The sequence below is a fragment of the Pongo abelii genome, chromosome X (genome assembly GCF_028885655.2).
Source record: "Pongo abelii isolate AG06213 chromosome X, NHGRI_mPonAbe1-v2.0_pri, whole genome shotgun sequence".
NCBI classification, from domain to species: Eukaryota; Metazoa; Chordata; class Mammalia; order Primates; family Hominidae; genus Pongo; species Pongo abelii.
In genome coordinates, this window is record NC_072008.2 from 44,409,041 (window position 1) to 44,697,398 (window position 288,358).

At 39.6% G+C, this 288,358-nt stretch overlaps 2 protein-coding genes and 1 pseudogene across 3 annotated transcripts; 1 reads left to right on the forward strand and 2 right to left on the reverse strand.

Moving 5' to 3' along the window:
- Nucleotides 1–29,632: 29,632 nt before the first annotated feature.
- On the reverse strand, nucleotides 29,633–232,024 carry EFHC2 (EF-hand domain containing 2). Of its 2 annotated transcripts, XM_024240474.2 has the most exons (16): nucleotides 231,941–232,024; nucleotides 231,666–231,799; nucleotides 200,569–200,757; nucleotides 160,843–160,993; nucleotides 149,243–149,466; nucleotides 138,385–138,636; nucleotides 136,985–137,098; nucleotides 136,454–136,592; nucleotides 130,234–130,402; nucleotides 123,424–123,566; nucleotides 120,602–120,798; nucleotides 117,773–117,903; nucleotides 60,502–60,699; nucleotides 58,418–58,510; nucleotides 46,025–46,130; nucleotides 29,633–30,133 (listed from the first exon to the last, which is right to left on the reverse strand). In XM_024240474.2, exons 2-16 carry the CDS (start codon nucleotides 231,705–231,707, stop codon nucleotides 30,032–30,034), a joined length of 2,250 nt encoding a protein of 749 aa, XP_024096242.1. In that variant the 5' UTR covers nucleotides 231,708–231,799; nucleotides 231,941–232,024; the 3' UTR covers nucleotides 29,633–30,031. The 2 variants fall into 2 exon arrangements, with proteins under 2 accessions (XP_024096242.1, XP_024096243.1); XM_024240475.3 differs by lacking the exons at nucleotides 231,666–231,799; nucleotides 231,941–232,024 and adding an exon at nucleotides 220,431–220,633.
- Nucleotides 172,566–175,015, forward strand: LOC129052914 (putative deoxyribonuclease TATDN2). The gene has a single exon (XM_054544492.1). The coding sequence runs from the start codon at nucleotides 172,625–172,627 to the stop codon at nucleotides 174,242–174,244; it is 1,620 nt and encodes a 539-aa protein (XP_054400467.1). The 5' UTR covers nucleotides 172,566–172,624; the 3' UTR covers nucleotides 174,245–175,015.
- On the reverse strand, nucleotides 196,084–198,787 carry LOC103889040 (ribonucleoside-diphosphate reductase subunit M2-like; annotated as a pseudogene).
- Nucleotides 232,025–288,358: the final 56,334 nt, after the last annotated feature.

A 288,358-nucleotide genomic window follows, 5' to 3' on the forward strand; every position in this document is an offset into this window, starting at 1 on the left:
TTATTCTGCTACTGGGGTTACGTGAGTGCAGACTTATGGCTCACTTAAAGTGATTCAGAGCAGTAAATGTGTGTGACATTGATTGTGTGGGTGGGCAAGAAGGACAAGAACAATAAGCAACAAAAAATTCCCATTTAATGTTATATTGTAACTTAATATTCTCTATACAAAAAAATAAAATGTTTTCTCTTAAAAATATAGAAATATTTTCCTGAGGAAATTTCTAACCAAAACTGTCTTATGTTCATAAAATGTTAGTGAGTGGCTGGTTCATATCCTTTATTGTTTTAAAATCTCCTTATCCTTCTTAATCATGGTTGAAGTGATATATGCATGAACTTTGCAAGGCATAAGAAAACATAATTTACTTGACATGATTTGGGGAGAGAAAAACTGAAATATATTAAACAACCCTCAACCGCATTATTTAGAAAGAAGAAAATCAGAGACACTAATTGCCCATGATGGCTATTTATACAACACACCACTGGAGGCAAGGGATACTGGCTGCTCTTGAAATAGGCAGTTTAAATCTGATCCAGAAGGCAACCAGTGGAGCCAGTAAAGACACATAATCTGGGAGGTGACATGTTTTCTCTGTTAAAGTTCAGCTATTGACAGGGTAAAGAAACAAGAACAGGCCCTAAGTCTAATTTTGAAATCTCAAACGAAACTGCAGAGTGGGAAAACTCTGTCCCCTTTCCTATCTCATTCCCGTGCTTGATGTCCTTCCTGTAGATGCCCACCATCCTGAAGATGACCCCTAAATGTCCCAAACTCAACTAAGCAATGACTCCTGCTCTAGAACGATCCTTTCTTTTCTCCACATCAACCAAAATGTACCTGTGTCTTACCCTTCAAAAGTTTGCTGTATGATTAATTAGCTGCTAGCTATTATATAATCTAATAAACAAATTCCCAGGAAGGAGTCAAGGGCTAATGGTGGCAAAAGGAGAATCCATCAATTTCCCACTTCAATCTGGGTATCAAAGTAGGAAGGTCCTATTTTGTTAACGGATTCTGTTACTGTGAACACTAAAAGTGAAATGAAGAAATACCTGGAGAATCTCTCAATGTTTTAAGGATCTTAGTAGTTCCCAAAGAAGTTGTGATGGGCGAATACACTCAGTTGCCAAATCATTTTATTCCCTATTTAATGGTGTTTAAATGAGAGGATCCCTATTAGAGAAAGAGGAAAGGTCTACATTTATATTTTTCCAAATACACAGGATAACTTGAATTTCTGAAAAAAAAAATCATCCAGGCATAGTGGCGTGCACCTGTAGTCCCAGCTACTTGGGAGGCTGAGGCAGGAGGATCACTTGAGCCCAGAAGTTCAAGTTCAACCTGGGTAACATAGTGAGACCCTCATTTCTAAAAAAATAAATTTTTAAAATTAAAACAAAGTCTAAGGGAGTGACCTTAGAATCCTCAGTTCTAATAAATTAAAAATATATTTTCCTTTTTCATTTTTTTGTGTGGCTTTCATGTCTTTTGTGTGGCTGTGTTGGTCCATTTCTAAATGGAATGTAAATTCTAAATTCCATTTCTCAAATCATTTCTTTAGGCAGTGTACCTGAAATGGCATTGACCTCTCTAAGCCTTAAGGTATCTTTGTTTTGACTCACTGCCAGACAATATGAATCGTCATCAGAGTAAAATATGGACCAACACAGCCACACAAAAGACAATATCTGTTATGACCCAGTAGTATGGAAGGCTCAACCCAGGTTCTCCAAAAAGGCCCTGAGCCTATTCCCAAGTGACCCTTGCATCAAAAACACTATCCCTTCACTCCCAAAGATGTTGTAACTAACATTGTCAAGCAGAATTACTTTAGGGGAAGGAATGAAATCTAAGTTAAACTACGGAGCAACAGCAATGTACCAGGCAGTATATAGTGGGAGGCTTTTATAGACTTTTATTTCTTTTACTTGTCTCAAAAAGTTGTAAGATGGCTATTATAATTCTCCATTTCTCAAAGAGAAACCTCAAAAAGAAAAAAAAAAATCCTTGCTACCTAAATTAATAAGTGATAGAATCAAAACTGGCTGACTCATGCTATTTCCTTGAAATCAATGCTTCTCCAAGTGTGATCCCTAGACCAGCAGCCTCAGCATCACCTGGGAATTTGTTAGAAATGTACTTCCTCAGGCCTCACACCAGACCTACTGGATGAGAAACTCAAATATCAGTAACTCAGCAATTTGTGGATTTGTGTTTTAACAAGCCCTCCCAGTGATGCTGATGCTCATTAAAGTTTGAGAACTCCTGTCCCAGACCACATTGCCTTTCAAATCCACCATGACCATATCCAAGGACAAGCTGGCTACAGTTTTGCCCCTACCATGAGCATTTAATCCTTACAAGCCCAGATACAAGCCTACTCCTCTGTAACCACCCTGTTCTCAGATGATCTCTTTCTCCTCTGAGCCTCAATAGCGGTCATGGTCTATATAATCCTTTTGCCAATTTATCACTTACATCTTATGACAACTCTTCCACTGGGGACTGAAACTCTTAGACCTTTGTAGCAATTTAATTTTTCACACTTGTCGTCCACTTAATAGTGCCTGACAACAGTGGCTTGTATAAAGCAACACGCTCCATAAATATTAGTTTCCATGATGAATGGAGAGATCAGAAGCTATAACAATTGCTTTATATACTACAAGAATATAGGAGCCAGGTGCGGTGGCTCACACCTGTAATCCCAGCACGTTGGAAGGCCAAGGTGGGAGGATTGCTTGAGTCCAGGAGTTTGAGACAAGCCTGGGCAACGTAGTGAGATCCCTTCTCTAGAAAAAAACCAAAAAATTTAGCGAGGGGTGGTGGCACACACCTGTGGAACTAGCTACTCAAGAAGTTCAGGTGGGAGGATCGCTTGAGCCCGAGAGGTGAAGGCTGCAGTGAGCAATGAGCAATGATCCCATGCCTGCACTCCAGTCTAGGTGACAGAGCAAGATCCTGTCTCAAAATTAAAATAAAATAAAATAAAATAAAATAAAATAAAATAGGAATATTGGGATATTCTTTAGTCTGGAGAGCACTCATTAAATGAAATGCTGGCAAATGAGAATGCGTCCTTCTCACGGCGATTGCTTCTTGAACTCTAATGTGTGACAAACCATCTGAGGATCTTATTGAAATGCCGATTACATGTAGGAGGTCTGAGATGGAGTCTAACATTCTAAATTCCTACAAGCTTCCAGGTGGCGTTGATGCTGCTGGTCTACAGAGCACACTTTGAGTAGCATAGCTAAGGCAACCGTGATCTTGACGGATCTGAAAACTGTGACACAGGAAGAATAGTTGAGGTGGGGACCTAGGTGGTCTTCAGATATTTGAAGATGAGGAATACGTGCACACTTAGCTGGTCCAAGAGCAGTGAGAGGAAGTTACGTTACATTAAGAAGACTTTAATTTCAGCTCAATAGGGAAGAACTTCCAAATAATCAAAATCGTATCTATTGTAAATGTGTTACCTCAAAATACCTGTGCACTTACCATGCCCAGAGGTACCACAGAAAGGAATCCTGAGTGGGACAAGGTGAACAAGATGATCCCAGGGCCAATTCAGCATCAAGATTTCAGTACAGGGCTTTTCTTCCCCAACTGAGACCACGCCTCTTTCATATTAATAATGTTGTCAGTGTTACCAATATAGGTATACTGAAGAAAACTTATAGAAGTGTAAAGGGAAAATGAAAATCAGTAAAAATCCTATTACCCAGAGATAACTACTGTAAACATTTTGGACTATTTCCTATAAGCCCTATAAGCCCTTTTCTAAGCACATGTTTTTAAATAATTGACATTTTCTTGATATAGAATTTTGAACTCTGATATTTTTCCCTTCGTATTTGTATCTTAAGTCCTCCTGTCATTCATATTTGTATCTTAAGTAAGTCCTAATATCATTTAAAAAAACGCTTCATACACATCTTCTTAACGGCTGCATCATATTGCTTCCTTATATGTATTGAAATGGATTTTACCAGCCCCTAATTGTAGGACATTTCCGTTATTTCCATATCTTCACTATTTTACATAGTATTACAAATGTTAACTTAGTGCATAAATCTTGGTCAGCATCTCTGACTATTTCCTTAGGTTGTCTTCTAGAGGATGGATATGTTAAGGTTTTAAATAGATGCTCCTGAATTGCTGTTTATAAAGGTTGTACCAATTTACATTCCCACCAGAAATAAGAGAAGGTACAGATTCCTCATTTTCCTCAGCAATAAATTACTACTTTTTAACGTTTATGACATTGATTTCATGGAAATAGAATCTTATTATAGTATTTCCTTTACTTGATTTACATTCAACATCAAACGCAATTTTAGGTTTGTCGACCATTTTTCTGTTTTGTGACTGTGTTCTTTACTTATTTTTCATTAGTCATAGAATATTCCTTATCAAATGTGTATAACATACTTTTTATATATTACAAATAAATGTGATGATCCATCATTTGTCATATTTAAAATATTTGCTGTCTAATTTTATGTTTTTGAGGTTCTAAAATTTTAATTTCATTATCAAATCTGTTCATCTTTTTCTGTTGCTTTCAATTTCTTTTACACTTGGAAAGTTCCCTATTAGACTACACTTAGTCAACAAATTTTTTTTTTTTTTTTTTTTTGAGAAAGGGTCTCACTCTGTTGCGAGTGCAATGGCCTGATCACGGCTCACAGCAGCCTCGACATCCCCGGGCTCAGGTGATCCTGTCACCTCAGCCTCCTGAGTAGCTGGAACTACAGGCATGCACCACCATGCCTGGCTAATTTTTGTACTGTTTTGTACAGACGGGGTTTCGCCATGTTGGCCGGGCTGGTCTCAAACTCCTGGGCTCAAGCCATCTGCCCGTCTCCACCTCTCAAAGTGCTGGGATTACAGGCATGAGTCACTGAGCCCGGCCCAAATGTTCAATTTTGATGGCTTGAATTTTGACAGTGAACTTTTATAATTAACATTCAGATTGGTTATATAGTTTTATTTTCTGAATAACTGTTTTTCTGTTCAGTGTCTTGAATAATGAGTGTTTTCTCCCACTGAATTGTTTTTATTATTGTTGTTAGAGGTACAATCTCTTTGTCACTCAGGCTGGAGTGCAGTGACACAATCATAGCTCACTGCAGCCTCGAACTCCTGGGCTCAAGGGTCCTCCTGCCTTGGCCTCCCAAAGTGCCAGTATTACAGGCATGAGCCACCGCACCCTGCCTCACTGAATTTTTTTACATTAAAAATTTTAATTTTATTTGTTAATGGTACAAAACACTTTTGCTCTGTAAACATTAATATTTCTAGTGAGAGCAATATGACTGAATATGCATCATTTTTAAAATCTTCACTTAACACAAGCAATAAACTATCTTAAAGTCTTAAATCAAGACTATTTTAATACCTATTTCCCAATGTTTCATTTTTAAAAATTTCAAAATTACAGAAAATTAAAAGAATAGCACAATACCTACATATCCTTTGCCAATTATTAATATTTTGGCATATTCCCTTTAACTCTTTTTTATCTATCATCTATTTATCTATCTTCTATCTTTGTTTTGTTTTCCTGAACCACTTAATAGATGCAGTCATTTTGACATTTCACCTGAAAATCTTCACCATGTATCTCTGCAAAACAAGGGGATTCTTATATGAATAAAATACCTGGAAAACAGCTTTTATACAACATTATTATCTAACAGAGTCCATACTCAAATTTCCTTGATTTTCCTGAACTATGTCCTTTATCACTTTAATTTTCCTTATATAGAATCCAATCCGGGATCACACATTATATTTAGTCATTTTAGCCCTTTAGTCTTCTTTTTTGCCTTTCATGATACTGACAGTTTGTAATGTTTCAGGCCAGTTGTCTTGCAGAATGTCTCACAATTTGGTTAGTCTGATAATTTATTCAAGAACAGATCCTCATGAAATATTATTATTATTAGAAAAACTACACAGGTGATGTTTTGTATTTGTCAGGGCATCACATCAGGAGACTCATTGATTGTTTTTAAAAAATCAGCATAAGGCCAGGCGAGGTGGCTCATGCCTGTAATCCCAACAATTTGGGAGGCCGAGGCAGGCAGATCACCTGAGGTCAGGAGTTCAAGACCAGCCTGACCAACATGGAGAAACCCCATCTCTGCTAATAATACAAAAATTAGCCAGGCGTGGTGGTGCATGCCTATAGTCCCAGCTACTAGGGAGGCTGAGGCATGAGAATTGCTTGAACCCGGGAGGCGGAGGTTGCAGAGAGCCGAGATCACGCCATTACACTCCAGCCTGGGCAACAAGAGCAAAACTCTGTCTCACACACACACACAAAAAATCAGTTTAACTGAGGTATAACTTAGATATAATAAAATTCACCGATTTTAAATGTAAAATTAGATGAGTATTGGCAAACATACAGTCATGAAACTACCACTTCAACTATGATTAAGAATATCTGCAACATCCCTAAGGGCTCCCATGTGCCTCTTTGCAATCAATCCCCTGCCCACACCCCTGGCATCTACTGATCTGCTGTCACTATAGTCTTGGCTTTTCTAGAACGTCATATGAGTAGATTATACTGACTTGTCTGTATTCCTTCACTTAACATAGGGCATTTGAGATACATCCATGTGATTGCATATATCAATAATTTGTTCCTTTTATTAGTTAGTAATCAATTGTATGGATGTATCAGTGTGTGTATCCATTCACCAGTTGATTGACACTTTGATTCTTGCCAATTTGGGGATACCATTAACAAAGCTGCTGTGAATATTTCAGTACAAGTCTTTGTGTGAACATATGTTTTCATTTCTCTTGGGCATATACCTAGGCATGGGATCACTGCTTCATATGGTATGTTTAATTTTATAAGAAACTCCCAAACTGTTCTCCAAAGTGACTATAACATTTTTGCATTTCCACCAGTTGCTCTGCATCCTAGCCAGCTCTTGATATTTTTTTAAACTTTATTTTAGCCATTCTAATAGGATATGTAATGACGGCACTTGTGGCTTTAATTTGCATTTCCTTAATAGCAAATGATGTTGAACTCCTTTTCATGTGTTTATTTACCATCCAAATAGCTTCTTTAGTGAAGTTATCTCTTCAAGTCCTTGGCCTAGTTTTTAAATTGGGTTGTTATCTTAATGTTGAGTTTTAAAAATTCTTCATATATTTTGGATATGTCTTTGTTAGATATGTGATTTACAAATGCTTTCTCCCAGTCTGTGACTTGCCTAATTTTCTTAATCATTACTTTTGGACAAAATTGTAAATTTTGATCAAGTTCATCACATTTTTCTGTGTTTCATGTTCATTAATCTTTTCTTCTGCAGTGTCTAATCTGCTGCTAATCCCATCCAGTGTGTTTTTTGGCCTTTTTAATATCTTCCTTGCTCCTTATCATATTCATGTTTTCCTTTGCCTTATCGAACATATGGATATATTAGCTGTTTTAATTTTGTAGTGTTCTTCAAATAGCTTTGTTAATCTAAGGTTATTTCTGGGTCTTCTAAGAGAGTGTATTATTATGAAAGTGATTTCTTTCATTATGTTTTCTAGTTATTGCTGATTTACCAGAAAGCTGATTTCTATATATATTTCTATATACATATATCTATATATATACAACTTATATGCATAACTTTTCTGAATTGTTTAATTATAAGACGATCTTTAAAAATTATTCTCTTGGTTTCTCTCTATAGACTATCCTTTCATCCGAAAATAAGAATTATCCTATCCAATAAGCTTATCCTATCTGATAGTACTACTTCTCATTTCTGTTATGTACCTTATAATCTTTGCTTATATATTTCCATAAATAATAACAAATAATAATAGTGACACTGGCTATCCTTGCCTAAGATTTAACATGAATATCATTTTTCACTGTTAAGAATGATGTTAGCTATTACTTTGAAATAAATCTTCCCTATCTTGCTAAGAAAGTATTCACACATTGCTAACTTTTGAAGCACTTTCATAAGAAATGAGTGGAGTTATCTAATGTATTGTTGGCATTTAATGTGAGTGAAGATCACATGCCTTAAGATGTAATACATTAACTGATTCTAAATATTTAACAATTTTTTACTGCTGTGACGTAGCCTATTTGGTTACAGTGAATTATCCTTTTAATATACTGTTGGATCTGATTTAATGATACTTTAAGATATTTGCATGTATAAGTGACATTGAATATCATTTTCCTTTTCACACTATTTTTAATGTGTTATGAAATAAATGTTATGTGAGTTTTACAAAAATAACTAGTTTTCTATTTTTAGTGTGGTAGTTAAGGGTACAGACTCTAGAGCTAGACTGTATAAACCTGAATCCAAGATTCACCACTTTACTAGCTGAGCGATAATAGGCAAGTTACTTAATCTCCTTAGTTTTCTTTTTAAAAAATATTTTTCTAATTTCTTAGCATATATTTGTACATAATATTCCCTATAATTTTATAATGCTGTCTATATCCCCTATTACATGTATGATTCTCCATTTCATTATATGTAATAATATTTACATATTATTTTTCTAGAGCTGATTCCTGAATTTTATTACAAAATTCTACTGATTGCTGTTTCTTTTTTTTTTTTTTTTTTTCTTTTTGAGACAGAGTTTTACTCTTGTCACCCAGGCTGGAGTGCAATAGCCAATCTTGGCTCACTGTGCAACCTCCGCTTCCCAGGTTCAAGCGATTCTTCTGCCTCAGCCTCCTGAGTAGCTGGGATTACAGGCGCCCACTGCCACGCGTGGCTAATTTTTTGTATTTTTAGTAGAGATGGGATTTCACCACTTTGGCCAGGCTGGTCTCGAACTCCTGACCTCAGGTGATCCACCCGCCTAGGCCTCCCAAAGTGCTGGGATTACAGGCGTGAGCCACTGCGCCCAGCCTATTTCTGATTTTAAATTCATGTTTTTCTTCCTCCAGCTTTTGATAGCGTTTTATCTAATTTGTTTATACACGTGCTTTATATAATACTTTAGAAATTTAAGCTATGAGTTTATCTTTAAATACAACTTTATTCATATTCCATAAATTGTACAGGTTTCTTTTACAGCTTTACTGAAGTATAACTGATACACAGTGGACAATACTAATCCACTTTCTGTCAGTATAGACAAGTTTGCATTCTTTGGAAACTTATGTAAATGAAATCACATAGTATGTATGCTTTTATTTCCAGTTTTTCACTAACCACTTTTACTTTGCGATTCATCCATATTCATGACATGTATCAATAGTGCATTTTTTGGATATATTGCTATTTATTCATTTACCTGGAAATTTGGGTTGTTTCCAGTTTTTAACTGTTATAAATAAAGCTGTTATGACATTTGTATGTAAGACTTTGTGTGGAAATGTGCTTTCATTTCTCTTGGGTAAATACCTAGGAGTAGAATAGCTAGGAGGGTGTATGTTGAACGTTTTAAGAAACTACCAACTTGTTTTCCAAGGTGGTCGTACTAGTTTACATTCCCAACAGCAGCATGCCAGTTGCTCCACATCCCCACCAACAATTGCGATGATGTAATTTGAGATGTTCTATTAGGTATGTATTGTTACTTATTATGGTTTTGGTTCGCATTTCCTTAAACTATTCATATTGAGCAACTTTTTATGTGCTTATTTGCCATCTGCATACCCTCCAGTACAATGCTGAGCAGAAGTGGTGAAAGTGTACATCATATTTTCCTGATCTTAGAAGGAAAGCATTCAGTCTCTCACATTTAAGTGTGATGTTAGCTGTAGGGTTTTTTGTAGGTGCTTTTTATCATGTTGAGGAAGTTCCCTTCTACTTTGCTGGGAGTTTTTAATCGGGAATTTTGGATTTTGTCAAATTCTTTTATGAAATCTATTGAAATAATCATGTAATTTTTAAAAATCTGCTACTAACATTGATTGTTTGAATGTTAAACCAACTTTGCTCTAAGCTAAAGTCTGCTTGGTCATGATGTATTATCATTTTTATAGATTATTGGATTTATTTTTCTAAAATTATGTTAAGAAATTTTGAATCATGTGAAGGTGAGCCCTTTGGCTTCCCAGCGATTGTATTTCCTCAGCTATTTGAAGGAGTTTGGTTAAGGTGGCCTATAAAAAACTTCCTAAAAATAAATTAAGTCAGCTTGAGACTTCCTTCTTTGAGAAGACATTTAGGGTGGAGTAAGAAGTAAATTTTTAAAAAGGTATATGGACATTTTTTTCTACCTGTGCAATACCATAATTCAGAACTATTCCATACTGTTGTTCTGGAAAAATTTTGCTCGTGGAATGTCAATGTAATGACTGATATTAAAATGTCTGAAAATGAAGCATCAAACAAAACTGTTGTTTAAAATCTTAAAAAAAATAGAAAAAGACGAACAGGTATATATAAAAAGAGGGTGATGAATCAAATGTGATAAAATGCGCAAGAATCTGGGTGAAGGGGATACGGGAGTTCTTTGTACTGTCCTTGCAATGTTTCTGTACATTTAAAAAGACTTCAAAATAAATTATTAGAAAAATAATTTTTTAGAAGAGAAAGTTTGGGTCGGGTGTGGTGGCTCATGCCTGTAATCCCAACATTTTGGGAGGCCAAGGTGGGCGGATCACCTGAGGTCAGGAGCTCGAGACCAGCCTGGCCAACATGGCGAAACCCCATCTCTTCTAAAAATACAAAAATTAGCTGGGTGTGGTGGCACATGCCTGTAATCCCAGCTACTTGGGAGCCTGAGGCAGGAGAATGGCTTGAACCCAGGAGGTAGAGTTTAAAATGAACCGAGATCGTGCCACTGCACTCCAACCTGGGAGACAGAGCAAAACTCTATCTAAAAAAAAAAAAAAAAGTTTGCATCTATGTTCACAAGGAATATTGATCTGTAGTTTCTTTTCCTTTAAATATCATTTTCTGGTTTTTGTATCAGAATAACATTCAACTGATAGAATGAATTGGGAAGTATTCCATTCTCTTCAGTTTTTTAGAAGAGTTTATGTAGAACCAGTATTATTTCTTTATGAAATGTTTGGTGCAATTCCCGAGTGAAGCCATTTTCCTTTTGCCTTTGCATTTCATCTGAATTTTAAAATCAGTATGTCAATTTCTACAAAAATGCTTACTCTCATTGTGATTGGGATTACAATGAATCTATAGATCAATTTGGAGAGAACTGCTCATGATAAACGCTTTCATTTTTTCTATATCTGAAAAAGTCTTTATTTTTGCCTTTCTTTAAATTTTTTTAAATAACCTTTTATTTTTATATAATAGTAGATTAACATGCAGTTGTAAGAAATAATACGGAGAAATCTCATGTAGCCCTTACCCAGGTCCCCCATCGGTAACGTCTTGAAAAACTATAGTACTGTATCACAACAGAATACTGACATTGATAGTGAAGAGACGGAGCATTTTCATTATCACAAGGATTCATCACTTGCCCTTTTGTATCTACACCCATTTCCTCTCCTCCCAACCTCTACACTACCCCTTTAAACTCTGGCAACCACTGATCTGTTCCTCATTTCTATAATTTTGTCAGGAATTCTGTATAAATGGAATAATATAGTATGTAATCTTTGGGGATTGGCTTTTTTCACATGGTAATTCTCTGTAGACTCATCCAAGTTGTTACATTGTATCAACAATTCATTCCTTTTTATTGCTGAGTAGTATTCCACAGTATGGAGGTGCTGCAGTTAACCATTTACCCTTTGAAGGACAGTTAGGCTGTTTGGGTTAGTGTAAATAAAGCTACTATAACCATTCATATATAGGTTTTGTACCCAGGAGTGAAATTGCTGGGTCGTATGGTAGTTACATGTTTAAAGAAACTATTAAGCTGTTTTACAGAGTGGCTGTACCATTTAATATTCCCACTATCAATGTATGAGCGATCCAGTATTTTATGTTGCTGCTGTTTTCATTTTTTTTAAACATTCTGATAGATGTGTAGTGATATCGCATTGTAACTTTGTATTACCCCAATGGTTAAATGATGTTGAATGTCTTTTCATGTGCTTTTCATCTGTATGTCCTCTTCGGTGAAATGTTGGTTCGTGTCTTTTGTAATGGATTGAGTTTTGAGATTTATTTACATATTCTAGATACTCATCCTTTGTTGCATATATGGTTTGCAAAGATTTTCCCTGAGTCTGTAGCTTGTCTCTTCATCCTCTTAATAGGGTCTTTTGCAGAGCAAATGTTTAATTTTAAAAGTCCAATTTATATATTTTTTTCTTCTATGGATCACACTTTTGATGTTAAGTCTAAGAACTCTTCACCTACCCTTTATCCCGAGTATTTTCTCCTGGGTTTTTTTCTAAACCTTTTACGTGTTTACATTTTACCCTTAAGTCCATGATCCTTTTTGAGGTGATATTTGTACAAAGCATGAAGCTTAGGTCAAGGCTTTTCTTTCTTTTTGCCTATAAATGTTCAGTTACTTCAGCACCACTTGGTGAAACTGCTTTAGTATTTTTGTCAAAAATCAGTTGATGATATTTGTGTGAGTCTATTTCTGGGTTCTCTATCCACTTCCAATGATTTATGTTTCTATGCTCCTACCAATGCCAAACAGTCTTGATGATTGTAGCTATATAATAAAAATATTTAAATCAGATAGAAGGACTCCTCCACTTTGACCTTCTTCAAAATCATTTTAGCTTTTCTAGTTCCATTCTTTTTCCATATAAATTTTAAAATAATCTTGTCTATATCTACAAAAAGTGTTGCTGAACTTTTAGTGGGAATTGGATTATATTTGTATTTCAATTTGGGAGAATTTACATCTTTATTATATTGAGCCTTCCAGTTCATAGTCAACTGACATTTTATTGAGGTGAAATTCGCATTGCATGAAATTAACCATTTTACAGTGTAAAATTAAGTGGCATTTAGTACATTCACCATGTTGTACAACCACCACCTGTGTCTAGTTTCAAAACCTTTTCATTGTCCCCAAAGAAAACCCTGTCTTGATTAAGCAGTCACTCCCCAGTCCTTCCTTGCTCCAGCTCACTCTGCTTTCTGTCTTGATGAACTTAACCTATTCTGGATATTTCATATCAATAAAGCCATACAATACGTGACCTTTTGTATCTGGTTTCTTTTAGTTAGCATATTTTTGAGGTTTCTCCATGTTGTAGCATGTATCCATACCTCAATCCTTTTTTGACTAAATAATATTCCACAGTATATATATGCCATAATTTGCTCATCCATCTATAAATGTACATTTGGGTTGTTTTCTGCTAAGAACATTTGTGCATAAATATTTGAGTACCTGTTCTGCCTTCATTTTTGAAAGATATTTTTACTGGGCATAGAATTCTACATTGTCAGTTTTACTTTTCCAGTACTTTAAAGATATTGGTCCACTATCTGTTGTTTTTTTTGTTTTTTTTTTTTTTTTTTGAGATGGAGTCTCGCTCTGTTGCCCAGGCTGGAGTGCAGTGGCGCAATCTCGGCTCACTGCAAGCTCTGCCTCCCAGGTTAACGCCATTCTCCTGCCTCAGCCTCCTGAGTAGCTGGGACTACAGGCGCCTGCCACCACGCTCTCATAATTTTCTGTATTTTTAGTAGAGATGGGGTTTCACCATGTTAGCCAGGATGGTCTCGATCTCCTGACCTCATGATCCACCCGTCTCAGCCTCCCAAAGTGCTGGGATTACAGGCGTGAGCCACTGCGCCCAGCTGGTCCACTCTTTTTGCTTGCATTGTTTCTGAAGAAAAATCTGCTGAAATCTTTATTTTTGTTCCTCTGTCCATAACATATAATTTTTCTGTGGCTGCTTTTAAGATTTTCAATCTCTATCTAGTTTTGAGCAGTTTATGATGTTCCTTGGTCTGATTTTTCTTAATATTTCTTGTGCTTGTTTTTTAATATTCTTAGATTCATATGTTTCTAGTTTTTATGAAATTTGAAAAACTTTAGGTCATTATTTCCCTGTCTTTCTTCTGCCTCTGCTACTATAATCACACATTAGAATGTCTTAAGTTGTCCCACAGTTGACTGTTGTGCTCATTTTTTTTTTTTTTTTTTTTTTTTTTTTTTACAATCTTCTTACTCTTAGAGCTTCATTTTGGGATTTCTATTGCTAATCTTTTCTTCTGCAAAGTCTAATCTCCCATGAATCACATTTATGGTATTTTTCATCTCACCTCACACACTGTAGTTTTATCAGAAGTCCAGTCTTTTCTTATCTTCCATATCTCTCATTAACTTTTTGATCATATGGAAGATAGTTATAATAGCTGTTTGATTGTCCTTGTCGGCTAATTATAACATCTATGTCAGGTCTAGATAAGTTCCTATTGATTTTTTTCCTCATTGTGAGTTGAAGTTTCCTTTCCTATCCATGCCTGGTAATTTTTTTGCTGGATGCCATACCTTGTGAATTTTACCTTTTTAAGTGCTGGATATTTATGTATTCCCATAGATATTCTTCAGCTTTTTTTCTAGGACATGGCTAAATTACTTGGAAACAGTTTGATCCTTTTAGGTCTTGCTTTTGAAATTTGTTAGGTGGGATAACACCATGTTTCATCTAGGGTTAATTATTCCTCATTACTGAGGCAAGAACGTTCTGGGGACGATAGTTCATGAATTATAAGACATTGCAGACAGTTTGTTGAGAATAGGCATTATTACTATCTTTGTGTACCAAGTATTATTTCTTCTAATCCTTTCAGGTGCTTCTTTCCCCAGTCTTGGGTAGTTTCCTTGCACGCACGCACTGCTCAGTACTCAGCTAAATATGTGAGGATCCCCCTACAGATCTTTGAAGTTCTATCTCTGTGCAGTTCTCTCCTCTCAAATAATCTGTCCTGTGAACTCTAGCTCCCTGGGTACTCTTAGACTCTTGGCCCCATCTCCTGTAGTCATGGGGTCTGCTATATTCTACTTGGTTTACCTCTTCCCTCAACATTGGCAAGAAACTCTCTCTAGGCAGTAATCTAGGGCAAAAGTGAGGTTCACCACTTTCCTCTTTCTCATGGATCACTCTCCTTCATTGCCTGAAGTCCAGTATCTTGAAAATAATTGTTTCATATATCTTGAACAGTTTTTTAGTTGTTTCAGGCAAGAGGATAAATCTGGTCTCCCATACTATATCTTGGCTTGAAGCAGAACTCTAATGAACAGTAATACTTTTAAAAATCATTATTTCAAGAATATTATTGATGATTTGGGTACATTCCCCTCAGTGGCTTATTCTCATCACTTCCTTGGAAGTCCTTCTGCAGCTTGAGGATACTCGAAATCGTGTGGATATCAATTTAAAAGACTATTAGAAACCAGGAGTGGATTAAATTGTTAAATAACTTACAGAACATTATGTATGTTGGACAACTCCTCTATACCATTCCAAAATCCTCTTAGCCTCTCCCTTTACTCCAGGCATTGCTGCAGCACCCAGTTCCATTCACACTTTGACTGGCTTCACATGGGTGGAATTGGACAGTGCCTCTCCTTGGCTGGTTCCATACACTTCTCACTTCCTTTCCTGGGGCTTGGGTCCATCACTAGGAACCTCCTCTGTATTAGACATAGACAACCAGAAAGTGTGAGGGAGTTCAACACACATGGAGCTGCTCTTGACCAATGGGGAACAGGGGCCAATAGATAACTGATTTCTTCCTTTGACTGTTGAGCAGACACTTCTGAGACTTATTTCTTAACACTTTACAAGAGATCCCAGGTGGAGTGAGCACCAATCTTCTATAGTGGTGGCCAACTCTATTTTTGCTTGGATTGGCTCTTTTCCTCCTTCCCTGTTCCACTCTGCTTCTTGTGCACAACTGCTTCCTGGAATCACACCTCTAAATAAACTACCTGCCAACAAGACTTAATCTTAGGATCTGCTCTTAGGGGAAGCCAGCATAATATGACAACATAGAATACTGACATGTATATATGCATATATTAATCTAGTTTGGATGTAGTTATGCAATGATACTTTTGAAAACTAATGTGATATAGTACCCACAGTAATTCTAAAAATTCACTGAAAATAAATGGTTTTAAAAAATCAAATTTAAAATATCAAATCAAGCATTTATTGAGTGCTTACTATATATAAGGCATCATGCTAAACACTGTGGAAACTAGCAAGAAGTAGAATTATCATGCATATGAAGCCAAAGAGAAAAATGTTTAGAACACTACCAATTAAATTGCCACTAGAACTGGCACTAGAACTAGAACACTACCAACTAAAAATTATATAACTACTGTTTTTTTGTTTTGTTTTTTGTTTTTGAGATGGAGTCTCACTCTGTCTCCCAGGTCTCGAATTCCTGGCCTCAAGTGATCCGCCTGACTTGGCCTCCCAATGTCAAGTGGCTAGGATTACAGGTATGAGCCACTGTGCCTGGCCCAGTCTTTCTCAAATCAATTGTGCCACATAACTTAATTATGGTAGTGACTATCCTATCATATTCATGATTCACAACCATATTCAAATGGGAAGGGATTATATAAAGGTATGGGTCACTGGCAGGCATCTTAGAATTCTGCCTACCACATTCTTGTTCCCATCAGTCAGAGTCAAAAATTTTACTAATGATGAAGAATTGGGTAGAGTGCTAAGAAGGGTTTGCCTCAGTATTGGGAAAAAATTAGCCCTTAACTAAAGGCTGCTCTTGTCTTGCCTAACAAAGCTTAAAAGCATGACCTTAAAGAAGGAAATTGTTTCCAAGTAACTTAACCATACCCTAGAACAAAGCTCACAACTGTTTAAGAGAATGCAAATGTATTCAGCACACCACAAAATAAAAGTCTAAATTTCGGCATCTAAAAAAAAATTAGCAAGCATGCAAAAAGCAGGAAGATATTATCCATAATGGGGAGAAAAATCACTCAAAACAGACACGGAAATTGCTTAGATGATAAAATTAGTAGATAAGGATATTTGAACCATTAATATAACTTTATTCCATATATACATGAAGCTAGAGGAAAAACTGAGCATGTTAAGTAGGGACATTAAAGATATAAAAAGACCTAAATCTAACACCATGTACAGTACAAGATGAAAAATATAGTCGGTGGGATTAATGGCAGATTAGATGTTACAGAAAAAATTATTAATGAACTTGAAGACTAAGCAAAAGACACTATCCAATATGAACCACACACACACACACACACACACACACACACACACACACATGAGAAAAGGGTGAACAAAGCATCAGTGACCACGGGACAGCTTTAAGCAGCCTAATATATATGTAATAGGAGTCACCAATGGAAAAGAGAGGAGTGGTAACTGAAAAAGCACTTGGGCCAGGTGCAGTGGCTGATGCCTGTAATCCCAGCACTTGGGGAGGCTGAGGCAAGTGGATCACCTGAGGTCAGGAGTTCAAGACCAGCCTGGTCAACATGGTGAAACCCCGTCTCTACTAAAAATATAAAAATTAGCCGGGCGTGGTGGCAGGCACCTGTAATCCCAGCTACTTGGGAGGCTAAGGCAGGAGAATCACTTGAACCCAGGAGGCAGAGGTTGCAGTGAGCTGAGACCGTGCCATTGCACTCCAGCCGGGCAACAAGAGCAAAACTCCGTCTCAAAAAAAAAAAAAGGCACTTGAAGAAAACATGGCCAAACATTTTCCTAATTTTATGAAAACTATAAATCTAAGGAACCAAGAAGCTCAACAAATCCCAAGCACAAGAAAACTAGCCCAAGGCTCATCATAAACAAATTGTTTAAAACTAGTGATAAATAGAAAATGTTGAAATTAGCCAAAGAGAAAACATATATTACATACAGAGGGACAAAAATAAAGTTGACAGATTTCTCATGTGAAACAATGTAAGCCAGAAATAAGGGGAGCAATGTACTTAAAATATAGAAAGAAGAAACTTTCAACTTGGGCGTTTATACCCTGTGAAAATATCTTTCTAAAACGAAAGCAAAATAAAGACATTTTAAGACATTTAAAAAGAAAGCAAAATAATTCATCACCAACTGACCCATACTACAAGAAATGTTAAATGAAGTATTTTAGGCACAAGAGAAATGATACCAGATAGAAATATGGATCTGCACAAAGGATTAAAAAGCACAAGAAATGGTAACTACATAGATAACTATATTAGTTTTTTCTTGCTATTTAAATCTCTTTAAAAGATAATTGACTATTAAATAAAAATAGCAATGCAGTGTGGGGCTTAAAACATATGAAAAGTAAGGTAATAATAGCACAAAATTTAATAGGGGAGAAATGGATGTATACTATTTTAAGATTACTATACTATACCATACATCATTGGAAGGTAGATAGTGCTAAGTTAAAGGCATATACTGCAAACCCTGAAACAACCAATATAATAACAAATTGAAGAGTTACAATGAAAGGGTCCAGAATAAGCCACTGTGGCATAAAAATTATTTTGAGCTGAAGGCATTTGAGTTCCTGAAAAACTTTCTCTGCCTAAAAGCAGTGCCTCCCAAAAGAACTCAATTGTCATAAATCCCCTCCCCAGGAGCAACTGTCTACCAGATTGCTTCACTAGTAAATTCTACTAAATGTTTAAGGAAGAAATAATACCAATTCTATACAAACTCTTCCATAAAATTGAAAAGGAAGGAATATTTCCCAACTTATTCTATGAGGCCAACATTATCACAAAACCAAAACCAGACAAAGACATGACAAGAAAAGAAAACTATGGATTAATGTCCTTCATAGATTTTCATAGGAGAAAAAGTTTAAACAAAATTTCAGCAAATTGAATCCTGCAATTTATAAGAAGGATAACACATCGTGACCTAATAGGGTTTATTCCAGTAATGCACAGTTGGTTTCAAAATTTTAATATTCAAAATTCAATGTCATTTTCAATTAAAAAGTGGACAAAGGATTCAAGTAGTCATTTCTCTAAAGAAAATTTACAAATGGCCAAAAAACACAGAAGAGATGCTTAACATCGTTAGTCTTTAGGGAAATACAAATCAAACGAGCTACCAGTTCACATGCAGCAGGATAGCTATTTTAAAAAATGGAAAATAATGTGTTGTTGAAGATGTGAAGACACTGGAACCCTCATACCTTTAAGGTGGGAATATGAAATAGTTCAGTCACTATGGAAAACAATTTGGCAGTTCCTCAAAAAGTTAAATGGAGAATGACTATATGACCCTAGACCTCTACTCCTAGGTATATACTCAGAAGAACTGAAAACTAGTACTCAAACAAAATATATGTGCACACGTTTATATAGCAGCACTATTCATAAAAGCCAAAAGGTGAAAAGAACCCAAATGTCCACTGATGCATGAATGGATATACAAATTGTGGTATATCCATACAATAAAATATTGTTCAGCCACAAAAAGAAATGAAGTAGCAATACATGCTACAACATGGACGACCAAAAACATTATGCTAAGCGAAAGAAGCCAGATACAAAGGTCACATACTGTATGATTCCATTTATATGAAATATTTAGAGTAAGTAAACTCATAAAGACAGAAAGGAGATTACTGGTTGCCAGGGGGCTGAGGGCAAGAGGTATAGAGAGTGACTGCTTCATGGGTATGGGGTTTTCTTTTGTGGTGATAAAAATATTTTGGAACTAGAGGTGGTGGTAGCACAACATTGTGAATGTACTAAATGCCACCATATTACAATTTAAAATGGTTAATTTTATATGAATTTTATCTTAATAAAAAAATTTAAAAATTAGTCATTTACTATATTAATTACTATATTTAAAAAGAAAAATATGATTATCTTAATAGATGCAGCAAAATGTTTAACAAAATCCAAAATCCATTCCTGATAAAATCTCTCAGCAAAATAGAAATAGAAAGGAGCTTGCTAAGCCTGATAAAGGATGTCTACTAACATCCTACAGCTAACATTATACTTAATGTTGAAACACTGAATGCTTTCCTTCTAAGTTCAGTGACAAGAAAGGGATGTCCACCCTCATCATCTCTATTCAGTGTTGTACTGGAAGTTCTAGCCAGTGCAATAAGACAAGAAAAGGAAATAAAAGGCATCCATATTTGAAATGAAGAAGTAAAACTTTATTCATGGACTAATATCATCTATATGAAAAATCTGATCATCTATGATTGTCTATTTGTATTGTCCATGTGAAAAATCTGATGATGTCTAAAAAAAAGCTGCAAGACTAATAAATGAGTTTATTAAGGTTGAAGGATACAAGATCAATGTATAAAAATCAAAGAAATTAAAAATATATTTTATCTTCTAGCAACAATCAAAAATTAAAATTTTCAAAAATTACCATTTACATTGGCATTAACAAATTTGAAATACTTAGCAAGGAATCTGTCAAATATGTGCAATACCTGCTCACTGGAAACTACAAAACATTGCTGAGATAAAGAAGCCTTAAATAAACAGAGTGATATACTGTGTTCATGGGCCAGAAGACTCAATATTATTAAGATAACAATTCTCTTCAAATTGGTCTGTAGATTCAGTACAATCCCAATAAAAATCCCTAGCATGATTTTAGGATTGACAAGCTGATACATAAGACATTGTAAAAGATCTAGACTAGCCAAAACTACTATGCAAAGAACAAAGTTGGAGAATTAATGCTACTGATTTCAAGGCTTATTAAAAAGCTATAGTAAACAAGACAGTGTCACATTAATGTAAAGATCAGCACATAAATCAGTAGAACAGAATAGAAAATCCAGAAATAGAACCACACATAATTGACAACTGATTTTCTGTAACGGTCAATTCCCTGGAGGCATGTTAATCTTTTCAACAAATGATGCTATAACAATTGGATATCCATATACAAAAAAAAAATAAAATAAACTTGGAGCCATACGTTGCATTGTATACAAAAATGAACTTGAAATGGATTATAAACTTAAATGAAAAACCTAAAACTACAAAACTTCTAGAAGGAAACACAGAAAAAAACCTCCGTGAACTTGGTTTATACAAAGATTTATTAAGTATAACACCAACAACATAATCCATGAAAGAATAAATTAATAAAATAGACTTCATCAGAATTAAAACTTTTGCCTTCCAAAAGACCCTGTTAAGAAAATGTAAAGACTTTCGAGAAGTGTCTGCTCATATCCTTCGCCCACTTTTTGATGGGGTTGTTTTTTTCTTGTAAATTTGTTTGAGTTCATTGTAGATTCTGGATATTAGCCCTTTGTCAGATGAGTAGATTGTAAAATTTTCTCCCATTCTGTAGGTTGCCTGTTCACTCTGATGGTAGTTTCTTTTGCTGTGCAGAAGCTCTTTAGTTTAATTAGATCCCATTTGTCAATTCTGGCTTTTGTTGCCATTGCTTTTGGTGTTTTAGACATGAAGTCCTTGAAGGATATGAACAGACACTTCTCAAAAGAAGACATTTATGCAGCCAAAAGACACATGAAAAAATGCTCATCATCACTGGCCATCAGAGAAATGCAAATCAAAACCACAATGAGATACCATCTCACACCAGTTAGAATGGCAATCATTAAAAAGTCAGGAAACAACAGGTGCTGGAGAGGATGTGGAGAAATAGGAACACTTTTACACTGTTGGTGGGACTGGAAACTAGTTCAACCCTTGTGGAAGTCAGTGTGGTGACTCCTCAGGGATCTAGAACTAGAAATACCATTTGACCCAGCCATCCCATTCCCGGGTATATACCCAAAGGACTATAAATCATGCTGCTATAAAGACACATGCACACGTATGTTTATTGCGGCACTATTCACAATAGCAAAGACTTGGAACCAACCCAAATGTCCAACAATGATAAGACTGGATTAAGAAAATGTGGCACATATACTCCATGGAATACTATGCAGCCATAAAAAATGATGAGTTCATGTCCTTTTTAAGGACATGGATGAAGCTGGAAATCATCATTCTCAGCAAACTATCGCACGGACAGAAAACCAAACACCGCATGTTCTCACTCATAGGTGGGAATTGAACAATGAGAACACATAGACACAGGAAGGGGAACATCACACACCGGGGCCTGTTGTGGGGTGGGGGAAGAGGGGAGGGATAGCATTAGGAGATATACTTAATGTTAAATGAAGAGTTAATGGGTGCAGCACACCAACATGGCACATGTATACACATGTAACAAATCTGCACATTGTGCACATGTACCCTAAAACTTAAAGTACAATAAAAAAAAAGGGCAGAGATAAAACAGACTGGAAAAAACAAAAACAAAACAAAACAAATCAGGAACCTGTGGTACTATAACAAAAGATCTAACATTCATATAAAAAAAAAGAAGAAAATGTAAAGACAACTATAGTCCGAGATAAAATATTTGGAAATCACACATCAGATAAAAAGCCTGTGTTCAGAACATATAAGGAACTCTCAAAACTCAATAAGAAGAATATAAACAATCACAATGAGCTACAGTCTTTCCTTGATATCTGTGGAGGATTGGCTCCAGGACCTCCTGCAGATACCCAAATTTGTGGATGCTCAAGTCCCTGATATACAAAGTGGCATAGGTGTTTACATATAATCTATACACTTCCTCCCATATACCTTAAATCATCTCTAGATTACTTATAATACCTAATACAATGTAAGCACCATGTAAATAGTTGTTATACTGCATTGTTTAGAAAATGACAAGGCAAAAACGTCTGTGCATGTCAGTACAAATGCAATTTTTAAAAAATGTTTTCCACCTACAGTTGGTTGAATCAACATATGTGGAACCCATGGAGATGAACAATTGACTGTACTACTACACAGCTATTAGAATGGCTAAAATTTGAAAGATTAACCATAACAAGTGTAGGGGTAGAAATGTGTACTACCTTTCCTCACCGTAAGAGTCATGGGCAACACTCCTATAACAAAAGACAGGTTAACAAGAGAAAAGCATTACAAATTTATTTAATCAAGGTTCTATGTGACATGGGAGCCTTCAGACCCAAAAACCCCCCAGGACAAACTGTCTATTTTTATGCTTAGGTTTGATGAAGAATGGACAGCTGTGTGGAAATGTGATTGGACAAAAGGGTATAATCTAATGGTAATGGACTGAAGGGGGAAGCTCAGTAAGGCCTGTTCATTCATATGCTTTTTGGCCTCTTTGTGTAGCATTTCTTTCCTCTGGGTATAGGACAGGACACTTGTCACATGAGGGTCTCCAAGGGAAAAGGGGGAAGGTCAGAGAATGACCTTTCTAGGTTCTATGACCTGCAGTGGGGAAGAGGAATTCTGGTTTCTATGACACTTTTCTAGGAGAAAACTGGGGATAGAGAGAGGAGGGCAGGAGAGGGTCAGAGAGACCTTGCCTCTGAGGACTTCAAATCTCCTTTAAAGTTTTGTTACTGGAAAGGGGTCCCAATCCAGATGCCAAGAGAGGGTTCTTGGACTTCATGCAAGGAAGAATTTGGGATGAGCCCATAAAGTGAAAGCAAGTTTATTAAGAAAGTAAAGAATAAAAGAATGGCTATTTTATTGGCAGAGCAGTGGCATGGGCTGCTCGACTGAGTATACTTAGAGTTATTTCTTGATTATATGCTAAACAAGGGGTGGATTATTCATGAGTTTTCTGGGAAAGGAACGGAGATTTCCCAGAACTGGGGGTCCCTCCCCTTTTTAGACCATATAGGGTAACTTTCGGATGTTGACATGTTTATTAGTCCATTTTTACGCTGCTATGAACAAATACCTGAGACTGGGTAATATATAAAGGGAAGAGGTTTAATTGACTCACAGTTCCCCATTGCTGGGGAGGCCTTAGGAAACTTACAATCATGGTGTAAGGCAAAGGAGAGGCAGGCACCTTCTTCACATGGTGGCAGGACGGAGTGAGTGCAAGCAGGGGAAATGGCAGATCTCTTGAGAACTGATTCACTACCATGAGAACAGCATGGGGGAAACTGTCTCTCATGATCCAATTATCTCCACCTGGTCCTGTCCTCGACACGTGGGGATTATAGGGATTACAATTCAAGGTGAGACTTGGGTGAGGACACAGAACCAAACCATCTCACCATGGCATTTGTAAACTGTCCTGGCACCGGTGGGAGTGTCTTCTAGCATGCTAATGCATTATAATTGGCATATAATGAGCAGTGCTGATGACCAGAGGTCACTTTCTTTTTTTATTATACTTTAAGTTCTAGGGTACATGTGCACAACGTGCAGGTTTGTTACATATGTACATATGTGCCATGTTGGTGTGCTGCACCCATTAACTCGTCATTTACATTAGGTGTATCTCCTAATGCTATCCCTCCCCCCTCCCCCCTCCCCCCACCCCACGACAGGCCCCAGTGTGTGATGTTCCCCTTCCTGTGTCCAAGTGTTCTCATGGTTCAATTCCCACCTATGAGTGAGAACATGCAGTGTTTGGTTTTTTGTCCTTGCGATAGTTTGCTGAGCAGGATGGGACATGGATGAAGCTGGAAACCAGAGGTCACTTTCATCACCATCTTGGTTTTGGTGGATTTTGGCCAGCTTCTTTACCACATCCTGTTTTATCAGCAAGGTCTCTGTGACCTGTTTCTTCTGCTGACCTCCTATCTCATCCTGTGACTAAGAATGCCTAACCTCCTGGGAATGCAGCCCAATAGGTTTTGGCCTTATTTTGCCCAGCCCCTATTCAAGATGGAGTCGCTCTGGTTCAAATGTCTCTGACACTCCTAAGTCAGGCTTTCAGTTGTTTACAGTTCATTAAGTTAGGACTCAAAGGAGGAAGGCAGCCTCAGGCCAAATTTAGTTTAACAATTTATTATCTTGATTGGGGTGATGTATCATGGGTATATACATATACCAACTCATCAAATTGTATACTTAAATATGTGCAGTTCACTGTTAAGTCAATAAAGCTGGCTTTTAGAAAGTTATTACTGTTAGTAATATGCCAGGCACTATGGCTCTCAGACAACATGCCTCCCCTGGGTAATCTTATCCGAACTCACAATTACCATCAATACTCTGATGATTCCCAAAGATGCATCTCCAGCCCAGGCCATTCTGCTGAGATTCAGACCTGTTAATCCAGCTGCCTTAACATGGCCACTTATCAGTTCCGCAAGCACCCTAATTCAGCATGCCCAAGGCAGAATTTTTGATATTCTCCCTTCACTTGATTTTTCTCTCATCTATCCCGGCACAATGAAAGGCAACACCATCTCTCCAGCTGTGAAAATGACCCAGTCATAATTTTGATTTCTTCTCCCTCATCTCCAACATCCCAAATGCATCGTGAATCCCTCCACTTCTCACCAACATTACATTAATCCAAACTACCCATCACTTCTCTGGCAACAGTCTCCTAATCAGTCTTCTTGCCGCCAAACTCACTCTTAGAGTTCACACACACAAAGCAGCCAGAGATTTTTAAATACAGACATGATCTTTCCATTCCCCAGATTAAAATATTTCAGAAACTTCTCATTCCCTTGGGATGAAGTGCAAACTCTTCAACATGAGTCACACACACAAGGTGGTCCCTATTTTTGTCCCGACTCCCCTCTAAAATGGTCATCTTTTGCCACTTCCCTTCTCACTCTCCTAGCTCCAGTCATAGTTAAAACTGGGTGTATTCGCAGGCGCCTGAAATGGCCGTTCAGCTCCTGTTCTTTATTCAACGGGTGGCCTCACAGCAATAATGAACAGTGGTAGCACAGGAGAAAAAAGCAGGCAAAAGTAATGTTATCAAGTTCCTATTTCAGTCAGAGGTTCTTGTTGTATAGGCAAAGTAGGAAAAAAGAAACACAAAGATGACTTTGGTGGAAGTATTTCTAAAGGAGAATGCATTTTTATGTTTTCACCAAGCTATCAGCTCCTCTGGATTTTAATATTATAGTGGGGTCATAACAAGCATTTCCTCTATTGTTGGCTTTACACAGATGCAAAGTGGTGCTCAGGAAGCTAGGAGACTGATGAATAGTTGGTTTGATGTATTTGAATCATTCAGCACTTTGAGTTAAATGTGCATATTCTGTTCAAAATAGACAATGGGGAGGGGCAGTCCCCCCTTTCCCTCTCTAACTTGCATAACATCAGGCCTCACTGCTTTAACTAATGAGTATTTAGAAGTAAAGGCTCCTACTGATTCCAGCGAGTCATTAATTCTCTGCTTGCAGAGCCGCTGTGGAGTTTTTCATCGGCCACATTTTTTTAGCTTTTACCAAGTTGCTTCTGAGCAGCAGTGCTGACCCCTGGGCTCCTGTGTGTACCACACACCAGACACATAATGGGCTTGAAAGTCCCCTTGCAAGGAATTTTACTGGGGACCAGGAACAAATGACAAAGAAGATGCATATTCTAGCCACTCTGTTGACATAGATGACTCAGAACTCTTAGTTTTAGGGAACTTAATTAACCTTGAATGAAAATGTATATTTAAACCAATATGTATAACCTGGTAGAATAAGCGGAGGAGGTGAGTTACAAAATTCTCTTAAACTAATTGCACAGTCAGCCCTACCCTTTGTAATAATGAATGTTTGCTCCATTATCGCTCCAGGTTTATTATTTTCTAAATAGCCTCATTGATCTTGCCTCAGTGGGCTTTCCATTTTTACACATCACATTCTCTTGGGAATTGAAAAGCACAGTGTCTCTGAAGATGCTCAGTCAACTTGAAAACACTCATTTTTGAAAAGGTCTTAACCTGCCTTCAACTTGAAGCAATTCAGACTTTGCCCAAACCAACATTAGAGCAGAGACACATCACTCGTGTATATGTTTCTACCATCACTGGGAAGCTGTTTGTCTGAAAGGTCATTTACAGACAATTTTTTAAGGGTATTCAAAATTCAGGGATCTATACTCATAACTAAAATGAATGTACATGTAATTGAGAGCATGACGCTTTATTATAATGGATTCTGCATTATTCAATGTCATAAATATCTTGTGGAAGGCCCTATTTCGTTATGACTCCAACTACTAAACTTATAGCAAAATCATAATGTGTGGTGGAAGGGAAAGGAGAAAGAAGAAATAAATAGAAAAGGCTAGGAAGCAACCCCAACTCGAGATAAATTCAAGTTGGAAAGGCAAGAGTTTTGTGTTTTGTATTGATTTGAGATTTCATTTTACTCATCAATAATTCCCTATTTGAAAGAAGGAAGGGCAATTTAAATATTCTAAACTCATGACTGAGGGGTCCGTAAAGCCTGGAAGCTCTATGACTCCAAATAATCAAACTTCAAATACTCTAGTGTTTAAAAAAAAAAAAAATAACAAGAATAGTATATTTGTCAGTAATTGAATCAAAGGCAATACAGGAAATAAAGAAGGCAAAATGTTTAAACTATTATAATGCTTGAAAGTTACAAATCTCCCCTCTGTTGTCTAAAATTTTAACCATTTTAGTAAACTTAAGCTAAAGTAAACCAACAGACTTACCCACATTACTTTTCAAGTGGTTAGGTAAAAAAGGTACTAAAAGGCAAATAAGTACTGCAAATTAATCCTCTGCTGGCGACATCATACCTCACAACAGTGCCTCAGCAAACCACTTAATGTGAACTTCAACAGCTTTTAATCAGTTTTGTATGAAAAGACATGATTTGATTTGGGTTTTCAAATGGCTTTATCAATCATTCCCACAGTTCCAAGAATACTAAATAACAATTAGTTCTTAGGACAAAAGGTTTGCCTATATTAACCTTCAACTCACCCAGACATCCAAAGGCGGCACTTGCTTTTTCATCAAAATGAGATCATGTTAGCAGCTGAAAATATAAGTATATGGAAAGGTTGTGAAACTTCTTTCAAATTATTACCCTGGAACAATGACAATAGTTGGGATTTCTCTTTTGCAGAGGGAAGAGAAGAGGCAGAAATTCCAGTCCTCCTCCCCTCAAAATTTTAGCCTCGGGATTTATTTGTGCTGAAAACCAGAGTTATCTACTGCTTGAAACCTAAGCAGAATGCATCAGCATTTCAGGACCACCTGGGACCAAGGGGGGCTGGGAGACTTCCAGATGGATTGTAAGACAATTCACTGATATTTACATAACGAGAATAAATGTTTTTCCTAAGATAGCATTTCTCTTCAGTGTCTTGAGACCACCAGCAAAAGAGGGAGGAACAGAAATTCTATTACATTAATAGTCTTTGTTTTTATGGCTTTGGCATTTATTAACTAGTGGGAGCTGTTTATTGGGTCATAAACTTTACTAATGGGGATATTATCTCTAAATTATAAATCTTGTTCAGTATGTGGCTTAGTTATAAAAAGAATAATTATTTAAAGTGTCTGTATGGCTGCAATGTATCATGTTTATCGGCATGAATCCTATAATGGCCATTTCATTGCTAATTGTGGGCTTGAACCAGAAACAACCAGGGCAGTAACACACATCTATGCAATAGAATAAGCAGTTGTCACCCCACAACTCAGGAGCATTGTCATTGGTTTGCTTCCTTCCTTTTTCTCCCCCCACTTCTCAAATGAACTACATTATGAGCCTCTACAAGGGCTAAATTATCTACATATTTAAACTCTTGAAGGAAAGACAACTGACTGAAGAGTTGAATAGGTAAGTGACGAATGTGTCAGCTTGAAAAGTTCCAGGAAAGTGTCATCCTTCTAAAAGCCTGCTCTCTGGGGAATGAAAAATCTTAAAGTGACAAAATGGCTTGGCACTGTCAGTTGCCTTAAAAAAAACCTGGGACAAAAATCAAGTAGTCAAATTTAGGATTTATGGTAGATAGTTTTAGTATATAAATTGAGTATACTAGTTTAGTGTTAAGTCCTGAAAGGGTCGGGGGGAGCGTCTATTCTAACAACAGCACATGTGGAATTATCCTAGGCTTATATATAGAAATTGTTTATTGATTAACTCCAATTTTTTAAAAATGAAAGGGCCATTGTTGTGGAGAGTAAATTGGTGCATTTGAGTGCCAAGAAGCCAGCAAGACACTGCTGCAAATGTGGAGTGAAAGAATAATGAGTCCGAAGGGTCCCTTGAGATGTCATCAGCTCTTCTTTTTCTCAGAGTAGTCCCTGAAAGGTAAATGGTGCAGCTCCTTCTTGAGAGACCTCCATTGTCTCCCAGAACACCAGGCAAATGTATTTATGATACATAGCGCCCAACACTGAACAATGGGATAGACTGGGATAGACTTCTTACACTGAATTCCCAGAGGTACATGGCTATGGGTTTTAATCAAATGTACACTACATGACAAGAGTTCTGCTGAAGAAAAATAAAAATAGAACTAGAAAAATGCAGGGGAAAAATGTAGTTTCTGAATATTTAAACCTCTAGGGTGGGGCGCGTGGGATGTGTGTGTAAAACAAACCAAAAAAAAACAAAAATCTCAAAATCTTCAGCTTTCACATTTGTAAATATTTTAGACATAATAAAGTTTTGGTCAAACTATAATTATATACACATGCATATATTCCTAAGCTAACAAGCTGACTTTAGATAGAAAAAAGGGCATTACGAATATAAATACTGCATATGTTTCCAGTGTGTGTGCACGTGCGTGTGTGTGTGTGTGTGTGTGTGTGTGTGTTGGAGGGAGGTTCTTTTTCTTCCCATAGCTTTACTAAGTTCAAAAGATAAACATATTTACTCTATAGAGGTTTAAGAATTATTTTGATGAGGTGGGTTGTTACAAAACTTAATTATGTAAGTAATAAACATGTCAAAAAGGTTTCAAAAATGTTTAATAGAATCACAACTTATTGCTGTGATATAATTTGATTTTGTATTGTCATGTATAACCTTCAAAAGTCATTTTCTGTACATATAGTAATGAATCAAATTATGTTGGATGAAAATTATCAGAAGATTTTTTGGTATTAATAAATCATACATATAATAAAAATATTCAACATGTTTTAAGATGGCATTTTAAATAGTAACAGTACGTCGGCAATATAACATGATGTTCTGTAAAACTAACATGACAAAATAGGATTAATTGTGGTTTATGGATTTTCATTTAATATAAACCTTGTTTCTTTTTTGTTTTTAATGAAATTATATCTACTAAAGTAAATGTGGCAAAATGAGAGAAGTAAATCATAGAGAATTGACCAAAACTGGCATGGTTATTCCTCCTCTAAGCCAAACACGTCCTTCAAAAAGGTCCAGTAGTCAATGTATTTCGCAGGAATAGGTGATGGCATACCAAGCCAAACATCTTCACATCTCTAGAAAAAAACCAAAAACGGATATGATTAGAACCACATTTCAAAGTACAGTTTTGAAAATTCAACACCAAACAGTTTATTTGCAAAGTGAAAATTTCTACCATCTAGTTTAGGTTCATAAGGACTTTGCGGTTGACTGGATACTTGTTCTTGATTCTTCATTCCCTCCCTGTATAAGAATTATGTGCCCACACTCTTTGTCATATGACTCTGTAGAACCTCCCGTGGAGTAAGAAGGGTATATTTTCCCGTTCCTTTGATATGGGGTTGGCCACACGACTGGCTTTGACCTATGTACTATTAGCAGACATATCATGGACATAGGCTCTAGCGTGCTGGCATCATTTGGCTTGGCCTTCTGTGCCTCTGCCATCACCATGAAAAGAACATGGCCCAGGATGCTGCTGTTCTTAGAATGACCAAGGTGGATCAGACCAGGCTGGACTTGCAGACTAAGAGCCAAGCTTAGCTGAATCCAGCCATGCTTCACTGACCTACATGCCCACAGACAAGAAAAAGAAATGTGTCTTGTTGTGAACCACTGAAATTTAAGGAGTTCTTATGCAGCATGAATACACTGATAGATCCTCCTATACTTTCTTAAGAACCCAATTTTTATTTTTATTTTATTTTATTTTTTGAAAGACAGGGTCTCACTTTGTTGCCCAGGCTGGAGTACACTGGCACAATCTCTGCTCACTGCAACCTCCAACTCCCGGGTTCAAGTGATTCTCGTGCCTCAGCCTCCCGAGTAGCTGGGATTACAGGCACATGCCACCACGCCCGGCTAATTTTTGTATATTTAGGAGAGACGGGTTTCACCATATAGGCCGGACTGGTCTGTTCTCAAACTCCCGGCTTCAAGTTATTCGTCCACCTCAGCCTCCCAAAGTGCTGGAATTACAGACGTGAACTGCTGCCTAAAGAACCCAATTTTTAAAATATAAACTGGTATCTATACTGGTTGCTTGGTTACTGTTTCTTCAGTAAACAATGAAAAGAACACTGGATCACTCACAGTATGATTTTGCAGATAAGCCACTTTATTTGTGTGTGTGTGTGTACACATATACCCACACAGATGCACATTTTATATAATACGTAAATATGTGTATATACACACACACAAACCTTTTGCATATGCTTCAATGGTTAATTAACATCAACAGGAGGCAAAGTCCATACATATGGTTGCTTATATTTCTACTGTCAAGGTTAAAATATGACTGTCAAGGTTAATTGTTGTATATAAGAGGTTCTATATCTTTACTAGTGTTACATTAGTATCCAGAATCACAAGGTGTCACAGAAACATAGGTAAAGGCTCAATAATTTGATGTGATGGAATTTTGGAAGCAAGCTGAATAAGTGGTGTTTCAGTTGCACCTTAACAGGATGAAAAACAGTTCAGCAGAGGGTTTAGGGTTGTGAAGGGTGTTCCAGGCATAGGGACCAGCGTAAGCAAAGGCCCAGAGATCTAAAATCTATTTTCAAGAAAGGGTGAGTAGCCCAGTGTGGTTTGTGGCACATGGTGCAAAGTGGCAAGGGAGGTGGTTAGAAGGAGAAGCTGGGGCCAAACTTCTGGCCTGCTGTGTTAGTTTATACTTGAGGCTGTGGTTAGGGGAAGTCACTGGTAGGTCTTGGCCAGGGAAATGACAGAAATCTGATTAGAAACTGATTAGCTAACTTGCTGGATGTACAGAGAATGACATGAAGTAAGAAAATCAATCTGGAGGTGAGTACTATAATACCGCAGAAAAACGACTGTGCCATAACCAGGGTGGCTGAAGCAGGCATGGAGGACAGGAGCTACCTCTGAGAGATGCTGCTGCAGGAGAACATGAAATAGCTAGAAGGGGTTCAACTTGAAATGGTGACAAAAGAAAGGTGTAGTGCTATGGGTTGAGTTGTGTCCTCATGCAAAAGAGGTATGTGAAGTCCTAATCCCTAGTACCTCAGAATGTGACCTTGTTTGGAAATAGGGTTTTTGCAGATGTAATTAGGTAAATTAAGATGAGCAAAATGAGATCATACTGGAGTGGGGTGGGCCCCTAATCCAATATGACTGGCCTCCCTATAAAAAGACAGCCAGGTAAAGACAGAGACACACAGGGGGAACACCAGGTGACCATAGAGGCAGAGATTAGAGTTTTGCAGCTGCAAACCAAGGAACGCCAAAGATTGCCAGCAAACCATCAGAGTCTAGGAAGAGGCAGGGAAGGAGTCCCACACAGGTTTCAGAGAAAGCATGGCCCTGCTGACACCTAGATTTTGGACTGCTAGCCTCCAGAACTGTGGAAGAATAAATTTCTATTGTTTTAAGCAACTCAGTCTGTGGTACTTCGTGAGGGCATCACTAGGAAACTAACACAGGTAAGGATGGTTCTAAGAATTCTAAATTTAGTAATAGTTGACAGTGTCTGTTATCAGTTTCCTGGGGCTGCCGTAACAAAGTACCACAAAGTAAGTGGCTTAAAGCAACAGAAACTTATTCTTTCACAGTTCAGAAGGCCAGAAGTCCAAAACCAAGGTGTTGGCAGCGTTGGATCTTTCTGGAGGCTCTAAGGGAGAATTTATTCCATGCCTCTCTCCTGGCTTCTGGTGGTGGCTGGCAGTCATTCCTTGGCTTGTAAGCATACCACTCCAACGTCTGCCTCCAACTTCACATGGTGTTCTCTGTGTATACCAATATGTCTTCATGCGGCTTTCTTATAAAGTCACCAATCACTGCATTTAGGGTCCACTCTAATCCAGCATAACTTCATTTTAATTAATTATATCTGCAAAGATTATTTCCAAATAAGGTCACATTCTGAGGTTTAGGGTAGACATGAGTTTTGGAGGGGACAATATTCAATCCAGTGTTATAAGGAAAGCAGGAAAAGTTTAAAAACATTTTTTAGTAGGAAAACAAGGCTCAGAGGGAAATTCTAAGTTCAATTGTGGGCATTTTTTCTTCCAGGTGTCCATGGGACATCAAGGTGAAGATTCTGGTAAACATCTGTAAATACAGTTCTATATAGCACAGAGCTAGAATCCAGAACTGTGCAAAGATATAGAAGTCACTGGAATAGGAGTGATATGTAAAACTGACAATTGACAACAATGTCATAGAATCAGAAGAGAACCAAGTACCAGCATCTCTAATTCAGGTGTCAAACCTTAAAGTGGGCAAAGGACATGAACAGACACTTCTCAAAAGAAGACATTTATGCAGCCAAAAAACACATGAAAAAATGCTCACCATCACTGGCCATCAGAGAAATGCAAATCAAAACCACAATGAGATACCATCTCACACCAGTTAGAATGGCAATCATTAAAAAGTCAGGAAACAACAGGTGCTGGAGAGGATGTGGAGAAATAGGAACACTTTTACACTGTTGGTGGGACTGGAAACTAGTTCAACCCTTGTGGAAGTCAGTGTGGCGATTCCTCAGGGATCTAGAACTAGAAATACCATTTGACCCAGCCATCCCATTCCCGGGTATATACCCAAAGGACTATAAATCATGCTGCTATAAAGACAAATGCACACGTATGTTTATTGCGGCACTATTCACAATAGCAAAGACTTGGAACCAACCCAAATGTCCAACAATGATAGACTGGATTAAGAAAATGTGGCACATATACACCATGGAATACTATGCAGCCATAAAAAATGATGAGTTCATGTCCTTTGTAGGGACATGGATGAAACTGGAAATCATCATTTTCAGTAAACTATCGCAAGGACAAAAAACCAAACACCGCATATTCTCACTCATAGGTGGGAATTGAACAATGAGAACACATGGACACAGGAAGGGGATCATCACACTCTGGGGACTGTTGTGCGGTGGGGGGAGGGGGAGGGATGGCATTGGGAGATATACCTAATGCTAGATGACGAGTTAGTGGGTGCAGTGCACCAGCATGGCACATGTATACATATGTAACTAACCTGCACATTGCGCACATGTACCCTAAAACCTAAAGTATAATAATAATAAATTTAAAAAAAAAATAAATATCTTTTGCCAAAAAAAAAAAAGATGATTTATGATGATGATAAACTAGTTGCAGATTTGTGCAGGGTTACAGATAGGAATCTTGTAATTACCTAGTAGTAATAGGAATAACAATAAATTTATTGGATATTTACTACATGGCTGATACTCTTTTAAGTGTTTTACATGTATTAAGTTATTTAATCATCACGGAAACCCTTTAAGAGATAAGTATTATGATGATAATCTATTTACAGAAAAAGAAACTGAGACACAGAAGGATTAAATAGATTGTCTCAAGTCAAACCTCCAGTCAGTGGAGAAGCCTGGATTATAATAACCTGGGCAGTGGAGCTGCGGAACTATGCTCATCTGCGGGGCTACCCTCCAGAGCTGACAAGGATCTATTCAGAAGCAGCTGGCTTTCATCCTACATAGCTACATTTGGTCCTCACACTTCCAACAAGAAAAGTTAAGTAGAAAACAAAGCAGTTCTTGAAGTGACACTACTCTTCTCTCTCAAGGATGCTGCCTCTCAGAAGTTGAGCCCAAACCACCAACTGGCAGTATGAAGAGGGAAATCACCATTCAGACGGCCGATGGCTAAACCCATTCCTAAGGGGTGTTTTGTGCAACTCATAACACATGGAACTTGGTAAAACAAAGTTGCTACTTTACTACTTACTACTTACACCAACAAGTAGTAAACCATTACACACACACACACACACACACACACTAAACAATATATTTTAATCAATGAAGGCTAAGATCAATAGTCATTCAACTCTACTATTTAACATGTCCTCAAAAATTTCATTACAAAACTTACAGCAATATTTGCTCTTAAGTGATGTTTGTAAATTTAATCCCATTGTAGAGAAATAGTACAAATATATGCCTTCAAAAATCACCATCCTCTAATAGGTCTTTTAAATAAAAGTTTTCAACACAGAAATAATGCATTATGTAACTCATATAAATATGATGAAATTATTCGGGGACTGGATCCTCTTATGAAACAGGTCAGGACTAGAAGATTCTGCCTCATAGCTTATGAGTTAGCAAAAGTGGTTTTGTTTTTGTATTTTTCAAGCAAGGAATTGTGATTTAAATGCTGACAATAAAGAGAAAATAATAGAACTTACAATGCAATCATGACAACTCAAGAATCTGGAGATGAGATCAAATTTGTTAGCAACTTGGGCACAATGAAACTCAAGTAAATATCCATGAGATTTGGAATTAAGGATAATTTAAGATGAAAAGATAACAGTAGTCCATTTCTTTAAATCCTGACCACTTTAAACCCCATGGCTCTCACAAAGCTCTCCTAACTATGCCGGCCCCATTGTGCTCTTTCTTTCGAATCAATACCACTTCCCTTGTTTATTTTTCCTTTTGTCACTCTTCCTTAGGTTCCAGGTGGGAGTGACTTTCTGTCCAAATACTTCATAAATGCCACAAGCACATTAACAGTGCTGTGGGTCCATCTATTGCCAACCCCCAATTTCAGGGAGATTATTACACCTATTGGCTTAAAATTGACTAATGGAATCGAATTTGGGACCAAAGGAAGGTTAGGAAACAGGGGAGGTTTCCAAGGCTCAGGGGATGGGGTGAGGGGCATCAATTAAGCAGAGGGAAAGACACTTTCTTCATAATTTTGTCTACAATTGGATTTACTTAAGGAATCTCATGGCCAGCCCCTTGGTAAAATGAAGACATTTTTGGCAACATAAGAAATCCACATATTACCACTGCCTAATTGTACTTCCTAATAAATCTGCAAATGTTCCAAATATTATAGAATCTTTATTAAAATCTGGGCAGTGAGTTAAAATACTGTTTTCATTGACTTTTTATTAACCCTACGCTATGCAATGCAAAGAAAACTCATATCATATGACTTTCCCAGCAATGCATATCAATTTTAAGTGGGAATAACTGCGTGATACTTTTACAACAGAAGAAGTCATCCACAGAAGTTGATCCCACCCATTCCAGGTGAGAACAAGCTTACTTGTGTCTCTGTAAAACAGATTCCCCTGGCAGTGCAGGTTTGGAATTTGGGATCTTAACTGTCTACGTGCAGCGGGCTCTGCCAGCACCCCTTCCTATCCCCTCATTCTTTCCACTCTGGAGCACACCAACCTGACTTCCAACTGCCAGCACCTGCGTTCCTTTGCCCTTGGGCTTCTCTTTGGCCTCTGAGGCTTGCTTTGGCTGTCCCTGTGGCAAGCCACAAGTGCCAGGGAATTATTTCCTTTCCTCCACTTCAAGAGCAGCCCTCAAACAGTGACTGATGGGAGTTGATGGATGAATATCGCAGCTCCCTTGCACTTTGGGTGGGATGACTCTGAAGTGTCAGTGCTTCCCAGTTGCATTAAGCTCTAATCATTAGGTCAGGTGTGGGGACTCACACCTGCAATTCCACCATTTGGGGTGGCTGAGGTGGGAAATCACTTGAAGCCAGGACTTCTGAACCAGCCTGGTCAACATAGTGAGACCCTGTCTCTACAAAAGAAAAAAAAATAGCGGGGTGTGGTGGTGTGGGCCTGTAGTCCCAGCTGCTTGGGAGGCTGAGGTAGGAGGACTGCTTGAGGCCAGGGGTTCAAGGCTGCAGTGAGCCATGATCGCGCCACTACACTCCACCCTGGGTGACAGAGTGAGACCCTGTCCCAAAACAAAACAAAACCCTTAATCGTCTACATCATCTACATTTGTAACTGGTTTGCTAATATGCTTTTAGTAGCTCCTTCCCTTTCCTTTCTCACTCTCCCACTCCCTTACTAGTGTTTTCACTCCTCCCCACAAAATGATTTACAGTTAAATCTTTGTCTCCAAGTCTGCTTCTAGAGGAAGTCAGATGTAGATTGTATGCAATTTTGCATTTATCAAAATAAAGAATATGTTTAAGAAAGCCACAGCACAGCTTGCAACAAAGCAACTTCCTGGCAAACTGGATGGATCCAGAGTCTCCAAGTCACTTCCAGATAACTCAAAAGACAGCCCCCAAATCTCAGAAGAAAACTTGATGTAATCTGGAGCATAAACAATACATGCCACATAGTGTTTTCTGGAAGAAGGAAGAACTATGAAATGCAGAGTGAAATTCAATGATACAAAGATCATGATTCTAAAATGTCTGGGAATCATTGTCTCCAAGAAGGCCCTATGACATCTTCCAAGCTGGCTGTCACTCGAGGCACTTAAGATGTCAAACCAGTTGGCAATAAATTACTTGTTCATCAGTGGTGAAAAAATGTAGCTGCTGATCTGTAAAATCACACACCCTTGAAATGGGAAGCAAAGATGGCACTGGATGAAAACCCCGTAAACAGCAGCTGCCCAGTGAGAATAGCAAAGCTGTGTGTGAGCTAATGGGCCCTAGATTTATTTGCTTTGACATTTTTAAACGGAAATTTAATTGGATTATGTCTCCTTCTAGTTTAAAATTTTCTGCTGTAATACTGGCCACCAGATGCATGAGGGGAAAAGATCGGGAGCCAATTAAATTCCATGCTTCACTGAAACAAGGTTATTTTTATTCCTCCCAAATGCAAGGCAGATAGAGTCATGTTAGTGATTTCACCATGTTACTCCCCTCTACTCACTAGGAAAAGGATGTTTCTATGAGAAATATCTATACATTTATGGAAAAGGCCAGTGGTGTGTACAGTATTAAAATTGTGGTTTTCTCAGATTTTCTCCCTTCGAATAAAGTTAACATGGCTTTGGAAATAATCTAGTTTGACGAAATCATAAAAGCAATTAAATTTTAAGCAAATCAAATTGAAATAAACTTGGGGAAGAGGATTTTGCAAATATTTCTTGAGATAATCAAGAGTGTTCTGATAACATAAGGAAAAGCTCATATATAAAACCAGAAGATTAGCTTAGATTTCTATACATTTCTGACTTTACAGCAATGCCAATATTTCATGATTGTCTCCCCTTTCCCTAGACAAAGCTTCAACAGAGTTGTCATCTACGTGTGAGTTGTAGCTAAAAGACAGGTGTAGTTTCTAAACAAAACCTTTCCTTAGAAGTGCAATGCAGGGCAAGTAAAGTTTTCAGGGAGATGTGGATTTTTGAGCTTCAATGATAGGCTTATGTGTACAATTCAAGTCGACATAACCCGATGCTGTAGATGAAAGTGGATTCCAGGAGTATCATTTCCTACTAGGTTATTGCTCTGTGTTAGGTCACCAGTATGTGTTTGCCAGTTATTTTTTAAGTCTAAGAGGAATGGTTAACAACCTTTTATTTTGACTGTTATATTCAACCACAAATATTAGAAATAACTTTACTTATTTAAAAAATTGGCACCAGCCCCTGACTATATAATCCTTACCATTAGGAATATCTCTGAGCCTCAGCTTCCTGTCTATAAATTGGGGATAATACTTATTCTTGCAAGATTGTTGGGACAACAAAATGTCACAGGTTATTCCATGCTCTAAATACCAAAAGGAGAGTCTCAACAAGGCGGGTGTCCAAAGATGTTTCCCAAGGTGTACCCAACTGCCCCCTACTTCCTGATGACAAGGCCCTATATCATCCTATTGTGAAAGAGAGCGCTTTAGAGCTGACTGCTAATGCTTCTGCAGTTACGATGTTCATAAAATGAAGCCACATCCAATTTTTCTCAGAAATGTCAAAAGATAAGATGCCAGTCACACAGTGTAAGTTATAAAGTTTATATGAGAACCGATTTAGTGTTATTTTTTAAAACGTGACTTCTGAGATTAACCAGACAGGCTCTAAACAGTGGGACCTAGTCTGCCAGTTTTACAGCTACCATCTGTGAGCAAACACAATAGAATGGAAATGGGGTCTCCAGGCCATGACAGTGCCAGGGCAACATGCTGAGACCATAGATAGTCACATAATGGAGTGAGAGTTAAATTACAGCCCCATGGCTCACCATGGGCTGCTGAGGGGCCAGGCAGAGGGATAACCAAGGGAGTCCAATGAGAATCCAGGCTACAGGCCATTGGCTACAGGCCATAGCCAACAGTCATGATGGATGATAGCTTACATCCAACCATGTAGGAAAAACCTGTCACCAAAGGACAGTAGGACTAATCAAAGCTAGACTAGCTATACTATAGTACTCTTTAAATTCTCCTTGTTTGTTGTTGACCCCTATTCTTACTAGCTGAGGCCACCTAACTAGCACATGTAGGGGAGCCACCTCTGAGTCCAGGAAACTGGTCCTCAAATCCAGCAGACCAAGCCCCTGAAGCAGTTAGTGTAGACCTGGCTTTTATCCTGGCTGTGGGGCTTGTTCTGAGCTCAAGGCTTTATTCTGGTAACAAACAGATTGTGCTGGGTCAGTCTCCATTTGCCCCTCAAGATCCATTCTTTGCCCTTTTCACTCTGCTTTCTGCCCTGGGAGACTGACTCTGTGGATTGCATCACTCCTCAAGCTTCCTTGCTCTCTGGCTTCTGGGTAGGTTCAGCCAATCTGAAGCAGCATCAGGAGATCAGAAAACAGGAGAAGCAAGAGGTCAGAGTATGGATTTCACTTCCCTTCACCCTGTTCCTTCCCTGCCAGGCCATGGTTTGGGAGTGGCTATAGTGGCTACACTACTCTACCTGCTGCTATAGTTCCAGCTCCTCTGCTGGGCTCCAATAACACCAGTCCCACAGTCCCTCCCTGCTTCTCCCCTTATTGCCAGTCCCTGAGTGCTCCACCCCCACTCCCCGCCCCGCCACGCCACCGCTTGGTTCTCTTAACCCTACCCACCCCGTCAACAGTCCCTTTATCAAATCCATCTCCAGGATCCCTTTGAGTATGCTGTGTATTTCCAGCTGTAACCTCACGGGTATAGGGACTTAGCCAGCTCTGTCCCCTTGGCAGGGTGAAAAAAGCTTGGTCTGAGCCTGCTGAGTGGCTCCCCCTGATTGCCGAATGGTGTTAACTTCAAGATTCCCCACCACTATGCTCACTGTTTTGGAGGGATGCCCTGCTAGAACTCCCTTCCAATCTCAAGTCTTGTGGACCAGACCACACTCCTACTCAGCCTGTGGTTGGCTGAAGCCTGTGGTCTTGTTCCTGGTTTCTGGCCTCTCCCTTCTCACCCCATGATGGTTAGTCACACTAGACTGGGAAGGTGTCCCAAATTTCCACCCATAACATCCATCCTATCCATTCATGCTGATGCAGACAGAATTAGAGTTGAATCTAGTACTGAAGCCTACTCAGCTTTCATCAGCCAATAAGTTTTTTTTTTATTTCTCAGGAAGATTCCCAGTCCAGAAATGAGATCCTGCTGATGACAATATGCAGCCCAGGAGTAAAAATATCCAGGTTCCAGGTGGTGGCCTGTCCTGGTAACTTCTACAGAGCTCTTCATAACACCTCTGAAACTTTAACCCGAGCCAGCCTGTCCGGCTCACATACTGGAGGAAGGGTGCAGCTTCCCAACCCTGGGGACTCCATCTAAGCTTTGCTTCCACACGGGAGCTCAGCCTGCCATTCCTTCTTCTCAAAAGACCTCTGGTCTCATCACCTTACACTCAGGGCTGGGGTGCCTTCACAACCTGATGGATCTTACCCTGAAGCCCTACATGTGACTGGCTGGCTATGGAAGACTCCCCAAACGTTGGCAATCCCCAAAGTCATAACTGGGAGGTTTTCTCTGCCCAGTTGCACCCCCGGGACCTACACATCTGGTCTGACTCCACCATGGCCTCTTATGGCATAACCACTCTCCTCTCAGTTCCCTACCATGAATAGAAGATCAGGAAATAACCAGGGAACCAGCTGGGGAGGAGGCTGTCACACTGCCAGGCTCTCAGTTGATACCAAGAACAGTCAACAGGGGCTTCAAGAGTAGTTGGTTGCCAAGCTGTGATGTACTATCCAGAATCCCCTTGAGGAGGGATTTGGTGGCCCAGCTGCTGGGAGTCCCCTTCCTGGATTTCCTGAGCTACAAACATGTCTTGGCTGCAAAGAGCCACGCTGCACAAAGTCATATCTCTTCTTGAACCAACCCACCAGGACAAAGGCCAGGCCATTCTGGCCCAACTCAGGACAACGCTAAACAGACATGCTAACTCCAGAGCTGCCTATGGGTTGGCCAAGGCTATCTTTGGGCTTCCATTGCAGTTCGACTTCTCCCTCTGCCCACCCTTCTTTTTTTCCCCCACCTTCTACGGGAGTTGATCCCAAGGACACTCCCAAATAAACATCCTGCACATTAGACTCCATCTGCTTCCTGGAGAACCCCACCTGTGACAAACTCTGACCCAGCAGTGTTTCAGGGCATTATTCAACATTATTAATAACATTTGAGCACACTTACATGGGTCAGTAGATATTACACTTTTTGCTCCTGTATTCTACTGTATAAACTATTCAACATTGTGCTCAACCCCTTCATGCTAAATATTTTCACATGAGATTATAGACTCACTGGTAACATTCCCAAGGTATTTTATGTCTTCTTTATGAAATAATAACAAGCTTATCAGTACCAGAGTGCTTCGAACTCTTTGGAATCTAGTTAAGTTCTCATTATTGGTGAAACTGATCAGGTACCATTTTATATCTATTTTCTTTCCTTTTTAATTGGCTGAAAAAGAATAGTCCTTTCTGAATGCCTCCTGCAGAATGAAATATTTCTAGGCTTTATCAGCAGAAATGATGAGGCCCTATGAGTAAAGTTCTCACCGTAAATGAATCGCAATTAGAAGAACCTAGTGCTGAAGCACAGCTGTTTCTGAAGTGACATTCCCGGCCTAGAACCATTCCCTTGCCATTAAAGAATAGAATCTCCCATCTTAACCTTGGCAGGGACTGCCCAGCACCCTGACTTGAGGAAAGTAAGACATCTCCATTTTACAAAAAAATAATAGCATCTAACACTTAAGCCCTTACTATGGGAGAGGTATTGTGGTAAGTGACTTGTGTATATTGACTTCCTTAATCCTCACAACCCTAATGGAAGAACTATTCTTATCACCATTTTTGAGATGGGAAAACCTGAAAGGTTGAGTACTTTGTAAAAAGTCACCCAGTTAGTTGATCGTAGAGCTAAGGATTTGAACTAGGGTCCCTGTGATTGGAGACCTTCTGTTCCATATTGCCTCTCAAAAGCATCTGAGGTCCACAGCTCGATACCTGTCCCAGTTGACAGAGTTGAAGTGATGCAACTGGGGAGGGGTGATTAAAGGCAGAGTGGATCTTTGACCTTCTCATGCAGTGACTTCTCTTCTAGTGTGGATGGTGATCTTTTGTGGGTCATGAAATCAATTTAATGGGTCACGAACAACATTCAAAAGAGAGGAGAAAAAGAGGTGGTAGGGAATGAGAAAAAGGAAAGGAAAAGAAAAGAAAGGAAGAGAGAAATTAAAAAAGAAAAGAATGTATCATACTGCACCACATGTAGTTAGAACAGTATTAATCCGTGAAACTTTTGTTCCATTATATATGTGCATGCTGTGTTGTTATGAAAAAAGTATCTTTCTTACTGTAGGTTGTAGTACAAAAAGATGACTGGATCTCATTCAAACTCAATAGTCATCAGGAAAATAAAAATTAAAGTAGCAAAATATGTTTTCAGAGGCAAAATATGTAAAAACAACCTCAATGCCTGTCAATAAAGAGCAGATTAATAGGGCCAGGCGCGGTGGCTCATGCCTGTAATCCCAGCACTTTGGGAGGCCGAGGCGGGCGGATCACAAAGTCAGGAGTTCAAGACCAGCGTGGCCAACATGGTGAAAACCTGTCTCTATTAAAAATACAAAAAAATTAGCCAGGCATGGTGGTGTGTGCCTATAGTCCCAGCTACTCAGGAAGCTGAGGCAGGAGAATCACTTGAACCTGGGAGATGGAGGTTGCAGTGAGCCGAGATCACACCACTGCACACCAGCTTGGGCAACAGAGTGAGACTTCGTCTCAAAAAAAAAAGAGATTAATAAATTATTATATATTCATACTACAGCGATTAAGAATGGCTTAGATCTATACATATTAAACTAGGGAAATTTTCCATGATTAAGAAAGAAAAGCACACTCCAGATAAATGCATGTGGTATGATCTTATTTTCGTACAATACATGATGAAATGATAAGACCCCCAACACAGAGGTAAACATTTGGGTGGTGGATTGAGTGGAATGGAAGAGGAAAGAGAGAAGTAGAAAGTAAGGAAAACAATGACAAAGGCTTATAGCAAAAATAGGTATGTCCTGTATATTATTCAGGGGCTCATAGGAAATGGCAGACATCTACAAACTGTGAAAATCGAGAAGAGTTTAATAAAGTGACTAGTTACAAAGTTGTGGGAAGTGTTTAGGAAAACCAATAGGGGCTAGTCCCCCGGGTTTATAACAGCAGGGAGCCATTACTACCACCTGAGGCTGAAGGGGCACATGAGGGTGGTTACCAGAGCCTGGAGTGACCAGCCACATGCAAAGAGCCTCTAGACAAGTGCTGTGGACTTTGGAAGGAGGAGGCCGTCAATCTGCTGTGACTGGCAGGAAGGAAGAACATTTCTCTCTCCTTTCACCCTCTACTCTCCTGCTGGTGCATCCCACCGGTCAACCCAACTGGAGGCCTAGGGGACCCACTGATGTGGCCTACAAAGGTCAGCTGCCAAGGACTGGCCTGGGCAGGGTCAGAGCACGGTAGAGGGCTCTGGAGAGCAGTCCTAAAGGGACACAGGGACACAGTCAATATAGACTTCTAGAACATTCAACGAAAAGGTAGAAGAATATAAATCCCATCTACCATGTTTCTATTTGTATGTAAAAATTAAATATTCACATGGATAAGAATGAAAGGGTTATCAGGGCAAATGACAGTATTGATTTGTTTTTGTGATAGTGTTTCAGATTTGGGTTAATCCAATCCAATGTCTTCAAAAATAATTACATTTAAAGGACAGTTTTCTTTTTTATTCTTTGCAGCAAGAGACCTGAGTTAAAATTCTGACTCTGCCTTACATTGCTGTTTCTCTAACTTCCTCATCTCTAAACTGGGAATAATAAATGCACCTATGATTGCTAAGAGGATTAAATAAGCTAGGTGATTTTGAGATCTTAGAACAGTAGTTGGCACACAGTAAATGCTTTAAGTGTTTGCTGTTATGTATGGGGACGACAGGACAAGAGCCTCCAAGGCCAGGCGTGGTGGCTCACGTCTGTAATCCCAGCACTTTGGGAGGCCAAGGAAGGCAGATCACTTGAGGCCGGGAGTTCGAGACCAGCCCGGCTAACATGGTGAAACCTTGTCTCTACTAACAATACAAAAATTAGCCGGATGTGGTGGCACACACCTGTAATCCCAGCTATTCGGGAGGCTGAGGCAGGAGAATCGCTTGAACCCGGGAGGTGGAGGTTGTGGTGAGCTGAGATTGTATCACTGCACTCCAGCCTGGGCGACAGAGTGAGACTCTATCTCCAGTCTACCCACCATCCAGCCAAAGCAAGTTCCCTGTAAAGGGCACTCTTAATCATGTTGCTGTCTTCCTTGAAGTTAGTCAGTGGTCTCCAGACCTCGCAGGACAATATTCAAATGTCACCCTTACAGGTATCTCCAGCTTCATCCTTTTCACCTCTTCCCCATGTGCCTTTGCTCTGGCCACACCAATTCCTCCTGGTTCTGTACAAGTGCCATGCTGTCCCATGTCCAGAGAATTCTGTTGGAAATGCCTTTTCCAGACCATGTCACTTTCCTACCTTGCTAACTCTTACTACTCACCATTGAAATTTCAAATGTCACCTCCCCTGAAAATACTTCCTGTTCCCCCCCAGTCTGTTTAGAAGCAGCTACCACCTCATCCCATAGAATCCCATGCAGGCTGTATCACGCCACACTCTAAATCATGAGCGTACCAATTCCCCCATCAGTAGTGGGCCCCTCAAAGGTAGCAGTGACAACTTTTGTCTCTGGACCCCAGCCTAGAGCAGAGAACCTGATGAGAGTCGATACTTAATCCTGATTTATCTGGGGATTACATTCATAAATCAACAAGATAAGTAACCCAAAATCATTCAGCTAAGTAGGTGGCAGGGCCAAAATTCAAACCCAGCTCTGTTTGACTCCAAAGGCTACTACTTTCCCCCAACCATCTGGAAGTTCTATGACTGCCCTTGGAGTAGCTGCATGCCTGAGGGAACTCCCAGGGGCACTAGACCAGCTCCAGCCAGAATGAGCTGGTCAGCAGAGACCAGGAGAAATAAATGCCTCCTTTCTGGGAGTATCAACCACATGACATTTGCTTTATCAAGGGACTTTCCCAAGAAAATCAATTTCTGGAGCATGTTAAAATACAAACAAACCACCACCCACCCACCCACTTCTTAAAGACAATTGGTCCAAAGAGATCTTAGAGAATTCAGACAATTCCACAATGTTGAGAGCACCATCTGATCACGTGAACTTTGTTTTCCCTAACCAAGCATTTTTCTACAGAATTTTGATTTTAAATTTGGCTTCACTGTGAAATGTGCATCCCCATTCTCTATTGTTTCACCCATGGCAAACCTGTGTGCACAGCCACGGATACCCTAGGGACTCTTGCCATAGGCACCATTTGAGATTTGCTCTTGTGGCTTATGATGATGTTACCAGAATCCCTTGATAACAGTGTTTATATCTATTTATAACTGTAACCTATTATCCTATTTTCCATATAATTGGATGCGACCGAAGTTAAAAAAAATTCAGCTGCATAAGAAAAGTCATGCTTTTACAGAGCAGATGTTTGCTCAGCATGGAAAGTAAATTAGTCTTTAACACAAATGCCCAGAAACACATAAGCACTCTTTCCAAAAGCACTGATGTTAATATTTTATAATGAAAAATAATTTAAAGATAAAGGATATTAAACATGCAAGGGAAGTAACCACTGATGGTTTTTAAAATAGGTATTCATTTTACCTCTTTAAGGTATGATGCTGGTTGCAATTCAGGCACTGGATTCTTTCTCCAGTTCAGGGCAGAGAAAAATGACTTATAATCTATTTGTTTTTCACTGTCTTCAAACCTGAAAATATAATTATAATATATAATTTGACTCAATCTGCAGAATTCAAGACCAAAATGTCAGTTTCAATTTTATCATGAAAACATAATACCATATATGCTTCAATATCTGATATTTTTCTCATTTCTTACAATTTCTTATTGCTTCTGACCCTCCAGAATGTAAATTCTTTGAGCAGGGATCTTGCCTATCTAATTCATCAAAATATCCCCAACAACAAGATCAGTGCTGGCACTTAGTAGGTGTTCAATAAATACTTGTTGTAGTTGCCACAGAAGCAAATTTGCTCATTCAGTAATGAAGACTATAGTGACATTTTGTTAAAAAGATTTAAAGGTCCTTTTAGTTTAATGGTTGATATTACATGTCAGCAAATAGAATGTCCTTATATTCCTTAAATTGCATACCTTTTAAATCTTTAAGGCAAGCTAGATTCATTTGTCTACCAGTATATTTTTTGAAAAAATAAAAGGCATCTTTATCATTTATTATGTAGCCATTAAAAGGGGTTATTTAGATCCAAATTTGCTATCATATAAATATGTTCTCGATACACTGTTAAGTAGAAAGGAGGCTGTAAAACAGTATGTAGAGTTATGATCCCACTTTAGGCTTATATTTATATTAAAAAACAGAAAAAATATGGTAGCAATAGACTTACATATTAAGAATAGATATCTCTGGGAAGAGAGATTCTGATTTTTGATTTTTCTTTAGACTTTTGTGTATCATCTGAATTGTTTTAAGTTTATAATCAGAAAAACTTCAGCCCATTTTCATTTTGAACAAAAATTAACAAATGATTATTCTGTACCATAAAAATACAGGTCAAAAATAATGAATCTCTTTGACCACTATTTCCTAATTATGGATATTAGCCAAAATTCTTCCTTAACCATAATAGAAATTTGGCCATGAAGATACAGTAATTTCAACACAATTGCTACAATGACCTAAACACAAAATACTTCTTAGTGTAATGCCTCAATGCCACCTATCCTAAATTTGATCACATTCTGCCAGTTTTTAAGGTTAATTATCATGTAACACCAGTTTTTGAAGGAAAATACAAAGTGGTCACTAGACATTGTTCCAGGCACCCTGTTCCAGGCTCCTACCCTTAAAATATACTCCTAATCAGTCCAAAGATTTTTCTCTTTTCTTCTCAAAGTACTAAAAAATTAATAGCTTATATTTATAAACTAATAAAAATTAGCAGCAATAAATTAAATGTTACAAGCTGAAGTCACATAGCCTCATCAATCTAAACAAAATGGAATAAACAAAGTGACCAGAAGAGGGGAAAGGGGAATTCTGTAATTCTTTTGTGTACATTTTCTTTGGCCAAGGATTCTAAGATACAATTCCAATATGCTGCCCCCTACTCACTGTTTACCCTTTAAATTATGGCTCACTAGTCATTTCAACTCCTTTAAAGGACATACTCTGTTTATGGAAATATTTATAGCCAAAACGTAGGACCATTATTTCTTTTATTTGTGTATGTTTTGGGGGAAGAATGAAAACTCAATTAAAGATGTCTCATAATAAACTTTTTTTTTAGCACAGAGCCTTGAAAGAAAGTATTTCCTAATATCCCGAGTAGGAGCTAACGTCAAAGAATGAGATCATGTAGGACCTTTGGCTTTTATGCTGAGGAAAACTAAGAGCCACTAGAGCATATTCTACAGAAAGGTTATGAGACCTTCAATGTTCTGAATGTTTGTGTCCCCTCAAAATTCATATATTGAGGCCTCATCAATGTGATGATATTAGGAGTTGGGGCTTTAGGAAAGGTGATTAGATAGTGAGGGCTCTGCCCTCATGATGACATTAGTGTCCTTATATTAATTAAAGAGACCCCAGAGAGCACTCTTGCCCCTTCTGCCATGTAATCCTGTAAGGATTCAGAGAGAAGGCATCATCTGTGAGCCAGGAAGTGGGCCCTCATCAGACCCAAATCTGTTGTCATCTTGGTCTTGGACATCCCAGCCATGAGAACTCTGAGCAATGAATTTCTGTTGTTTATAAGCCACCTAGTTTATGGTATTGTTATAGCAATCTGAACAGACTAAGAAGGGACTTATGATATTTTTAAAAGATCACTCTGACTGATATATTCAGAGTAGAACACAGAGGGCAAGGCAGAAGTGGCAAGGACAGTTAGAAGTCCCTTGCAGGGATCCAGATGAGAGACAACGGCAGTTTAGATGAGGGCGGTGGCACTGGAAGGCAATGAGGAGTGGCCAATTCCGAATATATTTTGAATGTAGGATTCCTAAAAGACTATATATATTATGTAAGAGAGAGAGGGAAAAAGAGAGAGTATTCAGGATGACTCCAATGCCTTTGCTTGAATAACTGGAGCAATGGAGCTGCCCTAACTGAGATGAGAAAGACTGCAGGGACTGCCGGTTGGAAAGATCATGAGCTCAGTTTTGGATATGCCACATTTGGATGGAAAGTGAGCAAGTGGGGCTATGAGTCTGAAGCTCAAGGAAGTAGTCCATTTGAAGATATAAATATGGGAGTCATTAGCCATATAGAAGGTATTTAAAGCCATAAAATTGGGAGACTTGAGGAGATCATCAATAAAATAAGTTTCTCTATCTGCTCTTAAAGTACAGAATTTGTCAGTAAATTCCCATTACATCAATTATAAGAGGCACTTACTCAATCCTAGGGGTTTCAGAGGTATAGTATCCTGGTAGTCTGGGAACCAGTCAAAGACTACCAAATAAATCTAGGATCACATCAGACTTCACTCCTCATATACAATCCACTAAGCAGTCCTGTGGGTTCTACCACTGTAGCATATAACAAGTCTATCTATTTCTCTCCATCTCTTTTACCACTCCCTAATTCCAAGCCACTATTGTCTCTCATCTGGATTATAGCAATAACTTCCTGTCTTGGTCTTGCTACTTCTACTCTTACCTAGCAGCAGACCATCCTCCACCACAGTGCTCTTTCTAAAACACAGATCAGATCATTCACTTTCTTGTTTGCAATCCTCCAGTGGCTTCCCAATCCACTTAGAACACAAGCTAAACTCCTTATGAGGGTTTATAAGACCCAACTTAATCTGGCTGCTGATGGCCTCTCTGATTACATCTCCTCACTTGAAAACTCTCTGTTTACAATGTTTCAGGTATACTAGCCTTCTTCTGGTTCCTTGATCACGCCAAGATTGCTGGCAGAAATGCAAGGCATTTGCACTTCTGGTCCCTTTGTCTGGAAAGTCCCATTTCAAATGTTGCTTCCTTAGAAAGTCCTCCTGAAGTTCCTCTTATCTGAGTCCCTATGCCTGAATTTGCATTTGCCCTAGATGATGGCACTGGAACTTACTGGAAAATTTCTGGAAGTCACCACAGGAAGTCCTATCATTAGATGTTGTTACCACTAACTCTGATATTTACCTGTTACCTCATAACACCCAGTCTTCCTTCCTGCCCAGTTCATATGTCAGACTCAAAACATTGAACCATTTATCCATTTAGGGGGACAATTAAGAAGAATATTTAGGAATCAAATGATATTCAGGAAGGTCCACTGAATAAAAGTATACATAGCTCAGAAATAATGTCTAAAAGTTTTTTGAGAAAAAATGCTTAAACGAGTTCATCTTTCCAAAATCCCAGAGCCAGGCCTAAAGGAAGAGTTGTGGTAATGTGGTAAAATACTCCAAGTTTTTCTTTTCAGTTCTGTCTTAGAGGATCTCAGTGTGTGTGGGAATCCCCCCAAGAGGCACAAGGGAGAAAAGAACAAAGGATATTTCAATTAAAAGGAATAAAACTAGCTCATGTTTCTTGGAAGAATTCTTTGCTCTTGGGAAGTAGATAGGGTTGCAGTAAATCACGATGAATCAATCACAAGTATTTGTCTCCCTTTTCCCCCAAATCCTACCAAAATGACCAAAAAACAATAAAAATAGGTTATAACCCACAATGACAAAGAGAATTGGAAAAAAGACCATGGTAGAGAAGAGACGTCAAACTCTTTTCAAGATGAAAAGTAAACAGAGGATTGGTAACTAACTTGGCAGAGCTGAGGAAGAGAAGCTGAACCCTAAATGTCCCTGTCAGTGGGGAGAGGGCACTCAGAGTCCAGTTGATTTGGCCCACAAAATTCCTGGGAGACTGAGTGACTGCAGACTCCAGGTGCCAATAAAGGCAGGAATATGGTGTGGCACTGAAAACACGGATTGTTTGAAAGCCTGAAGAAAGTGGGGGCCGGGCATGGTGGCTCAGGCCTGTAATCTCAGCACTTTGGGAGGCGGAGGCGGGCAGATCATGAGGTCAGGAGATCGAGACCATCCTGGCTAACACAGTGAAACCCCGTCCCTACTAAAAATACAAAAAATTAGCTGGGCGTGGTGGCGGGCGCCTGTAGTCCCAGCTACTCGGGAGGCTGAGGCAGGAGAATGGCGTGAACCCGGGAGGCGGAGCTTGCAGTGAGCCGAGACTGTGCCACTACACTCCCGCCTGGGCGACAGAGCGAGACTCCATCTCAAAAGAAAAAAAAAAAAGAAAGCCTGAAGAAAGCAAGAGCAACTGAACAGCCAAGTATCTTCCTCCATACTGTGCTCCTCCCTGTAGAGACCAGAGGCTTGTTCTCCAGAGAAATTCAATCAAAGAAACTCCAGTTTGGGGAGAGGAGGCAAAATGGAGTGCAGAGGATGAGGGGCGGTCAGGTGCCTTCTTTCCCCTTTTCTACTCCTAGAATACCAGTGGCCATGCTTAAACTCTCCCTTTCCCCATCACAACCTCCCTCCTATCTTTGCAGGAGAAGACAGGATTCTTCTCTCCATACTCTGAATGGTTCCAGAGAAATCTCCAGATTCCAGCTTCTGGGGATTCTCTAATAAAATGAAGGCTCAGGAGTTGACTGGGTAGTGAAATCCACTAATCAACAAACCCCTTCCCCTGACCAAAGCATCCAACATTAAAGACAGAAGCCAAAACAGCAATAGAAAAAAAAAAAAAAAAAAAGGAACCAAAAGCAATTCAGGGAACAGAGGGAAAGATGTGAGATATGAGGATGTATTACATTCCTGAAAAAAGAACAGAAGACTACAAGAAAGAAATATCTGGATGAAAAACGTGCTCTTGGAATTAAATTTTTTAATATGATAGTAAAAGATGCAGTAGAAGGGCTGGAATATAAACTTAAGGAAATCCCTTAGTAAATGCATCCTAATGAAAAACAAAATCTGGAAGAGAAAATATCCAAATTCGAGAGCTCTAAAATCTTTCTATTTATTACTTATTTATTTATTTTTCATACAGGGTCTTGCTCTGTTGCCCAGGCTGGAGTGCAGTGGCACGATTATAGCTTACTGTAGCCTCAATCTCCCAGGCTCAAGTGATCCTCCAGCTTCAGCCTACTGGGTAACTGTGCCTACAGGTGCGTACCACCATGCCTGGCTAATTTTTTATTTTTATTTTTTGTAGAGACAGGGTCTCACTATGTTGCCAGGCTGGCCGAGAACTCCTGAGCTCAAGTCTCCTGCCTCAGCCTCCCAAAGTGCTGGGATTACAGGTGTGAGCCACCACAGCTGGCCTTAAAATCTTAGCAATAGGAGTTCTCATAATAGAGAAGAAATTATTAAATCATTAATAGAAAATTTCTCAGAACCAAAGGACAGTGACTCCAAACTAGAAGAGCCTATAGGGTGTTAAGCACAACGAATCCATATATAGCTACACATACACACACACACACACACACATACTCTCTGTCTCTCTCTCTCATCATGAACTTCCAGAATACTAGGAATAAAGAGAAGATCCTAAGAGCATTCCAAAAAGAATAAATAGCAATGTAAATCAATATTAAGCTAAATTTTCAGTCACTATAACAGGAAGTTAGCAGACAGTATCTGCAAATGATCAATTATGATATCATGTGCAGTGCACTCAATATGTACATGCTATTTTAAATAGCAGAAGCAGCTAGAAGTGCTGAAAGTGGCTTCTTCTTGTGAATGGGTCTGGGGGGTGGAGAAGAATGTGGCCAGAGACTGCTGTTGTTGAAATAAGCTTTTTAGAATGATTTGATAATTTTTGACTATCAGCATATGTCAGTTTGATTTGAAGAAAATTTTAAGGAGTGTAAAAAGCAGATGAGAGACTCTGAGACATGATTTTCCAGGTAGTAAACATGTAAAAGTCAGATGTGGAAAGAAAGAAATGCTACTAGTCGGGAGTATATTCAGGAGGAATGAGTCTCTCAGTTTTCCTCCCTGCTCCAAAATTCTGCCCGTAGCCTCCTGGGCCACTGACATAGGGTGATTTTTCATGCCATCATTTGTTATTATAACATGCACTCTAATATACACCATGCTTGTTAGATGAGGTTGTAAGGAGAGAATCAGGACATAAGGAAGATCTCCAGTCCTAACAATAGTATAGGTCAGAGGAGGAAGAGGAGGCAGGGGAAGCAGTTCAGAGACAGAGAAAGGTCTGAATATTACAGGAGTGAGAACAAATCAATCAGTCAGTGACTAGAGTTACCCCTGAAGGTTATCTCCCCAAGTCCCCCATCACGGAGGCCTCCCTCTGTCTCATGGCTAGAAGCATCATTTACCAAATCCTAGCCATCCTTTCAAAATAATCTGGAAAAGCCTATGAATCGTATGGAAGATAAATCTCCTTATTTCATGGCCATGCTGTGCTTTCCATAAAAAAAAAAAAAGTGGTCCCAATTCTCCACCTGAGTCCCCTGCTTCACTCCTCTCCAAATGACATTGGCTCTTGTTAAAACTCTGATCCATGGTTAAAGGACAAAGATTTGCCACTCTGGAGGAAATTCTTTTCAAAAGGCTTTGAAGGCAATTCCAAAGAAGAACTTTCTATGGCCACATTGTTGGAATCAGTGTGCAGCCTTCCAAGGTTACTGCCCTAAAGGGCAGCACTAATTCTGGCTTTTAAGTGTTTCTACGCTTGTTAAAAAGTCAGCCTTCTTACTTTCAAGTCCTAGCTCACAGTGCGAAAGTGTTTTCCTAAAACCTCCATAAATTCTTCTTTCCCTTTGATACTTGCGAATCCACCATTTTCTCTACTACACAAACTCAGAGACATGTTTGTGGAAAAAGGGGGAGGGAAGGCAATTCCTCTGGTTCCTTTCTAGATAATACGACCCCTCGAACATGCTTCCTGATGTCTTGCTAGGTGGGAGTTCTTAGAACTGAGTCTGATGTGACGTTTGACTGATGTTCATACTCCCCCTCCCCAAAATGATAAATGGCTTGAAAACCACAGAAGCCAAGAAGCCATCCATCTCCTTGCTACGGGGAATAATCCTGAGCTGCTCTATTTCCACCCTTGGTAGAGGTAAAAGGCTCAGTGGCAGCTGTAATTTGCTGAAGAGGAGCCTTCTTCTCCTCTATTGCAAAGGTCACCTCATCATTTAGGGGAATGGTCTGGAAGGGAGAGAAGACGGTGAAGATCCATTTTTGACTCAGTTGTATTTGGTTTCAGTCCATTACCCAACAAACCCAGGGGTGCATCTTGAAACACCTGGTAAAAGTCGTCAAGGCCAGACACTTGAGAAGAGATGGAGCTCTGGGCCCCTGCGTCAAGCTGCCAACAAGTAACTCTGGTTATCTCTAAATAGTCATGCCTCTAAATTCCAATTCTGACTCCAGCACAGATCTCTGGTGAGGTGGGACACAGCTGCCAGGTAAGGACTGTATGTACATAGAGTCGATATTCTGTTTGTCCATATGGTTTGGGATTTAAAAGAAAAATCTTTTCAACTAGAAATCCTCTTATATTTGAAAAGGTAGAAAGCATCTGGGTGGGTGGATGGGTCTGACAAAGAGACAGAGAGAGTGAGAGGAGAGAGCACACAAAGGAGGAAAAAGGGAGAGACGGAGAGACAGAGAGAAGGGGCTTCTCTGTGAAAACTTCATCAGTACACCAAACACTCTGCCACAATAGCTACCACATGGCTCAGCCCTTGCCCTTCAGTCTCACTGCCAGGTATTGTTGGGTGAAATCACAGGAGCACTAACCCTGCCTCTGGGAGCGGGGCAGGGGGCAGGGCTGGGTAGACTATAATGAGATGATTTTAAAGCCCTGTTAACTTTTTCCATTTTAACTGATATTTCTGGATGAGGCACCAGCTCTCTTGGGAGGCCAGTTCTAAGGCATTCCATGGAACCCAAAGCCAACTATAAAAGTCTAGCTCAGGACCGAGCTGCTGGGGAAAGAGTTGCACTTGAATCTCTAGTTATTCCAAGTCTAGATTTAGAAGGCCACAATTAGGGGAGAAGGCTGCCTCTTTCCTTCCCAGTCCCACAAAGAATACTTCAGAATGGAATGGCTTCAGAATTCCCTCTATCTCTTATGGTCTAACAATCAGAATTTTTTGCTTATTATTACAGAGGAATATTAATATCCAAATGAAGGCTCAGAGGGGTTGAGTAAATGCCCAAGAATCGCAGGGCCAGGAAACAGTAGAGTTGACCTGCAGAGGCAGGAGCAGCTCTGGTGGACACCAAGCCCATGTTTTTCTCCCCCATGTCCAGTGCGTTAGCACAGGACAAGTATTTGAGGCTGCAAAAATGAACGAGATCTAGTCCCTACCCTCAGGAGCTCAGATAGAGGCAAAGGTTTAGAGTTATCTTAGGCAGTTGTAGTTGTACTTCCATTAGAAGCTCATCTTGGCCTGGAGCACAGTCTTTCAGTGAGAGACTCTCAGAGTTTATACTTATGAAATGAGAAATAATGCCTACTGTCAATTAAAATGTACCTTTTAACATGCTCAAAAATTTACAAAATATTCTAAGGCCCTTAGCACTACATCAATACAAAGTGTCACTCCTATTATTAACGGATAATCGCTACCACTATATAGAACATTTAAGTCTGATGCTCTGTGCATTAATGAAATGAATTTGCTTGGTAAGTAAGGTGACCTTATACCAGCTCCCACAGCACAAACTGACAGGGGCTGAGGTAACCAGATACAAAAAGGTTTTGAAGTCCTGATTCCAGTTTGAGTTATGCTAATATAATAAGGAAAATATCAAGCTGAATTATAAGAAAAATGGGAATGGAGTAGAAGGAAAATCCTGGTACCAAAATACAGGGTTAGGAGAAATACATGGGTAACAATTACTGGGTGAAAGAAAGCATCCAACCCTTTAGCCATATTGTTTTTCATCTCCTGATCTGAATTTACACAGCAGGGTTACACGGCTGCTCAACAGCTGCCCAGCTCCATCCCAAGGCAGGTAAAACTATTCCTGGGCAAAAGCATGCATTGAACAAAATCAACAAGCTCCATGCCTGCCTCCCACGGGAGACTGTAGACGTCAGAGGGGGCTCTGGCTTAGCGTGCCATAAGGAGGGCTGTGCAGAAAGAGACTCTGGTCAGGGCTCTGTAAAGCCCTGTGGAGTCTGTGGGGAACAATAAGAATGCAGAATATAAATGTAAGCTGCAGGCTGATGGGCCCATTAGGAATTAGGGCAGTCTTTGAAAGGAATCTGCAGAGATGATGCAAAACACTAAGCATGTGACCCAAATCATGGCAGGGCATATTGGAGGGAGAGGGGAATGGGAATGAGACATTTTCTAATCTGATTAGTCTGAAGTTTCCCCTGAGTGTGGAGAAGGGTCACTGCACAATTAGAGGCAAAGTTAGACTGAACATGGTCTGCTTAGCAGCTGAGCGGGATGACCTCCTCAAAGCTAAGCTGGGCTTGGAGACAGATGTGTTCAGAGACTGAGATGACTTCGAAGCAAGTTCTGAAACAATCTTTTTGCATTTAATGTCAAATCATAAAGGCAAAGACAAAACAGTCTGCTGAGAGAATGAGAGGATGATGACTTGGTGGCCTCAGCACTGGATAAGAAACATGTAGGTCCTCCAGAGGCCAGGCTCCCACATTACTGGACTTTCCAAGACAACTCATCCTCAAGGCCATCAAAAGATAATCTAATAAACATCCACAGCTTCCTGACTAGAAGACAGCTTAATGTGTGAAAGGCATTCAGATCCAATTGTTGAAAAACATGGCTTCCTCTACATAGAAAGACACAGGTTTCTTCCAGTTCATTTCTAAGTCTGAGTGTGTGGTCTATGGTCCCTGACTTAAATTTATCTCCTAGTCCTCAATCAATTCTTTGCACCAGGTATTGTGCTGGATACTTTATGTATGTTATCTCAATTAATCCTCTGAACCACTAGGAAATAGGTAGTGTTACCTCATTCAAGAGATAAGGAATCTGAGGTTCAGGTAGGTCAAAACCCTTGCACAAGATCACACAGCTAACAAGTGGACTCAAAGAATTTAAGAGATGGGAGTGGAGGAGGGGGGTAAAATTGTCAGGATGTGACAACCCATTGGTTATTTATAGGTGGTACATCAAACAGAAGCAGTGTCTGCATCTGAATGAATCGAAGTTCAAGTCACAACTCTTCATTCCAAGGTAAGGGATAAAGAGACACATAAATAGTGCTGTGAGAATTCTTAGGAGGAGATAATCACTCTGATTATCAGCCAAACGAATGCAACGGAGCTTCATGGATATGGTGCCACTTGAAATGGGTCTTGAAGGAAGAGCAAGCTTTCAGCAAGTGAAAACCATTAAGAGCTATTGCCTGTTGAAGAACTAGCAAGAGAAAAGGCCAAAAAAAAGGGGGGAGGGGGAAGGCAGGAGGTATATGTGTAATATGCTAAACGGCCCATGTGGCTGGACTACTGGGAACAGGAAGGGGAGTTTTGGGGGTGGGGGATGATAACTGTGAAGAACTCTGAGTCCAAGGCCTGCCTACTTCATCTCAGTTCCTTTACGGCAGGATCCCTCACACGGCTGCTAGCAAATAAAAGCAAATAGAGTTAAACAAAAACAAAATCAAAACAAAACAAAACAAATAGAGCTGATAATCTAGAAAATTATTCCAGGTTGATTCAATGCACATACACATCCAACTAGATTTGCCCTCTTCTGGGTTTCCCTCTTGATACCTTGGACCCTAGTTCCCTGACATAGAATTTGGCTTTATCTGTTCCTTTGGTTTCTCCTTTTGTCTCAAACAAGGACTCCCTACTTCAGACCCTATTTGAGAACAATGCTCCAGCTGTCAACCCTAAGCCCCACTATGGAGAAGGAGCTTAATTCAAAGTTAAAGAGCTGGTCCTTCCTTAGAGAGCAAAGAGACACCACAGAAGGTTTGTGAGTAAAAGTGCAATATGATGACATATATGTTTGCTCTTAGAAGGTACTTAGCTGCTATATGTAAAGATGGATTTAAACATTTAGAGACTGGTGGATGAAAGACCAATGTGGTGGCACTGCAGTATTTAAGAAGCAATGTGGGTCAGAACAAGAATGATGATAGTGGAAATGGAGAGGAGATAGTAGACGCAGGCAGTAAGGAGGAGGTAGAACTGTCAAGACATCCTAATCTACTGGCTATTTGTAGACAGTAACTCAAAATGATTAGAAGCAGAGGATGTGCATTTGGAAAGTTCAGGATTCAAGTCACAGCTCTTCTTCTACACTATGTGACTTTGGGCAAAATACCTCATCTCTCTAAACCTCAGCATCCTTATGTATGAGATAAGAAGGATAACAGTTTCGACCTCACCAAGCTGTTCTCAAAAAGTAAATGAGAGAATGTATCCAAAACAATGATCACAATGCCTAGAACACAGCCAAAAATGTCAGAATTATCAAGATATATAAGTCAGAGGAGGAGCCAGAGTGAGTGATGCTATAGGAAGCATAAGAGATGGCCAGAGTCTAGGTGGCTGAGAGGGACATGCCAGGAAATCAAAAGTCATGTTCAACAGGAGAATTGATGTGTTTTAGAAAGCAGTTCCCATGCTCTCATTTTATAGCATCATAAACTCTATGTTTTACATCTGGTGCTCTATCAGGACACAGCCCCATGCTAATAACCCTAGGTTCTCTTACTGCATGTCTGTAGCTATCAGGAACTGCTGCTTTGAAAAACCTGCCCTGAATTTTACATCTAATGTCCTCTTAACCAACAAAGTTGTGTATTTCATTTTGTCCCAGGAATCTGTGGATATATAAGTGTGTATTCATGTTAAAAAGATAAAATAATAATTTGTAATAGGCTCTCTAACATTCAAAATCAAGACAAACTTTTCCTTCTGTAACACTTAAATGGAGGTAGGTCACCAATAATATAATCAAAACAGTTAAGGGTAAATCAAGGGTAATTAAAGGGAGATGTAAAACCAGGAATGGTCCCCCAAATAAAACTATGCAGGACAATCCCTGTCAAGAGTGGAACTCTAACTTACCTTGACAATAAGGATTCTAGAAGATCATCACTCAAAGGTAATCTGGAGGATTTGCACAGCCTTTTAATGTCTTTGGTGGGTAATACATTTTTTCTGCATTAAAACAAAGTAAATGAGCTTTTATATACCTTGTATACCTTTAGTAACAATTACATACTATAGGAAAGAAAATACATTTGTGATGTTTCCTGAGAATGTACACATGGAAGTATGAAAATTGGTATTGGAATTCACAATAAGGAAGAACAGTCACATTTCATTTCATCAACATTTTCTATTTCAGAGGCCACCAGATTCCATCCTTACAAAGGCTTTTCCTTCAAGATGCAGATTCTTGGTTGGTGACAGTACAGCCTATTAAGGCTGCAGCCACAAGTGTTGCTCTAAGTAATTGATCTGCATTCTTGACCACTAGTCAAAAATGGTTCTGATATTTGAAAACATCTCTTAATTTGACAGGCATCTAGAGCCTCCAACACAAGTATGATATGACTTGAGGGTGTTTTTCTGTTCTTTTCCTTGGACCCAAACCTTATAACCTGGAAGCCCCAGCTGGGACCTCAATATTCACTTCAATTTTTTCAGATGCTAGCAGTTTTCTCTAGAGCAGCCCAACAGTCATTTTCTCCAGTCTTCTGGGGGCAAAGAAATGCTTGTCCAATGTTCTCATTCAGCCAACACTTTTCCAGGCATCAGGCAAAATTAGAACCAACAGGAAAGAAAGTTGGCTCTTTTCTTTGCAATGAGAATGTTTATATCTAGAATCAAAGCTTGTTGGATCTGGAAGAACCTCAGGCTATCTGATCAAGCAGCCCCATTGTTCCTAAGAAGTGTTCTTTGAATGAAGGAGGGCCACACTTCTCACTCTGGGGAAGGGGGCACCCCCAGGGTGGAAGGCAGGGCCAGGGCCATGCAAAACTCAGGCCACACATCTTCTAGGAAGCTTGGGGAAGCTTAAAGAGTCAAGGAAAAATACCATCTTTATAAAAACTCAAAGAGGATGCATTATGGATTAATAAAAAACATGTTGATTTCTAAGACAAACTATGGGACCTACACAGATATTCAGGGAATGCAGTTGGCCACTTGGGTTCAGACTTCAAGTTTGGGGATGAGGCAAGAGGTCACAAGGAAGAGAGATGGCAGTGGTGTGCAGCAATACGGATTAGAAGCTAGAGCGAGAACTAAGATTTTTCTAATTCCAGATGAAATCAGTAAATTTATATTTCTCCCCACTGTATCAGGTCTGTAAGATGAATGCAAAAAAACACATTAAGTTGTTTGCATCCAGTTGTATATAACAATGACTTAATGAAGCTCAAGATGCACACAATCAATGTATAAGAAATAGCTTATGCTGAACTTCATTATTTTCAAGAAGAAATAATTTCAAAGAAATTCTACAGAATGTTTGCTTGAAAATTCCATTTTCTGTTTATTATAAAAGTTACATTTATAAATCCCCATCAGTACTAAAATAATGTAAAAAGACGACATCTCAGAATTAACCCTCCTAACATTTTGATTTACTATACTTCAGTTGAAAGCTTCTAGAAACAAATGAAAAGAACATGCAAGGGAGAAGCCTATTCTTTCAAAGATACAGGGCCTCCCCTATTCCATCAACAAGACTAGCCTGGCCAACATGGTGAAACCCTGTCTCTACTAAAAATACCAAAAAAAAAAAAAAAAAAAAAAAAATTAGCTGGGCGTGGCAGTGCGAGCCTGTAGTCCCAACTACTCAGGAGGCTGAGGCAGGAGAATCTCTTGAACCTGGGAGGTGGAGGCTGCAGTGAGCCGAGGTTGCGCCACTGCACTCTAGCCTGGGCGACAGAGCCAGATGCCATATCACACACATACACACACATACACACACACACACACACACAAGCTCACCATCACTGGGAAATATCTGTACCCAAATACTTCTCCAAAAATGATTTAAGGTGTTTGTGCTAAATAGTAGAGTATGAGTATGATGACACATGTCTATTTTCTTTTTGCACTTTTTGATAAAACAAATTCCTTCATTACTCAGGTTCACAGAAATGTAAATGATTAGAATCAATAAAACAAAAGCTTACTTTTCTCGATCTTCATACACACAGGAATAAATGAAAGTGTCGAAATTCTCAAACATATTTTTCTTGAACTTGTCGTGGGCCAGTGCGATTAAGAAATCCATATCTGAACATGTGCCCTCAGGCGCACGGTAGTGACGTGCAATGGTTACAAATTCTTGCTCTGCAAGGTTTCCAACAGTCAAAGACATCAATATGTCTCTATAATAAAAATGGAAGAACATTTATAAACTGATATCTAAGAATACAGTATTTTACATCTCCTTCTATTTAAAAGATCCAAATCCCATTTTACAAAACTTTCACCAACTGTACAGAGGTCAGGTGATTTTTTTTAACTTAATTTCTCTACTTAATTTGGGAGCAACAGGAAGGCACCAATGCCAGAATGGAAAATCATAGGCACTGTAGCTTATAAATAAAATGGCATTTTGCCCAGAGTCAAACACCTACCAAATAATAGCCTGCAACCAGGAAGTAAATTTTTAAAGGCTTTGAATGGTCAAAAAACCTATCACTAAGTACATGACTTTATTCAATGCCTATTAATCTTCCTTACACAAAATAGTAACAGGCTTGGGTTTCTGGTTTCCCGGGACATAAAATTTGTAAGTTAATAAATTAGAAAGGTGTTTTGGGACGGGGAAAGCAATCATGCACATTTCTGTAATAAAAAGTAAAAATGGACACACCCTGGCAGCGAGAAAAAAAAATAAGAGAAAAATAATGAAAAGTTAAAAGACCTATGTAAGCATACAGCTGTCTGCATCTTTAGAAGGTAAATGATACTGAGATTATTAGGCAGAGCTAAAAAAAAAAAACAACTAAACAACAACATATCAATGAAGAAGACTCAAGGCCTAACAAATTGGCTGAATTGTTTTCAATGTAACTCTGTATGAAAGCCATAAACTATGCAGCACACATCAGACAGAATTATATCAAAATGATTAAAATGCAAAATGTTATGGTGGTTACAGGAATAAGCTTCCACTGTCTAGAAAATTTATTTACTGGAAATAATTCAGTTCCCAAGAATCCTGAATAAACAAGGGAATAGAAAATTTTATTTGGCCTTCTGCTAGAAAGAGGTCTTTCAGAATAAATGCTTTCAGTTCTTTTAGGTATTTCTGGACATTATCATTTAATAATTCTAGATTCTCCTAGTCAAGAATTTCCATAGAGTCTAGGAAAGCCCACAGCATTGATGTTGACCTATCTAAAGGAAATTCATTGAATCTACATCTACTTCTTAAGTTTCCTGGGTTGTTTTGTTTTGTTTTGTTTAAATTTGGTTTTGCTTTTGTATTTTTAATGGGAAATGAATGCAAAATCCAACCAAGATGATCCCAGAATTTCAGCAAGTCAGGCCAGACAATCAATTAGTAATATTGGCAGGAGGCTCGCTATATGGAAAACACTGTAAAAGGCTCTCTGGCATATGAACTTTTCAGAGTCTGTTATCTATTTGCACTGTCCAAGCATATAGATGATCTTTCAAAGCCACAAACTGGTAGGGCCACTTAAATAAACTGAGTAATAGCAATAACCTCTGCTATTTGTTGAGTACTGTGTGCCAGGTCCTGTGCTAGCAGGGACTTCTGGCATCTAGCCTAGGAGGTGGTGCTACTATTATCCCCACTGTACAGATGTGAACTGAGGCACAGAAATGTTAAATAACCTGCCTAATGTCACAAAAGCCAGAATGTGAACCCATGTAGTCTGGCTCTAAAGCTCATGCTCTTGCCTACTACTCTATCCCTCTTCTGTTGGGACACAGAAGGCGGAGAGAAGTGATGGAGTGGGGCTCAGTCAGGAAACGTGCCTAAAGGCAGTGGGGTTTAAGCTGATTTTTTATGGACCTCTATTGCCTTTACTGTCTATCATCTCTGCTTTGAGGGCTATCACTAACCATTATTTAAAAAGTCAGAGAAAATAATTTCAGAAAACCTGAGTCACCAACCATCTCTGACAGAGGGCTAAGTAACCACAAAACAGCCACTCCAAGGAAAGCCCCTGGCTCCTCTACAACGCTGATCAAGAAACAGTCATGCCATGTGTGTAAAATGGAACACTACACCATCATTAAAAGCATTATGTTTGGGGCCAGGCGCGGTGGCTCACGCTCGTAATCCCGGCACTTAGGGAGGCCAAGACGGGCAGATCGCCTGAGGTCAGGAGTTCGAAATCAGCCTGGCACATGGTGAAACCCCATCTCTACTAAAAATACAAAAATTAGCTGGGCATGGTGGCACACACCTGTAATCCTGGGTGCTCAGGAGGCTGAGGCACGAGAATCACTTGAACCCAAGAGGCAGAGGTTGCGGTAGCTGAGATCATGCCACTGCACTCCAGCCTGGGTGACAGAGTGAGACTCTGTCTCAAATAAATAAATAAAAATAAAAAAGAAGATTATAGAAGAATAAATCTAAAAGTTAAAAAAAAAAGTTATGATGTCTGGGAGGCTGAGGTAGGATTGCTTCGGCCCAGCAGTTTGAGGCTGCAGTGAACTATGACCATGCCACTGTACTCCAGCGAGGGCAACATAGTGAGAACCCATCTCTACCAAAAAAAAAAAAAAAAAAAAAAAAAAAAAATAGCTGGGCATGGTGGCATGCACCTATAATCCCAGCTACTTGGGAAGCTGAGGCAGGAGAATCACTTGAAGTTTAGGAGTTTGAGGCTGCAGTGGGCTATGATCATACCACTGCACTCCAGCATGAGTGACAGACAAAGACCCCATCTCTAAAAAAAGAAAAGTATGGTATTGATTGATATTTATTGGTATGATAGATGTCCACGCTATGTTGATAAATGTAGTATGATCCCAGTGAAAAATCAAGATACAGGTGCACATATGGTCATAGAAATAAGACCAGAAGGATGCATGCCAAAACATCAATAGTATTATCCTGAATGGCTGAGATGTCTTTTAAAAAAAAGTATTTCCATTTTTTTCTGAATTTTTGTAATAATCAAATATTATTTTCATTGTCTAAATGAAAAAAAAAAAACATTCGAAAGCATTTCCTTTTGAGAGTAGAATATGGCGTGAAGAAGAGAAAGTGGCATGCTCCCAAGGACAAGGAAAAAGAACATGTGGAGCAATAACTAGAAACTTTCCATACACCTTTCACTAAACTTATTATAGCACCACCAGAACATAAAAGTTTATTTTCCTTTTCATTGGATAAACTGAAATTATCCTGGCTTCACTGCAGTTAAAATTTATATCTGCTGGGTTTCTGTATGCTTGGGTTTTAAACAGCTCAGTATTCCAGTTTTACATGACTTTACATGAAAGTTTCAAAGAAGCTGTGCTATATTTGAAACTGCTGACAGCCCTGCAGGGCATCAGGGGCTCCTGGAGCGGCTGCCTGTGTGGCTGCTGCGCCCACATGAGGCAGGTTCCTGCACCAGGGATCTCGATCAGGATGTACAAGCCTCACCTTGCAGACCTCAGATGGCTGTTGCCACTGCCCCGCATTTGCCACATGTGTGTTTTTCAGGACTCCCCCTCGCCCTGTTAAACTTTAGTAGGATTCACAAAGAATTAAAAATCAAAAGTCACACATTCCATTTTTCATTGTGGTAAAATACACATAGCATAAAATTTGCCATTTGTGACATTTAGTATATTCACAATGTTGTACAACGACCACCTCTATCTAGTTCTGAAACATTTCCATCACCCCAAAGAAACCTCATACCCATTGAGCAACCACGCCTCTTTCCTCCCTCTTTCCTAACCCTCCTCCCTACCCAGAATCTGCTATCTCTACAGATTTGCCAGATTCTGGATATTTTATATAAATGGAATTATGTAATATGTATTCTTTTGTGATTGGGTTCCCTCAGAACATTTTCAAGGTTCATCCATGTTGTAGTATGTATCAGGACTTCATCGTTTTTCACAACTGAATTCTTATTCATTGTATTATCATACTATTGTTCATTATATGAATGTGCCATACTTTGTTTATCCACTCATACATACATGGACATGTGGGTTGTTTCCACCTTTGGCTGTTGTGAATAGTGCTGCTATGAACATCTGTGTACAAGTTTTTGTGTAAACACCTGTTTTCAATTCTTTGGGGTATATATACCAAGGAGTGAAACTCCTCGGTCACAGGTAGGTCTGTTTAACCTGTTGTGGCACTGCCAAACTGCTTTCTGCACACTCTATTTTTGTTTAGCAGCAGCCACAAAAACATAGGTACAACTTCCATCAAGCATAGCCCTTCCTCACCTAAAATGTCATACTGAACTTGAAATAAGATCTGATAGCAAAATCTGATCTCAGTACTTCTTGACCAATCACTTCAGGGAAATAAAAATGTATTTTAAAAGGCAGTTGTGATTGTATTGATCTTGTGTCCTGTGATTATTAGTACTAATCTTGAAGATTTAGATAGCAAGTTACCTTTGCCTTTAGCCAACATTGGCACTACACTCCTGGCACTAATATTTTACACAGTATAATACTATCACAGTATTATTTAGCAAATCTTATAAGGGATGCTGCCATGATTTTCTCTTGACTTTTGTAACTAAAGTCATAAGACTCAAAAAAAATGCCAAGATGCTCTAGGGTATTGAGAATTCTACGCAGAATTTTGAAACATGAAACGCTAAACAGCTTTATAAGACATAATTCCATTAAAGTCATCCAGTAAAATGGTGAATCAAAACTTCCTTTTAAAGCTCTGAATCTCAGGGTATTTTCTTACTTGTTGAATCATTAAAGTCTAAGCAATGTCTTTCAAATAAACTAAAAAAAAAATTAGTTTTAGCATAAACAAGGGCTCAAGAGCCTAAGCCTTCAGACCCTAAGGCATACAACAAAATCTAGTTGAGCCTAAATTAAGCCAAGCAGCAGTTTTGGCGACAATTAGGTAGCACCCTTTCTCATTACTTTCAATTTGATATTCATCAAATAAAATGTGTTTTGCTTCCTGTAATCAGAAGCTGTGCACACCTGCTCATATCCTACCCTCCCTCAGGCTTTCTCTTACACTTGTGGGCCTAAGCTGCCCATACAAAACAGAAACCCTTGCCGTATTGTCACTTATATTCCAGCATGTCATACTGTGGTTTTGTTCATTGTTGAATCTGCGGCTAGAGTATTGCCAGACAGTAGAGGGTGGTAGAGATAGCTGGTAGAATATGTGTCAGAGGAAGGAGAGATGGGAAAATACATCACAGAGAGTCCGATACAAATGTCTGACCAAACAGGTTTTGCTACAGGCCTAACTAGAGTTTAATGCCACGTACAAAGCTCTTCAACTTCACTGGAGAACAAGGCCACTATAGATGACCACTTCACTTCGGCTTCATACTGCCCACCTCCAGAGAGCAGTTATAGACTTGTGGTATAAGTGGTTTCTTCCGGAGTTATGCAACATGGTGGCCTCACGAGACAGACCAAGGAATTCCACAGAAAAGGAGAAAAAAGGGGTCACTATAGACTATCAGAAAACTACTCCAGCTGAGGTCACAAGCTTGTTTTCAACTGGGAAGCAGTGTGGAAAAAGTGCGAGCTTTCAAATTACATTGACCTGTATTAAAATTCTAGTCCCACTAATTCACCAGTAAATGGGAACTGTGGTAAACTACTCAACTTCTCTGAACCTGAGTTCCTTATCTGTGAAATAGGACAAGACCACTTGTGAAACAGAATTTTATTTTCCTATAGAAGCCAGGATGATATGTTAAAACAGAAGTCAGATCATGTTCTTTGCCTATTCAAAACCCTGTGAGGGCTTGCCATCTCTCTCAAGGTAGAACTCAAAAGCCTCATGATGGCTTACAAGGCCTGACATGATCTGGCCCCTCCTCTGCTGTCGCTAGGAATTCATCCTCTACAACCCTTCCCATCTTTCCCTCTACACCTGCCTAAAACAAGCCAGGCACATTTCTACTTCAGAGCCTTTGTACTTGCTGTTCTCTCTACCCAGAATGGAATGTTCTTCCCCAAGACAGTCACATAGGCTGTTGCTTCACCTCCTGTAGGGCATCTTATCTTGTTAGATGTCAGCTTCTCTGTGAGGCCTTCTCTGGCCAACCTTCTTAAAAGTGTGACCTCTGGCCGGGCGTGGTGGCTCACACTTGTAATCCCAGCACTTTGGGAGGCTGAGGCGGGCAGATCACCTGAGGTTAGGGGTTCGAGATCAGCCTGGCTAACATGGCAAAACCCCGTCTCTACTAAAAATACAAAAATTAGCTGGGCGTGGTGGCGCACGCCTGTAGTCCCAGCTACTTGGGAGACTGAGGCAGAAGAATCGCTTGAACCTGGAAGGCAGAGGTTGCAGTGAGCTGAGATTGCGCCATTGCACTACAGCCTGGGCAATAAGAGCAAAATTCTATCTCAAAAAAAAAAAAAAATGTGACCCCTTCCTCTACAACTCTGGCACTTCTTAACCCTTTTCCTGCTTTCTTTTCCTCAGTGTCATTCATCACACTCTAACAGTATATAATTACTTATTTTGAAGATAGTCTTTATCTCCCTCCCACCTCCACTGGAGTGTAAGATCCACAGAGAGTAGTGGTTTTTGTCTATTTTGTTCATTGTTGAATCTGTGACACCTTAAATAGCCCCGGCATATAGTAAGCTCTCTATAACAAATAGTCTGATGAATAAACGAAAAATGAGGATTAAGTTAGCAAGATATAAAAAGCATTCAGCATAGTACCTTGAACTATGAATGCTCAATAAATAATGGCAATTTTTACTATTCTCACCATCTCACAATGGAGATAATTTCAAGTTGTATTAAACTGAAAGCACTACTTCTTTTAAGTAAGTTTATCTTGGAGAAATGTGAAATGCTTTTGATGACTCTGAAACCTTAGAATCTATCTGCAGGATATAAAATGAAAATGGCATGCTTGTTTTAAACAGTCATATTCAGGAGTAAGTCTAAAGTGCTAAAGAAATAAACTCCAGGTGTGCCTTCTTTTATACAATGAATAGATCTGAAATGCTCCATAAATACTTAATTTTTAGAAATTGAATTAGATGCCCTCTTTCACTCTCTATTACATATAAAGATATGCTATCTTTATCTTGGTCATTTTAAATTGGCAGTGGCATCTAACATCTTAGCTTTAAATTCCTCTGTCAAGTTCTTAATGACAAGCAAGCACACTGAACCCTGAAATAAATAATAAATCCTTTTTTTTTTTTTAAGAGGCAGGGTCTCACTCTGCACCCAGGCTGGAGTGCAGTGGTGTGATCATGGCTCACTGCAACCACGAACTCCTGGGCTCAAGCGATCCTCCCACCTTAGCCTCCCAAGTAGCTAGCTCCACAGGTATGCACTACCATGCTTGGCTAATTTTTAAACTTTCTTGTAGAGATGGGGTCTTGCTATGTTGCCCAGGTTGGTCTCCTAGGCTCAAGTGATCCTCTCACTTTGGCCTCCCAAAGTGCTGGGGTTACAGGTGTGAGCCACTGTGCCTGGTTTAAAGAAATCCTTTTGAAACTAAATAATATTTACATACTATAAATAATAACAGCCAAATTCATCTGCCTTGTAAATTGATTTTTTGATATATTTTCTCAAAAATAAGTACATCTGCAGTGAAAATCATTGACCCTGTTGTCTTATTCCAAATAAATATAAGCAGCTTCATGTTTTCTCTGTATTACTGTTCTAATCTTCATTTCATATCAACTATAATACTATGGTTTTTCCTGTTTTGACATGTAGTGGAATGTACATGGTAATTTTAATTTATTTAGTTTTAAATTCAGTATGTCTTGGTGCACTAGACTTCAGGCCTGTTTAAGTGTAGCCAAACAAAATGAGATATTTTCATGCAGTTAAGAGTAATTGCTGTATACCATTAACAGTCTATTCTTCATAGAAGTATAATTTTAGAAATCCTTTAAAATGTTCATCTATAATTCTTCCATGAATTGGTACAATATGCATTTAAACAAGCTAAAGCAACAGTGGGTTTTTTAGTTTTGTTTTTTAAATTGTGTCAACATTTTTGGTAACTGGTAACAGCAAATGAAGTCTCAATACTGGTGCTTAACTTGCAAGGTAGGCAGAAGGAGTGAATATTCATTTCATTTACAAGCACAGTTCTTCGTTTTCTACCACTGCCTTTGCATTAACACCCACTTTATGTTCAGGGATTATTTGTCTCCAAGCAAATCCCACCTGTTTGGCTTTTTGTTTTTAAATGTCTCTCACTTGGTTCCCGATGGTTTAGAGGCCTACAAGACCATGGTGAGCTCTGTGACAATCGGGGGGCCTTACGTGATGAAGGGTGCCTCCAGATAAACCCACAGGTACTTACTGATCACACAGCGGTTGAATACAAAACACAGTCTGTGCCGTACTGGTGCTTGTAATCAATTTAGTAATTCAAGACTTACTCACATCAAATAATTATCAGTAATATAATCAGATTCTTAAATCTCTTTGAACACACACTTTAAAACATAAAATTTGGGCCAGGCACAGAGTTTCTTGCCTGTAATTCTAGCAACTTGGGAGGCCAAGGTGGGAGGGTGACTTGAAGCCAAGAGTTCAAGGCCAGCCTGGGAAACCTAATGAGACTCCATCTCTACCAAAACATTAAAAAATTAACCAGGCATGGTAGCACATGCCTGTAATCCCAGCTACTCGGGAGGCTGAGGTAGGAGGATCATTTGAGCCAAGGAGGTCAAAGTTGTAGTGAGCTATGATCGTTCTGCTATATGCAAGCCTGGGTGACAGAGCAAGACCATGTCTCAAAGGAAAACAAAATGTGTGTATATATATAGGCTTTACTCCATTATAAAAGTAATACATTTCCAATTATAGAGATTTTGGATAATATGCAAAAGCAAGGAAAAAAAAGAAAAGAAAAACCATACACACCCCTGCCACCCAAATATAACCAAGTAAACATCCTGGTACACTCCTCTGCAGTCTCTTTACTATGCATGGGCATTTGTCTTTTTCTTAATAGGTGTGAACATATTTTCATCTTTTTCACTTAACTAATACATTTCCATGTTATTACAGACTATTCTGAAACCAAAATGCTAAACCATACTTCTGTTACTAGATATTCATGATTTTTTTTCCAAATTTTTATATAAATAATGCCATAATGAGCATCTATATGCATAAACATTTGTCTGTATTTACAATTATTCTCTTCGGATGGTGTTCCAGAAGTACAATTAGTGAGGCAAAACAAAGGAACATTTGACTAGCTTAGGCAACATAGCAAGACCCCGTCTCTACAGACATTTTTAAAAATTAGCTCGACATTGTGGTGTGTGCCTGCAGTCCCAGCTACTTGGGAGGATGAGAGGCAGGAGAATCACTTGAGTCCAGGAGTTTGAGGCTTCAGTGAGCTATGATGGTACCACTGCACTCCAGCCTAGGTGACAAAGTGAGAAAGTGTCTCAAAAATGAAAAGTAAAATAAAAATTTAAAAGAAAGTAACACTTAAAAAGGTCTTGACACATAGTACTAAGCTGCTTTTACCCTTCCATCAGAATTGAGTAAGAGCCGACAGCAATGGAATATCCTTTCAAAAAGTGTTTCCTGTCAAACATGGAGACAGAAGTAAAAGAAAAAAAAAGTGTTTTTTTTTTTTTCTTTCTTTAACAGGGTCTCGCTCTGTCACCCACGCTGGAGTGGAGTGGTGCAATCTCAGCTCACTGCAACCTGTGCCTCCTGGGATCAAGTGATCCTCCCACCTCAGCCTCCCCAGTATCTGGGGACTGCAGGTATGTGAGGTATGTGCCACTACGCTCAGCAATTTTTTTTTTTTTTTTTTTTTTTTGGTAGAGACGGGGTTGGCTTTTTTTTTTTTTTAATTTAATTTTATTTTTTTTTATTATTATACTTTAGGTTTTAGGGTACATGTGCGCAATGTGCAGGTAAGTTACATATGTATACATGTGCCATGCTGGTGCGCTGCACCCACCAACTCGTCATCTAGCATTAGGTATATCTCCCAATGCTATCCCTCCCCCCTCCCCCCACCCCACAACAGTCCCTGAAGTGTGATGTTCCCCTTCCTGTGTCCATGTGTTCTCATTGTTCAATTCCCACCTATGAGTGAGAATATGCGGTGTTTGGTTTTTTGTTCTTGTGATAGTTTACTGAGAATGATGATTTCCAATTTCATCCATGTCCCTACAAAGGACATGAACTCAACATTTTTTATGGCTGCATAGTATTCCATGGTGTATATGTGCCACATTTTCTTAATCCAGTCTATCATTGTTGGACATTTGGGTTGGTTCCAAGTCTTTGCTATTGTGAATAATGCCGCAATAAACATACGTGTGCATGTGTCTTTATAGCAGCATGATTTATAGTCCTTTGGGTATATACCCAGTAATGGGATGGCTGGGTCAAATGGAATTTCTAGTTCTAGATCCCTGAGGAATCGCCACACTGACTTCCACAAGGGTTGAACTAGTTTCCAGTCCCACCAACAGTGTAAAAGTGTTCCTATTTCTCCACATCCTCTCCAGCACCTGTTGTTTCCTGACTTTTTAATGATTGCCATTCTAACTGGTGTGAGATGGTATCTCATTGTGGTTTTGATTTGCATTTCTCTGATGGCCAGTGATGGTGAGCATTTTTTTATGTTTTTTGGCTGCATAAATGTCTTCTTTTGAGAAGTGTCTGTTCATGTCCTTCGCCCACTTTTTGATGGGGTTGTTTGCTTTTTTCTTGTAAATTTGTTGGAGTTCATTGTAGATTCTGGATATTAGCCCTTTTTCAGATGAGTAGGTTGCGAAAATTTTCTCCCATTTTGTAGGTTGCCTGTTCACTCTGATGGTAGTTTCTTTTGCTGTGAAGAAGCTCTTCAGTTTAATTAGATCCCATTTGTCAATTTTGGCTTTTGTTGCCATTGCTTTTGGTGTTTTAGACATGAAGTCCTTGCCCATGCCTATGTCCTGAATGGTAATGCCTAGGTTTTCTTCTAGGGTTTTTATGGTTTTAGGTCTAACGTTTAAGTCTTTAATCCATCTTGAATTGATTTTCATATAAGGTGTAAGGAAGGGATCCAGTTTCAGCTTTCTACATATGGCTAGCCAGTTTTCCCAGCACCATTTATTAAATAGGGAATCCTTTCCCCATTTCTTGTTTCTCTCAGGTTTGTCAAAGATCAGATAGTTGTAGATATGTGGCGTTATTTCTGACGGCTCTGTTCTGTTCCATTGATCTATATCTGTGATTTGGTACCAGTACCATGCTGTTTTGGTTACTGTAGCTTTGTAGTATAGTTTGAAGTCAGGTAGTGTGATGCCTCCAGCTTTGTTCTTTTGGCTTAGGATTGACTTGGCGATGCGGGCTCTTTTTTGGTTCCATATGAACTTTAAAGTAGTTTTTTCCAATTCTGTGAAGAAAGTCATTGGTAGCTTGATGGGGATGGCATTGAATCTATAAATTACCTTGGGCAGTATGGCCATTTTCACAATATTGATTCTTCCTACCCATGAGCATGGAATGTTCTTCCATTTGTTTGTATCCTCTTTTATTTCCTTGAGCAGTGGTTTGTAGTTCTCCTTGAAGAGGTCCTTCACGTCCCTTGTAAGTTGGATTCCTAGGTATTTTATTCTCTTTGAAGCAATTGTGAATGGGAGTTCACTCATGATTTGGCTCTCTGTTTGTCTGTTATTGGTGTATAAGAATGCTTGTGATTTTTGCACATTGATTTTGTGTCCTGAGACTTTGCTGAAGTTGCTTATCAGCTTAAGGAGATTTTGGGCTGAGACAATGGGGTTTTCTAGATATACAATCATGTCGTCTGCAAACAGGGACAATTTGACTTCCTCTTTTCCTAATTGAATACCCTTGATTTCCTTCTCCTGCCTAATTGCCCTGGCCAGAACTTCCAACACTACGTTGAATAGAAGTGGTGAGAGAGGGCATCCCTGTCTTGTGCCAGTTTTCAAAGGGAATGCTTCCAGTTTTTGCCCATTCAGTATGATATTGGCTGTGGGTTTGTCATAGATAGCTCTTATTATTTTGAGATACGTCCCATCAATACCTAATTTATTGAGAGTTTTTAGCATGAAGGGTTGTTGAATTTTGTCAAAGGCCTTTTCTGCGTCTATTGAGATAATCATGTGGTTTTTGTCTTGGTTCTGTTTATATGCTGGATTACATTTATTGATTTGCGTATATTGAACCAGCCTTGCATCCCAGGGATGAAGCCCACTTGATCATGGTGGATAAGCTTTTTGATGTGCTGCTGGATTCGGTTTGCCAGTATTTTATTGAGGATTTTTGCATCAATGTTCATCAAGGATATTGGTCTAAAATTCTCTTTTTTGGTTGTGTCTCTGCCCGGCTTTGGTATCAGGATGATGCTGGCCTCATAAAATGAGTTAGGGAGGATTCCCTCTTTTTCTATTGATTGGAATAGTTTCAGAAGGAATGGTACCAGTTCCTCCTTGTACCTCTGGTAGAATTCGGCTGTGAACCCATCTGGTCCTGGACTTTTTTTGGTTGGTAAGCTATTGATTATTGCCACAATTTCAGCTCCTGTTATTGGTCTATTCAGAGATTTAACTTCTTCCTGGTTTAGTCTTGGGAGGGTGTATGTGTTGAGGAATTTATCCATTTCTTCTAGATTTTCTAGTTTATTTGCGTAGAGGTGTTTGTAGTATTCTCTGATGGTAGTTTGTATTTCTGTGGGATCGGTGGTGATATCCCCTTTATCATTTTTATTGCATCTATTTGATTCTTCTCTCTTTTTTTCTTTATTAATCTTGCTAGCAGTCTATCGATTTTGTTGATCCTTTCAAAAAACCAGCTCCTGGATTCATTAATTTTTTGAAGGGTTTTTTTGTGTCTCTATTTCCTTCAGTTCTGCTCTGATTTTAGTTATTTCTTGCCTTCTGCTAGCTTTTGAATGTGTTTGCTCTTGCTTTGCTAGTTCTTTTAATTGTGATGTTAGGGTGTCAATTTTGGATCTTTCCTGCTTTCTCTTATGAGCATTTAGTGCTATAAATTTCCCTCTACACACCGCTTTGAATGCATCCCAGAGATTCTGGTATGTTGTGTCTTGGTTCTCGTTGGTTTCAAAGAACATCTTTATTTCTGCCTTCATTTCGTTATGTACCCAGTAGTCATTCAGGAGCAGGTTGTTCAGTTTCCATGTAGTTGAGCAGTTTTGAGTGAGATTCTTAATCCTGAGTTCTAGCTTGATTGCACTGTGATCTGAGAGATAGTTTGTTATAATTTCTGTTCTTTTACATTTACTGAGGAGAACTTTACTTCCAACTATGTGGTCAATTTTGGAATAGGTGTAGTGTGGTGCTGAAAAAAATGTATATTCTGTTGATTTGGGGTGGAGAGTTCTGTAGATGTCTATTAGGTCTGCTTGGTGCAGAGCTGAATTCAATTCCTGGGTATCCTTATTGACTTTCTGTCTCGTTGATCTGTCTAATGTTGACAGTGGGGTGTTAAAGTCTCCCATTATTAATGTGTGGGAGTCTAAGTCTCTTTGTAGGTCACTCAGGACTTGCTTTATGAATCTGGGTGCTCCTGTATTGGGTGCATATATATTTAGGATAGTTAGCTCTTCTTGTTGAATTAATCCCTTTACCATTATGTAATGGCCTTCTTTGTCTCTTTTGATCTTTGTTGGTTTAAAGTCTGTTTTATCAGAGACTAGGATTGCAATCCCTGCCTTTTTTTGTTTTCCATTTGCTTGGTAGATCTTCCTCCATCCTTTTATTTTGAGCCTATGTGTGTCTCTGCACGTGAGATGGGTTTCCTGAATACAGCACACTGATGGGTCTTGAGTCTTTATCCAATTTGCCAGTCTGTGTCTTTTAATTGGAGCATTTAGTCCATTTACATTTAAAGTTAATATTGTTATGTGTGAATTTGATCCTGTCATTATGATGTTAGCTGGTTATTTTGCTCGTTAGTTGATGCAGTCTCTTCCTAGTCTCAATGGTCTTTACATTTTGGCATGATTTTGCAGTGGCTGGTACCGGTTGTGCCTTTCCATGTTTAGCGCTTCCTTCAGGAGCTCTTTTAGGGCAGGTCTGGTGCTGACAAAATCTCTCAGCATTTGCTTGTCTGTAAAGGATTTTATTTCTCCTTCACTTATGAAGCTTAGTTTGGCTGGATATGAAATTCTGGGTTGAAAATTATTTTCTTTAAGAATGTTGAATATTGGCCCCCACTCTCTTCTGGCTTGTAGGGTTTCTGCCGAGAGATCTGCTGTTAGTCTGATGGGCTTCCCTTTGAGGGCAACCCGACCTTTCTCTCTGGCTGCCCTTAACATTTTTTCCTTCATTTCAACTTTGGTGAATCTGACAATTATGTGTCTTGGAGTTGCTCTTCTCGAGGAGTATCTTTGTGGTGTTCTCTGTATTTCCTGAATCTGAATGTTGGCCTGCCTTGCTAGATTGGGGAAGTTCTCCTGGATAATATCCTGCAGAGTGTTTTCCAACTTGGTTCCATTCTCCCCGTCACTTTCACATACACCAATCAGACGTAGATTTGGTCTTTTCACATAGTCCCACATTTCTTGGAGGCTTTGCTCGTTTCTTTTTATTCTTTTTTCTCTAAACTTCCCTTCTTGCTTCATTTCATTCATTTCATCTTCCATGGCTGATACCCTTTCTTCCATTTGATCACATTGGCTCCTGAGGCTTCTGCATTCTTCACGTAGTTCTCGAGCCTTGGTTTTCAGCTCCATCAGCTCCTTTAAGCACTTCTCTGTATTAGTTATTCTAGTTATACATTCTTCTAAATTTTTTTCAAAGTTTTCAACTTCTTTGCCTTTGGTTTGAATATCCTCCCGTAGCGCAGAGTAATTTGATCGTCTGAAGCCTTCTTCTCTCAGCTCGTCAAAGTCATTCTCTGTCCAGCTTTGCTCCGTTGCTGGTGAGGAACTGCGTTCCTTTGGAGGAGGAGAGGCACTCTGCTTTTTAGAGTTTCCAGTTTTTCTGCTCTGTTTTTTCCCCATCTTTGTGGTTTTATCTACTTTTGGTCTTTGATGATGGTGATGTACTGATGGGTTTTTGGTGTGGATGTCCTTTCTGTTAGTTTTCCTTCTAACAGACAGGACCCTCAGCTGCAGGTGTGTTGGAGTACCTGGCCGGCCGTGTGAGGTGTCAGTCTGCCCCTGCTGGGGGGTGCCTCCCAATTAGGCTGCTCGGGGGTCAGGGGTCAGGGACCCACTTGAGGAGGCAGTCTGCCCGTTCACAGATCTCCAGCTGCGTGCTGGGAGAACCACTGCTCTCCTCAAAGCTGTCAGACAGGGACATATAAGTCTGCAGAGGTTACTGCTGTCTTTTTGTTTGTCTGTGCCCTGCCCCCAGAGGTGGAGCCTACAGAGGTGGGCAGGCCTCCTTGAGCTGTGGTGGGCTCCACCCAGTTCAAGCTTCCTGGCTGCTTTGTTTACCTAAGCGAGCCTGGGCAATGGCGGGCACCCCTCCCCCAGCCTCGCTGCTGCCTTGCTGTTTGATCTCAGACTGCTGTGCTAGCAATCAGCGAGACTCCGTGGGCATAGGACCCTCTGAGCCAGTTGCGGGCTATAATCTCCTGGTGTACCGTTTCCTAAGACCCTCGGAAAAGCACAGTATTCGGGTGGGAGTGGCCCGATTTTCCAGGTGCCGTCTGTCACCCCTGGAAAGAGAACTCCCTGACCCCTTGCGCTTCCCGAGTGAGGCAATGCCTCGCCCCTGCTTCGGCTGGCGCACGGTGCGCTCACCCGCTGACCTGCACCCACTGTCTGGCACTCCCTAGTGAGATGAACACGGTACCTCAGATGGAAATGCAGAAATCACCCATCTTCTGTGTCGCTCATGCTCGGGGTTGGCTTTTTGTTTTGCCCAGGCTGGTTTCAAACTCCTGGGCTCAAGCCATCTGCCTGCCTCAGCCTCCCCAAAGCTGGGATTATAGGCATGAACCACCATGCCTGGCCATAAAAAGTGTTTCCTAATTCAACAAGTAAAAATCATGTCTCATTTTAATCAATAATAATTTGATTACTAATAAACTTCAACATTTCTTCCCCTTATTTGTTAAGAAATATTTCTTCTATTGTGTTCTGTCTGCACACATCCCTTGTTCATGAATCCATTCATTCATTCATTCAATAAACACTGATTGAATATTAACTTTATGTCAAATGATGGAGAATAATAGAGGAATGGACCAGATTTGACCCCCAACCCTCAATATCTATATCCTAGAATTAATCACAGACTAGAGGGAAAGCCAAGTCAATGAAGTAGAAAAAGTGCTACAATAAAGATATGTCCAAAAGCTCCGAGAAAGTACCCCTCATCCAGTCTGACATGTGTATACGTATAGGGAGAAATCCAGGAAAGCTTCACAGCAGAGGTGGTAGCAGAGCAGATCTTGAAGACGAAAGGCAATCTGCCAACCAGAGAAGTGGGAGCTGAGTAAGGGAAGGAGGCTGAGAGGAATGGGAGAAAGAATCATATCCTCAAAGATTCAAAGAGGGCAAGAAGAGCCAGGTGCAGTGGATCACACCTGTAATCCCAGCACTTTGGGATGCTGAGGCGGGTGGATCACTTGAGGTCAGGAGTTTGAGACTAGCCTGGCCAACATGGTGAAACCCCATCTCTACTAAAAATACAAAAAAATTAGCCGGGCATGATGGTGTACACCTGTAGTCCCAGATACTTGGGAGGCTGAGGCAGGAGAATTGCTTGAACCCGGGAGGTGGAGGTTGCAGTAAGCCAAGATTGTGCCACTGCACTCCAGCCTGGGCGACAACGAAGCAAGACTCTATCTCAAAAAAAAAAAAAAAAAAAAGAGGGCAAGAAGATGGTATAATACATCTGAGAAGCTGTACAAAGTGTTAATAACAGGCACAGACATTATCAAGAGCTCAGTGTATGTCAAACATTGATCTGCTTCACACACATAGACTCATTTAACCCTCATGGCAATCCTTTCAGTAGGAACTTGGTTCCCATTTTACTGATGAGGAACTAAGGCCCAGAGAGCTTTAACAGATTGCCCAAGGGCACAGTACTATTAACAGTAAGTGGTGGAGCCAAGAATTGAACCACGATGTTCAGGATTCATAGAATGATTAGAATATAGTGAAAACAAAGCAAGAGATAAATTAGAGAGCTGGCAGGCGGGGCCCAATCATGAGAGATGCATGTGTGTGCCATGTTAGGATACCCAGGTTTTCTTCTTTTGGTGAATGGAATCTCTTGAAGGGTGTTGAGCAAGACAGCAATATGAGCAGAGAGTTAAAAGCCCCACCACTCAGGAAGCAATGCAGAGGTAGGCACGGGAGTGCATCTGGGATGAAGAGAATGGGCTGAGGTTGCAGCTCAGAGGCACAAACTAGAATTGAATGTGCTGGACCTCAGATGGACTCTAAGCCTTTTGTTGAGTGTCAGGGAGACAAGGCCATCATGGAAGCCAGCTTTGGACAGCAGGAGGGACACCTTTTCTACCAAGATGAAAAAGGAATGCCAAGTTGTGGATGTGAGGGCATGGGTGTGGTTTACATCTCAGGATCTCTATATGTTCTATTAACCTAGCGATGAGGTTTTCTGTTATAAATTGGAGGACAATGGTGAAGTTAAGCGCTTAAGAGTGAGAAAGTCTGAAATATCCATTGTGGAGAGTGGAAACAGGTACAACTAGGCCTTGATTCCCTCCTTAACTGCTTCTTCATTCTCAGCTACTCACTGATCCATTAGTTGTCCAGCTTGTCATCTGTGCCTTTGATTTCTATTGGCCCTTTCCTTTTGGACCTTATTGGTCCTTTCCTTTCAGCATATAGAATGTTCATGTCTCTCTCAACTTAAAACAACAGCAAAACCCAGCCCATGACCCTCTGCCCAGTAAAGTCATCCTGGTAGTGTCCACCAGCCTGGCAGAACCTGTCTTCCACAGCAGCCTGGTGACAACAAGAAGCCACAGCAGCAGTGTTTGGCAGTGGTCTGGCCCTCCCCAGACAAAATAAGCATCCCTGGGGTTCCTGGACAACGAAGGGCAAAGGAAAAGAGAAGAGGTCTCAAGAATATACTGACAAATCTCCAAGAGGAATTCCAGATAATATGGCAAATGGGAATTAAATGAGAAAGTAAAAGAGAGGTGACCATATGCCAATCTGGAGCAGGTGGAATGTGTCATGATGGTTCAAGGGCAGTCAAGGAGTTCACATTTATGGTGAAGATTTCTCTTGATTTTTTTTCCTCCTGTCATCTTATTTTGTGTTTTCAGTTTTTCATGTATTGTTACTATTACCTTATATTGATAGCTTCTTGTCTTTTGCAATACATCCTAAATATAGCAGGTTCTTGAATAACACCACCTCGTTCAACATCATTTTATGATAATGTTGATGGGGAAAAAAAATGGCTCCAGGCTGGAGCCACTGTCTGCATGAAGTTTGTACTTTCTCCCCATGTCTGCGTGGGTTTTCTCTGGTTTCTTCTCACATCCCAAAGCTGTGCACATGAGGTGAGCTGGCATGTCTATATGGTCCCAGTGTGACTGAGTGTGGATGTGTGAGTGCACCCTGCGATGGGATGGTGTCCTGTCCAGGGCTGGTTCCCACCTTGTACCCTGAGCTGCTGGGACAGGCTCCAGCCACCCATGACCTTGAACTGGAATAAGCACGTTGGAAAATGAATGAACAACTGAATACAAATTAGGATAAAATAAAAACTCATCAAGTCTATCACAATAAAGGACATGGGACAAAAGCGCTCAGCAAGCCTTCTCTACTTGTGATTTTTTGGTTCTGAACTGCAAGATGGGAAAAGATGCTCCTTACAGTGTTCACTCTGCAAACATTTATTCCCTGATTTAACCCATCACTACCATGGCCACTGCCACTCACTGATTCACCAAAATTGGGTAAATCATTGTCTTGTTTTTATTAATTTTTTTTTTTTGAGACAGTTTTACTCTTGTTGCCCAGGCTGGAGTGCAATGGTGTGATCTCAGCTCACTGCAACCTCCGCCTCCCGGGGGTTTAAGCGATTCTCCTGCCTCAGTCTCCTGAGTAGCTGGGATTAGAGGCGCCCGCCACCACACCCGGCTAATTTTTTGTATTTTTAGTAGAGATGGGGTTTCACCATGTTGGCCAGGCTGGTCTCGAACTCCTGACCTTAGGTGATCCACCTGCTTCGGCCTCCCAACATGCTGGGATTACAGGCATGAGTCACTGCACCCAGTCTGTTCATCTTTCTTATGTGTATGTATAACTCACATTTATTTCAATGCTTGATATTATAAATGTTTGGGCCTTTATTTAGAAGTTTGGTGATTTTTTTGTGAACAGAAATATGCTATAGGAACTTAACTTTCGTTTATCTCAATTAGCCTAAGGGAAAATTGGTTTCATTATATGTCATTCACCTAAAGTCAGTTTCTGAGAACCTATTGACAGCATTAGGGATTTACCATATTTGGTTTGCTCTTAGGTTCTGCAATTCCATTTAGAATCTTGTTCTTGATTAACTTGAAATTGCCCTAAAATATCTTAAACCTACATATACCTAATTATCAAAGAAATGGATGAAATATGATTTCACATTCAGATAAAATATGAGGAATTTTGCCCTTAGTCTCCTTATTCTCTCTTTCTGAGTTTTGGTTATTTTATCTGTGGCATAACCCATTTCATCTACCTTTTTAATTTTTCTAATCATGTCATTCACCTCTTTGAAACAATGTTTTCGCTTTGAATTCACATATGTGTGTGTGTGTGTGTGTGTGTGTCTGTGTGTGTGTGTGTATAAAACCTGTTTTAATGTCCAATGCTGCTCCAATTTTTAAAGATAAGACGTCCTCCTGAGTTCTTAATTTTGATTTTTTCATTATGTTCTGGATTAAGTTATTAAGGTAATATATTACTTTGAGCAATTTACTAAAGAAACTAGATATTTTTTGTTTTCTTAAAGGTTTAAAAAACATTTCTATTGTTCCATGCATAAAAAACAACTTGTTTACCCTCAAAGCACTGAAGATTTAACCACTGCCTCTGTGTATTGCCTGAGGTCATATCTTTTTGGGTTTTAGGGCATTGGTTCTGCTGGTGATGGTGGTATTTTTAAGCGTTGTTTTGGATAAGTTTGCTTTGATGCTTATAAGAGTCTTTTATGTCACCTTTCACATTTTTACCAAGGTACATTTAATGATCTCTTTTCGTATATTTTACATGGATCAGAGTGAATTCTCTCAATTTACAAATACTTTATTTAGCTTAGAAAATGATTTTTTTAAATGATCTTTGATTATCACTTTAGCTGCATTTATTTAGTTCTCTCTCTACCTTCGTTTCTGCTCTCTTCTTTGTCATTGTTTCAATCCCTCTCTAATTTTGCTCTCTTGGTATTTCTAAAGATAGTTCTCTGGTTTATTACCAAGTTTCTGCAGTGTCCAGTTTTCTATTAGTGCCTCTAATTTAATTTTTAATTTAGAAAATGTGCTTTGTAAGTTCTAACACATCTTTCTTTATTCTTCTCTGCTTGCTTCTCAAAATGGCCTGCTCCTGCTGAGACTCTGACATATTTTGTTGTGACCATAATGAAAATTCTAAGGCCCCCCAACCATCTGAATGGACCCCTCCTCTCAACCAAGGGCATTCCAAAGTTAACCTGAAAAACTAGTTCAGGCCATGATGGGAAGTGGGAGCCAGACATGCTTCATTATACCCTCCTCCCTTTTGGAATTGTTGATAGAACAGACTTTTTAAGTCTCATTAGAAACATGTACAATCTATTTTCTCTGAAGCCTGCTACCTGGAGGCTTCATCTGAATAGTAAAACCTTGGTCTTCACAACCCCTTATAATGACACAGACAATCCTTTCTATTGGTAATAACTCTTTCAACCCACTGCCAATCAGAACATCTTTAAATCTACCTATGACCCGAAAGCCTGCCCCACCCCCAACCCCTTCAAATTGTCCCACCTTCCTGGACCAAACCAATGTACATCTTACATGTATTTATTGAAGTCTGAAGTCCTCCTAAAATACATAAACCAAGCTGTGCCCTGATCTACCTTGGGCACACGTCTCGGGACCTCCTCAGGCTCTGTCATGGGCATGTCCCTAACCCTGGCAAAATAAACTTTCTAAATTGATTGAGACATTTCTCAGATACTTTTGATTTACAATAACGTAACTAGTTTCTTACAACAAACAAACAAAAACTAACTTTTCATACAATAAAACTAACTTTTCAGAATCTGTATGGATTCTCCTGTACTGCGTGGTTTAGTTTTTCTCTGCTCACACAACTTTACAAAGAGGTCTCTAGAACAGTCCTGGGCATTGGTGTGTGGCTACGGTTCACAAATTCCACAGGCTCTGTCATAGATGGCATGCATGTGTATGTGTCCGTGTGTGTAGACAGAGGGAGAGTGGTCAAGGAAAGGAGGGACCTAGTTGTATCCATCCTAAATAAATGTGCCAAATCACTACGAAAAGAGGGCACATTTATTAAGGGAAGGAGGGTGGGAGGGAGGAGAAAGACCAGCTTTTGATTTAGAGACCAAGAAGCCAAATTTGGGATAGGTGTTTGGTAGGAAAAGAAGAGGATGAGGGGCAGAGTAAAAGCTGGGAGCCTTGTGCCAATACCCCAACCACTGACAAAGGAATTCCAAGAGAGGCTCTCCATGCAGTGTTCCAGAGTTGTGTAGTTCACAACCAGCACAATCCTTAGCAGTGGCTCTTCCCTGGGACCACTGACTCACATGGAAGCCCCAGGGTAGACTTTTGGGCTTGTGCTCAATTGACAAATTGTCATTAAGGCAACTAGGTCTCTCATGCCAGGAAATAAATCAAAAAGGCAGAAATATAAGTCCATCAATGAATAAAATGATTTACTTCCTTCCCAGAATACGAAGTAGGAGAATTTCTTACATTTTATTGTTGTGGCCTATTTTTTTATTTGTTTTGGGTCTTCTATGAAGAATTCTGAGCTTGGGAAAGCGTAGTACTGGGCTGAGAATCAAATCACTTATCTGAATTAGAAGTCATAGACACGATCTAGGCAAGTTACCCGGCTACATTTTGACAGTGGCTGGAACTTTGAAACTTTGCAATGTCAGTAAGAAATCATTTTCAATCCAGATAATGTAATGAGAACTTGTTCTTGGCTCCTTGTTTTAAACACTCTGTGCTTAAATTCTATGTAATGGATCCCAGCATGTAACCACAGAACATCAGTACTAAATATAGCAGTTTTCAAAGTAATGGAAGAAATCCATATGCTGATAGCTTCATCTCTAAAACTTAGGTGGCTCTAAATCAAAAAATAAAGTAAATATGCTCACCTAGTAAGTGTTTCGCATTTCTACTTATAAAATATAAGGGAAAATGAGCACGAATTAATTAAGATCAAACAAAATGGCGAAGCTGGTTGTCAGTTATAACCCTAACTTCCCTGCCACTTCAGGGGCCCAGCCATATTCCAGCTTAGGGAGGGAGTGTGCAACTCTAGCAGGCGCTGGCACAAAGTTCTACCCAGGTTACAGAATGGTCACTTGCAGGGTCCAATTTGTACTGAGCTCATTTGTCGCAATGGTAACTAGCCACAACCAGAGCCACTTCATGCCCAAGCCTCCTGCAGCGGGGAATTAAACCTGCATGGTGGCAGCAGATACAACCGGTGCAGGGGCCTCTGTGCCTCAAGGGGCAGTGAGCTTTTCTCAAAGTCATTTCCATTCCCTCTGTGGGATACTGCATCATTGCCTTCAGTACTTCCCTCTCACTATCTACACCCTTTCCTGTGTCGCTCTGCTGTCGCACTCTCTAAAGGGGCACAATTTTCCTGCTCTTTGACAATGGGGTCAGCCACAGGACTTGTTTTGGCCAAGAGAATGACGTGGAAGTCAAAGTGTGCCACTTCTGCACCTAGGCCTCAAGAGGTCTTCTTGTTTCCCACTCCGACTGCACTTCTGCCATCGCCATGAGAACGACATACTTGGGTTAGCCCGCTGCTCCTTGAAGGAGAATGACAGACATATGGAACAGAGCCATCCCAGCTGGGCCCAGCTCAGATCAACGAACCCTCAGCCAACCCATGGACCTGTAAGCTAAATAAATGTGTGTGTGTGGTTTTTTTGTTGTTGTTGTTGTTTTGTTGTTTTGTTTTTTTGTGTGGTTTTTTTTTTGTGTGTGACAGATTTTCAGGTCATTTATTACATATCAAAATTCTGGCAATTGATGATTGATGTACTCTCCTAAGTCCTGCCTTCTTGCACTTTCTTCTCCTTCACACCCCAGTGCTATGAGGCAGCTTCAAACCCCAGTGTTAAGCTGGACCTCAGAAAGTTGGACACCTGGGCTATGGCACATGATGTCTCTGGCAGAATTAATTTGAGTACATCAATTTGACTGAACAGTACATCAATTTGACTGAACAGTATTCTGATGGAATGATATTATTTTCTTCTAGGGAATACTGTCAGAAACAGCCACCTGGACCTCATCCCTGGGTATCCTGGGGCATGCTACTGAGACCACCACTCACCTACCAGAGAGTCCTTTCTGTGAGTGGCCAGTGGAGAATGTCTTTCTTGCACTCTGCATTAGGATCCCTTTTCCTAAGCAACTGGCTTATTGTTGCTTTATGTTTTTTGTGTTTTGGGTTTTGTTTTTTGTTTGTTTGCTTGTTTTTTGAGACAAGGTCTCACTCTGTTGTCCAACTTAAGAGTACAGTGGTGTGATCACAGCTCCCTGCAGCCTCAACCTCCCCAGGTTCAGGTGATCCTCCCACCTCAGCCTCCCCAGTAGCAGGGACCACAGGTGTGCACCACCATGTCTAGCTAATTTTTATATTTCTAGTAGAGATGGGGTTTCACCATGTTGCCCAGGTTGGTCGGAAATTCCTGGGCTCAAGTTGTCCACCAGCCTTGGCCTGCCACAGTGCTGAGACTACAGGCATGAGCCACCACACCCAGCTTATAGTTACTTTATGAACACCATGAACGGATCATGGTCTCCTATTTTGCACTGACTTCTAGGAAGCTCAGAGCCAGGCCTGTGGCTGACTGCTAGTAAATGCCTCTAACTTCAGAGCCTGTAAATATACTCTGTATGCCAGCCCCACTCCTGACTCCCCTGTTCTTTCTTACTTATATTTTTTCTTTTATTTTTAGCATTTGCATATTCATTTTATTCTACAGATCTGTCTACATCTTTCTAGCTTACCTTAAATCCATTTCTGAAACAAGGCAAAATAGATAAATATAAAAATACATACAATCGTGAGAAGAAGAACTGAAGGGGTATTTACTCAGAAAGTGTTTTTTAATCCTACCCCAACTGCCCCCATTCCAAAAGACAGTCTTCCAGAAAAGGCAGAGTCAAGGAAAAAGATTTTAATCAGAGCCAAGATCTCAAAGTTGGTGGAGACAGCTGCTGAGCCATCCAGGGGCACATACGTGCTTTCTAGACCCAGAGTGTAAGTTCCATGTGGCCAGTGGTAAGAAGAAATGGATGGAACTAATGTCATGGATATTTGCTGGCTTAGTGTTTAGCATATGTTAATTCATCTAATGCCCCCAGTAAGCTATTGAATGATTCTCATTTCACAGATGATGAACCTGAAGCATTAGAGAGGCAGAATGAATTGTCAACCTTAGCTAGTTTGATTCTAAATCTTAACTCATGATGAAATTGCTAGACTGCCTGATGCAAATCCCAGCTCTGCAACTTAATATGTAATTCTGGGTACATTCCTTAACCTCTCTGCTTCTTAGTTTCCTCATCTGCAAAATGGGAATAATAATAGTGCCCACTTTGTAGGACTGCTGTGAGGAGTAAATAAGTTAATATGTAGAAAGCATTTAGTGCAACATTTGTCACATGGTAAGCAGCAAGCATATAAATGTTAGCTTTTATGATAATTATTAGTAAGTGGTAGAATGAATCATCCTTCAAGAAAGGTCAAAATAAGTCTAGGAATGCCCTGTCAATGTGATCCTATTAAGTGAGTGAAAATTGAATCCAAACAAAAGGCACCACCTTTGTTCGTTCGTTCATTCATTCATTCATTCATTCATTCATCCATCCATCTATTCTCCAACTAACATGCATGTGGGAATAAAAAGATATGCTGGGTAGCACCAGCCATAAATAAAATGAGTTCAAAGAGGCAAGGATTACTCTAAGCTGCGGTGGTAAGGAACATCTTAAGAGAAGAAATATAATTTAGTTCATGTCTTCAGGAGCAGGCAGAAGAAACTGGACAGCAAAGGAGAGACCCCTCCAAAATGGTGTGGGAAGAGAGTGACCCAGATTGGCAGCACAGAACCAGCAGTCCAAGGCCACAGATGAGGCTGGCACTCCCAAAAGGCAGTTCATTCATCTCTGAGCCTCTATCATCCACCATGGGACCCGATACAGAGCACGTGCACAATATATGTTTATTGAATGAAGAAAGAATAAACTTACATGATTAAACACTGTACTATTGGCACGCCTTCCATACCCAGTACTTTGAGTTGCAAAATTTACTTGAATGAAAAGCAGCCTGGCAGGGCCTGCCCTATGGTGGCCCAAGTGCCATTACCCTCCTGCCCTGCAGTATCCTCTCATTTTATATCCTAATTTTTACATCATAATTCGCCCTCTGAGGAACTACAAATTAGCATCTACTTACTGCTCTCGTTTTTAAACACAAAATTTGCAATCTAATTAAAGAAGAAATCATGGGTGGCACTAACCGGGTCATTTGTTAGCAACTAAATGGCTATATAGCGGCCTTGCTTTTATTCATAGAAGCTTCATTTAGAAAACAGACCATTAGAACATTGTATTTTGGATGAAACAGTAGTTTCACTGTTAATGATTTCCTCATTTCCACAAGAATATAATCATGGAAAAAGAAATAAAATAAACACAATATAAATATATATGTATATATAAAACCCCAGAAAAAGAGTTGGTCCTTTTTCCACTCTTTAGAAACATAAGAAACACTCTATCTGTTTTGGCACAACATTATATGATTTATTTATTCTAAAATGCCAATAATTTTTTCTAGCGTCCCATAAAATTCAAGGTTATAAGAATGGATGTGCTTCAAAAATAGAAAGAGAGAAGCCTAAGCGTGATTAAGATTTTTAAATAGTGGAACTGATTTTAACTAGGCCTATACGATCACAGCCAAATCCAGTTTAGTATAGGTATTAATAATAATGTGACATTCCCTAATAATAATGTGCCTAGTCAGTATTTTCCCCAGTGTAATTTTAGAGAGTCTTATGGCATGGGAGAGAGATTGTGCATGGCAAAATGGTAGACTAGGCAGCAATTAAAACTCACACTCCTGGCTGAGCTTGCGAAAACAGAGAGAAATGTCCCCAGGTACCAACGCGAAGAGGTAGCTGACAGCCAGAGAGGAAGGTGAACAAGCTAATAGGTGGCAGCAGGATGAGAGGTAGTTGGGGTGGGGAGGAAGTGGGATCAAACCCTTTAGCAGGTAAGAGCTTAGATTTTTAACGCTCACCGGGGCACAAAAGACAAGACCTCCAGTCCAGGAGAGTAGCAATTGGGAACTCCTACACATTAAACCTATGCATAAAGCTAGAACTGTAAAAGGCTGCAAGTGAAGTGAAAGAATTAATAAATTGTACCCATTGGACAAGAGAGATGACAATGAGGCTTTTCTCTGCTGAGTCTCTAGGTATAAAAAAAATAAGTTATCTGATAGAAATCAAAGCCAATATTCCACCTAATAAGAATTTGGAGTATAAATTTATTTTGCCCACTTACTATATAAAGCTCTGATACAGTTCACATGTTTGTCCCCTCCAAATCTCACATTGAAAGGCAATCCCCAGTGTTGGAGGTGGGGCCTGGTGGGAGGTATTTGGATCATGGAGGCAGATCCCTCATGAATGGCTCAGCGCCATCCCCTCAGTGATGAGTGAGCTCTCGCTCTGAGTTCACATGAGATCTGTTTGTTTAAAAGAACTTGACACCTCCTTACTCTCTCTCTTGCTCCCTCTTACCATGTAATATGCCAGCTCCCCGCTTTGCTTTCTGCCCTGATTGTAAGCTTCCTGAGCTCTCACCAGAGGCAGATGCTAGCACCACACTTCGTGTACAGTCTGAAGATCCATAATCCAAAATTAACATTTTTTCTTTATACATTACCCAGCCTCAGGTATTCCTTTATAACAAAAAAAAATTGACTAACCCATGTTCCAAGGCAATTAATTAACATCAAAATTAACATGAAATTAGACCAGTTTATAAGCTAGCCTGGAAAGGTAAAATCAAAATTACTCAAAGAGTTCTATTGCCAGATGATAAAATTAGCAGGTGAGTTTGAGAAAAAGTATGGTTTGCATAGTCTCAAAGTATCTCTTTCAAGGTATTTATTAAATGCAAAAGGAAAGATAGTAACTTTCCAGTGGAGAAACCTGGCAGACATTACCTGAATCAAGTGATCAAGGCCAACATCACCAGTAGTAAGACATACTGACATCATGAACCACTTGATATGATGTTCTAAGAAGGAGACAACATCATTTCTGTGGTATTCTTTCCAAAAGTGTATAATCTCAGTCCAACTATGAGAAAACATCAGACAACTCCAAATTGAACAACATTCTACAAAATGACTGACCACTATTCTTAAAAAGTATCAAGGTCATAAAAGACAAAGAAAGATTGAGGAACTGTTACAGACCACAGAAGACTAACAAGAAACAACTACTAAATGCAATGTGGGATCCTGGATAGGATCCTGGGACAGAAAAATGACATTAGTGAAAAAGTGGTAAAATTCAAATGAAGTTTTTAGTCTGTAGAATTGTCCCATTGTTAATTGTTTGGGTTTAATAATTATACTGTGGTAAGATGTTAACATAGAAAAAGCTGGGTGAGGGAAATATGGGAACTCTAGTGTGGTAAATTTTCTGTAAGTCTACAATTAGTTCAAAATAAAAGATTTTTTAAAAACTACTCTAAATGGTCAACCCAAGCAACAAAGGAACAATGAAGTGAGGAAGAAAGTCCAATTTAAGATGAGCTCAGAAAACAAAAGGAAACAATCCACCCTAAGTCAACAGATATAACAGAAAAATTGGCATTCCATGAATTTGGGACAATAGAACAAAAATCAGTAATGAACCATGAAATTATTATGTTTAAAATTATCAAAGAGATAAAACACAGAGAAGCCATAAGAAAAGAACAAGATGCTACGGAAAAGAACGGAAACATGAAACACAACAATTAAATAGTACTTAAAGAATAAGAAGGCAGAGTCACTGAATCAATGAACTAGATGGGAGATTTAAGGAAAATTCCAGAAATGTAGCAGCACAGAATGAAAAATAAATGAAAAGAATGAAAGATCAAAAGACATGGAGAAAAAAGAGGAGTTTGACAGGATATTAAGAGATAACAAGAACAGGTTGAGAGTTTGAGAAGGAAAACAGGCAAAATGAACAAGAGAAGTTATTTGAAGAGATAATGGCTCAGAATAATTCTCAAACTGAAGAATTATAAATAGTCCCAAGATGCATTGTAATAAAATTGCAGAACACCAAAAACAAAGAAAGACAGCCAGAGGGAATAAAGGCTTATGACTACAAAGGAACAATTATATTAACAAGAGACGTACCAACAATGGAGGCAGAAGACAATAGAGTATCTTCAAAAGATCAAAGGAAAATAGTTAAATCTAGAATTATGTACCCGTTTAAACTTCAAAAGTAAGAGAAAAATACATGCATTTCAGAAATTAAGACTTAATTCCCAGGGTTATGAAGCAAGTCTCATTAAATATCAAAGAATCAAGAAGATGCAGACAATGTTCTCTAACTAAATGTAATAAAAAGAGAAATTAAGAACTAAATGAGAGTAACTTCATACACATATGGAAATGTCAAAACAAACTTTTAAATAACTAATTGGTCAAAAAAGAAATAATACTAGAAAATATTTATATATGGAGGATAATAAACACTAAATACACCACAGCTAAAGTAATACCCAGAAGGCAAATTAAAGCCTTAAGTGCATTTCTTAGAACAGAAACACTGAAAATCAGTGAAACAGATATCCAAGTCAAGAAGTTAGAAAATAAACACAGAGAAAGTACAAAGAACAACATGATAAAAATAAGAATACAAATTGATGAATTAATGAAATAGAAAACAAAGTTTAAAAAGAGGGTTAATAAGTTAAAATTTGGTTGTTTAAAAAAAATCTAAAAAACTCTAATAAAATTGATTTTTTAAAAAGGTACAAATCAACAGTAACAGGACTAAAAAGGTGATAAAAAATTTAAAATTAGGTGAAATGGAAAAGTTTCTAGAAGCTACATAATTTTCAAAACCAACTCAAGAAGAAATAGAAATCTGGAATAAAATGTATTAGAGGAAGTGAATCATTAAAAATCTACCCACTGAAAAAAGGAAGGGCCATATGGTTTTACAGACAACTTACACAAAACCTTAAAAAAACTGACAATACCTACGTTTTACAAGCTGCTTTAAGAAACAGTGAATGTTCTGAAACTCATCTTATGAAGCAATTATAAAACACACATTTGATATGGACAAAGGTGGTATGAGAAAGAAAAAGTATAGACCTATCTCCTTTATGAATAAAGATGTGAAAATCCTAAAGAAAATATCTGCATCTACCAAAAACTCATAATAAGCTAAGTACTTAGTAAAAATATCTTTTGTAAGGTAAGGAAAAAGACAAGGAGATCTGCTATTACTACTCACATGTTGCATTGTAGGCCCTAGCCAATATAATAAAAATAGAAAAAAAAAATCATAAGGATTAGAAAGGATGAAGCAAATCTGTCATTATTTGTAGTTTATATAATATGGTCCAAAATTAAAATCCAAAAGAATCTACAGACTCTGAGAATTCAAAAAATAAAATGAGATCAATATACAAAACATAATCGGGTAGATCACAAGGTCAGGAGTCCAAGACCAGCCTGGCAAGATGGTGAAACCCGTACCTACTAAAAATACAAAAATTAGCCGGGCGTGGTGGTGGACACCTGTAATTCCAGCTACTCGGGAGGCTAAGGCAGAGAATTGTTTGAACCCGGGTGGCGGAGGCTGTAGTGAGCGGAGATCGCTCCATTGCACTCCAGCCTGGGCAACAGAGCAAGATTCCATCAAAAACAAACAAACAAACACAATAACATTCATAAATACCATCAACTAGAAAATGTAATTTTAAAGTAAATATACCAGCTACAATAACAACAAAACTATGAAGTATTATAAAACAAGATACATTATATTTATGGATGAGAAGTTTCTATTTCAAAGTGACAGAAATTATGTCCCCAAAATCAGGTGACCAGCTTGTGCAGCCATGCCACACAACTCTCAGACTGAAACTGAGATGGAGGGTACCACACCAGCTGTGCACTTGTGGTGCCACTGCTGTGCCCAGGGATTCTCTGCATTTGAGCCACTGCACCACCAGACAACCCACAAACATACCCCAGAACCCACTATAATTTTGGCAAGCACAGGGGACCAGTAGGTCCCCTGGAGATCTAATTTCATTGTGGGCTGCCCCTAAGGGAGAGGGGAGCACAGCCCACCAAAGCATTCTTTGGGACAAAGGAATGATGGGTGTGGTACCAACTGCTGAAGGGGATATTACTGATGCCTGGGAACAGATATGGAGAGATGGGTCATCTCTCACCCTCCTCCCAGTAACTGTTGGAGATGCAGCAGCAGATCTCCCCACCAGGGCCCCATGAGCATGCACTGAAAGAAAGCACTGCTCACACTTTTCCGGTGGCTCCACTCCCCCTGAAAGTGAATGTGCACTGAAAGAAAGCAATTTTCACACTTTTCTGGAAGCTCTACCTCCAATGAAAGTCAGAGCGCACTGAAAGAAAGCACTTTTCATGCTTTTCTAGCAGCTCTACCCCTGCTGAAAGTCAGCTCACACTGAAAGAAAGTGCTTGTCACACTTTTCCCACAGCTCCACCCCCACTGAAAGCAAGCCCGTCTCTGCTTGTGCTTGCACAAAGTGTAAGGCCCAACTCCCCCTCCCTAAACAGAATGGCAGTGCCCTAGCAATGAAGAACAGACCTCGGAGTTACCCTCCCTGGACTGTGGGAAGAGGCTCTGCCCTGACCCCCACTCTAATGGTAGCCATCAGAAAAGTGGATTCATGGCCCACAGCCACACAGTGGCATAGAACCAAAGGACAAAACCTTTACAAACAGGTCGTGAGCCCTGTGAGAGGGACATGATAAGAAAATAGATGGATTCCTGCTGGTCTAAGACAAGAAGCTGGTGCACTCCCCAAACCCGCCTCTGAGACTTCATTTTTTTATTTGAGACAGAGACTCGATCTGTTGCCCAGACTGGAATGCAGTCACATGGTCATGGTTCACTGCAGTCTTGAACTCCTGGGTTGAAGCAATCCTCCCACCTCAGCCTCCCCAGTATCTGGAACTACAGGTGCACACTACCACACTCAGCTAATTTTTAAATTTTTCTTTCGTAGAGATTCAGTCTCACTATGTTAACCAGGCTGGCTTTGAACTCCCGGCCTCAAGTAATTCTCCTGCCTTGGCCTCCTAAAATATGGGATTACAGGTGTGAGCCACCAAGCCTGGTCCCCCAAGACTTTAGCACACCCCATCATCATCTCTTCCTGCCCCCACCATCAGGACAGGTGCGTCCACCTGGACACCAACCTATCTACTGGCTGCTACTCTTAAGCACCATCTACTGTACTGCAGCCTGAACTGCGCCACCAAACAAAAATGCATTGCTACAATAAGCAGCATCTGACAAAGCCATAGCACAGAACCTATCCGCAACCAAGGAACCTGTACAGAGCGTTGGCCCCCTGAAAGCACCCAGAAATGAAGCCAATCAATCACACACAACATACACCACAGTCATACCCTCAAGGGAAAAAAGAATAACAAATTTTTAGAAAGCCCTCTGAAATGGTAGCAAATCCAAAAAAAAAAAAAAAGCAGCAACAGCCTCAGATGAGAAGGAATCAGCACAAGAACTCTGGCAGTACAGAAAACCAGAGTGTTTTCTCACCTGCAAAGGATCACACTAGCTCCCTAGCAATGGATCCTAACCAGATTGAAATGTCTGAAATGACATAAAGAATTCAAAATATGGATTGCAAGGAAACTCAACAATATCCAAGAGAAAGTTGAAATCCAGCACAAATAAAACAGAAAAATGATCCAGGAAATGACAGATGAAATAGATATATTAAGAAAGAACCAAACAGAACTTTTGGAATTGAAAAGTTCACTACAGGAATTTCAAAATATAGTTTGAAGCCTTGACAATAGACTAGATCAAGTAGAAGAAAGAATTTCAGAGGTCAAAGACTGGTCTTCCAAGTTAACCCAGTCACACAAAAATAAGGAAAAATAATTTTAAAAATGAATAAAACCTTTGAGAAATATGGGATTATGTAAAGTGACCCAACCTATAACTTAACTGGCATTCGAAAGAGAGAAGGAGAAAAAGCAAGCAATTTGGAAAACATTTGAGGCTATAATTCAGAAAAATGTCCCCAATCTCACTAGAGAGGTCAACATGCAGATACAAGAAACTCAGAGAACTTCTGCAGGATACTATACAAGACAACCACTCCCATGGCAAATAGTCATCAGACAATCTGAGGTCAAAACATAAGGAAAAATTTTAAAAGCAGCTAGAGAAAAGGGCCAAATTACCTATAAAGGGACTCCCATCAGACTAACAGTAGACCTCCTAGATTGGAGACCTATTTTTAGCCTTCTTAAAGAAAATAAATCCGAGCCAAGAATTTCATGTCCCACCAAACTAAGCTTCATAAACGAAGGTGAGTCTTTACCAGACAAGCAAATGCTAAGGGAATTAATCACCACCAGACCAGTCTACAAGAAATATTTAAAGGAGTTCTAAACATGGAAATGAAAGAACAATACTTGCTACCACAAAAGCACACATAAGTACAAAGCCGAGAGACCTTATAAAGCAACTACACAATTGATACTACAAAGCAACTTGCTAACAACACTACAATAGGAACAAAACCTCACATATCAATATTAATCTTGAATATAAATGGCCTTAACGCTCCATATAGAAGACATAAAATGGCAAATTAGATAAAAAAAAAAAAAAAATACAAGACCCAACCTTCTCCTGTTTTCAAGAGGCCCATTTCACATGTAATGACATTAATAGGCCCAAAGTAAAGGGATGGAGAAAGATCTATCATGCAAATGGAAAACAAAATAGAGCAGAGGTAGCTATTTTTGTATCAGATAAAACAGACTTTAAACCAACAACATTAAAAAAGGACAAAGAAGGGCACTATATAATGATGAGGCGTTCAATTCAACAAGAAGATTTAACTATCCTAAATATATATGCACTCAACATCAGAGCACCCAGATTTATAAAACAATTACTACTAGACCTAAGAAAAGACATAGACGGCCATACAATAATAGTGGAGGACTTCAACATCCCATTGACAGGACTAGACAGATCACTGAGGCAGAAAACTAACAAGGAAACCCTGCACTTCAGTTGGACTTCTGACCAAATGGACCTCATAGACATCTACAGAATACTCCACCCAATAACCACAGAATATACATCCTTCTCATCTGCACACGGAATATTCTCTAAGATTGACCAGGTGCTCAGTCATAAGTCTCAATAAATTCAAAAATATCAAAATTCTACTAAGCATCTTTTTGGACCACAGTGGAATAAAATTAGAAACCAGTACCAAGAGGAACTCACAAAACCACACAAATACATGGAAACTAAACAACTTGCTCCTGAATGACTTTTAGGTAAACAATGAAATTAAAGCAAAAAATTATTTGAAACAAATGAAAACAGAGACCAACATACCAAAACCTGTGGGATACAGTAAAAGCAGTGTTCAGAGGAAAGTTTATAGTGCTAAAGGCTTACATCAGGAAGACAAAAGTTGGCAGCATTTCCCCTAATAACTGCAACAAGACAAGTATGTCCCCTCTCTCCACTTCTATTCAATATAGTACTGGAAGTCCTAGCCAGAGCAATCAAGCAAGAGAAAGAAATAAAAGGCATCCAAATAGGGAAAAAGGCAGTCAAATCATCTCTGTTTGCCAATAATGTGATTCTACACCTAAAAAACTCCAAAGGTTCCTCCAATAGACTCCTAGACATGAAAAATGTCTTCAGTAAAGTTTCAGGGTACAAAATCAATGCACAAATATTAGTAGCATTTCTATACACCAATAACATTCAAGCTGAGAACCAATGAAGAATGAAATCCCATTTACAATAGACACAAAAAATAAAATACCCAGGAACACACCTAATCAAAGGGTGAGAGACCCCTACAAGTAGAACTATGAAACACTGCTGAAAGAAATCATAGATGACACAAGCAAATGGAAAAACATCCCATGCTCATGGATTGTAAGAATCAACATCATTAAAATATCCATACTGCCCAAAGCAATCTACAGATTTAATGCAATTCCTATCAAATTACCAATGTCATTTTTTCACAGAATTAGAAAAAACACATTTCTAAAATTCATATGGAACAAAAAAAGAGCCTCAATAGCCAAAGTAAACCTAAGCAAAAATAACAAAGCCAGAGCCATCACATTACCCAACTTCAAACAATACTACAAGGCTATAGTAACCAAAACAGCATGGTACTTGTACAAAAATAGGCACGTATTAATAGATCAATGGAACAGAATAGAGAACTCAGAAATAAAGCCACACACCCACAACCAACTGATCTTTGACAAAGTTGACAAAAATAAACAATAGAGAAAGGACACCCTCTTCAATAAATGGTGCTGGGAAAACTGGCTAGACATGAATTGGATCCCTAACTCTCATTATATACAAAAATGAACTAAAAATGGATTAAAGACTTAAATGTGGCTGGGCGTGGTGGCTCACTCCTATAATCCCAGCACTCTGGGAGGCAGAGGTGGGCGGATCACCTGAGACCAGGAGTTCAAAACCAGCCTGGCCCACATGGTGAAACTCTGTCTCTACAAAAATAGAAAAGTTAGCTGGGCGTGGTGGCATGTGCCTTTAATCCCAGCTACTCAGGAGGCTGAGGTAGGAGAACTGCTTGAGCCCGAGAGGCAGAGGTTGCGGTGAGCTGAGATCATGCCACTACATTCCAGCCTGGGTGACAGAGTGAGACTCCGTCTCTAAAAAAAAAAAAAAAAAAAAGACTTAAATGTAAGACCTAAAACTATGAAAAGCTAGGAAAAATTCTTCTGGACATTTGCCTAGGCAAAGAATTTATATTGAAGACCTCAAAAGCAAATGTAACAAAACCAAAAATTGACAAATGGGACTTAATCAAACTAAAGAGCTTCTGCACAGCAAAAGAAACTGTCAATGGAGTAAACAGACAACCTACAGAATGGGAGATAATACTTGCAAACTATGAACCTGATTAAAGGACTAATATACAGAATCTAAACTTAAATCAACAATAACAACAACAACAAAAAACATTCAAAAGTGGGCAAAGAACATGAACAGACACTTCTCAAAAGAAGACAGACATAAAAGCAGCCAACAAACATGAAAAAATGCTCAGCATCACTAATCGTCAGAGGAATGCAAATTAAAATCAAATAAGATATCATCTCACGCCAGTCAGAATGGCTATTAAAAAGTCAAAAAATAACAGATGCTGGCAAGGATGCAGAGAAAAGGGAATGCTTATACACTGTTGGTGGGAATGTAAATTAGTTCAGCTTCTGTGGAAAGCAGTTTGGAGATTTCTCAAATAACTAAAAATAGAACTACCATTTAAGCCAGCAATCCCATTATTGGGTCTCTACCCAAAGGAAAAGAAATCTATTTTCTTTATCCAGTCCACTGTTGATGGGCACCTAGGTTGATTCTATGAGGTTGTTATTGTGAATACCACTTTTATAAACATATCGGTGCAAGAAAATGTGGTATATATACACCATGGACTACTCTGCAGCCATAAATAAAAGAGTGAAATCATGTCCTTTGCAGCAACATGGATGCAGCTAGAGGCCATTATCTTAAGTGAATTGATGCAGAAACAGAAAATCAAATACCACATATTGTCACTTGTAAGTGGGAGCTAAACAAAACATACACACATACATAAAGATAGAAATTATAGACACTGAGGACTCCAAAAAGGGGGAAAAAGGGAGGAAGGCAAGGGTTGAAAAGCTACCTATTGAGTACTATGTTCACTATTTGGGTGACAAGGTCAATAGAAGCCCAGATCCCAGCATTATGCAAAATACACATGTAACAAACCTGCACATGTACCTCCTGAATCTAAAATTTTTTTGAAAAATTTCTGTCCTCAAATTAATGTATAAATTCAACACAATTCCAATCAAAATACAATCAACTTTTTATAGAGCTAGAAAAAGTGGTCATAAAGCTCATATGGAAAATTAAAATTCTGCAAACAGGACAAGTCTGAAGAAAAATTAGAACTTACCCTGCTTATATTTCATCGTGACATATCATGATGCTATAGTAATAAATGAAAACAGATAATACTGATTTAAGAATAGACAAGCAAACAAATTTAATAAAATTGGAGGGCTTAGAAACCAATTCATATGGATATGGGTCCATGACATATGTCAGATGTATCAGTACAAACCACTGGGGAAAGGACAGACAATACATGATACTGGGTTGACTGGCAATCTGTGTGCGTGTGTGTGTGTGTGTGTGTGTGTGCGTGTGTTAACCTAGACACAAAAATTAATCTTAGATTAATTTAAGACCCAAATGTGGAAGGCAAATGTTGTAACTTTTAGAAGAAAACGGAGAAGAATATCTTTATATATGTGGGGCATACATAATTTCTTAAACAGAATGCAAAATTCACAAACCCATAAAGGAAAAGACAGACAAATTCAAGTATAATTAAAAATTTAAAGCTTTCATGTGACAAAACACACCATATTGGCACTTTTAGCCAGTGCAATAAAGCAAGCAAAAAGAAATCAAAGGAATCCAGATTGAAAATAAAGAAGTAAAAATGTCTTTATTCACAGACGACAGGACCATCAGCATAGAAAAACTGATAGAATAAAAAGGAAAACTACCAGAACTAATAAATGAGTTTAGCAATGTCGCAGAATATCAGATCAATATACACATATCAATCTTATTTCTACATATTAGCAATATACAATAAGAAATTAAATTTTAAAACATTATATTTATGAAAATATCAAAAATAAAATATTTAGTGACAAGCTTGACACGAGATGTGCAAGAACTATACCCTAAAAACTATAAAGTAGGGGTCCCCAACCCCCAGGCCACGGACTGGTACCAGTCCGTGGCCTGTTAGGAACTGGGCTGCACAGCAGGAGATGAGCAGTGGGTGGGCAAGAGAGCAAGTGAATCTTCATCTGTATTTACAGTCACTCCCCATTGATCGCATTACTGCCGGAGCTCTGCCACCTATCAGATGAGCAGCAGCATTAGATTATCATAGGAGTGCAAACCTTTTTGTGAACTGTGCATGCGAGGGATCTAGGCTGCACGCTACTTACGAGAATCCAACGCCTGATGATTTGTTACTGACTCCCATCACTCCCAGACGGGACCCTCTAGCTGCAGGAAAACAAGCTTAGGGATCCTACTGATTCTACATTAATTATTTCATTATATATTATAATGTAATAATAATAGAAATAAACTGCGCAATGAATGTAACGTGCTTGAATCATCCTGAAACCATCTCCCAGCCCTGACACCTGGGTCTGTGGAAAAATTGTCTTTCATGAAACTGGCCCCTGGTGCCAAAAAGGTTGAGGACCACTGCTATAAAGCATTTCTGAGATAAAGGAAATCCAAAATAAATGGAGAGACATACCATGTTCATTAGTCAAAAGGCTCAATATTGTCTCCAAATTTATCTGTAGAGTCAATGCAATCTCAATCAAAATCCCAACAGGGCTTGTTATAGAAATTGACAAGCTGATACCAAAGTTCAAAAGAAAATACAAAGATCCAGTATAGAGCCAAAATAACTTTGAAAAAGAAGAACAAAGTTGGAGGACTAACACTATCAGATTTCAAGACTTACAAAGCTACAGTAATCAAGAAAATGCAGTATTGGTATCAAAATGGACAAATACGTCAATTGGACAGAATGGAGTCCAGAAATAGGCCCATTCCTACATGGACAACTGATTTTCAACAAGGCAATTCAGTGGAGAAAGGATAGTCTTTTCAACAAATGATGCTAAAAAAAAATTGCATATCCATATGCAAACGAGCAAAACTTTTTAACAAATACTTCACACCCATACAAAAATTAACTCAAAGTGGATCATAGCCCTAAATATAAAATCTGAAATGATAATGCTTCTAGAGGAAAATACAGTAGAAAAGAAACCTGCGTGGCCTTGGATTAGGCCAAGACTTCTTAGATACAATACCAACACATAATCCATAGAAGCAAAAACTGGCAAATAGGACTTAATCAGAATTTAAAACTTTTGCTCTTTGAAAGACACTTTTAAAAGAATAAAATCCACAGAGAAATAGAAAATATTTGGCAATCATATATCTGATAAAGGTCTGGTATTCAGCATATATTTTTAAAACTCTCAAAATTCAGGAATAAGAGAAACTAAAAATGGACAAAAGGCTTGAATAGGTAGTTCACCGGATATATGGATGGCAAATAAGTGAAGAAAAGATGCTCAACATTATTAATCATTAGGGAAATGCAAATCAAAATCACAATGAGATACTACCACACAGCTATTAGGATAGCTAAAATTTAAAAGACAGACCATATCAAGGGTGATAAGCACGTAAAGGTACTAGAACTCTCCAAGACTCCTGGTAAAAAAGAAAAATATACAACTACTTTAAAAAACAGTTTGGAGGCCAGGGCAGTGGCTCACACCTGTAATCTCAGCACTTTGGGAGGCTGAGGTGGGTGGATAACCTGAGGTCAGGAGTTCGAGACCAGCCTGACCAATATAGTGAAACCCTGCTTTACTAAAAATACAAAAATTAGCCAGGCGTGGTGGTGTGCACCTGTAGTTCCATCTACTTGGGAGGCTGAGACAGGACAATCACTTGAACCCGGGAGGCGGAGGTTGCAATGAGCTGAGATCGCACCATTGCACTCCAGCCTGGGCGACAGAGTGAGACTCCATCTCAAACAAACAAACAAAAAACAGTTTGGGAAGTAAAAAGTAAAAAATAAAAAATAAAAAAATGATTGGCTGGGCGTGGTCACTCAAGCCTGTAATCCCAGCACTTTGGGAGGCCGAGGAGGGCAGATCATGAGGTCAGGAGATCGAGACCATCCTGGCTAACATGGTGAAACCCTGTCTCTACTAAACATACAAAAAAATACAAAAAATTAGCTGGGTGTGGTGGCGGGCACCTGCAGTCCCAGCTACTCAGGAGGCTGAGGTAGGAGAATGGCGTGAACCTGGGAGGTGGAGCTTGCAGTGAGCCGAGATCACACCACTCCAGCCTGGGCGACAGAGCAAGACTCCTTCTCAAAAAAAAAAAAGAACGAACTGAAAAATCAAGAACTCTTCTTAGACCTGTCAGAGAAGTGAAGTCACAGGGCAAATCACTGTCCCCAAAATTAGACAGACAAGCAGGAACATACAGTGAATCACAATTTACTGGAGCAGAAACCTCTGTGGGAACCAGTACCGAGGTAGAAAACTCTGGACTGTAATTGGAATGCTGGAGGCTCAATGTGGATATGCCTGAGGGATAAAAACTCTTGAGGTCTCCGGACACAGTAATGCCAGCTACTTGAGAGGCTGAGGTGGGAGGACTGCTTAAGCCCAGGAGTTTGAATCCAGCCTGGGCAATGTAACAAGACCCCACTTCTAAAAAAGAACAAAAAAACCTTAATGCCTTTTAAAACTGTAGACATCCCAGTCAAAGTGGATGAGGGAGGTGGGGCAGAGAGCCTGCACTTATGTGAATTTTACCTCCACGATCTCCATCAGGTTCTCACAGTGACTATCAAAAAATATGTCCTCAGACTTCTGGCAGGGAGAGTAGCAAAGTGACCATGAGCCTGACCTACTGGGGTTTTATCAGAGCCTAACAACCTGGGGTAAGGGTAATACTCAACTGCAGCCTGCTCTAGCCATCCACATGGGGGAAGGGAAATACCTGACTCCAGTCCCCTCCAGACATCTGGTCCCATCTAGAGTAGGGGAAGGGGAGGGGAGGAACTGAGGGTACTTCACAGTCCAGGGGCACAGGCTCACTAAAAGACTGAGACCTAATCAGAGGACTAGAGAATATTTCCCTGCCCCCACACCTTACCATCACATCACTAAAGGCCTTTTATTTATTTTTTTAATTTTTTTTTTGAGACAGAGTCTCACTCTATCACCCAGGCTGGAGTGCAGTGGTGTGATCTAGGCTCACTGCAACCTCTGCCTCCTGGGTTCCAGTGATTCTCCCGCCTCAGCCTCCCGAGTAGCTGGGATTACAGGCATAAGCCACCATGCCAGGCTGATTTTTTTTTTATTTTTAGTAGAGACAGCGTTTCACCATGTTGGCCAGGCTGGCCTCAAACTCCTAACCTCAAGGGATCCGCCCACCATGGCTTCCCAAAGTGCTGGGATTACAGGCGTGAGCCACTGTGCCTGGCCCACCATTCCTTTTACCCAGTACATCATGTCTGGCTTTCAACAAAATATTACAAGGTATGCTAAAAGGCAAAAAAAAAAAAAGTTTGAAAATACAAAGCATCAGAATCAGACTCAGATATGGCAGAGAAGTTGGAATTATCAGACCAGGAATTTAAAACAAACAACCGTAATTAATATGCTATGAGTTACAATGGAAAAATTAGACAATATGCAAGAATAGATGAATAATGTAAGCAGAGAGATGGACATTCTAAGAAAAACTCAAAAAGAAATGCTAGCAATCAACAACACTATGTCAATAAAAAGCGTCAAACTCTGTAATATTTGAAGAGATTTATCTGAGCCAAATATGAGTGACCAGTGGCCCGTGACACAGCCCTCGGGAGATCCTGAGAACATATGCCCAAGATGGTAGAGGCACAGCCTAGTTATATATACTTTAAGGAGACATAAGACATCAATCAAATACGTTTAAGATATACTTGTTTAGTCTGAAAAGGCAGGACAACTCAAAGGGCGAGGGCTTCTAGGTTATAGGTAGATTTTAAAATTTTCTGATTGGCAATTAGTTCAAAGAGTGATGTTATTATCTCAAGATCTTGAATCAATAGAAAGAAATGTCTGGGTTACAATGATAGGGTATTGTGGAGACCAAAGTTTTATCATGCAGATGAAGGCTCCAGGTAGCAGGCTTCAGAGAGAATAGACTGTACACGTTTCTCATCAGACTTAAAGAGTATGTTCTATCAGTAATTCCAAAAGGGAAGAGGGTATAATGAGGTATGTCTGACCCCTGCCCCTCATCATGGCCTGAACTAGTCCCTCAAGTTAGTCCCTCAGGGATACCCTTGCTGAGAGGAGGGGTCCATCCAGATGAGGTGGGGGGCTTTGAATTTTATTTTTGGTTTACAACTATAACGGAAATGAAGAATACTTTCAATGGGGTAGTAAACTGGACATGGATGAGAATCTCAGACCTTGAGGATATGTCAATAGAAACTTCCAAAACCAAAATGCAAAGAGAGAAAAGACTGAAAAAAAAAAAAAATGGAACAGAACATCCAAGAACTGTGGGACAACTACAAAAAGTGTAACAAACAGGTAATGGGAATACTAGAAGGAGAAGAAAGAGAGAAAAGAACAGCAGAAATATTTGAATAAGTAATGATTGAGAAGTTCCCTAAATTAATGTCAGACACTAAATCACAGATCCAGGAAACTCAGAGAACAACAGACACGATAAATGCCAAAAATAAAACAAACCAAAACAAAAATACTGCACCTAGGCATTTCACATTCAAACTGTAGGAAATGAAAGTTAAAGAAAATATCTTGAAAGAAGCTACAGGGAAAAAAATCTTACCCATAGAGGAGCAAAGGTAAGAATTACATCTGACTTCTCAGACACCATGCAAGCAAGAAGAGAGTACACTGAAATATTTAAAGCGTTGAGAGAAAAAGACCACCAATCTAAAATTCTGTATCCTATGAAATTTTTCCTTCGAAAGTGAAGGAGAAGTAAAGACTTTCTCAGCAAACATGGAGGGAGTTTGTTGCCAGTAGAACTGCCTTGCAAGAAATGTTAAAAGAAGCTCTTCGAAGAGAAAGGAATTATCTAGGTAAAAATCTTAGATCTACATAAGGAAAGATAGTGCATCAGAGAAGGAGTAAGTGAAGGTAAGTAAAAGCTTTTATTTATCTTATTCTTAAGTGATCTATCATAAAAGTTTGTTCAAATAATAGCAACAATGTATTTGATTATGCATGGTTTTATACTTATGTATGCTTATATGTAAGTGAAATGAATGACAGCAATGATACAAGAGAAGGGGGAAGGAGTACTTGCCTACTGGTAAAGCTAGTATAGTCTTATCTGAAACTGAACTTATGATATGGTTTGGTTCTGTGTCCCCACCCAAATCTTATGTTGAGTTATAATCCCCAGTGTTGGGAGAGGGAACTGGTGGGAGGTAATTACATCATGGGGGCAGATTTCCCTCATGCTGTTCTCGTGATAGTGAGTTCTCAAGAGATGTGATGGTCTAAAAGCATGTGGCACTTCCCCGCTTGCTCTCTCTCTCTTTCCTGCCACCCTGTGAAGAGGGTTCTTGCTTCCCCTTCACCTTCCGCCATGACTGTAAATTTCGTAAGGCCTCCCAGTCATGTTTCCTGTATAGCCTGCAAAACTGTAAGTCAATTAAACCTCTTTTCTTCATAAATGACCCAGTCTCGGGTAGTTATTCATAGCACTGTGAGAAATGACTGATACAGTTCGGATTAGTTGTAAATGCATATTGCAAACTCTAGAGCAATCACTAAAAATTATGCCACTCAATAGCACCAAAAATATCAAATATCTAGGGAAAAATCTAATGAAAGATGTAGAAAACCTCTAAAACAAAACAAAAAAATGATAGTTCCTTACAAAGTTTAAACATACACCTACCATATGATCAAGACATTCAACTCCTATGTGTTTACTCAAGAGAAAGCATACTTCCATTGGGGGGGTGGTGGGTGTTGGAAAGGGGAAGGCAGCGTGATAGAATTGTTTTGTATCTTTATTGTGGTGGCAGTTACACAACTCTAGGAATGCATCACAACCAGAATTGTACACCAAAAAAAGTAAATCTTATTGTATATGAATATAATTTAAATTAAAATTTTAAAAATCAAATGTGGTCTTAGAAAAGGAGACCACATCTTCTTTGGATGAAAAACACATCTAAACTCACAAAAGCCTCCACCTCACCTGGCTGAATTCAGGTGAAAGGAAGAGATTCCCTACTGTTCTTGCAGATGGAAGACACAAGTACAAAGAATCTTGACGTGCACACACACACACAAGTGTGTGTGTATGTATCTATATTGTGTGTGTATGTATCTATATATATCCACACACACACATATTTCTGCATTTTAATTATATGCATGACAAGAGAAGGTCTTTGAACAAGAGATTCTTCCAAGATGTGGCATGAGATTTCTCTACCCCTGCATTTAAAAAACTGGAAAGCCATGACTTTGAGGCACTAAAGGATATCAAATTGTTCTCCAAATAACCAAAAATTAAATACTCCGCGTGAATGCAGTACAGTTTCAGTATTTCATTTCCCTGGAATGCATTGATGCATGCTGTTCCAGTTAATATTGCTTTTTAACAAACTACCCTAAAAATTAACAGCTAATAACACCCATTTTGCTATTTTCATGGTTTCTGAGAGTGATCAATTCAGACAGAGCACAGAAGAATGTCTGGAGCTTTAACTTGGAAGATTCTATAACTAGAGGCTTGAATTATGCATGACAAGGGCCATTAGCTGAGATATCAGCTGGGGCTCTCAATCAAATTACCACCCACATGTGGTTGGTTTCTCCGTGTAGCCTGGGCTTCTTCATAGCATAGTAGCCTCAAGGTGGCAGGACCTCTTACACACGCAGTAGCTCAGGCTCCAAAGGGAAGTGTCATAGCAGACAATGCACAACCCGCATCTTTTCTAACTTGGCCTTGGAAGCCACGCAGCATTACTTCTGTCATATTTATTGGTTACATGTGAGTCACAAGCCCACTCGAGATTCAAGGGAGGTGCCAAGATCATACACTGGGGAAAAGACAGTCTCATCAACAAATGGTGCTGGGAAAACTGGATATCCATATACAAAAGAATGAAAAGAGACCCCTATCTCTCACCATATCAAATCAAAAATAAAATCAAAATGTATTAAAGACTTAAATCTAAGACCTCAAACCATGAAACTACTACAAGAAAACACTGGGAAACTCTCCAGGACATCAGTCTGGGCAAAGATTTCTTGGGTAATACCCCACAAGCACAGGCAACTACAGCAAAAATGGGCAAATAGGATCACATCAAGTTAAAAAGCTTCTGCACAACAAAGGAAACAATCAACAAAGTGAAGAGACAAGCCACAGAATGGGAGAAAATATCTACAAACTACCCATCTGACAAGGGATTAATAGCCAGAATATATAAGAAGCTCAAATAACTCTATAGGGAAAAAATCTAATAATATGATTTATAAATGGGCAAAAAATTTGAATACACGTTTCTCAAAAGAAGACATACAAATGGCAAACAGGCATATGAAAAGATGCTCAACATCACTGATCATCAGATAAATGCAAATCAAAAGTACAATGAGATATCATCTCATCCCAGTTAAAATGGCTCATATCCCAAGAGACAGGCAATAACAAATGCTGGAGAGGATGTGGAGAAAAGAAAACCCTTGTACACTGTTCGTGGGAATATAAATTAGTATAACCACTGTGGAGAACAGTTTGGAGGTTTCTCAAAAAACTAAAAACAGAGCTACCATATGATCCAGCAATCTCACTGCTGGGTATATATCCAAAAGAAAAGAAATCAGTATATCGAAGAGATATCTGCACTTTCATGTTTATTGCAGCTCTGTTCACAATAGCCAAGATTTGGAAGCAACCTAAGTGTCCACCAATAGGTAAGTAAATAAGGGAAACGTGGTACTCATACACAATGGAGTACTATTCAGTCAAAAAAAAAGAATGAGATTTGCTCATTATGTTAAGTGAAATAAGCCAGGCACAAAAGACAAACATCGCATGTTCTCACTTATTTGTGGGATCTACAAGTCAAAACAATCAAACCCATGGAGACAGAGAGTAGAAGGATGCTTATCAGAGGCTAGAAAGGGTAGTGGGGGAGAGGGGAGGGCAGCAGGTGGGGATGGTTAATGGGTACAAAAAAAATAGAATGAATGATAGTATTTGATAGCAGAGCAGGGTGACTATAGTCAATAACAATTTAACTGCATACTTTAAAATAACTTAGAGTGTCATTAGATTGTTTATAACACAAAGGTTAAATGCTTAAAGGGATGCCCCATTTTCCATGATGTGATTATTACGCATTGCATGCCTGTATCAAAACATTTCAGGTATCCCATAAATATATACACCTACTATGTGCCCACAAAAATAAGAAATTGTAAATTAAAAAAGATTCAAGGGGAAATGACATAGCCCTATCTCTCAGAAGAAGGGTCAAGTTCACATTATAGGGGAGCATGTTGGGTAGGAGATACTGTTGAAGCAATCTTTGGAAAATATAAACCACTATATGTGTGGTAGACAGTTTCTTTCAGTTAATAAGATCATTGGTATCCAGCATTCCTCAGTTAACTGAGATATTATTTTAGTGAGAATACTTCAATTTTCAAGAAATATGAATGTATCACATAAGGAAACTATTGAAAACTATAAGATTTGAGAAAACATAAAAGGTCAGTATTTTAGCTTCCTTTGCAAAGGAGATTTTGATATTTTAACAGTCAAAACTATACCACAGAGTAAGAAAAAAAAAAGTATGGGTAAGACATCAGTAATTAAATAAGAATTTGAAAATTATGAAAACTCTTCCATTTCAAAATTATATTCTAAAGCTCTAGAATTATTTTTTCTTTACTTTAATATAAAATATGCTGGCCCATAATATAAGAATTTCAAATAAGCGTTTTAAGAATTTAAGATGAACCTTGATCCCTACTTCACACCATATACAAAATTTAATTTGAGATAAGTCATAGACTTAAAAGTGAAAACTAAAACCATAAAGCTATTAGAGGGAAACATAGGAGACTATCCCAGGTGACTTCGAGCCAGCCGAAGGCATCTTAAACAGATCACAGGAAGCAACAACCATAAAAGATTGACAATGTGGACTTGGAAATGTAAAGTGATACAACCACTTTGGTAAAAGGTCTGGCAGTTTCTCAAAAAACTAAACACACACTTACTTTATGTATGACCCAGCAATTCCATTCCTAGGTATAACCAAGAGAAATAAAAACACATGTTTACAAAAATATTTGTGCCAGGAATATTCAGACCAGGTTTATTCATATTAGCCCCAAATCGAAAACAACCCAGGTATCCTTTGGCAGGGGAATGAATCAACAAATGGTGGTATATTCATACAATGGAATGCTACTCAGTAATATAAAGGAATTAGTGATACACTCTATAATACGAATGAATCTCAAAATCATACTGAACGAAAGAAGTCACAAAAGAGTACACACTGTATAATTCCGTTCATATGAAATTCTAGAACAGAGAAAAACCACCTATAGTTTTAAAAAAAAGCACCTAAAGTGAAAAATATATATATCAGAACAGTAGTTACCTCCTGAATGGCAGATGTGCACAGGAATTGACTAGGATGGAGCATGAGGGAACTTTCTGGAGTGATGGTAATGTTCTATGTGTTAGTAGGGATCTGGGTTGCACAAGCGTACATTTGTCAAAACCCAGCAAATGTACAAAGTTTGTGCATTTTATTGAACATAAATTTTACATCAAAAGAAAAACTATAAATAAATAGTAAGCATGCTAAAATATTTAGAGGGAGGTAACTGATGTCTATGATTTTCTTTGAAATGCACCAAAATTAAGATGGGTTAATAGATGGATATAAGAATGTATAAATGGAGAGATGTGTGATAAAGCAAATAAAGTAAGAGGTTAATGGTACAGTGGTGGATATATGGGGTGTCCACTGTTTAATCTTGCCAAATTTTCCGGATGTTTTAAAATTTTCATAAAACGTTGGAGAAAATGAATGGGTAAAACATGCTAATTTGATAGGAATTTGAAAATTATAAAAACTATTTCATCTCAAAACTTAACTTTAAACCTCTGAAACTTTGTAATTGCATAAACATAAAATATTGTGGCCCCTAAAATAAGAATTTTAAGTAAGCATATTACAATTATTTGACTGTAGTCAATAATCAGAGTAGGTAGAGTATCAACTACAACAACCTGTGCGCTCCTCTATGATTCCAAGCCTCTTGACTTTTGCTCAGAACATTCTGCCAGCATCTGCCATTAGCTGTTTCTGGAAACTGAAGCAAGAAATAAAAAATGTTCTTTCTGAAAAAATGTTCCATAAGCTCTTTTCCCAGGCTTTTTCATTTTGTTTGGGTTTTATTTTATTTAAATTGAAGTTTTAAAAAATAATTGCTCATTGTAAAAAAAAATTAAAAATCAAGGAATGAAGCATACTCCACTAATAGCTTGGTGTGTAGCCAGCTAGCATTTCTTCAAAGGATATACATTCCTTGAAATATTTATATAAATATACATGCACACACAACTTTTACATTTTTGGCATAAGTAGGATATTAACATACTTCTGGATTTTGCTTTATCTACAAAACAGCACAACACATATGTGGTAGCCACTCATAGCTATTCACCAAGATCTGGTTTCCCTCCTCCTTCTGAGCACGAGTGGGGTCCTGTGACTAGTGCTAGCCAATAAATTGAGAGTGTAAATGATATGTATTTCTTGCCAAGTAAGAATTTGTTGTACTTGACCCTCCAAAATTCTCTTTCCTTTATGGCAATGTGACTGCTAACATTCAAGGTAGCGGCTATTCTGTCAGCCTCAGTCTCTGAGTGGCTACTATGAACAAAATTCCCCTGACAACCACAATGGATACATAAAGTCAGCAAACAATAAACCCTGGTTGATTTAATTCCCTGAGGTTCAGGGGTTGTTGTTACTGCAGCATTACTTAGACAATCCTAACTGATACATCAAACATTTTTTCTGGTATGCATATGTGGTCTACCTCTTTCTAATGGCTAAAAAATATTGTCTGAAATTAATGCAATAGAATATATCCAACTATTTCCCTATTGGGCATTTTATTTTTCCAAACGTTTACTATTACAAAATTTGCTGCAATAAATATTGTGCATGCACATACACATATATTTATCAATCCACCTGTCCAAATTTTTTCAAATAAAAAATTTCTACAAGTGCAACTACCAGGTAAGAGTCTAAACATTAGACACATTCTGCCGATTGCCCTCCAAAATGCTGAACCAATTTAAACTCCTATCAGTGGAAAATGAGAGTACCTGTTACCACATATGTTCACCTGGAGTCAGTTATATTATTCTTTTTAAATGTTGCCAATATAGTAAGTGGAAATAATATTTCATCATTGTTTCAGTTTGTGTCATTATTGGGCATCTTTTCATAGGTTTAAAGACTATTTGTATTTCTTCTGTGAACTATTCCTGTCTTTGATCCATTTTTGTCTGTTGATTTTACAGGAGTTCTTAAGTACTTAATGTTAATCCCCTGGCTCTTACACTGGTTATAAATATTTTCTCTTAGTCTGTCCTTTGTCTTTTAAGTTTGTGATATCTTTTGCCATAGAGAGATATAAAATTCTTCTGTAGTCAATATAATCTTTCCTTTATGGCTTTTGGAAACTGTGCTCCACCACAAAATAAGCGTATAAAGGCATTTTCTAGTTGACTGTCACCACAATCTTTATTAATAATCCATTCTTTCTCTACTGATTTGAAATGTTCTCCATACTTATATGAAAGTTCATAAAAATGGGTCTTTTATGGACTCTACACTGTATTTCACTGATATTTTTGTTTCTCTGCTAGAAAATGTTTTCAAATGTATGTAAATCATATACCTTTCTAGTATCTACATTTTAATATTCTTTTCAACATTTTATTGGATATTCTCAATCCCCTATTCTTCTTGATAAACCTTCATAATCAATCAGTCTATTTATCTCCCTTAACTCTGCTAAACAAAACCAAATCTAACAACAGCAAGAGCAAAAACCTACTGTGCAATTCTGATTGGAATTGCTTCAAATCTATAAATTTGGAAAATTAGAATTTTCACAATATTGTCTTCCCATTCTGAGATATCAAGTTTAAAAATTGCATTCATTTTAGTCTTATGCTTCTTGTCCAATTTATTCCCAGATATTTCATTTTTGTTGCTACAGCAAATAGTATTCCCCTTTTCAGAACACTTAACTAGTTATTGCTGATATAAAGTAAAGCTATTGTTCTATATATAGCTTTCTTATATTTAGCTACTTTCCTGAATACTCTCAATAGTTCCAACCATTTTAAAATTGATTCCTTTGGATTTTCCAAGTATACAATCATATTTGGATTCTAATTTTAAAAAATTAGTCTTCAGTTCTATTTTGAACTATTTATACAGTGATTCCTAAATGCCTATTTCCACAATACCTAGAGTAACAAAATAATGGAATTTTATGTCTGGGAAGTGCCTTATATGATCTAATATAAGAATTACCTAGTCTAGTACCTACTGGGGTAGGTATGTAAGATAAATAGGAGAAAGTGCCTTAGTGTGAGACAATAAGGACTTGTAGAAACTGAGAAAAAATGCAGAGAACAGGCTCTATCTAAGGAGGGCAAGTGCCATTCACCTCCAAAAGATTGTTGCCATAGAGAAATGTGGGTCCAATTTCTATTTTCCAAGAGGCACTAGATATATATATTCTTAGGTTTAAACTCCCAATTTTAAAAACATTAAACAAAAGCCATACAAAATATAACTGCCAGCTTTCAACCTATAAACCTGTTTTTAATCCAATACCTTCATTTAAGGCAACGGAAACTCAGAAAAGTTCATCAGAGATTGCAAAAGTAGCCAAGCGTAGGGGAGGGCTTTGTCTCTTGTTTAGCTACTTAGCGAGTCAAAACAATATTTTCAAAGTACTAAAACTAGGTAGGTGCTTTGCTTGGTTTGGTTACAAACAAAGACTTTAGTCCCTGTTGTCAACATATATTCGTGTTCCCTGTTTGGCTCATGTTGGTTTGGATTTACTATCCCTACAATATTCATGGCAAATGGAAAGGGTACCTTTTATTTATTTAATTTCCCCCCAGCTTTATTAAAGTATAATTGACAAATAAAATTGTATATATTTACAGCACATAATGTAATGTTTTGATACACGTATACATTTAGAAGTAATTAACTCAAGCTAACTCACATATCTATCACCTCACATGCTCTTTTTTTTTTTGTGGTGAGAACATTTAAGAGCTACTCTCTTAGCAATCCAAGTATATAATACATCATTATTCACTATAGTCACCATGATGTACAATAGATCTCTAGATCTCCAGAATTTATTCATCCTGTCTAACTGAAACTTTCTACAAAGGCTATCTTTTAAATAGCCTTTCTATATTTGGGGAAATTCCCACATAAGTTTCCTACCACCCCAACATAGAGGTCAGAGCTGAATTTCCCAGACTTCCTTGCAGTTAGAAACATGCAGGTAACCCAGGCTCTCTACCAATCAGGGAAGCTTACTTAAGACTGTGCCTCAGAAGGGATTAACAGAAGAAAAGCAGCTCCGGGTGGGCCACGTTTGGTGTCAAAGGAGCCCAGCCTTCAGGGGTGGTAAAGGACAATTGCCAGAAATAGTGGTAGTTATGGCTGTGGTAAAATCAAGTCTTTGGCAGCAATGCAAGTGCAGCAATGAGTCATGGGTGGTGGTAACAGAGGTCATTTTCTCATCAGACAAGTTCTACAGCCCTGTTTTGGGCACTGTTCCTATAGTTCAGCCTTGAGCTTGTTTCTCCAGCCCTTCCAAAGACACTGTGAACCACCCAGGCTCCTTTTAATAAATTCCTTTTTTTTGCTTAACTAGCCAGAGAGGATATTCCTTTTTAAAACTAAGCCCTCACCAATACAAACACCACCACCAGACAGTGACAGAATCAAATCAAAGATCTCCATCTTTTTGATTCCCAGGCTAGCATTCTTTCTATAACATCACATTATTTATATTTAATGCTTTTAGGAAAGTTCAAAATGCTGTTTTCAAAAACATATATGGAAATTTCCATTTTGAAGACTGGCTATGAATACTGTCCAAGAATCTATTTGGTTCATAAGAACCTATGTTTGAGTGCTTTGGGATTTTATTTGTCTTTGTTTTTGCTTTTGTTCATATAGATTCATAGACTAGTGGCTTCCTTAAAAGATGCTAGATTGCTTACAATAAAAAACACCAATAGCAATGTACACAGAGTAGTCCAAATAAAAATAGGGCAAAACCATATAAAGGGAGAGATAATTGTCCTAGATAAATCAGGATGAGATCATTACCATGTTCTAAGCACTAAATTTACAATCTGCTTCCGTGAAGTAAAGGACAGCAATAGGGTGGATTATATTAATGTTTCCCAGCCTTGGTCCACCAACAATGATGTTTATTATTTTCCATCTTCAAGGCCTACAAGTTTTTAGAGTTTCTCTTTCAACCTCATTTATGAAAGAATGTTTTGAATGACCCCCACCATGAGTAAATATAAAGCTTATTGAAATACTGGAAACAAGATGTACCTTCCTATTACTGTTGTTGGTGACACCAGTTTACAACTATTGGGATAAAGCATTTTCACTTTCTGAGTATCCACCATGCACTAGTCAGCTACAATAAGAATTTTAATATCAGTATCAAATGTATTCATCACAACAGCTGTGTCCTATGTATTACTATCCCCATTTTACAGATGAAAAAATTATTCAGCATCCCCAAGGCCACTAAGCTGGTAAACAAGAGAGCCAAGAGCTAGATCTGGGTTTGCCAACTCCAAAACCAGTGATAAGAACTATTTCTATTATATTACCTCTTTCAGGAAGAATTTTAGTTTTACAAGAGAGAAAATTTCCTTGAGGTTCTAAATCTTAGAAGGAATTTATTACATGGATGTTCACAGGAGAGCTACTGACTCTGCAATTGATAATGGGGACCTGAAGAAAAATCTGTAATAATTCACTATGTTCATTGAGGTCTGATGCACTGGGTTCTGGAGGTATCGGGGAAAGACACAAGAGTGAACTAGGCATGGGCCCTGCCCTCTGAGAGCTTCCCCAGGTGGAGAGAAGAGACAAGCACTCAGCTAACCAAAATACACACAGGCTACATGGGGCCAGGTGTCATCTCTGATGGGTAGATCAAGGCTCAGGGAGGTGGCCAGAGAGATGGACTGACCACATCTTCCTTGGCATTGGGCTCTCAGTGCTGCTGCTGCTGCTGCTGCCTCTGGTTCAGAGTCCAGGGCCCTCACTGGGAAGCCCCACCCTGCCTATGTTCCCAACTGCATGAAATACTAGCCCTGCCAAGCTTAGTCCCTGCCCTGCTCCCTGCTGAAATCTGCCCACCACTGCCACCAGGTATCTATCCCAAGGCTCTAAGAAAGGTTATCTGCACTCTCTTGGATAATGATCAGCAGCTCTCATAGGCGAATCTGATAGACCATGCCAAAAAGATTCTACAGAGGATCAATGAAACAGAAGCAGAAGTGGTGAATTCCCACAAGGCAAAAGAGAAATGTTCCCTACCCAAATAAAAAAATTAAAAAAAAAAACAAAACCAAAAACATTCCCTACTTCTGTTTCCTGATGGCTGCCTGTCCCTGCATTCCATCAGGTCTATTCTGAGACAAATATCTCTGGGAGGTCCACACGTTAATCCATTATTGACCATGGTACCTTATACAGAGGTAGTTTATCAGCTCCTACCCTCAAAGTTTTTCTGAGAGGAGATGCACATCTCTGAGAAGAAGGGCAATGCTGGGGGCTTGGACCACTGCCCAGAGCAGCAGGTCTGGGCCCTGAAGCCCCAGGTGTATGCTGAGAGTGCCAGGTATCTAAGCAGAAGAGAGTCAGGGCCACAGATGCCAAGCCCATAGGCCTATGCTGCAATCCTGCCTTTGCTTGCCTCTGCTCTTCTCTACTATCTCAATGTACAAATTTGAAAAGAGAACATTTTACAAGAATATGATAAACTTACATTTTCAGAGATTCCAGTTGTCAGAGCCTAAAAGGGACCTCAGAGACCAATATATGAACAAAAGAGTGAGATACAGGTGGGTGAAGTGAGTTGCCCAAGTTACTTGGCTAGTGAGAATCAGGCCTAGCTTCTCCTTACTTCCCTAAGTAAGAGCCAGATGGCCCTTCCCTTGTGCAAGGAAATCAATTATTTACTTGATTGCTGCAAGCTTTAGACTGAATGTTCCTTGAGAAATAGGATCGTTCATTAAATTATTCAGCAAACATCTATTGCACTTGGCAGGAGCTGATGTGGAGGCAGGGAAGCAAACAAGTAACAACTTGACAGGAGGCTACCAGTGAAGAGTAGGTGTAAAGCATTTAGCACGATGCTTAGCCCCCAGTAAGTGCTCAATACATGGTGGCTTCTACAAAAGTATTCTTCTAGTGAGATGGAAATACGGAGAGAAAGGTAGGCAAACTCACGTGACACACTGATGCAGGGTTAAGAGCAGAGGAATGATCCGATCAGAGTTTAGGAAGGTCACTCTGGCAAAACTTTGGAGGATGAGAGTTAAGAAAAAGAGATCAGTTACACTGCTCTCCAGAGGGTCCAAGTAAACAGTGATGAAAAGCTGAACTACAACCGTGAAGCTGGAGATGGAAAGAAGAGAAAGTTCCCAGAGGTAGTTCAAGATGTATAATTCCAAAGGGTGAGTGGGAGAGGTCGACAGAGGAGAGAGGGGAGACACAAAGCCAACACCTGGTCTGGGCTCTTGGGGATACCCATGATGGCCTTTATCAGGATATAGTCTCCTAGCTGCTACTTTATGAAAGAAGAAAATGAGGTCAAGTTAGGGAAAGTTATTTTTGGGATGCCTATGAGACATGCAAGGGGGAAATGTCCCAGAGGTATTCATGTTTCCAGGTTTATAGTTCAGGAGAAAGGTCTGAGCTTGAAGAACTAGCATGGACATAACCAGCCTACAGGTCAGAGCCAAAGCAGTGAGGGCTAGATAAAATGTACACATTCAGAACACATGTACACAGGGAGGGGAACATCATACACCGGGGCCTGTCGGGGGGTCGGGACCCAGGGGAGGGATAGCATCAGGAGAAATACCTAATGTAGATGATGGGTTGATGGGTGCAGCAAACCACCATGGCACGTGTATACCTATATAACAAACCTGCACGTTCTGCACATGTACCCCAGAACTTAAAGTATAATTAAAAGAAGAAGAAGAAGAAGGAAGGAAGGAAGGAAGGAGAAAAGAGAAAAGGTAGAACACAAAAGACACAAAAGCAGAGAATTACCTCAGTGGATTTCATCTGAGGCATATTAAACACTAAACAAAAAAAAAATGTACCCATTCAACTAGTATTTATTAACACCCTATTGTTTGCCAGACACTGAAATAAGTCATAAGGCTAAAGCAGAAAACAAGAAAGAGAAGGTCCCTGCCCTCAAAGAGGTTATATTCTGATGAGGAGAGTCAGAATACACACACACACACACAAACACACACACACATACACATACATAATGAAAGGAAAATATTAGCTAGTAAAAGCACTGAGCAAAGAATTGAATTAGGGTATGATGTGATAGACACGGGCTATGTAGTTCCTTTTTCTTTGCTCAGGAAAGAGTTTGAAAAGCGTAAGATGGGGCTGAAGACAAGGTGCAGGGACCATTTGTGGGCTGAGCACAAATGAGCAGCCCCAAGCACAGAGGGCTCAGCACCCGGCACCAAGCATGTCATATGGATCGAGACATCTAGACTCTTGGTCTACGCTCTCATTTGAAGGCCATGCCATCACCTCCAAACTAGAACCCCCAGGAACAACTCTAGTGGTTCATTATTTCATTTAGTAACTATATGTATTGAGCCCAGCAGTAGGGGATGCTGCAGGGAACAAGACCATTGAGTTCCCTGCCCTCAGAAAACTCACATTCGAATAGGAGAAGACACACACAGCACATACACATAGACACCCCACCCCCAAGTAAACAGATCTCTAAATAAAATAACTGCAAGTTGTGCTAAGTGCTGTGAAAAATATAAACAAGTGGCTAAGAATAACAGCAGGTGATCTACTCTAGATAGGATCTAGAAAGCCCCTCTGAATGAAAGCCCCTCTGGGAGTTGGCATTTGAGATGAGTCCTAGAGTGTACCATGCAGAGGATGGTGGTGACTGCATTTCAGGCACAGGGAACTTGGTGTGCATAGACTCAGAGACAGGAAAGAGCTTGATGTGTTTGAGAAACCGAAAGACAGTCAGTCAGGCCAAAAGACAGGGCTGCAGAAAAAGAGGTGATCACACTGGAAATACAAACAGACTCACATCACTCAAGGCCTTGCTGGCTGCAGTCAAATGTTTGGATCTTATTGTGAGGACAATGGCAAGCCACTGAAGGATTTTTTCAAGCCAGGCGAAACCTGATCTGAGTTTCATTTTAAGGAATTTCTGGGACGGGGAGGTCCTTCTTTTAGAGCATGCAGCTCCTTGAGGCCACCCCTCCAATCACAGCATAGTGGCCCTTTATCCCACCCACAATTAGGGTCAGGCCTCCATCTGCAAAGCAACTTTTCCTCCTTGGATCGCCTGCCTGGCCTAAGTGCTTCCCAAAAAAGCCCTATAAACTCACTAAAGTGTTTCCAATAGACTTTGCGAGTGTTGGAAAAATGGATGCTTTTGTAAAAGGACACAAATAATAAAACGAAACCACTCCCTCATTTCTGATGGACATTTCTTGCTTTCTCCTCCACTGCCTTCCATTAGCCATGGCCTGTGTAATTGTCTCTGCTCTTTACCGTCTCCATTTATTTTCCAAAACACTATGAACATGTGTATGTGACTATGAACAATAACAAAGAACTATAAATTCTTATTGATCCCAGAAGGTTGGGAATTCTAAACAATAAAAATATGTCCTCTGACTGCTTCTCTCCAAAGAACATTTTGGAGACACAAAAGAGCTTTGTTAAACAACAAATCAGCTCTTGGGACACCCTGGGCCTAATGGTGGGCTCCAGGCCACCAGGTAGTGATGCAATAGGCGACTGCAGACACAAAGTTGGAAAGACCTCCCTGCTACCCTCTCCTGGGCTCACTTCCTCATTTCTCAGCCCACATCTTGACTGCATCAAGCGGAGTTTACTATATAGCTTTCAGCCACTATCGTTGTCAGGAGCCAGAATTCTCAGCCTAAATAGAAAGTCCCCTTTGTCCTCCATCCGTGATTTAATTTATTCTCCTAAATGCTCCATTCACTTTGTTTTCAGCCTAAGAAGTCTCACAATTGTACTAGACCTTGAATTTGAATTTCCCTGTGTTTCCGCTGTTTGGAAATTTGCCTCGGTCAGCCACTGGATAGTCCCAGAATTCAGCTTCACCTTAGAGAAAATCTTAATCATGATTTGTTTTAATATTTCCAACTACTGTCATATATTTTTCCCTCGATTCCTATATTTTCATGTCTTTCAGAATACACATATGTGTGTAAGCACATGTATACACAGATGCATACATATCACCTTTGCTCTGATAATCGGTGAAGTTTTTACTATTTTCCAACTTCATCACATTCCTGGAGATGTCCCTCCTTTGTCCCCCAGATTTTGGTAGGGAGGAGGTGCTCTTAGCGGTGCTTTTTTCTGTCTTTCTCACTCAGATGCACCATTCTTGGCATTCTGCTGATCCTTCAACCTCCTGATTCATAAGACAATGTGACCAGCTGACTTTCTATGCTCTTGTCCCTCTGTTCCCATGTACAAACTCCTTTTATATGCAAATTCATAACATTTACTAGAGTATTAGTGGCGAAAACTTGACCACAAAATAATACAAACTCAAAGAAATGCCAATTCCTAATAAAAAATAGTTAACTGATTAGGGAAGAAATAGTTCTTTCTGTTCTTTGGACGACCTTGAGGGGAAAACAGATGACTGTTAGCAGAATATGGCTTACCTGAATGTATTATAATCCACCATCTTTGTGTGCTTAGGGTCAGCAGCTTTAAATACTTGCTTGAGCTCTCTGGATTTTCCTTCTTCTTGCTTCAGCTTTTGTAGGGCAAGTTTGAGGTTACTGAAAGGATACTGTAAGGGGGAAATGAAAGGAAAAACATATTTAAATATTCCTAACAGTTCAGGAGCCCAATCTTGCTGATGGCCAGCAAAGGGATTTCACACTGTGAACATGAAGTTAGCAGGTTTGTCTTTGCAAAGAAACCAACACCGAGAAGGCATGACTAGCTTTGTATCTCCTCAATTAAAGCTTCTGGACAACAGCTGACATCAGCATAGGCCCCAGCTCTGAGGGAAATGAGCTTAAGGAACACCAGGCCACAGAGATCAGAAAACAACCTCTGCTTCCATCTCAGCCTCCTCCCTATAACCCTTGGATATTGGCCCAATATGTTGGGAGATCCTAATGGAGAAAATGGGGATTCAAAACTGGATAAGTAGCCTTCCATTTTCTCTGGATCTTTAGAATGGGGTCCCCCTGGAACTGCTGTCCATTAGGCAACGCACTGATGAGAGCAAGGCTGGGTATCAAAGATCCACGCAGGCACCCTAACCCTCGCACAGTCATTCTCTGGGCTGTCCACTGTTCCTGTCTCTTATCCTGTGACTAGCTTTTTGACTTGGTAAGAATACTTCTCGCATCCAGTGAAACATAAGGTCGTAAATAATTATAGCTAAGAGACCAAAAATGAGAAGATTAAATTTTAAAATAAAAATATTCATGGCAATTTAGTCTAAAGATCCCTCTCTCCCACCAGAAAATGATCCAGGTGGTTTGGCACCTATCGCAGACCCCTACTCCTCCCACTTTTTTGCATTTCCTTTCATCTATTTCCATAACAGGATCTATTAGCTCTTTTGAAAAGATTCCTCAGGCTGATATTAAATAGTATAGCAATCTTTCTCTGCTTAGAATGTCTTTGTTAAGGGCAGTTCTAAAATAATGCAGTTTTCACTTGGGATGCTGATTCCAGATAATGTCCTACTCTGCTTTTATTGTCCTCAAAGGAAAAAAAAAAACCTTTATATCTTATATTTATGCTATATATATTTTATATTAAGGTATAGCCTCACCCTCTGATTAGAAATAGAACTCTAATTTACAATAGCAACACTGATTGAGCTTACCATGGGCCTCATGGTTAGCTCAGTGCTTCATACACATGATCACATCTAATCTTCATAGCAATTCTATCAAATAGGCACTGTTGTTCCTCCCATTCCAAAGATGAAGAAACTGAAGCTCAGGAAAAATACATATCTAAGGTCCCTCAGCTATTAATGTGGAGTCAGGTTCCCAAGCCAGGCCTGCTGGTCTCCAGAAATCTAAACCCCCAATTACTGAGTTTCTCGTCTAGAGTCAGTGTTTTCGAATAGCTACTGGTTCAAGGTTTTATGATAACCTGAATCCCTAAGACTACAAATGGAGAGATGGCATGGCAGCCATGGAGGGCGCTTCTCAGGCCTCCTATCAAGAGAGACCCTGTGGAGAAGAGCATTGTTGGCTGACAGACTCCAGCTGCCATACCTTCCAGATTCACACAGAGTTCACAGGCAATGTCACTGCTGGGGCCATGCTCTCCCCAGGCTGTTCCCACCCAATGACACAGCACAGCAGGGGGACTAGAACCAGGCCATTCCTGCCTGACAGGGGACCTCTCTGATGGGCAGTCTGTGCTCTGGGGCTCCCCATCAGCCTGGTTGAGACTTTCTCAGAGCTGTGCTGTCAGCTGAGACTCTCCCTACCCACCCCTCCTTCCTTTTCCTCTCCTTCCACAGGGGTTCAACCTGCCTCTCGGTCTGAAGGTCCCCCCTGTCCACTCCTGCCCCCTCCCCCTTTATCCTTCTCAGAAATTTCCACGACAACATCTCTCACACTTCTCATTCTGTCTTGGCGTCTGCTTCTCAGAGGATCCAAACTGATATGAATGATGTGATGTACACAGAGACATCGATCTTAGCAACTTAACCCCAGCCATTTTATATATAAATGAGACAAAATTGGCACTGTATGTATATAAATGGCACATAAATATTATCACTTATAGGTAAACTTTTAAAATAAAATTTTCCAGATAGATTTTTCCATATTAGGCAATGACTCCCAAATAAACATGTTTGTACACTGAACTAGTCCACATTTAAAATCAAGATTTTATCAATGTTATTTTTACTGAACAGCATTGCCATAATGGCACTTGCAATAACAGTACCCATCTGCCATCTTATTTCAAAAAAAAAAAACTCTGAGCTCACTGTTGCCAGTTTATCCTTAAATCCTTATTTAGGCCTCAGGTGGCTACTGTTATGGGAAGTTGCAAACCCAGCAACTATTCAGTTCCCTTGAGGTTTCTGTTTGTTCGGGTCTTGGCCTTCTCTGTTGGCCTGTGCCAATTAACTGGGACAGCACAGTGTGTGGCACCAGATTTTTCTTCCTTTCCTATAGTTGTTGAATTTCTTTCTGAAAACATTGTTAGCATCAGCAGAAAACCCAGGAAACTTGATTCAGCCCTGGCCCTGCCTCCTGCCTGTGCCTGGAATCCGTGATGCTGGGCAGAAGAGAACCCAGCATGTAAACAGAGTAGACAAGAACCTGGCCTCTGTGATGGGACATGTGGCCAAGTCACACGAATCCATTATTCATGCCCACATGTGTGAATGCACAATGTACAACTGGTGGCAAGATGAAGAAGAAAAGGCCCTAGAGAAAGAAAAACACAGACTGCGGAGGGCTGAGAGGCAAGTCAAGAATTATACAAAGTAAATTCACCTTATCTGTATTCTGCTCCATGTAGTTTAAGGTATACTCATCAGCATTGAGCAAACGAAATAGGTAACCATTCACATTCACTGTGACTCCAATGTACAGCTCCTCGGCCTTGATATATTCAGATAGTTCACTTTTAAAGACTTCTTGTCCAGGCTTCTTAACGCGACTTCTTTTCAAGAACATCCCACCAGCAATTCCTATAAAAAAACAGAAAAGTTCATGAGCAGCCTTTATTCTTAAAAGAACCATCTGACTTGCCTTCAGAGTTACTTTATCTTCAAGCACAGACCACCATATAAGTTACCTGTGAACTCATATTGCCTGTTATTTTTGGACTTAAGGGAAGAACGAGGCAGTGAGTGAAGAAATAAGACTTCCTAAGTGAGGATGTTCAAGACAAAAAGCAAAGCCAGGCATGGTGGCATGTGCCTGCAGTCCCAGCAACGCAAGAGGCTGAGGCACGAGGATCACTTGAGACCAGCAGTACAAGACCAGCCTGAGCAGCATAGCAAGATTCCATCTCAAAAAAACAAACAAAAAAAAGAAAAAACAGAGAAAAAATGGTGTGTAATTCTAGCCTTTTCTTCTCTCTGTCTACTCCCTTCCCAGTCCAATAAACACTTGGCAAGGACCTCCTATATATGCCCAGCAGCATACTGGGAGTGTGGAACATCAGGAAGGCACTCATCTTTAGAGCATGTTTGAACAGTACCAGTTAGAAAATTCCTCACTTGTGCTTATTTCCACCTATTTGTCCCAGATGATGTCTTATACTTAATCTGACATGCAGATTAGGTAGCAAATGCCCTACTTCTGTAAAGGAGATTACTTAAGTGTTTAAAGATAACTATGGGAGTCCCCTTAAGTCTTTTTTTCCTACAGGTAAAATTCCTTTGCTTCTTTTAGTAATGCCTCATATTTCTTACTTTCCAGAACTGTCATCATTTCATCTGTTCTCTTCTAGACATTATTTGTTTTGACCTCTTGGAAAGTAGCCAGTAGAGCTGAACAGGGAACTCCAGCATCTTCTGATACTGAACTGAAATCTACAGACCTATAAATATAGCCTGAGACCAGATAAGCTTTTTGGTCACTTCATCCCACTCCTCCTATCACATTCAGAAATGATAGGTGGTAAAAAGACACAGGCTTCCGAGCTCTGTCATTTGCTCGCTTGCTGGGTGATCTTTAGGCGTTATTTAATCTCTCTGAATTCTTATTGGTAAAATGGGAATCAGATGTGTGGAGGCCCTGAAAATGTACTTCTCAGGTCGCCTATAGTGGGGAACATAACTGATGGAAGGCCCCAGCTGCTGTGTTCTTAAATCAATCTTAAGGTGTGTGTTGAGGTCACTCTTCCCACAGGCTGCTGCCAACAGATGAGTGAGCAAGGCAGGGATAGTAAGACAGGCTCACTCCTACAAAACAAGGACTCCTCCAACTAGCAACTTTGCCTCAAGGACTCCCTGTCAACCTTGTCGAAATTTTCTTACAATTTCACTGCAGTCTAAGACTCCCTCTTTCTTCCTTCCCTCTGTGCTTCACAGGCATCAGAACTGCACTACAGTCTGACAGCTCTCCCAGCCTCTTCTGGCTCCTTCCACATTTTCCCTCACCAGCGTTCCCCCTATTAAATCTCTTGCACATTTAATCCTGTCTTGGCATTTGCTTCTTGGAGGAGCCGGACTAACACAAAACCTAACCTCATAAAGTCCTTGTAAGGATAATAGTAAGTTCTCAATCATGGCCACTATGATTACTAGTAAGCTTGTTGTTGACTACCATCATTCCTTTCTATTTCATACATGCTGCAACTTGTTTGGCCACATCTTCCCCATTCTAAGTGTATAGAGTTGATTTTTGACCTGTAAGAGCACGACTTATATTCATCCCTATGCAATTTCATATTTTAAGATTTGATCCATTATTCAAATCGCTCTGGAGCCTTAGTTATACAAGTTATTCATTACTCATTGGTGTGCTAAGTAGCTCCTACCAGCTCATAGGAGCTGACAGTTGAATTTTCAGAGATTTTGCAAGCTGTTTTTAAACTCTTGGCTGCTTGAAATTGGCCATGGTTGGGGTATTCACACCATGGAAACTGGCAAACAGTACAAATCAGGGCTTTTAAAATCTTTTCAAAGAGCCAGTTAACCAGCACATCACTGATTATTCGTCCCAAATGCGTGTCTTCAGCACTGATAAAAGTTCTAAACATGTTGGGACAAAGAACAGGATCCTACAGTGCCATGATTGGGTAAGTCAATGGCTCTCCCCAGCAATGACGGTGGTACCAGCATATTGCAGAGAGGCATTCTGTGGGCCTGAGTGCCGGAACCTTGGCAACGACCTCGACAGAAGGACCAGATAAAGATGGACCCTGACGACTGAATTTGTGTATCTGGGATTCTTGTCTTACAGCCAAACAAAAATTTTTTAAGTAGGACTACCAAGAATACAGACTTCCTCTTGGCTTGCTGGCTACAAGTAAAACTAGTGGTACTTAGACCATGATTTTGAAGCCGTTGGGTTCCATAGAGGTGCCTCAGAGGCCACAGCGGAAGTGGGGATAGTGGCAAAAAGGAGGTAACTCCAGGTCCCCCAGCCCTAAGCCAACCAAAACTGTTCTACTTCTATCATTTTAAATGTTTAGGTTCCCATTTAAGAGATCTGTAAAAAGAACCCTATTGTTCGGGGTTTTTTTATAAAGCCTCTATTGTAGATAATCTAAGCTACAAAATCAGATCATGTTCCCTAATTTTCAACATGAAGAGACACTTAAAATGTTCTCAAGAAAATACTGTGAAGAGTATATCTCTTACCTGAATTCCTCTCTATAGGTTCAAACACTGAAATGGTGTCATCACTGAGATAATATGAAATAACAAACATCCTGTCCAAGTCAACACATTTGTCTGTGACGAGTTTTGCAAAAAAACGGAGTATATTGCTTTTGGAGCCATAGCTAAATGGAAGAGAAATGAGAGTTATAGCATTATACCGGTAATCTTCCACATATTATGTTTTTAAAAGTCTGCAAAAGATATAATATGGCTTTAATATAGTAGGCATAAACTGTCCAAAGTGAAAGAGTTCAACCATCTTCTAATTAAGGTTCTAAATCTAAATGCAGAGGAATTTTCTCAGTATATTAAGATATCTCTGATTCTTTACATGTCCTGGGTAACACATTGGGAAAATGAATCCAAAACAAACGTCATAAACACACTGCTCAAACCAGCTGCACTAACAGGCTGTTCTCTAATGACAAGGCTAGTCACCAATCACAATAATCATGCTGGAAAGAAAAGCAAGCACCTAGCCCTACTGCCTGGGCAATCCTGGGCTCTGCCAGTATCTGGGGCTACCTCCCCCCATTCACCACTCACTGTCTCATGCCCTTTACTTTTCTGTCTTCCAGCCCACATCCTCCCCTCTCAGACTCACTCCTCCAGCTCCCCAGCATCCCCCCAGCTTCCTTCAAGGGAAAAATTAACTTTTCCTTTTCAAATGCTATAACAAATATGATAGACCCACCTTTTTTTTTTTTTTAATAGTGCTTATCGCTTGTATTGTAAGCCATTACAAGTCTGTTTACCAAGGACAAAGACTTATTAACCATTACTAATATAATACTTTTTACATTGTAAGTATTCAATAAATGTTCATGGAAAATTGTTATGAGATCTGTATTGATTGGAATGTGCACTCAGAATTCTATGCATAAATAGAATAGTCTAGTAGACTAAAGATAGGATCAAATTATAGAATTAAAAGTTACCAAAGTTGATTGCCTGGTCACTGAAGAAATTGATTTATGATCTGTCAGCAGAAGCATGTCTGCGGATATCAGCTAGTGAAAGGTGGACTTTGTAAGAAACAGTAAACCCTTGGAGAGGTCTTTGATAACTAAAATCATTACCCCAGGGAGGTACACAGGAGAATAAACCATGTCCTCTGTCACAACTCTAAGCAGAGAAGTCTTCCCTTGCAGGGTCTCCTATGCTGAAAATCATTCTTTCCTTGTGTTCACGGTGATTTAAAAAATAAACCAAGTATTTCTGATTTGCAGAGGCAAAAAGTGCTTTCCTCTGCTCCTTTCTCAGGCTGTACAAGAATCCGGGCTGAAAAAGGATGGCACCAAGATTCCTAGGCTTGAGGCCCCATGTGAGACGGTGTGCAGCAGTTTGGAAGGCTCACCCCAGAACAGCCTGAGCAAAGCAGCCAGGTCTGCATGGCTGTTTTCTCTGTACCCAGTTTCCAGGCTTCAGACAGACCTCATATAGTGTGGGGGGAAGCTATGCCTTGTCAACCATCTTCTCTGGTACATAATTGGATTTATACGTAACAAATAGATTTGGTAGCCCCTCTCACACAAAAAAGCCATAACATTTCAGATACTCGAAATATCACTGAAACAACTGAGGAAGGTCTAACTTCAGGAAAAGGAATATTACTGTAAATTTAACTTCTTATAATTTATAAGTGTATATGTTAAGTGTGGGTTTTTCACATGTTCAATATGCCTTTTTTTTTCACCTAAATCTAGTGTTCTGGAGATCTCATCAATTGAGAATATAATCTACTCAATAAAATTTTTAGACTAGCAGTTCACAAAGTTTATTGTATATAAAAGTCACCTGGGGAGCTTGTTAAATATACAGAATCCAGAGTCCAAACCCCAGAGATACGGGGGGATTCAGTAGTTAGCTAACATCTCCAGAAACCTGCATTATTAATAAGCACCCCAGAAGATTCTGATAAGGCGGTCCCCTGGGCATACTTTGAGAAGCACTGCAAATGTTTTCAGATATTTCCCTAATAACTACTTCTCGAACTTCCCAGAATATTCTTTTTTATCACAATACTCCAGTTGACCCCTACTTATACCTCCTGCATCAATTGTAAGGTCACACCCAATTTAGCTCTATATAGACTTGTACTCTTGGATGGTTGTTTTAAAAATGTGTTTATTCCCGTTGTCCCCAAACAAATTATAAGTTCCTAGGTCCAGAAGCCATGTCTTAACTTTTTCTACATACAGCCCAGAGTTATCTAAAATCATTACCTCAAATTCTTCTCCCATTTTCTCTTGAATCCATTTCCATTAGGTTTGCTCTACCTAAACTGCTCTTGTAGAGGTCAACAATGATCTCCACAATGCCAATTCCAATGCTTAATTTTTTGTGCCTATCTAACTTAACCAATCAGCAGCAATTGGCACAAATGATCACTCCTTCGGTGTTACTCTTGCTTCACTGGCTTCCGGGATCCAGCATTCTCTTGGTTTTGCTCCTACCTCCTTGTTTGCTCCTTTTTAGTCTCCTTTGTTGGTTCCTCCTTTTTTCCCCAAGCTCCTAATTGGGGATGTTCCAGAGTTTATTCCTTGGTCATGCTCTGCTCTAGGTATATTCACTCCCTTGGTGATCTCATCCAATCTCAAGGCTTTAATACAATTTGGTATCATGGCTTTAAATACCATCTACATGCTGATGGCATCCACATTCACCTGTCTTCTGAACCCTATACTCACACATGTATCCAACTGCCTACTTGCTATTGCCACTTGATATCTAACAGACATCCCAAACTTAACTGGTTCTAAAACTGAACTTCTACTCTTGTCCCTAAACCTACCCTATCTCCAGTCTTTCTCAGCTCAGTGGATGTCAACTCCACCCTTCCAGTTGCTCAAGCCCAAATTTTGAGAGTCATCTTAACTCCTCACTTCTTTCATACTTCATATCCAGTTTGTCAGGGAATCCCACTGGCCCTACCCTCAAAATAATTCCAAGATCCACTAATTAATTTCATCACTTCCACTGTGCTCACCCAGATCTGAGCCACCAAAACTTTTCTCTTGGACTACTGCAGTAGCTTCTTACCCAGTCTTAATTTCCACCATTGCCATCTATAGTCTGCTCTCAACACTACACTGGAATGATTCTTTTAAGAAGAAAATCAGCTCAAGTCACTTCTCTGCTCAAATTTTCTAATAGCCCCCTTATCACTCAAAGTCAAAAGCATCCTTAAACAGTCTGTAGAGCCCTGTGTACCCAGTCCCCCATACACTCTCATCTCCTCTCTGTGTGCTCTGCTCTTTACTCATCTACTCCACCCATGTCGGCCTCCCGGATGCTCCTTGCACATCCCAGGCACACTTTTTGCTCAGGGCCTTTACACCGACTGTTCCTTTTGCCTAGAGCACATTTCCTCTCCTCAGTAAAGTCCGTCAAGACCACACTATTTAAAATTGCAACCAGGAATGTTCCTCAGCCCCATACTCCCAATCTGCCTTTATTCTTTCCACAGCAACTCAATACCTTATTTTTTTCATAGTACTTAACATCTTGTAAATACTTCATAATTTACTTATGTATTAATTGATGGTCCACCTCCCAGAACTAGAATATAAGTTCCACGATGGCAGGCCTTAGTGTCTATTTTGTTCACTGATGTATCACAAACACCCAGAACACTGCTTGGCACACAGCAGGGATTCAAGAACTAGTTGTTCACTAAGATAATGAATGGCTCATCCCGGGCTATACACCTACTAAAAACCTCAAATATATCTAGAGCTATAGAGTCTTATGGTTGGAAGACACATGAAGGCTTATTTTTATTAATGGGGAAACATTTTTAAAAGAAGGAAAAAAATGACTGGTGGGGACAGCAGATGGACAATATCTGTAACAAGACAGAGATGAAGATTAAACCATGAATTTTTAGATGCTGTATGGTTATGACTGGCACAAGTCTGGTATAATAACCCTCCTGGTGAGAAGTCATCTGTCTCTTCTATCCATGATTAAGAACTGGATGAGTGAACATTTATTCTACTTGCTCACTTCTTCATTCATTCCTTCTCTTCTTAGACAAACTATTGATCCCCAAATATATAGCCAGCACTAACTCTTATGGAAGCAATAAAGCTGGCCCCTGCCCTCAAGGAGCTCTTGGTCTAAGAGGAGCCCACAAATTACATAAACAAGTCATTAAGATGCACTGTTATATGTATAGGTTCTTTCGAAAGACAGGTAAATTCCAGAAGTCAGATTTCCCTGGGTTCAGTTCCTAGTTCAGCTAAAAATTAGCTGTGTGACCTTGAGGAAGTTGCATGGCCTCTCTGAACCTCAGTTTTCTCATGTAAAAAGTAGGTACAACAACATTATCTACTTTCCAAGGATTTGATGATTAAATTAGATTAAGTATTGTAACATAGCACATAGTAACCACTAATGGCTTATTATGAGTAATCAGTAATAGTAGTAATATTATTATTAGAGATATAATCAACAGAGTACTGTGGGCACACAAAGAACAGAGTAACTAATTCAGCCTGGTGCAGCAAGAAAGATATTATCCTGGTTCTCCCTCCTCAGACTAGACAATCTGCCCAGCAGGCTACTGCAGTGATATCTACCCAGATAATAAAGAAGATCTTTATATCCATCAAAAGCTCATATGCTTTAATCTGAAACTATTCCCTCCAATGACTCATAGATCAGCATTAACCTCGTAACAAGAGCACCAAGTACATTTTTAATAGCAATATATATATATAATCAATGTGTCATGTACAATTCCATGTCTCAATTCACAGTTTACTTGTATTTTAAAAAACTATTCTTTGTATGCTTTGTGAAATCATCTTCCTTAGGTTCTTACAGTTTTAAAACCTTGGGTTATTCAAACTCATGTATAAGTCTCCAGCTGAATGTGCTAGTTACTATGGAAACATGGTCCCTGTGTGAGAAGAGCTTGAGGAAAGTATATTCCTGGCACAGATTGAGCAGTGGACAGAAAGAACAAAATGAGAGACATTTGTGCCTATACTACCATTCTCCAGCCATGACGACATGACAAGAACATGGAGTACCATCTACAGTCAGTGTTCTGTGGGCAAGTTTACCCAGTGTAGACAGAAAGAGGGACTAAGTCAACTACTCACAAAGAACGGTTTTCCCCTGGGTTCCAGAAGCAACACCCTGGATAATATTTCATCTTGTTTACTTATAAGAAAAATTCCCTCTCCTTTTACAATAGGGACATTCTTCCTGCCCACCTCCTTCGGGTGGTTGTCCTTAAAAACAGCAGTTAGCCATCAAAAGTCCTACCCTGGAACCTCACCTAAACACTGTTCTCGATAAGGGAGGACAGAGTATAAGCTGGCAACCCTCTTATGTGATAAAAATCAGTGGTTCTCAAACACTGGTGTGTCTCAGAATCCACTGGAAGACGAGAAAATTCAGAATGTTGGGCCCCTTCCCCAGAGCTTCTATCTCAGTCAGGCTGGGGGGTGGGGAGGGGAGGCACAGTAATTAGCATTTCTAAAAAGTACAGGGACCATTCCTGAGAAGCATCAAATCTAAAATTTAAAAATAGAACCCTAAAATCCTTAAAAGTAAAAGATTATTTCTAGAAAGACAAAGGACATCATGTCATAGCAAAGGCAGACTTTAAGACATTCTATATAATTCTTAATCGATTTTTACCACTTTTATAGATACAACACTACTACTGTTCTCTCTCCTTCAAATGTGCTACAACAGCACCTGACCCCAATCAATTTTATGAAATTCAGGATGTCTTTTTCTTCTCCTTCTCCTAGACTTACCACGTTCCCTTTATCACTTTTTCTCCCCAGGATCTCCTGATCCATTATTTCCCTCACACAGGACTGTAACCCTTAGCCCACATCCTATTCAAGCATCTACAATGTTTCCCCACCACTTTTCCCCTGACTTCTTTCTCCAGGGCCTGCTCTCTCTGCAGAAGCAAAAAGTAGCCGAGGGCAGTGTCTACATTCTGTATGCATGATTTACAGGCAGGTTTTTCTCCATGTCTATTAGGAATACTTCTGAAAGTCCATCATTTAAAATTATATTCAGCCAAGTGAGAAATCTATGGTTACTGAACTCCACCAACCTCTCAAGTGAAAACAACATTAATCACCAAATAATATTTTTAAAAACACATATAAATCCTTGAAATCTCTATAGCAGGGGTTGGTAAACCACAGTCAGTGAGCCAAATCTACCAGGCCACCTGTTTTTATATGACTTTTGAGATAAGAATGGTTTTTACATTTTGAAACGGTTGGCAAAATCAAAATAAGAGTAATATTTTGTGATATGTAAAAATTATATGAAACTTGAATGTCAGTGTCCATAAAAAAAGTCTTATTGGAACACAGTCACACAATCATTTACATTCTGTCTGTGGTGCTTTCACGCTACAAAGGCAGATCTGAGTGGTTGTGACAGACACCGTATGGCCCACAAAGCCAAAAATATTTCCTATCTGACCCTTTAAGAAAGAGCTTGCTAACTCCTACTCTACATCTTTCCTATTTTCGGAGACAGATATATAGATAGATATGGAAAGGCAACATAGATTGGAGATAATATTACTTTAGGGCCTCCAGATGATACTTATTAAAATAAGCACTCAAGTAAGAACCTGTTAATACGTGCATGTTAATCAACCTCATTAAAAGCCTATAATAATGTCTCCCTGGACTTGCGATTAGATGAGCTGCGTGACATCTGTTTCGTCATGAGAACTATGTTATAAACCCCAAACACATTTGGGAAAGATCAGACTAAAATCATGGTTCCCTCAAGCACCTGTCTTTTTCCATAAACTTCTTGAAGTTCCTCTGATGAGGTGTGGGCTTGAGGTTTATGCAGTTACGGAGAGAATCCTCTTCAGAACCAAAACCGTTGTAAGGTGGAAATTTCCTTTCTATTTTTGGAGGAGGAGAAGGAGGCTTGCATGAAACTGAGGTAAAGTTCTCTAGAACAAAACAAAGGCAAACAAAACATCAATATTTTTTTTGCCCTGATTATGGCTGTTTTGAAACGTTTGTTATGTTTTCAAGATGAACATGGAGATCTTTGTAGACTATTTTAAACTCTTTCAAACAAAACACAGCAAAATCCTGTGAGAGTACTTTTCAATCATGTTTACAAAAACCATGGAACTCACTTAATAATCACCACTGGTTCAAAAGTAAAAAAAAAAAAAAAAAAAAGAATCTATGTCAAATAAGTAAACGTTTATATTTTGTCATCACATTCCCATTTCTGAATATTTTTTGTTCTCCTCTGATTTTTCCAATAATATGAAAATTCAAACTTGAAACTTTATGCCACTCATTCCACATTTTAACTTGTAATTTAGCCCTCTCCTATCTCAGTCAACACTCACTAATAAAATTCTTTTCCAAATAGGACTTACTCCTGACTATTCACCTTTATCCTTCCCCATCCACCCGCTCCTCCTACTGCACCCTCTATTTGAGTATCCTCCATTGCCTCCAAAGCAACTCCAGGTCATACTACTTCCCTATGTAGTTCAAAAACAAACACCAAAACAAAACTTTCTTCTCACCAGCCACGGCCCCAGGTAGCTTTTGTTAAGCCCAAGAAAAGACTACAATTGCACTCAAATGCAATGAAGCGAACAAACAAAACAGAAAGAGAAAAAACTTTTAAAATAGCCAACTGCCTACTCTCTCCAAGGGAGTGCTACGTGGTAAATAGTGTTGATTTTATTTATATACTTATCATCTGTGAGGAAAGAGAGGTGGAAAGAGAGCTGGTAACATATTTGTAATAGCCTAGGAGCTTTCAGGTACTCACTTGCGAGGCTGTACAATCTCAGAATCAACCGTGCTCTCCAGAGCAAGGAACATATTGACCTGATCTATCCAAGTCACTGTGTTTGTCCCCAACATAAATGGCAAAAAAAGATGCCAGATCTTTCCTGAAACAAAACAAAACAAAACAAACTCCCACAGAATCTATTTTCTACTTCTTCCCCAAGCTACAGTATGACATAGGTGTTTTCAATCATGAATGAAAGGAGTTCTACATAAGTAAATATTTCCTTTTCCACTGTCAAAGTTCCCATAGAAGAAGAGTACAAATTTTAGTGCACACCTCCAGAAGAGAAAATGGGTATCAATTTTTCATCCAAGACAACCTAACTCTTAATATTAAGGTGGTTGTTTGGTTTTTGTTTTGTTTTTTAACTGATGATCAAAAGGCTAAGGGCTTGAGGCCATTTCTAACTCTTGTTGAAAACATTTTCAGCTTTCATATTTCCTTAGACTTCCTAGCAGTCTTTGTGTGAAATTTCCCCAAAAACAATCCCCAAAGAGTATTGTTACATCCTAGCAGAGACTGCTTACAGCAGACATGTTTATAAAGGTGACTCAGTGAAAGGGGGGAGCCAGTCTGCCAGTACAGAAGTGACTTGTGAGCTTCAACTATTGCTATTATTATGGTGATTAAAGAAAAGTCTTGGAAATAAAGAGGAGAGTTCAAATCTTGGAACTGGGCAGAATTGCGGTAGACTCTATCATTGCTAACCATTACATCTAACGCACCACTGTTTGGTCTTTCATTTCAGGAAGAACATCATAGCCATGGCAGGAGAGCTCTACGTGATTATTTAAAAATCTGGGCCTGAGCAGTTTCTTACAACAGGAGACATATACATACAACTCTACATACCAATCTAAGCAGTCTAACCAAAAGAGGACACATATTGAATCTCAAAGTAATTAGGACTGCATTCTACACTTCCCCCAAGAATTACAGGGCTTATAACACACTGTTGTTTTCTCAACCATATAATTTTTGCAACAGATTTAAGTAACAAAAGAACCAATTTAGAGCTTTCCTCTGCACCCACAGTGCCATCTAGTGTATAAACGCTGAGAACTTTTCCACTCCATCATGCCTGACTTTTATACCACCACATACATCTTTTTGGAAACTCTGGCTCAAGATCCAACTTTAAATCCCATTTAGCTGGGTAATTTGCATACATTCACAAAGCTCTGGACTCACAGCTGAATGACAAGTTTCCTCACTTTGGTTTTCCATCATGTTCCTTCGTGTTTTAGGTGTTCAAAAATATTCATTGAATAAATGAAAAAGTACACATCTTTGTACAAAGCATCTTCCCCAATGTCTCAAGTTGGCATTCTGCTAGATCCTGAGACAGATATGTCTTTTAATTATCTGATTCCTCTAATTCCAAGTGACTTGTCAAAACATACATATATATCGAATGCCCATCCATGGTTGACTAGATTCCAACAAATCGGCAGACAGATGATACATATTACAAAGGAGTCTTAATGCTTCTTCGTGGTGATTTTCTGTTCACCATCTCAGTGGGAAAGACTATTGGGAAAAGCCTTCAGTTACCTCAAAGTTCACTGCTTATGTTCTAGTAGCCTAAAGATGAATACAGGTTTTGGGAGGCTGGAAGCTTAAATAATTTGGGCGAAGCTCTTCTAGACAAAGAATGTCAAATTACTAAGACAAAATTAGGCCAGGGCCTTGGATTGGGACCCCTGGAAAGGAAGACCTCTAAAGATCATGCTTCATTAGCTTCAAGGTAAATCCACTTGTGCTTGTATTCAATACCCACGTCAAATGATTTCAATGAAACCTAAATTCATGAATCACATCATGTTAGAGCTATAAAAACTTTAAGAATCCTCCCATCTCAACCATCTTCATTTTATAGGGGAAGCAAAAGAAACAAAATTGTTAGGTCCATCAGGGCCATGTGATGAGACCAGAAGCCAATTCTATCCTATTGGTGCAATTTTAAGTGTCCAATTCACTCAAATAATCATTAAACACTCATCTTAAATGTCCTGCTGTTCCTAAAAATTCAGAGATGGCCAGAAATGACTCCACAAAATTAAAGGTACTTTAAGATTTTTGTTCAATCTAAGCATAGCCCAATAAGTGTTCAAAAGCAATGAGAATGAACAATCTTGTTATTAGTTTCATTGTCCCAGCCACTAAGAAAAAATAAGAAAGTCCACTGATAGACAAATAATAACCTAAAGCAGAAATTTCTACGTAAGAACAGTTTACATTTAATCCCTGTCCTTTTAGTGAAAGAAACACCTGCTGGAACCCCTAGAGCCTTTTTCAACCTTCATGCTATAGGAAAGATCAACAGACCTCCATCTGCCGGACCGTGTTCATTCACATAAAATAATGAGGGAGTGACGTGCTACAGCCCGGCAGGCAAGCCAGGGCCAGCAGGATGGCCAAACTGCCTGATGGAGGGGGTCACACTGCACTATTAAAGAGCAGAAATCTATGGAATCACCTTCTCCTTAGAATCCTTAAATGTATGAAGGAATCATCTTAAGAGATTGAGTTTTACACAGGAGCTCAAGTGTCTCTTGGAATTCTAGCAAGCCCTCCACTTCTACATAAATAGAAAGGTTATCCGTGTACCTTTCTTGGGACTGTGGCCAACTCCTTCTCTTTGTCTGCCATTTTTTTCTCCCCCAAAATATGTTGGGGTGTCATTACACAGGAGAAGGTACTAAAGCACCAAGGTGGCATACCGCGTTAGAAATCTCCCCCGACTTCCTGCTAGAGAGGCCCCTAGCTGTGTTGCTGGTGCTTATCAGATCCTTCCTGCGTGCTGCACAGTGGAGATAGCCAGGTTTTCTACTGAACACAATTATTGACAAGGGAGGAAATGTGACCACAATTATTGACAGAACCACAGTGATTGATGGGACTTTGTCCTGATTTGGGTTTTAAGGATACCAAAACATAACGCACGTAATTTGGTCAATTTAAAAAATTGCTGAGACCAGATGAACTATAAATAAAATTAAAATGGCAGAAATAACTGTATCTAAGTAACATTAAGGATATTAATTTAACCTTACCAAAAAATCAGGAAAAGCAAATGCAAAGATTATCAGAGAATACTGATTCATTCTCCCCTCTACCTCATCATAGATATAATTTCTAGTCTTTACTTACATTAAGTACACTGTTGTAACTCAAGAAATGTTGTGTAATAATACTGTCTGTTAAATGGGATATTTTAACATATGTTATGAGAAATATAAAAAGTCAGTGTGACTATGAAATGCATCATAATTTTGCTTTTGCATAGTTCTCTGTTTAAATGCATAATACTCATGTTATATTAGCTTTAAAGGCACAGACTACTTTTTTTTCTCCCCCAAAATACGTTGGGGTGTCATTACACAGGAGACATAATACAATTAGTCCACAGAGTGGAATAATACATAATACAATTAGTCCACAGAGTGAACAAAAGAAGTGAACAGAAAGAAATTAAGCACAAGGACTCGACTGAAATGGACCACAGGACATTTGAAGCTGATACATTTACCCAGGATGGCTTGATTTGGAGCACACCAGGGAATTCACACTGCCTCGAAAAATTTTCTAGAGAAGCCGTTAAGACCCTAACAACATACTAAGTCCCACCAGTAGGACATTCATTTTCCCAAATGCAACTTTCATATTCTCGCCAAGCTGACAGACAAACATCAACCAAAAGTTAGACTTCATGTTTAAGGAATCATATAATGCTTTGGAACACTTACCACATCCTTTATATTAAGGTAACCATCAGGTGTAAGTTACGGTTTTTGGTGACTCATCTTGATATATACATTTAAATTTTCATTCTACACTAAAGACTTACGGATTCCAAACAGGCATCTATCTACATTTATTAAAGGCCAAATTCTTTTCCCATAGTCTAGGGGCCACCAGCAGCTTCTCTATAGCAGCTGCCACCTGCACATTCCTGGCTGCTTCTTGTCCACAGTCCCCAAGGCAAATATGCCCAACTGTGTCCACTGAAGGGGACTAATTTTAGAAAATAAAATAAAAAGAGGCCACCAATTTGGCCCCAGTAGGGCCCATACATTTTGACTAATCTGGCATGCAGATGCAGTGCAACAAATTCCCCTAATGAACCTAAGAGTAAAACTGAAAGCCTTTTCACTCTAACCCCCTTGTGTACTTGATGTGCCTTCTCTCACAGTATAAAGATTCCCAGAAGGCCAGGAATACTACACAATGCGGACAACAAGACACATAACATGGCTTCATCTCATTCTAGCGACAAAGCACCTTGTCTTTTAAGAAGCTGCGGTTGCACTTGGCTTCCATCTCGCCCCTCGGGGAAGTGTATTCATATGAATACTCCAAGGTTCAGAAAGAAGTACAGGACTAAGTACCCACTATCCCAACTCCAGTCCCAAACTGGGAGGTCAGCAAGTCCCATCAATTCCTAGCAGCAGCAGGTACCTGGAGCCTCAGGTAGAGGGGAGTTTAACAAATGAGGGTTTATGCTTTAGGTTTCACGTCACATCCTCCGCCAGCTTCCAAGACACTCATAACACAGTGTCACACGCTGCAGGTCTCAGTTCCCCTTCCAGCCTAGAAACCTCTTACACAACTCTATCTCCTAAGTCTACTACAGTGACCTACATACAGTAGGTGCTTAATCAATCGCTCATTTTCATTCTGAACCTTATCGGAATGGAGTTAATATCTGAGAAGAGAGAAGCTTAAAACCTGGCTGAGCCTCACCAGGTAAGGTAGAGCAAACTAGCAGAAGAGAATTCCCTCAATAACTCAATTAGGTATATCCAGTGTGGTAAGAAGAATTAAGTGAAAAGAAAAGCATTCAGATTTCCATTTCGATTGCTAAACCAAAACATTTACCCCCCTGGCATCAGGCAGACAAGTTCGAATCTTGGCTCACTCTTTGCTCACTGCATAACCTTGGACAAATGAGCTCCCTTTAAGCCTCGGTTTTTTTCACCCCTAAAATGGGGATAATGAGCCTATCCATAGAGAATTGTTTGGAATATGTAAGACAACAAACGGCTGGAAGATAGCAAATGCACAATAAATGGTAGCTATTATGAGCCTAGCATTTGAAACTCCAAAGTAAAATCTTAATTAGGGAACAAACAATTTAATTTAAAAAATATTTTTAATTGACATATGTATCACTTACCAATTCCATATTTAGACTTATAATAAGACTTTGTAAATTCATCACAGTCATAAAGGAGCACTTTTCTTCCCCACACATTGATGGTGACTCCTAGGGACAGGTCACTATCTTTGTAAAACTCTTGGTCTACTTTTCCTAGCTAAAAAAGACAAAGGAACGTAGCATTGGCACCATGGACCCTCCAAAGAACCAGGAACCCCTTCCCAGAGAAAAAAAGGAAATTAACAATAAAACTTCAATCTTTAATAACTAAATTTTAAAAATCAAATAAAAAAGCAACCAGTTGATGTTAATATTCTAAAGTATTATTTTAGCACTGTAGTATTAGACTTACAAACTGCAATGCATTGTATGTATTTATATAGACATTTCAGCATGTTTATTACTGATAAATAGCAGTACAATGCATACATTTATGTATTCATCGATTTCATTCACAATCTCACAAGAGAAGAGTACGTAACTCGCCCCACTGTTCAGGTTCCAAAGAAGTCACACTAGAAACAGGTAATAAAATATGAGGTTCCTTCCCTTATATCTGTCGAACAGGTAGCTATCCGCTTGGTTCTTCATAAAGTCACCATATGAATTGAGAACTGCTCGATCTGTTATCTGGCCTGGTTGATAGACTCTAGGTGGGCAATTCTGGAAGACAAAATCAAAACAAGATGTGGTAGGATTTAATCCATTCCCTTTCTTACTATAACCCCAGGGCTGGCATAGAGGTGGCACTCAATGAATATTTGTTGAATGAATGAATAAAATGAATTAACTGATGTTGGCACACTGTAAATGTCAGGTATGTCATTATTATTTTATATTTAGCCTATTTTTCAAAGCCATTCTAAAAACAGGTTTTTCTGGCACCTCCTGGTTGCCTGCTATGCGTATCCCAGGGCTCCCTCTGGGACAAATTGTGCCTCCCCTGCCTCCAAGCAAACGCAGTAGGGCTTCCAGCAGTGGGCTCATAGAATCTGGGAAAGCCTTCCAGTGAGGACTGAATGGCCAGCAGTTATTTGCCTTGGAAATTAGCATTATGGTAACCTTTTCATGTGCACTAAGAAGACACTTTATCCAAATAAGAAAGAAAATATATAACACAGAGCTTTTGAAAAAGCCTTTATGTTTTTAAGTGTCCTTACAGGTGTTTACAGGTCCTTAGATGGTGTTTTTTTGGTTTTTTTTTTTTACTATGTTATGACATTTTAAAGACGGGGAAATAAGCTCAAAGAGGTTAAAGTGATTTGCCCAAGGTAACACAGCTATTAAGGGGCAGACTCACAACTCTAATCCAGGTCTGGGCTGTTTCTGCTGCACCCACCCAAATTACATGAGCTCTCAAATGGCCATAAATATTTGTAGAAATCAATCTGACAACTCTTTTTAATATTAAATAAAATGCAAAAGTCATCACTGCCACTAGCTAGTGGCTAGTTGGTGACTAGTTGCTACATTCAGAAAAGGCACTTTGGTTTGTAAACTTGCATGTGTATGTTTGTGAGTGCATATGTACATGCACATGTAGGTGCACGTGTATAAGTGTGTGTTTGTATTCACAACCCAGACCAAACCATGGGCTCTCTTCTGTAGTCTGCAGTGCCCTGTCCAAAGCCACAAGCAATTCTTTTACTAAGGAGTCATTTAGTTTCATAAAACTGGATGTGAACTCAATGATGAATAGGTGCTTTCTCTTACATTTGACTTTTTTCCTTTACTTGCCTTAACTTCAATGTTCCAACTCTAATTGATCATATTCTCTGTATTACTTTCATAGATGTATATTAATAGAGAGCACAAAATGAAAGTTTTCTAAATACCTGCACTAGTGCATGGTTACTATCATCATATAGTCATAACACACAACATTCCAAACAGTGACTTGTCTCTTGACCCACAAGCAAATTCAGAAAGTGGTTATGTCCACTGCTCACCTTGGGTAGCTTACTCCTCCGGAGGAACATTTTTAGAGCATCTCGGCCTGAGTTGTGTGGAAGCAATTCTTTGATTTCAATAGTATCATCACACAAGAAGTAATGCAGGATGAGTTCTCTACGGTCTCCAAACATCGAGACTGAGTCATCCCACAGGCAGAAGAAACACAAAATCTTGCCATGATACTGGAGGAACTGTTTCAGGGTGTCGAGGGATTCGTAGGGACGTAGGGGCTCTACGTGTTCTACAACCTGCAAATGGAGAAAATGTCAATAATAGTTGCAGGGTTTGCATAATCACATCTAAGATACACACAATCAAGTGACAAATATATAAAGATATATTTTTGGTCAGGCACGGTGGCTGATGCCTGTAATCCCAGCATTTTGGGAGGCCAAGGCGGGAAGACTGCTTGAGTTCAGGAGTTCAAGACCAGCCTGGGCAACATGGCAAAAACACAACTCTTAAAAAAAAAAAAAAAAAAAAATTAGCCAGGTATGGTGTCACACGCCTGTAGTCCTAGCTACTTGGGAGGCTGAGATGGGAGAATTGCTTGACCCCAGGAGGTCAAGGCTGCAATGAGCCATGTTCACACCACTGCACTATAGCCTGGTCAACAGAGTGAGACTCCATTTCGAAAAAAAAAAAAAAAAGATATATTTTTCTACAGATTATTCTGTGATTTTGTTTTTAATTTCAACTATGACATAGATACATATGCATCTATAACCAGTTTTAACCTTAAGAATTGGCCGGGCACGGTGGCTCACGCCTGTAATCCCAGCACTTTGGGAGGCCGAGGCGGGTGGATCACGAGGTCAGGAGATTGCGACCATCCTGGCTAACACAGTGAAACCCCGTCTCTAATAAAAATACAAAAAATTAGCCGGGCGTGGTGGCAGGCGCCTGTAGTCCCAGCTACTCGGGAGGCTGAGGCAGGAGAATGGCGTGAACCTGGGAGGTGGAGCTTGCAGTGAGCAGAGATAGCGCCACTGCACTCCAGCCCGGGCGACAGAGTGAGACTCCATCTCAAAAAAAAAAAAAAAAAAGAATAGAGACAAACAAGTATGAGGAAATTTTTCATATTAAACATTAATACACTAAACTATACTTCTGGCCAGGCGGGGTGGCTCACACCTGTAATCTCAGCACCTTGAGAGAACACAGTGGGTCGATCACTTGAGGCCAGGAGTTTGAGACCAGCCTGGCCGTCTCTACCAAAAATACAAAAAAGTTTAGCCAGGTCCGGTGGCAGGTGCCAGTAATCCCAGCTACTCAGGAGGCTGAGGCAAGAAGATCCCTTGAACCTGGGAGGCAGAGGTTGCAGTGAGCCGAGATTGTGTCACTGCACTCCAGCCTGGGTGACAGAGCAATACTCTGTCAAAAAAAAAAAAAAAAAAAAAAAAAGATTAAAGAAAAAAACTATACTTATTTAATATTTTTTAAAACTGACTTTTCAAAAAGATTTAAAATTCTTATTGAAGAACAGACAAAACTAATCTATGGTGACAGAAATCAGAACAGTAATTGCCTCTGGGTAGGGAATTTGACCAGAAAGGGGGAGAAAGGAACTTTCTGAGGTGGTAAAAATATTCTACATCTCGATTTTTGTGTTGGTTACGCAATTGCACACATTTTACAAACTTGTTGACCTATACACTTAAGATTTATATGTTTGACTCTATGTTAATTATATCTCAACCAAAAACATAATTTGTCTTTTCACTAGGAAATTCATATGTGTACATAATTCTTACTCATTCAAAGATTTTTGTGAAGGTAAAAGGGAAGAAATATATTCACTGTTTTATTTTAGCTCAAAAAGCTTTAGGTATCAAGGATAAGAATGCCCCGGAGAAACAGGAGCACAGCAAATGGAGAAGGTCTTAAGGTCTGCAGAGCCTCTGCCTCGGCCATCCTCTGTCCCAGGAACCACTAGTTCCATAGTCTTCTTGATGCAGCTCTTCCCTCTATTTGCACTTTCGCAGCCCTGTCGTGGAGTTAAACTGCCCCCATTTCATCTGATGTAACCAAATAGGACTGTTATATAAGGAAGTGCACACTGACAAGGGAGATGTTATCCCAAATCAAGTTATACAATCTTTTTGAAAATTCTTGAAATTTCTATCTGTCGAGGGCAGTCTAGGTGCAGTCTTAACCCAAGACAGCGGGGAGACATGATGGCTTCCCAAGACTCTTCAGTATTATCCCTGATATTTAAATGAAATTATGGGACCACTATTTCAATCGATTGAAAAATGTTTCTTTGGCATTATGAGGCCTCTAAGAAAAGCATTATTGATAATATACCATTGGGATTCTTTTCAGTCTAAGTTAAATTGTTTAATTTTAACTTTACAGTTCAAAGAGAGCAAACACTGCAGCAGAAGTAAATGTATGAAAGTCAATATAGAAGCTTCTTATTAAACTCCTAATTTCCCAAAGATTTCTATATTTATTGAAGAATTTTCTCCCTGAGGGAATAAATGCTAAAATGATGTTCCCACTCTGAAAGGAAATTATTTAAAACATTTCTTAGCTGTTCTTGGTATTTATTCTCAATTCCTGGCACAAAAGATCTTTTTCTGGGGGTGGCTGGCAAGATGGCCGAATAGGAACAGCTCTGGTCTGCAGCTCCCAGCGAGATCAATGCAGAAGGAGGGTGATTTCTGCATTTCCAACTGAGGTATCCGGCTCATCTCATTGGGACTGCTTAGACAGTAGGTGCAGCCCACGGAGGGCGAGCTGAAGCAGGGTGGGGCATCGCCTCACCCGGGAAGCGCAAGGGGTCAGGGAACTCCCTCCCCTAGCCAAGGGAAGCCGTGAGGGACCGTGCCGTGAGGAACAGTGTGCTCTGGCCCAGATACTATGCTTTTCCCATGGTCTTTGCAACCCTCAGACCAGGAGATTCCCTTGGGTGTCTACACCACCAGGGCCCTAGGTTTCAAGCACAAAACTGGGCAGCTGTTTGGGCAGATACCAAGCTAGCTGCAGGAGTTTTTTTTTTTTCATACCCCAGTGGCACCTGGAACACCAGTGAGACAGAACTGCTCACTCCCCTGGAAAGGAGGTGGAAGCCAGGGAGCCAAGTGGTCTAGCTCAGTGGATTCCCCCCAGCAAGCTAAGACCAATGGCTTGAAATTCTCGCTGCCAGCACAGCAGTCTGAAGTCGATCTGGGACTCTGGAGCTTGGTGGGGGGAGGGGCGTCCCCCATTACTGAGGCTTGTGTATGCGGTTTTCCCCTCACAGTGTAAACAAAGCCGCCAGGAAGTTGTAACTGGGTGGAGTCCACCACAGCTCAGCAATGATTTTGTAGCCAGACTACCTCTCTAGATTCCTCCTCTCTGGGTAAGGCATCTCTGAAAGAAAGGCAGCAGCCCCAGTCACAGGCTTATAGATAAAACTCCCATCTTCCTGGGACACAGCACATGGGGGAAGGGGTGGCTGTGGGCACAGCTTCAGCAGACTTAAACCTTCCTCCTGCCAGCTCTAAAGAGAGCAGCAGGCCTCCTAGCACAGTGCTCGCGCTCTGCTAAAGGACAAATTGCCTCCTCAGGTGGGTCCCTGACCCCTGTGCCTCCTGCTAGGAGACACCTCCCAGCAGGGGTTGACAGACACCTCTTAAAGGAGACCTCCGGCTGGCATCTGGAGGGTGCCCCTCTGGGACGAAGCTTCCAGAGGAAGAAACAGGCAGCAATCTTTGCTGTTCTGCAGCCTCCACTGGTGATACCCAGGCAAACAAGGTCTGGATTGGACCTCTAGCAAACTCCAGCAGACCTGCAGCAGAGAAGCCTCACTATTGGAAGGAAAACTAACAAACAGAAAGGAATAGCATCAACATCAACAAAAAGGATGTCCAAACGAAAACTCCATCCGAAGGTCACCAATATCAAAGACCAAAGGTAGATAAATCCACAAAGATGAGGAAAAATGAGCACAAAAAGGCTGAAAATTCCAAAAACCAGAACATCTCTTCTCCTCCAAAGGATCACAACTCCTCGCCAGCAAGAGAACAAAACTGGACGGAGAATGAGTTTGATGAATTGACAGAAGTAGGCTTCAGAAGGTGGGTAATAACAAACTCCTCTGAGCTAAAGGAGCATGTTCTAACCCAATGCAAGGAAGCTAAGAACCTTGAAAAAAGGTTAGAGCAATTGCTAACTAGAATAACCAGTTTAGAGAAGAACATAAATGACCTGATGGAGCTGAAAAACACAGCACGAGAACTTTGTGAAGCATACACAAGTATCAATAGCTGAATCGATTAAGCGGAAGAAAGGATATCAGAGATGGAAGATCAACTTAATGAAATAAAGCGTGAAGACAAGATTAGAGAAGAAAGAATGAAAAGGAACAAACAAAGCCCCCAAGAAATACGGGACTATGTGAAAAGACCAAACGTACGTTTGATTGGTGTACCTGAAAGTGATAGGGAGAATGGAACCAAGTTGGAAAACACACTTCAGGATATTATCCAGGAGAACTTCCCCAACCTAGCAAGACAGGCCAACATTCAAATTTAGGAAATACAGAGGACACCACAAAGATACTCCTCAAGAAGAGCAACCCGAAGACACATAATTGTCAGATTCACCAAGGTTGAAATGAAGGAAAAAGTGTCAAGGGTAGCCAGAGAGAAAGGTCGGGTTACCCACAAAGGGAAGGCCATCAGACTAACAGCAGACCTCTCTGCAGAAACCCTACAAGCCACAAGAGAGTGGGGGTCAATATTCAACATCCTTAAAGAAAAGAATTTTCAATCCAGAATTTCATATCCAACCAAACTAAGCTTCATAAGCAAGGGGGAAATAAAATCCTTTACAGATAAGCAAATGCTGAAAGATTTTGTCACCACCAGGCCTGCCTTACAAGAGCTCCTGAAGGAAGCACTAAATGGGGAAAGGAAAAACCAGTACCAGCCGCTGCAAAAACATACCAAATTGTAAAGACCATTGACACTATGAAGAAACTGCAACAATTAATGGGCAAAATAACCAGCTAGCATCATAATGACAGGATCAAATTCACACATAACAATATTAACCTTAAATGTAAATAGGCTAAATGTCCCAATTAAAAGACATAGACTGGCAAATTGGATAAAAAGTCAAGACACATCGGTGTGCTGTATTCAGGAGACCCATCTCACATGCAAAGACACACATAGGCTCAAAATAAAGGGAGGGAGGAAGATTTACCAAGCAAATGGAAAGCGAAAAAAAGCAGGGGTTTCTATCCTAGTCTCTGATAAAACAGACTTTAAACCAACAAAGATCAAAAAAGACAAAGAAGGGCATTTCATAATGGTAAAGAGATCAATGCAACAAGAAGAGCCCACTATCCTAAATATATATGCACCCAATATAGGAGCACCCAGATTCATAAAGCAAGTCCTTAGAGACCTACAGAGAGATTTAGACTCCCACACAACAATAATGAAAGACTTTAACACCCCACTGTCAATATTAGACAGATCAACGAGACAGAAAATTAACAAGGATATTCAGGACTTGAACTCAGCTCTGGACCAAGCGGACCTAATAGACATCTACAGAACTCTCCACCCCAAATCAACAGAGTATACATTCTTCTCAGCACCACATCACATTTATTCTAAAGTTGACCACATAATGGGAAGTAAAACACTCCTCAGCAAATGCAAAAGAACGGAAATCATAACAAACAGTCTCTCAGACCACAGAGCAATCAACTTAGAACTCAGGATTAAGAAACTCACTCAAAACCGCACAACTGCATGGAAACTGAACAACCTGCTCCTGAATGACTACGGGGTAAATAACAAAATTAAGGCAGAAATAAATAAGTTCTTTGAAACAAATGACAACAAAGACACAACATACCAGAATCTCTGGGACACAACTAAAGCAGTGTTTAGACGCAAATTTATAAGCACTAAATGCCCACAGAAGAAAGTGAGAAAGATCTAAAATCAACACACTAACATCACAATTAAAAGAACTAGAGAAGCAATAGCAAATTCAAAAGCTAGCAGAAGGCAAAAAGTAACTAAGATCAGAGTGGAACTGAAGGAGATAGAGACGTAAAAAACCCTTCAAAACATCAGTGAATCCAGGAGGTGGTTTTTTGAAAATATCAACAAAATAGATAGACTGCTAGCCAGACTAATAAAGAAAAAAAGTGAGAAGAATCAAATGGACACAATAAAAAACGATAAACAGGATATCACCACTGATCCCACAGAAATACAAACTACCATCAGAGAATAGTATAAACACCTCTACGCAGATAAACTAGAACATCTAGAAGAAATAGATAAATTCCTGGACACATACACCCTCCCAAGACTAACCCAGGAAGAAGTCAAATCCCTGAATAGACCAATGACAAGTTCTGAAATTGAGGCAGTAATTAATAGCCTACCAACCAAAAATAGCCCAGGACCAGATGGATTCACAGCCAAATTCTACCAGAGGTACAAAGAGGAGCTGGTACCATTCCTTCTGAAACTATTCCAAACAATAGAAAAAGAGGCACTCCTCCCTAACTCATTTTATGAGGCCAGTATCATTCTGATACCAAAACCTGGCAGAGACACAACAACAACAACAACAACAACAACAACAACAACAAAAGGAAATTTCAGGCCAATATCCCTGATGAAGATTGATGCGAAAATCCTGAATAAAATACTGGCAAACCGAATCCAGCAGCACATCAAAAAGCTTATCCACCAAGATCAAGTCAGCTGCATCCCTGGGATGCAAGGCTGGTTCAACATATGCAAATCAATAAATGTAATCAATCACATAAACAGAACCAATGACAGAAACCATATGATTATCTCAATAGATGCAGAAAAGGCCCTCAATAAAATTCAACACCCTTCATGCTAAAAACTCTCCATAAACTAGGTATTGATGGAACATATCTCAAAATAATAAGAGCTATTTATGACAAACCTACAGCCAATATCATACTGAATGGGCAAAAGCTGGAAGCATTCCCTTTGAAAACTGGCACGAGACAAGGATGCCCTCTCTCACCACTCCTATTCAACATATTATTGGAAGTTCTGGCCAGGGCAATCAGGCAAGAGAAAGAAATAAAGCGTATTCAAATAGGAAGAGGGGAAGTCAAATTGTCTCTGTTTGCAGATGACATGATTGTATATTTAGAAAACCCAATCGTCTCAGCCCAAAATCTCCTTAAGCTGATAAGCAACTTCAGCAAAGTCTCAGGATACAAAATCAATGTGCAAAAATCACAAGCATTCCTATACCCCAATAACAGACAGAGAGCCAAATCATGAGTGAACTCCCATTCACAATTGCTACAAAGAGAATAAAATACCTAGGAATACAACTTATAAGGGATGTGAAGGATCTCTTCAAGAACTACAAACCACTGCTTAAGGAAATAAGGGAGGACACAAACAAATGGAAAAACATTCTATGCTTATAGATAGAAGAATCCATATCATAAAAATGGCCATACTGCCCAAAGTAATTTATAGATTCAATGCCATCTCCATCAAGCTACCATTGACTTTCTTCACAGAATTAGAAAAAACTACTTTAAATTTCATATGGAACCAAAAAAGAGCTCATATAGCCAAGACAATCCTAAGCAAAAAGAACAAAGCTGGAGGCATCACACTACCTGACTTCAAACTATACTACAAGTTCACAGTAACCAAAACAGCATGGTACTGGTACCAAAACAGAGATATAGACCAATGGAACAGAAGAGAGGCCTCAAAAATAACACCACACATCTACAACCATCTGATCTTTGACAAACCTGACAAAAACAAGCAATGAGGAAAGGATTCCCTATTTAATAAATGGTGTTGGGAAAACTGGCTAGCCATATGCAGAAAACTGAAACTGGACCCCTTCCTTACACCTTATACAAAAATTAATTCAAGATGGATTAAAGACTTAAACATAAGACCTAAAATCATAAAAACTCTAAAGAAAACCTAGGCAATACCATTCAGGACATAGGCATGGGCAACGACCTCATGACTAAAACACCAAAAGCAATGGCAACAAAAGCCAAAATTGACAAATGGGATCTAATTAAACTAACGAGCTTCTGCACAGCAAAAGAAACTATCATCAGAGTGAACAGGCAACCTACAGAACAGAAGAAAATTTTTGCAATCTATCCAACTGACAAAGGGCTAATATCCAGAATCTACAAGGAACTTAAACAAATTTACAAAAAAAAAAAAAAAAATCAAAAAGTGGACAAAGGATATGAACAGACATTTCTCAAAACAAGACATTTATGCAGCCAAGAAATGTATGAAAAAAAGCTCATCATCACTGGTCATTAGAGAAATGCAAATCAAAACCACAATGAGATACCATCTCACGCCAGTTAGAATGGTGATCACTGGGAGGCTGAGGCAGGTGGATCACGAGGTCAGGAGTTCAATACCAACCTGGCCAAGATGGTGAAACCCTGTCTCTACTAAAAATATTAAAAAAAAAAAAATTAGCCAGGTGTGGTGGCAGGCCCCTGTAATCCCAGCTACTCAGGAGGCTGAGGCAGAGAATTGCTTGAACCTGGGAGGCGGAGTTTGCAGTGAGCCAAGATCACGCCCGCTGCACTACAGCCTGGTCAACACAGTGAGACTCCATTTCAAAAAAAAAAAAAGAATGGCAATCATTAAAAAGTCAGGAAACAACAGATGCTGGAGAGGATGTGGAGAAATAGGAATGCTTTTACAATGTTGGTGGGAATGTAAATTAGTTCAACCATTGTGGAAGACAATGTGGCAATTCCTTAAGGATCTAGAACCAGAAATACCATTTGACCCAGCAATCCCATTACTGGGTATATACCCAAAGGATTATAAATCATCCTACTATATAGACACATGCACACGTATGTTTATTGCAGCACTATTCACAACAGCAAAGACTTGGAACCAACGCAAATGCTCATCAATGATAGACTGGATAAAGAAAATGTGGCACATATACATCATGGGATACTATGCAGTCATTAAAAAGGATGAGTTCATGTCCTTTGCAGGGACATGGATGAAGTTGGAAACCAGCATTCTCAGCAAACTAACACAGGAACAGAAAACAAAACACTGCATGTTCTCACTCATAAATGGGAGTTGAACAATGAGAACACATGGACACAGGGAGGGGAACATCACACACCAGGGCCTGTCAGGGGGTGGGGTGTTAGGGGAGGGACAGCATTAGGAGAAATACCTAAAGTAGATGATGGGTTGATGGGTGCAGAAAACCACCATGGCACGTATATACCTATGCAACAAAACCCGCAAATTCTGCACATGTATCCCAGAACTTAAAGTATAATTTTAAATATATATATATATTTTTCTTCATAAACCTATGAAATCCCACAGTGCTCTGTGCATTTTCATATAATCCATCATTATTCACAATCACTATCACATAACAACAACTGTTAGTGAATGAGTGCAGCCATATGCAAAGGGTGGCAATTCATTTGGATCCATTTCCTTCAAGTTCTCTCTGCTGGTTCTAAATTCTTTCTATTTATCTAGACTCTTTCATCCAGGGCATTTGGAAAAAATAAAAATGAATCCAAACCAAAAAAAATCCCTTTGTACATCAATATACAGGCATTTCACCTTAGATATTCCAGGATCAACAATATATATATTTCTCCAGAGGGCTGTATGCCTACAACAACATTAAAGAATAATTCTGCTGGGGCTGGGAGGCAGGAATAGATGAATGATCCTACAAGTGGCTTTTAAAAAGAGATCAAAACAGAATCAAAAGAGAATTTCGTTCTAAATTTTGTTACCTCTCTGCAAGGAAATGAATTATAAGTTTTAAAACAATAAAAATCAGACAAAACTCATCTATGGGGATAGAAATGAGAACAGCAGTTGTCTGTGGTGGGGAGCGGGATTGATTCAAAAAACACATGAGGGGAATTTCTGGGGGAAGAGAAATGCTCTACATCTCAATCTGGGGGTAGGTTATAGGGGTACATGTATTTGTTAAGACTCATCCAACTGTACACTTAATTTCTGTGTATTTTACTGTGTGTAATCACACTTCAATAGAAAAGGAAAAAGGAAACAAGTGACAATGATGGAAATCAGGGTAAGAGTCAAGACATCTGCGATCCAGTCCCAGCAAGGAGATTAGCTGGGTGTTGTCACCTTCCACCCCTTTGAGTGTTCAAATTCTTCTGGAAAACAAAATTTGGACCCAGGGACTGTTTAAAAAATAGGAAGACAAAAATAATACTAAAAATATTGAGTCTTTACTCCCTTACACTAGCTGGGGTCAGACCTTGTACATAAACATCCTTTCCTAAAGGGGGTATACCAGAATCATGGCCCTCCTTATTCTTCCAGAGCATCTTGGCATCCAGTGCCACCCTAAGAGGACCTGGAATTTCCTAGGAGGAAGAAAAAATGTGTACCCAAGGCTTGGTTCACTAAATCACTAGTATAGAAGCAAAGATCTTTCTAGCCAGAGTTAGGCAACTAAAATGTAAAAACACAAGCCAAGGAAATGTGGATACAACTCATATACCATCAGTGACCACAAAGTCAATTGTGGGTGCCTAGAAACTGTCTCACCTGTGCAGTTCACTGAAGACTCCTACTGCCTGAAAGAGAGAGTCTCTACAGAGAGAATTGGGGTGAGGCAGTGAGGAAGTCATTCTTGTTCTGTGGCTAACACTCAGCCTTCCCTCTAGCCCAAAGAAGAACAAAACAACTGGAATAACTATGGCTCTAAAAGCTCTTTCACATCTGCATCAGGAGTACAAACATCCTTTACTGACTTTCCAAAGGGATTTTTATTTTGAAGACAAGAACTCAACGAACGTCAATTCCTTACCTCTCTCCGAATCTTCATGTAAGGATCTTCTGGACATTGTACTGGGGGATTCACTTTGACCCCTATTTTCCTCAAAAAGTTTCTTGTGAATGCATCACAGTCATAAATCTTGAATGTCCGGCCATAGAAGACAACCTCTGTGCCGACATTAAAATGATACACAGTATAAAACTGATCCTCATCAGGAGGCGGAAGAGTAATCCGATGACGCCGGATAGAAGTCCCTATGGCATGAAAGAAAATACAACTGTTTTATCAAGTGGCTAACAAGTAAGAAGATACAGCACATTCACTAACAACCCTGAATACTTTCCCGCAACAGAAAACTGGGCAAAGGACTTGTTCTAGGAAGTAGCATTAGCACATTCCAACTCTGAGGGAGTCAGAAGGAGCTGAGACTTCTGAGGTTCAGAGCTCTGTGGCCAGCCTTGCATGTGGTTAGAGTTGCCTAAGTGGTGGTTGGGAAGTATTTTAATAAACCATAAAGACTGGGGTGAGGATGGGAGATGAAGGACAGGGGACATAAGCAGAATGACGAAAAATACCAGACGCTGCCATCATGTCTTTTCCTAGAACAAGCCTGCTCACATTCAGCCACCAGCAAGCACTCAATGTGAGCACACTCAACAGGCATTAAGGCACCAATGCAGAGTACTCACTAAAATGTGTACTCATGGCTCAAAAAAAAAAAAAAAAAAAAAAAAGCTAGTAAGCTTTGGAATGATAGGTGCCAACACTGACTTAGAAGTTTCAATAAGGATGAATGACTTTTGGCTGCTGTGAAGTTTCATGGAATCTTCTTTCCTCTATCAACCTATTTTTCCTCCTCCTTCCTCTACAGCCTCTGTCCACCTCCACCCAAGCACTACCTCAAGTAAGGGTTATCAGAGGCTTCATAGTTCTAGACAGTGCTCTGGGCCAAAAGCTCTAGATCTCATCCCATCTTCTACTTCCAACCCTGATGCCCATTCATTTCTCCTCTTGAGAATATGTTCCCAGGGTCCCCACGTATATCCAAAAGAGTGGTCAGCCACTGGAGGTAAAAGGGTTCCTTGCCTACATGAGTGTACCAACTATACCACACCATACCAGCCAAGTTACCCAAATATTGCTGCAATCTGTTGTTAAGGACTGTTTAGGGGCCAGGCACGGTGGCTCACGCCTGTAATCCCACCACTTTTGGAGGCCGAGGCAGGCAGACTGCTTGAGCCCAAGAGTTCGAGACCAGCCTGGGCAACATGGCAAAATCCTGTCTCTACAAAAGAAAAAAAAAATTAATTAAAAAAAAATTAGCTGGGTATGGTGGTGCCCACATGTGGTCCCAGCTACTCGGGAGGCTGAAAGGTGGGAGGATTGCTTGAGTCCAGGAGGTTGAGGCTAAAGTGAGCCATGATCACACCACTGTACTCTAGCTTGGGCAACAGAGCGAGGCCCTGTCTCAAAAAAAAAAAAAAAAAAAAGAAAAGAAAAGAAAAAGAAAAAAAAAGAATTGTTTAGGGTTTGAGATTTTATCCTACTTGCAAGATGACAAGTTAGCCTTCCATAGTTTCATGGATGCTGGTAGAAGACAGGAGGTGCCTTGGTCAGAGACAAAAGGCAGTTTATTAACCAACAGCAGTAAGAATAGCCTGAATATCAGCATTTCTTTTTCCAGTTTCCTAAGCCCCAGTTCCCACAGGATGACATAGTAAGGGCCAGGTAACATTTGTACATGCAGTGGGTTACATTACAGGAGAGTAACCCTTAGCTTAGGGAACCCAAATCTTCTATAATTAGCAATAAGCATCCCTGCTCTTTATCTCCAAGGGAGCTACTATCTTTATTAGACTTTATTCTGGAAGGAGACACTAAGCCTCTATCTTCCAAGGCTATAAGCAAACCTATACTTTGCTCCAGAGGGAGAGACTATTTTTGTCTTCCACAGCTACTTGCTATATAAACATCCTTGAAGAGACAGTCCAGAACAAAGAGAAGTCAGTGCCTCTGCTTGCAAGAGATACAGAAATGCATGATACCCATGGAGAATTGTCTCTCAATATCTGTAACTGACTTAGGCCTGAGAATCTACTCCAAGAACAAAGAGAAAAGGAAAGCAGAACAAACTGCGGATCTAATGATTCAATAAAAATTGGCTTGTGGGAACTCTGCATGGAGGTATTTTAATATAAAGATGTCAGCCTATCTTCTTTGTATTTTATACAGCACTGAAAATGATGCCTTTTCTCAAAGTCTAGAGACACTTAGAAATTAGTCATTGCTTATTCATTAAGGAATATTTAATGAATATCTTTATGTGCCAGGAACTGTGTTGGGCTCTCTTCCATTATTCTACTTATCATCTTTTCACTCTGTTGAGGGGAAATTACCTAAAATCATTTTCAGCTTCTTTTCTTTGCAGCAATTTTTAATTACTTGGCGCATTAAATTAAAATAATAAAACTATAAAATTAGAACTGGCCTAGAATATTTTTAAATGTACTACATAAAAGATGATATAATTTTACTGCAAAAAAATTATACTTCAATTAGCCTTTAATTCATAGCACTGAAAACAGTATGCAAATTATTTAATCATTCAAGATTAGACATTTAGAACAAATTGCATACTTAAACATGTATAAAAGGATGGGCATTTCAGGTATTTTCAGGAACCATTATATACTACTTTAAAAATACTTATATTGTGACAGTTTTTAAAATATATAAGAATTATTCAACAGTCAGGAGCTTCTTCAAAAATTCCATCTATCTTGCATTTTTACTTCATTATAGAAATTCAAATAAGCAAGTTAGTGATGATTTTTGCTCCATAAGACTTTGAATAGGAGTCCTACATTTTTCTAGGTGGGAAAAACTGGCCCACCCACTGGGCTTTTAAATAATACTAATCACAATCATCAGCATAGCCCTAGGATAAACTTTCACTTACATTTTCTCATTTAATCCTCAATAATTCTATAAGGCAGATAATACATGAAATATGAACATTCAGTTTAAGGATGAGAAAACCAAAGCTCAGAGAGGTTAAATGCCATGCCCAAGGTCATGCCCTAACAAATGGCAGTAAAAGATCTTGAAGTTGGGCTTTCAGACTCTAACTAAATACCATTACTTTCCATAGTTTGCACTGAGCTGTATCTCACTGTACTGCAGCTACATATTACTTGAGGAGGAAGAGCCATAGGCATAACAGGATGGAAATGGAGAAAAGAACTACCAGCCACCATGAAAAGAAAAGAGAGATGAAGCTGCTCTTTCAAAAGAACAGCCTCTCTCCTCTAAGGGGAAATTTCCAGAGATGCCCACCCACTGCTATGGCAATGCACCCTGCAGGGCCTGCCCCACCAGCTGACTTGCCTCTCCCAGGAGCCTGCAGATCTCAAGCCCCCCAACTCTTCCTTCTCTTAGCCTCTACACTTCTCTCACTAGATGCTTCTCAGAAAAGGCCAGGGAAGTTCTTCTTGGTGACAAAAAAGAATCCTGAACACCCATGAGTTAGAAAGAAAAGGCAGGTCTAACACTAACAGTTAAGTTTTGATAACCAAAAATCTAACGTCACAATTCCATACGAATCAGAAAACCAAGGTGGGCCATTTGAAATGTACAGTTGCACATGAGAGCTTTCAATAACATATTCATAGGATTTCTCGACTGTGTCCTTTGAGAATTAAAATTTCTAATTATCAGAATTTGTATGTTTTTAGTCTTCCACGATAAATGGCAGAAACTCCATCAGCAGGAATTTGTTTTGGGATATCAAAGAAATGGGCAGGATACCATGTCCTTGGCCCACATTGAAGAGCAGGTGAAATCATCAAGGTAGATAAATAAAGATATTGTTACGAAACAGAAAAACAACTAAAGCACCATATTTGCCCTTTAAATTTTCAGGTGTTTATCTTAACTGCCCAATAAAGACTACTGGGACACATGTCCAGCTTTTCCTCATCTTCATGTTTTACATTTCTCTTCCTTTGTAAAAGCCCTGCTATCTGGCTATACTCTTCAAGCTTTAACTTTCTAACATTTCCCGGTGGTTTAGATCAAAGTGACCATATATCCATTTATGTTTCATGTGCTTCCATGTTATTCAGTTGGGACTTGCCTTAGATCTTTGCTCATACCACTAAATTTACTTTTCTGGAATTCACCTTCCAGAATTAAGACTCCAAACTCTCACCTCTATTTTATTTTTTATTTATTTATTTATTTTTGAGACAGGGTCTCACATCGTTGCCTAGGCTACAGTGCAGTGGCATGATCATGGATCAATGCAGCCTCAACCTCCCAGGCTCAAGCGATCCTCCCTACCTCAACCTCCCGTGTAGCTGAGATTACGGGCATGCGCCACCATGCCTGGCTAACTTTTTATTTTTTGTAGAGACAGTCTTGCTTTGTTGCCCAGGCTGGTCTTGAACTCCTGGCCTCAAGCAATCCTTTTGCCTCAGCCTCACAAAGTGCTGGGATTACAGGCGTGAGCCACTGCACCTGGGTCACCTCTATTTTAATTTAAGTATGTTAATTTCATTTTAGTGATGCTGCAGGCCTAGAGTACATCCAAGTCTAAAGGCAGATATTTCTTAGGTAAATGAAGATATAACTGCAATTGCCACTTGTCATCACATCTATAAGTTTGTGCCCTAAAAATACTAAGAGGCTCAACCACAATCACACATAACAGAGTGTCTTTTCTTCCTCTTGTGCTTACTATATTCCTCTACTAAAATGACTTGTATACTTTTACTTTTATTTTTCTAAAATGTCACCTTTAGAGTTTTGGTTTCACAAGAATAATTATTTTTATATACATAACCTGGCACTCACCTTGCAGCAAAAGAATAAGTTAAAAATTCCACATTTCTGCTCACAATAAGAAACAGTAGCCCTATGCATCTCCCCCTTAGCCATTGAATAAGCACCAAAATAACAGATGCTTTAATGTCCTCTTGCATGACCACCTTCTTGCCCTGTTTTCCCTATTCAATCTACGATCTGCTCCCAAATACTACCCAATTTATTGTCCTACCACTTTATCTCATGTTGCTCCTTCTGACTATTCTGCCTTTCTCTTCCATCTTTATCTAGAGAAACTTTTGAGGTACCATTCAAATGCCAGCTTCTCTAGTGGATATTGGCTTTTCCTCCTCTAATCCCTCAAGTACCTGGTTCCCTCCCCAGTGTCCACCCTCTAGGGTGACCAGATTTAGCAAATTAAAATATAGGCTGCTCAGTTAAATTTGAATTCCAGATAAACAACGAAGAATTTTTTTTTAATTTTTTTAATTTTTTTTCACCCAGGCTGGAGTGCAGTGGTGTGATCTCGGCTCACCGCAACCTCCGTCTCCCAGGTTCAAGCAATTCTCCTGTCTTAGCCTCCTGAGTAGCTAGGATTATAGGCATGTGCCACCACACCCAGCTAATTTTTATATTTTTAGTCGAGACGAGGTTTTGCTATGTTGGTCAGGCTGGTCTCAAACTCCCGGCCTCAAGTTATCAGCCCGCCTCTGCCTCCCAAAGTGCTGGGATTACAGGTGTAAGCCACCATGCCCAGCCAAATTCTTTAGCATAACTATGTCCTATGCAATATTTGGGACATAATTATACTAAAAACTTCATTGCTTACCTGAAATTCAAATATAACTGAGTATTTTATACTTCATCTGGCAACCTTCCCACCACCCCTCCACCACTTTATGGGATATAATACCTACATATAGTACATGCCCAATAAGAGTGAATGGCATATGAATGACTGAATTCTATTTTCTGTGATTACATTTGCCTGATCAAGTAGATTATCTTAGAGTATTAAAAAATATATATATAAGAAATACTACCTTATTAAGGGGCCAAAACAAGTCATTAGTGGAAATCAGTGTTCTCAACTAAGATGCACTAAGAATCACAGGGAAGCCAGTTCTTGACCCCATGTCTACAGAAGAAAAAATTCTGGGGTGGGCTAGGAGATTCTGAGGATCACTTTCAACTGAGAACAACTGGTATAGACCATACCAGAAAATCACGGCACATTTCTAATCATTATCCTTTCTTTAGCACAGATTAGTCTGGACTTGGTGTATTTAACTGACAATTATTCTGTTAGACAATTCGAGGTAAAACTACTGGATTAACCTCTGACATTCCTGGCTTGATATAATGTTGTTTTAACTACATTCCAGCAGAAAAGCAACACATTCTATAAATATAACACATCTAACCGAAAAGAGAGTGATGTCCTGGCAAGAAATGAAAGCAAGCCTTGAAGTGCAACACTGGCTTTCTTGACTCATAACACACACAAATCTCCTTGCCAACAAGAACTTGTGAATATTAAAAATATGTTGTTCTGATTAGAAGCTGCAAGAATGCCTATTTTGGTACCATGCTAATGGATGCCTCTTTTGTTTCTGGCTGATTCCAAACTCCCCCCCACCCTAAAAAATTACATGATAATAGAGGCAACCAAAAGGGAGCAGGGGAGGGTTATAATTCCTCCAGTTGCACTAATTTCAGAATGGTCACACAAGAAACAAGTGCATCTGTCCTCCAAGTTCATCTAGAAAATATCAAAATCCTATGGAAGTGACAGGAACGCCATCACTGCACAGCACCTAATCTTGACCATTTGCCTCTTCCCAGGGCCCAGATGCATGGAAAGCAAGCCCAGGCCACTCAAGTCACAACTGAAAGAAACACTACCTACCCTGTCCCACTGACATCTGAACCGCTGGCTCATTAAGTGTGTTTTCTTTTTTCCAATCACTTAATTTAGAAAAGCTTGAAGAAGGCATTTAAATGATTTTTCAAACTATCTGCAGTCCAAATAGACCTTCCTTAACAAGAATTATCATATTAAATATTTCAAGAGAGACTGGTTTCTCTCTAAACGAAGCTTGGTGACAGAGTGGTTATTCGTGTTTGCTTTCTACAGGATTTGCTACAGCCTTCCAAATTTCTCTACTCTGCTGACAAATTCAATGTCATTACGCAGCCTGATTACTGTGTATTCTATACACAACTCTTGAGCTGTGTCTTCACACAGGGAAATGTCCTGACCACAGTGAGCCAATCAAAAATTCGGAAAATTTCCAGAGACTTTAAAATTGTCTTTTACTCAGGTCTTTTTTTTCTGAGACTTTATGATAGCATTCCTCCCTCCTTACACAAGAATGATTTTCAAGTACATCGTTATGACTATCTTCAGCTTGCCTTTGGAATCTGCCTATGTGAGATTTGAAATCAAGAGTCTGAAAGAATTGAAAAGTCTTAATAAAAGCCTTTCCAAGATTCTAAAAGAAGCTACATTTCATATTTCTTCTTGGATAGTTTAATAAAACTAAGATGAACTGGACAGGGGCCAGTGAGCTATAGGATTATGAGCTTTCACTTTAAAGGTAATAATGAAAACAATAATGCAAGTCACTAATCCAGGCCTGGGGTGTCCTGTGACCTCCAGTCTATCATTTGTGCAAGTTTGGTGTCATGGTGGGAAAGTAATCAGAAAATAAGCAGAGCTTAGTGAGGGAATATCAGAACAAAATGTTTCGGGGAAAACCTGTAAGAAATTTTTTCTTTTTGCTACAGCAATACTATTACACAATCAAATACACATAAGTAAAATAGATGTCCACAGAAATTATAAATTGTAAATTCTTTGTTCTTAAATAATCTTCAACCATTTTCTAATGCATTCTCGCCAATCTTTAAAAACTACCTTATATGTTTTAAATGACCCTAAAGAATCTAAAACCTCTTGTCCCTTTGTAAAATAAAATGTCATACTTTTAACCTTAAAATTTGTGAAAACCTGTTTTTAAAATGTTATGGTATTTCCATATTTCCTGAAAGATTTACCATTAGGCCAAATTCACCAAATAAAATGGTCAGGGAGTGGGCAGTGTATCAGTTGGAACACAAAGAACAATGAGGACAGTTCATATTACCTCCTCATACTAATCTTCCTCTTTTCCTACCACTAGTAAAACCAAGCAGAGACACTAAATTGAATTCCCTTTATCTTTCCATCACCTCACCAGTGGCTCTCCTCTAACATGGTAGAATAGCCTGGTCATGATCTGGGCACCTCTGATTCCCAATCTCCATTTCTAGTCTTGACTTTTTTCCTGAAAACACATCCTAAGTTTCTACCTGCCTGGAAGGACATCACCACACAGATGTCTAACACCCCTTCAAAGGCCTCATGCCCTGAAACACACCCCAGATTCAAACCCCAATCCTGTTTCTTGCTCTGTGCTCCTGGGCTTTATAAAGGTATCATGACTCAACCACAGAGACCTCTGAGGCCGATATAGTTTGGATATTTGTCCCCTCCAAATCTCATGCTGAAATGTGATCCCCAGTGTTGGAGATGGGGCCTGCCGGGAGGTGTTTGGGTCATGGGGGTGGATCCCGCATGAATGTCTTTGTGTTGTCCTCGCAGTAATGAGTGAGTTCTTTCTGTTGGTTACCATAAAATCTGATTGTTAACAAGAGTCTGGCATCCCCTCCTTTCTCTCTTGCTCCCCGTCTTGCCATGTGACACGCCTGCTCTCCTTTCACCTTCCACCACGAGTAAAAGCTTCCTGAGGCCTCACCAGATGCAGAAGCTGGTGCCATGCTTCTTGTACAGTCTGCAGAACTGTGAGCCACATAATCCTCTTTTCTTTATAAATTACCCAGCCCCAGGTATTCCTTTAGAGCAATGCAAAACAGACAGAGCAAATTACCTCCCTAAGCCTGTTTCCTTTTCTGTAAAAGCTGACAGTGACAATAACTACTTTAGATGGTCATCAGGAGATTAAATGAGATAATGATAAGGTAGGCACTTTTTCATTAGATATTCCCCCTCCTCACTCTCTGTATTTAATCACTGGCCAATGCATATCAACTCTGCCAACCAAATGTCTCTCAAATCCTTCCCCAATTTTCTATTCCTACCATCATTGTCCTGGTTTGGACACTCAGCATTTCTAGCCTGAACAATTGCAAAACTCTTGGACTGGTGGCCTTGCTCCCTTTCCTTTCCAATCTGGTGGCCTATTATTACTCCATGAGATAGGGCTATGATGGGACTCAGTCCTTTTGTCCATTTTCCCAAAACATAGCACAGTGCCTGACACAGAATAGGCATCCAACAAACACTTCTTGGCAATGCTGGCTGGCTCCAAATTCATTATTCCAACCACCAGACACAATGAAGCCATGCTCTAAGAAAAACCTCAATCTCATGAGCATCGAAGGAAGTCCTTTGCACGCTTAATGAGGTTGCATGACAACCTTATTCTCAGAGCCCATGGCCTTCAAATCCCTGCTTCTCCCCCTTGAACTCATTGTGGTATATCAATACAGAGCCCTCAGGCCTAGATTAGTGATTAGTAAGCAAAATTTGTTCAGCATAGGCAGAAATCATGAGATGTGTTAAATAACAATAGGTATGTAGACTAAGTAGAGCATGGGCATGTTAAACATAGAAAGAAAGGGATGGAAAAACCAAAAGATAGCTGATTTTCAGTAGGTCGTAAATATACATGAGGCACCTGGACTCTAAATATTCATGATATGCTAAATATGTAAGGACACTAAATATTCATGAGCACCCAATATTTATGAGGCCTCAATTTGGCCACTCATTCATCGGTGACACCCATTCTGGCCCCATGTGACCTCTGCCCAAGAAACACAAACAAAACCCAAGACTATCCAGCAGGCTTATTGACAAGCTACAGCCATGGCCAGGCACACTTCTCCCTGCATCTCTCCAACAGAGCAAGTGTGTGCCCTCAGCCCGAGGCCCCTTCTGTCTGTGGTTCTCCTTGCTTGAACCTCAATTCTGGTCTCCAAACCATACTAGTAGCAGGGAAGGTTAGCGAAACAGAGACAGAACCATTGCTGACCCCAGGATTCAGGCAGTATGGTCCTTCTGCCTACTTGTACCCTGTCCCAAGTGTGTGAACCTACCCTATCTCTTTCTCTCTTGCTTCTCATCGTGTGTTTTAAATTACTTTAATGTAACATGTGATTCATGCATTTTAATGTGATCCATGAGCCTTCTGTTTTGTGGCCTCTGGGAGAGCCTGAATGTACAATTCTCAAAGGCCACCACTGTATCCAGGTAACATCCCACACAACACTCTCCCTGCCGCATAGAGAACAGACTGTAGGAGGAGCAAGAATGGAAACAGGGAGACCACGTTAGGCAGTTATTCCATTCCTCTAGTCAACAGATGAGGGTAGCTTAGGTGAGGATGGTAGTGAAGGGGATGGAAAGACACGGACATATTCAGGATATGTTTTTCTAGGAGAATGAAGAACAGGGATGGTAGTTATGAGCAAGCAGGGAAAGTAAAAGGAGTAGATATTGTAGTTAGAGAAGGCAATTTCAGAGACTGAGATACTGGAGGTGGCAATACTCTAAAAGGCAAAGAAACAACAACACACCCAAGAATCAGCTCCTCAAGGAACTGAGTACCCTGAAAGGTCATTTACACCAGCGACCAAACAAACACTCAAATCCTCTCATACTTCTAGCAGGCTGTCAGTGAAAAACCACCCCTGACCTGTCCCCAGGGCCATCTATCTACACGAGGGAACAAACAAATCTGTGACTTTCCTCCGCCCCTACACCAGAGCCCTAACCCCAACCCTACCCAGGTCCATTCCCTACAACTTCTAGCAGCTCTCTGCCAGAAAGTTCTTCCTCTTACTGACCTGAACTCTGACCCCTAGGTCCCATCCATGAAGATACAGAGAATAAGGTCACCCCTTCTCCACATGACAGCCCTTTAGATTCCTGAGGACATTTATCAAGCACACTTGAGTCTCCCCATTACAGACAAATATCCCTTTTCACTATTCTGTCTTGCACATGACAAATGTTCAGTTCTTTCACCGTCATAGTTGCTGTCCCCTGAAGTCATCCAGAACTCAGCAGCATCCCAAGAGAAGGACCCACAGCACAAACAGAAGAAATCAGTCATCTCCATTGATCTCTGCCATACTTAATGCAACCTAGGATTAGCTTCTCTGGTGGCCACATCACAGAGTTAACTCTTATCTGTGGCTGAGAGGAGTATGGACAAAGATGACTGGCATACACGGGGTGAAGGAACAATGACTCTCTGGTGAGGTACCATCGAAGTCTGTAGTTAACAGGTTTGAGGATGAGGAGGGGGTGGTTGAAACAAATGACAGTAAATTCAAGAAAGAAGAGAATGCCAATCTGGAAGCTGCAGTAGAGAACAGCTTTCTCTTCTCCCCTAATGGTGTTGTGAAGGAAGTGATCTGCTCACGGCAAGGCGACCAAAGGGTTTGAGGAAGAAGTCAAAGGCACAGGAGAGTTTACTCATAACAGAGCAGCACCTGAAAGGATACAAGTATGCCACGGAGGAGTGAGAGACCCAGCCAATGTTGACATGCGGAGGGTAGAAAGCTGGTAAGTCACAATCAATAACTACACGCTAATGGCATGTTTATATTCACCACTGCCAGCAGGTTAGACAGCCTAAACAGTAGCATGCAGTCTTTTGAAAAGCTAAAGGCAGGCAGTATATAAAGGCAGGAGTCAGAAGTGAAGGAACCATAACTCTGCTTTAAATAGATACCTTGAAGCAATCCACTATTTTTCACCTCTGGTTCATTTACTTGAATTGTGTCATCTTCAGGGTAGAAGTAGATTTTATAGTATCTTATTCTGTAGTTGGTTTGGCTTTTATCAAATACTTCCTCTTCCAAATAGGCATCAAAAGATAATACCTGTTGGAATCATAATTAGAAACTAAGAAATGAAAAGAAAATTCAGCAAACTTAAAATCAACAAAGCAGCTGCCTGTATACTTTTTGTTAATATAAAGAAAAAAGTAGAGAGAATTTTTCCAAGAAGACATTCTACACATCAGCTATGCGAATGGATATACAATCTAAGATACAATACATAAAGATTATTTAATACTTTTATCACCATCTGGTTAAAACAAGGAAATGATATTCAAGTTAATACATCCATTGTTCAGCTCTACCATAAACTGAACTAGAGTCTGCCTTTGGGATTTCACAGTGGGATTCTAAATGTATACGTTATAGAGACAAAATATTCTTTCTCACAAGATGAATAAGTTTTGTCATTTTTTTCCCATTAACAATAACACAAAGCTGCCTTGGTTCTGGCATAAAATTATCCTGACTGTTAGTCCTGATGATTGCTTGCCTTCAGGCAATTCAAGCAGGCATATCTGAAATTCATCCAATGCCCTGGAGACCCCACCTTACACTTTGGGAACCTCAAGGAGCCTAGCCCAATGCTAGACTCAGACTCATCTTGTATGGGGGCGGTAGGGAATAAGGAAGGGAAAGACAGGTGGATTCTAAAGCAGTTATGGTAAAATTCAGAGATAGTCAAAAATATCTTTGAAAATTCCTTAACTACTTTAGAAAACTGTGCCTCTCAGTAAGTAAAACACAGCCCATTTTTCTCCCATATTGAAGCAGATGACTGCCTGCTTCTTCAGTTGAAGACCAGTTAAAATCATTTCTTTATGCTTAGGTGCCATGTTGTATGAATAATATATATCTTTAGCCATTGGAAACATTCTTAATATGGCATCCTGCTCACACACTGAGCACGACAAGGTAATTGAGGACAACTGTGGGAAAAGTAGATTCAGGCTACCATTTCAAGCTTGACCTGCGACTCAAGCTCTGTGAGAGCTCCATTTAAATATTCTCTTTGTCTCTCACTTTTGATCAATTTTTATAATTGAAGTTGCAAAACTTAACTGTGCATATGATGTAACTCCAGGGCTATTCAATGTGGACAATATGATATATATGAGTGAGCCTGTTAGATGCAATCTACCCTCTAGGGGTGGTGGTCAGTTAACCTAAGTAAGAATATATACTCCAGGAGTGTTTAGCATATTTTTATCAGAAGCCCACACTTCAGAAGTGGCTAACAGAATGCCTCAGTAGCTTTTTCTTTGATCAACACAAAAAGCTTTGTCAATTGCCATAAATGATGTTAGAATAAATTTTGGTGAAATGATTATATTCAAAATGCACATATCAGTTACAAATACTAACCAGGCACTGTCCTTACAGGAACGGGTTATAAGAGTCTGGTGAGTCCAGAGATCTACTCCCTTCAAAATGGCACCTTTGGCTTCATTCCCAAATAGTCCTATGTTCAGCTGCTTTCTTAAAGAATTTGTCTGGCCTGACTCCAATTAGGTTAGCTAAACCCCATTGCTAGAATGTTGTCACATTTGTATTGAGTGAACATTTCAGATAAGATGCTGTTGGACAAGTATAGAGTTTCCTTCTGGGGTGACAAAAAAGTCTTGGAACTAGATAGATGTGATGGTTGCACAGCCTTGTGGATATGTTAAATGTCACTGAATTGCACACTTTAAAATGGCTAATGGTTAATTTTATGTTACGTGAATTTTACCTCAGTTAAAAAAGATATTACACACCAAGTCGTGTTGGACACTTTAAAATGGTGAGTTTTTGTTATGTGAATTATATTTCAACTTTTAGAAAGTAGGGGGAGGGAGCTGGCTACAGTGGCTCAGGCCTGTGGCAGGAAGATCACTTGAGCCCAGGAGTTCGAGACCAGCCTGGGCAACATAATGAGACCCCGTTTTTACAAAAAAAATTCAAAAATTAGTCGGGCATGGTTACGTGTACTTGTAGTCTCAGCTACTAGGGAGGCTGAGGTGGGAGGATTGCTTGAGCCCAGGAGATCGAGGCTGCAGTGAGTTATGACCTCGCCACTGCACTCTAGCCTGGGTGAGAGAATGAGACTCTGTGTCTCAAAAGTTATTTTTTTTAAAAAATGAGGAGGAAAAAAAGATGTTGGAACACCTAAAAGGAGAAAGAGCTGGGGCTTCATCAAACTTTCAGTGTATGTAATATTTAATCTGAGATTTTTTTTTTCTTTGTAATCAAGTAGGAAAGTGTAGAGAGAATATTCTTGGCTGTCACCCATCTCTATATACTGAATGCTGCCAGTATGAATTTGTGAATGACTACACTGGCATAGGTCAATTGACAACTGGCATAGGTCAACTGTCATGTATGTAATCATTAAATATTTATCAATCAAATGATGCATTAAAAGAGAAGGATGCTTAAATTGAAATAAAGAGAAAAGGAAACACATTATCTTAGGTTGGGCTTCAATATGTCTAGATGAGGGACAGACTGATATTTCATATTCTGCTCCCATGAGAATACAGGGCTGTCAAACTCCAGCATGAAAGATACAGAGCAAGTCAGAATGAGGTAGAGATGGAAAGATAAAAAAGGAAGAGGAAGAGGAAATTATAAAAGGTGGCAAAGTAGAATGTAAGAGAAGAGACACCAAATAGATTAAAAAGTGATCTCACAAAAATAAATGATCTAATTGCAATGGAACTTGATGTATCAGAGAATCCAGAAAACAGAACCTAAAATAAAAACTTAAAAATGAAAATTTATAGTAACATAATTATGATGTAAGGTGTTATCATCATTTATGATGTCAAGCAGAAACTAGATAAATAAGGTCCTAGGCCGGGCACGATGGCTCACGCCTGTAATCCCAGCACTTTGGGAGGCCGACGCAGGCGGATCACTTGAGGTCAGGGGTTCGAGACCAGCCTGACCAATATGGAGAAACCCCATCTCTACTAAAAATACAAAAATTAGCCGTGCGTGGTGGCACATGCTTGTAATCCCAGCTACTCAAGAGGCTAAGGCAGGAGAATTGCTTGAACCCGGGAGGTGGAGGTTGCAGTGAGCCAAGATGGTGCCACTGCACTCCAGCCTGGGTGATAGAGTGAGACGCCATCTCAACAAAAAAAAAAAAAAAAAAAGAAAAAAGAAAAATAAGGTCCTAGAGGATGTAATTGGCTGCAATTTTCTTGAAAACAGAATATAAATATTATTTGGTGGGGGCATGTGATCTTCAGTCCTCCACAGGCCTCTGCAGGCCCTGTGATATTATATGAGGTTACCTACCTGATCCTCAAGGCATTTGGAATTTTAATCTTAGCCTAGAGGATATAAAACCTTAGACCGGGCACAGTGGATCATGTCTGTAATCCCAACACGTTAGGAGGCTACATCAGGAGGATTGAAACACTTTAGGCCAAGAGTACTAGACCAGCCTGGGCGACACATGGGTCCCCGTCTCTCCAACAATTTTTCTTTATTTAACTAGTCAGGTATGGTGGTGCGTGCCTCATAGTACAAGCTGCTCAGGAAGCTGAGGCAGGAGGATTGCTTTAGCCCAGGAATTTAAGGCTGCACTGGGCTATGATCATGCCACTGCATTCCAGCTTGGGTGACAGAAAAACAGAAAAGAAAAAAAAAAGAAAGAAAAACCCCCTGAAATCTGAAATCAATTAGCTTTAAATAACAGGTATATGATTTCCTCATTACAAAGGAAAAATTTTAAATGTTAATGTTTCTGAATTCAGGATCTTCTTACAATTAAAGCCAAAAGAACCTCAAAGCAGTCAAGAATGCATTTTGATGGGCAAGTAGTTCTAACTTGATATATGGTGCAAATTTAGCTTTGTAGAGAAGAATCTATCCTATCTTCATGACAGTTGAGTCATTTGCTTAACATTGCATATCCCAAACAGCCGGATTGTAACATTAGATTCCTAATTTTCACTTAAAATGTTTGAAAATGATTATTGTCTGATGCAGTATGACACAAAAAATAATTGCGTGGAGAAGGTTGTCCATTGCAGGCTAGACCATGCAACTGTAAGGCAAAGGCAAAAGCCTAATCTCTTAGAATAAATCATATAATTTTTAAAGATGGGGAGGCTGATGTGGCCAATATGTGAGTCAGAAAGACTACCACTTCAGGAATCAAACATCTAAGTGTCAAAAACTTACAGCTGAGGCTGGGCATGGTGGCTCACACCTGTAATCCCAGCACTTTGGGAGGCGGAAGCGGGCGGATCACGAGGTCAGGAGATCGAGACCATCTTGGCTAACACGGTGAAACCCCGTCTCTACTAAAAATACAAAAAATTAGCTGGGTGTGGTGGCGGGTGCCTGTAGTCCCAGCTACTTGGGAGGGTGAGGCAGGAGAATGGCATGAACCTGGGAGGCGGAGCTTGCAGTGAGCGGAGATTGCGCCAGGGCACTCCAGCCTGGGCGACAGAGCGAGACTCCGTCTCAAAAAAAAAAAAAAAAAAAAAAATCTTACAGCTGAATTTCTAGAGAAGCTGTCAGGAAAGAAAGACAAAACATCGGCAACGTTCAATAACCTCAACATTTTATAAAGAGGTCAACATCACATGTCCAAGTTTAATATGTTTAAGCTCTGTTTTATGAAAAAGGCTCAGACTTAAATTGTGAAGTACTATAAAAGGGATATAATGGTAAGGATAAATGCATGCTCTATATGTTAGTAGACAAGAAAAATTTGTGTACATTTAATACAGTGTTGTTTATTCTTCCTGAAAAAGCTGTTATTAAATCAATGGTTTCTCTCATGATTATGAAGTCCCATAATCAAGGAAATAAACGATAATACATTTTGTGTTGCATATAGAGGATGGCTCCTTTATACATGACAATATATATATTTACAGAAATATATCTGAAACTTATATGCTAATTCACAAAAATTTTAATAAATTTTAAAAACAAAAATTATACAAGTTATATTCACTGATCACAAAGTAATATAACTAGAAGTGTATAATGTACCTATAAACAAAAATTGTCACTCCTCATAATTGTACCAAAAATAAATTTAAAAATATAAAAAGTATACAAATAAAATTTATATACATGTATGTAATAAAATTTATATAAAAGTATATAATAAAATATAAGGCCACACAAACCTGTAGGAGATAGGCAAATTTGCAATCTGGGGTAAATTAATGGATTAAAATTATTACATAAAAGAATTTAGAGTCTGAGAGAGAGAATAAATTGCTAACAGTGTTTCTCAGCCTTGGCTATGCATTAGGAACTTTAAAAAAATTTTGAAAGACCAGATCTGGCCGGGCGCAATGGCTCACGCCTGTAATCCCAACAGTTTGGGAGGCCAAGGTGAGTGGATAACCTCAGGTCAGGAGTTCGAGACCAGCCTGGCCAACATGGCAAAACCCAATCTCTACTAAAAATACAAAAAATAGCCGGGCACGGTGGTGGACACCTGTAATCCCAGCTACTCAGGAGGCTGAGGCAGGAGAATCACTTGAGCCTGGGAGGTGGAGGTTGCAGTGAGCCGAGATTACGCCACTGCACTCCAGCCAGAGCAACGACAGAGTGACATTCCGTGAAAAACAAACAAACAAACAAACAAAAAACCCAGACCCTTGCCTAAGTAAATTAAATCAGAACCTTGGGGAGGGGACTATTACTATTTTTTAAAAGCTACTGATGGGGTTCAGGACATGCTACCTCGGCAAATATGCCAAGGCATATGGCACCTCGGCATTTGAGAAAAAGGCAGAAGCAGGAAGGTCTCTCTGACCTTCTTCCATCATTCTCCCCGGAGGCAGGTCATAACACCTAGGAAGGTCATTCTCTGACCTTCTCCCTTCCTACTTGCATGTGACTGCCCTATACCCAGATGTCCTGCCCTATACCCAGAGGAAAGGAGTGTCACATAAGGATGAAGAATAAAAATCTGAACAAACAAGTCTTGCTATTATAAGTTTCCCCCAGTTTATTACCATTAGATCATATCCTTTTGTCCTCCAGTCATAGTTCTACATGACTGTCCATAAAAATACAGTTTTTCCTGTTTCTTTGGATCATTTCTGAAGGCTCCATGTCTCCTGAAGCTTTCATTAAATAAATTTGTGTGCTTTTCTCTTGTTAATCTGTCTTTTGTTATAGAGGTCTCAGCCATGAACTTTGAGATAGGCAAGTACAAGATCCTTCTTTTTCTTTCCTACTCTCCCCAGGTAATTCTGAAACATAGCCAGAGTTTAGAACCAGTGAGCAATGATTCAAACAAAAGCTTTTAAGGCCGGGCGCAGTGGCTCACGCCTGTAATCCCAGCACTTTGGAAGGCCAAGGCGGGCAGATCACCTGAGGTCAGGAGTTCAAGACCAGCCTGGCCAACATGGTGAAACCCCGTCTCTACTAAAAATACAAAAAAATTAGCTGGGCCTGGTGGTGCATGCCTGTAATCCCAGCTACTCGGGAGGCTGAGGCAGGAGAATCGCTTGAACACAGGAGGCAGAGGTTGCAGTGAGCCATGATCGTGCCACTGCACTCCAGCCTGGGTGAAAGAATGAGACTCCTCAAAACAATAAACAAAAGGTTTTGAAAAAGCAAAAATTTGTCATAAGAAAAACAGGAAGCAAAAAAGATAGTAAGGATATATAAATTTGAAAGAAGAAAAACAACTACAATAAATAAATCCAAGGACTTTTAAAATAAATAAAATAGATAAGATTTTAGAAAGCTCATCAAGAAAAATATAAATAAAATGAGAAATGATACAGTGCACGACAGAGATGCAATTATAAGATATAAACCATAAGATAAATTATCTTATAATAATCATGCAAACATATGAAAATGAATTTTAAAATTGCAATTAAATAAGTGATATTCTGTAAGAACCGTGACTTATCAAAAACACAATGAATAAGCTAATAACCAAGTAAGAAGTGAAAAAAATTACCAAAGAATTGCCCCAATAAAGTCTCCAACCAGTATGATTTACTAATGAATTTGTTCCAACTTTCAAAGAAAAGAAAATTACCAAATTATATAACTCTCCAGGATACCAAAAATGATGGAAAGCTACAAAGGTGAATTCCTATGCCTAATAGACGTACCATGAAAAAAAAGTAACTGTAAAACAATAGTTCTCACCCTGGCTACACATTAGAATCACCTATAGAGCTTTTAAAAATCCTGATGCATTGGCCACACTGTCCCCACCACCAGCCCTCCGACCCCCGCCACAGACATCCACCATCCCCCATACACACACACACACACACACACACACACACACACAGAAATCAGATTCTCTCAGGGTGGGCCTAGGCATCAGTAATTTTTAAAGCTCCCCAAGTGATTACAAACTGCAAGCCAAGGTTGAGAACTACTGCTACAGAACAATTTCACTACTTATGATTTATAGAAGATCCTAAGTAAAATACAAGCAAACAGAATTCAATAGTCTGTAACACTTACAAGCCACCTACACACACAAAAAAACAACATTTTACTCACAGATGCCAACATGTTTCCCAATTAGGAAATATGAGCAAATATATAATGATCTCACACCATTTCCTACCACATATATTTTTAAATGCAAGGGTAGTTCCTTAACAAGATTACAAAAAGATCTGCTTTAAAACAACAGCCTAAATATCTAACATAATACTTAATTAAACTATGTGCCTACCAAAATCAGGAACAGAACAATAATGCCCCTACTAGCATCATTATTTAATATTGTTTTTAAAAGCTCTGGACAATGTAGAAAGATATGAAGTAAAAATATTAGCAAGAAAGAGACAAAAATTATCATTATGGGTAGATAAAATAATGACCTAGGCAAAGGCTGAAAAACTAACAAAGATTTCAGTACAACCATACCTGAATTTAAAATATTGTTATGTGTTAGCAATAACCAGCTAGACCATATAGTGGGGGGAAAGTATGTTCATAATAAAAAATTACAAAATACTTAAAAATGGTTTTAATAAAAACTCTGTGACCCAGATAAAACTCTAAAAATATTTACTAGAATATATATTAATAGAAGAGCTTGACTAAAAGGATAGGCGAAGTATATTCTGGATAAGCAGACTAAAATAACTTTTCAAGTGGGTATTTCAATGTCATTTTGGAGGGACTTAGAATTATTATTTTTTTTTGAGATGAAGTCTCACTCTGTCACCCAGGCTGGAGTGCAGTGGTGCGATCTGGACTCACTGAAACCTCTCCCTCCTGGGTTCAAGTGATTCTCCTGCCTCAGCCTCCTGAGTAGCTGAGACTACAGGTGCACACCTCCACGCCTGGCTAATTTTTGTATTTTTAGTAGAGACAGAGTTTCACCATGTTGGCCAGGCTGGTCTCAAACTCCTGACCTCAGGTGATCCGCCCACCTCGGCCTCCCAAAGAGCTGGGATTACAGGCGTGAGCCACCGGGTCTGGCCTAGAATTAATTTTTTAAGTCTACCTGATAAACAGTTCAGCCTATTAAAGATAGTTGTAAAATTTAAGTATAATGAAGGAAATCTAGCTCTCCCAGACTTTATACCTTAATATAATAGTTCATTTATTAAAGTAGTGCAATACCACAGTAACAAGAGACATAGTAGGTGTAAAAGAATAGATGCCCTGGAAATAGACTCTGTTAACAGGAATTTAACGCATAATGAAAGAGGAGTCACATAACAATAAGCAAAAAAAGTACCAACTTGGAAAAGCATCAGTATATAGCCCCCTGTAAAATCCAACCCAAATATCAGATGAAGTATTGGCTTAAATATAATAAATCAATTCCTTTCACCTTCCAAAAAAATAAATATGTGTCAAGCCTCAGAAGGAGGAATGACATTGCAGGCTTGGGAGAAAAAGAGAAAGAAAACATTTTTAAAAATTAAGATTTAACTACATAAGTTATAACTCTGATATACTAAAATATAAACAAAAACATGCTAACAAAAAATTTTAGAAAATATGGCTAAACTTTAATTTTATAAAAATGTTTAATTTTTTAAAGACCCTAAAAGAGAAATGGGAAAACAGCATAAACAAAATTCATGAGAGGGTCAACAAATAAAAAGAAGTTCACTCTAAGAAACTGTCAGATTAAGTGCAAATTAAAATAACAACGAGGCATCGGGTTTATGTGTGTGTTTCTCCTATACGGATGAGATTTTAAGTTAGTACAATTTTCTGCGGCAACGTAATGCTATGAGGAACCAATTTAAAATTCCTACCTCCTCTCAGGAACTCCATTTCCCCGCACGTAGTCCAAAGAAACAACCCAAAATACAGAAGAAACTTACATGTGCAAAGATGTTCTTTGCAGCTTTTTATCATAGAAAAAAAAAGGTAGAATAAGGGGACCTGAAAAGTTAACAAAAAGGGAAGGGCTCGGTGAATTACGGCACATCTACGTTCTCCATGGAGTATTATAAAGGCACCAGCATGATATTTTTGAAAAACATGAGGCAATAAGAAAAATACTGAGGCTATACAGTAATGTTAAGTGAATAAAACACAGGATTGGGCCGGGCGCAGTGGCTCACACCTGTAATCCCAGCACTTTGGGAGGCCGAGGCAGGTGGATCACCTGAGATTAGGAGTTGGAGACCAGCCTGGCCAACATGGTGAAACCCCGTCTCTACTAAAAAAAAAAAAAAATACAAAATTTAGCCTGGCGTGGTGGCACGAGCCTGTAGTCGCAGCTACTTGGGAGGCAGAGGCAGGAGAATCGCTTGAACCCAGGAGGTGGAGGTTGCAGTGAGCCGAGATCGCACTACTGCACTCCAGCCTGGGCGACAGAGTGAGACTCCCTCGGGGGGGTGGGGGGGGGGGCGGGGGGGAGGAGGACAAAGAAAACAAAAACAAAAAAAACACCACAAGACTGAAAATTGTTATATACCACAGTCATAACTACGTTTTTTAAAACTATGTTATTAAGCTATGCTCTAAAAACCATGACTACGCTTTTGATAAAAAAAACCGAGGGTGGAGGGGAGGAACAAAAAGCATGTAATGGCTGCAGCTCGGGAAGACACGTGGCTGGGCAGTGAGAAGAGGCGTGGTAAAGGAGGGGCTGTATGGCCGTGGGGAGGTGAGTGTTGCCCTTAGATGGAGCGGGCTGCTGGCCTGACCCAGGCCGGTAGGCGAGGTGATGGGGGCTGGGCAGGCTTCCCGACTCGGCTTCTACAGTGTGTTCTGCCCTGTCCTCCAGCTGGCCGTTGGGGATCAGGGCCTCTAGGCCAGTAGCCCACCCATGGCCACCCTGTGTGTGATCCCTAAAGTGTCTTGTAGTCATTTCATGGACTCTGACATCTCCAAAGGGCCTTGTATTCCAAACCAAAAGTAAGAGTTTTGATCGGAAGCACTTTGTTTGTTTTTGAGACGGAGTCTGGGTCTGTCGCCCAGGCTGGAGTGCAGTGGTACGATCTCAGCTCACTGCAAGCTCTGCCTCCCAGGTTCACGCCATTCTCCTGGCTCAGCCTCCTGAGTAGCTGGGACTACAGGCGCCTGCCACCACACCCAGCTAATTTTTTGTATTTTTAGTAGAGACGGGGTTTCACCGTGTTAGCCAGGATGGTCTCGATCTCCTGACCTCGTGATCCGCCCGCCTCCGCCTCCCAAAGTGCTGGGATTACAGGCGTGAGCCACAGCGCACGGCCGATCGGAAGCACTTTGACGCCCCGGAAGCACTTTGACTCCACGGAAGTACCTTTTTTTTTTTTTTTTTTTTTTTTAACATCCGGGAAGTTGCACAGCGCAAAATCAGACCATTTGGGGCAGTCTTAGGACTACGTTCGGGGCTTGGACGCCATACCGGGCCTGGATCCTTAGGACTTCTCCAGAGCACTTTGAAATAATTGTGGAGGGGCTTTGGCATCTGTACAACACCGAGAACTGTGATAGACAGTTGAAAAAAGGAGGAAACGTTCCTGAGGCGCCGGAGTGGCGTGAGGGCCCTCCAGCTCTGGGGCCCGTCCGCACGCAGAAAAGTACCACCGGAGCGGCACTTAGGTAGGCTCCCCCAGCAAACACAGGTGCCCCGCAGAGCTCAGTAACGTGGTTTGCGGCAAACACAGGTGCCCCGGGGAGCTCAGTAAGGTGGTTTGGAAGGGGAGAGAGGCCCCAAAGGACTGAAAGGCCTAAAGGCTACTTTGTGGCCTGCACACCGTGTTTTTCTCAAGGTTCATCCTGCCACAGAAATTCTTTCTCCTCCTTCTCCTCCCATTTTTCAGCCACTGGCGTGATTAGGGCCGGCTCCAAAGACTGCCTAATTTGGAGCATTTGGAGTTCCTTTCGTCCTTGTGATCCCCAATACACTCTGCCAGCCCCTTTCTGAAAGAAATGGCTTCTCTGGAGGAGGGCATCTACAGCCTTAAAATTAATTCCAAACGTAGCTCCTATAATTTCACGAACCCTCAATTTACAGCTGGAAGTGAGGGTCAAAATGAAACTGAGGAACCAAACAAGTTCCAGAACAGGAAGGGTGGACCTCAAGATAGTGGCTCTTCATTGTCTCTGAGGGTTCTCCAGGAGATCCTGGGAGATGACATTCCAAAAGGAAAAGAAGGGGCTGTCATTAGTTCACAATCAAACCTCGGAGAGTGTCCCTACTGTGGAGAAAGACCAGCCAGGAATGCCACTATCTTTGCTCCTCAAAAAGAGAAAGAGTCAGCCCCAGAGATGAGCAGCTCCTGTGACAAGAGGGTGACTGTTAATCCTCCTAAGAAATTCAGTGAGGGGCGACCTAAAAAACGGAATAGAGTCATTTGTGAAAAATGCTCTCTGCCTTTAAATTTTCTGGATGACTATAACCCCCATGTAATAATCCAAAAGCAACTTAGCAACCAAAGTGGAGTCATTTGTGAAAAAAGCTCTCCACCTTTAAATCTTCCGGATAACTATAACTCCCATTCAGTAATTCAAAAGCGCAAAGAAAAGATGGCAATTGAGTGCCCCTCTTCAGGGAGTGAGTGGTCTGATGTAGGTGGAACCACAGTCAAATTCTCTGAAGAGAAGCCATTCTCACTGTGTCTTCCTGTAGTGTCAGAGCCTCCATACTACGCCACTGACTATACCACTTTTCCACCTCATTATAGTCCTTGGCATGACTACACCAGCTCTTGGTTCAGCAGTACCAAGTCTTCTTGCTATCCCTCCTTGGGCAGCAGCAGTAACACATTGCAGGCTGGGAAAAGCAGCTGTAGCAGCAGCAGCAGAAGCAACAACAACATCTTCCAGGGTGAGAGGAGCAGCCACCAGAGCTTCCTGAGTGATTATTCCACCAATTTTCCAGTGAGCTCTGAAAACACATCCAGAGATCTGAAGATGACAGAGGAAGGCACATCCAAGAATTCTTCCTTATTTTACTACTCCAGAAATGTGGAAGCAGAGGCGAAGGAGGAGAGAGTATATCAAGAGGAGATATTACGATGTCCTTTTGGAGGACGTGCATCTAGCTTTCCGCCAAGGACCTTCTGGCAGCCAAAGCAACAGGGTTTCATTGATACCCACTGTCACTTGGACTTGCTATATTCCAGGCTGCCTTTCAAAGGCACCTTTACCAAATTCAGAAAAATTTATAGCAACACCTTCCCCAAGGAATTTCAGGGCTGCATTTCTTGCTTCTGCAATCCTCAAAACCTAAGTGATGACCTGTGGGAGGATCAGTTGAAAGATGATCTGGTTTGGGGGGCCTTTGGCTGTCGCCCTCATTTTGCCCATTATTATAACAACTATCAAGAAAGAAGTATTTTAAAAGCCTTACGACACCCCAAGGCTGTGGCGTTTGGAGAAATGGGCTTGGATTACTCCAATAAGTGCACCACGCATGTCCCAGAGCAGCAGAAAGTATTTAAGAGACAGCTGCGGCTGGCCGTCTCTCTAAAGAAGCCCATGATGATCCACTGTCGAGAAGCCGATGAAGACCTACTGCGCATCTTGAAAAAATATGTGCCCTCTGACCACAAGCTACACCGGCATTGCTTCACTGGCAGTTACTCAGTCATCGAGCCCCTGTTGAACCACTTTCCCAACCTGTATGTGGGCTTCACGGCAATTCTGACTTACTCTTCTGCTGGGCAAGCCCGAGAAACTGTGAAAAAGATCCCGCTAGAGAGAATTATTGTAGAAACCGACGCTCCCTTTTTCCTCCCTCGCTGGGTCTCCAAAAGCCATTGCCAGCATGCCCACCCAGGCCTGGCCCTGCATACTGTGCGAGAGATTGCCAGAATCAAAGGTGTGTCGCTCTCCCACACCTTGACCGTCTTGCGGGAGAACACCCGTCGCCTCTACCATCTTTAAACAGAAAAGGCACAGTCAGGAGTCTTCCCGAGAAAGGAGACCGGTAGCCTAACAACATACAGACTAGATTTGAACTCTGCGTATGTCCCGGGTCAAGGATGTGTTTGAAGAATTCGTTGGAATGGAGTAAACTAGGACAGGATATTTTCCTCAAAACCTTTTCATAAGACTTCTGTTTCTGGCTGGTAGGGTGGGGTACAATGGGATGGGAGGAGGGTTAAGGTAAACTGCCCTTGATGTTATTAAGGTTTTTCTTCCTAGCAAAAATGCCTTAAGGTAGCCAGTAAAGACAGCTTGATAGAATACAGAGTTTCCCAATCTAAATCCCTGTCCTCTGCAACCTGCTTTTGATCGCTTGGTGAATAAAGTCACCCTCCTACTTGTCTTTAAAAAAATGTAGAATTTTAAAAGTGAGGTAGGTGATTTGTGTATTATATTTGTATATTATAGGAATTCTATTTAAAAAAATTTAAAAATCGGTCGGGCATGGTGGCTCACGCCTGTCATTCCAGCACTTTGGGAGGCCGAGGCGAGCGGATCACTTGAGCCCAGGAATTCAAGACCAGCCTGGGCAACATAGTGAAACCTCGTCTCTACAAAAAAAATAAAATAAAAACAACAAAACAACAGCTGGGTGTGGTGGCACACGCCTGTAATTCCAGCTACTTGGGAGGCTGAGGTGGGAGGATCACTTGAATCCAGGAGTCTCAGGCTGCAGTGAGCTATAGTCACACCACTGCACTCCAGCCTGGCAACAGAGTGAAACTCCCATCTCTTAAAAAAAAAAAAAAAAAAAAAAAGTTTTTTAATGAAAAATAGGCCGGGTGCAGTGGCTCACGCCTGTAATCCCAGCACTTTGGGAGGCCGAAGTGAGTGGATCACTTGAGCCCAGGAGTCTGAAACTAGCCTAGGCAACATAGTGAAACCCCGTTTCTAAAAAAAAATTTTTTAAATAAAAAATGTAAGTATACACTCAACAAGGTAAGCAAGATATACACACAATGAGTTTTCCTTTCAAAAAAAATTTTTCTATCAAAAAAATTTTTTTTAATTTTAGATGGGAAAACTACTTTTCCAACCTGCTCCTCTCTCCCTGCATTTGTGTGTGGCAAATGCAAGTATTATACTCTTCAGTGTTTCTAACATGCAGGAGAGAACCTTGTTGTAATTCACCTTTATTTCTTTAGGAAGGGGAGTGAGCAATGTAGTTCTGAGTGTAGTATATCAAGAGTGGCCTAAATCAAAAAGCACAATCTTCATTTATTCCATGAGTGAGGTAAAGAACAGTTCACCTACTCATGTTACTAGTAAAATCTTGCAATGCAAATGTGCAAAATTTGGGACACTTTGTAAATCGTTTGCTACTTAAGTGATAGATATTCCATTGAACCTCGAATAATTATTATTTAGCATTTATTTGTCTGGCATTTGGTGTGTCTACTCTCCCATCCTGGAGGCAACAGAGAGCTGTGAAAGTAGCCAGTAATCTAGAAATTCAATTTACTCTTAGTGGTCCCTGGGCCATTAGTCCAGAGTCACAGAGCCTCTCAAGGCCCATTAACAGGTTCCCTGAACCTTGGCAGTCCTTTCAGGGCATGTCAACATTTCGCTTCACTTAAATTTTAGAAAGGCAGCTATTTCTACCTTTAAAGCTCAAAAGAAACAAACTGCCCACTTTGTCTTGGGAGACAGAGGGATTTGCTTTTTCAGTTGGTTTTTATTCATATCTAACTTCAAAATTCATACCTGCTTATTAAAAATTTTTGAGACAAGCAAAAAAATAAATGTGATTTTTTAGAAACCCAAACAAAATAAAAGCAACAGAAGGAAAAATGCACATGGTAAAACTGATTTTTTAAAAATCAATAGAAGAGTCAAATATTGGCAAAATCTGGATATATAAAATTTGACTCAGGAAAATTGATTTTGGTAGAAATGTGATCATCAAAAAAAACTCAGATTGTCAAAAGCCATGACGGACAGCATTTATATAGACAAAAATTAATGGACCAAATGTTTTCAGTAAAATTTACTGTAGAAAAAAAATCTATTGAAAATATTTCTTAATAGGAAAATATGGTAACAGTTTACCCGCATGGAAAAATTGTTCAAAGAATTAAAGTAGCTTGTAGTGGGGAAAAAAGTAAAAAGTAAAAATTTAAAAAAAAAAACACACAAAGAGGGAGTAAAATAGCCCATAATGCTACCCACTTAGAGACAATCACTAACATTTGGAGTAGTTCTTTGGCAGTTTTCTCTAATATTTCCATATATTGGCCAATTCCAGCATTGTACTTAAGTCAATTTTGCTAATTAATACTATTCACTTCATAGTTAGCATAGCTATACATTTTACTTCCTCTGAGTTTATGATTTAAATACATTGTTTTCTGTATTTTCTGTTTAGGTTTAATTCTGTTTGTTTTAAATACTCAGACGGCATGTGCTTTTTCAAAACTATTGTTTACTGATACATAAAATTGTGCTTTGAAATTTATTTTTCTTTTTGTTCTCTGATGTCTGTTTTATTCTATATTTTTTAATGTCTTAAGCTAAATGCTTAGTTTATTTTTAATTTGGAGAGCAAGAACAAAGTCGATACCACAAATGTGTCTGTAATTATAATTCTGCTGTATACATAGATATATTTTGATAAAGTTTACACACTATAAAAATACAAACGTATTACAAAAATATGGAAATAGTAGCAGGAAAAAGTATATGGCATTTCTATTACCTAGAACCCCACTGTTGTTGATGTCTTTCCTTGACATAGTTGTGACCATATAGCCTGTTAAATTGCATACTCTTCTAAATAATTCATATTTTTTTTCTATCCCTATCTTGGATTTGGGGCTCATTTTATGATTGTTATTCTTTTATCTTTCAATAAATACTCAAAATGTTTATGTTTTGAATTTTATTTATATTTCACAACCTATTATGTATGTTTCTTTCTACTACTCACCACTAATCATTTTATTTCATGACCTCCCCATGGTTGAACTGTTTAATTTGCTTTATCTCTTAATTGACTAGCAATTAAGCAACTTTTTCAGGAAAAGTATGTGGATAGCATATTTGTGATAAATTATATAACTGAGATCTTACTGCTGCTTTTACTAATGATAACACCTTGGCTGAGTCTAGATTTTCTGAGTCACATTTTCCCCTAAAAGTTATAGACATTGCTTCATTGTCTTCTGGCATTTAGTATTGCTGAGAATTCCAGTGTCAACTTTGCCTTTGAGGGTTTGGTAATTTCCTTGCTTTATCCTTGAAAATTTGTCAGGGTAGATCTAATGATTTAATTATTGATCTCTTTTTTTTATTTTCTCTGGTACAGAATAAGTATTCTATCTGCCGGTCTACATCTTTCTTTTTTTTTTTTTTTTTTTTTTTTTGAGATGGAGTCTCACTCTGTCACCAGGGCTGGAGTGCAATGGTGCAATCTCGGCTCACTGCAACCTCCACCTTCCAGGTTCAAGCGATTCTCCTGCCTCAGCCTCCCGAATAGCTGGGATTACAGGCACCCACCACTACACCCAGCTAATTTTTTGTATTTTTAGTAGAGATGGGGTTTCACCATGTTGGCCAGGCTGGTCTCGAACTCCTGACCTCGTGATCCACCCGCCTCGGCCTCCCAAAGTGCTGGGATTACAGGTTTGAGCCTCTGCACCCGGCCCGGTCTACGTCTTTCTATAATCCAGAAAGTTGCTTTTGTTTGTATTGTTTTCTTATGGTATGCTTAATCAATTTGGTTAATGAATTTATATTAACCAGAGAGCTTTTAATCTAGCCTTTAATTCTTTAGGAACAACTGTCTGCATGTTAGAGCTCAATCCTCTGTCCAGCCTGCCATCATCTCATTGCTCTGTTATCTTTTTCCATTGCATTTCAGGAGAATTTCTCAAGTTTACCTTTTCCATCACTCATTCCCTTCTCCCCAGTTTTAATACTTTTCTTTACTACATACAGTGCATTTTTAGATTCCTCACATTTCATCCTTCTTCAGCAATCTCCCTTTGACTTTTTGCCTACAGTCTCATTCAATAATATTTTTAATTTGCTTTTACTTCTCACTTTGTATTATATACTTCCTTACACAAAGCACATTGTTATCAAAAATACTTATTTTTTTCTGTAGAAAACATACTTATAAAATAAGTATTTTTCTTCCTCTGCCTCTTGAATACTATGTTTTCCATTTATGTTGTAGAATCTTTTCAGAAACTTTAAGTTTCTTTGTTCATTCCTGAACAAAGAGCAGTCTATCTAGGCTGGTGTTTTCCACAAAATAGGGTGGGTGGGTGGGTTTTCTTTCACTCCCTTCACCATCTATCCTAATGTTCTTAGATACCTCCTCTCTGGTTAATATAAATTCATATAGAGTGGTCAAGAGAAGTAGGAAGGGAGCTGGAACCATGGGTAGTCCCCAGCAGGAAAAACTTCTAATTTTCCATGTAAACATTTTATGAATTGACCCAACCTCCACTCCAGGAAGAGTGGCCAGTCCTTTGTATGCCATTGCCTGTTCCATCAGAGAGAAGCCCGAATGCAGGGCCTGCTTTGACTTCAGTGTGACTATATTTCTGGGCCTCCTAGTGACACTCTTAAGCCATCAATAGTTGTGAAAGTAAACCAGGTGGAAACCCCTACAGGTTGTCCTAACCCCCAACTCGATTCTTGTCACTTTCTCGGGAAGTGAAATTGCAAGTTCGTTTGGGTATATTCCTTCAGTATGATCCCATCTGCACTATATCAGGTGGAAACTCTTCAAAGTTTGCAACATGAAGATGGAACACCTCCCTGGCCTCCAGCACGAATTTAGTTTTTCCACATTTTAAAATTTTGCAGTGATTTCAATTGGGATTGTGGAGGTGGGGGTACATCTAAATACCAATGCTCAAGTTATAATCTCACTCCAAATTCTTATTTTTTTCCTCTCACTTCATTTTTTGATAAATTTATGTTCCTATGGATACTGTGTTTATATAGGCGTATCTTATTTTAAGAAAATTCAAGTTATACAAACCTGAATCTCATTTAGCATGTTGAACATAAGAGATGGTCAATAAAGGTAAGTTGCATAAATGAATAACAAAAAAGATAAATTACAGAGGGATGACTTCCAAAGAATTTTTTTGTATTACAAAAATATCATAAACCTATTTATAATTGATACGCAAGTTTTAATGACTAAATCTATGGTTTAAGATAAAATGCACCTGTATGGGCAACGTAAGCATTCATGAAATTTAGTTTTACTTGTCTGCATAAGACATGATTTTATGATGCATAAAAATGGAAAGGGAAGTGGCTAGAATGCTAGAATGTTCATGTAGCTTTATCACTAATTAACTACATCACTGGTACAAACCACTTAAGCTCTTTGTTCACTGATTAACCTTTCAGCAAAAATTAGAAAATCAACACTTGCTAACCACAGTGATAACCACAGCACTATTTAAAGAATTAAGAAAATTATGTATATATAACAGAGCTTTGGAGAGAAAATGAATGTATAAAAATACTGAATAATATATAAATCAGTGTAGGATGCAAAGCTGGAAGCTTGAAAATACTGTCAAAACCATATCTAAAATAGTCTTCACATCCTTATGGAGTCTATTGCGCAAGCAATTAAAAAACACTTGATATTACTAAGAGAAGAGATTCCAAACCACTGTTTAAAATCAGACTTCCTGGAAAAATGATACTAGGACTAGAAGAAAGGGGGTCACCCTATCCCGCAGAAATCACATTGCTAATCATGGAGTTTTATAAACTGAACCAAGAAAACTGACATTCAATATGAAAAATACAAAAGAAAAACACCTACCATATAAAAGATTATATATATGTGTGTTTTTGTGTGTGTATATATATACATATACGATTGTTCCTTTATCTTTTATAATATTTTTCCTTTATCATATACACACACACACACACACAGAAACACATATGTATGTACATATGTAGGTTCAGTACCCCATATCGGAAATTCTTGAGACCAGAGTGTTTCAGATGTTTTTCAGATTTTGGAATATTTGCATATACATAATGAGATATCCTGGGGATGGGACACAAGTCTAAATAAGAAATTCATTTATGTTTCATACATACCTTATAGCCTAAAGATAATTTTATGTACTATTTTTAATGATTTTGCACATGAAACAAAGTTGTGTACATTGAACCATCAGAAAGCAAAGGTGTCACTATCTCAGCCACTCATATGGACAATCTGTGGTTATTTGGCATAATCATCATTCCTGACTGAATTTATATGCTTTGGATAAGAAATAATTTTCTTACACTTATTCACATGTGATATGGTTTGGATCTGTGTACCCACCCAAATTTCATGTCAAATTGTAATTCCCAGTGTTGGAGGTAGGTCCTGATGGGAGGTGATTGGATCAAGGGGGTGGATTTCCCCCTTGGTACTGTCCTCACTATAGTGAGTTCTCATGAGATCTGGTTGTTTAAAGGTGTGTGGCACCTCCCCACTCTTTCTTTTCTTCCTGCTCCAGCCATGTGAAGTGCCTCACTCCCCGTTTGCCTTCTACCATGATTGGAAGCTTCCTGAGGCCTCCTTAGAAGCAGATGTGCCATGCTTCCTGTACAGCCTGCAGAACTATGAACCAACTAAACCTCTTTATAAATTACCTAGTCTCGAGTATTTCCTTTCCTTTTTTTTTTTTTTTTTTTTTTTTTGAGACACAGTCTCACTCTGTCGCCCAGGCTGGAGTGCAGCAGTGGTGCGATCTCAGCTCACTGCAACCTCCACCTCCCAGGTTCAAGCAATTCCCCTGCCTCAGTCTCCTGAGTAGCTGGGATTACAGACACGTGCCACCATGCCCAGCTAATTCATACACTCTATTTTTTTAGGTGAGAAGAAACATCAGAAGCAGTTGAGGGACCAGGAAGTAGGTCCTCTAGAGATGAGGAGGCATTCTGCTGGATGGCTTTCTTAAATGTTTCCTCCAGAGTTATCAGCCTCATTAATAGAGGTTTTTGTCGTATAAGTGCCCCTGATTTTATCAACTGACATGATTTCTTGTTCTGTTATGAATGCATATGGCTCTAGTCATCCAATAATCCCATCACAATTTCACCACATCATCTGTAGGCACTTTTTTTTACAGCTAGCAATGTCATCTTCATCATCACCTTGATTTAGAACCATTTCAGCTATTATAGGTTGGTGCAAAAATAATTACAGTTTTTGCCATTGAAAGCAATGGCAAAATTTTTGCCATTTGTTTGCTTGTTTCATAATCAGCATACCATTAAATGGCACATGTTCACTGTGACACTGATGGACTCACTCTTTCAATACATGTTTGAGACCTTCGTTTTTAGCTTTATGCAGTGTTTTTCTATTTTTCATTAACCTCTATACATCACTTTTGTATAGAACTTCAACTGTTTATCATTCTGTTTCTTCAGGTCACATATAGTGGTCACTCCAACACCATACTCTCCTGTAAGATGCTTCACAGTTACACTGCTGTCCAGTTTCTCCCACAGCTTGACTTTCTATGCTATCGATACACATAAACCCTTCCTCTTACCCACAGGGCTATCTTCAGACCTATTTGACATTTTCAACAATATCTTTACACCACAAAATACACGAAGGTCTTGGTCCTACACGGGGAATTGTGGGGAATGTGCTGTTGGCATATCCAGCCTGCACATGTGCCATTTTATTACACTTTGTAGGCATGCTTGTTTGGGGGAATCTGGGCATGTGCAAAGAATCTATACTGTAGGTGAAGGGGGTTGGAAGGGCTTTTTCTTCCCTTGGGATGCTGAATAAACTGTGTTGTGCACTTGTGTTTTGACTGTGACCTATCACATGAGGGCAGGTATGGAATTTTCCACTTGTGGCATCATGTCAGCACTCAAAAAGTTTTCAGATTTGGTATACTCAACGTGTGTGTGTGTGTGTGTGTCTGTGTGTGTGTAAAATTAGCAGGAATAATATGATAACCAAGGCAAAAACACTCCTTCATGCCATCATTTTGCAATATTACGTATTTTCTAAAAGCTGGATTCCATGCAAAAGAGTCAGAAGAAAGATGCTTGGATATGATGCCCTTTATGTTCTCCTCCAGTCCAAAGAATTTGTTCTGTAATTCTAGTAATTACCCAATAAATTGGACCTCCCAGTACATTGGATGATTTTAATGATCCCAAAGTATGTTATTTATTTCCCACAAGTGCATCAACAACCAAGGTCACAAAATGGGTACTTCATACTGAAAGGCTCCCTTACTAATGGAAAATAATACAAACCAAACCAGCCACAGAATACCTGCTAAGTTCAAAGCTCTGTGCTGTGGATACAACACTCAATAAGACAATCTCTCCAACTACAAAGAGTACACAGTCAAGTAAGGGGAATAAGACTATATGCAAATAACTGCAAAACAGAGTATGGTACCTCCAAATAATGATAATGCATTGGAGATAAAAGCTAAAAGCCATTAGGAAAGACTTAATAATATTGCAGTTCCGTATATATTGCCAAGTTGTCTTCCATGTGTCAGGCGTTGTGCTAAAGCTCTGAGAATTCAAAGCTAAATAAAATAGCCAACACTGATTAAGTACTTATAAGGGGTCAGGCATTGTATTAAGTACTTTTATACTCTTATCTCATTTACTCCTCACAAAACACCAATAAAGTAGGTAATACTGTGATTCTCATTTTATAGAATTCAAGATTTGGGAGGTTAAGTAATCTACCCACAGTCTCAAAGTAAGAAAATGAGACAGCTGGTAACACAAGTTGCCTAGCCTCAGAGGCCACAAGCTTAACCACTATGCCCTGAACTGCCACAAAATCTCCACTCACTCCTGCTCAGTGGAGGACACAGAGAAGAGTAATAAGGGTTTATGAAAATGCTCCAAAAGGAGAGGGAATTGCCAGTCACCTGAAAGTATTAAGCAGAAGGCATCATGGTGGAGGTAACATCTGAAATGGGTCTTCAATGGGCTGAAAGACGGAGTAAGTGGACAAGAGGGGAAGGGCATTCTCTGCAAAGGGGAACAGCATGTGCAAAGTTATGGGAGCATAGGAGTGTTCGGTATGTGGGGTACTGCAAGTCATTTTGTGTGGCTAAGGGTTGAGTGGTGATGGGGGAGCAAAGGAGATGAGACTACAAAGGTATAAGAGCCAAAATATAGGTGGTCCCTAAGCCATGCATAGGAGGTCAAAGGAGTCTAAACATTTTAGAAAGTTAACTCTGTAGCAGAGTGGGCAGTTGAGAAAGGGAATTATATTGAAGGCAGGGATGCCTTCAATGGAGGCTACTCTCCAGGTGAAAGATGAACTAGGATGGCAGCAGTGGCCATGGAAAGAAGGAGACTGATGAAAGGGAGATTTCAGAGGGAGACGAGAGGACTTAGGTCAACTGATGGGTGTTGGGAGAGGGGTGAGTAATGGCAGTTCTCTTATTTGTGTAAGCATACACAAAAATATATAATTTAGTAAGTTAACATTTAGAAGTAACTCAAATAATAAGCCAGTGTGGCTTAGTCTCAGCATGGTAGTATATTCAAAGAAAAGGCCCAACAACTAATAGCAATTGAAAATCCTGTTCATCTTCACTTAGACCTCCAAGGAAAATCTAAAGGTGATCCAATTTATGCTGCACATCCACACTTCTCCCCCAAAAAAGCCTTTTCTCTCTTTTTCAATTCTCACAAGTTTCACATTTCATCACCATCGGTGCTCTCCCACTCATACTCTCTCTCCCTCCTATCCCTTTCTTCCTTTCCTATATCCCACAAAGCATAAGAACAACTGAAAAAGTCAGAAGAATCCTTAGAGGATGGAGGTGGAGAAAAGTGGAGTGAGCAAAGACAAATTTTTGTTTAGCAGGCAAGGTATGTGGAAAAGGAGAAAGCTGGGAACACATAATAATATTATCTCCATTACCTACCCGTAAGAACCAAAGCTTCAATTCATAAAGCTGACTGTAAAAGCCAAGTAGACCAGAATTGAAAATAGTTTTAATATGTAAAACTATTAAAATATAATATTTTTGATATGTAAATATAAATGCAAAAATAAATGCTTTGAAATTCTGAATGAAAAATATCAACAAGTAGAATCAAAGAGAAATAATAAAATGCATGCAAAACATATTTCATATTTTAAGCCAAAAAAGGGGGGGAACATGGTAGATTGCAAAGGAAGTACAATTTCAACTAAACATAAAAGGACCTGCATGAAATTTCTAGAACCTAGAGGATCATGGTATAAAATCTATGAGTACAGTTATGAATAATAGGCATGTAAATACAATTGTAGCAGCCTATTACTGACTGCTATTAGTTCAGAATGAAAAAATAAAATAATTTAAAAGGTAGTTATTTATCACCTTTCCTCCTAAAAGACCATTAAGTAAATTTGCTAAAATAGAAGAGACATGACAAAATCTTTTGTTTAAACAATATATGATTTTATGAACTACCCTAATTTCAACATAAATGGTGCACAGAACAATTGGAAAGAGCAATACAATGATAGTTTAATAGCTGCTTTTTAGAACTCACTGGGCTCATTGGTAGCATCTCCAAACTTATTCTTCTAGAAAATCCCAGAATTTTTCCCAAAGAAAAATGCAAGAATCCTGTAGCACAAATGAGCATTGGGATAGTCCCAGCTTATGCTTCACTTCCCCTAGGAAAACTGCTCTCCCCACCCCATATAAGGAAATAATTCTTCGTGACTACTATGACCTGGGCATTTGACATGCATTACCCATTTGATATTCACGGCAGCTCTAAGGTGGGTTTTGTTATTCCCACTTGACAGATGAGGGAACTCAGGCTAAGAGAGGTTAAAAACATGGCCAGGATGAAATAGGTAATAGATGGTAAATCCAGGTTCTAAACCTCAGTCTAACTGAAAAGCCTTGTTCTTTCTACTATACCAAAAAGCCTCTCATTAAAGAGGTATTGCAGGCAGGCCATGTTTACAAAGAACACCCTAGACACTGCACACAGAGTTAATTTCAGACAACACTCCATTTGGAGAGACATATATACCCTGGGTTCAGCCCTAGGGGAAAGGGGAAGGGGAAAGGCCCTAGTAATAATATCAATGATGGGCTGGGCACGGTGGCTCACGCCTGTAATCCTAACACTTTGGGAGGCTGAGGCAGGCGGATCACGAAGTCAGGAGTTCCAGACCAGCCTGACCAACATGGTGAAACCCCATCTATACTAAAAAAAATATAAAAATTAGCTGGGTGTGGTGGCGTGCGCCTGTAATCCCAGCTACCCAGGAGGCTGAGGCAGAAGAATCATTTGAAACCGAGAGGTGGAGGTTGCAGTGAGCTGAGATTGTGCCACTGCACTCCAGCCTGGGTGACAGAGCGAGACTCCATCTCAAAAAAAAAAAAAAAAAAAAAAAAACCGATGATGATGATGATGACAACAATGATGATACTCTCCTAAGAAGAGAAGTCAGCATACTCTCCTAAGAGAAGTCAGCAACTGCAAGGCCAGAAACAGGAGAAGACAAAGTAAGGAAAGGAAGAAAGTTAAATAGGGCACTCACAATAGAAGATGAATAAAAATGGATGAAAGTAAAGAGAATGAGGATGAAGAGATAGAAGTCCAATAAAAGAGAAAACAGAAAAAAGGTAAAAAATAAAATAAAATTAAATGAAATTAAAAAAAAAACAAAAAACACCAGAAGGGAAGGGACAAGAAGGTTGAGAGAGATGGAATAAAAGAAAAGGAAATGGGACAACATTGAAAAAAGAATGGAGATAAGCATTTCTTCATATCTTTGAATAATGTGGTGTTATTAACATCTTAAAGTATTTTAAAACCTCTGAAGGAGGTTAGAAGAGTAATTTGAAAAAATGGAACCAGAATATTTTAAAGTAAAGGGATATCAAACCAGAGGACTAAAAAGGACTGTAAAATGCCCAGAAATCTGTTATAGTATATTATTACATGAATTTGCTACACTTTGTTTATATACACATTGTCAAAGCTGTGCCTCAAATCTTAAATCTCAAACAGTAAGCTAGACTCCAGGGCAGATGCACCATAGGATTCCGTTTATCTGAAATCCAAGAAAATGAAAGACTAAGCTATGGTGATAGAAGTCAGAACAATGGGAAAGGGCTAAACGAATTGGGGGAATAAGGGAACCTCCTGAGGGAACAGAGACGTCCTAGATGGTGTCTGGGGTGGTGGTTACACAGATGCATACATTTGTCACAACAAATGGAATTGTATACTTAAAATAGGCTCATTTTGGCCGGGCGTGGTGGCTCATGCCTGTAATCCCAATGCTTTGGGAGGCTGAGGCAGGCAGATCACGAGGTCAGCAGTTCGAGACCAGCCTGGCCAACATGGTGAAACCCCGTCTCTACTAAAAATACAAAAATTAGCCAGGCGTGGTGGCGGGCATTTGTAATCCCAGCTACTTGGGAGGCTGAGGCAGGAGAATCGCATGAACCCAGGAGGCAGAGGTTGCAGTGAGCAGAGACCACGCCATTGCACTCCAGCCTGGGCAACAGAGTGAGACTCTGTCTCAAAAAAAAAAAAAAAAAAAAAAAAAAGGCTCATTTTATTATATATAAATTATACCCCAATAAAGTTGATTTTAAGAATTAAAATGAAGTTTACCTCAATAAATGAGGACTCAAACAGCAAAATCCTAAAGAACACAGTTATTCTGTATCCTGAACAAGGTGGTGGTTACATGAATCTATATATGGGATAAGATTCCATAGGACTGTTAAACTTAGGGGGAAAAAGTGAGTGCATGTAAAAACTGGTGAAATCCAAATAAGGTTTGCGGTTTAGTTAATAGTATTATACTGTAAACCAAAAATAAAATTCTAAGCCCCCCAGCCATCTGAACAGATCCCTCCTCTAGGCCAAGGACATTCCAAAGTTAGCCTGAAAAACTAGTTTCAGGCCATGATGGGAAGGGGGAACCAGACATTCCTTATTATACCCTCCTCCCTTTAGGAATTCAGGAAAAGTTGACAAGCATTATCATCAACACAGATCTAAAGTCTGATAAGAAACATTTACAATCTATTCTGTCTGAAGGCTGCTTCCTGGAGGCTTCATCTGCATGATAAAACGTTGGTCTCCACAAGCCCTTATCATAACCCAGACATTCCTTTATATTGATAATAACTCCTTCAACCAATTGCCAATCAGAAAATCTTTGAATCTGCCTGTGACTTGGAAGCGTCTCCCCGGCTTTGTGTTGGCCCGCCTTTCCAGATCAAACCAATGTACATCTTACATATATTGATTGATGTATTATGTCTCACTAAAATGTATGAAAGTAAGCTGTACCCCGACCACCTTGGGCACATGTCATCAGGACCTCCTCAGGCTGTCACAGGCACATCCTTAACCTTGGCAAAATAAACTTTCTAAACTGATTGAGACCCATTTCAGATACTTTGGGGTTCACAATGCCAATGCTGATTTCCTGCATTTTTGTTCTTGTTTTACCATGTTGCAGAAGGTAAAATCCTGGTTTTGATAAGGTATATCAAATGGTTATATAAGATGTTATCATCGGGGAAAGCTGTGAAAAGGGTATTCAGGAATTCTCTGTACTATTTTTGTGACTTTTTGTGAGTCCAAAATTACTTCAAAAAAAAAATTTTTAAGAATACAGCTAGATTATATGGTCTATGGCATTTGTGCTATCACCCACCATCAGTGTTACAAAAAGTGAGTTTACCATAGGGCAGAGTCCTGCAAATACAAAATAAAGGAAGGTAAAGAATTTTTTTTTTAATATTTCAAATAAACCTACAGCTGGTTTGAATTCAGAGGGGGAAAAATACATAAATAACCATGACTTTTATAGATTAAAAGTTGAGAACAAAATATAAATCAGCCTAAAATTTAAGTCAACAAGTCAAATAGTGACTATCAGTTTCTTCCTAATTTGTGAACTAAAATCTTACAAATGACAAGGATTTTATGTTCAAAATAACTATAATTAGTGTGCACAGAGCATGAGGCAGCAAGAGGGTAATCATCTGTAAGACAAGGAGAGAGGCCTCAGGAGAAACCAACCCTGCCAGCACCTTGACCTTGGACTTCCAGCCTCCAGAACTGTGAGAAAAAAAATTTCTGTTTAAGCCACCCAGTCTGTAGTATTTTGTTATGGTGAAATCGTCTTTACAAAAATCATAATTGAGAAAATTATTACAGTGAAAGAGATCTGATCTAACCAACTCCATCTTGCTTCTAACCTCCAAGCTGTCCTTGTTCATTCTGAGGCATAAGTCAAACTAACTTCAGGAGGAACTTAGTGTACAGTTAAACTTTGAAACAAACACATACTAGCCCTTTCCCAAAACAACCCCCTTCCTGCCTAGGGACTAGACTGCCTTTGCAGAACTAATGAATTAGCCACAAGATTAGAGATTATGGTTTAGGAGTCATATAGCTGGAGGCTGCAAGATTCTAAACCTCCCCAAATTGCTCCTGGGGATGAATAAGATCACTATTATAAAACCTAACATCACCAGGTGCAGTGGCTCATACTTGTAACACCAGCACTTTGGGAGGCCAAGGAGGGCAGATCATGAAGTCAGGAGATCAAGACCATCCTGGCCAGCACAGTGAAACCCCATCTATACTAAAAATACACAAAATTAGCTGGGTGTGGTGGTACGCGCCTGTAGTCCCAGCTACTTGGGAGGCTGAGGCAGGAGAATCACTTGAACTCAGGAGATGGAGGTTGCAGTGAGCCAAGATTGCGCCACTGCACTCCAGCATGGGCGATAGAGCGAGACTCTATCTCAAAAAAAAAAAAAAAAAGAAAAAAAAAAGAAAACCTAACATCAGTGCTTGAGATATTTTGCAGACCCTGTACTCAATGGATCAGCTGGCACCACCCAGGTTGACAAAATGGCTCATCTGGTCTTGTGGCCCCCACCCAGGAACAACTCAGTACAAGAGGACAGCTTCAACTCCCTATGATTTCCAACCTGACCAATCAGCACTCCCCACTTTCCAACCCACTCACCCCCACCACCCCGACCAAATTATACTTAAAAAACCCAATTCCTGAGTTTTGTGGGAGACTGATTTGAGTAATATTAAAACTCTGGTCTCCCAAACAGCCAGCTTTGTGTGAATAACTCTTTCTCTATTACAATTCCCCTATCTTGATAAATGGGCTCTGTCTAGGCAGCAGGCATGGTGAACCAGTTGGGCAGTTACAATGGCAACCCAAACTAACTAATATTTTAAGCTGTAATTTATATACCATAAAATTTACTACTTTTAAGCATACAGTTCAATGGCTTTTTGTAAATTTACAAAGCTGTGTAATCATCACCACGATCCAGTTTAAAACATTTCTATCACGCCCCCCTCCACAAAAGTCCCCTCTCCCACCATCAGCCCCAGTCAACTGCTGATCTGCTTTTTCCTATGTATTTGCCTTTTCTAGGATTTCATATATATGGAATCATATAATAGGAAGTCTTCTGTGTCTGGCTTCTTTTACTTAGTGTAATGTTTTTGAGGTTCACCCATGTTGTAACATATATATCATTAGGTTTCTTTATTGTTGAATAGTTTTCATTATGTAAATATACCATATTTTGTTTATCCATTATTACTTAAGGGACATTTGGGTTGTTCCCTGTTTTTTGACTACTACGAATAATGATGCTATAAACATTCACCCACAAGTTTTTGTGTGAACATGTTTTAATTTCTTTTAGATGGGTACATAGAAGTGGAATTACTGGGTCATGCAGCAAGTATATGTTTAACTAAGAAACTGTCAAACTGTCTTTCAAAATGGCAGCACCATTTTACATTCCTACCAGGAATGTATGAAGGTTCTAGTTTCTCTACCTGATCACCAACACTTAGTGGTAAGAGTCTTAAAATTATAGCCATTCTAATGGGGATGTAGTGGTATCTACAAAAGTTTAAGTTCAAAAAGACAATTTTAACTTTGGACTAATCAGAATAAGCCACAGGCCTAGTTACTGATAAAAAGTTTTGGCCTGAGGGAAGGGCCTTAAAATGTTGTCAAATAGCTAAATTCTAGGTTTTAGAAAAGAGGGAAGGAAGAACTCTCTTCTTTAGTAAAAGGCTCATTTATGATTCTCATTCTTTTTATTCCAAAAACATTTATTCCAGACTTGGGGATTATTTTTATTAAGTGCCTTTTGAATTTCAAAAGAAGATTAAAGAAACCCACATAATACAATGAAATTGGAAGCTTTATCACTTTAATATAAATTTAAAGACTAAGTGTTTTATTCTTAGTGACAAATGTAGAATGCATAGTTGAGAATTTGGGGTATGACATGGTTGATTTCAGGCAAGATTTTTTATTTCTTCTCTAAAACTAAATAGCTGCAGATCTGTGTACTTGTGATGTAAAACATGGGATTAAAATGGCAATGTATTGCAATTACATTGTCTTATAATTATACATGATGGTGTCTTTTATGACATGGTAATAGCAAGAGTCAGATAATCTGAAAATTATATAAACCTATGGAAAGATTTCCATTTGAAATTTCGGGTATGGTTTAAAGGTATATCTAATGCATTTTCCAGTTTTTTTAAAAGCTTAATTGTATTTTATTTTTATATATTCTGATTATATTTTATAACATTCCTAACTGGCTTTAGGCAAAACTTTAAGAATCTGTATTTACGTATTGTTCTTTGTTAACCAAGTGAAATTGTAAAGTACCTGATCATTCTTTAATCCTCCTGCAGGAAAATTAAAAATTCTAGCTAGTACTGGGTAAGAAAGAGAAAAGTAGCCCCTGACATCCAGGAGCCGGCCTATACTATCAGCTGGTCTTGGTGCTGCTACAAGCTGGCCTGGCATCCACAGCTAGGCCTTGGTGTTCTCCTGCTAAACAAGAATAATTTCAGAGACCACCAACATCAGACAAGGCCACTCTGTGACCGTGATGGATCAAGACAAAACCAAGACTACTCCATAGTCACATCTAAACACAGAAAATGAACCTTGTCCAGCCATGAAATGTCAAACATCCCCCTCTCCTGGCTCACAGAAGTGACAGCTGCTTCTCTCCCAATTATAGGTATAGACTCACTCTAGTCTGTTCTCTCTCTGAGATTTATTAAGATACCCAGTTGTAGATGTACCCCTACTTCCTGATAGCACCCAATCCAGAGCAAAGCCCTGCTTCCTTAATTACTCCCCACAATTACTTAACACAAGCCCAAATCCTATAATAAGCCTTTTCTAACACCTGCTTCATTAGACATCCCACAGTTGCTTAGGGTATGTTTTTTTCCCTTGCTGCAAATGAATAATAAACTAACTTGTTTAATCTAAAAAAAAAAAAACAAAAAAAAACAAGATGACCCAAGGGACCAAATTATATTTTAAAAATTTATTTTTATATTGTTCAAATCATAGAGTCACACAGTGCTATATAAATAATCAGCTCATTACAAGCTCGATGTCAATTAATGTAAGTGATTGAAATTCAATTGTGCGGTCAGTAGTTTTGATTATAATCATTATGTTTACAATAGATGGAAAAAAAAGAAATAATATTTTTAAATGTATGCATATCCCATAAGATCAACTTTTATCTTGCCACTTACTATAATTGAGTCATTTGTGAAACAGCAAACAAATTAGGCTAACTAGGAGCCGTTGACAAATGAAAAATGAGAGCAAAATTGTAGAGTCTATGTAAATGGGGCTTAACATCCAGACAAAAGTCATATAAAAATTCAGTCATTTGTATATTTCTAAATATTCCAACGTTTTATAAAAGCAGCTAACTATAGATCTTATACAGCCACCATAGCGTAGCATAAACTGCTAAATGCCAAATTTCAATCAATAATGAAGTAGTGGGTGCCTGATGTAATTAGAGAGTCCTAGGCCATTAGATCCAGGGTCTGGGCTCAGTTCTAGGATAAACAAGCTGAATTTGACTTTAGTCAAGTTTTAGACATAAATTGCCAGAGGTAAAAGGGCCTTACAGATCAGCTAGCCAAGTCTTGCATTATAGTTAAGGAAACTGAGGCTCAGAGAGGTAAAGTGACTAAGCCACAATCACACATATAGTTAATGGCGGGACCAGAACCAGAATCAGTGCCTCCAACACCCAGTCTCAGACTCTGGTTCCTGCTCCATTTCTCCTTGAGAATGATTCTTCATTTATATGATGAGGACAACCATCTATATTTGCTTCTTACTCATGGAGGTACTGGGATGATGACTGGAAATAACTGGCGTGAGTGATGCATTTTGTGACTTGGACAGTGTTCGTGTTCTGTGTTCAGACAGTTATGATTATGGAGTAGTCTTGTTTTTGTCTTGGTCCCATCATAGTCTGCTTTTATTTAAATGAATTCAATGAAATAACTAAGTCTTTGAAGGGTGGGTGCAGTATTAAGCAAAATTCTTTTGCCTGTTTTTAGAAATTCTCCCAATGCTACAGGTTTTAAGCAAGTAGTACACACACTGTGTTTCTCAGTGGAAACAGTATTGGCATTTGAGGTAGAACAATTTTTCACCAATGTAGGGTTGCCTTCCCCACACTGCAGGATATAAAATATACACTTGGCCCCTGGATACTCAATGGTAGCAGCACCTCCTGGTCAGGGCTGGCCCTAGGGTGAGGTGATTTAAAACATCAAAATTAATGCAAGCCAGGCGTGGTGGCTCATGCCTGTAATCCCAGCACTTTGGGAGGCTGGGTGGGGGCAGGGGTGGATTACCTGAGGTCAGGAGTTCGAGGCCAGCCTGGTCAACATGGCAAAACCCCGTCTCTACTAAAATTACAAAAATTAGCCGGGTGTGGTGGTGGGTGCCTGTAGTCCCAGCTACTCAGGAGGCTGAGACAGGAGAATCACTTTGAACCTGTGAGGCGGAGGTTGCAGTGAGCCAAGATCGTGCCACTGCATTCCAGCCTGGGCAACAGAGCGAGATTCCACCTCAAAAAAAATAATAAAATAAAACAAAATTAATGCAAAATATCCAGGAGAAACAAAATATCAAAATGCCAAATTTTTAATAAAGATTGGATCAGTATTACTGATTTTTCCTTTTGCCTTAGGCTCCAATATAACTTCCACGGCACAGTTACTGATCTTGTCTTTATTTAAAATGTTGGCATTTTGTTCATTATGAATTTCTGGCATTCATTTGATTTTGTAAAATATTATACTAGCTTAATAATAGATAATAATAATTAGATAATAATAAAATATTATCTAGCTTAATTGCTGAGTTTGGGGGCACCCCTTAAATGTTGCACCGAAGGCAAGTGCCTCATTTGCTTTACCCTAGTCTGGCCCTGCTCCTGATCATTGTGACAACCCAAAACACCTCCACATATTTCCAAATACCTTGCTAGGTTGAGAATCTCTGAAATATGGCCTGATTTTTCTCACACAACTACAAGTCCAAAGAGAGGCAGCCTGGGCCTTAAACAGTGGCTCCATGATGCCAACAAGGCCCTAGGTTTCTTTTGTCTCTGTCATGCTCACAAGATAGCTGCTGTGCCCTAGGAATTATGTCCTAGTGTAACCGCACCAGACTAATCTAGTTCAACTTTTATATAACAAAATCGTGAGTTGTTTTTCAGTTGCCGTGGACCCCAGGGTTGAAGGTCATACAACCCGAGCATGCCCAGTTGAACCAAGTGTGCACAGGTGAAATCTAAGTTTGGACCAAGGAACAGGGACTGAATTAAGAAGTGGACCCCATATGGCAGGATCCAGGAACCAAAGAGATCACGCTCTGGTGTCACCCCATAGCAGGATCCAATCAGATTATGCCTCCCAGCATCACCTCATTGCAAGATGCAATCAGATCACACCTCATTACACTATGCTTATAAAACCCGACCCAGCCCCCCCGCTCCAGGAGACAGATTTGAGTGTTTCCTCCTGTCTCCTTGCCAATCAACTCAATAAACCTTTCTTGCTGCAAAAACCTGGTGCTTTGGCGTTTGGCTTTCCCTTGCATGCAGGTAAATGGACCCAGTTTGGTTCGGTAACACTAGTTCCAGACAGGAAAAACAAAAGGAGGGCAAAGGGCAGGAAAATCATACCTGCTGAGCCTGTTTTCATTAGAAAAATAGTAACTTTCCCAGGAGCCCCACCCAATAAACCTTAACGCATATATCATTGGCCAAAAGTGAGTCATGCGGCCAGCCCTAGCTGCAAGAAGCCTGGGGAGGTAACACATTTAAGTGGGCACAATTCCAGCCTGCATAAAACTGTTCTGCCTATAAGAAGGAAGTGTAGAATGCATAAAGGATAAAACAGCTAGAAGTGTCTGCCGCAGGGGCCATGCGGGATAACAAATACTGGCTCCTTTTCGTGATTGCAAAAGGCATTTTCTCTGCTTGTAATGTGATAGTCTACTTGAGCAAGGCATTTTGGTGGTTGCTTTCAGAATTATGGATTAAAACCTGGAATGTTGTCTTAGGTTGGGTTCCATAGAGGCAGAGCCTGAAACAGAGATTTTAGTGCATGTGATTTATTAAGGGCAGACTCTTGGGAGAAACCTGTAAGGGAGTGAGGGAAGCAGCAAAGGAAAGGGAAATGAACCGCGCAAGCAAGGATGCATTCTCAGGTCAAGTGTAGCCTTGGTCTGATGCACGAGGGGCTATGGAGCCTGAATCATAGCAAAGAATTATCCCCCCTTCAGGCAACGAAGCCGACCTTTTTTTACCCTTGATAAATCAGTCAGTTATTAGCTGCCCCCTCTTGGGGAAAAGGGGCCTGTGTAACCTCTCAGGTGTCTCCGAGAGATGCAACTCCCATCAGCCAAGAGCAAGTCTCCAGAGAGGGTTACAGGTGTGAGCTGTTTGTCAAACTATTTGTCACAGCTGGGGGTGGGGGAGCACCACCCCAGCATGGATCTGGGTGGGCACAAAGAGCATCTACTACAAATATTAATTTTAATACACTTTCCAAATAACTGTCTTTATTTTTACTTTGTATTATTTGAGAGTATAATGCTAGATATATTGCTAGGATTAAAAGCTACTGGAAAAACTGGCAACAAGTTGAAAACGTCTTTTTTTTTTTTTTTTTGCCTTTCTTCATTTTAATGTTGTAGAAGTATAAGGACCATATAATCTGGATTAACTTTAGGTAACAATAACTTAAAAGATAGGAAAATGTATCATATTACAGAGATTTAAAAATTGACTATACCACAAATGATGAAAGAAACTAACAACAGAACAGGACAATGTTCAAATAGCGAATACAATTAACAAATGGGGCCAAAAGATCAATATTTATCTCTCATCATCTTTCATGCAATGACTCAGCTTTCTTCTCTCAAACATAAAGGCAGATTAATTCAAAGTAGCCGTATTAAGAATATTTGTTTATCATGCCTGTAATCCCAGCACTTTGGGAGGGTGAGGTGGGTGGATCACCTGAGGTCAGGAGTTCGAGACCAGCCTGACCAATATGGTGAAACTCCGTCTCTACTAAAAATACAAAAATTAGCCAGGTGTGGTGGCACATATCTGCAGTCCCAGCTACTCGGGAGGCTGAGACAGGAGAATTGCTTGCACCCAAGAGGCAGAGGTTGCAGTGAGCCAAAATCACACCACTGCACTCCAGACTGGGCGACAGAGCGAGACTTCGTCTCATAAAAAAAAAAAAAAAAAAAAAAAATTCTGTTTCGTTCTGAAATTAATATTTGAATGGAAACTGTATTAATAACTCATGGTTTCCTACTGAAGTTTAAGATTCCCCTAGATAATACTCAGATTTAGACAATGCTAGAATAAGACACTGGGTGATTATTTTAAAGTATGAACTACAGGTAAAATCTAAAAGGACATACATAATAAAAAATTTCTGATTTAAAAGACATAGTAAATATAAATGAATTAACTCACACAACCTACTTACACACAAACAAAACTAGAATAAACAACAACTTGTAGGAACCACCTCTAGTTGATTTCACCACTTAACAGGAGCAAGATCTTAGGTGGGTCATTTTGTTTAAGGATGACTTGAAATTTTACAATACTCCCACATATAAGTGCTTTTAAAGCATTATCTCATTTAATTTAATCGTAGCACATAAAAAAGACCTCAATAAAAAGAGACATATTCCTGTATTAAAAGACAAAAAGAAAAAAAACTCTTCAACGGTTTTTTCTTATCAACTAGAAGTTGGGGAAAATACAGTGAGAAATAAAATGGAACGGCTTCTCACACATATGAAGGCCCAGATCATGCCTAAATTTCTAGTGATTTAACTTAAGAAGCTCCTTGCCCTGAGAGATTCCTTTATCCCCCAACACCCTACTCGGAGGGGGGCAGAGAATCCCAGGACACTACCCAAGCCACAGGATAAAAACACAACCTGTCTTCTATCTGGCACCAACAGACTAATATCTATCTAAACACAGGACTGACTTTAAAATTGGTTAACGAGTATTTTAACTCACTAAAATAAAACTTAGAAATTACATGCTTAGTCTACACAAGTTTAACTTACTTTAGTCACTTAGTGAATTGTGAATTGGCTCCCATTAGTGGTCAGGAGAATGCTTTGTATTTGGTGTAGAAACCAAATAAATCAAGCTATTATCGCCTTGTGAGTACAAACAATATTTATTTGTTTGTAAAGTGCCAGTTTTATATTTAAGTAAACATTAAAATCTGCGTTGAAGCAGTGAGGCTGCATCTTTCAACTTTCAACTCCCTGTGCTGGTTAAATGACTGTTTAATCCTGCTGTGCCAAGCTCACTAGAGGGTCACCCCTCACTTTAAAGCCAAGACTGCCATTGTCACTGCTATAGTAAGTCACAGCCAGCCAGGCCTGCTGGCAAAAGGTGATACTACCAGCATTATAAATAAACAGGACTGGTTGTGAGGTAGCTACACAGTTTTAAAAATGCTGTTAATGAACATTATGGACAATTCATGGTGTGGCTAGTTGATAACACTTCAGCTGATTTTTTTTATGAGATGGAAAAAAAATCAGCAAAATAAGGGCACATCTTCAGTTCATTTAGAAGTCAGCATCTAAGGTAAAAGAATTCTCTGTTGGACTTGACACCACTCCCATCCTCTGATACTCGCCTACTCTCCTCTCAAAGAAGTTAGTCTTTCAGTGAAATATTCTCCATAAAGTCAAATGGGCTCTCTACTCCGAAAACCTTGCTAAAACCCAGTTCCAGCATAAGTCTGTCTGCCACAAACTCAATGTATTGCTTCATTAGAGCGCAATTCATCCCAATGAGCTTCACAGGCAAGGCCTCGGTGAGGAATTCCTGTTCTATCTGAACAGCATTGATAATTATTTCTCTCACTCTCTCCTCCGATGTTTTGTGTACCAGGTGTTTGAACATCAAGCAAGCAAAATCACAGTGTAAACCCTCATCTCTGCTAATAAGTTCATTGGAAAACGTGAGGCCAGGCATCGGTCCTCGTTTCTTGAGCCAGAATATCGATGCAAAAGAACCGGAAAAGAAGACGCCTTCTACTGCAGCGAAGGCTACAACACGTTCACCATAGGTAGCCTCTTTGTCCCCAATCCAGCGCAAGGCCCAATCTGCCTTCTTCTTGACACAAGGCATCGTTTCAATGGCATTGAAGATAAATTCCCTTTCTTTGGGATCTTTGATGTAAGTGTCAATAAGGAGACTATACATTTCAGAATGTATGTTTTCCATGGCAATTTGGAAGCCATAGAAACAGCGGGCTTCTGTAATCTGAACTATTTGACTAAATCGCTCCACCAAATTTTCATTTACTATGCCATCACTTGCTGCAAAGAAAACCAGAACATGGGATATAAAATCTCTCTCCTCGGGCTTCAGGGATTCCCAGTGCCGAATGTCCTTGGACAGGTCCACCTCTTCGGTGGTCCAGAAGGAAGCCTCCGCCTTCTTATACATCTGCCAGATATCATGGTACTCGATGGGGAAGATGACAAAGCGACAGGGGTTTCCTCTCAGCAGCGGCTCATCCTCCACGCCGGGGGCAGCTGCTTTAGTTTTCGGCTCGCGGGCTCCTGGAAGATCCTCCTTGCAGTCTTGCTGGCCAGAACCCGGGTCCCGCTCAGGGCCGGCGGCCTGTTCTCCTTGTCGACCAGGCTGAGCCCCTTCAGCGGCGAGAGCTGCAGCCGCTGCGGGTCCGTGATGTGCAGGAGTGGGATGCGGACGGAGAACATGGTGGCGGCGCGGCAAAGGAGAGTGAGGGGCCGGGACCGGGCGGCTGGGACGGGGTGCACCGAAAATGTCTCATTTTTAAGACAAATGATTAACAGGTGTTGACTTGTTTTTGTTGAACCGCTAATGTAGAAAGCGCTTTATAATTTGCTTCGGGTATTAACCAGGATCTAGTCTGTAGTTCACAGTCTCATCAGAGCACGTAAATATTTCAGTCTTAGTGTCTCATTTAAAGCTCAATGAATATTTAATAGAAGCTGACCAACAAAATAACTGAAAGAATTATGTTGCATTTAGTTAGACCTGAAATGAGCAAGCTCTTCATTTTCTCAAGTAGTCTGAAGCTAAAATTATTCCAGATTCATGAAATATTCTACATAAGTAATTAAAGGCCTGCAAAATAGGCTTGAAAGGCACATATTAAATATTGAGAAAAACATGAAATGACTTTTCGACTTGAAATGCAAGAGAATAGTTTGATATTAATACATTGTGGCCTACGATACTTATTCAGTAGTGGATTAGTTTAAAATATTGTCGATACCCTCTTTTTTACATGAGGTAAAAATAGAATCTTTTCTTTGGCCCATGCAAAGTAAACATCCTATAAGATTGAGAGTAACAGAAAACTATGCATAATCCACCCAAGTCAGTCAGCCCAGAATTGTTTTTGAGCTCTGGGTCCAGCACGGAGCCAGGTACTGAAAATAATCCAAGAAAAGAATATTGGCCCATGTTGAAAGGAGAAATGGTTTCCCAGGAAGGAAGCCTCCCTGTGATCTGTTAGATCACTATAAGTGTCAGAACTAGGCTTCAAAAAAAAATGTGCACTCTAATTGATTTACCCTATCACAGATGATCTACCCTATCACAGATGACATGGGGATGTGTCAATTTGAGGACATTTTAATTAGAATCAAAGTACTGCCAACCAATCCATGTTAAAAGCTGCTAAAAACCACCTGGTAAACTTAGCATGCTATGGTTTCAATTCTTTATCTAGTCCTGAACTATCTTTCAATTACAGGATCTAAAATAATCTAATAACTAGTTCTTTCTGGAGAACAGAACACTGGGCTGTGATACAGGGCTATCTGATAAACACAGCATATCCATATAGCTGGTCGCCTTTTCTTTCCTTTGATCTTAGCCTTTTTAAAAAATATTCAAATACATTCCCTTTTCTAACTGCCAATATGTCCATATGTATATGTGTGCGTATGTGTATAGACATATACATTAAAGAATTCCAACTCTTGTCTAATAATGGCATCACTTCCTTTCACTATTCTTCTTGCCATATCACATTTTAGCCCTTAGGGATGGGGAATCATTACTATGGTTTATTACTAATTAGTATGGAGAAAAGAAGAGAAGGCATTTTTCTATTCCTATTTAAAGCCACATTCAGACTCAAACACAATTATTTAGTCAATGGCAACTCAAAAGCAAAAGTGACAATCTGACCAGACTCTTAGTGTCTATAAGACAGATTATCCTGTCCAGTGAAGGAGATGAGAGAAAGGTTAATAAGCATTAGCCAAGAAAGATAAACATTTGGCATTCTGCAACCAATGTGCTTGATAAAAAAGAGCAGAGCAAGAATAATTTTTCTTTGTTTAGGATACTTTTGTTCTTGAATTTATCTTTTCAGAAGAACTAACCTTAGTCAAAAGAAGCAAAATTTCACTTAGGAGGAATACGTTTAAGAGATCTATTGTATAACACAATGACTATAGCTAATAACAACGTATTGTACACTTGAAAATTGTAAGACAATAGTGTTTTCATCACAAAAAAAGAGAAGCACATGAGGTAATGCATATGTTAATTAGCTCAATTTAGCCATTCCATAGTATATACATATTTCAAAACATCATGTTGTACACCATAAATATATACAATTATGTTTGTCAATTTAAACAAATAAAGACAAAGGGAGAAACACTAAAAATAAAACACTAAAAATAAAGGCAATAATAAGTAGAAAAGGCAAAAAGAAAAAGAACTAGCCTTAACATTTACACTGAAGACTCCTACTTTCTCAAAACTAAATTATTTAGCATCTGTAAAATGCTAAGACTGCATTCCTCCCAGTGTCATGTGACTTACCTGTTTATCAAAGGCTACCCATGATGGTACATCACTTCCATCTCCTTTAGGATATATGCTACATTTAGGCTTTATCTTTTGCCCCAGAAGTGGTTCTCCACCTATTCCAGGCTTTTCATCACTCACCAACATCATAACATTGTTGCAAAAGCCCCAATGTTGGGATTTGTGAAACTTCTCCTTTCCCACCTGTGAACATAAGAGACAACATAAAATAGCCAGAACTCTTTATGACTTTTCTAACCTGTTTGTAAAATGTCAACACATTTTCTTACCATGTATTTTTCCCTCACAAAATGCAAATAAAGTGGCAAATAATTATGATCAATCTTTATCCATAAAGTTGTGCCACATTCTTAAATTTAATTCATTTTAATCAATTCAAAACATTGAAAAGCAGTAAACATAAACTTAATGTTCCATGCTATGTAAAACATTAAAAAATGACTATTACTCCAAGTAAATATTTAGAACATTAGCTTGCTAACTGGTCTTTCCTACTTGTTTGCCAAGAATGCAAACAGCAAAACAAAAAAAAAAAGAAAAGAAAAAAAACTGCTCTGCTTCAGAATAAAAAGTGTATGTAACTGTTTTCCACAGAAGTCTAAACATTATTTTCACCAAAACAGAGAACAAAATCTTTTCCTCATTAAAGTAAATGTAACAGGAGATTCTTCAGAGCTGACATTCTCCTTTAATTGCAAAACCTTAACTCCCACCTTTTCTGGTGATGTGGAGAGAGAGGAGAAAGCACAGATACAACTACCAAGGGTTGGCAAGGACATGGCCAACATCAACATTTGTGCACTGCTAGTGGGAAGGTAAAGTAGGACAATCACTCTGAGGAGCGATGTGGCAATACGAGCAAAGATAGAGGCATATATGTCCTATGGCCTAGCCAATCCACTCCTACAGAAGTATCTTGTCTTAGGCACAAGGAACTGCATATCAGACTATTTGTTATAGCATTGTTTGCAAAAGTGAAAAATAGGAAACCACTGAAATGTCTACCCAATAGCAGAAAAGATACATCTCTTTATAACATGGAATATTAATACAGAGTCTAATATTACACGTATCAATATAGACAAATCTAGGCCAGGCACAGTGGCTCACACCTGTAATCCCAGCACTTTGGGAGGCTGAGGCGGGAGGATCACCTGAGGTCAAGAGTTCGAGACCAGCCTGGCCAACATGGTGAAACCCCATCTCTACTAAAAATATAAAAAATTAGCTGGGCATGGTGGTGGGCACCTGTAATCCCAGCTACTTGAGAGGCTGAGGCAGGAGAATCGTTTGAACTTGGGAGGCGGAGGTTGCAGTGAGCCGAAATCATGCCATTGCACTCCAGCCTGGGCAACAAGAGCAAAACTCTATCTCAAAACAAACAAACAAACAAACAAACAAAATAGACAAATCTCAAAAACTGTCAGGCAAAAAATATAGGTAGCTGAAGTACAATAAAATTTCACAACACATATATAAAGCTGGAAAAATACTCAAAAAATACGGTAATATTTATGGATAATACATGCATAGAAATGATAAGCAGCAAATTCAAGATTATATAATGTTCATGATAATAAATGAACACTCATATGCCCCACAGCCCTGCATAAAAAATAAACACCTCAGAGATAACTGAAGCTTTATCTCGGAGCTCATAGCCCTGCCTCCCTTATCCAGAGGTAACCATTATCCTGCATTTGCTTCTTTAATGTTAGCACACTGCCCAGGACTGTATATAGCCAGGGCAATAGCCTCTTGCAAAACATGATGCCTTGGCAGAGAAGTCTGATAAGGTCAAAAATACCTCATTTCCTTTTGTGGTAAAGGCAGCCTGGAAGAATGAGGAAGGCCTGAGCAGCCCTCCCCAGGGGAGTCAGGGCCATAACAGCTGCCCCGGGCAGATAACAGCCCAGCTCTAGGGCTGGGAGAGGAAAGCTAGATGCAATGGTTAGGATGGTGAGCTGTAGCTGGCTCTGCCCCTTAGGGAATCAATTGTCACTACCTCCACCATTCCCTCCACTCTGTCTCTCTCTCTGTCTCCGTCTCTCTCTCTCACACATACACACACACACACTTGCTCACACATACAATCAGATTACCACAAGTCAGTCCCAGATCCCCATAAAACAAAGCAAAAGTTGGGTTTCAGAAAATGAATCGTGGAATAATATAGAATTTAATAATGATATACTGTCTCCTAAAGCAAGTAACTCCGAGTAATCACAAAGTCACCTCGAACCAACAAATGTTTCTTAAGTATTTACTATAGTCCTAACTTTGTGCCAAATATACGAGTTAAAATAAGCATAAGACTCAGCCCCTGCCCTGAAGAAAAAAACCCACAATCTTGCGGAGGAAGCAAGATTTAGATATATAAAATGATACCGTTTGGATGTTTGTCCTCTCCAAATCTCATGTTGAAATGTGATTCTCAGTGTTGGAGGTGGGGCCTGGTGGGAGGTGATTGGATCGTGGGGGCAGATCTCTCATGAATGGTTTCACACCATCCCCTTAGTGATAAATGAGTTGTCGCTCAGTTAGTTCACATGAGATCTGCTTGTTTAAAAGAGTCTGGGACCTCCCCCTTCTCTGTTTCTCCCACTCTCACCATGTGATACACTGGCTCTCCCTTTGCCTTCCACCATGTTGGAAGGTTTCTGAGGCCCTCATCAGAAGCAGATGCCAACACCACACTTCTTGTACAGCCTGCAGAACCATGAGCCAATTAAGCCTTTTTTTTAAATAAATTACCCAGCCTCACGTATTTCTTTATAGCCACACGAGAACAGCCAAATACAGCAAACAACTAGAAAACAGTACAGCTACCATTTTTGACCGCTTACTATGAGCTGGATGCTTTACTAAGGGTTTTATATCTCATTTATTATCTCATTTCACTATCACAGAACTGTTTTAGCAGTGTTATTACTGCCATTTTTCCAATGAGGAAACCAAGGCAGAGAGAGGGAGACTGGCCCACCCAAGCTTACACAGTAACTAGTGGAGCCTGCATCTGAACCTAAGATCATGTGACCCTAAGCTCTGGTAAGTGTATGGCTAAGTGTATGGCTGACTAGAGCCATACACTGATGTGCTGGAGTAGCAGTGTTGAGGTTCTGTGGATAACTGGATACTGTCTTGGGCCTGGAGGAATGAGATGAATTAGATAGGAGAGGAGAGGCAAGGATGTTCCAAGCAGGGTTATGAGTGATGTACCGCAGCTGAGCTGACAGCACCTAGGAGAGGGGCGAATCTAGTAAAAAAGAAAGTCAAGGTCAAGTTTGGAAGGAGGGTGAGCTAGAGTAGAATATATAAGGAGGACTATATCATGAAAAGCCTCTCATGTAAATATCTTAAAAGTCTCCCTCATCAGGCCACTGGAATATTTACTAAGGCCTAATACCGGCCAGGCCCTATTCTAGAGAGTATGGTATAAAGATGAAGTCACAGCCAGCCTTCCTTCCCCTGAGGAGCTTTCTCCGCTACTCACAAGTTTCCTCCATGGATCTAGGTTTCCATAATCACATGGAAAAAGCCCTTGCCACCACTGAAGGCCTCACTCAGCTACCTGTCCCCCAGAATTCCACAGTTTGTTCATGTGTGCCCTCCTCTTTGGTCAGACCATATCTTACAGCTTATAAGGTACCTTAATGTCTATTCAAAGTCATGTCCCTGGTCAGGCTATACCTCTACACAAACCCCTCTCCCCACCAAGGGTCAGCTCACATCCCACTACATAGTCATCCCTTCTACAAACATCTGGTGAGCATCCATTGGGTGCTAAGTTGTGAGAGACTTTGGGGACATGGCCTTGAGCAAGCCACAGCTCCCAACCCTAGAATAGAAGCCAGTCACTATGGCTCTGGATTTGGCAATGGGTTTCATACATGTGGCACCAAAAGCACAAGCAACAAAAGGAAAAATAAATTGGACTTCATCAAAATTAGAACTGTGTGTCAAAGGATACTATCAAGAGAGTGAAAAAACCCATAGAATGAAGTTTGGGTGAGGTGGCTCAAGTCTGTATCCCAGCAACACTTTAAGAGGCTAAGCTGGGAGAATCACTGGAGCCCAGGAGTTCGAGACCACCCTGGGCAACAGAGTGAGATGTCATTTCTAAAAAACAGAGAAACCCAGAGAATGACAGAAAATATTTGGAAATCATATAAGGGTCTATTATATAGAATATATAAAGATTCTTACAACTCAGCAAAAACACAAACAATTGAATTTAAAAAGGGGCAAAGGATGTGGTAGACTGCCACAGTTACTACTTGAGACTGTCACCACGACAGTTACTACTATTACTACTTAAGACCATCATTACAACAGTCACTACTGTTAGTACTTGAGACCGTCATTACAAGAGTTACTGTTGTTACTACTTGAGACCGTCATTATGAGACTGAACGAAGGGGCACGAACATAGAAATGAAAACTTAAGACAAAAGAAACTGTTTTAAAGGAAGGGTCCAGGGAAGAAGAGAGCTCCCTGCTTCTAGTGAGCAAAGGCAGCCCCCTGAGCTGCCACAGCCCTTCATATTTATTGGGTAGAATGAGCAGGGAGGAGGAGGTAATGATTGGTCAGCTCCTTAATTGATCACAGGTTCATATTATTACTAACAGGCTTCAGATGTACCTAATCACAAGAAACACTGCACTTGGGGCATAACTGCCCTCAGCATTCCTTCTGGGTGGCAGACGCAGTTTGTCAGTTTGCCAACATTCTGCATTTATGAGAAAGTTTGCTGTTTACTCATATAGCCTCCAGTGGTATACTGAGTTGACCACGACCCTCATTCTTTCAGCCTGTAACAAAAGGACTTGAATAGACATTTCTCCAAAGAAGATATACAAATGGCCAACAAGCACATGAAAATACGTCCAATGCCATTAGTAATTAGGGAAAGGTAAATCAAAAGTACAATGAAGCCAGGCACAGTGGCTCACACCTGTAATCTCAATACTTTGGGAGGCTTAGGCAGGCAGATCATTTGAGTCCAGGAGTTTGAGACCAGCCTGAGCAACATGGTGAGACCTTGTCTCTACATAAAATACAAAAATTAGCCAGGTGTGGCGGTGCATGCGTATAGTCCCAGCTACTCGGGAGGCTGAGGTGAAAGGAGCGCTTGCACTCATGAGGCTGAGGCTGTAGTGAGCTATGAAGCTATGATCGCACCACTGCACTCCAGCCTAAGCGACAGAGACCCTGTCTCAAAAATAAATACATACATACATATATACATACATATAATGTGATAACGCTTCACATTCACTAGGGTGGCTATAATTTTTTTAAAATGAAAAATAAATGTTGGTGAGGATGTGGAGACATCGGAACTGTCACGCCTTGCTGGTGAGGATGTACACTAGTATGGCTGCTGTGGAAAACAGTTTGGCAGTTCCTCATTAAGTTAAACATAGAATCATCATATGATCCAGCAGTTGCATTCCTCAGTATATTCTCAGGAGAATTGAAAACATACAACCACAGAAAGAAACTTACACATAAATGTTCATAGCAGCATTATTTACAACAGCCAAAAGGTGGAAACAACCCAAATGTCTATCAGCTGATGAATGGTTAAACAAATGTGATATATCCATACAATGGTATGTTATTCTGCTGTCAAAGGGAACAAAGCATTGATAACGTGCTACCACGTGGATGAACCTTGAAAACATTATGCTAAGAGAAAAAAGCCACATACAAAGGGCCACATATTATATGATTCCATTTACATGAAATATACAAAATAGGCAAATTCATAGAGACAGAAGGCAGATTAGTGGTTGCCAGGGACTGGGAGGAAGAAAGAATGGGGAGTGACTGCTTACTGGGTACAGGTTTCCTTTGAAGTTATGAAAATTTTCTTGAAATAGTGGGGACAGCTGCACAGCATTGTGAATGTACAAAATGCCACTGAATTGTATAATTTAAATGGTTAAAATGGTAACTTTTATACTTTGTCTATTTTACCACAATAAAAAAGAAAATCCCAGCCAGCATGAGATTCACATACCACAAATGAGCTATATGATGACCAAGCCCAGGGATGGGCAGATTCATGAGGCCTTCCCTGACCACCAGCCCTTCGTCGTGTACATGCACCATAATATGTGTACATACTCGTGTTTGATTTGTCTCCTCAACTAGATGACACATTTTTTAAACTCTGGGACCATGGTGTGTATTTCTTCCTTTTTCTATGTCCCCTCACCATCTAACATATTGCTGCAGATACAGGAAGCCCATAAGACTTGAGTGGTAGATTCACTGGTTGCCAAATTGAACATTGTGCTCTGGATCAAACAGGCAACAAGCCATTAAAGTTTCCCGAGGGACACAGGGACAATATGAGGCAGCACGTCTGAAGACAGATCCACTAAGAGTGGGCAGGGTGGGTTGGAAGGGGAAGGTCTGAAGGCAAAAGACTTTTTTTTTTTTTTTTTTTTTTTGAGACGGAGTCTCACTCTTGTCGCCCAGGCTGGAGTACAGTGACGTGATCTCAGCTCACTGCAACCTCCGCCTCCCAGGTTCAAGCGATTCTCCTGCCTCAGCCTCCTGAGTAGCTGGGATTACAGGTGCCCACCACTACACCTGGCTCTTTTTGTATTTTCAGTAGAGACGGGGTTTCACCACGTTGGCCAGGCTGGTCTCAAACTCCCAGGCTCAAGTAATCCGCCTGCCTCAGCCTCCCAAAGTGCTGGGATTATAGGCATAAGCCACTGCGCCGGGCACAAAAGACTTTTAAAGAGGCCACTGCCGTATCTTAACATGAAGATCTTCAACCAATCTTCAACTGAAACTGATTAAGCAAGCCACAGCATGCCAACCCTTGCACTAACTGTCTCTGCACACAAACACCCGGGCCTCACTCTTTCCAGGGATGCCACCCTTGTTGGTAATGGAGACGATTTCAGAGGGCACGCAAGAATGTTCATCTTCCTCTATCCTCTTCCTTTCGATTAAGGCAAGTGTAAGTCTCAATTTGGTAGTACTGACTATACCTCCCAAATACTTGCCTATAAAAAAGAAAGCAGGCCTCAGGCTCCTAACTTTTTGTAGGCATCAAATCTAAAAACACTGTTTTGTTTTCATTTCTTTTTTTCTTACCAGGACCTTCCACTTAGATCAAATGATGTGGTTTTCATTTATGATAAGGATATAAAGTTTCCCTTTTAAATATGTTTTAGTTTTCCAAAAGTGATTCAATTCACAGAGAGATATTAAGTAAATAATGGATCGGTTGGCATGTAGATACATTTTTTAAATTCCAAAGATAGCATGTATGCTTCTAAAGTTTCACAGCCTCTGACCCTATCAAACAAATGTCACAGGAGTAGATAAGTTTTTATTTATTTATTTATTTATTTATTTATTTATTTTTATGAGACGGAGTCTCACTCTGTCGCCCAGGCTGGAGTGCAGTGGTGCAATCTCGGCTCACTGCAACCTCTGCCTCCTGGGTTCAAGCAATTCTCCTGCCTCAGCCTCCCAAGTAGCTGGGATTACAGGTGCATACCACCACAACCGGCTAATTTTTGTATTTTTAGTAGAGACAGTGTTTCACCATGTTGGCCAGGCTGGTCTTGAACTCCCAGCCTCAGGTGATCCACCCACCCTGGCCTCCCAAAGTGCTGTGATTACAGGCGTGAGCCACCACAACTGGCCTGGAGTAGATAAGTTTAAAGCACCTGGGAGGAGGGCAGGAATTAAGAGACAGAGAATAGTGATCCAGGAAGCAATGTGACCCTCAGGACCTGTGTCACATCCACAGTGTTCAGGAGCCTGGAGCAGAACAAGGGAGAAGGCCCTGGGATTAACTGGCAGGCATAACAAAAGGGCTGGTAGTAGACTGAAGACAATTAGAAGGCTGTGGCCAGAAGACAGAGTGAAGTGGTAGGATAAAGCCATGCAACTAAGCAAACAAAAGTGACTGCAGTCAATTTATGATTTCCATATTCACGTGGGTCCTAACTGTCTCTCCTTGCAGTACTGGCTTACTTGTGTCCCTGGTAAGTCTGTGATCAACAGCATTAGCCTCTCCCTTCCACGGCCTCCTTTCAATGAACTCATAAAGACACTCAAGTCTTTCATCTCTTAGAGGAAGAAAAGCCTCCTTCAGCGCCCTTAGTCTTGCTTTCATTACCATCTTGACTCCCTCCCATCCTCTATCTTCATGTTTCACGAAACAGTAGTCTGCAGTCACCGAGAGTCCCTTCTCCCCTCCATTCACTCCTGCACTCTGGATTATCATACAACCTCCCCTGTTAGGCCTTACCTTGCAGGACACCACATTATTCTGGTGTTTGAAAGGTCTAGAGTCCTCTAACTTGAGACATGAGGTTAAGAATATAAACAGGGGCCAGTGCCTTAGAGGTTTAAGGAACACTGGATTTTGTTTTGAGCCGGGCATAGAAAGGATCGCTCTGGCCACAATACAAAGAACTGGGGATACTGCAATAGTCCAGGCAAGAAATGATAGTGGCCTAGACCAGGGTAATAGAAGTAGAGACAGTGGAAGTGATCAAGTTCTGTATGTATCTTGAAGTTAGAACAAAAAGGATTTACCAATAGATTAGATGTAGGGTGTGGAAAAAGAGACGAGTTGTTAACAACCCCAAGTATTTTGGCCTGAACAACGAGAAGAATGGAGTTTTAGGTGCTGGGATGTAGAATGGTGGGAGAGAAGTTAAATGAGAATTCTGGAGGTAGGAGGCAGGCACAGGAGTCCAGAATTCTATTTTGGACATGTTACATTCAAGATACCACTCAGACAAGCAAGTAGAAATGTAGACTAGCAGGTGGATATGGGAGTCTGAAGTTCAAGCAAAAAGTCGAGGCTGGATATAAAAATTTGATATACATCAGTTGATGGATGGTATTTAAGGCTACAGTGCTGGAATGAATGATGATAGTGCAGAAAAGAAGTCCAAGACTGAGCTTTAAAATATCCCAATGTTACGTGATCAGGGAGATGGGGTAGAATCAGCAAACAAGACTAAAAAGGGGCAGCTGGTAAGATGGGAAGAACACCAGGAGAGTTTAGTATCATGGAAACTACATAAAGAAAGCATTTGAAGGAACACATGACTAACTGTGTTAAATGCTACTAATAAGTCAAATGAAGACGAGGCTTGAGACTTGACCCCCTGATTTGGCAACATGGAGGTGGCTGGTGACCTTGACGAGAATGGTTTCAGCAGAATCATGGGGACAGAAATAGCTTGTGAACCATATGGCTCTTTGAACAGCTCTAGGTAAGGTATTGCAAACCAAAACTCTTGAGTTTCTAGTATTTATAATTTCCTTAAAATAACCCAAGCTCAGAAAAATGCAAGAAATAAATAAAAGATCATCTAAATGTCATCTCTTAAAGTCTTCTCTGACTGCCAGAGGCAGAACATTCTGTTCCTGCATAGATCTTCTATTAAAGTCTGGAAGGTTACCCTGTCTTTAACTATTTAGGAACTTACCCTTTCCCCTCCCCCACCCCCAGCTGTATCACCAGGGCCAGGCCAAGTGCCCAGAACAGAGAAGAAAATGTTTTTTAAAAAATAATAACACGTGCTCCTTGAAAGGGCAGCAGTGGTACAGACAATCTCACAAGGTTCATTCTTGATTCATTCATTCTATACCCATAATTCCTGTACAGCCATCACTGTACTCAGCATATTATACTATAGTTTCCTGTTTATATACTTGCATTTTATACTAGGCTTTGTACTTTCTGACAGTAAGGACTACAGGGCCTGGCACATAGTAGGTGTTAAATGAGCATCTATCGAATGAATAGAACATAAGCTGTGGATTATTTTCAAACAATCAGATATTGTCAGCTGATCTTTCCCTGTTCATGTTACCTGGCTTAGACCCCCTTAAATGTAATAATCAAACATTTGGAATGGAGAGCAGCACCAGGGAGTAATAGGGTCATAAAGGATAGGACAGGAGACCGGGCATCAGAAGCCTGGCATTCACCTTCCAGCTTTGCCTCTATGGGTCATGTGATGCTGGAGCAGTCACTTTACTTCTCCAGAGGCTTGCCATGTCTAAAGTGAGAATAATAATACCTGCTTCACGAGACAGTGGTTAGGACTAAGTGAGAGAATATCTATGCCTGTGCCTGCCTGTTAGCATTTATTATTTTGTTTTCTCAAGAGGAAGGACTTGGGATTGGCTTTTAGAGAGAAATGAGTCACAGCTCCAATAAAAAGGGACCAAGTACAGGAGTTCGAGACCAGCCTGGCCAACATGGTGAAACCCTGTCTCTGCTAAAAATACAAAAATTAGCCAGGTGTGGTGGCACGCACCTGTAGTCCCAGCTACTCACGAGGCTGAGGCAGGAGGATCACTTGAACCTGGGAGGTGGAGGTTGCAGTAAGCCGAGATCGCACCACTGCACTCCAGCCTGGGTGACAGAGCAAGACTCCGTCTAAAAAAAAAAAGGGACCAAGTATGACTCCCTTACTAACCAACCCAAGAGCTTATATGTTCTTTTCCACAAATAGATTTATAGATTTATCTCCACTTTTATGACATTATTGGCCATAATAATATTTGCTCCATGAACATACATAAATTATCTGATCTTCATTCCTGGGTTAAATGTCACTTTTAACACTGTTCCTCTTAGTTCCATGGAAGCAGGGCCACATGTTAAATGTTGAATAAGAAATATTCAACATTTAACACAGGGCCTGATAGGTATGAGTCAATAGTTCTTCAACTTAAACATAACATCTATTTTTAAGATTTATTTTTTGGGCAACCCCCTGTAGCAAACAGCCGACCCTATGTATATAGATTAGGGTTACAGGAATTCAAAAGAGTATACTATGGAGCAGTCAATGCCAGAGAAAAAAATCATGTAGAATTTGAGTCTTAAAGTGAACCTTGAACCATGCACTGAATTTGGGCAGAGTAAAAGACACTGAAACATGTTGAAGGACCAGGACTAGACCCAGCTAGATACAGGGGCATTTCCTACAGTAGTGCGACATGAACTTTGAAGAGTTAATGTGGAAATCAATCCACAGAGAGCCTTAAATAGCAAAATCAGACACTTAACATCTTACGGGGTATAAGGCTCATTTCTGCTAGTATTTCTAAAGGAGGCTGAAGAGGTGGATTGAAATTCAAGAGCCCTCCACAAGGCTAACCTTCCTTTCCTAGTCGCCACCACAGCTGCAAGAGAAAGAGAAGGGGCTGGAAAAAAACAAGGGCAAAAGAGGTATGCCTGAAACTGCCTTTGCAAAAATTATGACAGTAAAAGAAATGTGACCTAACTGACTCCATCTTGCTTCTAACCTCCAAGCTGCTCTTGTTCATTCCTGGACATAGGCCGAACTAACTTTGGGAGGAGTTGATAGTTTAAATTTGAAACAAAGATGATAACAGCTCCTCCCCAAAACAAACCCCTGATCCTTGCTTGGGGACCAGATCACCTTTGTAAAACTAATAAATTAGCCACAAGATTGGAAATTATGGCTTAGGAATCATGCAGCCTGAGACCACAAGATTTCTAACCTCCCCAATTGCTCCCATAGATAACATTACTATTATAAAACCTAAGATAATTTTCAGACCCTGCATTCTGATGGATCAGCTGGCACCACTCAGACAGGTAAACTGGCTCATCTGGTCTGTGGCCCCCATCCAGGAACTGACTCAGTGCAAGAGGGCAGATTCAATTCCCTATGATTTCATCCCCGAACCAACCAATCAGCATTCCCCATTCCTTAGGCCCCTGCCTGCCACACCATCTTTTAAAAACCTCAGTCTCAAAATTTTCAGGGAGACTGATTTGAGTAATAAAACTCTGGTCTCCCATTTAGCTGGCTCTGAGTGTATAAAACTCCATTGCAATTCCTCTGTCTTGAGAAATCGGCTCTATCTGGGCAGTGGGTAAGAAGAACCCATTGGATAGCTACATGCTTGCTTCTTTGAGGGGCAGCAACCACTGCACACCCACCCCCCTCAACCCCCCGCATACACACACACACACACACACACACACACACACAAAATTGCTACAAACTCTTACCAATATATCTTTGTCCAGCTATAATAGTAACAATAACTAAGAATATATGATGGGGCCTTTTAATTTTAAACATTAAAATCCACCAAGGCCAACAGAGTTGTGTGGAAGCATGTGGGGCCCATAAAATCCAATAATGCTATAAAAATTGAGGAGAAACCAAAATATATCAAAGTCAGAATGCAGTTCATTCAACCAAGTTGCTGCTAAATTTATGAGCAAATTCTCCACCCAAATAGTATTATCCAGATACTTGTTAAATATTTCCAATTCTCTTGCTAAATAAAATAAAATCAGCCACACGTAATTATTTAAAATAATGCTTTTAGCATGAAAGGAACTACTACTAAAACCTCTCCAAAACTCTTGGCTTCTGAGTTGTGAATTCACACATTCAAACTCAAAACAACAAAACACACACACTTTTTTTTTAAGTTCAGCGATGCCAATTGCTATTGTTATTCTAATTGACATAGCATGCAAAACTCCGTTTTTGCACTATCAGAGTATTAGCTTGAAATTTCAATTCAGAATTCTATACCTTAGAAACTAACACGTTGAGACTTTGTTTGATATGATGTAACAGTCCATGGGGCACTTGTTTAAAATGTTTGCCCCCATGCACACACACCCCCAGACACTTACACAAACTTGAGATTTGCCATTACAGCCTCTTAAGATGGCATGGCAACCTGCCTTTGCCATAGTGACTGTGAATTGGTACTCAGTCTCAATTCAAGGAAATTAGCAAATGTCTTAGCAAACGATAAAGTTAGGAACATAACTATTCCTAGATCCTAGATCAGTGCTCCTTGGCATCTCAACTCCCTGATTCCCATTCCACCACTGTTGGAAAGGTGGCAGCCAAATCCAGACTCTGCTTCATATCAAATTAAAAGCTAAAATCAGCACCCCTTCCTCATTGCTAAAAATTGGAAGGGCAATTTTATCACATGCATAAGTTGATTAATCAATTAGTTATCAAGGCCGCTACAGAAACCGTAAAGTTAATCCAAACTGAGAAGCTGGCTATAGTCATCTACATCAGGAGCTGTTGATCTGTTTGCAACCTCTATTTCAGAACTCCAGCACAGCAGTCTCTTGTTTCTTTCTAGCCTACACTCAAAAGCCCAGATGCTTGACAACCACAAGACAAAGGCAGGTAGTGTGAGGCGCTTGATAAGAATGGGACAGCTTACTAGGACCACCATGAGCTAGATAAGCAAATATAAATGTCATTTCTATTGCCACAATAGCTAACAATTGTAGCACTGTTCTAAGCACTTCAGAAGTATTAAACTTTTTTTTTTTTTTTTTTTGAGACAGGGTCTTGCTCTGTCACCCAGGCTGGAGTGCAGTGGCGTGATCACAGCTCACTGCGGCCTTGACTTCCTGGGCTCAAGCTATCCTCCCACCTCAGCCTTCTGAGTAGCTTGGGACTACAGGTGCACAATACCATACCCTGCTAATTTCTGTATTTTTTGTAGAGACGAGATTTCACCATGTTGCCCAGACTAGTCTTGAACTCCTGGGCTCAAGTGATCTGCTCACCTCGGCCTCCCAAAGTGCTGGGATTACAGGCGTGAGCCACCATGTCGGGCCACATTAAATTCTCTTAATCATTGGGAGTATTAAAGGCTGGAAAGCGGAAGGAGAGGAGGTGGAGAGAGGTTGGTTAACAGATAAAAAATTACAGTAGATAGATGAAATGAATTCTGGTGTTCTGTAGCACTGTAGGATGAATATGTTTAACTATAATTTATTGTATATTTTCAAAAAGCTAGAAGAAAGGATTTTGAATGTTCTCAACACAAAGAAATGATAAATATTTGAGGTGATAAATATGCCTGATTTGCTCGTTACACATTGTATACACATATGGAAAGACCACCCTTTATCTCATATATATGTACACTAAAAAAAGGAAAACCCAAAAGAAAAATGGGCAATGGATTTGAAAAGGCACTTCGCAAAAAAAGGAAATGGAAATAGCCAATAAACATACTAAAATATAGTTAACCTCATTAATAAATGAGATATGCAAATTTTTTTAATGCTCTTAATCCTCAGAGAGAAAAATCTCTGAGTATATTCTATCGTCATCCCTATTTTATACATGAGTAGTCTGAATTTTTTTTTTTTTTTTTTAGTTTTTGAGACAGGGTCTCCCTCTGTAGCCCAGGCTGGAGTGCAGTGGCACAATCATGGCTCACTGCAGCCTCAACCTCCTGGGCTCAAGCGATCCTCCCACCTCAGCCTCCTGAGTAGCTGGGACTACAGGCGCATGCCACCACACCTGGCTAATTTTTGTATTTTTTGTAGAGATGGGGTTTCACCATGTTGACTAGGCTGGTCTCAAACTCCTGGGCTCAAGCAATCTGCCCACCTCGGCCTCCCAAAGTGCTAGGATTACAGGCATGAGCCACTGTGTCCGGCCTAGATGGGGATTCTGAGAGACAGAGTTTTAGTAATTTGCCCAAGGTCACTCAACTAGTGTAAGTGGTGAATCCAGGAATGCAAACCCAACACCTGAGCCCTTAAGCAATAGGCCTCATATTCTTTGTGCTTTTTTGAGAAAAGTAATAGATGTCTCCTTGTTTAAGTCATCAGGGTTGAATTGTTACTTTTGCTTTTAGCAAATATAATAGCAAAAACATCCACCATGACCCGGAAGGGAGGAAATAGACCAAATAATTGAATCTAGACTCAATCCCTTAAAAGCTGGGGAAGTATTAAAAGAGAGTGCTGTAGAAATCCCTCTACAGTCACCAGCAGTTACTGGAAATTTGGGAATTGAAGAGAGACAGTTAATATTTAATATTTCAATAAACATTAACAAAACTTATTTTTCTTTTTTTTAGGTTAATAGAAAATTTGATACAGAATTATCTAAAACTATTATTCTTAGATATTTCTGCCTGATCAGGTTCTGGACTAATTTGCTTCTATTCTGTGAATAGTGTGGGATTTTTTTTCCTCCCTCATCTAATATTTATTTTAAAAATTCATTTATTCTTTTCTTTTTTTCTGTACTTTTATGGAGAAGAAAAAGTCATTCAGCAGATACTGTGAACCTCCCAGAGACAATAACAAAATTGCCTCGGGTATAGTGGGATCTGAGAGTGTAAGACTATAAGAGCATGAAAGCCATCATTACTTATTAATTAAGGTAAATCACTCAAAAACTAACCCCAAATGTGCAAATTAAAAAGGCATGTCAAGGAAAACCTCAAACATTTTTAAGCTAATTTCCTCTCTTTCTAAAACTAACTTGAAAAAGTGTTGTGCTCATGATCCTTAGCCATCAACTCAATATAACAATAAGATTGATTTTATATATTTAATAATGTATTTAAATCAGTAGAGTGAAAAACAAAATTTAAATCAATAAGATCTGGAGAACTGCAGAATCTTTCTCATAAGGCTCTGATATTTTTGCTCTAAATAATTCAACTTAAGGCACCAATCAATAAAGAGAATTCTAAAGATTTTACCCGAAGTAAATTGAAACCACTGGCTCATGGTAGCTGATTCGTGCAGCCATTCCCAAATTCCTTCTCCCTTGCAAGTCTCCATTTAAAAACTCCAGAAAAAGCTACACACTGCACTTGTTTCCTCAGCCTCTTTTTAGGAGTCTGTTTTGAAATTCTATGAAGGATTTTTGCTCTCTTGAGCCAAGGGACAGATAGAGGTCACGTTCCCCTCATTCACCTCTTCTTGCCTTGAAATGTATATATGATCCCTGGAGCTGCAGCAGCCATCTTGGGATAATGAGCAAGATTGCAGAAATGCTGGCTGAGACAATGTTGAGCCTCTAAACATGTGCCAGCAGGCACCTACCTCTGAAGCAAGAGAATAGGGTCTGGAGGCAGGGAACCTAAGGCCAATTTACGCTGACTTCTTAGAACTAAATCAAAAGGAAAACCACAACTTTCCACACCTAAGTAACAAAAAGACCCAAGGGAGGCTACTCCCTTTGCAATCTCCCCGTGACCCCCACCTTTTTCTTCATGGCAGATGGAAAATTGAAAGTATCTGATTGGCTGTAGAAAGCAAAAAGTATCTCTGATTGATTGCAGACAGTTTGCATAGAAGTGTAACTATGTAACTTCACTTTAGCCTCTGATTGGTTGCTTTCCACAACCAATCAGATGCTTGCATAGGGTGTAACCTTTGTAACTTCACTTCAGCCTCTGACTGGTTGCTTTCCGCAACCAGTCAAACTGATTGCTGGGCCACTACTTCATTTACATAGGGTCTACATCAAGTAACCAATGGGAAGCCTCTAGAGGGTATTTAAACCCCAGAAAATTCTGTAAAGGGGCTCTTGAGCCCCTATGCTCCGCCCACTCCCAGACTGTGGAGTGTACTTTCATTTTTAATAAATCTCTGCTTTTGTTGCTTAATTCTTTCCTTGTTTTGTTTGTGCATTTTGTCCAATTCTTTGTTCACGATGCCGAGAACCTGAACAGCCTCCGCTGGTAACACCTCCAGGCTTCCTACTTGATGAAAAAAATAAATCCCTGCTTGTTTAAGCCTCTATTAGTCAGGTATTCCATTACTTTCAGGAGAAAGCATTACAAACTAACGCATGCAGTCTCTAAAAGCTATCTTTTAATTTTTTTTTAGCAGAATAAGATTATTAACTGATCTAAAGAGTAATTTTCTTTATATAATAGGAAAAAAAAAAAAAAAGACAAATAATCTTGACAAAGAGAAATAAAGTGGGAGGAAGAACTGAACCTGATATTAAGGTTTACTATACAGATACAGTAATAAAAACTGTGTGGCAATGGCAGACGGATAGATACAGCGACCAATGGAACAGAACAGACAACTCAAAAGACAACCCACAGGAATATGCTCAAATGGTTTTGTAAAAGATTCAAAAGCAATTCAATGGAAGGATATCCTTTACAACAGATGGTGCTTGAGCAGTTGGGCATCTAAAGGCCAAAAAAGTTCATCATGACCTAAATCTCACACCTTAAATAAAAATTAACTTAAAATGGATCACAGAATTTTTTTTTTTTTTGAGACAGGGTCAAACACTGTCCCCCAGGATGGAGTACAGTAGTGTGACCACAGCTTACTGCAGCCTCCATCTCTCAGACTCAAGCCATCCTCCCACTTCAGCCTCCCAAGTAGTTGGGACCACAGCTGTACCCCACCACACCGGGCTTTTTTGTATTATTATTTTTGTAGAGTCAAAGACCCCTTATGTTGCCCAGGCTGGTCCTGAACTCCTGGCCTCAAGCAATCCTCCCACCTCAGCCTCCCAAAGTGCTGGGATTAGAGGCATGAGCCACCATGCCCGGCAGATCACATTAAATATAAAATGTAAAACTATAAGTCCTTTAGAAAAAAACAACAACAACATAGGAGTCCAGGCACAGTGGCTCACACCTGTAATCTTAGCACTGTGGGAGGCCGAGGCAGGTGAATCTCTTGAGTTTAAGAGTTTGAGACAAGCCTGGGCAACACGGTAAAACCCTGTCTCTACAAAAAATTAAAAAAAAAAAAAATGAGCCTGGTACGGTGGTGCACACCTGTTGTCCCAGCTACTGGGGGGGCTGAGGCAGGAGGATTGCTTGAACCTGGGAGGTTGAGTCTGCAGTGAGCCGAGATTGTGCCACTGCACTCCAGCCTGGGCAACAAAGTAAAACCCCATCTCAAAATAAACCATCACAGGAGACAATCTTCATGATGTAGGGCTAGGCAGTGAGTCCTTAGACTTGACACCAAAAGCACAACTCATAAGAGAAAAAACCGATAAATTAGACCTTATCAAAATGAGAAACTTTGGCTCTACAAAAGATACTGTTAACAAGATGAAAAGATAAGCCACAAACTGGGAGGAAATATGTGCAAACCACATCTCAAAGGACTAGTATTCAGAATGCATAAAGAATTCTCAGAACTTAACAGTAAAAAAAACAAGGCTGGGCACGGTGGCAAACGCCTGTAATCCCAACTACTTGGGAGGCTGAGGCACGAGAGTCACTTGAACCTGGGAGGCAGAGGTTGCAGTGAGCCAAGATCATGCCACTGTACTCCAGCCTGGGCAACACAGTGAGACTCTGTCTCCAAATAAATAAATAAATAAATAAATCTTGGTAAAAAACAATCCAATTAGAAATGAGCCAAAGACACAAACAGACATTTCACTTAGCTGGATATACAGATGACAAATAAGCACATGAAAAGATATTCAATTAATTAACCATCAGAGAAATGCCAATTAAACCCACGATGAGATATCACTACACACCTATCAGACAGCTAAAATAAAAATAGTGACAACACCAAATGCTGACCAGGGTGCAAAGAAACTAGATCACTCATATGTTGTTGGAAATGTAAAACGGTAATTTGCTCTCAAAAATAGTTTGATAGTCTTTTTATAAAATTAAACATGTAAGTATGACATAACATGCAATTGCACTCTTGGGCTCTTATCCTAGAGAAATGAAAATGTATGCTCACACAAAAACCTGTACATACATGTTCACAGCAGCTTTATTCATAATAGCTAAAAACTAGAAACAGCCCCAATGTCCTTCCAAAGGCAAATGTAAAGAAATTGTGATACATACATGAACTACTCAGTAGTAAAAATGAATGAACAGTTGATATACGCAACCACCTGGATAAATCCCCAGGGACTTATACCAAGTGGAAAAAACAAATTCCAAAAGGTACATACTTTGTGACTCTATTTATGTAACATTTTGAAATAGCAAAATTTTAGAAATGGAAAACAGATTCGTTGTTGCCAGGGGTTAGGAATGGTAGGGTTGGGGGAGTTGGTGGAAGGCAGCGAAGTGTGGTTATAAAAGGACAACATGAGGAATTCCTGTAGTGATAAGACTGTTTTATACCTTTACTGTGGTAGAAATGTATACATTTCACCACATGTGTAGGTTAGACTAAATACACACACACAAACATACAAATGAATACAAGTGAAGCTGGGGAAATCTGAATAAGATCAGTGGAGTATATCAATGTCAAGATACTGATTGTGATATTATACTATAGCTTTGAAAAATGAGCTGGACGCAGTAGCTCACACCCGTAATCTCAACACTTCAGGGGGCTGAGGCAGACAAATCACTTGAGTCCAAGAGTTCGAGACCAGCCTGGGCAACATAGCAAGACCCTCCAACTCTAGAAAAAATAATTTTTAAAAATTAGCCAGGTGTGGTGGTGTGCATCTGCGGTCCCGGCTACTCAAGGGGCTGAGGTGGGAGAATAAATTAATCCAGGGAGGTCGAGGGTGTAGTGAACTATGATCATGCCACTGCACTCCAGCCTGGGTGACAGAGCAAGACCCTATCTTAAAAACAAAAAGAAAAGAAAAGAAAAATGTTACCATTGGGGCAAATGGGGTGAGGGGTAAATAGGACCTCTCTGTACTCTTTCTTAAGTGAATCTACATGTTAATTTACAATTATCTCAATAAAAACTTCAATTTAAAAAAAAAGGAAAGAGAAGGTCCACTTTCTTTGGTCACTAGGAGAGGCTCTACTCACGTGCCTTTTATAAAGTTTAGGTCTGAACACAGCTGAGCAACAAATGACTAAACTCTAAATGAAATGATATGGAAATAGTCCTGTAACTGATTGAACAAACATCTGTGCTTGAATTTAACAGAACAGTATGTTTCAATTACCAAATTCATGTGAAGAAGCAAAGGTTAAATTACAGTTAAACCATGCAATTGACCTAAACTTCCCCCCACCCCCAACCCCGAAAAAAATCTAGCGGTTTTGACCATTTCCTCCTTTGGGATGTCAAACATACCATTAGGAAAGCAGAGAATTTGTTTAGCCTTCAGCTGGTCAAGCTGGTCACTTTGCCACACTGGAGTTGCCAGGTAGAATTTGAGCACCCAGGGTCCTGGGTAATGGGGAAATAAAAATGCCCACCCCTCAATACCCTTTGCTTTAGGGAATCCTCCCTCTGCAAGAAGTTGGCTCTGCCCTTTCTGCAACTGTAGAAACAGAATAAACTCCCCCAGGAAATGGCCTAAGAAATCCCTTTACATATGTACCATTAGCATAGCTGGAATCCTACTGAGGAGAGAATGGTCTCCTTAGGAGTCCTGACTGATGAATATGCATAGACAAACCTGCTGCTTCCAGGAAAACCCAAACTGGATGCCAATAAGAGAGAGAAAAAGATCCCTCAGCATGGCGCAAGAGGCCACAGAGAGGCTTTGAGTCACAATTTAGATAGGGACATCTTCATATTGCCCTGGCTGCTGTGTATAAACCATGTATCCTGAGATGCTTATCTCCTATTTAAGCCACAAAAGCGAATGACTTTCTTCATCCTTTATATTCACTACTGCTAAAATAAGAACTATTTTGTTCCACGGCAGCAGCGGAAGACATAAGCAGGAAACTAATTCCAGAGAAGATTCCCCCAAGCTGTGTTTATTTCCATCTATGTTTTAACCATGGTTGCTGCAGGTAGAGGCAGCAATGGACAATCACCTATTAAGGACCCAGTTTGAGTAAGGAAGGCGCTGAGAACATGAAGGGCAACCCAAAGAGCCACCAATCACAGTTTCTTAGTCAGCTGAGGACTGCCACGATCACACATAAAGAACACAAAACACAACACAGGAAATAAGGCGGTAAATGGGCAATATGATCATGCAAGGTTAACCATCTGTCTGATGGTTCTTGCTGAGAAGATCGGGGAAGGCTTTAATGAGGAGCGGGGATTAGAGCCAAGTTTTGAGGGAAGGTCAGGATCTAGATGGGAAGAGGAAGAGGCACGAGGATGCTGCTATCAGGCAAAGGGACAAACAAACTAATAATTTAGTGGAAAAGTCCAAAATACACCCAAAGGACAAAGAGTGAACATGCTGGATTAACTGGAGTATTAGGCTTATTTCCCATTATGGAAAAGAAGATAGTTTAGAAAGAACAGTATTCTTGGTATCCTTCGCAATATTGATATACTCATGTGTTACTTGTATAATTTAAAAACACAAAGAGATTGTAATGAAAGGGATACTACTAAGTCTGACAATACCAGATTCACAGGTATTGTCTGTGGCTGGTGTGACAAAGTTTGTTGGCCATTATTAACAGCCACTATTGAACCCTCTTTTCCCATTCCCACCTCCAAAAGTAGATGGTGAAAAAAAAACAAGATAATTTCCCAGCATTCCTTGTAGCAAAGGATGGCCATGTGCATCAATTTTAGCAAATAAGAGGGAAGGAGGGAATCTATTGGGAGGCTCCTGGAAAACATTTTGTTTTCTCATATAAGAAGAGCTGTTTCCCCTCCCTCTCCTTCCTGCTTGTCTTGAACATGGTTACATGTAGTTGTGATGACTGGAACTGAGGCAACTATTTTGCAACTATGAGGTCACAAGCCTAAGAAAGAAAAGCCAATATTCTGAAGATGGCAGAATGCAGAGATAAAAAGAGCCTGGGTTCTTTATGGCATTCATCAGTCACTGCCTAAATCTGAAACTGCTACACCTCTGAAGTTCTCATGATATGAGAAAATTAATTTGGCTTAAACCACTGTTAGTCAGGTATTCTGTGACTTACAGTCAAATGTACCCTAGGTGACAGAGCTATGAAGTTCAGTACAGAATGCATGGTGACAAAAATTAGGTGTTTGAATCTTACATAGGCAAAGAGACTCCAATTCCTGAAATTCAAATGAACATTTAGGAATAGCAATGGAACATGTTATTTCCAAAGTATGGATGGCAGCTTCAGTAAGCAGCCCAATCTGAAATAATGTAATTTCAAGGATATTTTAATAGTTACTGGGAACAAAGTGACAGAATTCTTTATATCAAAACTATCCTGTGATCTAGCGTAGTAGACAGCAATTGTTTTGTCTGCCCAGCAATCCCATACCACCAAAACTGGATTATTTGCCTTTTTGTTTTGTTTCGTTTTTGTTTTTTGAAATGGAGTTGCACTCTTGTTGCCCAGGCTAGAGTGCAATGGCGCGATCTCGGCTCACCGCAACTTCTGCTTCCCAGGTTCAAGTGATTCTCCTGTCTCAGCCTCCCGAGTAGCTGGGATTACAGGCATGCGCCACCACGCCCGGCTAATTTTGTATTTTTAGTAGAGACAGGGTTTCTCCATGTTAGTCAGGCTGGTCTCACACTCCTGACCTCAGGTGATCCACCTGCCTCAGCCTCCCAAAGTGCTGGGATTACAGGCGTGAGCCACTGCACCTGGCCTATTTGTCTTTTTATTATTGAGTTTTGGGAGTTCTTTACATATTCTGAATCTAGTCCCTTATCAGATAACATGCTTTATAAATATTTCCTCCCACACTGTCGGCTGCTTTTTCACTTTTTTGATAGTGTCTTCTGAAGCACAGTTTGGCTATTTATTGCAACATTATTGGATAATAACAAAAGACTGGAAATAATGTAACTGTACACCAAAAGGGGATGGGTTGAATAAACTATTGTAAGTCTACACAATGGAGTACTACGTAACTGTAAAAAGAAATGAGGAAGAGCCCTATATACCACTACCAAGTGATCTCCAAGATATACTGTTAAAATGAAAAAAGGAAGGTTCAAAAGACTGTGTAGATTATGCTACCATGTATTGAATAAAAGGGGAACATGTGAATATATTTAACAATTTGCTGTTTTAAAAATTTTTAAAAAAGAAAGAAAGAAGAGAAGGAGGAAGAGAAAGAGGATAACCCCAGACTAAATAAAGGTGTTTTTTTTTTAAGTTATTATGGAGAGAGGGAGAGAATAAGATTGAAGAGACAGAGATAAAAGCTAGAGCTTTCTGAAAGTAACTTACTTTGCAAATTTGACTTTGAGACCATACAAATGCTTTTTTTTTTAAGTTCAGAATCAAAAGCACAATGAAACAAATGAACCTAACTGGATACTGAGTTGATGACTTAACCATACCGACAGCAATGATTTAAATGAAACTAAAACCCAGTAATTTGACTATACATTCCTGGTGGGATATACCCTCACAACAGAAATAGCTATAAAGAAATCTTAAACTAATTTCAAAACTCAAATTGTTAATAATATTATTATTAATTAAAAATTATTATATGGTTGTATATTTTTATGTTGGGATAAGTAATTCAGCTAATGTACTTATGAAGCGAGATTACATGTAAATATATAAAATCAAAGAAGTAAAAACCCTATAATCCTTAATTTGAATTGGAAACAATAGTTTTTGAACTCATATCTTATCCTTAAATATATGTACATATTTTTTAGCCTTAAGAGAATGAAAATTCAAGTCATAGACTGGAACAAAATATTTACAGACCATACATTCAATAATAGACTTGCATCCAACTTGTATCCAGAATATATTAAAAATGACTTTCAAAACTCATCGGGCAGATCACTTGAGGTCAGGAGTTCAAGTAAGGAAACACCCCAATTAAATATGAGTAGAAGACATGAACAGATATTTCACCAAAGGGGATATACGGATGGCAAATAAGCACATAAAAAGATGTTCAACATCATAGCCATTAGGGAAATAAAAATTAAAATCAAGAGGAGATACCAGGCCGGGTGCGGTGGCTCAGGCCTGTAATCCCAGCACTTTGGGAGTCCGAGGTGGGTGGATCGCCTGAGGTCAGGAGTTCAAGACCAGCCTGGCTAACATGGTGAAACCCTGTCTGTACCAAAAATACAAAAATTAGCTGCGTGTGGTGGCACACACCTGTAATCTCAGCTATTTGGGAGGCTGAGGCAGAAGAATAGCTTGAACTGGGAGGCAGAGGGATGCAGTGAGCCAAGATCACGCCACTGCACTCCAGCCTGGGCGACAGAGTGAGACTCAGCCTCAAAAAAAAAAAAGAGAGAAAAGAGGAAATACCACTATACACCTATTAAAATGGCTACAATCCAAAGCACTGGCAATACCAATTACAAGGATTTGGAATAACAGAAATTCTCAATCATTGCTGGTGGGAATGCAAAATGGTAATTTCTTATAAAGATAAACACACACGTACAATATGGCCAGTTCAAAATTTACATAAAAGTAAGCATCCTGCCATTCACAGGAAAGCAATGACCATTTTGCTAAAATTTTCAACTTCTTATACATGCAAGCAAAGCTTTCCTTGTTTAATAAGTATCGGAAAGGCCAGAAATCTTCTCATTCCAGTTGAAAATGAAATTGATGTGTGCTTATTTCAAGTTTGACCCGGAATTATTTATGTGGCAAAATATAAACACAGATTTCAGAGTGGAGAGGTAAATTTTATTATTTATTTTCAGCTTTTAAAAAATAAGACTCTTATGTACATACAGGTCTATAAAGAAATCAAGATTATAATTTTGTAACTGTCTATATTTAAGCCCAATCATGTCAGTCAGTAAAAGAACTTAATTTTTAAGTCTTGTATAAAATTGTATCTTAGGTTATATTTTTACTCATAATGCTTTGTCATACAGTTTTAGTAGCTTTATTACGTAACATTGTCAATACATTTTGATGTGGAAAACAGCATTAATTACAATGAGTTTACAACCTTTATTTAAATTAAATCAGCCTACTTTTTGAAAAAGTAAATTCCATCTTAGATAGAAACAGAAATAACTTGAATTATTTAACATGTTTATATTATGCTGACTGAAAAGTTTTTTGAATGTATGAAAAGGAAAGAAAGGTAAGCTAAGTTTAACTATCTGTTTTGGGTTTTTTTTTCCCTCAAAAAAGCTGGTGAAAAGTCCTTTTCAGTTTTTAATAGGGGAGAAAACTACTCTTGTTCATACCATATACCATATATCATTCCTCAATAGCACCCTCTATGATGGAAACTATAGAGAACTTTTAGGCCTACTTGGATAAGGTAAAAAGGAAAAATAAATCAAGTAGAAAATTTTACCATAAAACAACTTGAAGTTTCCTCTACTACATTCCCACTTGCTTTAGGGTTGATAACCCTTTGTGAGAAAGAGAAAGAGTAGGTAAATGAGTTGGCTGAAATCAAGAGATCCACAGAAAACTACCATTTTTTACTTTAAAAAGACAATTATTATTGGATTATTATAGCTACAATATTCTCATTCCAGTTGAAAATGAAATTGATATGTGCTTATTTCAAGTTTAACCCAGAATTATTTATGGGAATTGATTTATTTCACATCAATTCAGAACTGGCCATATGGCAGGTGTGTGTTTAACTTTATAAGAAATTACCATTTCGCATTCCCACCAGCAATGAGTAAGAATTCCTGTTATTTCAAATCTATGTGAGCAATTGGTATTGTGTTTTGGATTTTAGCCATTTTAATAGGTATACAGTGGTATCTCATCTTGATTTTAATTCTTATTTCCTTAATAGCTATAATGTTGAACATCTTTTTATGTAATTACATATTTATTATCACAGATTGTGCTAATGTACCATGGGCTATAGATATAGTTTTTACGCAGGAGTTCTCTAAGACCTCAAAATCATTTCAAAGACTCCTCCAGGGTGAAAACATTGAGATTTGAGGTGATGAAAATGTTCTGAAACTAGTTAGAGGTGTTAGTTGTTGCACAACAGTGTGAATGTAATAAGTACCACTGAATTATATACTTTTAAATAGTTAGTGGTTACTTTCATGTTACACGAAATTTACCTCAAAAAATTTAAGAACATATATTGAGAAAGGCTGACAAGGCTCTTTGAAGGGTGAGAGACAAGATCTGACCTTGAAAGAAGCTGAAGATCTAAATTTAAATAAGAATTGCCCAGTCTGGACAATATAGTGAGACCGCATCTCTACAAATAATAATTTTAAAAATTAGCTGGGTATGGTGGTGCATGCCTGTAGTCCTAGCTACTGTGGCAACAGACGTGGGAGGATGTCTTGAGCCCAGGAGGTTGAGGCTGCGTGCAGTGAACTGTGAGCTGTGATCCTGCCGCTGCACCCCAGCCTGGGACAAAGAGCAAGACCCTATCGCAAAAAAAAAAAAAAAAAAAAAAGATGGAGGTGACTCGAATGAGAGTGTTTTTCAAACACTGATTGCACAACCACAGTAACAGGCATATTTTAGTGCAGGCCAGTTCACATACATACACAAGCACACACAGGAAGGACAAAAAAGTCCGTGAAACACTTAACTCTTCTCAAGGATAATACACTCTAATTCTTTATTCTACCCCACTCTCTTCTTTTTCTTTCTTGTTTCCTTTTCCAAAAAAAAAAAAAAAAAAGCTGGTCATGATTCATTAAATTCTTATTTTTTTTTTATTGCTGCAAATTCATATATGTTTTCTTTCTTCTTAAGGAGGACTTTGCTTCACTACAAATTAGATGATGGGCTATTTACAGCAAACCCTCCTAAGATGGTGGCAAGGTAGCTTCATTAAAAGCAGAAAGAGCGGCCAGGCGCTGTGGCTCACGCCTGTAATCCCAGCACTTTGGGAGGCTGAGGCGGGTGGATCACCTGAGGTCAGGAGTTCGAGACCAGCCTGATCAACATGGTAAAACCTCAATTCTACTAAAAATACAAAAATTAGCCAGGCGTGGTGGCACACACCTGTAATCCCAGCTACCCAGGAGGCTGAGGCAGGAGAATCGATTGAACCTGGGAGGCAGAGGTTGCAGTGAGCCGAGATGGCGCCACTGCACTCCAGCCTGGGTGACAGAGCAAGACTCCATCTCCAAAAGAAAAAAGAAGCAGAAAGAGTGAGCTCCTCATCATTCATTAGAGACACTCAGGATCAGGATGGGCCACACAACCATCTGTCCAAAATACTGCAGAAAGGATTTTTGGCTTTGGCTGGAAATGTCCCTTTTAATTTTAATATTTTCAATTTTGATAATATGCCCAAGATTCTCTTGCTCAATACAAGTTCAGCATGGAAATTGTTGGAAAAAAGATACAGTGTATCTAGAATTCAGTTGTGATGTTTCCCTAAGGTTTTCAACTCATATCAAAATAATTTTAATGTCATCAGAGGTACAAATGTTCATATTTTAGAAGGCACAATACTTCTTGTATTTCAGAGAGAGAAATACAGGTTGCATATCACCTAGCTGTGGACAGAAATCAATCTATTGCTTTTGACTGACCACTGGCAGCTAAGTAAGGGGCACATAAGTTCCTTTTCAATTCTATGGAAAAGCAATAAAAGTTAGCTGTGTTATAATTTTAAATCCAAACAGCCAAGTAATTATGCTATCTACAGGAGGCCAAGGTTTTTCACTTGGTAATTTAATTCAGCAAGCGGGGGATGGGGGGAAGGGGAAGATTAAAAGGCCAGATATGGCTTTACTGACTTTCTAACCATTCTATGCCAGAGAACATCCAATCTTTTAACTAAGTACAAGTTTTTAAAATATTAATTTGTGGGCAACACATAGTACATTTAGTACCAAGGCTAGTGTAACAATTTTTTAAATGCAGTCACCTAATTTTGGCACATACTAGGATACTCAATAAATAAATACTGATTTGTTGAATGACAGTCCAAGGTACTGTCATTCTCTAGTACACACGCACGTACACATATGCGCGCACACACTCCCATTGTTCTCAGGCATAAAATAAATACATGTTTTAAATATTCATGAGTCTAGAAATAGACCCACACGTAGATGGATGCTTGAGTTTTGACAAAGTGGCTCTGCAGAGACATGGAGAAAGAGTCATCTTTTCCAAAAATTATTCATCAAAAACATCATTAAGAGAGGGAAAAGGCCAATCACAGACAAGAAGATATCCAAAATTTATATAGAACTTCTACAAATCACTAAGAAATAGGCAGACAACCCAGTAAACATTAGACAAGAGATAAGTAGGTACTACACAAAAAAGTAGTGACCAATAAATGGTCATACAAATAAAGCCAGGCACGGTGGTTCACGCCTGTAATCCCAGCACTTTGGGAGGCTGAGGCGGGCGGATCACCTGAGGTCAGGAATTCAAGACCAGCCTGGCCAACATGGTAAAACCCCGTCTCTACTAAAAATTAAAAAAAAAAAATTAGCCAGGCATGATGGCGCATGCCTGTAATTCCAGCTACTCGGGAGGCTGAGGCAGGAGAATCGCTTGAAGCCGGGAGGTGGAGGTTGCAGTGAGCCAAGATTGCACCACTGCACTCCAGCCTGGGCAACAGAGCAAGACTCCGTCTAAAAAAAAAAGTAGTGACAAATAAACGGTCATACAAATGACCAACAAATGTGTAAAACATGCTCAATTTCATTAGGAATCAGGAAGTACAGATTATAACTACAAAGAGTTGCTATACCCACCAACCAAAATATCTAAAATTTAAAAGACTAACAATACCAAGTGTTAGAAAGAATGTGGAGCAACAGGAACATAAAATGCTGGTGGGAATTTAAGTAGCATAATCACTTTGACAGCATCTACTAAAGCTGAACATATGAATACTGTATGATCTAGCAATCCTACCAAAAGACATGAACAAAAATAGTCACAGTAAAACTATTCTTAACAACCCCAAACAAGCCAAATATTTATCAAGAGTAAAATGTATATATAAATGATGTGAAAATCATACAATGCAATACTACAGAGTAATAAAAATGTACAAAACTACCTCTATAGACAGCCACATGGACAAATCTAACGAACATACTGTTGAGCTAAAAAAGCCAGTCACAAAAGAATAAACACCAAACATTTCCATTGATAAAAGGTTCAAAGGCAAGCAAAACCTAATTATAGTGATAGGAGCCAGAACAGTGGTTATATCTGGAGAGTAGAGAAGGAGTAATGAACAGAAAGGTTGTAGGTAGAGCTGTCACATAAAATACAAGATGCTCAGTTAAATTTGGTAAACAATACATAATCCTTTCCCATAAACAGGTTCCATGAAGTATTTGAGATGTGTATTTTTATTCGCTAAATCTGGCAACCCCAGTCAAGGGTGGTATTTTTGGAGAACAGGTCATATTTTATTTATTTTTTTTGAGACAGGGTCTGGTTCTGTTGCCCAGGCTGGAGTGCAGTGATGCAATCATGACTCACTGCAGCCTCGACATCCCAGGTTCAAGTGATTCTCCCACCTCAGCCTCCTGAGTAGCTGGGACTACAAGCATGTGCCACCACGCTTGGCTAATTTTTTCAATCTTTTGTAGAGACGAGGTCTTACTATATTGCCCAAGCTGGTCTCGAATTCCTGGGCTCAAGGGATCCTCCCACCTCGGCTTCCCAAAGTGCTGGGATTACAGGCGTGAGCCACTGCACCCAGCCCCCATATTTAATTTCTTGATATTCATTTTGTTATCATCCATTGTGCATCTTTCTGTATATGTGTTGTACTTCATGATCTTAAAAGATTTTTAAAAAGCAAAACTACACGCAGAACCTTGCAGATTTATAAATATTTCATCCATCCACTGTTTTTCCTTCCCATCCTTAATCACTGCACGTGAGAGCTATGATACTTCTGCAGGAGGCAGGCACTGGTAATCAGAGTGTTGCTGGGCAAAAAGCTGTAGGCTTTACTTTCATTTTTTATTAAAATTACTTTTACACAGCATGCTTCTTTACTTCTGGAATCTGTTTTCATGTCCCGTCTCTCAGGGGCCTTTCTTGTTTGCGTGGCTGGCTTAAACTTACCAAAGGGCAATGCTATGCTGGAAGGCCAGCCTCTGCCCATCAACCAAGAAATGCACAAATCAGTGTTCAAAGTTGGACTGACCAGACGTGTAGGGGTCAGAATTCAATGGCGTGAAGCTACAAAGAAAAAACTGGTACTTTAGGGCCAACAACTTAGATACAGACACTGTTTGGAAACCATAAAGCCAAATGCTTCAATCTGCTGCCTGCTTTCTAAAGTTATCAAAGGTTTACACAATTGCCCTGAGTGGCTCCATCTAATTACCTCCCATCTAATTGGGAATTAGCTTCTCCTGCAGACACAGATGGCTGACCCAAGTGAAGAGTAGTAACCAGTGTAAACAAAAGCCTGAATCATTTTCCTGCTGTCGTTTAAATGAGGTGCTATTTATTAGCAAAAGTTATTTCATGCTCAGGGTTTTTTGTGTTGTGTTGCTTTGTTCTGTACGTTCATCTTCTTTTGAAATGAACCCCTCCAGGACAGGCGCAGTGGCTCAGCCTGTAATCCCAGCACTTTGGGAGGCCGAGGCGGGCACATCACTTGAGGTCAGGAGTCCGAGGCCAGCCTGGCCAACATGGTGAAACCCCATCTTTACTAAAAATACAAAAATTAGCCGGGTGTGGTGGCAGGCGCCTGTAATCCCAGCTACTCGGGAGGCTGAGGCAGGAGAATCGCTTGAACCTGGGAGGTGGAGGTTGCAGTGAGCCGAGATCGGGCCACTGCACTCCAGCCTGGGCGACAGAGCAAGACTCCGTCTCAAAAAAAAAAAAAAAAAAAAAAAGAAAGAAAGAAAGAAATGAACCCCTCCCAATTACAAATAGAGAAAAAAAAAATCCCTCCAAGTTTGGGTGCCTGTCTCTATAAAGTTTGGGAGTAAACTTTATAGGCTGATAGAATTCTTATCTGCCACCCACCCGTCTTGATAAGTGCCAGATTTCTTCGATTTGATAATTGAAACGGTATCTTTTTTTCACACAGGATACTGGGGATAATAATGATTAGGCTTCTGGGCTGTGGAGACAAGGTTGCTTGAAAGAAACCCAGCTTCACCACTGAGACTGTGTAGCTCTGTGCCTCAGTTTCCTCAATAGTAACTGGGAATAAAAACTACCTAATTCAAAGGGCTGTTGGGACACTGGATGCCGCATAAGGTGATTAAAGCACAGCGCCTGGCACACATTAAACCCGTAATGGTTATCGTCACTACTATTCGTTACCTTTGAGGGTCCTGCCACCTATAAGGACTCTCTATATATGTTTCTAAATTAGGAAAAACATTCAGAAGCAGTTGGAGAGATGGGAGAAGCAGCCTATAAAGTTTGGTCCAAGTTGCCACCAACCCAGGGCAGCAGCTTGGGGCCTCCAGGAGAGTCCCCGGAGGTGGCCACGCCACGACCCTGCCTGGACCCCAGACTCCAGCCGGGAGCTGTGACCTCGGACGCCCTTCCTACTCACGTTGCGGTTAAAGCTGTTGCCCGGCAGCAGAGGCAGGGCCATGGCGCTCAGTGTCCGAAAATCGAGGGTCCCAGAAGAGACGGCCCGGCAGGCAGCGGCCGCTTGTCGGCCGCGTTGTTTGGCCCCCACGTTGCCTGGAGACGGGAAGCGGCGTCACGGAGGGAGGAGGGGAGGGGGGTTGGTGAGAAGGATCGTGGGGGGCGGGGGACACCTCCGCGGCGCGTACCTCCTCCCCAGCCCCAGTTCCCCTCCACCCGCTTCATCCCCGCACACACTCAGCCAGGTCCTGGTCTCCTGAGGAGTCTTCTCTCTGCACACGCAGTGTGCACACACAAAGATTGACTGTTCCCTGCCCCCGCCGCTTTCTGGTTTAACCCCCTTATAGAACTCAAAGCCTTTCTTGTACTTTCTTGCTTTTCCAATTCTTGTCGCCAACAGTTTTTTGCTATGTGGTTCAAACACACAGCAAAGTACAGAAAATAATATGACGCCCGTGTGCTCACTGAGATATTACACAAGTCGATATTTTCCTATGTTGCATAGACATCAGCTTTTATTTTGTAGTTAAAACGTTCAAGATGAATCTAAAGCCACATATACCCCTAACGAAAACGCGTTGTAATGGTAACCACCGCCTTCAGTTTTTCTTCTGGATATTTTTATATTTGTTGTTTGTTTTTGTTTTGAGACAAGGTCTCACTATGTTGCCCAGGCCGATCTCGAACTCCTGGGCTCAAGCAGCCCTCCCGCCTCTGCCTCCCAAAGTGCTGGGACTACAGGTATGAGCCACCGTGTCCGGCCCATTTTTGTATTTGAACTAAACGTTTGTAAGGCCAAATCAGGGGTGGCCAGGGGCGGAGTCAGGTGTCACAAATCGCAACCCCTGTCACTCCATCGTACACCCCAAGATAGCCGGGCCAGGAACCTCCTCTCCCGACACCTACGTCTAATCCCTCCCTGAAGCCCTAAAGATTGGACTCGATGCTCTCTCAGTCACCACCTCGTCTATTTCAGCTGCGATCCCATTGTTTCTTGCCTGGTTTTCTTCTTTAAAAAGAAAAACAAACACACACAAAAAACTAACTGATCTTGCCTCCAGAGCCGTCGTTTTTATAATTCATGGTGCAGCTGTTACTCTTCTGCTTCAATAATCTAGCCTTCCCGCCGCCTTCAGAAGGTGGCGAAACTCCTTATAGCCTGGTCTAAGGAGCTTTTGTCAGAGGGCACCTACCAATGCCCTCCATCCCTTTCTTTGCCTCCTCCTCCATCTACTCCAGCTCTGAGAAACCACTGGCAGTTTCTAAATCAGGCTCTGCGGTTTCTCCTCTTGGGGCTTTTGCAAATAACACTATCGTCTAGAAATACCCTTCCTTCCTATCTTTCACCTAAGTAACCCCTTCTTGTCTTTCAGGACTTGATTCAGCGTGGGAGTGGGGCATAGAAGGTATTGCCGTTTCTTCAATATATTCTTTCACCTTCTTCCTGCCACCTCCATCTATATTTGGTGTCTATTCTGATCGTGGCTTTCATCCTACTACATTGTAATTACCTGTTTACTTGACATTTCTTTAAATGCCCCCAAATTCCTCCAGGGCAGGGACTGTATCTCCTTTTTTATTCATCAACAATATCCATTGTTTCTGTGTTTATAAATTTTACACTCTAAATTTCTGCTACTTGCTTTTTTTGCCTGATTCTGTTATTGAGGCCAGGCGCGGTGGCTCATGCCTGTAATCCCAGCACTTTGGGAGGCTGAGGCAAGGCGGATCAAGAGGTCAGGAGGTCGAGACCAGCCTGACCAACATAGTGAAACCCCGTTTCTACTAAAAATATTAGTAGAATATTAATATTCTATTGGGAGGCTGAGGCAGGAGAATCGTTTGAACCAGGGAGGCTGAGGTTGCAGTGAGCTGAGATTGCTCCACTGCACTCCAGCCTGGGCAACACAGCAAGACTCTGTCTTGAAAATAATAATAATAATAAAATTCTGTTATTGAGATTTCTACACATTGACACATGTAGTGTTCATTAATTTAAAATGCATTGTATGATTATACCACAAATTGTTTAACTATCTGCTCTCATCTGTTGATGACAATTAGATTGTTTCCAATTTTCCACTAGTTACCAACAATGCTGCAGTGAGCGACTCTGCCTGTTCCTTTGGCAATGATCTAGGGCACATACTGAAAGATGGAATTACATACGTATCTGAGTGCATGCCTTCAGCTTTACTAGATTTTGCTAGATGATCTCCAGATAGATAAACCAATTAAGAAAGTCCCCTTCCCCGTTCATCCTTTCAACAATAGGTATTACCAAATTATATAATTTTGGATAATCATCTGAATAAGTGTGAATGGTATACTATTGTTATTTTAATTTGTTTCTCCCTAATTCCTAGTGCAGTTGGTCATGTTTTCCCATGCTTGTTACTTTCTCCTGTGACTCAGCTATTCATATGCTTTGCAGATTTTTCTCTTCGGTCATTTGTAGTTTTTTTTTTAGATAGAGAGATAGATAGATAGATATAGAGATATTCTGGATACTAATCCAAGGCATAGCAAATATTTTCTCATTGTCGTTTGTCTTTTAACTTCACTTATATAGAGTTCTTTATTGTACATAAATTTGTTATTTTACTTTACTCAAATATATCATTCTTTCAGTTATGGTTGGTGGGTTTTTTTTATTTATTTTACTTTTTATTTTTTGAGACGGAATCTCACTCTGTCACCTAGACTGGAGTACAATGATGTGATCTAGGCTCACAGCAACCTCCACCTCCTGGATTCAAGTGATTCTCCTGCCTCAGCCTCCTGAGTAGCTGGGATTACAGGCATGCGCCACCACACCTGGCTAATTTTTGTATTTTTAGTAGAGACGGGGTTTCACCTTGTTGGCCAGGCTGGTCTCGAACTCTTGGCCTCAAGTGATCTGCCCACCTTGGCCTCCCAAAGTGCTGGGATTGCAGGCATGAGCCACTGCACCTGGCCTGTTTGGTGTTTTGTATGTGAATTCAAAAATCTTATACTACTCCAAAAGAACAGTTATTCTCCTACATGTTCTTGCAAACATTTTCAAAATTCCCTGTTGCTTTTTAAATTGAAATAATTTCAAGCTAGTAAAAAGTTGCAAGAACAGTCCAAATAACTCTCATTTATCCTTTCCTCAGATTCCCCAATTGTTTTATATTTTACCACATTCATTTTGTCATTCTCCCCATATATAGTTTTTTACATTTTAGAGTAAGTTGCAGATATCATGCCCCTTGACTCCTAAATACTTCAGTGTGTATTTCCTAAGAATAAGGACAGTCTCTTATATAACTGAAGTACAATAATCAAAATCAGAAATTTAATATTAATACAATACTGTTTTCTTTTTTCTGAGACAAGGTCTCACAATGTTGCCCAGGCTAGAGTGCAGTGGCATGATCATGGCTCACTGCAGCCTCCACCTCCTGAGCTCAAGTGATCCTCCCACCTCAGCCTCCCAAGTAGTTGGGACTATAGGCATGTGCCACCATGCCCAGCTATTTTAATTTGTTTTATTTTTTGTAGACATGGGGTCTCATTATGTTGCCCAGCCTGGCCTCGAACTCCTGACTTCAAGCAATCCACCCATCTCGGCCTTATAATACTATTTTCTAATCTAAAATACGTGTTCAAATTTTGCAATTGTACCAATAATGTCCTTTTTTTTTTGGAGACAGGGTCTTGCTGTATCACCCAGGTACAATCATGGCTCACTGCAGTCTCTACCTCTTGGGCTCAAGCGATCCTCCCACCTCAGCCTCCCTAGTAGTTGGGAATACAGGCGCACACCACCATGCCCGGCTAATTTTTTTTTTCTTTGTTGAGACAAGGGTCTCACTATGTTGCTCAGGCTGGTCTCAAACTACTGGCTCCAAGCAATCTTCCTGCCTTGGCCTTCCAAAGTACTGGGATTACAGGCATGAGCCACCACATCTGGCCTATAATGTCCTTTTTTAGCAAAAAGAAAAATAATTTGTTTTGACCCAGAATCTGATGCAACATCACACATGGCGTTTGATTGTCACGTCTCTTGGTTGTCATGTCTCTTTATTCTCCTTTAATTGGGAACAGTTCTTCCATCTTTCTTCGTCTCTTATGACCTTGATATTTTTGAAAAGGATAGGCCATGGCTAGGCGTAGTGGCTCAACGCCTGCAATCCCAGCACTTCGGGAGGCCGAGGAGGGCGGATCACTTGAGGCCAGGACTTCGAGACTAGCCTGGCCAACATGGCGAAACACCATCTCTACTAAAATACAAAAATTAGCCGGGCATGGTGGCAGGTGCCTTTAATCCCAGCTACTCAAGAGGCTGAGGCAGGAGAATCGCTTAAACCTGGGAGGCACAGGTTGCAGTGAGCCAAGATCACGCCATTGCACTCCAGCCTGGGCGGCAGAGTGAGACTCCGTCTCAAAAAAAAACAAAAAAAGAAAAAGAAAAGGATAGGCCAGATATTTGGTCGAATGTTCTTCAATTTAGGTGTGACTGTTGTTTCCTCATGAGGAGATTCAGTTTATGGCTTTTGGACAAGAACATCACAGGAGGACTGTTGTGTCCTTCTACTTCAACAAAGGAACAGGCACATAATGTGCATTTTACCATCAATGATGAGGTTCACTTTGATCACTGGGCTAAGGTGAAGTGTGCCAAGTTTCTGTCTACAGATAGAAAGATGAAGATATAGATATACAGAGAAATAGATATATTAAAAGTCATGAGTTTATACTAATACCTCCAATTCCAATCAACATAATAGAGTCCCTGCTGGTATTCCCCTTTCTGCACTGGTGACGCTCTGCTCAAGCTGTAAGAAATCTCATTCCCATTATCCTCAAAATATAGTTGGCCCTTGAACAACACAGGTTTGAACTGCATTGGTCCACTTATACGCAGACTTTTAAAATTATTCGTGGGGCAGACAGCCCTTTCTCTGCTGTGCTGACTATTGCAACCTTGCCGTGTAAAAATAAAATAAAATAAAAATAAAATATTGGTGAGAAGCAAAACCCACATATACAGAGAGCTGACTTTTGTATACATAGGTTCTGCAAGGCCAACCATGGCACTTGAGTGTTCAAGGATTTTGGTGTACTAGGGGGTCCTGGAACCAATCCCCCGTGTACACCAAGGGACAACTGTATTTACTTACTTGCTCTATACTACAAGACCCTGAAAGCAGCCTCAGAACACCTAACTCATATCTTTGTAAAACAAGAGACAAATCTAGTAACTAGAGTTCAATATTTGCTTGCAGTGTTTTTCTTTGGTCTTAATGTACAGAGTCAAAATATTAGGCTCAAAAATTACTTAGGCTTTTGCCCCCCTCCCTGTTTAGAATGCTTATGTTATTCATTTACAAAACAGTTTGGTTTGTTCATGCCTATTCATATTCCACATTATGTCTTTTTTTTTTTTTTTTCTTGAAACAGAGTCTTGCTCTGTCGCCAGGCTGGAGTGCAGTGGCGCAATCTCGGCTCCCTGCAACATCCACCCCCAAGGTTCAGGCAATTCTCCTGCCTCAGCCTCCCAAGTAGCTGGGACTACAGGCGCCCACCACCAAGCCCAGATAATTTTTGTATTTTTAGTAGAGACGGGGTTTCACCATGTTGGCCAGGATGGTCTCGATCTCTTGACTTCATGATCCGCCTGCCTCAGCCTCCCAAAGTGTTGGGATTGCAGGAGTGAGCCACCGCACCCGACCTATTTCTTCTTTGTCTTATTTTGTATAAATGTGTTTCTCCCTTTGTAGTTTGATTAATTTAGCTAGTGGTTTACATGTTTTCTTACTTTTTTCAAAGAACCAGAATTTTTATTTATTAATTTGACCCACTGTTTTCTATTCTTAACCTTTACTATTTTTCTGCTTTTACTTTTATTGTTTTCTTCCTTGTGCTTTCTTTTGACTCATTTGTTATTCTTTTTCTCACTTTTTAAGCTGATATTGTAAGATTAAATAATTCAAACTTAAAGCTGTTGGAACTTTAAATTACCCTGAGCCTTGAGAGGATTCTAACTATGCAACCTGGGTCACAAGGCATGCAGCTGCAACTTCTGCCTTTTTTTCTCTTTTTCCTGTAAATAATTAAGACCAAATAGCTCCAGAGATAAGAACCCCTGATTCAAGTCACTACTCCTCCTCATAGAGTAATAAAGTAATCTTGGTTGGAATGTAACAATCTGTAACCAATCAAATCACTGTGGCGCATGTGCACTGGTCTTGCATGGAAAATGTAATCCTGCTGGATCATCTCTGTCTCTGCCTATGTAATTTAAACTTTAACTTCTCCATTTTAAAACCACTGACCCTATTCGTTTGGAGTCTGTGCTTTCCCAGTGGCCATCCTCAAGTTTTGTGCTTGGATAACTTCTACACTTAATCACATTTTCTGAAACTTTCTCTCTCTCTCTTTTTTTTTTTTTTTTTTTTTTTGAGACAGGGTCTTGCTCTATCGCCCAGACCAGAGTGCAGTGGCACCATTTCTGCTCACTGTAACCTCCACCTTCCGGGTTCAAGCAATTCTCCTGCCTCAGCCTCCTGAGTAGCTGGGATTACAGGCGCCTGTCAACAAGCCCAGCTAATTTTTGTGTTTTTAGCAGAGACAGGGTTTCACCATATTGGCCAGGCTGGTCTCGAACTCCTGAACTCAAGTGATCCACCCGCCTCAGCCTCCCAAAGTGCTGGAATTACAGGTGTAAGCCACTGCACCCAGCCTGAATACCATTATTTAAGGTTGACAATATAATTCACTCATTTTCATCCTTTTTTTTATTGATATAAGTGTTTACAGCTATAAATTTTCATATCATCTCTAAACGTATCCAATATCCTGATACGTAGCGTTGTCATTACTTGCTTTTTGTTGTTGTTGTTTATTTGTTTGCTTTTTAGATATTCTGTGACTTTGGCTTGTATTTTCCCTTTCACCCAAGAGTTGTTTAATAGAAAATGTTAACAGTTTCTAGTTAGAAAAGATTTGGGGGGGAGGCTTTTATTTTGTTCTTAGTTTTATTGCACTTTGATAAGAATTGTTTTAATATTTCTTTTCTTTCTTTCTTTCTTTCTTTCTTTCTTTTTTTTTTTTTTTGAGATGGAGTCTCGCTTTGTCGCCCAGGCTGGAGTGCAGTGGCGAGATCTCGGCTGACTGGAAGCTCCGCCTCCCGGGTTCAAGCGATTCTCCCACCTCAGCCCCCCGAGTAGCTGGGACTACAGGCGCACACCAACATGCCCAGCTAAATTTTTTTGTATTTTTAGTAGAGATGGGGTTTCACCATATTGGCCAGGTTGATCTCAAACTACTGACCTCAGGTGATCCCCTCACCTCAGCCTCCCAAGTGCTGGGATTACAGGTGTGAGCCACCACACCCGGCCCTTAATATTTCTATTGTGTAGAATTTATTGACGCTTTATTTGTGATCTAATATTTGATCAATTTTTGTAACTATCGCATATGCACTTGAGAGGGAAGGTGTATTCTCTACTATTAGATTCTAAAGTTCAGTATACATCAATAAATCTATTTTATTGACTATGCTGTTAACTTTATATCCTTACTTATATTTCTACCATTTGTTTTGCTCTGAGTGGTGTATTATACTCTCCTACTAGCCGAGTGTTTCTATCTGTATCTCCTTTCAGCTGTAGTTTCTGCATTTTAAAGATGGCTATTTGGTGCTCAGATTTTCATAACTGTTAAACCTACCTTGTGAAATTGACTTTTTTTTGGTCACGTTTCATTATTTGTTGGCCTAAATTCTACTTTGATATCAGGATCTCAGCCCCCACTTACTTGTTATTTCCATTTGCCTGGTACTTTTTTGTCCATGCCTTTGTTCTTAGCCCATCTGAATTATTTTGATTTAGATGTATCTCCTATACACAACATGTAGTTGGGTCTTGCTTTACGAGCCACACTGAAGATATTTTTGTTTTAGTAAGCGAGTTAAGCCCATTCACATTTGTTGATAAGACTGATATTTGTGGTCTCAACTTCAATATATTATTTTATATTGTAATCACCATGTATATCTACTGTTTCTCTTTCTTCATGCTGTTGTTGTCTTTGCTGTTATAATTTATAAATATCTTTGAATATATAGGAAGGCTTGTATTTTTGTTCTAGTGTTTGCCTTTGTACTTACAACATTTTTAAGAGATAGGGTATGCACATCTTCAATTTTACCAAGTAATATTAAATTCCTTTTAAAGTGAACATAGCTGATACATTAAAATGTTAATTTCAATAAATTTAATTTTATTTCTCTAAATCTCATTTGTTCTTTTTAAATCTATATGTTCTTTCTTTTAAATAGAGTCTTACTCTTATAATTTCCCTTGCTAATTTTATTTCTTTAATCATTTTAAACATACTTAGCAGAGTCCTTAACCAACAATTCTGATCTCTTATGTTCATGGGGTGCCACTTACCCTGCTTCTTGTGTTGGCTGACTCTCCCTCATGGTGGATTGTTTCCTTATGTGTTTATAAATGTTTATGGTGATCCCACCTATGTGGCAACCCATCAAGGTGGGACTGGCACCTTCTGATTCCAAGTGGAGTGTTCTCTCTAATATGCCACAGCTCACATGCGCTGACCACTGCTCCATCACAGCCACAATCTACACCGAGAAGGCCTCTGCCTTTCACAGTGAGGATATTTTACAAAGCAAAAAGCAGTTCTGATAAGAATTATTTTCTTAAGGAGTAATAAAGGAAAATATCTTAAATTAGGGCTGTTGGAAAAGTCTAGGACCTAAGGCTACCATACACATCCATCTACTACCTGCATGTTCATACTTGCCACTTCCTTTGGGGACAATGATATCTTTATCATTTTGTACCTATTTAGATACTCACCTCATAATGTCTGCTCTCCCATACACACACACAGAGTTTTAGAATAATTGATTCCATAGTTTCTCATTTAACAAATATTTATTGAACTTCTACTCTGATGTGCCAGAACCTCTTCCAAACACTGGGACAAATCAGTGATTAGGACAAAGTGAACACTTCCAAACACCCGAGATCTGAGATTCTCAGTCTTTTATAAGTTGTAACTTCTTGCTTCGTTTCCCTTTTGTGACACATATCTTCCCATACTGCCTCTCCTGACACGTCTACCACAAAGGAACATCTGAAATGGTATATAGCTCTTTTTAAAATAAATTTAAAGTAAACTAATTCTGGGAATTACAAGACACCCCCTGAAATAACCGAAGACACCTTGGGACATGTCAAGACCAGCACTGGGAAGCACTGTTCTTGATGTTCAAAGAATCTGTGTTACACACCCATGGATGAAGAAAGCGCAGGGGAGGCCAACAGAACTAACACTTCTGAGCAAGCTCAAACTGGCGTAAGAGCAAGGAAATATTTGCCCAGTTGGAGAATTTGTTCTGCGGAATGAGGTCATCTTGTAATCTGGAGCTTTTCTACAAGATGCAAGAGCCCTTGGCAGCAGGAAGGAGAGCCTCTGACGGTATTTCTGCACAAACTTCCTTTTCTCCTCCAGCGAAGACTTGTCTGTCAATTCTCCCTTCTCTTGATATCTTCAGAAATATCACTGCCCCATTCCTCTCGGCTCCTGAAAGCTACCACTCTTCTTCATTATTTTGTGCTTCCTTGGTTATATTCACATTTCAAGTCCTCATCCTGAGCACTTAAAGAAGAATTAGCACCAATCCTTTACAAATTCTTTAGAAAATAGAAGAGAAGGGAACACTTCCTAACTCATTCCATGAGGCCAGTATTACCCTGACGCCAAAACCAGACAAAGACATTACAAGAAAAGAAAACTATAGACCAACATCTTTTATGAATAGAGACACAGAAATCCTCAAAAAAATACTGGCAAACCAAATCCAGCAACCTATAAAAAGGATTATAAACCATGACCAAGTGGGATTTATTCCAAGAATGCAAAGTCCGTTTAACATCTGAAAATCAATCAATGTAAGGTACCATATTAACAGAATAAAGGACAAAAACCATATGATTATCTCAATAGACACAGAAAAAGTACTAGACAAAACACAACGTCATTTTTCAATAAAAACACTCAACAAACCAGGAATAGAAGGAATTTCCTCAATCTGATAAAAGCAGTTTATGAAAACTCACAACTAACACCACACTTAATAGTGAAATACTGCATGCTTATACCCTAAGACCAGGAACAAGAGTAAGATGTTCCTTCTCACCACTTCAGTTCAACTTGTGCTGGAGGTTTTAGCCAAGGCAATTAAGCTAAAACAAAATAAAAGGCATCCAGATCAGAAATGAAAAAGTAATCTCTATTCACAGAAGACATAGTCTTGTATATAGAAAATCTTAAGGAATTTACACACACAAAAAAAATTGAAAATAACACATTTAGTAAAGTTGTAGAATACATCAATATTCAAAACTCAATTGTATGTCTATGCACTAACAAACAATTCAAAAATGAAACAAGAAAACTATTGCAATTACAATAGCATCGAAAAGAATAAAATACAGATGAATATATTTTACAAAAGAAGTACAAGACGAACTAAAAACTGGAAAACATCATTGAAAGAAATTAAAGAAGACCTAAATAAATGGAAAAACATCTTTTCCATGGACTGGAAGACTAAATATTGTGGGGTTTAGGGGAGGGGGTTTGAGACAGAGTCTTGCTCTGTAGCCCAGGCTGGAGCGCAGTGGCACAATCTCAGCTCATTGCAAACTCCACCTCCCAGGTCCAAGCGATTCTCATGCCTCGGCCTCCCAAGTAGCTGGGACTACAGGCATGCACCACCACATCCAGCTAATTTTTGTATTTTTAATAGGGATGATGTCTCGCTCTGTTGCCCAGGTTGGTCTCAAACTCCTGGCCTCAGGTGACCCACCCGCCTCAGCCTCCCAAAGTGCTGGGATTACAGGTGTGAGCCACAGCATCCAGCCAAGAAGACTAAATATTGTTAAGATGGCAATAGCCCCCAAATTGACCTACGCATTAATTGCAATCCCTACCAAAATCTCAGCTGCCCATTTTTGCAGAAATGGACAAGGTAATCCTAAAATTTATGTAGTAATACAAGGGATCAAAAGAAGCAGAAACTGGCCGGGCGCGGTGGCTCACACCTGTAATCCCAGCACTTTGGGAGGCCGAGGAGGGTGGATCACCTGACGTCAGGAGATCGTGCCATTGCACTCCAGCCCGGGCAATAAGAGTGAAACTCTGTCTCAAAAAAAGTGAAAAATAAAAAAAGAAGCAAAAACCATCTTAAAAAATAATAAGGTTAGAGGACTCACACTTCCTGATTTCAAAATTTACTACAAAACTACAGTAATGATGACAATGTGATCCTGGTAAGGACACATATATAGATCAAAGGAATAGAATTGCAAGTCCAGAAATAAACTCTTACATTTACTGTCAATTGATTTTTGACAAGAGTGCTAAGACAAATCAATGGGGGAAAGCACAGTCTTTTCAACAAATGATATGAGGACAACTGGATATCCACATGCAAAAGAAGGGAATTGTACACCTGCCATACACCAAGACATGGAGATCTCACTATATACAATAATTAGGTTGAAATGGACCAGAGACCTAAATGTAAGAGCAAAAACCACAAAACTCTTAAAAGAAAACAGAGGAGTAAATTTTTTTTTGAACTTGGTTTAGGCAATGATTTTTTATATATGACACCAAAAGCACTAACAGCAAAAGAAAAACAGATACATTAGACTTCATCAAAATTTAAAACTTTTGTGCTTCAGAGGAAATCATCAAGAAAGTAAAAGGGCAACTCAGAACATGGGAGAAAATGTTTACAAATCATCTATCTAATAAGCAACTGAGTTGTATCCAGAATCTATATGTGAAAACTCTTACAATTCAAGAACAACTACAAAAAGAATAACAATAAATAACCCAATTTAAAAATGGACAAAGGATTTGAGCAGCCATTTTTCCAAAGATAAACAAATGACCAGTAAACACATGCAAAAATGCTCAGCATCATTAGTAATTAGAGAAATGTAAGTCAAAACCACAATGAGATACCACTTTACACCCACTAGAATGGCCATCATTTTTCTAAAAAATAGAAAACCACGCTGGGATGGGTGGCTCATGCCTGTAATCCCAGCACTTTGGGAGGCTGAGGCTGGCGGATCACTTGAGGTCAGGAGTTCGAGACCAGCCTGGCCGACATGATGAAACCCCGTCTCTACTAAAAATACAAAAAATTAGCCGGGTGTGGCGGTGGGCGCCTGTAATCCCAGTTACTCGGGAGGTTGAGGCAGGAGTATCGCTTGAGCCCGAGAGGTGGAGATTGCAGTGAGCTGAAATTGTGCCACTGCACTCCAGCCTGGGTGACAGAGTGAGACTCCATCTCAAAAATAAATAAATAAATAAATAAAAGAAAATCACAAGTGTTGGCAAAAATGTAGAGACATTGGAACCTTCATATGTTGTTGGTGGGAATGTAAAGTGTTGCAACCACTTTGGAAAACCATTTGGCAGTTCTTCAAAAAAATGAAACACTGAGTTACCATATGACCCAGCAACTCCAACCCTAGTTACATACTCAGGAGAATTGAAAGCATATGTCCACGTAACAATTAGTACAGGAATGTTCATAGCAGCATTACTCATAATAGTCAAAAAGTAGAAATAACCCAAATGTCAATCAGTTGATGAATGGATAAGCAAAGTGAGGAATAGGCATACAATAGAGCATTATCCAGCCATAAGATGAAATGAATTAACTGACACATGCTACAATGTGGATGAATCTTAAAAACATGATGCTAAGTGAAAGAAGTTAGACGTAAAAGGCCCATATGATAGGACCCCTTTATATGAAATATTCAGAATAGGTAAATCCATAGAGACAGAAAGTAGATTTCGTGGTTGGCAGGGGCTGGGGAGAATGAGAAGTGACTGCTAAAGAGCTTATTTTAGGGGTGATGTAAATGTTCTGGAGTAGATGGTGAACAATGTACAACTTTGTGAACGTACTAAATCCACTGAATTGTGTACTGTAGAAGGTGACCTTTATGGCATGTGAATTTTATCTCAATAAAGCTGTCAGTAAACATTTTTGTTGTTGTTTGTTTGTTTGTCTGTCTGTTTTTGAGACGGAGTCTCTCTCTGTCGCCAGGCTGGAGTGCAGTGGTGCGATCTCGGCTCACTGCAACCTCCGCCTCCCTGGTTTAGGTGATTCTTCAGCCTCAGCCTCCCGAGTAGCTGGGATTACAGGCATGCTCCACCACGCCCAGCTAATTTTTGTATTTTTATTAGAGATGGGGTTTCACCATGTTGGCCAGGATGGTCTTGATCTCCTGACCTTGTGATCTGCCCGCCTTGGCCTCCCAAAGTGCTGGGATTACAGGCGTGAGCCACCGTGCCAAGCCAACATTTTTACTTAATTAAAATTAAGTAAAATTAAAAATCTATTCCTTTGGTTGCACTAGTCATGTTTCAAGGCCTCAATAGTACATAGGGCTAGTAGCTACCACTGCACTGGACAGCACAGATAAGGAATATTTTGATTATTACAGAAAATTTTATTGGACATTGCTGGTCTACATCTCACTACCGGATGCCAGAGATTTCAAAAACATATTAAGCAGGTGCAATGTAAGAGCTTTATTTGAATTTCTATTTGAACAAACAGTAAAATAAAGTTTAGAAAATTGGGAGAATTTGAATACTGACTGATGGTTGATTATATTAAGGAATTACTGTTAACGATTTTAGGCGTGACAATAATATTGTGGTTATTGTTTCTAAAAGTACTAATCTTTTAGAGATAAATACTAAAATACTATGGATGTGGCCGGGCGTGGTGGCTCATGCCTGTAATCCCAGCACTTTGGGAGGCCAAGGTAGGCGGATCACCTGAGGTCAGGAGTTCGAGACCAGCCTGGCCAAAATGGTGAAACCCTGTCTCTACTAAAGATACAAAAATTAGCTGGGCATGGTGGTGCGTGCCTGTAATCCCAGCTACTCAGGAGGCTGAGGCAGGAGAATTGCTTGAATCCAGAAGGCGAAGACTGCAGTGAGCTGAGATCATGCCACTGCACTCCAACTTGGATGACAGAGTGAGACTCTGTCTCAAAGAATAAAATAATAAAATAAAATACTGTGGATGAAATGAAGTATCTGGTATTTGCTTTGAAATAATCTAGAATTTGAAATAATCTAGAATTCAGGAGAACAGAGAAAACAGATATAACAAAATTGGCCATGAGTCTTCTGCAGAGCTAAGGAAACAATTGGGGGAAGAGAGAACCTACAGAATGGGAGTTAGTTGCAAACCAACCATCTGATAAGGAGTTAGTATTCAAAATATATAAGGAACTCAGACAACTCAATAGCAAAAAACCAAGTAACCCTATTTTAAAATGGGCAAAAGATTTAAATAGATATTTCTCAAAAGAAGACATACAAGTAGCCAGGTATATGAAAACATGTTCAACATCACTAATCATCAGGAAAATGCAAAGTAAAACCACAATGAAATACCACTTCACACATGTTAGAATGGCTATTATCAAAAAAGTGAATGATAACAAATGTTAGTGAGGATGTGGAGAAAACAAAACCCTTGTGTACTATTAGTGGGAATATAAATTAGTACAACCATTATGGAAAGCAGCATGGAGGTTCCTCAGAAATAGAAATATCAGGCCGGGCACGGTGGCTCATGCCTGTAATCCCAGCACTTTGGGAGGATGAGGCGGGTGGATCACCTAAGATCAGGAGTTTGAGACCAGCCTGACCAAAACGGTGAAACCGCATCTCTACTTAAAATACAAAAATTTGCCAGGCGTGGTGGTGTGTGCCTGTAATCCCAGCTACTCGGAAGGCTGAGGCAGGAGAATCATTTGAACCTGGGAGGTGGAAGTTGCAGGGAGCAGAGATCATGCCATTGCACTCCAGCCTGGGCAACAAGAGCAAAACTCCGTCTCAAAAAAAAAAAAAGAAAGAAAGAAAGAAAGAAAGAAATAGAACTATCATATGATCCCAGTGCTGGGTATATATTCAAATGAAATGAAATTTGTATGTTGAAGAGATAACTGCACTCCCAAGTTCATTGTAGCATTATTCACAATATTGAATCAACCTAAGTGACCATCAGCAGATGAACAGATAAAGAAAATGTGGTGTGTGTGTATATATATACACATATATATAATGGAATACTATTCTGCCTTTAAAGAGAAGAAAATCCTGTCATTTGCATCAACATGCATGAACCTAAAGGACATTATGTTATGTGAAATAAGCCAGGGACAGAAAGACAAATACCACATGATCTCACTTATATAGAGAATCTAAAAATGTTGAACTGACAAAAGCGGAGAGTAGAATGGTGGTTACCAGGGGCTAGAGAGAGAGAGGAAGGGTTGGGGACATGTTGGCCAAAGGATACAAAATTTCCATTAGATAAAAAGAATAAGTTCAAGAGATCTATTGAGCAACATGGTGAGTATAGTTAATAACAGCATATGGTATTCTTAAAAATTGCTGAGAAAGTAGATAATAATAACATTGCATTCTTAAAAATTGCTGAGAGTAGATGTTAAGTGTTCTCACTACAAAAAAAGATAAATATGTGAGGTAATGGATATGTTAATTAGCATTCAATTTAGTCATTCCACAGTGTATACATATTTCAAAACATCATGTTGTACATGATAAATATATATAGTTTTTTGTCAATTAAAAAATAAAATTTTAACAATAAAAAACAGGCTGGGTATGGTGGCTCATGCCTATAATCCCAGCACTCCTAGAGGCTGAGGCAGAATGATTACTTGAGGCCAGGAGTTTGAGACCAGCCTGGGCAACACAGCAAGACCCCTGGTCTCTACAAATACTTAAAAATTAGCCAGGCTGGTGGTGCACACCTATAGTCCTAGCTACTCAGGAGGCTGAGTCGGGAGGATCCCTTGAGTCTAGGAGTTCAAGGTTACAGTGAGCTATGATAATGCCACTGTACTCCTGCCTAGGCAACAGAGCAAGACCTTGCCTCTTAAATTAATAAATAGATAAAATTGACCATGAACCAAAAATTGCTGTATTCCGATGATGGGTATCTGGGGGATTATTATGCTCTTCTCTCTATCTTTGAAAATATTTGAAATCTTTAAATGATAAATATAATATAATATAATATAATATGATATAAACACATAGAGACAGCCAATACTCACTTATATCTAATTGACTATTACCACATGGAAATACAGTATGGTCAGATTTTCTAATGTTTTAAGAGAATTCTGAAATCCAGATTCTAATGTAAAATCTTTGGTGTTTACTGATCCATTTGTTTAATCATAGGGCACAAAAAAATTACATCTGGAGCTTGAATTCAGCACACAGCTCCCATTTTGCAATGTCCAATTTAGAATAATTGATGGAATTAAATGGATTCTGAGGTCATCCATCATAAAAGTAATTTATCTTGAGCATATGTCTAACATTGCATATTTTATTTTTAAAATTATGATCTGTTTCCAAAAAGTGCAAAGAATAATAAAACAATCACTCATGTACCAGCTATGAAGCCTTAACAAATCTTAATATTTTACCATATTTACTCCAAAAAGAAATAAAATATTATGAATACCATTAATGCCCTCTTTGTGCCTCTCCTTGATTCCTTTCCCTCTGCCTCTCTAAATAACACTCTCCTGAAGTTTGTGTCCATCTTTCCCAACCAAATTTATAGAATTTCACGGAAGTTGTCATGTATCCAAAAAGCAATAAATGTGTTGTTTTCCTTTTTCTAGACGTTAAATAGAGGCTTCAGTCCATCAAAAAAACAACTGCATTTATATCTACCAACAACAAACAGCTAGAAAACTAATTTTTAAAAAGACTATTAATAATAATATAAAAAAGTGATGTGGATCTAGGAATAAATCTAGCAAAAGGTGGGCAAGACATTTAGGGAGAAAATCATAAACTATATTGAAAGGTATTAAAGAAGACCTAAATAAATGGCTAAATAACATTTATGGGTTGAAAGGCTCAAAATCATGAAGATATCAATTCTCTTCAACGTTATTACAGTCACAATCCTAAAAGAAACATGATGTAGAGAGGAAAAAAGTCAAGTTGCAGAAGACAACATACAGAATGATTCACTTATATAAATCTCAAAAACATGCAAAAGCAAACGATACATTGTCTAGTTACACAAACATATATGCAAACTACAAAGAAAAGCAAGACAATGATAAATGGAAATAAATGATACAGGTTACATTTGAGGGGAAAGGGAATAGAAATTTAAAAGTAATGATAATATTCTATTCCTTAAACAGGGTGGTATGAATGTGGGTGATCATTGTATAAAAATTCTTTATAACTTACACAAATTTCATAAATATTCTTTTGTGTTCAATCAACATTAAATAAAACCAATTTTTTTTTTTTGCAATGAAGTCTCGCTCTGTCACCCAGCCTGGAGTTCAGTGGTACGATCTCGGCTCACTGCAACCTCCGCCTCCTGGGTTCAAGTGACTCTCCTGCCTCAGCCTCCCGAGTAGCTGGGACGACAGGCATGTGCCACCACACCCGGCTACTTTTTGTTAGAGACGGGGTTTCACCATGTTGGCCAGGCTGATCTCGAACTCCTGACCTCAGGGGATCCACCTGCCTTGGCCTCCTAAAGTGCTGGTATTACAGGAGTGAGCCACCGCACCCAGCCAAATAAAACCAATTTTTTTTATTATTATACTTTAAGTTCTAGGGTACATGTGCATAATGTGCAGGTTTGTTACACAGGTATACATGTACCATGTTGAATAAAACCAATTTTTTAAAAATAACGAGATAGGTCTATATCACTACTATGGAAATATGTCAACAACATATATGGTTAAATGATAATATTGAAAAGCCCTACGTGTAATATTAAGTATGTACCAAAATGTTAGTAGTGGTTACATAAAATATTACATAGAGTATGCACAAATTGATAATAGTGGAAATATGCACCAAAAAGTTAACAATGGATATGTATAATATTAAATAAAATATGCACCAAATTTTAATAGTGATTTTGTTTAATATTAAATAAAATGTGCACCAAATTGTTGATAGTGGTCATATCCAAGGGCAAGTTTGGCAGTCTTTCATTTTCTCTGTTCTGTAACAGTTGGATTTTTCACAATTCATCATCAGAAAAGAAAGAATTAAAAAAACAATAGCAAAGAATCAGAGACATGCAGGAAGTATTCAAAGCGTATTATATGAACAAAAATGCATTAAAAGAGAAAAGCCCTTAGAAAAAGCCTGAAAACAGAGTAAAAAAAAAAAAAAAGTTCTTAATACATACAGAAGTAAAGTACTGTAGCCAAGGAACTGGAAAGAAAGGGGTAGATTCAAAACACTTCATAGAAGGGCTGTAGGGGCTAATGAGACAAGAAAGAACCCAAATCTAATGGTTGGGAGAGGTTAGAAAGAGGGATGATGTGCTTTTAGGGGGAGATTGAAGAGATTAGTTTTAGAAATTATATGTTTAAGATATAATAGCAAATTTATCTTATTCTCTTTTTATGAATGAAAATTTCGACACAGAATTTGAGCAATTTGCCCAAGTTACCCATCTGGCAAGTAGTAGAAGCAGGATTCAAACTTTGGCAGTCCACATGCAAGGCCTTTGCACCTTACTACTACACAACTGTGCCTCTTGATACTCATTAGGTAACATCCAGTTTCACATCTTTGATATTAGATTTCAGGGGAGTTTAAAGGAGATGTTAGGAGTGAAGATAGAATATTTGGGAGTAAGCTACACACAGATTATGGTATGAGACCACCACTTCTCCTGTTCTCTTTCCCAGTTTCTCCCCTACCTCCCTTTTTCCCTAGTTTATAAGACAGGAGAAAAGGGAGAAAGCAAAAAGTTGGAAAGAAACAGAAGATAAATAGCTAGAAGACCTTGGCGCCACCACCTGGCCCTGGTGGTTAAAATAATAATAATATTAACCCCTGACCAAAACTACTGGTGTTATCTGTAAATTCCAGACATTGTATGAGAAAGCACTGTAAAACTTTTTGTTCTGTTAGCTAATGTATGTAGCCCCCAGTCACGTTCCTCACACTTACTTGATCTATTATGACTCTTTCACGTAGACCCTTAGAGTTGTAAGCCCTTAAAAGGGCTAGGAATTTCTTTTTCGGGGAGCTCGGCTCTTAAGACACGAGTCTGCCGACGCTCCCAGCCAAATAAAAAACCTCTTCCTTCTTTAATCCGGTGTCTGAGGAGTTTTGTCTGCGACTCGTCCTGCTACAAGATGACTATAAAACTGAAAATGATGGTTTCCAGCTTCATCCATGTCCCATCATTCTCAGCAAACTATCGCAAGGACAAAGAACCAAACACCGCATGTTCTCACTCATAGGTGGGAATTGAACAATGAGAACACTTGGACACAGGAAGGGGAACATCACACACCGGGGCCTGTTGTGGGGTGGGGGGAGGGGGGAGGGATAGCATTAGGAGATATACCTAATGTAAATGACGAGTTAATGGGTGCAGCACAGCAACGTGGCACATGTATACATATGTAACTAACCTGCACTTTGTGCACATGTACCCTAAAACTTAAAGTATAATTAAAAAAAAAAAAAAACTGAAAATGAGTTCTCTTACGGGAGATTATAAAAGAGGCAAAGCAGCGAACTGGAGAATAAGCCTCGGCAAGCAACTCCCTTAATTATCAATATTTCTTACCAAAGTCAAATGACTTCCTAGAAAGAACAAGACTTAAAGAAAGAAAGGCATGTGTTCAAATTCCAGCTCTGCTGTTTAGTAGCTGAGGAATCTTGGGAAAATCACTTTCCTCTCTGTGCTTTAGTTTTTCATCTATAAAATGGATGGTCATGAGGATTACATGAAAAATATACATAAAGCACTTAGAGTTGTAGCATGCACATAATATGCACTCCATAAATTCCACTTTGTTTTTAAATTTTGTTTTAGAAACAGGAAGATCAGAGACTGAGAGAGTAATATCTAGGCATATAAACATATGTGTTAAAATTATTTTAAAATGTGGTTTTTTGTTGAGGTTTTCATAAAAGTTCTCCATGCAGGAAGTATTCAAAGCATATTATATGGAATATAATTTTCATAATAATTTTCCATTTTCTGTGATCTACAAATTTTGGCATAATCTGAAAAACAAAGAAAAAAACAAACAAAAATAACAGAGTTTGAAATATGCAATTTAGAAAAACTATTTCACCAATGTTTACTGGCAGCTCCATTACAGAAAATTGTAGAGAACAGGTTGGTAAGCTGATCTCTTCCTTGCCTCCCAGTTACCAAATTAAGAATCATTTTACTCATTACTTGTAGATTTAGGTGGTACAAGTATAGATTTCTTACATGCATATATTGAGGTCTGGGCTCTTAGTGTACCCTCATTATTTGATCTATTTTCCTTCAAAGAAGAGATGCTCTTACCTCTTTCTTTTCTGAGAGAGAGAACCATAGAAGTAAAAAAGCAAAAAATTAGAGCAGGTGTTAAAATCATATCAGAAATAAAGACTGTAACATAAATATGTTTAAAATATGTTTAAAGTAAAGAAATAAGAATTTGAGAAAAGGACAATATATTATCAAACAAGATGAGGAATAATTGAAATATGACCTCTAGAAATGACAAATGTAACCACTAAAACTAAAATATTAATGGACAATTTAAAGAATTAGATTTATTTGAAGAGAGAATTGGTGACTTGGAAGACAGGAAATTTCCCAGGATGCAAAACAAAGAGGGTAAGGACTGGAATTTATGAATGAAAAAAAAAAAGACGCAGGTAGAAAAGCATGAGAGGATCCAACATGTGCTTAATAGAGTTCCAGAAAAAAAAAAAATTAGAACATTGAAAAAGCAACCTTCAAAGTTGTATTGACTAAAGATTTTCCAGAGGGGTTGAACGATATCAATCATCATTTACAGAAAGTACAACAGATCACAATCCAAATAAGTAAAAATGGATTTCAGCCACAAAAGCTCACAATGAATATTTATCGAACACATACAGAAACAAGCCACCATCAACATTACAGAGAAACTTAAAGACAAGGCAAGTGAACAAAAACAGGTGAGGCTGGAACTCTCATATATTGCTGATGGGAATGGAAAACAGTATAGCAGCTCTGGAAACTGAGTTAGTAGTTTCTTATAAAGTTAGACATACTCTTATCATGTGATCCAGATATCCCACTCCTTTCATTTACCCTAGAGAAATGAGAACATATGCTCAAACACCTGTGTGAACTCAAACCTGTAAGCATATATTCACACCAGCTTTCACTGTAATTGCCAAAAACTGGAAACAACACAAATGTCCTCCAATGACTGAATGGATAAACAAACTATGGTACCTCCATAAAATTAACTATTAATCATCTATAAAAATGAACTCTCAATACATGCAACACCATGGATAAATCTAAAAGGCAATTTGCTAAGAAAACGAAGCCCGACTTAAGGTTCCACACTGTATGATCCCATTTACATGACATTCTTGAAAAGACAAAACTTCAGTGATGGAGAAAAGATCTATGGTTGCCAGAAGTTAGAGGTGAGGGCAGTGTGTGACTATAAAGGGAGCACAAGGAAGTTTAGGGGGCATTGCAACTGTTCTGTATGCTGATTGTTGCGGGGTAACACAAATCTACATGTATTAAAATTCATAGAACTGTACATCAAAAGAAAAAACAGTCAATTTTATTATATGGTAATTTTTGGTCACAGCATTATTGAGATATATAATTCACATACTAAACAATTTACCTATTTATTTATTTATTTTTTGAGATGGAGTTTCACTCTTGTTGCCCAGGCTGGAGTGCAATGGTGCAATCTCGGCTCACTGCAACCCCCGCCTCCTGTGTTCAAGCGATTCTCCTGCCTCAGCCTCCCGAGTAGCTGGGATTACAGGTGCCTGCAACCATGCCTGGCTAATTTTTTGTATTTTTAGTAGAGACAGGGTTTTACCATGTTGGCCAGGCTGGTCTCAAACTCCCAAGCTCAGGTGATTCATCTGCCTCGGCCTCCGAAAGTGCTGGGAATTCAGCCATTTAAAGTGTATAATTCAATGGGTTTTTAATTTTTTTCTCTTTAATCAACAAATAAAATTGTATATATCTATGGTGTACAAGATGGTGTTCTGCAATATGTATACATTGTGGAATGGCTAAATCAAGCTAATTAACATATGCATTACCTCACATACTTTGAGGTAGGAACACTTCAAAGGTACTCTCTTAGCAATTTCAGCAATTTCCAAGTATACAGTGCTTTGTTATTAACTATAGTCACCATGTTGTACAATAGATCTCTTGAACTTACTCCTCCTGTCTAACCGAAATTTTGTATCCTTTGACTACGTAATAATTTTAATATAAAAAGAGAACAACCTGAATAAACCAATAACTATTGAAGAAATGTAAAAGGTAACCAAAAATATGCAAAAATGTTAGCATGTCCAGAAGGTTTGGTGAGAGATGTCTCTTAGCTCTTTAAAGAACAGGTTCTCTCTTGTTATACTGTTAAAGAACTTACAAATCTATCATTTCCAACTCTCTGTGATGCCAACTAGCAAAATCCTAACATGAGTACCAGACAAAAAGAGAAAAAATGGAAGGAAGGGAGGGAGTGGAAAAGGGAAAGAGAAAAGTTAGGAAGAAAAGAATAAGAAAAAAACTACAAGTCAATCTCACTTATAATATAGATGCTAAAATCTTAAATAAAATATTAGAAAATTGAACCTGGGCCAGGTGCAGTGGCTCACGCCTGTAATCCCAGCACTTAGGGAGGTCAAGGTAGGCGGATCACTTGAGGTCAGGAGTTCAAGACCAGCCTGGCCAACATGGTGAAACCCTGTCTCTACTAAAAATACAAAAATTAGCTGGGCGTGGTGGTGTGCACCTGTAGTCCCAGCTACTTGGGAGGCTGAGAGAGGAGAATCGCTTGAACCTGGGAGGTGGAGGCTGCAGTGAGCTGAGATCACACCACTGCACTCCAGCCTGGGTAACATAGTGAGACTCTGTCTCAAAAAAAAAAAAAAAAAAATTGAACTTGGCAACATATTGAATGAATAATACCTCATAACAAGGAATAGAAAAAAAATCCCCACAAGAGTATTTTAGGCTTTAGAAGAACTTAATAAAGGTAGAACTCAAGGCAAGGTGGTAAAGCAACAAAATAAGATAGACGTGGGGCTAAAGAAAAACTATGTACATGCAATGTATTTAATAAATGTACAGAACAAGAACTGTGCTTTCATTTCTGGCAATATTATACAATAGATATCCTTTTAAACACTAGGAGGCATGTATAAAGCCTGGATTTAAAAAGCAATAAATTCCTTCTAAATAGATAGCTGAGTCTGATGAAAGTAAGGAAACTCGTAGGATCCAAATATGTAGAGGATGCTGAGAATCAGAGTAGTGAGCAGGCAATGATGGTGTCAGCTGCTCTATCCCAGGTTGGTTTCTCAACCTCAGTAACTAGGACACTACTAAAGTCTATAGGCTGCAGGAGCAAGAGAGACGCCCGGGGCCCAGACAAGGCTGGGATCCTACAGGGGCTACACTCTGAGTGGAATGGCACCCTAAGATGCACTCCCCTCACCAGCAATGGCGATACAGCCATGCACTACGTAACAACATTTCAGTCAATGCCAGACTGCATATGTGACAGCGGTCCCATAAGATTATAATAGAGCTGAAAAATTATTATTGTCCTAGTGATGCATTAGCCACTGTGATGCCATAGCACAATGAATTACTCACATGCCCGTGGCGATGCTGCTGTAAACACACCTACTGCACTGCCAGTTGTATGAAAATCTAGCACATACAATTACGTACGGTACCTAAAACTTGATAATGATAATAAATGACTATGTTACTGGTCTGCGGATTTACTATACCATAAAATGATTTTATTGTTATGTTAGAGTGTACTCTTTCTACTTATTGGAAAAAAAAAAAGTTAGCTGTAAAACAGCCTCAGGCAAGTAATTGAGGAGGTATCCAGAAGAAGGTATCGTTATCACAAGAGTCGACAGCTCCATGCGTGTTATTGACCCTGAAGATCTTTCAGTGGGACAAGAAGTGGAGGCGGAAGACAGTGACATGGATGAGCCTGACCCTGTGTAGGCCTAGGCATTAGCACACATTAGTGTGTGTGCCTATGTCTCCATTTTTAACAAAAAAGTATAAAAAGGAAAAAAGTCATTTATAAAAATTTTAAATAGAGAAAACCTCATAGAATAAGGATGTAAAGAAAAAATATTTTTGTATAGCTATACAATGTGTTTGTGTTCTAAGCTAAGTTTTATTATAAAAGAGTCAAAAAGTTTAAAAAATGAAAAAGTTGGCCGGGCGCGGTGGCTCGTGCCTGTAATCCCAGCTCTTTGGGAGGCCAAGGCAGGTGGATCACCTAAGGTCAGGAGTTCGAGACCAGCCTGACCAACATGGAGAAACTCTGTCTCTAGTAAAAATACAAAGTTAGCCAGGCGTGGTGGTGCATGCCTGTAATCCCAGCTACTCAGGAGGCTGAGGCAGGAGAATCACTTGAACCTGGGAGGCAGAGGTTGCAGTGAGCCGAGATCATGCCATTGTACTCCAGCCTGGGCAACAAGGGTGAAAATCCATCCCAAAAACAAGAAAAATGAAAAAAAAGTTTATAAAGTAAAACAGTTATAGTAAGCTAAGGCTAATTTATTATTGAAGAAATAAAAAGAAATTTTTTTTTTTTTTTTGAGACAAGGTCTTGCTCTGTCACCCAAGCGATCTTCCTACCTCAGCCTCCTAAGTAGCTGGGACTACAGGCGCCCATCTCATTTCTGTACATTTTGTGGAGACATGGGTTTCGCCATGTTACCCAGGCTGGTCTCAAACTCCTGGGCTCAAGAAATCCTTTCACCTTGGCCTCTCAGAATGCCGGGATTACAGGCGTGAGCCACTGTGCCCAGCCAAGAAAAAATATCTTTATAAACTTAGTGTTGTCTAAGTGGACAGTGTATATAAAGTGTACAGTTGTGTACAGTTGTGTACAGCAATGTCCTAGGCCTTTACATTCACTCACCACTCGCTCACTCACCAGGAGCAACTTCTGGCCCTGCAAGCTCCGTTCACGGTAAGTGTCCTTTACAAGTGTATCTTTTTTTATCTTTTATACCATATTTTGACTGTGTATTTTCTATGTTTAGAAATACAAATACTTACCATTGTGTGACAGTTGTCTACAGTATTCAGTACAATCACATGCTGCACAGGTTTGTAGCCTAGGAGCAATAGGCTATACAATATAGCCTAGGTGTGTAGTAGGCGACAGCATCTAGGTTTGTGTTAGGACACTGTATGATGTCTGCATCCTCTCACCCTAATGATGCATTTCTCACAACCTATCCCTGTTGTTAAGCAACACATGACTGTATAAAAACGCTTAATTGACTTGGACTGGCTTAAGTTGGGAAATAAATCTCCCATTACCCATAGGCCTGCCCTCACGCAGGTCAAGGTTAGAATATTTTTTTTCACCTGCTGCAACCTCTCTGACAAAGGTTACAAATGAACCCCTGATTGCCAAACCCAATGGACATTTTACTGTTTTTTTTTTTTTTAAGACAGTGTCTCACTCTGCCACCCAGGCTGGAGTACAGTGCCACGATATTGGCTCACTGCAACCTCCACCTCCCAGGTTTGAGCGATCCTCCTGCCTCAGCCTCCCAAGTAGCTGGGATTACAGGTGCATGCCACCACTCCTGGCTAAATTTTGTATTTTTAGTAGAGACAGGGTTTCACCTTGCAGGCCAGGCTGTTCTTGACCTCCTGACCTCAGGCGATCCGCCTGCCTAGGCCTCCCAAAATGCTGGGATTACAGGCATGAGCCACTGTGCCTGGCCCCGACATTTACTGTCTTTACCTTCTAGATTGTCCTGAAGCAGTTGACACTGGGGTCCACTAGTTCCTCCTAGAAAGTCCCTAGTGCCCCAGCTTCAATAGCATTGCACTCTCCGGGGCCTCTTTTCATGACCCCTGAATGTTATTTCTGTGTCTCCTTCACGCTCCTCTCTCAATCTCCCTGATTCTCATCCTCAGTCTATAACTTCTTAACATGCTCTCTGATTGATACGACTTGACCTCATGCACTTAACCATAAGTGCTTCCTAATCTATGCCCTAGCCCAGAAATGTCCCCTAAGCTTTAGAATCAACAGGGCTCAAAACATGCTACCCCAACGTGTGGCACCTTGGTATATTGAATATTTTAAGCTGAAAGAATTTGAGAAACAGCAGGTAGAGAAAGGACTCTCTGACCTTCCCCTGAAGCAGGTCTGAAGACCCTCATGTGAGAGGTGCCCTCCCTAGATCCAGAAGAAAGAAGCATCCTTATCTCCGAAGATGGGACACCAAGAAGAATCCAAATGAACAGGCCTTGCTAAATTTCCCCCAGTTAACTATCCTTAGCTTATACCACTCTATCTTATCACACTTTTTCATGACTCTTCACTCTTTATCACACCAGTATAAAGATGCTCAGATTTAATGATTTCTTTGCTCTTCACTTCCTTATGAAGACTCTCATGTCATATAAAACTTGTATTTAGTTAATATGTATGCTTTTCTCTTGTTAATCTGTCTTTTGTCAACCTAATTCATAGAGCCCCAAACAGAGAACCTAGGAGGGTAGAAGGAAAAAAATATTTTTTCCTCCCCTACAGAATACTCCATCCAAATTCTTGCTGCATGGGCCCTCTTGGGTGGTCCATTGGCCCCTGTAATCCAAAAAGTCCAAAACAGGGCTCATTACTCTTTCCCCTGAAATTTATCTCCTGTCTTTCATCTTAGCAAAAGACACACAACCAGAAACCTGAGGATGAACCTATGGCTCTCCTCTCACCCTCCACAGCAATCAAACACCAAGCCCTGGTAATTCCACCTACTAAAATATGCTTCAAACCCACCACTCATTTCTCTACTCCTGCTTTCATTGCTTTAATTCAACCTAAGAATCATAGCAAAAAACCTCCCAAGTGGTCTCAGCTTCTAGTCTTGCCTGCCTTGCATCCATACCTGGTACCACCTGAATGATTTACCTAAATTGCAAATCTGACCACGTCACTTCCTTTTTCACAACCCTTCCATGGTGCCTCATTTCCTGCTAAGCTCCCTAGCATGGCATGGCTGGCTTGGAGTAGCGAGGAAGCCCTTCTTGAGCTGGTCTTTGGACACCTCTCTAGTATCTTTCCATACTGACTGTACCCAGCACTGTACCCATACTGACTGTATCTATCCACAAAATGTATAGAAATGAACTGGGCACCTGTAGTCCCAGCTACTCAGGAGGCTGAGGTGAGAAGATCGCTTGGGTGGCAGAGTGAGACCTTGTCTCAAAAAGCACGTTATTCACCAGCAATCCTAGTGAGGCTTGCAGTGAGCCACATAAACCACATTGATTCTTACCTCTAACCCTTCGCTCATGCTGGAACCTCTGCCTTTCCTGCCCCCAGCCTCCTGGTCAATTACTATTTGTCCTCCTTGTCATGCCAGGGCTCTCTCTTCTAAGAGACCTCCTCCTCTGTTCCCATTGTCCCCTGTGCATACTGCCAGCATACATGTTTTGTCCATGAATATGTTTTTCTCTCCAGCTGAGCTAAAATGTCCTTGAAGGAATAGACCCCATCCTGTTCAACGTTGCATCTTAGCATATAGTAGAAACTCAATAGGCTTTTGTTGTCTGAATTGAATCTGAAACACAGAGAGTAAAATTTTTTAAATCAAGTAATGACATAATTGATTTTATAAAAATGAGAAATGCTGTTTATTTTTAAAAAATCAAGAAATACATCAAAGTACAAATCCCCCAGAGTCTCATCATGTGGAATTAGCCAATGTCAACAGATCCAATGATGGATATAGAGAATATAACACATCCAGACACCCCAAAGTAATTTCATAAGAATACAGTTGGACTAGACATGCTATGTCTAACAAAACATATGAAATTTAATAATAGTTTAATTTAACTTGAGAAAAAAACCTGAAGTGAATCTGCAGGAATTTTCTGAACCATCCATGAACTGTTTCTTCACCACAAGCAATATTAGCAAGCTTTTAAAAGTGATTCAAACTCCCAGGCAAATGATCTGCACTTGGCAGAGTAGTTAACAACTTCAATTATTGTGTAACTTTGGGATTGGCTAGGGAGTTCCCAAGAGGATGGAAAAGTTTTACCTAGAGACAAAATGTATTGAGTCAAGCAATAGGGAGTTCAAAAACAATTATTATTAAGAGTCTCACTGTTTTTTTCACTTCACAAAATTGGTTTTCATTACTTTCACTCTTGGTTCAATAAAAAGGCTTTTAAATTGGATTTTTTTTTAGAATTTAATAAGCTCCTTTAAAGTGATGCAAATATTTCTTAAATCCTGAAATAAGCTTTCCCCTGCATTCAGATGTGCCCAACTGAAGAGTTAATTCCAATCAATGGAATTTAACAGATGTACCTAATTGAAGGATTACTTAGTGGGCACTTTACAGAATGCAATCTAAGAGAACCACCACCTCCGCTTTTCAGGAACTTACAATCTGGTAGAAATGTGTTCATTCCTCCCTTAAATATTTTTCACAACAGATGACAGTGTGCCTGGTATTATGCAATGCATGATGGTTGTGATGTCTATGTCTTACCGAAAGTAAGTGGAGGGTTAAGAGGTTACTTTGAATTGATACAGTCATGGAGCTCAAACAACTTATCTGTTAAGCCTCCATCATTATGCCTTCCTCCTGTATCCCCTTCAGAAGAGTTAGCTGATCTGCTTGCTCTCTTCCCTTGCCACCATGTGCCTGTGTTGATTACAGCATGCTCTATATTACCCATCTCTCTTCCCTGTGGGACTATGGATGTCTGGAGAGCAAGGCTAAGCCTTGGACATGCTTGCACTGATAACCTAGAGCAGTGTCTGACATTAAATATTTGATGAAAGAAAGAAAAGAAAAGAAAAGAAAGAAAGAAAAGAAAACAAGAAAGAAGGAAAGGAAAGGAAGGAAGGAAAGAAGGGTGGATAGATGAATAGATGGATGGATGACTTAATGAATGGGGTTGGCATTAGAGAATGGCCTTAAAGAGTGAGTGGACTTCCAATATGTGGACATGGTGAAAAGAACATTCCAGATAAAAGGAAAAACATAAGGAAAAGCCCAAGACTCATTCAAGAATTGACAGGAGGCCGGGCATGGTGGCTCATGCCAGTAATCCCAGCACTTTGGGAGGGCGAGGAGGATGGATCTCCTGAGGTCGGGAGTTTGAGACCAGCCTGGCCAACATGGTGAAACCCCATCTCTACTAAAAATCCAAAAAATTAACCGGGCTTGGTGGTGCACGCCTGTAGTCTCAGCTACTTGGTGGTGTGTGCCTGTAGTCCCAGCTACTTGGTAGTGTGCACCTGTAGTCCCAGCTACTGAGGTGGGAGACTCACTTGAGCCCAGGAGGCGGAGGTTGCAGTGAGCTGAGGTTGCACCACTGCCCTCCAGCCTGGGCAACAGAGTGAGACTCTGTCACAAAAACAAAAACAAAACAAAACAAAAAAAGAATTGACAGGTGGAACAGTTGGGTTGGAGTTGGGGATAGGATAAGGCTGAGAATGTGATGATTTGACACCAAACTGAGAAGTGGCTTATAAGTGAGGCTAAGGAGTGAGGCTATTATTTATCAGCCAGTAGAGATCTACTCTATAGAATGGTAAAGGAAGGTAAAATGAGGCAGGTGGACAGGTTGGGAGTTCATTACAAACAGATGAGAACAGATGAGAAATAACAAGGGAGATTTGAAGTGAATATGGAAGACAAATTATATACATGAATGTTCAAAACTAGACAGATTGGATTTGGAAAATGAAAGAGAAAGACCCAAAGATAACTCAGATTTGGTGTCTGATGAAAGCATGAACAGTAGCATTAATAACAGAGACAGGAGAGTCATAAGGGAAACAAGTGTGAGATCAGTGTTGCCAAGAATTTTTCAATTGCCTGGTCTCACAACTTCAGAGTAAATGGCGGCTTCTGTTTTAAATAAACTGATTTTGAGATCGAGATTCCTTTCAGGAATTCACAAGAAACCAGACAATCCTCAGGTCTTCCAGACTCAGCATTCTACTACAAATGGTTTCCAGACTGAACCAAAGGGTCCTGCTTCATAGATGCTGCCTAGAAAGAGTGATGGAGTGGTTAAGAGCCTGGACTCTGAAACCAGATTGTCTGAGTTTCAATCCCAGCCTCTATCCTCGTGAGTAATGTGGTCTTGGACTGCTTACCTAACCTCTTTGGGCCTCAGTTTCCTCATCTTTAAATGGAGATAATACCTATACCATAGTCTGAGGATTAAATTAAATAGTAAATGCTTAATAATTGTTAACTATCTTCTTTCCTAAGGGAGGGAATAGAAAGAAAAGAGGGCTATGGATAGAATATCATGGAATGAACACATTTAAGGGGTGGGAGGTGGAAGGAAAGCCATAGAAGACAGTAGAGAAGGGACAGAAAAACTGGAAGGTGGATAATAGAGTGCAGGGTCCTAGAAAGCAAAGAAAGAGAGTCTCTCAAGAAACAGGAAGGCAACAGCTTCAGACACTGCAGAGAGTTGAAGGTGAAAAGGCCACTGTATTTGCTAAGTAGGAGGTCCTTGTTGATCTTTAAGAGACCAGAGCCACTGGCCCATAGTACTTTCTTGTTACCTGGTTTGCCTTGAAGTAGTACAACTGTTATGCCTTTGCTGCTTCCTCTGTGATCATGTTTGGTCAGTTTCTAAAAAGATGAAATATTGTGTAATGAGATATTGTCTGGCTCCACAGCAACAGCTAGAACAGTAACGCTCAACTTCAGATTTTCAAAATTCCAGGACTTGTATTTTTATACAGTAATAATAATAATACAAACTCTCAATGATGATGATAATTACTAAAAATCAAAAGTAATATAATGCTCTACAGTTTTCAAAAAATTTTCAAGATCATTCAGTTATATCTCAGAGTACCACAAGTCATAAAAGATTTGTGTCCCTCAAACACAAATATATTTGATCTGTGAATTAAATAGATGCCTAATGATTCATTTAATATTATGCGATGATGGAGTTCAGAACACAGTAACCCCAAAATATGGCATCTTGGCATATTGAATGTTTTAAGCCGAAGGAATTTGAGAAACAGCAGGTACAGAAAGGACTGCTCAGGTTTAACAGTTTCTTTGGGTTTTTATTTCCTTATGAAGGCTCCATGTCACATAAAACTTACATCAAATACATTTGTGTGATTTTTCTCCTGTTAATTTCACTTTGTCAGTGCAGTTTTTAGACCCAGCCAGAGACACTAAGAGGGTGGAAGAAGTTTTTCCTCCCCTATGGTAAACAACAATCTCTGGGTCCCTGCTTTGTGTCACCTACTTAGATATGCTTTGGGAATTGGTGGATGGTTAGATATAGTCTTGAACCTCAAAGTTCTGGAGAGAGAAAGAGAGAGAGAGAGAGAGAGAAGCCATCTTAATGTAACACGATCAGTATACAGAAGAGGTGGGCACAAAATACAACGTGCAAAGTGATAAAGGAAGGGCCCACTTAGCCTGGTGGTGTTTACAAGGCCGCTCTGAGTTTACAAATATCTTCTCCCATTCTGTAGGTTGTCTGTTTACTCTGCTGATAGTTTCTTTTGCTGTGCAGAAGCTCTTTGGTTTAATTAGGTCCCACTTGTCTATTTTTGTTTTCGTTGCAATTGCTTTTGGGGACTTAGCCAAAAATTATTTGCCAAGGCCAATGTTGAGAAGAGTATTTGCTAGGTTGTCTTATAGGATTTTATTTGCTTTTCCTTTTTTCTTTTTCTTTTTTTTTTTTTCAAGACAGGGTCTTGTTCAGTTGCCCAGGCTGGAGTGCAGTGGCATGATCTTGGCTCGCTGCAACCTCCACCTCCCAGGTTCAAGTGATCCTTTCAGCCTCCTGAGTAGCTGGGACTACAGGCACAAGCCACCACACCCTACTAATTTTTGTATTTTTTGTAGAGAGGAGGTTTTCCCATATTGCCCAGGCTGGTCTCGAACTCCTGAGCTCAAGTGATTCACCTGCCACAGCTTCCCAAAGTGGTGGGATTACAGGTGTGAGCCACTGTGCCCAGCCAAGGATTTTTATCATCTGAGGTTTTTTATTTAAATATTTATCCATTTTGAATTAATTTCTGTATATGGTGAAAGGTGGGAGTCCAGCTTCAATCTACATATGGCTATCCAGTTATCCCAGTACCATTTATTGAATAGAGGACACTTTCCCCATTGCTTGTTTTTGTCAGCCTTGTGAAAGATCAGATGGTGTAGGTGTGTGGCTTTATTTCTGAGTTTTCTATTCTGTTCCATTGGTCTACGTGTCTGTTTTTGTACTAGTACCAAGCTGTTTGGGTTACTGGGCTTTATATTATGGCTTAAAGTTGGATAGTGTGATGCCTCCTGCTTTGTTCTTTTTACTTAAGATTGCTTTGGCTATTCAGGCTCTTTTTTGGTTCCATATGAATTTTATCATAGTTTTTTTTTTTTCGAATTCTGTGAAGAATAACGTTGGTAGCTTGATAGGAATAGCATTGAATCTATAAATTTCTTTGGGCAGTATGGCCATATTTATGATATGGATTCTTCCAATCCATGAGCATGGAATGTTTTTTCATTTATTTGTGTCATCTCTGATTACTTTCAGCAGTGTTTTTTAGTTCTTCTTGTAGAGATCTTTTACCTCCTTGGTTAGCTATACTCCTAAGTATTTCATTTTCCAGAATTTATAGGGAACTTAAACAAACAACATGCAAAAAAAAAAAAACCACCCAAATAACCCCATTAAAAATGGGTGAAGGACATGGACAGACACTTCTCAAAATAAGACATATCAGCAGGCAACAAACATATGAAAAAAATGCTCAACATCACTAATCATCAGATAAATGCAAATCAAAACCACAATGAGATACTATTGCACACCAATCAAAATGTTTTTTATTAAAAAGTCAAAAAACAGCAGATGCTGGCAAGGTTGTGGAGAAAAGCAAATGCTTATACACTGTTGGTGGGAATGCTAATTTGTCCAGCCACTGTGGAAAGCAGTCTGGAGATTTCTGAAAGAACTTAAAACAGAACTACCATTCGACCCAGCAGTCCCATTACTGGGTATCTACTCAAAGGAAAATAAGTTATTCTGCCAAAAAGATACATGTACTCATATGTTCCTGCTGCACTATTCACAATAGCAAAGACATGGAATCAACCCAAGTGCCCATAAATTGTAGATTGGATAATGAAAATGTAGTACATATACATCATAAAATCCCACACAGCCATAAAAAAGAACGAAATCATGTATTTTGCAGCAACATGGATGCAGTTGGAGACCATACTCCTAAGCGAATTAATGTGAGAACAAAAAACCAAATGTTCTCACTTATAAGTGGGAGCTAAACCCTGGGTACACATGGACTTAAAGATGAGAACAATAGACACTGGGAACTACCAGAGGGGGGAGGGAGGGGGCAGCAAGGGTTGAAAAACTATCTATTGGGTACTATGCTTACTACCTGGGTGATGGGGTCCATACTCCAAGCCTCAGCATCACACACTATTCCCATGTGACAAATCTGCATATGTACCCTCTGTATCTAAAATAAAAGTTAATTTTTTTTTACAAAAGAAGACTGCACTGAGGAGGAGACATCTGAAATAAATTTCGAAGGCTGATATGGTTTGGATGTTTGTCCCCTCCAAGTCTCATGTTGAAATATGATCCCCAATGTTGGAGGTGGGGCCTAGTGGGAGGTGTTGGGGTCATGTGGCCAGATCCCTCATGAATGGCTTGGTGCCTCCTTGCAGTAATGAATGACTTCTAACTCAGTTAATTCATGCAAGATCGGGCTGTTTAAAAGCGTGTGGCACCTTCCCCTCTCTCTTGCTCTCACCCTTACCATATGACATGCTGGCTTCCCATCGCCTTCCACCATGATTGTAAGCTTGCTGAGGCTGCACCAGAAACAGATGCCAGCACCATGCTTCCTCTACAGCCTGCAGAACCGTGAGCCAAATAAATCTCTTTTCTTTATAAATTACCCAGGCTCAGGTATTCCTTTATACCTATGCAAGAGCAGACTAACACAATGGCTGAGTAGAGATTTGCCAGCTGGGAAAGAGAAAAAAAGAAATCTCAGACGTTCCTCTTTTTTAGAAAGTCTGGCAGGTGACTTGACAGGGAAACTGAATATTCCCAAAAGATGGCAAGTGCCTACGGATTTGTTCATCAACTCATTTACAATATCCTAATACTTTTAAGTTTAGACAGAAATGGCTGGCTTATTTGGGGGGAAATTTTAACTTCTAGCTATATTTTGTTTTGTAGGACTAGGTATGTAACAATGAGATTTGTTTTTAAATGCCGGCTCTTCTGTGACTGGATATTTGCAGCACATCCAAGAGGAAAATATGCTAGGAGAGGGTATGAGAGTATTAAATAAGAATAATTTTCAAGTAAGGTTGTAAAAGCATCCAAACTGGTGTTGGAGGAGTGGGGGACCCCAAAGACTATCCAGTTTCCGTAATTTGCTAGGAGGACTTACAGGACTCAGCATACCGTTATACTCATGGTTCGGATATATCACAGCCAAAAGACCCAAAGCAAAATCAGCAAAAGCAAAAGGCACATGGGGGTGAAGTCTGGAGGAAACCAGGAGCAAGCTTCCAAGAATCTTCACCCAGTGGAGTCACAAGGGATGTATTTGATTTCCCCAGCAATGAGTTCTGAAATGTCTACCAAAGAAGCTTATTAGAAATTCAGCACCCAGGGCTTTTCCTGGGGGGCTGCTCATGGAAGTACCCCTTGCCTGGCAGGTACCCAAATTCCAGACTCCCAGAAGGAAAGCAGATAGATGTTCAGCATAAACCGCATTGCTTGCATGAAGTTTAGGCACAGTGAGCCACTCTTACCAATTCTAGAAATGGTAGGAACCCTCCTGAAATTCAAGTTCTGGGATACCAGCTAAGAGCCAACCTTGTGAGCAAGCCTTTCTAAAGATAAGCAGTTAGGACTCTATGTTAACTCTTTACTGCACTGAGGTAACAGTTTATGTCATGGGTGCTTTTTTTCCTCTCCTCATGGCTTGTGTCATTATTCCCATCTCTTAAGATCTAAAGCAAAGGCCTTTTAGTAAAATGAATCAACACATATTTGGGCCTTGAGGGTGTGTGTGTGTGTGTGTGTGTGTGTATGTGTGTGTGTGTGAGAGAGAGAGAGAGAGAGAGAAAGAAGGATCGGAAACGGTGTAATCCCAGCACTGGGAGGCCAAGGTGGGTGAATCATTTGAGGTCAGGAGTTCGAGACCAGCCTGGCCAACATGGTGAAACCCCATCTCTACTAAAAATATAAAGGAAAAAATTAGCCAGGTGTGATGGCGGGTGCCTGTAATCCCAGCTACTTGGGAGGCTGAGGCAGGAGAAGCGACTGATCCTGGGAGGTGAAGGTTGCAGTGAGGTGAGATCGTGCCACCACACTCTAGCCTGGGTGACAGAGCAAGACTCTATCTAAAAAAAAAAAAAAAAAAGAGAGAGAGAGTGAGTGAGTGATTACTTAAAATAGTCATCATAATTGAAACAGCCTAAGCATTTTGGGTTGCAGATGTCTGTCTGAAGTCTTTCCTTTATGGCTAATACATTTTGAAGCCCTTACCCAGATGAGTAATTACAAGAAAGTGCGGTGGCCCACTGTTTCTGTTTTAAAATCATTCCCCACCCATTAGAATTTGCCTCAGCTGCTTTTAATATCAATTTTTATATGCAGGTACTTAGTAAAAGAACAAAAATAAAAATCCACCTCTGGGCAACATTTCTTCTTCACTTCAGTCACTTTTTTTTTAAGTCCACACCTCATCTGTTGTGTGTGGAATTGCAACTACATTTTTAGTACTGAGTTTGCGTATGAGTCTGATTTTTACCTCTTTTTTTCTTTGCTGTGTAGTTGATGTGTCTGTAACATACAATCCTATATAAAGCAAAGTCAAAGCTTCCAAGGCAAAGAAATATTTGAAATCAATGATAATCACATTTTATTCAAATAAGGCTCTTACTTCCTGAGAATTCTTCTATGTCATCTGGCACCCAAATCTTGCAGATCAATGGCCTTCAACTTTTACTCCTAGGAGATTATTTCAAATAATGACTCTCTTGCACATGCTCTTCTTCAAATCCTTATCTTCCCCAAATTTATTTAAATTGACTATGTATTCATTTTTTATTTATTCGTGGACTAAACATTTATTTAATGTCTATCATATGCCTTCTGGGTATTGGATATACAAATATTAAAGAAAACAAAGTCACCATGCTCAAGGAGTTAAAAGTCTAATGGGACAATTAAACAGGTTAAAAAGGCTGGGCACGGTGGCTCACGCCTGTAATCCCAGCACTTTGGGAGGCCGAGGTGGGTGGATCACCTGAGGTCAGGAGTTCGAGACCAGCCTGGTCAACATGGTGAAACCCTGTCTCTACTAAAAATATTTAAAAAGTAGCTGGGAGTGGCTGTGAGAGCCTCTAATCCCAGCTACTCAGGAGGCTGAAGCAGGAGAATGGCTTGAACCCAGGAGACAGAGGTTGCAGTGAGCCAAGATCGCGCCATTGCACTCCAGCCTGGGTGACAGAGTGAGACTCCGTCTCAAAAGAAAAGAAAACAAAAACAACAACGACAACAAAATAAAAATAAAACAGGTTAAAAAAACATAAATATCTAAAGCACCAGGTATACAGGACATAGAGTAAGTAGAGGAGATAGAGTTTAAGTGGATCAGAAAAGGTTTCAGATACATGAATTCAGTTTAGAAAGATAAGTAGGAATTCATCAGAGAAACCCCAGTATTCCACATGTACAGTGACCCAAAGAATGAAAACAAATGGCATGTTCAAGGAATTGTCACTAACTTAGCTTGCCAAAGGGTAGGGCAAGTGGCAGGAGGTAAAACTGAAAACATTGTCAGAGGCCAGATTGTGTAGGGACTTGGAAATTATGCTTGTGAATTTTGATATTGTCCTGTAGGCAATATTTAATCCTGGAAGAATTTTAAGCAAGAAAGAGATGTGTTGAGGTTTATGTTAGGAAGAAATATCTCTTGGGACACACTAAAGGGAGTTGCAATGGAAGACATTGAGTCCATTTGGGAAGACGCTGGCTAATCCCAGTGGGGGATTATGAGGGCCTGACCTGTTGTGACTAAGAATTACTTATTCGTAATTTAAGTCCACATTTTAAGCTGTATTCAAAACAGAGAGGCCCGGCACCGTGGCTCATGCTGATAATCCCAGTCATGCTGATAATCCCAGCACCTTCGAAACCTGAGGCAGGAAGTTCACTTGAGCCCAATTCAAGACCAGCCTGGACAACATAGTGAGACCTTATCTCTACATAATAAAAAAATTTAAAAATTAGCCAAGCACAGTGACATGCACCTACAGTCCCAAGTACTCAGGAGGCTGAGGTGGGAGGATCACTTGAATCTGGGAGATGGAGGCTGCAGTGAGCCGTGATTGTACCACTACACTCCAGCCTGGGTGGCAGAGTGAGAATCTTTCTCAACCTCCCCCACTCCCCCGCCACACACAAACAAACAAAACAGAGAAATCATGATTGGCTTGGATAAAATCTGGAAAATGCTACCTCTCAGGGTCATCTTGAGGCTCATAAGGGTAACGGAGAGGAGACTGAGGACCACGTGAGGCAAAGGAAACTTCTCGGGCATTTTTTCTTTTCTTTTCCTTTTTCTTTTTTTTCTTTTTTTTTTTTTCTTTAGAAACAGAGCCTTGCTGTATTGCCCAGGCTGGAGTGTAGGACACAATCACAGCTCACCGCTGCCTCAACCTCCTGGGCTTAGGCAATCCTCCTACCTCAGTCTCCCGAGTAGCTGGGACTCCAGGCATGCACCACCATGCCCAGCTATTTTTTTTTTTTAGAGATGGGATCTTGCTATGTTGCCCAGGCTGGTCTTGAACTCCTGGGCTCAAATGATCCTTCTGCCTTGGCCTCTTGAAGTACTAGGATTACAGGCATGAGCCACTGAACCCAGCCTAATTTTTTTTTAATTGACTTTTTCACTGGACAAAAATAATTCATGAATAAATTTTAGTTGTAAAAAAAGTTCAAATTCCAAAGTCCACTTTAAAAATCGAAAGTTCCACCCTATTCTACTTTCATCTTCTAAGCAACCAGTGCTAGGAATTTGTGTATCTCTTGCCATAATTTTTTATACACTTAAAAATGTATACAAAGAATCTGGTTGTTCTTGTTTGTTTTACAAAAATATCACGTTATACATATCATTTTGCCACTTACTTTATCCACCCAACTGTATACCTTGGTGATCACTCCATGTTAGTGCATAAAGATCGAACACATGCTTGCTTTGGCAGCACATATACTAAAATTGGAACCATAAAGATCGACCTCATTTTTTCTTTTCTTTTTTTTTTTTTTTTTAGACAGAGTCTCTCTCTGTTGCCCAGGCTGGAGTGCAATGGCATGATCTCGGCTCACTGCACCCTCCACCTCCCAGGTTCAAGCAATTCTCCTGCCTCAGCCTCCTGAGTAGCTGGGATCACAGGTGTGCACCACCATGCCCGGCTAATTTTTGTATTTTTAGTAGAGACAGGGGTTTCACCACGTTGGCCAGGCTGGTCTTGAACTCCTGACCTCAAGTGATCCGCCCACCTAGGCCCCACAAAGTCCTAGGATTACAGGCGTGAGCCACCGCGCCTGGCCGACCTCATTTTTTCTAACCAAGGCACAGAATTCCACAGTATGACTAAACCATAAATTTAACCAGTCCACTACTAATGTACATCAAGGTTATTATTATTATTACTAACATTACTATTACAGAGTGCTATAATTCCCATTCTTGCACATTTATCTTTGATTGAATGTACAAGTGTTTCTGCATGATAAATTTCTACAAGTAAAATCAAGAGTATGTCTCTTAAACTTTCATAAGTAACAGTGGGTATGTCTCTTGCCCAGTGATTCCCAGTTGGGTGAGGGAGAGCTGCGTCTCTGTGTTGCCTGGGAAACAGGTCGAAACCACTGGTGCCCATTTCCCCTGGGCCATGCTCACCCCCATCAGACCCTGGAGGGTAGGGAGAAGGGGAGAAGCAATGTGTGTAGTTCCCCGGGTGATTTTGTTCCAGGTCTTCCTCTCTTGAGGACCATTGCTATGGCTTCTCTAATTAGATTGATGCTCTGAGTTAATCCACTTCCCACTGGAGAGAGTTTGGTTGACCACAATCCCTGTGAGAGAAAACGTTCCTTTAATATTTACAGGTCCTGTATTCCTTAAGAAGCAATTCTTTTCTCCCCAGGGTCAATGTTGTTTATTGAACATGCCTGATTCAACAGAATAGGATGAACATAGGTCAGTGATGATCCATGATCTATGAAGCAAGAGAGAACCCAGAGGGTTATGTATTTCATCTCCAGGCCTCTGGTCAAAACCATATTTAAACCACCCTAGCAGGGTCAGGAGGAGGGCCTCCTTGCCTTGTCTTCATCCTGGCCCCGTACTCCAAACAACTTTCCTGAAAACTCAATGAGAATGTAAATTTATTTTTGGAAAAACAAACAAAAAAGGTAATTGACAAAACAGTATAGCTGTTCTCAACAAGATAGGAACCTAGAAATTGGACGTAAAAGGCAAAGAGACTGTTAAACCTTTTAACAACTTTCAAGTGAACAATGTAATCTTTCTGTAACTTCCCTGAAAAAGAAAGTGTAACCTCAAGAGGCAAAACACTTTACTAGAATTCAAAGGCCCAAGATTTAAAAGAAAGGACTAAACTTAAGAAACTGGGATTAATTATCTAAGAAGGGAGAAAAATGAAAGGTAGGGATTTAAAAATAAAAAAATAAAAGCTTCCAAGCACAAGAAACACAATGGTATGAAGGATGATCAATAGCTGCTTTCTGTTTTCACCGTGGATGAGTCCCTTAGACGTAGATTTAAACTACATATGAAAGAAGATTTACAAATTTCTTAAAGTAAACCTTCATTATAGTTAAAGCATTTAGATGCATTTAAAAGAGAGATAACAGATTATCCTTACTTTTCAGAATGAGAATCTATATTAAAACTGTACTAAGCTGTGTCTAACCCCAGTAAGTCACCTGGTAGATAAGAAAGGGTTGGCTATATACGAAGCCCCTCTCTCCCGGATGATTTGCTCCAAAGTGACTCCAAGCCCTGCACAGCCGCTCAGGGCAGATGTGGGCGTTCCCAGGCTGGTATCAGAGAGCACGGCACGGTGTCTTCTCAATCTCGTTTATCTAACAGGCAGCTGGTGAATGGATCTTTCTCTCCCTCTCTTTGTTTCACATACCACCACCACTTCCACCACCACGTTACTTTTAAATGTTTTAAGGTATTTCTACAAAAAATCTTTTCCTTCTTAATTCTTGATTGCACTGATTTGCAAGCCTCCTGTTATTATGCAAAATAGTAATAATAACACTTTATTACTTTCCTTAGACCCAAACTTCCTCCTCCATTCGTATGTTGCTTCCTGGGGAAAACAAGGGCAAAGAAATAGGTGCCCTCCTACCCTGTTGGTAAATCCCTGGTGGCCCATCTTCTGGGCTGCTCCTTTGTGTGTGTGTGTGTGTGTGTGTAATGGAGTTTCGCTCTTGTTGCCCAGGCTGGAATGCAGTGGTGTGATCTTGGCTCACTGCAACCTCTGCCTCCCAGGTTCAAGCAATTCTTCTGCTTCAGCCTCCTGAGTAGCTGGGATTACAGGCATGGGCCACCACAGCTGGCTAATTTTGTATTTTTAGTAGAGATGGGGTTTCTCCATGTTGGTCAGGCTGGTCTCGAACTCCCGACGTCAGGTGATCCGCCCGCCTCGGCCTCCGAAAGTTCTGGGATTACAGGCGTGAGCCACCGTGCCTAGCCCAGGCTGCTCTCTTGATTACACAAGGACCTAGTCAAAGCTTTTATAAGCAGTTGGAAAGATTCAGTTCTCCCAGCTTTTCCCAGCTCCCTCTCTATTTCTCTCTTGGTCATTTTCCTTGATAAAATTTTTACCCATTTAATGTTGTCTTGGTGTCTGCCTCTCAATGCACCTGTGATAAGACAGCATTCTTTATTGTAAGGCTTCTTTCACTCAGCATATTGTTGTCAGAAAATGTCTTCATTTGTGTTGTCAGAGCTAAACACCACATTTCCATGGAGACATCACAATTCTCTACATACACCTCAGGTCAAGTTAGCATTTTCAGCATCGCACAGATTACCCAAGGAATGTTCTTTATACTAAATTACTTCAATCGTTCTCACGCATGCTGCTGCTGAAACTTATCTCCCCCATCCTTTATCTATGTTGTTTGGTTTGGACACAAGCAGAGAGTCTGATAGGTAATCCTGGAAACTTTTCTTCCTTAATAAAACAGCAAGAGAAGTGGTATTGTCAGAGGCGTTTCTTAATAAAACAGCAAGAGAAGTGGTATTGTCAGAGGCGTTTGAACCACAGTGACTCCATCTTGGAATAGGGGCTACGTGAAATGAGGCTGAGACCTACTGGGTTGCATTCCCAGGAGGTTTGGCATTCTAAGTCACAGGATGAGATAGGAGGTCGGCACACAATACAGGTCACAAATACCTTGCTGGTAAAACATCATAAGGTAAAGAAACCAGCTAAAACCCGCCAAAACCAAGATGGCGATGAAAGTGACCTCTAGTTGTCCTCACTGCTCTTTATATGCTAATTATAATGCATTAGCATGCTAAAAGACACTCCTACCGGCACCATGACAGTTTACAAATGCCATGGCAACCTCAGGAAGTTACCGTATATGTTCTAAGAGGCTGGGGGAAGTGGGGAGAATCCCTCAGTTCCAGGAATTGCCCACCCCTTTCTGGGAAAACTCATGAATAATCTGCCTCTTGTTTAGCATATAATTAAGAAGTAACATAAGTATAAGCAGTGAACAGCCCATGCTAAAGCTCTGCCTATGGAGTAGCCATTCTTTATTTCTTTACTTTCTTTTTTTTTTTTTTTTTTTTTTTTTTTTGAGACGGGGTCTCACTCTGTAGCCCAGGCTGGATTGCATTGGCTTAAACTCGGCTCACTACAACCTCTGCCTCCTGGGCTCAAGCACTTCTCCCGCCTCAAGCTCACGAGTAGCTGGGATTACAGGCGTGTGCCACCAGGCCAGGCTAATTTTTTGTGTTTTTAGTAGAGACGGGGTTTCACCGTTTTAGCCAGGATGGTCTCCATCTCCTGACCTCGTGATCCACCCGCCTCGGCCTCCCAAAGTGCTGGGATTACAAGCGTGAGCCACCGTGCCGGGCCCTATTTATTTACTTTCTTAATAAACTTACTTTCACTTTACTCTATGAACTCACTCCCAATTCCTTCTTGCACAAGATCTAAGAACCCTCTTTTGGGGTCTGGATTGGGACCTCTTTCTTGTAACAGTATGTGTGCACAGAGATGTTTGTCCCAGCTTGTTTAGATATACACGTGTGTACAACAGTGCAGAGATTAAGAACATGGGTTTTGGATGCAGACCGCCTGACCCAAGTCCCTGCTCCACTCCAAGAATACAGTTGGCCCTCCTTATCTATGGGTTCTGCAGACGGGAAATATTTAAAAATAGAGATGGCTGGGCACGGTAGCTCACGCCTGTAATCCCAGTACTTTGGGAGGCTGAAGCAGGTGGATCACGAGGTCAGGAGTTCAAGACCAGCCTGATCAACATGGTGAAACCCCGTCTCTATTAAAAATACAAAAATTAGCCAGGCGTGGTGGCACACACCTGTAATCTCAGCTACTCAGGAGGCTGAGGCAGGATAATCCCTTGAACCCGGCAAGAGGAGGTTGCAGTGAGCCAAGATTGTGCCATTGCACTCCGGCCTGGGTGACAGAGTGAGACTCTGTCTCAAAAAAAAAAAAAAAAAAAAAAGAGAGCGATAAGAAATAATAATACAATGATAAAAATAATACAAATAAAAAACCAATACAGCATAACAGCTATTTACATAATCTTTACATTGTACTAAATATTGTAGGTAATTTAGAGATTATTTAAAGTATATAGGAGGATGTGTGCAGATGAAATGTGCCATTTTGTATAAGGAACTTGAGCATCACGGGTTTTGCTACCCTAAGGGGTCCTGGAACGAATCTCCCCGATACTGAGGGATGACTACGTATCAGGTAGGAATGCCTTAGGAGCAAGTTACAGAAAAGCAAATCAGCAATGGTTTAAATAGGAGTTCATTTTTCTCACATTATATGAAGTCTAAAAGCAGGCAGCTCCTGACATTGGTTTCAAGCTTAACAATGTCAGGTCTAGCATCTCTGCAATTCCCTTGACCTTTTCCTTATACTTGCAAGATGGTGAGATAGCTGCATCATCTTAAATTATCTCTTCCATGTTCAAGACTGCAAGAAATGCAAAGTCTTTGCAAGAAGCTCCCAGCAGCCTTCTTTGTATGTCTCATTGACTTCTCCCAGCTGCAAAGAAGGTGTTTTTCTAGTGTAATGGTGGAGGTGGATAAAGGAGAAAGGGTTGGGAAAGGGTGTTGAGTTTGATCATCAGTACTGATACTGTAGCTGCTTACCACCTGAACAATCTTGGACAAGTTGCTTACCTCTCTCACCTCAGTTTTTTCATCAGTAATGGGTTAGTAATATATTTACTTTATAATTCTTACTATGAGGATTAAAGCAGTTATTATATATGAAGTGTTTAGAATAGTACCTGGAACATAGTAAATCCTCAATTATGGTAGATGTTATTTATCATAGGGAAAAATTGAACATGGCCTAAATATCTATCAAAAGAAGATCAGTTATGTAAATATATCCAAATGGAATACTATGCAGCTGTTAAGATGCCAACTAATCATGACTGACACTCAAAGATCTACCACATATTTTTTAGTAAATCTAACAAGTTATAAGACAATACAAAAAGTATGATCCTTGTTATATAAAAGTGTACACATAAGAGTGAACATAATATAAAAAGAACCATGATTTTTTATGGATCGGAGATCTTCTGGGGCCTCAACTACATTCTGCTTATGTAAACTTCATGTAGTTTTCAGACCAAAAGTTGACTTTGTTTCCTGAAGAAATGACTTACTGAATACTTTTCCTAAATTTCCCAGAAAATTTTAAGAAATTATCAAGATGCCTAGTTTACAATTGAATAACTTAGTCCCAAAGAGTATTTGACTCAACGAGTGTGTCTTGTTTGATTAGGAATTTGGATTTTTATTAGCAAGAAAATCAGTTATTTAAGTGGCACACTTAACTTCCACTTTTTGAGAAGTCATACGATGTAATCCATAGAGAATACTACATTTGGATTTGCATGTCCAAATACTAGAATCCTTAGATTACTTTTTTCAAACAACCCAATAAATATAGAAGCAGTTTGTTTTCTCTGGAAGTATCCTTATGTCTGTGTCTCAAATGTGACTCTGATGGCTTTGAGCAGGCCCTCTCATCCTGTCGTTGAGCCCAGTTACTTCTTTGGCTACTTTCAGGGAAATTTTTCTGTTACTAAAAGTATTGAACAAACTAACAGTAACAGCTTACCAACCTCTACGTTTGAGCTTCAGTGGGATTTATTTTGAAGTTTCACCTTCTTGGTAAATTTGGGTGAAATTCGAGATTTCAGTGTGATTTGGGATATCAAATCCCCTATGGGGTTAGTCTATTTTGCAGGCCTCTGAATTACTTGTGTGCTTAGGGAAGGAAAGACCAGGAAAAGCTTGAAACTACAATTTATGTTGGGGAGTATAATTGTAGATAAGATTTTAATGATACGTGTTAATTGCTAAGAGACCTGGGAGAGCCTTGAGAATGTTATGTAACATACAAAGAAGCTGGAACACAGCATCTAGAAGAATCAGCATATCCTCTCTCATACCCCCATCCTCTCCAGCAATTGTCATATATAATTTGTTTTTGTATCTCCCTATAGATAGTGAGCATCACTGGGTTTCTGGGCAATCATATGTCTAAGAAAGACTCCTCTGGTAAGAAAAGTAACACCATTGTTCTCTCTCTGCACAACACAGTGGTCTTCCCTCCTGGCAATATGGCACCTGGACTCCCTTCCACTCTCATATGGGGGCTGGGGATACGTGAGTCAGTTAAGGCTAAATACCAAGTTAGCCAGCACCCTGGGCAAACCATATATCAGATAAGGGATTAATATCCAAGATTTATAAAGAACTCATACAACTAAATAGCAAAAACACATAACCCAATTTAAAAACGGACAAAGAACTTGAATAGATATTTCTCCAAAGATGACATAAAAATGGCTAACAGGTACATGAAACGGTGCTCAACATCATTAATTATCAGGGACGTGCAAATCAAAACCGTTGTGAGATACACCATCAAACCTGTTAAGATGGCTATTATTAAAACGAAGAGATAAGTGTTGGCAAAGGTGTGGAGAAAAGGGAACTCTTGTATACTGTTGGTGAGAATGTAGATTAGTGCAGCCATTATGGAAAACAGTATGGAGGTTCCTAAATAACTTAAAACTACAACTATCAGCCGGGCGCGGTGGCTCGCACCTGTAATCCCAGCACTTTGGGAGGCCGAGGCAGGCGGATCACGAGGTCAGGAGATCAAGACCATCCTGGCTAACATAGTGAAACCCCGTCTCTACTAAAAATACAAAAAAATTAGCTGGGCGTGGTGGCGGGCGCCTGTAGTCCCAGCTACTCGGGAGGCTGAGGCAGGAGAATGTCCTGAACCCCAGAGGCAGAGCTTGCAGTGAGCCGAGATCGCACCACTGCACTCCAGCCTGTGCGACAGAGCAAGACACCGTCCCAAAAAAAAAAAAAAAAATAGAACTATCGCCAGGCGCGGTGGCTCACGCCTGTAATTCCAGAACTTTGGGAAGCCGAGGCAGGCAGATCTCCTGAGGTCAGGAGTTCGAGATCAGCCAGATCAACATGAACAAACCCTATCTCTACTAAAAAAATACAAAATTAGCTGGGCTTGGCGGTGCATGCCTGTAATCCCAGCTACTCGGGAGGCTAAGGCAGGAGAATTGCTTGAACCCGGGAGGCGGAGGTTGCGGTGAGCTGAGATGGAGCCATTGCACTCCAACCTGGGAGACAAGAACGAAACTGTCTCAAAAAAAAACAACAGCAACAAACAAACAAAAAAACAACAAAATTGAACTATCATATGACCCAATAATCCCTCTTCTGTGTATATGCCCAAAGGAAATGAAATCATCACTTCATAAAGATATCTGCAACTCCATGTCCATTGCAGCACTATTCACAATAGTCAAGATATGGAAACAACCTACTTGTCCATCAATGTACAGATGGATAAACTGTGGGGGGGTGTGTGTGTGTACATATATGTACACACACACACATATACACCCACAATAGAATGTTATTCAGCCTTAAATGAGGAGGCTTGAGCCTTCCTGAGTTTGAGACCAGCCTGGGCAACATAGTGAATCCTCATCTCCACAAGAAAATTTTAAAAATTAGCCAGGCATGGTGAAGCACACCTGTAGTCCCAGCTACTCAGGAGGCTGAGGCAGGATCATCGCTTGAGCTCAGGAGGTCAAAGCGGCAGTGAGCCATGATCATACCACTGCACTTCAGCCTGGGCAACAGAGTGAGAGAGACCCTGTCTCTCTCAAGAAAAAGAAGAGATCCCACCATTTGCCATAACACAAGTGGACCTGGAGGACATTATGCTAAGTGAGATAAGCCAGACACAGAAAGAAAAATATTTCACATGAGAGAATGGAGGGGAAAAAAAGGAAAATATTGCACGATCTCACTTATATGTGGAATAGTTTGTAAAAGGTCAAATATGTAGAGAGAGAATAAAACAGTGTTTACCAGGCCTGGGAATGGGGAGATATAAGTCAAAGGATACAAAGTAGCAGATATGTAGGAAGGACGAACAAGTTGCAAGATCCAATGTATAACATGAAGATTGTAGTTAACAATAGTGTATTTTACTTAAGATTTTTGCTAAATGGATAGATTATAGCTGCTCTTGCCATGGGGTGGGGTGGGTGTAGGGGGTAGAGAGGTGGAGCATGGGTAACAATTCGAGGTGATGGATATGTTAATTTGTTCCACTACAGTAACCATTTTAGTATATATGTATATGTATATATATCTTATAACATCATGTTGTATGCCTTAAATATACACAATACTATTTATTTATTTATTTATTTATTTTCAGACAAGGTCTTGCTCTGTCACCCAGGCTGGTGTGCAGTGATAGAATCACGACTCACTGCAGCCTTGACCTCCCTGACTCAGCCTCCTGAGTAGCTGGGACTACAGGTGCACACCACCAAACCCGGCTAATTTTTAAAAAATTTTCGTAGAGACAGTTTTGCTATGTTGCCCAGGCTGCTCTTAAATTCCTGGGCTCATGCAAACCTCCTGCCTTGGCCTCTCAAAGAACTGAGATTACAAGCATGAGCCACTGTCCAGCCAAAATTTATTTTATTTTATTTTTTTAAAAGAATTGCTTCTGGAAGGACCCAGATGAAAACCCAGACATTGAAGCACAGTGCAGGGAGGAGAGCTACCACTATCCCCTGACAGACTAATGGTGAAATGAGGCAAGCACCGGCTTTGTGAAGTCAGATAGGGCTGGATTCTAATCTCTAATTGTCTATATCCTAATTCTGTAACCCTGGTTAAATTATATACTATCTGTGAGTCTCAGTTAACTCACTTGTAAAGTCTTACCTTATAGGGTTGTTGTGAATATTAAACAAGATAACAGATGTAAAGGTCACGGAATATAAGATGAACTTAAAAAGAGATGAGATTGTTATTACTGCAAATCCCTGCAACTCCCACCCCCAGGCTATGCAATGGAACAGAAAACTGTACTTTCTATATGAAAGTGGCCTCCCAGCCTGGCCAACATGGCGAAACCCCATCTCTAGTAAAAATACAAAAATTAGCCAGGCATGGTGGTGCACACCTGTAATCCCAGTTACTCAGGAGGCTGAGGCATGAGAATCGCTTGAACCTGGGAGGTCGAGGATGCAGTGAGCCAAGATTGCATCATTGTACTCCAGCCTGGGCGACAGAGCGAGACATTGTCTTCGAGAAAAAAAAAAAAGTTGGGGGAGGGCCTCCCAGAGAGAACTCTCTTTCACATTCACATGCACCATTCTGATTTCTCTCAAACACCTAAAGTGGAAAAATCCCCCACTCCAGCCTGATTCCTGCGAGGAATATGCTCTAACATTTAATAGCTGATAATTCAGCAAGTTTCTTGAAGGGTTAATGTCTAACCTAACTCATCACCTCAAACCAAGCAATGGCCTCAATCACATAAATCACTTCAGATTTTTCAACAGAAGCAGCCATTTACATCAGGGAGCAGCAAAGCCCATCAAATTTTCCCAAATTTCCTGGGAATTTGGGAAAGCAGAGAGAGTATTTTTTCTTCCCTTGAGGGACCTCAACATACACTGTGATCTCCCCTGGTCCCCAGGATACTTGGGACCTGTATTTTGGTATCAGCAGCCACTATGGGATAGGTTATCTACATAACTGCTCTGGTGCATTTTAATGGTGGAATTACCACTGTCTCCCTTAAGGGAAGAATATTACTGATGATTTGAATCTGCATAACACTTTTACTCCTCCAAGTGTGTCTGTATATGTTATTTTATTTTGTATTCCAATAGTTCTAACATCAATACATTTTTCCTCTTTTTTAATCAGAATTTTTGTAAACTGTACTGTATTTCGCATGGTTGTGTCTTCTGGGATTTATAGACTAAATAAATCTTCCTCCGTGTTAACACCTTTCAATAGCTGTAGACTGCTGCTGCAGACCATTCTTTTCCCTCCTTTCATGCTTTTAACTATCAAATTTACTTCAAACCCATGTGGAGGAGGCAGGTAGAATGCCAGAAGGCCCCATACAATTTCATCAGCAATGTCTTCACATATACTTTGTATATTTCCTCATTCTTCTTTCCTCCTATTTCCTGTAATTATTGTTGTGCCTCTTCTCTGATTTTAAGAGAAGGATATTCTAGGTTAAAATGTTGGCAACATCACTGGAAAAAAACAATTTTTCAAGTCTCAGGCCTGCAGAGTCTCTTTAAGATAAAAGCAATTGTAGCCACCTTGGCCCTTTTTCCTCTCCTTGCTTCCCTCTGTCTCTGGTTGAAGGCATTTAAATCCTGCTGCAAAATTTCTACAAAGAGTACAGTTAATGTGGATTCAGTTATTTCTCTCTCATAGCCCATTCAGACATCTTAATCTGACAGGCCTGACAGTTGAAAATACTTCCCTGTAACTGTTCACACACACACACACACACACACACACACAGCCTCTTTTTGCTCAGAATCCAGGCTCCATGTGACCATGTCATAGCCAATCTCCCACCAAGCTGTGTCCCAGATTCAGCTTCTGCCTCAATTAAGGAAACATGGGAGACAAAGCAGCACTTATTTTTAAATTAAAAAGCCTCCTGGCTTCCCTTACAGACTGCCTTGAGTGTGCTGCCCTGATCAAAGCTGCTTTGAACACTCTTCTACTCTGGCAGGGACAGGAAAGAACGTTGCCCATAGAAAAAACTAATGTGAAACATTAGAGCATCAGGAACATGTGAAGGGCTGAAGTCCCCATGGAAGAGGCTCAAAAGTTTGTTTGTCTTCATTCCAAGAGTTTTTGAAGAACATGATTAAAAACAGAAGTATCATGATTCTAATTCTTTTTTACTTATTTCACTTTTGTAGGTTTTTCCTTTCTCATTTCTTCATCATTAATTGTTTGTTTGCTTGCTTGTTTGTTTGTTTGTTGCCTCTTCGTATCCTTGCTAAGGGGAAATTAATTTTCCCCTTGGATTAGCTTTCTGAAAAGCCCCTTTGATTTCATTTTTCATCCATCTGCCCTACCCCCAGTGTTTCAACTGCATTCCCTGCTTCTCTGTAGCTCCTCTTACAAAAGAAAATCATCACTAATGCAGCAATCATTTTTACCGTTTCTCACCCTCCTTTAAAATTGATTTGAAAGAAAAAATGTTTAGAGTAGTATTATACACAATAGACTCAAATTGGAAACAACTCAAACGTCTATCAAGTGGTGAAGAAACAAATTGTGATATGTCCATACAATGGAGTATTACTCGCAGTGAAAAAGAATGAACTGCTAATAAACACAACATCATGGGTGAATCTAAGCAAAATAAGTGTTAAGTGAAAAAGAAGCCAGACATAAAGGGGTATATCTGTATCATTCTACTTATATGGAGTTCGAGAACAGGCAAAACAAATCTGTGCTCATAGAAATCAGAACAGTGGTTGCAAGGAGATGGAATATTCCATCAAAGGAGGCACGAGGGCATTTTGGGGGGTGATGGGAATATTCTTTATCTTGATTAGAGTGTGTTTGCATTTGTCAAAACTCATTTAACTGTGTGTTTTAGATCTCTGCATTTCAAGTCATAAATTATATCTCCATTTAAAAATAAAAGTAAAGGATTTTAAAAGGCCAGTTGCATTGGCTCATACCTGTAATCTCAGTGCTTTGGGAGGCCGAGGTGGGAGGATCACTTAAGCCCAGGAGTTGGAGACCAACCTGGGCAACAAAAAGAGACCCCATCTCTACAAAAAGTTTAAAATGTAGCCAGGCATGGTGTCACATGCCTGTAGTCCCAGCTACTCAGGAGGCTGAGACAGGAGGATCACTTGAGCCCAGGAGTTCCAGGCTGCAGTGAGCTATGATCATGCCACTGCACTCAAGCCTAGGTGACAGAGCGCAACCCTGGCTCTAAAATTTTTTAAAATAATACATTTAAAAGGAGATAATTAAGTTAATAGTGGTATTTAGATAGCATGGCTTATGACATGACTATTTAAAATCATTTTTCTGAATACTATTAGTAACATGGAGAAATGCGTAAGTGTGGGAAAGACAGGACACAAAATTTTACCTAAGAATGGCCCCATTTTCCATAGGAAGCTTCTACAAAATAACAATAATAGAAACTCAAATCCTGGCCAAAAACAACAAAAAAGGCCCCATTTTTCTTTCTTTGTTTTTGTTCGTTTGTTTGCTTGTTTTTGAAACGGAGTCTTGCTCTGTTGCCCAGGCTGGAGAGCAATGGCGTGATCTCGGCTCACTGAAACCTTTGCCTCCCAGGTTCAAGCAATTCTCCTCCTCAGCCTCCTGAGTAGCTGGGATTACAGGCATGTGCCACCACGCCTGGCTAATTTTTGTATTTTTAGTAGAGATGGTGTTTCACCATGTTAGCCAGGCTGCTCTTGAACTCCTGACCTCAGGTGATCCACCTGCCTTGGCCTCCCAAAGTGCTGGGATTACAGGCGTGAGCCACTGCATCTGGCCAAAGGCCACATTTTTCATAAGAAAAATTTTATACAGTATATGCATGGAAAAAGATGGAGGCATTAAAAAAATAAGAAGACAATATTATTTCTCTTCTTTTCATATATGGGACTTTGCTTTCCTTAGTGTTTGGTCATGATGTTTATTTAAAGCAAGACCTTAACAAAAAGGCAAGAATTCTTTCAAAAAAACCACAAGCTGTACCTATTTGACTATTATAGTCACCCAAAAATGTGTAGTGGGCTGAACAGAAAGTGAATGGATCCTGGGAGCCTGCATGGTTTGCTTTCCAAAATTCCTTTGTTTGGTTCAGCAGACTTTAATTTGATCTCTATCGCTTTGTCCAAGTGGCCAGAGCCCTGAAAGTGTGCCCTTTAGAGGGCCCACCCACCACTTATTTGCCTCTTAAACCGGATGTGGTCAATTATGATATCCAGGCTGTAGGTACAGGGTTTCCCATCCAAGTCATTCATCTGAGTAATTTCAGGAAATGTTAAATAACTGTGGGGGGAAGAAATCCTTACAGAATGCACCTGATAAACCCATTTTCAATAAGCACGAATGGGGATGATAGGGCTTTTTTTTTTTTCCTCCAGATCAAGTTTAGTTGAAGAAGGTACAAAACCTGCAGGAAGTGATTAAGAGTCTTGGTAATTCTTAGACTTTTTTTTTTGTTCAAGAAATGATATAAAGAATATGAATATCACTCTTGAAAGGAAAAAGAGAGACAGACTAGGTAGCAGGTAAAAAAAAAAAACTAAACTAAAGCATAATGGAGTTTTCATAAATATCAACCAAGGGAAAGTGAATTTTTTATTTTTATTTTTATTTTTTGAGACAGAGTCTTGCTCTATCGCTCAGGCTGGAGTGCAGTGGCACAATCTTGGCTCACTGCAACCTCCGCTTCCTGGGTTCAAGCCATTCTCCTGCCTCAACCTCCCAAGTAGCTGGGACTACAGGTGCCCGCCACCACACTGGGCTAAGTTTTGTATTTTTAGTAGAGAAAGGGTTTCACCATGTTGGCCAGGCTGGTCTCAAACTCCTGACCTCAAGTGATCTGTCCACCTCAGCATCCCAAAGTGCTGGGATTACAGGCATGAGCCACCATGCCTGGCCGGGAAAGTGAATTTTTTACAAATAATAATGACTTGGGACAGACTGGCTACATTCTCCCACCCTGTCGTCTTTTCCTTAATTCACTGATGAATGTATCTTCAGGAGAGAATACATCCTTATTTTTATGGAGATATAGGAATACACCATATGTTGTTTTATTGCATTTCACTTTATTGTGCTGCACAGACAACTGTGTTTTTTAGAAACTGAAGATTTGTGGCAACCCTGTGTCAAGCAAGTCTATCAATGCCATTTTTTTCAACAGCATGTGCTCCCTTCCTGTCTCTGTGTCACATTTTGGTAATTCTCACAATCTTTCAAACTTTTTCATCATTATTCTATCTGTCATGGCAATCTGTGATCAGCAATCTTGGATGTTACTATTGTAATTGCTTTGAGGCACCATGAACTTCACCCATAGAGCATGACAAACTTAATAAATGTTGTTTCTGTGTTCTGACTGCTCCACCGACTGCTCATTCCCTCGTCTTGGTCTCTCTCTCTCTCTCTTCTCAGTCCTCCCTATTTCCCAAGACACAACAATATTGAAATTAGGCCAATTAATAACCCTACTATGGCCTTCAAGTGTTCAAGTGAAAAGAAGAGTTGCACATTTCTCACCTTAAATCCAAAGCTAGAAATGATTAAGCTTAGTGGGGAAGGCATGCAGAAAGCTGAGATATGTTAAAAGCTAGGCCTCTTGTACCAGTTAGCCAGGTGCAAATGCAAAAAAAGAGTTCTTAAAGGAAATTAAAAGTGCCTTTCCAGTAAACACACGAAAGAGAAGAAAGCAAAACAGCCTTATTGCTGATGTAGAGAAAGTTTTAGTGGTCTGGATAGAAGACTAAACCAGCCACAACATTCATAGAATTGAAGAGAATTGGGGCCTTGCTCTGGATTAGGATTAAGCCAAAGCCTAATTCAGAGCAAGGCCCTAACTCTCTTCAATTCTATGAAGGCTGAGAAAGATAAGGAAGCTGCAGAAGAAAAGTTGGAAGCTAGCAGAGCAGTTGGTTCATGAGGTTTAAGGAAAGAAGCTGTTTCCATAATATAAAAGTGCAAGGTGAAGCAGCAAGTGCTGATGGAGAAGCTGCAGCAAGTTATCCAGAAGATCTAGCTAAGATCATTAATGAAGGGGGCTACACTAAACAATAGATTTTCAATCTATATGAAACAGTCTTCTATTGGAAGAAGATGCCATCTAGGACTTTCATAGCTAGAGAGGAGAAGTCAATGACTGGCTTAAAGCTTCAAAAGGCAGGTTGAGTCTCCTGATAGGGACTAATGCAGCTGATGATTTCAAGTTGAAGCCAATGCTCACTTACCATTCAAAAGATCCTAGAGCCTTTAAGAACTATGCAAAATCTACTCTGCCTATGCTCTATAAATGAAATAACAAAGCCTGGAAGACAGCACATCTGTTGATAGCATGGTTTACTAAATATTTTAAGCCCACTGTTGGGACCTACTGCTCAGGAAAAGAAAAAGATTTCTTTCAAATATTACTGCTCATTGACAATACACCTGGTCATCCAAGAGCTCTGATAGAGATGTACAAGGAGGTTAATGCTGTTTTCATGCCTGCTAACACAACATCCATTCTGCAGCCCATGGATCAAGGAGTAATTTTGAGTTTAAGCCTTATTACTTAAGAAATACATTTTGTAAGGCTATAGCTGCCATAGAGAGTGAGTCCCCTGATCAATCTGGACAAAGTAAATTGAAACCCTTCTGCAAAGGGCTCACCATTCTAGATGCCATTAAAAATATTCGTGATTCATGAGAGAAGGTCAAAATATCAACATGAACAGGAGTTTGGAAGAAGTTGATTACAACCCTCATCAATGACTTGGAGGAAGTAACTGCAGATGTGGTAAAAATAGCAAAAGACTTAGAATCAGAAGTGGAGCCTAAAGATGTGACTGAGTTGCTGCTAGCTTAGGATAAAACTTGAATGGATGAGGAGTTGCTTCTTATGGATGAGCAAAGAAAGTGGTTTTTTGAGATGGAATCTACTCCTGGTGAAGATGCTGTGAACAATGTTGAAATGACAACAAAGGATTTCAAATGTTATATAAACTTAGTCAATAAAGCAGCAACAGGGTTGGAGTGGATTGACTCCAATTTTGAAAGACATTTTGTGGATAAAATGCTATCAAACACCCTTGCATGCTACAGAGAAATCTTCTGTGAAAGGAAAAGTCAATCAATGTGGCAAACTTTATTGTTTTCTCATTTTAAGAAATTCCCACAGCCACCCCAACCTTCTGCAAGCGGCACCCTGATCAGTCAGCAGCCACCAGCATTGATGCAAGACTCTCCACCAGCAAGAAAATTACAGCTCACTGAAGGCTGAGATAATCGTTAGCATTTTTTAGCAATAAAGCATTTTTTCATTATTTCATTTATTTATTAGCAATAAAACATTTTTCATTTTTTGTTTTGGGCATAATGCTATTGCACACTTAATAGAGTATAGTGTAAGTATAGTGTAAGCATGACTTTTATATGCACTGGGGAACCAAAAAATTTGTGTGATTTGCTTTACTGTAATATTCGCTTAATTGTGGTGGTCTGAAACCAAATCCACAATATCTCCAAGGTATTCCTGTACTTCTTGATTGACTAGTTCAGTTCCTCTTCTAAAGAAGGATACTGTTGGAGTGGATGCTGTTATTTGCCTACACAGTGTGCGCTAAGGCTTGCATTACCTTTGGACATGGCACAGGTTGAGTATCCTGTATCTGAAATGCTTGGGACTAGACCTATTTTGGATTTGGAATTTTTTTCAGATTTTGGAATATTTCCATATACATAATGAGATATCTTAGGGATGGGATCCAAGTCTCAACATGAAATGCATTTGTTTTTCATATACACCTTATACACATAGACTGAAGGTAATTTTATATGCTATTTTAAATAAATTTGTGTATAAAACAAAGTTTGTTTTCAATACTTATGTGTGGAATTTTCCACTCGTGGCATTATATCAATGCATTTTGGAGCATTTTGGATTTCAGATATTTAGATTAAGGATACTCAACTGTAATGGATTTTCTTGTTTTTAAACCAGTTTGAGCCTTATTTCTGCTACTTGCTGCTGGAAATAACTTGACTGATACAGATGTTCCTTACTTGATGCATATAAATAAGTTTTTATATCTTTTTTTGCTTATATATATCCATAATTATTTTTCCCTCATTCTCTGGCAACCAAGTATTTTCAAAACATATCACACACAGTTAATTGTGTTCATAATATAATAATACAACTCTAATAAAACTAACCAAAAACCTAAATTCATAAGATTTGGTAAAAATCTGTTTACAGTTCAATCATGTATTTACTCATCCAACAAGCAGTTATTGAGAACCTACTATGTATCAAGCATTAAATAATGTGAAGTCTGCTGCACCCTAATTCTGTCCCTTTAAATTACATTTGAACACAAAGAAAATAGGGCAATCTGTGATTATGCATATATTCATTACCAACTACTGCACAAATATTTGGCTCGTAACTATGAGTTAAATGGTATGACATTTCCATGAGAAAATTAATTACTTGAACATGTGTTGTATAAAATACGTTAAATCATTTATTTGGATGTTGTAGATTGCATATTAGTCTTTAGCCAGGGAAATACATGAGAAATAAACATGAAATGCACACTCTATGCATTGTAAATGTCATGTTATGCCCAAAGGCCTTTTGCACATGAACAATTTTTTTCTGGATGAGGAGAGTAGCATCCAAAAGACCGTAAGATCACAGATTCAAAGTAGGGAGTCGTTTTGCAATGAGTTTTTCATGTACTTAAATGTTGCACCTATTGATAACTTGCCTGTTTAAAGACTATGTGTTTCATACAAATAGCTATGTGCAAAGAATGGGTAGATTAATCATTTCAGATACCGAACTGCCATCTAAAATAGTTTGGAATTCTAACGGCATAAAAATAAAAAAATAAAGATTTGTGGTATGATATGAGTACTTACATTCTGATGCTTTTTATGGTTTCAACAATTTTGAAGGAGAAGGATCTATATAAAGATCTGTAAG

Bases quoted from the DNA above. Each gene is read 5' to 3' on its own strand.
- LOC129052914 (XM_054544492.1), top strand. From the start codon at position 172,625: ATGAGCAGCTCCTGTGACAAGAGGGTGACTGTTAATCCTCCTAAGAAA.
- EFHC2 (XM_024240474.2), bottom strand. From the start codon at position 231,707: ATGGCCCTGCCTCTGCTGCCGGGCAACAGCTTTAACCGCAAC. The intron at 130,403-136,453 runs GTAAGTGATACA...GTTTTGTTCTAG, and splicing joins TAAGTCTAAATATGGAATTG to AGAACTTTACCTCAGTTTCA. The intron at 60,700-117,772 runs GTAAGCCATATT...TTTTTATTATAG, and splicing joins GTGGATTATAATACATTCAG to AGACATATTGATGTCTTTGA.